General features: G+C 40.8%; 2 protein-coding genes across 9 annotated transcripts; one reads left to right on the top strand and one right to left on the bottom strand.

The window, feature by feature from the left end:
• Positions 1-15,633: 15,633 nt before the first annotated feature.
• Positions 15,634-168,810, top strand: ARHGAP22 (Rho GTPase activating protein 22). Of its 4 annotated transcripts, none has more exons than XM_030486295.1 (10): positions 15,634-15,931; positions 34,606-34,805; positions 41,993-42,080; positions 122,976-123,104; positions 143,905-144,112; positions 147,988-148,120; positions 152,777-152,850; positions 154,410-154,531; positions 157,322-158,222; positions 162,382-168,810. In XM_030486295.1, exons 1-10 carry the CDS (start codon positions 15,898-15,900, stop codon positions 162,608-162,610), a joined length of 2,118 nt encoding a protein of 705 aa, XP_030342155.1. In that variant the 5' UTR covers positions 15,634-15,897; the 3' UTR covers positions 162,611-168,810. The 4 variants fall into 4 exon arrangements, with proteins under 4 accessions (XP_030342155.1, XP_030342154.1, XP_030342156.1 ...); XM_030486294.1 differs by having other exon boundaries at positions 122,976-123,152; XM_030486296.1 differs by lacking the exons at positions 15,634-15,931; positions 34,606-34,805; positions 41,993-42,080 and adding an exon at positions 102,243-102,659 and having other exon boundaries at positions 122,976-123,152.
• MAPK8 (mitogen-activated protein kinase 8) lies at positions 166,342-219,110 on the bottom strand. Of its 5 annotated transcripts, none has more exons than XM_030486303.1 (12): positions 219,031-219,110; positions 192,895-193,061; positions 190,047-190,176; positions 188,759-188,817; positions 188,487-188,625; positions 183,663-183,828; positions 179,136-179,207; positions 176,565-176,747; positions 175,617-175,741; positions 174,583-174,646; positions 172,582-172,659; positions 166,342-171,609 (listed from the first exon to the last, which is right to left on the bottom strand). In XM_030486303.1, the coding sequence occupies exons 2-12, from the start codon at positions 193,014-193,016 to the stop codon at positions 171,593-171,595; spliced, it is 1,155 nt and encodes a 384-aa protein (XP_030342163.1). In that variant the 5' UTR covers positions 193,017-193,061; positions 219,031-219,110; the 3' UTR covers positions 166,342-171,592. The 5 variants fall into 5 exon arrangements, with proteins under 5 accessions (XP_030342163.1, XP_030342158.1, XP_030342162.1 ...); XM_030486298.1 differs by having other exon boundaries at positions 166,342-171,604; XM_030486302.1 differs by lacking the exon at positions 179,136-179,207 and adding an exon at positions 178,718-178,789 and having other exon boundaries at positions 166,342-171,604.
• Between the last annotated feature and the right edge of the window lie 1,469 nt (positions 219,111-220,579).

Here is a 220,579-nt window from a genome sequence, read left to right as displayed (position 1 = left end):
TCTGAAAGGCTTTATAAATGCTTTCTAAGGGGAGGTGGAGTTTAAACATTTTTAGTCAGGAAATTCAAGTGTTTTCTAAACTGCTTTTCCCTGCAAATTTTATGGTAACCTTGAGAATCAGTGGGATCATAGCCTTAGAGTGATTGAAACCTGAGGGGATTTTACCCTAGGTGGTTAAAGCCGTCTGGTTTTTGTTAACACCTACTTCACTCGAATGCCTGAGAAAGTATTCAGGAGGAAAACTAGCTTTCTCTTCCAGCTAAGGTAGCGCAGTATCCAGGCTGGAGACTCCTGATGTTTCTGCAGGTAGAAGCAGGAAGTCTTGAAGGGACCAATTTAACTGTTTGATAGAGTTAAGTAACAAGCCAGGACAGAGATTGCCTCTATACCACAGGGACCTCTCAATGCAGCGATGTTTCTGGCCAGAATCCCAGAGGATTGTTCTCCTCCCTTACTGTGGAAATGTACTCATTGAAAGGAAGATCAACATTAGAGGCAGCAGCAAAATCATGGGTTTAGTTCACCCCTTCACAGATTATACCAGTCATTAAGCAGCTCTGTAGCTTTGCTGCAAACAGAAACATAGAACCTGAGGAAAATACTCCACTCTGGTCTGTACAGACAGTAGACTTAAGCTGACCAGGTTTTGGAAAGCATTAGCTAAGCCAAGTATAATCTACAGAGTGTTCTCCAAGCAGATCCAAGGTCAAACTGAGCTACCCACACCCAGGGTAGCTCCAGTGAACGTTACACTTTCGTGAGCCCCACTGAGACACACATAGGTCTGGCTGAGCTCAGTGCACCAACATGGCTGTGAGGCCTCAGGGCGGCTCTGAGCACAGGCTGAGAAAGCTCACACAGCCCGAGAAAGGCTGTGCCAAGTACTTTTCTGCCTTAAGTCGTTCACTCTTAGCCAATACTTTCCCAGTTGCAATCTAGCCAAAACCACGGTGAGATGAATGGCAGAAGCACAGACATACAAAAGAGAATATTAATACCATCTCAACACATAATTGTTTTCCCTTTCCTAACTCAGAAACAAGCCTAAATGTGCTCCATTTCCACCCTTTTAGTGTCAGTTTAAAACCACAAAACAGAAGATTATTTGCAGCAGCCCCTCCATGCTGTTCAGAGAGGTTTGTTTCCCAGGAGCTTTCCTGGGAAATCTATCCTATGGTGTTCTCTTCACTAGATGCTGGCAGGGCTCAAGCAGCCACACAGTCATTAGTAGATTTCTAATCCACACAGGAGAGGAAGCACCATTTCTCTTTTTCATCGTCCACTAACTGCTGATGGGGCTGAAAGTCGGGAGTTTCAACATGCCCTCCTACTTAATCTCTGCTTCACTGGAGCAAAACAGCTGTAACCAAATTATCTGTGGTAAAAATAACTCAAGGGGTAAAGACAAGCTAATAGCCAGTGTGGTAGGAGACAGTGCCACAACGCTCTTTGTCAGTTTGGGCTGTTTATATTACAACCCCTTGCACTGTGCTTCCGCCTACAAAAATGGAGAGAAAAATCTTTCTTTTCTTTGCCCTTTTTCACCCAATTTCACGGAAGAAAAAGAGCATGTTTCCCACATACTTGCATTTTTACCTACATGCAGAGCACCTAGTTTAAAGGAACCCTCACCTTGGTTTAAGGTTTCTAGAAAGATCACTAATAACTTCGCACACTCAGGAGCTAGCTTTACCAGCACCAAGCGGAAACTGCCATCTGGTAGGGGCAGCATTCTTCATTAGATCATGCACAGCCCAGTGGAGATGAGATGTCCTGCCTGAGCTGGACATAGAGTGGGCTTCCTGAGGCAAGGATCTGGAGATAACTATAAGGTCCACCTGTCTCATAGCATCAGTGTCCCTTATGTTGATTCTTATTAAACTTTTCTTTTTTTTTTGTCACTCCAACCTCCACACAGAAGTGGAAAAACCCTGTTTCATGCCTTTACATTAATATCACCCACACTGAGGTATCTTGGTGGTCCAGAACAGCTAGAAGCACAGCAGTTGTCAACTTAAGGCTAGAGGTCAGCTACTGCAAATTTCTTCAGAAACCCAGTTTACAGTACATTTCAGTTGCATTAGCTTCACCAAATGGGCTGACTAGTTACATCGAGAGCAATATGTATCCTCTGACAATTGCTGTGCAGTTACCATTGCCCGAGGGGCTGGTAGTTCAACCCAACTACAAACCCAAATAGGATAGAGTTTTGCTGAAAAGTCTGTATCTCTCCTTTCAGCAAGTTTTTCTCCTTGTAAATGTAAGAAATAAAATGCAGCTGATTTTGCTGAGACAATACATTTTTCTGTTGCACATTCATAATCTTCAGTCTAGGAAAAAAAAGCTAGTTAAACACATCCCTTTCAACATTGCAGTGTCCAAAAGTTGAGTTAGCTGCAGGGCTTTTTTTACTACTCTTCAACATTCCTGCTAAAATCCATCTTTTTTCTTAATAAAAAGAATGTTCATTAAAAAATGTTCATCAAATCATTTTTCATTTCTTTAACATCATAAAGGGAAGCAGCTTTAGCTTTCATTTTCCTCTCCTCTTTTCAGTGGCAGAACAGAAGCTGACAGAGAGACCACAGAGAAAGGCAATGCAAAAATTTAAACCATCTGCTTAACCATCATTTTCACTCATCGTTTTTCTCAGCAACCTTGAAATCTGCAATGAAGGAGGCATTCAGCTCCTTCAGCAAATCTTCCCAAAGAAGTGAAAGCAGCAGGCTGTGAAGTGAAAAGCCGCAGGACTGTGAACTTGAGCAGCTCCACTCCTCTCCCTCTGGTGCACACACAGGGGAGGCCTGGGGCAGCAGGGATGGCCATCTCACCTCTTTGGCCCAGTTTTCACTGGAAGACTTTCCTGGGGAGGTGGTAAGTAAAAGCCAGCTTCTGCCAGTGCTGCTCTGCATGACCACATTATTCAGATTGTAAGGCAACTTGCATATTTGTACACCTGCACACACAACTAAATTTCAGCTTTAAATTGAATGGAGCTCATGCTGATGAAACCTTGAGACTGGTAGCCAGTAAGGACATACAGCATACGTGCAAGGCAATGTTTCTCTGCCTGTTGCCTGCCATCACCCCTTGGACTTGAGCACTCTTAGATCAGGAGGTCTAGTTACATGACCGACTACTCTGGCAGCACAACTGACAGACTGTAAAAAGACAGGGTAGTTCAGAGTGCTGGACTCAAGCTCCTAAGTTGTCTCTGGAAAGGGATCCATTTTCTTCCCCTGGTGTTTCCGCCTGAGCAAGGCCAGGCAGTCTGCAACCCATCCTCTGTCTCCAGGCATCCAGCCTTCCAAGGCATTGGTAAGGTTTGATCAGTAGTAGCAGTATTACATGTTAAGAATAATTTGTCACATGAAATTCTGCTATTTCAAAACATTTCATTGGAAATTGGAACAAATTCCTTCCATCAACAAAAATCTGTAAATTAAAATGGGATTTTTTCCAATGCTTTTGTTGTTTAAACAGGAACGAACCAAAGTATATCCAATATCCTGCATCTCAAAGGTTAGGCTGGAGCAGTGATTTTCAGCCTTTTTCAGTCTGTGCAATCCTGAAGTAGTTTCCTATGAATGCTTACACAACAAGTGGAAGTTTGCTGCTTGACAGACCCCTCTTTGCTCATTGTTTTTGGTTCCTTTAAAAGTAGCTGTGTGGGGAGGGAGGGGAAATCACTGGACTATATAATCACAGAAATACCTAAATAATTTTAAACTACATTTTTCTAAATTCTGTGCATAACTAAATACCACCAAAATTATTCCAGAGTTAGTAAAACAATAACAGCTTTTAAAGACACAAGAAAAAATAAGCCATGCTTAAAAATAGGCTTGTAACAAAAGTGAAAACACTCTTGGGTTCAAACTGTCAGGCCCAAACATCTTGATCAAATGAATGGAATTTTTTTTCCCCAGAAGAAAAAAAGTATCAAATATGAAAGTTCTTCTGGGAAGCTGCTATTTTGATTAAATGCCACCTACTGACTAGAAAAAATGTTGTGCAGGAAAATTTTTAGGCAGCTTGATTGAACACATGATCTTCCCGCTGGAAGGCATGTTAATCTAAGAAGATTGAGGAAGTTAGTTGAAAGGCTAATGCAAAATATAATGGCATACCATTTCTCCCCTCTCCTGTACCTCAGATTAACTTTGTATTACAGGATATACAGGAACTCATTGTTTTCAGGATCAACTCAAAAGTTGTCAAATGAAAGAGTCATGATATGGGAAAAATTTTAGAAATATTTACAAAACAGAAAGGTAGACTTTAACACATAGTATTTATCAGAAAATACCACTCTCAGACACAGCCTCAGACTAAAGATATAATTACATAAGTACATATCAACTAAGAGCTGTTTTCTTAGAAGATTTACTCTTCTTACTCTCTCTGGAGAAGCAGCACCAAAACCTCTGCAAACACCATTTTCTTAAGTCTCAGAAACTGGTCCTACTTCCGGTTTAACACACCTCTTAACTCTCTGCAAGGGTGTTGTGTAACTTGCACAGCTACAGCAACTCTCATCATTGTCTTAGAGGAAATAGGGAGCCTGAAATTCAGGATAAACAAATTAAGCAAAATCCTTGCAACACAAATATGAGAGCAGACATTTTTCCGTCTCTGATGTGTCCTCTACTAACTAGTATTATTTTTACTTTTGCAGCTCCCAAGTCTATTTATAAATGCCTGCTCCTGTGACCTTGCTCTCCTATAAGCTGCACTCCGAGAGTCTCTGCACATACCCAGGAAGGCTGCTTTCCCACAATGATAACTACTCAGGTACCTTCAAATGGCTAATAAGCATGCTTAATGAGCTGTCACACCTTATTCATAGATAAGCCTGGCAGTCCTACAAATATTCTTGTAGCTCTCAAAACAGACTCATGTATTCTTCCTCTCTCTTTAATTAGTTCTTTACAGAACTAATATACTCCAATTGCATTTGGTTGCTAGCTTTTGTCATACAAAATTCTGGACAGAAGGAATGGGGACAAACTGATGAAACCCATAGTTTTGCTACCTGGTATGCTCTGGTTTAAAAAAACTTCTTGAAGCCAAGTAGTTTCCTGGGGGACTGTGGTTTCTTTTTTTTCCTAGGAAAGGACTGCTTTTAAGGTGTTCAGGTGACTCTGTTCTAGGCTGGTAAATAATAAGAAAAAACTCCTTCATCTCTACTTAATTTATAGCCAGATTCTATATTAGTGTTTTCTTTTGTGCTAGGAACTTGACCTATAAGGATACAAAAAATTGCTGCTGATGCTTAGCAGAGAGGTAGTCTTGGACTTGAAATTTAACCTTAGCACTAAACACAGAAAAACTTTGTTAAAGAAGCAAAATAGAGCAACAAGAAGCTAGTCATTGGCTGTGTGATCTTTTGCAAGCTCGGTGTATTCAGCAGGACTTGAAAGCACAGCTTGCTCATTTGAAACAGAGGCTGCTACCACATGGAGTAAAGGAGGAACTGGTAAAAGAAAGCTGTAATTACCTTGCAGAGAGGTTCACCACAAGAGGGAAGTGCAACAGGCTCAGATAGGAGTCCTTTTAGCTGTAATACATTTCCAGGGCCAGAGAACAGTGGTTCAGAGCTGACGGACCGGCAAATTCCTTCTGCAAAGCCGCGTGTTAAGATACCAGTTCAGATAGAGCATCTCTAGGGCTGTCCCTGCCTGTAAGAATTGCCTGCCTGTAGGCAGGGAAATGTGAACAGTTGGCTTCATATGGAGGTCTAAGAAGGCTTACTCAGTAGTAAGAGTTGTTAAGCTGTCTAAAAACCAGACACCAGTCATGAGGTGAAACTTAAATAATTATTTCATAGCTCAGTGTATTGCTCACTACACAATGCTTAGAGGAATATACAAGATGCCTCTAACTTGGATGAAGCAGAAGTCTACCTTGTAAAAGTTTGGGAACACCGTACATTCAGAATGTAATCTGCAAGGTTTTCCCCCTTCATGTCAACTATGTAACAACAAATTAATACCAGAACCTGTGTTCAGACCACTGGCAAGTTTACCAGTGCAAAAAAGTAAAAATTGCCAAAGTCAGTCCCACAGCTTCTGTTCTATTCTGCACAATTATAGAAGTAGCTCAGAGATCAGATCCATCTTAAAAGGCATCTTAAATAGATGACAAGTGTATGACTAAATAATGTAGACATGCCAGGCTCTAATGGTATTTTTATTTCTATTTAAATTATTATCCTTTTTAATTTCCTTTAAACTTTTATTTTCTATTTCTACTTCATATTTTTTGCTCAAATGATATGAGAATAAAGATGAAAAATTCAAACAGCCTGCCTTTGCCCAATAGAGGCATTCCTGCCAGATATTCAGAGCTTTTCCTTTCCGACGCACCTATTTATTCCATACAGACCACAAAACACGAAACGACATCTTACAGCCTTTTAGCCTCTGCCCGAGCTCCAGACATTACCCGGTTTGGGAGTCTCAGCGGTAACACGAGGCGTCTTAATTGAGAGCATCTTCTGTGTTGGCACCTTCCTTCCCGAGCGTCACCAGGTGGCAGTACGACAGAAGGGCTTTCAAGGTCTGCTGTTACATGAGGCAGCAGAAATCACACAGCCGCAGGTATGCAGTTCATTGTCATTGTATAGCAGCTTCTGTTTCTTTTCCTCAGTTCATCTTAAATAATGAGACAGGAGAGCACTGTAGCACAGAATATAACGACTTACTTTCCTGTTTATTTACTTTCAGCAATTTGAGTGTTCATAGGGTGGTACTTTCAGATTCCCCCACCAGTCTCTGGAATGGACAGGTTTCACTTGGGCACCCAGCAGAGAAGCCACTTGGAAAATAGTAGTCTTCTTTGACCCTCTTACTCTAGGTGTACAGATTACAAAGGTGTCAGCATGTAGTAGAGTAGATAAAAGATTGTGAATGAAGAATGGACTTTTAGGGGAAAGCAAATTACTGATAAAATGGGCCAGCTTTGTCAAAGAAAAAAAATAAGGGATATTTAATAGAAGAGGATTTTCAATACTTTTGGAATTAAACTAGTTGATGTTTTGTTTTGAAAAATCATTTTTTTCATTTAAACATTGAACAAAAATATTAGTGAGGCTGAATAAAGTTGCCCAGAGAGGTGGTAGATGTGCCATACCTGTAAACATTCGAGGCCAGGCTGAATGTGGTTCTGGGCAACCTGATCCAGTTCAAGATGTCCCTGCTTATTGCAGGGACATTGGACTAGATGACCTTTGAAGGTCCCTTTCAACCCAAACTATTCTATGAAACAGAATATCCTGAAACAAATGTCATTTGTGGGGAGTTAATAATTTGTAGAGGATTATTTGATTGGTTTTAAACAAACAAAAAACTCCTATTCATACAACTTTAATTAACAGTTTGGTTCTGTCTCTGTCAATCCAGTAATATAGAGCTTTTCGGTATATATTTTTCTCCCAAGCTGTAAATTCCCTGTAGGAACACACACTTAGGAAATGTCTTGCTAAGGATTTAGAACCATGGGAGATTTTTATGCTACAAATTTATGATTTTCAAATGAAGTATCTCTATGCAGACTCATTACGTTGCAGCTGCTATGAGTGGGCAACTTCCACAGGAGATTGAGCAGACATTTGTATAAATACACAGTTGGATAGTCCAAATAAATGTGTTCCATACATTAATACTGGGGCACGGAAAGGGAAGGAGTATTTGTCAGCTTCTGAGAAGCAGGTATCATTGCAAGCAAGATGCTGATTACTAAAATTTAGATCACTTTTATTAGGATTATATCTGCTCTAAACTTACTTACTGATGATTTTAAAAGACTATGATCCCTAATTCTCCCCTCCGCCCACCCATGGAAATGCCAACATCATTATTTAAAAAGCAAAAATGCCTTTAACAATTTTCTGTTACATTTTGATCCAAAAATATTTACAGGAAGAAATTTTCAGGTCACATTTTTCCCTAGTAAGTAATATTACTTCTATTAAACCCATTTTATTGGGTATTTTTCTTCCATACATCTTGAAAAGTTTATCAGAGAGATCAATATTACAATCTCCATTTCACAGGCTGGAAACAGTGATGTTAAGAATTGAAGTGACATACCCAAGGCCACATTATCAGCCAATGGCAGAGCCACAGACATTTACCTGGGCCTCCAAAACCTAAGTAAGTCCAGACGTCATTAATAATAACAAGTCTATTTTAATTTCATTATTTTCTCCTCCTCTGCTTAAAATGATTTGAAACAGAAGAAAAATGGGTTAGTGTTAAAATAAGAGCGTGTTTGAAATTTTTAGCTCACTTCATTTTTCACCTAGCTTTCAGTTTTCACCCTAGTTTCATCTTGAATCAGATCTGTCTAACAACTATATTTTTGCCTGAGACAGCAGGAGGAGATATGTTCTTGAGGATGCCAGCCTCAGTCCCCAGTATTTAAAATATGCGTGCACTGCTCTTTGGTTCTTGCTACTAAAAAAAAAAAAAAAAAACCCAAAAAACCAAACCCCCCCCACCCCAAAAAAAAAAAAAAAAAAAAAAAACAAGCAAAAACAAACAAACAAACAAAAAAACCCACAAACAAACAAAAAACAAAAAACCAAAAAACAAAAAACCCTGAAAGAAAATAACCTTAAAAATCCATTCTGCAGAGATAGCGTTTAAGTTTTAAATAATGCATTTCTGTATCTCCTCTCTGAATCAAGGACCTCATTTCTTCTAGGCCCATAGATGACAGCTAGGATAAGTGGTTGCCCAGGTTACCACATTTTAATGTGGCTGATTCATGAGGTCCTCTAGGTCCTGACTACAGGATATATTGCTGTCAGTGTTCTCAAAGGTGCAGGGAGCATCTGGGGGTATAGAGGAACAGATGAATGAGGGACAAATCAGTAATGTCTCCAGGCTTCCACATCCCACCTGCCCCAGGAATCTGATAGAAATTCAGACAAATTTTACTGGAAGACGTCAGTGAGAGCAGGCTGATGTCAAGCTCAACTGGATACATATCTGTGTAGGTACAACTGGATGCATACCTGTGTAGATAACACAGCTAGAGTCAGAGGCTTGGGCTGGACAGCACAGTTAACTGCGACAGTCATGTAGCTTCCTTTGAAGTTTGAGGCTCTGTGCTTTGCTTACATAATGCAAAATCCAAGCAACATGAACTCCAATAATTTTGATCCAGCAGGTCAGTAAAGCATGTATTTTGATGTGAAGCATGTGAATAGTTTCTCATGGTTTAAGTTAAGCCTTTAAATGCTTTTCTATGTTGGAATCAGAAAATTAGGTTCAGGGAAAATCAGAATTCATTTCTTAGAGAGTTTCTGAAGAGAATTTTTCTGAAAGTGACAGTAAGGCAAAGTTTGGAGAGAAAAGTAGCATTTTGTTCAACCAACAGATATATCATCAGAAAACAGTTTTTGGAAAGACTCACAAAAATTACCTTTGGAGGTTACTTAGGCCAGCCTTCTGTTTGGAGCAGAGCTAGCACCAAATCCAGACTAATCTAGCCATCTTGAAAACTTCTGAAGACTCAGATCTCACCTACTCTGTGGGTATCCACCCTAGTGCTGCACCACTCTCTTGGTGAAAAAGTTTTCCTGGGCTCCAATTTGAGTTTCTAACCTGAAACTTGGGGGCATTGCTTTTTGTTTTAGCACCTACCACTACCAAGAATAGTTTGGTTTCATAGTCTTTGAAGCTGTCCTTTAGCTAGTTGTGGATTTCTATTAGGTCCCTCATTAGCCTCTATACAAGATTGAACAAGTGTCTCCCTCAATCCTTCCTTGTAGGTGATGTGCCCTAGTCCTCAACCATCCAAGTAGCCCTCCAGATGTGAAACAGATTTCAAGCCAAGTACAGTTTGGGAACAGTTTATTTGTATTTGCCTTAATTATGTTACTCAGTATTTTATCTGGCTATAAGACAAGTTGTAGTGTCATTGTCATTCTGGTTCAGATTGGAAAGTTGCTACCAGATCTTGTATGGAGCAGAAACAATTCAAAGTTTCTGATCTGCCTTGGCATGTCTCCAGTAGATATTGCAAAGGTAAAGATTTCTGTCTGCCTTATCATTAAAGCTATCATCTAGGCACAATTTTAAATAGGTATTGGTTGTCCATAAAGCTAGTATCCACTCTGTATGCTATTTATCTCCTTACCGTGTGAAAGGCAAATGAGGTGCAATACATGGAGTCACCCTGTCTCAGTAGTCCTATGCTTTCATTACTGAAGGAAACTTTGCTTACAGACATGTTTAGGAATACTACAATAGTAAAAGAATTTCTGGTATTTAAGGTGACACGTAATCTCTGTTCCTGGTGTTGCCTTTGGTGTAATAAGGATGATACCACAAAGACTAATACAGAATAGAAAATACACATAATTAAATAAGAAATAGGAACATGTTTTGTCTCAATATCTACAAGGCGTAGAGAAGTCTAGAATCTTTGGATTTATAGAAGATTCGTTGCTTTTGAGAAAGTTTTTTACCTAGTACTATAGAGACCATCTTAAAAGCAGAACATGGGAATCTCCTAAGATTGTCAATAAAATGGCTAGTTACTGGCAGCTGAAAGACTAGTAGCCCTTTTTGCCTGGAAAACCAGATGGCATCATCATCAAGTTTGAACCAGGAATCACTTGGCCTGGAAGCAATGGTCATATCAAACTGAAATTCCTTCTCGTCATTAGATACTCAAAAAGTTGTCAATTTATGTCCCATCTTTTTCAGCAGAATTCCTGCAGTTCCTGTGTACATAATTATTCTAGCTTGCCTTACAGAGGCAATGCTGCTGCAGTTACTGATCTCAAAATGCACACCATGGTCCTCCTTGTTTCTTTGGACCCTTTTCCATCAACTCCATTTTATACCAGATGAGAATAGATTGTTACCAAAGTTGCAATCGAAATAAACTGTCTCTGGATTTCAATAGTGCCAAAGTCCAGGGTGATTAGATATTGGGCTTAGATCCAGATGCATCTTGCTGATGAGTAAAGAAAATATAAGAATCGGCTAGTTACAACAAGTCCTTGGCCTGCATATGGAAGCAGAAGATGAGGAGGAGGAAAAAAGGATATGTCATATAATAATTGGTAGGTGACAGCATGCTGTGCATACAGCCTGGGGAAACAGAGAGCCATTCAATCCCCCCCCCAGATTCAGCAACTTCACTGGCCCACGCACTCTTCTGTCTCAAGCACCTGACATGTTTCATAGCCTCCAGCCATCAGCCTTGGCACCAACGAATGAATCATGTCTTCAGTGAGTGTCCCTGCTGCAGTAACTTGTTATCATTATCATCCTCTGCACCTAGATAGCACTTGCCAATCCCAGGTCTCAAAATACTGCACGGAGGTGAATGGGGCCTGGTACTGAATATCTTGCTTTAGCCATGGGAAATCAGTTGGCATTAAGGCTGGAGGCCATGCCTCCCCACTCCTCTTAAGTTTTCTAATCCCTAGGCCGTATCACCTTTCTTCATTATGTGTGCTTAACAATCAATGATAAACACTTGTGATACACAGAAGAGTTTTTCCACATTCCAAGCAGGCATCAGGTAATTAATGAGCACATTTATTTTTAGATTCACATAAAAGACAAATAGTAGTGCTTCTTCTAGTACTTGGTTAGTCAGCTGATTTCTATTTTCTAGCCTTGTAGACACTTAGTGCTCTATGATAGACTGCCATTCTGGATTTGGACAAGCAGACAACGATAACCATAAGAGCAGTGATTTCCAACAACTGGTACACACCTTGACATTGGTATCTCAAACCATCAGGAATCTCTTGCCTCAGATCAGTCAGTCATCAAAGTCTTATTGCTTGCAGCCCAGTAGCTTCTTAAGTCTCTCTGAGAAGCCTGACATGTTGGGACACATTTAGCCTAGCTCAGGAATAGGATGACCAGCAATATCCATTTAATCCCTAAGGGAAAGGGAGGAACAGCACAGTAGGGTAGGCAGATCCCACAGCACCTGAGTGAGGTAAGGAGGAAAGACTTAAACATGATGGTCACATTCAGTCAAAAGTCCAGATCAAACACACTCATGATGACAAAACAAGTCTAGGGTTAAGCCAAGAAAGCCACCACATCTCATAGTCAGAATTAGTTTAGATGAAGGTTACCAGTATCTGCCACAGTCTAGCAATTTCTATGTAGATCCATAGCAACAAGGCAGATAGGAGGTCAAGCTGAGAAAATATCCCATAGTCTAAACCTATATATCAGTATAGCTGAGCTAGAGATCAATACTCCTACAAGATAACCTAGACTAGAAGTAAAGGCCCAAGCCTGGGCTTAAATGAAGCTTCTAGGCATATGGACAGAGGGTGTGGGCAGTGGCCAGGTGAGGCTGGTCAGGGCTCTTAAGGCTATTTATGTGGTTCAGGGCCATAATAAAGGTTTTTGTAGTCTTTGTAGAGTGCATTTAGGTGCAACAACAAATCAGATGCTTGCTGTGATTCCATTGTAACTTCTGCTTCTTCATGTAAGGTTTTTTCTGGTATCATAGCTGTAGGCTTCAATAGTGAGGGTAAAGATGAGTTGCATTCTGAAGCAGCAGGCAGGCATTACTCCGAATTGCTGATGCAAGGACTGTCTGAGGCTCAGAACACAACTTCGGGTACTCTTAAGCCAGGGAGCATACGTTAGGTGCCTTTTATTGCATTTCTGTCTAAAATTTTTAATCAGGGTATTTTCAAACTCCCTTCAAAGAATACCTTTGTTAGGTGAGAAGAGAGAACTGGTGTCACTGAACTGTATCTCTGTTTTCCTCAGTTCTACCACCCTTGTACTTACTAGCTTTTATTTAGCAATGAAATATGGGACTAATATATCCCTAGCTGGGCTGGATATCCTTTTTCTTTCTACTACTTGATTGCTTATTCATAGAGAGACCTGATGCAAATACACTGAAAGTAAAACTTTCACAGCTTACTCCTTTGTTTTTCATGTCTTTGCAATCCTTTCCTTTAAGAAAAATTACTGTACTGAAATAATTGTCCCTAGATGAACTGCCAGATGAACTTAAATTATGTATTCTTCAGATTGCAATTACTGTCCTTCACAAGCAGTTAAAGCCTTCAATACTGTTCCCATTTGGAAGCGGCATCTGAGTCAGACAAAACTTGATGTAGGGAGAATTAGCTAAATCAGCCATTACTCAAGCTCTTTTCCTTCCTGCATCACCATGGACTACTCTGAGCTCTGATACCTTTTACACAGGGGCTTTATATAGATATATTTATTTATGTTCAAAATGCCTCTTGCCAGGTAAGTGTCTTGAAGGGGCAGCTGTCAGTGGTGTGGGACAGACACAGGTGAAGAGTTGACTTGGGCTACTGGTAAAGTGTATTCCCAGCTCTGCTCCACCAGCAGAGCCCCTGTGGGTTGTGGTTCTGTGGGGTCAGTACCACTGAGGAGCACACACCCTGAGAAAGAAGCTGTGGGATGGAAAGGAGTTATGAAACACACAGGAGGATTAAGGTAAATGCAAACCATTGAGATATGTTGTCCTAATCATCCTGCTCAGGCTAACTAGTTCAGTACATATGCTGGAGAGATTAAACATTCGCATAGCGTCTGGTTCCTTCTAGACATTTGCTAGGCTAACTTTCTATTGGACCTATTCTCAATGTTTCTTTCAGGAAGTATTTCTTTAAACTGTCAGAGCAAAGCAGTGCAGTCAGCATGGAACCACTTTCTGGAGGTGATTGTTTTTTTCTCTCTCAGCTGGCATTTTTTTTATAGCTTCCCCCCCTCCCCCCCCCCCCCCCCCCCCCCGACAAATGATTTATTTGTCCCAAAGAGTACATCTGAGAAATTCAGGTCTGAATTTATTGTGTTTAAGCTGAGGAAAAAATTCGGAAATTTCCAACTTCAGAAAAATCATTTAGATGTTTCTCTTTTGCAAATTGTTTTAAGAAGGGCTGAAAATGTTTAAGTCAAAGCAAAACATTTCAAACAGGATCAAATGGAATATTTCCATTTGATAGCAATACACTGAATACTTTTTTATTTAACAAAAACCCTTCAGAGTTAGCATTTAATGTTGAACTTTGCATTTATTTGTTTGAATGTTTTCATTTTACCCATGAACATGATAATTATTTGTATAGGTCCCTATATAACGTCTTTTCCCAGTGGGGAAATCAAGCTTTCATGGGAAGTGACTTAGCAGGATGAGATGTTCCGTGTTGCCCATGAGGTTAAAAGTTCAGCTAACTTTATCTCTTCTCATGTTTTATTGTACACACCTTTTGCCTTCCTGCTCAAACTGTGAAATGATGTGTTTGAACAGCACCAATGCAGACAAGAAATGCTAAAAATATGGGGAGATATGGTTCTATTAAATGGTTGGTAGGAAGGATTTTCTGATCCAGAGACTGAGGTTGAGCAGAAAGGCAGAAGTGTAACTTCCCTCAGCCAATGCTCTCACTGGTTATCCACAGTATCAGGACACTTGCTAAGTTTGTTTGCCACAGGATTACCAATTAGCTACTGTGCTGAAGCCCACCTAATATGGATGTTTCCTGAGGAGGTAACTGTAGGAGCCTATGTATTCAGACCAGAGCCAAAGTTCAGATCCCACTTGTAGCTTCATTTACAAGTGCATAAATCTGAGATGGCCACTATGAACTCAAAGATTTAAAATCACTTCTAAGCAGCTAGTTCTACCAGGAGCTAAAGGTCCAAATCATCTTGGCCATTGCTGCAGCGTGCACAATGAGAAGTTCAGCCTCTGAAAAAGGGCCAGAGAACATCTTCCACTATTGGAGATATGACTTAATGGCCAGTATTCAGTATCCAAGATGTGATGGATCTTCTTGGCAGAGGAGGAAGCTGCCAATCCCAGATGCTTTTTGTCAATGCAACTCAGCAATAGAAACCTGCAGGGTGATACTGCAGAGCATGCACATTGCTAAGAAAATATTTGCCCCCTTTTCTAAACTGCAGAAGGACCTGCTAGGCAGGTGGGGATGGAGAGGAAGGATATTGTGCCAAGAGCAGCCCAGGGGCAGGATGTGTCAATTACTTGGATTCAATTTTCATCCATCTGTTTATAGACAATATTTAATAGTATCTAACTATTTCATCAAGTGTTTGTCCTTTCCTCCCTCATTACCGACTGCAGACTTTGTCTCCCCCGCCATCCCCCCCCCAGGGAGGGGTCAGGGAGATCTTAGCAAGGAATGCAAATAAGAATGATGGGTGCTAAAGTGGAGTGACGGCAGAGAAGCCACATTTCCCTGTGCCCATCCTGCCAAGCTGTCAGGGCAGGCAAGACACATTTTTCTTCCTTGCAGGGAGCAGCAGGTCGTTTCTCTTTCAGCTCCCCGGCTCCCACCGGCATACCCCCCGGACGGACGCCCAGCACGCCTCTGCCCTCTGGACCAGCGCACTCGGTATTTCTTGGAACGCACAACCACATCAGATGCTCAAGCTTTTCTCGGCGTGTGCCTTGTGCCCTTTTTCCCCCTGGCTCGGGCTTGGAGAGATTCAGCTCCTGATGTGATCCTTGTCGAGTCAAAGCGTCTGTTGAGCGCGACCGGAGGAAGATACTGAGGGGGGGCGCGGAATTAGCGCTGCTCCCTGAAAGAGATATATTAATAACACTGATGCACGGCCAGTTAGCAGAAGGAGCCGGGTCCAGCCCTCGTGTCTGCGTGCTAGTGATTTATCGACAGTAATTACCGAGGCACTTAATGCCTAGTTTGGATGGGAATTAATTCGAGGCCGGATAAATAATGCATTAGGGTTTATTTAGCCCCATGTGAAGCGTCGCTCCTGAGCCAGAGCTGGCAGTGGAGGGAAGCGGCATTTGAGCAGCGGGCGCGGCGATGCGCGGGGCGGCGGCGGGGGCCGGGCGCTGAAGCTGGCGGCCGCGGCGAGCCCAGCCAGGAGCATGCTGAGCCCCAAGATCAGGCAGGCCAGGAGAGGTGAGTGTGCCTTCCCGTGCGCCCCGCACCCCGCAGAGTGGACCGTCCCCCGCGCACGGGGGAACTTCCCGGCGGTGCAGCCCCCAGCTGCAGTGGCTGCACCCCGCACAGCGAGGCGGCTGCCCCGCTGGCCGAAGTCGGCCCAGGGCGGGGAGGGGGGCAGCGGGAGTGAGTGATGCTTACAAAGATTCGGGCAGAATGAAGCGGAGGAGGAGGGGACCAGTACTTGTGGTCATTAACATCGTCTGCAATGTCAGGGCTGAGCAGCAGGGATAATTAAAAAACTGTACTCCGTCCTGGGACTCGGGGGAACCTTTGCGCCCCTTTGGTGGTTGATAATGCTGTGTTTCTAATGCTGAAATACATTAAAACAGCTGGAGACAATTATGACAAGTTTACCTGCAGCATCTTGGAGAAGCAGTTTGCTGTAGCACGTTATGTCTCCAGGGTTAGAAGCAGGAGGTGGGGAACAACATTCTGTGCGAGCTGTGAGCAAGACAAAGAAAGGAAGGAAAACCTGTCCTGGGTTTGCAACAGCTGCTTTGAGCAGTTGTTCAGACCTTCGAGGTGTAGTATGCAGTGTTTGTAAAGCCATCAGCTAGGGCTGGGCACAGGCAGTGTCTCCACTCCAGCTCGTCTGGAGGAGATGCTCTGGCAGGGGATGTATTGTGTGATCTCCTGCTGCAGCACCAGTGCCTCGTTTGAAATGGCATTTGTTGAGCATCATTGCCATTTGTAGGCTAATGACAGTCTCAGAGGGGTATCTTCCTGCCCGTCAGAAACAGAGGCTAGATTAAGGAGCAAAAGCAGACACAGTCGAAAGAGCCTGTAAAGACAACGTTTTTCTTCAGCCATGACAGCATTATAAAACAGGAAAGTGTCACTGGTTCTAGCTGCTGTGATTCCAAGACACATACTTCCAGCTGAATGTCACTTTGCATCAGATATAAAAGCAGTATTAAACACTGAACAGTCCTTAAAGTACCAACAGCCCATTAAATAGCTGTTAGTATCTTGCAAGGAAGAAGCTTTCTGCCATCTGGAGGTGTCAGGATCAGATATGTACAGCCTCACCCACAGTAAAGTCAGTAACAGTGCTTATTTTTAGTTACACAATTTTGTAGAAGTTCAGAAAGTCTTTCATAGGTGCTGTCTCTTTGCCATCCCTCTTCTAAGGGGTGTTGAATCTCCTTCCAATCTTTAATATCTTTGTTATTCAGTATTTCTGCAGGCTATTATAGCTCTGATGAGCTATAAACAATGCGACTAGAGTGGTACAGGAAGTCTATGTCAGGGTGACGGACGCAGGCTTTCACAACTGCGTGCCTGCCATTCTTCCATTTTCTTCAATTCATCTGGAAGAGACTAAGTTGTACATTATCTATTGAAGTCTAGTTACAGGACAGATATTATTCTAGATCTCTGTGGTTAATGATGCTATGTGGAACAAACTGTAGTGTACTTTTGTCATTCAGTTTCAATTTATAGCTCTATATGTAATTCCAGTTTGTTCTGTTTGGTTCGTTAACTGTCCAATGGTAGTTTTATTTCTGAGTGAACTTAGAACTCATGAAAAGAGCTGGCTTGAGGGCTTTTGAAATTTTGGGAATTTTCCTACTTTGGCAATGCTGTGGCAAAGCACTGGTAACCTCTTAAGGTTCTGAAGTAGGACCTAATCCTGTAAAGTTCTTCTATAGCTCTTGTTCACAGGAGCTGTAAACAGGCAGTGCTGAAGATGCTGAATGCTTCTTGAAGGTAAGTATCCAAACTTGGGAGACTGAGCTGAATGTGAAATGCTAGTTCATGCTTCCTGGACTCTCAGTTGGGATTGCTAGAGAAGGTTCAGGTGGTAAATGGTGGGCAAAGTACTGAGAAGGCTGCAAGAATCTGTTGCTGACAGTATAAATAAGGGCAGGAGATCTGCTGCAAGCTGCTGCATGAGCTTAGCTGGCTTGTCAGAGTAGCAGCTGTTAACTTTATCATTGAGGACTTGTGTATGGAAGGCAGTGTGGCTTCTCTGACCAGACAGAATGAAGAGAAGGGACAAGGAAGGATACTATAGGTATGGCCTGTGATTTCACATGAGTGTGATAGAATCGCAGAATCATAGAATGGTTTGGGCTGGAAAGGACCTTAAGATCATCTAGCTCCAATCCCCCTGCCATGGGCAGGGACGCCTCACACTAGATCATGTCACCTAAGTCTCTGTCCAACCTGGCCTTGAACACTGCCAGGGATGGAGCATTCACCACTTTTTTGGGCAACCTGTTCCAGTGCCTCACCACCCTCACAGTAAAGAACTTCTTTCTTATATCTAACCTGAACTTCCCCTGTATAAGTTTGAACCCATTACCCCTTGTCCTATCGCTACAGCCGCTGATGAAGAGTCCCTCTCCATCATCATTGTAGGCCCCCTTCAGATATTGGAAGGCTGCTGTGAGGTCTCCACACAGCCTTCCCTTCTCTAGGCTGAACAGCCCAATTTTTGCAGCCTGTCTTTGTATGGGAGGTGCTCTAGCCCCCTTATTGTCCTTGTGGCCCTCCTGTGGACTTGCTCCAACAGCTCCATGTCCTGGCAGCAATAAAGGTTAACCGGGAGATGTTAATGTATTTGTAGATTTCTTGAGGTTGAATTACTCAAACCACCTTGTGTGCATGTCCATTTCTTTGCTTCAGGCTTCCTGCATCTGTGCAAATAGGAATGCTTCATCAGGTCCGTTTGCATTTCCAAATCTCTGCTGTGGATGGTCCTTAAGAAAGCTCCTGGGTTTAAAGACATTCAGACTTTCAAAAATGCTGAATCTGAACTTGAGCCTGACATCTGGGGTATAGTTTTTATTATCTGTGAAAGGTATAGTATAGAACAAAGATAATTTGCCTTACTAAAGGCATTAACTGTCAGTGTAATGCAGTCTGTGCTGTTCCATCAGCAAGCTCACATCTGTAATTCAGAAACGTGCATTCAGAGGTACATTATGTTTTCATAAGACCTAGGAAGGTGTAAAATCTCACAGGCTGAAAATCTTAATGCGCATAAATGGGCCTTCTGGAAAATCATTCATCTTGGCTAGGCCTGAATGGATTTTGCATTATTTTTTCATCTACTGTGTTTTATGTACAGCAATTGGCAGAGTCCAGGGTTCTGTAATAACTGACTGCAGTGGAAAACATCTATTTTCACATTCTTTCTGTGTACTGGGGCATAGAAATGCTGCCTTCCAGAGTGAAGGCAAGAGAACTTTCAGTATGGAGAGCAGGGAAAGCAGTTTTCAGACTACAGCCTTCAGTCTCAAGGAATGCTTTTTTGTTTCATTAAGAGATGAAAACAATGAAACAAAGCATTTGCTCCTTGGTTTGAAAAGTCTCAAACAGGTTATACCTGCCCAGTTGTATTTAAATGTGCTAGGAAATGGAAGCTGGACTGACTACAAGCTTATGCATTTGTTTTTTAATAAGTAGTGTGATGGTATTGCCCTCTATAGCAAGAAAGTTAGCCTGCTGACACGATAGGTTCTTTACAGTATTTCTGTCTTCAGTACAGTCTGTCTCAGCTGTATAGGTACTAAGAATAAACCTTGTCTCCTTACGGGGACCTTGTACGAATGCGTATCTGACATAGAATCTTAGAATGGTTAGGGTTGGGAAGGACCTTAAGATCATCTAGTTCCAACCCCCCTGCCATGGGCATTATGGAATCGTCTGCACTTCTCTGACCTGTTATTTCTATTTGTGGCATGCTCATATATATGTTACAGTATGTTGAAAATTTTCTTCACAGTCATAATAATTAAACTTTTATTTCTTTGTTTACTTAAAACTTGGAGCCTGGAAAAAGTGATGAGAGACATTTTGGCTAGCTAGCCTGCTGCAGACGAACTGGTTTTACCTCAGGTATCCTTCACATAGCTGTAGTAGAACAGAGTTATATTCATCTCTCTTTTTTTTCCTTCTCTGAAACTTGTCATAATACAATTTTAATGAAAAGTGGGCTTTAGCATACTTAAAACGTTTCTAAGGATGGTGTAAAGTAATGCTGCCAGGAGGGTCTTTAGGGGGTAAAGTACTATTATAACCCTCTGGGAGCATGCACGTTTACAATGTAAGCTTAACCCGCTTGCAATGAGGACAGCTAGGTTTTAATATTCAATGCCTCTGCAATGGTGTCATTGTATTTTTAATGAAAGTACTGTGTCTTTGATTACAGAAGTATGAATACCCTATATTTAAACTGCTTTCTTAGCAGTAAGGATACATGATTGCATGATTTCTCTATCAATCTCTGTCCTAACAATTTTTGAGCTGCTTGGCTAAATCCAGCCAGATTTGAAAGCAGAAAAGGAGTGTCAGGATGTATTTGACTTGTATAACCTCTAAGAAAATTGGTGACAGGGCAGAGGAAAGATAACCATATCTGCACACCTAGGGAAAACTGTCATATAGTACTCAACAGGAATATATGTTCTGGTCCAAGGGACCATCCAAAAGATACATACTGGCTGTCCTGTAAGAGCACACATATAGTCAAGTCAGCCAAAAAGCTAAGTGATATAGGAATGTATTAGTTTGTTGGGGATATGGAAGGGACTGGGTATTTGTGAAATGTGGCATGTGCAAGATAAATACATTTTGAATTATTAAGTCCTGAGATATTATGGTAGTAAATTGTTGGCCACCTAAGTAATGGATTAACATAAAATTATCAGTTCTGAATGCAAATATCTTGTGATATTCCATGGATTAGGGAAAAAACCTAGGCCACATAGGAGGTCCAAGGCAGTGCCGGGGCTTGAAACAAGTTTCCCAAAGTTTAGTGTACATGACAAAATACTGGATTAACCTTTCTTCTTACTCCAGACTTTTCACTGGCCATTTTCTGTCGTCAGAACACATCTGATGTCATGAGAACTCACCAGTTAAGAACAGCTTAGGCATATAAATGCAACCATGCAACTTTATTTGTTAAGTAAATGGAAGGCATCAGCATAACAGAATGAACATACTGTTGTGAAATTGTGGGGGATGCCTCCAGGAACTTTTTTTCTATACCAGAAACATACAATGATTGGGGTCATCTCTCTAGAGATTTCTTGTCTTTTAAAGGAAATTACATTATTAATCACTTCTTTAAGACAGTCTTAATCACAGTGGAAGGCTATCAGCCAGTCATGGCTTTCAGGAGTTCTCATCTATCCTGAGTTTGCCAGGCTCAGGAATAAGCTTTGATGATGATGAATGACACCTGAGGAAACATGAATTAGGCATCTTTAGAACAGTGAAGGTGACCTCTGACTCTATTAGAAGATGCTGCTTGTTCAGAGTCATATTTGGCTCAGCCAGTTAATAATTCCTCAGTATCACCAACGCACTTCAGGTTCCAGGAGTTGAACATCATCTAAGAGACAACTCCACAACCCCAGTAGCAGGCGCAGGTAGCAGGTGAGACCCAGCAAGGAAATAAAAACCAGTGATTTAAAGATTTCAACAAAAAGGAGGAAAAGAAACAGTGTGCAATTCAGTTTGTGAAAAAGGACATGGCAGAGAGAAGAAACTAGTAACAGTAAAATAAATACATTTCATATGGACCCAGAGACAGCAAAAAAGTCCTAAGAGCACTCAAGACTTCTCTGTTTACCAGTACATCAACTCTCCAGCTTCTGGCTGTTCTCCAAGTCCTCCACAGAGAGGAGGCAATCCTGCTGCCCCATGCACAACAGGAGTTCACTGTCATGTTTCTGTTTTCTCCTGGCATTCAGGGAGAACTGATGGCACCTTACCACTCAATTCCTGCAGAGGCCAGTACCATGCTGCTGGAGCAAGTCCTGAACCTCAGAGACTGCTCAGCAGGGGCAGCTCCTCAGGCTGTATTCCTTTCAAAATTATGCTGTGTGAAGTGGTGCCCATTCACTGGCCAGTGAAAGGCAGAAAAGGGGAATTCTCCCACGTGTCTAGTTCCCCCTCACCAAACCACAGCTTAGCACCTGCAGCCTGTTAACTCTGCAAAGAGGAACACCAGTGTCTCCACAGCCCCACGCTGCAGCTGTGGTTTGAGGAGCTGATGATGCACACAGCAATCCCAGAACACATGGGAGGACAGCTCCTTGGCACCTCCAGCTTATCAGGCAAATAATAACACCCAGCTTCTTACTTCGGAACCAAAGTAAACAGCCCTTGAGCTGTGAACTTCTTCAAACATTTCATTCAGCCCCCAAGAGCCCACCGACATTGCTGGGAGCACACCAGCCCCAGCAGGGAGCAATCAGTGTGACTAGCTGCAGCTGGCATGGCAGAGCCACCATTAACAAGGAACCCAGCTGTGAGTGGGAGGTTCATTACCCCCTCCCCTTAAATAAGAGGGTCTCTAAGGCAGAAGCAGCAATTTGAGGAGTTGTGTGGGTAAGAGGCTTGGGTGAAGTGCTAGTAAATGTGATTTGTTTTATGGGTTACAGTTTGTGAGCTGGTGGAGGAAAGAGTCTGTAAGGCGGGAGGGGGAAGGAGGTGGTGGTTTGTGGTGTGGGTCTGAGTTTCATCCTTTTAGCTTTGGAGGAACATGAGATAAAGCTGCTGAGGGGAGTTTAAAGTCCGAAGGTAAGGGTACAGAGGTTGTGGAGGGAGGTGCTGGAGCACTACTGGATTAACTTTCCTGATGCCAGGGAAGAAATAGGCCCAGACTCAAGGCTAAAGCATGGGAGAAGAAGTGAACAAGGAGTGAGCTGGGTATTCCTTCTCATCATGTGCAGCCCTAGGGAGGTGAATGAAGCAGGGGATTGCTTTTGCCCCTTGGTACCAGGCTGGTCTCCTGGCATTGTGCTGTTTTAGTGCAGGCGTGTGCAGCAGTAAGCTGTGTTATCAGCTGTGTGCTGTAATTATTTTGTGTCTGTTGTCCTAATCCATTGGCCATGTGCATGTATAGAAAGGGTCAAGAAAGTGGTATTTGTGAAATTCGTTCAAGCACAGGTTCAAATTCCTACTCTAGCTTTGTGGTATGTCTCATGAAGGAGGACCTAAACTGTTCAAAGGTGTAATCTTCTCATCTCTTTAGAGATGCTCCTCTCTTCCCACGTAGGATTCATGGTGTGTGCTGAATTAAGTGCTGTTCTTGGTAATAGCAGCTTTTTGTCCCTGCCTGAAGGCTTAGGCAGGAAATAGCTCTGCTTAGAAAAGCCCTGAGAAGTTTGCAAGCGGGTGCTAGCTTATTAAGCACAGGCAATCTGAACTTGAAATAATAAGCCCTGGCCTCACCTCCTGGAGAGGGGAAGGGGTCTTGAGAAAAAGCAGTAATGCAGCTCAAGGGGTAGCTGGACTGTTGGGGTGAGAACTTGCAGGGAAGAAATTAAATATTAAAAAAAAGAAAAAGCCATAGGCTCTCTAATTGCTTGCAAAACACCCACTGAGTGAGTACATGGTGAACCTGGCAGGGTTGGGAAGAGCACAGTGAAAGCACTACAAATGCTAACAGCTCTCTCCTGTGAGGACAGTCACCTGCTAATTTTAGTGCTTATATAAATGTATTGTTCTTCACTGTAAGGTTATTGCTAAAAATGAATTTTTCGTTGCCGGCTTTCCCTTTACATTCATGGTAGTCGATAGGCAAGCACAGCAGCATAAAACACAGCAGCTTAACTTTTCTCTAGCTCCCTGCATTATGGGCAGAGGTAGCTCGAGGCAACAATAAAGACACTTGTGCACTGTGACGGGAAGGGGATACCCCTTGATGAGGCTGCAGTATGAGCTATCTGGTAAACTGGAAGAGGAAAGGATCTATGCCTAATCTCTGTTCAGGCCTGCATGTGTTTAAAACTAACCTGGAGGAGGGAAGCTGTGGCTGACAGTCCTTCTAATGTGTATTCTTTCCACAGACCTTTTCTGCGTGTCCCTTGCGTGCAAATGGTGGTAAATTGGTCTTCATGAAGAGCTAAAGAGAGGGCATATTAGGTCTTTGCTGCAGTTGAAAAAAGTTAACTTGTAATATCGTTTCTCCAAAATGCAAGTGCTAAGCATTATGCTTCAGTAGGATAGTCATCCTGTGAACTGGTATCAAAAGCTTAAAAAGCAAACCTATGGTGTAAGGAACTAAATGACAAGAAGCTGTATATGTTGGTTTTAAGGTGAGAACTGATTCTCTTGCAGGGGAAAGGATTGGGTTGATCATGATCTCTTTGGGAGAACTGCATGTTCAGGTTTAATACTTGCTCCTCTGCAGACCCCTAGTTTAGGAGAAGCCATCCTTACCTTATTAACCACTGACATCTCGTTACAAATACTAACAGATGAATAAGCTAAAGAGAGCTTAGGTTCAGAGTATAATTAATGTAGGAATAAGAATTCCTGTATTTCATCTGCCTTTGTCCCCCAAATCAACCCTGGCAGCAGGGCAAGTCACTCAGCTGCCTGTTGTCCAGAGAAGGAAGCAGGATTTGCGCATTGAAAATAAGTACAACAAATATTGAATTAGGCATGTAGAACTGCTGTCTCAATGCTGTGCCCTGAAAAGTAGGGTGGGAATGAATACCTTCCTAATGTTCAGATAAGGGAAATGTGAAATACAATGATATAGCTGAATTTGGGCAAGTTTATTGCTGAAAGTGGCTGGGCCATGATATTGCTTCAGTCTTACTGCCAGTTGCTGGCAAAGGGCCTTGACCAAGTTTTCTGTCCTCTTGATTATTTTTTCAGTCCAGAATAATTTGGGGAAGTGTTATCTCATGGACTGTGGTGGACAAACATCATTGGTGCTTATAACATCAGTGTAAAGTACTAGTGATACTGGCAGCCACTGCAGTGTCTGAATACAGACCATGTGCTTGGCATGACACAGGTGTGGCTGGAGGGCCTATGAGTAGCTTGAGTTGTGGTTGTGCTGCATCTGTAGTGCTGAAGAGCTGCGGTCTTGACCAGGACACTGCAGTACTTTGTGCTGTACGAGCTCAGGCTACAGTCTCAGGTGCAATCAGAGTATTATTGTGGTCAGCACTTTTTGTTGCTCTTCAGTCCACTATGGCTGGGAATGTTATTAAAAGCTAAGTCTTAAAGCTGTACCTGTAGGGAAGATCACAATCAGAAAAAGCCTCTTGTAGAGTAAGTAGAAGGTATTAATTCAGTCTTCCTTCTGTGGCCCAATTTGACTCACTAAAATAGCAGGAAGAAAAATATCTGAGATACCTTTCTGCCGTTCTAATGAGTAACTGTTCTTATAAAAAGGTCTTGCCTTGTCAGTGAAGTGTAGAAATGAAAGGCTGGGTGTATCAGCAGAAGCGAAGGGCAGTGTGGGTGTAGGGAGAGGGGAGTAAGACTTCCCTCTTCTGGCAGCAATGGGCTGTAGCTCAGGGTGGTTGGTTGCCCGTGGAAGTACAGAGCTGCTCCAGCAGCAGAGATGCCTTCAGCAGCGCTTGCCAGGTAGGCAGTTCTAACCAACCAGATGAAGATGATGTACAGCTTTCAGGAGATTCTTCCAGGGTTCCCTGGGAACGGAGAGCTGGTGCTTGGGTTTGCTAGATAGTTTTGTAGTTCATTGTGTGTGACAAGTGGGTGCACTTTAAAGTGACTGACCAAATGGCAATGATATAAGTACTGATGTGTCCTTTGAGTCCCTGCAGTGAATCTAGCTCGGAACTATCAGAGGATGATGCAGGTAAAAGGACCTAAAAATTAAAATGCAGTCTCTTGCTGTGACCAGTTTTCTGTACTTGGGCTGCCTATTCATATAGTCTGTAACTCTGATTTTGTAATAGTAGATTGGATTTGGGGCTCTAACCCACTGGTTACCAAGTTTATTCATGATTGGTAAGAATATCCTTGAATTCCACCTGCTCTACCCCTCCTCTCCCAGAAAGAATAAAACCTATTTAATCTCTTATTAATGAAGCTCACCTGAACCTGCTGTCTATTGATGTAGATTAGCATATATCTATAATGGACTGGCCCTCCAGCTTCTGTGTGTCCCTTTCAGTACTTAGCAAGTAAATGAAGCATGTGAATATTGCTTGAGTAACTAGTGTTCAATTCATGGAGCTTTTGTAGCTCTCTAACCTTGCCTCAAGAGTACAGTGTGTTACCTTATTGTTCCTTGCCTTCTGTGTTCATATTCATTGACTTGGAGAAAGCTATGCTAAATGGCGTGCTTAAAATACAACCTGCAGCAAGCCATCCAAATCTACTTCATCCTCTTTCTAGGAGGGAGAGGAGGCCATTATTAGTGAAGAAAATGGGAGCATGATGAAGGCAAATTTGAATGGTTGTGCTCTATCATAGAGAAGCTAACTCGTACTGCTGCATGAGTTTGCGGGTTTTTTTCTGGAGCAAAGTGTCTGATACTTAAAGGAAGGCACAAGCATTGTGGTATTTTCTGTTGAGAAATAAAGAGCCAGTAGTTAGGGTGCTAATGAATGATCTCCTTATTCTTTGTCCTATCACAGACATTTTTGCAATAGTTTCTCTTGCCTGTTCTGTATGTATTTTTGTTCACACTGTAAAAATGCAGCCATCCTGCTACTTCAGATACACTAGCAGCAGTAAAACTGGAGATGGGAATGACGGGGTTCGCCAGCTAAGACTTAAACTCTTCAATGAAGGAATTGTAATTATTAGTCCCTACTGTAATATCTAAAACCATCACTGTCGATTGCCAGTTCTACCAACTGTTCTTATCCTAAGCTACTGACTCAGTAGGTGGATGCTTCTGCATTGTTTTCATTTGGAGTAGTTAGGGTTGTCTACATAAGCATAGTTTTGGATAACTGGCATACTTTTGAAGCAGATCTCTTGATATTTCCTATCTACCATGCTTTGGTTGGCATTTTAGCATAGTCTTGGATTACTTCTGAATAAAAATGTGCTCCATGTGCAGTATGCTTCCATGGTCAATCCAAAGAAAATCCCTGAAATAAGTGTTGTGTAAATGGTGGGTCTGTGGTGCCAGCTCTTCTTTCCTACTTTTTCCACCCTACCACCAGTGTGCTGCACTAATTTGAAATATAGACTTAGCAAAGTTCCCTGGTTCTGCACAAAATATGAAGGCTACCTCATCTGAATGCTGACAGTTCCCAGTGGTTTCATACAATTCACTGTTTTTTAGCATTTTACTTGCTAGGTGGTAAATCAGTAGGCTGATCTGTTGTAGCAGAAAGAATCAAGCCATCACCCTTCCATCTTGGCATGTATCCATGATCTAATGCTAGTGGTTTGATAAGGCTGGTATGGTTTTGTGTATTTATAGGGCACTCTTGTGAACAGCTGGTGGCAGGTTATCTGTGGAATTTAAGGTTTATTCATTAGTAGGTGCCAGAACACCCACGTATTCCCACAACTTGTGGCAGTAATTCAAATACTTTTGAAAACACAAGTTTAAACTTAAAATTACTATTCTGTGGTGTTTAGACCTGCTGGCTTTGCTGCTAGTGACAGCAAAATGAGTTTGGGACTTCTTTGCACAATAGGTCAACCAACAAATCAATGCCCTGTTACCTACATGATGGCAGCAATGAATTGCCAAAACCTTTACCTCTTCTGGAGTCCAAGATGACATGAATTTGTAACAATAGTTTGAAGATGAATGTAAATTGTTCTTCAGGAGAAAAGGATATAAACTATCCCACTGATTATGTGAGTGTTTTGTTTACTGGGGTGGTTTTTTTTCGTTGTGTGGGGTGGATTGCATTAATTATCAAATAGACAGGAGTTTTTCTTGACTTGTGGAAAGGCCCTGCATTAACATGTATCAATATGTGCTATAGTTTGCATGTTCTTTGATGCAATAAAGACAAGACATGCTAACAAATGACCTGGTAACATTTCATGGAAACCTTGAACCTTTATGTCATTCTCAAAGATAGCTAAGATTGAAGCTGATGCTTGTCTTCCTTCAGCCTGATCCTCCCCGCTGCCTTCTTTAGGTGCACTACTTGCATACCTTTGCAAAGTAACTCTGCTCAGTAATTTATGGTTACATTGCACAGGTCACTGGAGTACAAAATTATTTTTCTGATTTAGAACATGCCTTATACAGAGCTGCCTAACATTTGTAAGGTAGTAAAAGGTCATCACTTTATCTTGGACACTACAAAGAAGACAAAGATTAATTTCTCCATGCCAGTCAGGCAACAATTGCCCTCAAACTAGTGTGTCTTTGCCTCTTGGTTCTGATTGTGTTCTGCAAATGCTGTACTGTAGGTGAAAAACAGGCATAGTTTTTCTACATGATCTACAAAGGAAATGTTGTATGCTTTTGAAGACTGATGCAAAGATCTCAGCCAGCCCTGATGGCTCTGGAAAGGCTATAGGCAACTTTAGATCTGCATTGCTGTGCCTGAGCTTACAGCATGGCAGGTCTACGCTGCTTTCAGTACCAAACACAGTATGTGTAGTACAACAGTGCTGTTTAGGTGTGCTAACCTGCTAGCTAGCAGGAAATCTTGCCTTCTGTGCAGTTGGATGCTGCCAGTGTGCCCATCCTTAAACCAGGCTGGTATGGAGAATTTGTGCAGTCTAGGCTTATCCTTCAGAATTCTTTGGTGCATGTGCAGTTCCCTTCTCTTTCCCTTTTGCCAGTGAAAGAGCACTGGCTGATCTGGCAGTGCAAAAGAGGTAACAATCTTTATAAAACAGCAAACATCTTAAAAGCAGAACCCTCAGCTTTTTGGTCTTATGAGTTCTGACAGGGGATAAAACAGGGTGCTCCTTCATGAACATGTCTAGTTTTCCAATCTATTTGGGCTCCTTTTTGGGAATGTTGATGCATTTTTTGCCAGTGCATAGTTAATTTCTTGCCAGATTCCTTCAGGCTGGCTTAAATTCTTTGGCCATAGCTTCCTTCATCAATCTCTTTGTGCTTTCTGCTCAAAAGCCTTTCTGTGGTTGGTTTGGGGACCTTTTTGTTTGGTTGGTTTTGGTTTATGGTTTTAAACAAAATGTGTCTTACCTATAGGTAAATATCTATAACCAAAGTTTCTACCCTTCAGATAAGGACCGAAAGGTATTTTACGCTGTTTATGTAGCCAGTTTCTAACAGCAGTCATAACTATTCTGGGAGTGAAATTATACTAGTTTATGTTGGATTTCAGATTTATGAAGTGGTCTTTGGGAATGCAGTTGTTCTCGCAGAAACTTTATAATGTCAAGTAAATATTCTTCATTCAGACTGTCAGAGTCTTTTCTTGCAAACCTACCTGCTTTGGTACATGTAGTCTGGTATCCCAACCACTGCAGAAAATACAGGTTTTGCTAGACAACAAATGCAAAGTTAATTGTTTCCCTGCTTTTCCTTCAGTTGGACAGTAAGATTACAGAACTGTTTCCAGTGTAATGCATATATGGCTTGTCTTGGAAAAAAATTATGAGTTTCCAGATGCATTTTTTCTTTCATTTTTTTCAGCAATATCTGATAGGTGTTCAGGAATAATGATTTTCCAGACCAAAATATCCTTTCATGTTTTGATTTTGGCTGAAAGAAAAACAAATCAAGGAAAGTAAGTAGAACACAGCAGGTGGTCTTGGTGTGTAAGTGTTCTGAAACAGATAGGTGTAGCTTTATTGAATAGAAGTAATGGAGCACGGCCTTCTCTTATAGTTAATGTTTCTGAATGTGGTAAGTGTCCTCCAGGTCACAAAATGTTAGCAGGCACGTGGCTGTGTAGCACCGTTTCGTTTCTGTAACTGATAGTTTGCCTAAATACATCCCATCACCAATCACTTCTGCCTTTAATTTCCTTGCTAATTGTGTTTCTAGATGCTAAATTCTCAGACTGTGTTGAGGAAGTAGCTTGGTTTCATTTGTGCTTACTGGCCATGGTATCTTAGCAATCAAAGCCAAACAGAAATACAGATGTGTAATGGACACAGAAAACAAATCTAAACCAAGTTTATTTTATTTCCTACAATTTAGTGAAAGGAAGTGCGGTATTTCTTTCTATGACTCTTGTGTTTCAGTGCATCCATTTTTGAGGCAAATTTATTTAAGTAAATAGAACAACTGAGAATCTTGTTTGTAGTATGTGAAACCGCTTCCCTTTGTGTCTAGTACTTTAAACAAAGACTATACCACAAATAGTGTAGTGTCACTGTGTCATTAGACTGAAGAAACACTGGAGCAAAGTGCCTTCACTGTAGGGCAGTTTGTCAGCCAGAATCAATTTTAATGACTTTATTGATTTAAGCTAACTGCCTATGAAATTTCAAAAGATTACAACTTTAATTGATATTGAGTTGCATTGACTTGATTGATTTCCATGCCCTTGATTTAAGTAGGTACTTATTGACTGCTCAAATCTGTAGTGATGTTTGCAGCTGTGAGTGAGAGGAAAGTGGTAAAGACTGAATAATGTTGCCAGGCAGGATTGAGCTCAGGAAGGGGGATGGTATAGGTAGGTAAGGGAAGAAGTTGTATCTGTTATGTGCATGCTTAGGATAGAAAATAGGTGTGATGAGAAAACAGGAATATATATGTTGCTTGGAGGCAGATCAAAGTTGTAGAGGAACTCTTGTAGAACTTTATGGTGCTCTGTTAATAGGGCAAGGAAGAAAAATGGAAGAGGAGTAGCTTTAGACAGGGCCGAATTGGGGTGGGAATAGGGATTGCTATCTCTGTTAAGAATGGCAGCATGGCTCCATCTGATTTGATCTATCTACTGATTAGTCTAATCTTTGAGTTTGCTATTAAAGACATGCCAACCAAGTATGGGGGTTTGGATGGGGAGCTTATTTAGTGCAGCCCAGGAAGTTGCACACTGAGCACTGATTGTCACCCCACTGCCTTTCCTCATATTCCTCCTCCCATGTTCGTCTAGATATGAGAACTTATATATGCCAGTGTCACTTCCAGTCACAGGCATATTTTCAACATCTGCAATTCTGATTTTTGCCGTCTAATGGTGTGTCATGCCAAAAAAACAGGCTCGTCTCATTGTTAGTGCCACCTATGGGGCAGCAAGGATATGGGTCTGCATGGTCTGCTGTAATTGCCTTGTTTCCCCGCTTCTGGGTGCGTAGTGGGTATTTTGCTACTGCCGTGTTGTGTAAATGAATCCTAAACCTTTTTCCAAGGAGAGGTTAAATCTTTTCTATGTTGATTTCTGGTTAGAACTTAATGTGTATGGTAGAATTAATAATCGATTAATGAAAATGTGAAGAGAAAAGCCAAACTGTGTGGTATTATTGAAAAGGCATTACTGGATTAGAGCTCTAGAGCATGTAAAGTATTTGATGAGTTGTGAGTCTGATTTATTGATTTGTTTTCTTCCTTATGCTCTGCTGATTCCATAATTCTGTTAAATGGATGAGCACTAAGAATACATATCTACTATTAAGAATCAAGGGCTTGATGTACTGAATCAGATTATCAAAGGAGATGTTTTGGTCCCAGTAGTATGAGATACCTGCTGCTTTAAAGGCAGGCTGTGCTCATCTGTGAAGGTTTCTTTCTGACCTCTATGCAATTATTGTATTAGGTGAAGCATGCAATATAAACAACATTGCTGTTAATAGCCATAAATAATTCCTCCCAAAAATTTCTATCTGATCCATGCTGTTGACTTACAGATGAGGTTGCTAAGTAGCTCCCTAATTAAATTAACTATTACAGTCACAACTAAAAACTCTAAGGAAATAGAAAGCTAAGCATGAAGAATTAACAGCCATAACGATTGACTAAGACATGGTGCCGCTTAAAATAAAAACACAAAGATATACGTTATTTGGTGACTGATTATGAAAGCCTTAATTCTGCATTTAATAAGTAATTACTAGGTAGAGCTGTACAAATAACACCAAAGGTTGTGTGCAGGGGAGATAGGAGAAAGCATACTTTAGGTTATTCCAAACCTAGATATTTGATGTCTTTTGTGAGGTCTGTGCCAGTATAGATGCTAAAATAAAGGTAAGTTTCCACTTAAATAAATTTGATTTCTTTTTAGGGCTAGGGTTTATGTCACTATATGCAGGTCGGGAAGACTGAAAACTGCTGGGAGTTGCACACTTCATCTGGAGACTGCTTGAGGAGCTTACTGAAGTGTGGACTTTGATATTATTAGACTAACAGGTTAGGTTAATAGCCAAGATGCTGCTTAAGAGACATTATAGTTCCATTTTGAAAAGCAAGTTATTGGGATATTCTTATAATGTATGTTGTAACATGAATCTGGGATGGTTTAAACCAGATTTCAGTTTGGTCCTTGTTGTAAAATGTGGCCTTTGATGAGGCAGAGGTGGTTCCTTCAGCTAAATCTTTATGAGCCTCTACAATAGAGATTTAAATGTGAAAAGTCTGTTTTCTTACTACATGCATGTGAAATAGGATCCTTCATTTCTTGACAGTTACAGGGGATGGGGAAAGGAGGCAAAGTTGTTTTGGTATTTTTTGTAATCATCTGCTAGAGGGCACTGTGTTGCCAGAAAGGGATATATTAAGGTATAAGGATCTTCACTTTTTGGTGGAAAAGTTGTTCCTTATACATTTTGCTGGAATGAAAATGCTTGTCTGTGAGAGTTCAGACTAGAGTGGGTAAGTTTAGAGAATAAGCCTGAATATATCAAAGCCTGATTTTTAAAGTGAATTCTCTGTTCATATTTTTTTATCATTGTTTTGGCTATGTAAAAATAATCAGAATGGAGGAGCACTGGGTTACTTAAGCAAACCTGAAGTTTGCTGGTAAATTTCACTAATGTAGGACTAATGCTGTATATGAGCTCAGGTTAAATTCAGCAAGGCATTTTAGCCAAAAGTAAGAGAAGTGTAATTCTGAAAAGGCTGTGATACTACATCAGCACTTCTTATAATATGTGAAGTTTCTAATTAGATTTTAAAGTGAAACTAAAAATAAAAACTTAATTTCTCACAACATTAAATAGTTACAGGTTGAAACGTAATTTCTCTTGATTGAGGCACAAGGCAAACCTGTTATTAATCTGTTGAGAGTAGCAGAACTTAGCTTAGCAGTTCAGAGAAATGGCAGGGGGGGAATCCCTTCTGACCATCAGACAGGTATTTCACTGAGTCTGAAATTTAAGGCTAACAAAGCTATGCCATCTTTTGTTTATAAAACTGGGAAGTTGTTAGGGGCCAAACTGAGAGCCTACAGGATGGTTATAGGAGAGGTGAGTGGATTTTTAAGCTGTGATTTAGAGGAGTTTATGTTATGAGACAAGTGGAGATTGCTGTCATTGGGGCTTTTTGGTAATGGACGATGTGCTACCATTCAGATCTGCCCTCCTCTGACAGAAGCGTTTAGTGTGTATTTCTTTACAAAGCAGAACATGATGTCCTGGCTGCTGGGTCATGGGGAACTTCAAAGTAGATTTTTATCACGAATACCAATATGACTTTCCTTAATGAATTACACTGAGGAGGCTCTCCGAAGATCTGACCTCAGTACTTTATATCTTCCTCTCCTTCTATTGCAGTTTCTTTTATGGAAGAGAAGAAATAGGATCGGATTTAATGTTGCTGTTGTGATTTCTTTTTTTATTATTTATTTTTTTATACACCCCCACCCCCTCTTTTTTATTCCCCAACCACCACCTCCATTTTAATTTTCTTTCTCTGGTATATGTTGTCAGTTGCATCACTCCGGTGAGGAACCAGGGGCAGGTACCAGAGCCAGGTGGTAACATCAAGGCAAGATGTTTTAATTGTCTGAACTCAAAAAAGGCAAAACCGGACAACACGTTGAGAGGCAAAGGATTGCCCTTTGTGACAGGCTGAATTAGCTGTAGTGTATCAGGGATGCCTGAATAAGAAACTTGGCTGGTTTTTAGCTGTTAACATAAGACATCAATGATGTAGATTCACTGGTACTGGCCTGTAAACTGTAGCTCCGTTTCAAGTGGGCAATTATAAAATTTCTACATTGACTGTGGAATGTAGAAAATGAGAAGGAACAGGATCATGTTGGCGGTAATGAAGGAAAATGGTATGAGATATTAATTACAAGATACTTCATAAATCCACAGGAAGTAGAGGTGGAAAAAACCGATGAGGTCATTAACCTATCTGTTCTAGAGGACTGGCTTGCTGCCTTCGATATATAATCATTATCTGCTACTCTAGACTAGCTTCAAATGCCCCAAGCTTCAATACTCTTACTACAGGCATAGTGGGAGGAGAAGAGGAAGAAAACTAGAATTATTTTCTTAAGTCTTTCCTTAGATTTACATGTTTTTTCTCTCTATCTTGTCTTTTTTAATTTCCATTGTGTTTTTCTGCTTCAGTGTCAGAAAGCCCTGAAGAATGAGGTGACTTTAATTATTCTGGATAATAGGGTGTGGAGTGAGGATATTTTCTTACACTCTCTTCCTCTTTTTCCGTTTCCCCCCTCACCACACTTAGACATTCTCACTGAGTAAATCTCCCTATAGGAGAGAGCAATGTCATTATTCCCATGTAGAACTGGAAGGCAGTAATGACTTTTCACAAAGAAAGGTAGTATGAACAGTGAAACCCTGATGGAGGTATTGTGTCACTTAATAGGTTGTTGGAGTGAGCAGCACCAAAAAGTTGATGTTTGTCTTGTGTTTGACTATCAAGAGCTTGAATGTACACCTTGGAAAAACAGGTACCTACTGAAAGACTGAGCATGCATGTAATGGTCTGTCCATGTCCAAGAAGAAAGTATGGAACAGTTATTTAGCCTTTCTGTGTGTTCTTATTTTATTTCTTTGTTTCATTTACTCTGTAAATGCTTTTTCAGCCCGGTCAAAGAGTTTGGTAATGGGTGAACAGATTGGGCCTCCCTCCAGACCTTCTTCTCCAAACCCTCAAGAACATGTGTTGAAGTGTGGCTGGCTGAAGAAACAAAGGAGCATTATGAAGAACTGGCAGCAGCGGTGGTTTGTGTTGCGTGGGGACCAGCTTTTCTATTATAAGGATGAAGAGGAAACTAAACCTCAGGTATGACTAGAGAATTGTAGGGTGTACTGGTTGTGACTTCTATGTGGGTCACAGTCACTGCTTTTATTGATAGCTCATTTCAGTTGCACTCTATCCTAACCAAAACCATATGCACTTAAAGAGGTTCAAAGGTAAAAGACATTGCTGGGAGACTTAGGTACTACACAAGCAAGTAGTATGGCTTGGGAAAAGACTAGAAGGTGTTTGTTTACCCACTAGGGCATACTGACCTCCAAACCTTACTATGGTTGTCTATGAAGCTGAAGTTTGACAGAAAGAGCTACGGAGTCCTAGATTACTGAAGCAGGAGTGAAAAACCTGGCTTAGTCAGATGAGACTCATTATCTCCCATTGTTGAGCAGAGAGATGAGCCAACCACTTAGGGCTGGCTTGTGTGTGTAGAGTATGTAGATTTTGTTACATGCCAACATGCAAGACTTGAGAATGGACTGTAACATATGGTTTAGTGTGTTTTAGATGCACCTGGGAATTACTGCTTTTTTATGTAAATTTTTAGGAGAAAGAATGTATGCAGGCTTTGTGCTGTCTGTGTCTGGAAGGAGGAGCGTGAGTCTGACAGCAAAACCTGACTTAGAAGACTGGGAAAAAATGTTTACAATGAGGGGAAAAGTTAAACTGTCTAAAGTTTGCCTTTATCAAAACTTTTAGACTTTATGGAGCATGAATGAAAGAACATTTTTCCTGGTGGAAACCACAGGTTAAGTCCTGTTATGCAATACATATTAAACAATGTCATAGAACCATCCCAAATTAGAAAACAGACAGAGGAAAGAATGTGTCAGAATTACTAAAAGCTAGCAATGAGAGAAGAGGTTGGCTAGTGTTTAGACAATTTAGTAGCAAACACTAAAGGATAATTGAGTAAATTGAACCAAAATAGGGCTACTTAAAGTGATAAGTTTAGATCAACTGTATCAGCTTGTCCATGGGACAACGAATGTGTGCGGGAAAGCTTTCCAAAGTACATTTATTCTTGCAAAAGATTTAATTGATTAGAATCTCCTATGTGCCGATTTAGCTGTAGGACAGTTTGGTGATAAAGGGTAATACACACCATGCAACATTCCCATGGGAATGTAACATGTTTAACTTGCTACTTTCTGGTGGTGAATATTTTAAACACTTTTTAATAAAGTGAATATTGCAAAAGTATGTCTTAAACCAAGTATTAATTAATTTTTTAACAACTTTTTACAATTAAAAGTGGTTCCCTAGATCAACTTATAAAAAAAGGACAGTGCTGCTGTACCTAGGGGAATGCAGAGCTGAGAGCATTGTAATTGGCAGTCTGGACTTGGCACTAGATTCAGGATTAATTTCTGCTTCTCTGACCATTCTGCATCTAGAGCACTTGTGGGGAGGAGGTGTGCTGCAGGATGGGATAAAGCTTACAGTTGAGGTGAAGAATTTCTTCTTCAAATTCTTCAACACGCTTGTAAAATATTCTTGCAGCATCTGAGCTAAGGTCTTTCCTAGCTGATGTAGTATATTATGCAGCATATTTCATGTAGACATTGTTTTGACTGTCAGGCCTCTAACCAGAGTGATTGAACAGAGGGAATATAATTGAATAAGCTAGATAATGTCCCTGTACTGCTGCCTCCTGATGAGTCAGTACAAGCATTACAGAGTGACAGACAGCCTGTGTAATATCATCACCATCCACACACTTGTTATAGTCTATTATTAAACTACTTGATACAGCTGTGTGCTTAACTGCTACACCTAAATTTCAATGTAGAGTGAGAACGGAAATGAGTTTTCCCCTGTGAGCCTGACACATGCATGGTAAATGCATGAGGATGTTAGCTGCGTCTTGCACTTACCTAATCAGGGATTTGATCCATCATTAGGGATAACCTGCTGTGTAAAGGCTAGAAAGACTTGAACTTGATGATGTACCTGTTGTTGCTCAGGACTCTGCAAGCAACAATTGGATTTTGCATTTTTAACACAAGTACCTTATCTTCCTAGGCAATACATGGGGGAGAGCTGGGCACTTCTGAATTGTATAGTGAAAATGATGAGGAAGGAGCTGCCTCAGATAGTCATGTTGGAAAGAGTTTCTTTAACCCTGTCCATTTTTGGGAACAGGGTTGCCACACATTTATCACTGGGGGAAACCATTTTGTATAGGATGATGCAGGACTATGTTCTGACTATTCTAACAGTTGCAAATTAGGATTCATATCTGACTTTGACTAGGACTGCATGTATTCCACAGGTGAGATTTATTTTTGGAACCTATAGATGGCTATTTGTTGGGATTTTCTGGAACGAAAGGACAATGGGCCACATGGCTTAGGAAGACAGCTGTGACCCTCGAGGCTGGTAATGGAAATTAACTGGATGGTTAGGCAACATCTCATAATAACAGGCCATTTTGACATTTCTCCCTCTCCTCCAAGAGGGTCTGTGTGAGCCTGCACATCTCTGTCTCTCAGAATATCCACAGGTTTTCTGAACACTTCTTGTCAGTAAAATCTACCTCATGGCTATATGCTTTCTCTTTCCAATCTAGGGTGTACTTTGCAAGGTGAAGGAGCAAAACTATACTTACATATGAAACAGACTGCAATTTCATCCTCCAAATCATTGTGGAGATTATTAGCTTCTAATGAAGAGGGTTTTTTTTGGCTGAAAAAGACAGCCAGTACCTGGAAAATCTTTGAAATAACCAGACTTTGTTGTTCCATCTACTCCATGAGCAATATGCAGGCAGATTTGTAGGTACAGCTTGACTGAAAGAAAAAAGACAAACACCACAAAAAAAAAAAAAAAAAAAAAAAAAAAAGCCCTCCACAAAACAGAAATGTTATACCTTTTGCTTAGAGGTTTCTAACATGTGTTCAGAAGTCTTCTCTTAATTTCCCAGTATTGACTCTAGAAGTTTTTATGGTCTACTATTCACAAAATGTTCCCCCAAACAAAATCTAGTTCCAGTAATGTTAGAAACTTTTCAATCCCCCCCCCCCCCCCCCCCAAATTGTGCTGTGACAAAAATGGTCTGTCAGGTAAATTCAGGTGGAATACTGCTTGGGAAAGTAAAGGTTTGGTTGTATATGGTTTTGTGGTGGGTTTTTTCTGTTTGGTTTTGTTGTGGATTTCTTGGGGGAGGGGGTGTTTAGTATTTGGGGGGATTTTTGGCCTTTTTTTTTTTTGACAGGGAAATATGAGGGTATCAAGAACACAGGGGAGATGAATGTTAAGGTGAGAGTTGTTATTTTCTCTCAGCACCTGCATTCAATTTTTCCTTTCTTTTGGAAAAGGTAAGCAGAATGTTAATATTGCTCTGAGCTTAGGCTTCCTTAAGTTATTTTGCTCTCTGTTCCTGGCCTGAGACATGAGGATCTAAGACAATGATTAATTCAGTTTATCAGTTAATTGTTCTGTGAAGATCAGTTGAGTTGTAAGCAGGCTGAGGATAGACCCCTAAGAGGCAATTTGAATTCCAACTTTTCCATCATCTGAGACTATGGCTAAGTCTGGTTATTGCTTAGTTTGGGGTCTTCAGTCCTTGGGATTTGGGGTCAGAAAGCTGCTGTAGAAATCTTGTTCCATGTTCAGCTAAAATGAAGAGATTCATGTAGTTAGTTCATCATCCTTGGCTTGGGATTCAGAAATGCATACCTGAGAGTAGATTTGAGCCCCACTATTCTCCATCTCTCATCTTATAAGCATTTGTAACAGTGTCTGATGTGCTGTGTTAAAGGTGATGGTATAAGAATTAGGGTGACCAGTGTTCTGGCACCAGCTGTGTTTGTTCAGGGACTCAGTCAAGAAAAGGAAGCTTTCTATTTATGTTTCCTGTGTCACAGCTTTTCTTTTCCAAACCCTGGCTCTCCAGAGCCTGGTTCAGTGAAGAGCTTCTCAATTGGCCTTGGTAGGGAGGCCTACAGTAATCCCTTTAAGGTATGAACACCTGTCCTCTTAAGATTTTCCCTCACAGCGCCAATGCCCTGAAAGGGGGCAAGGTGATTCTGTCATCAAAAATCGGATTTGAATCTCCAGCTTACTGGAAGGTCTGTAACCTATTGCCTGTCCCTTGAGCTGTTCAGCCATCTTGGGCCCCCGAAGCCTGAGGGAGGGAGGAATAACTTAGTCATGAACTGAAGTTTGTTTCTGGGGCATGCTTTGGCATATATCAAGTTAGACCTTGGAGAATTTAAACTGATTTAATCCATCATTAATTTATTTCCTAAGCAAGATTGTTAATGCAGTCTGAATGGCTGCTGGACAAGGATGCATCAATCTATTTAAATTTAGTAATGTCTTTCTACCGGTGACAGCAACTGTCAGAATTGATACACCCTCCCTGGTAATATGAATTGGGTGTTTTTCTATCTTTTCAGCTTGTTTATTTAGAGTTCTCCACAGTGTGCCAAACAGATTGGACAGCTGTGAGCTAGATACTATGATACCCTCTGGAGAAGTGTCCTGTCCCCTAAAAGGACAGGATAAAAGAGCCAGCACAATCCACTACCATGTGCGGAGAGAAATGTTCAAGGAGGTGTTTGGAAGATCTTTGCTATCTATACACCTATGACCTAAAAATACTTTCCAGAGATGAACCTAGGTTGCAGACTTCTCATGTTTTCATACGTAGAATAAGCATCCCTCAGTTTTCCTTTCTGAAAAATCATTCTTCTCATTTTCTTATTTCCCTACTCTTCTTCCAGTTGTTATGCTACCAGCTCAACTTGCTGCAATCTCATTGCAAGCTGAATGAGGTGCACACTGGTGAGGACAAAATAGCTATGCTTGTGAACAGTCCCCATTGCAACTGTGGCTGCAGCAAGTCCTGCATTCCTTCCACTGTTCCATGTCTGTGGTTTGTTTTTCTGTTTGTTTTTCTTTTATTTTAAATGAGCTATGCTACATGGTGATCTTCCTCTTCTTCTGTTTCATCAAAGCTGGTTAAAGTGCTCATGTACCAAAGGTTTATCTCATTGAAGGAGACAAGGAGGGACAGTTGGACAGGATGGCAGGCGACATCCCACCATGTGGTGCATCAAGCCCTGGAGAAACTCCATTTGCTTAGTTTCTGTTGCCCTGAGTTCTGCTTGATTATAAATGTGAGGTTTATGTAAGTTTCAAACGGGGATTTATGCTTGCTTTATCGGATAAGGAAGACCTAATTTTTGTTTTGTGCTGGCTTGTAGGTACTACCCACTTTGAGACTGGTTAGTTTTGCTTAGAGCATGGGCCTCAGCATATGCAATTAAAGAATTCTTGTTTCAGAGAACTGCTTTGTCAAAGGAGAACTGCTCCTTGTCAAAAAATCCTAAGCTTTGGGTAGAAGCAAAACTCGGGGTCTTGTCTTTGAAAATCATGCTGTGTTCACTTGATCACTGTTTTGGTCCTTGTTCCTGGCTGACATAATATTCCCTGACACTACCTCAATTTTTCATGAATCTCATGAGTTGCAGTGTGCATAGGGCTTTAATTTGCTTGGGAATTTTGCTCTTTGCTTTGTGGGTGAAGGCAGTTTATGTATGGTAGTAATTGATGGTATTACTTCAATTTTTCAGGATGCTGATATCGGAAGTGTTTTGTCCTTTTAGATAAGGTGTCAGAGTTATGAGGACAGCAAAACTTAATCCTTTTAGGAATTCCTGTTCCATGATTGATCTGATCTTACTTAGAAGCTGGGAGTTCATTGGAGGTTACAGTGCAGACAGGTACTTCTCTGCCCATCTGCCCCATCCTCTTCTATCTCAGCCCTTTACCCACTCCCCAGCTGATCACATAGCTGCTCTGCTCTGGAATTCTGGTGGGCAATGCTCCTTGTTTCCTGCAGTATAGGGAGAGGAAGTAAGAAGAATGTCATTCAGGTCTAACCCTTCTCCTTCCTCTCTCCTGAAGGACAGCAGCTGTGCAAGTTGCAACATCTACATTTAGCAGGGGCTGCTGCAGGAAAGAAGATAAATGTCTGCCCAGTGGGTCTGCAGGACACTTAGCTGTGTTTTGGGCTGCACAGCCTATTGCAGGATGGGGCAAAGGGGAAGGTACTGCTGGATAGCATGTGGAGCTTTGTTTGGTATCTTTTTTTTATTCCCTTTTTCCTTTTCCTTTTCTTTTAAATTCTATCTTCTATGTTTTTTCCTTATTGTGTTTCATGGTGAACAACAAATTTCTGGTCTGAGTAGCATAGAGACAGGAGTATTTAATAGTCTTTCACTGTTTCAGCATGCTTTGCTCACAATTCACTCTAGCTACCAGCATCAGGCAGTTGTTAAGTTATGTGGACAGCATGCACACAAAAATATATAATGTTCACTCTTCCCCTCTAGGATGGTTTATGGAGCTAGCAGGTGCTGGCTTTGGCTCCTTGCAGAGTTTGGCTGAATATCTCTGGCGCTCTTCTGAGCTGCCCCTGCTGTTGTCATTCAGGCTTTTTTTCCATTTCAAATCTATGTATGTCAAATGCCTTATAAACAAATTTACAATGTGAAACAGAACATCCAACCCCATCTCTTGCTGCTACGTGAAGGACAGAGTTTTAATTTTAAATGCAAGGAAACAAAATTGAGATAAAAATGTAAATACACAATTTCCTTAAAGCAAAACCAAAGATATCTAAACTGAAGGCCTCAGTAAAGAATATGAGTTAAGTGTTTCTGTTTTTTTTTTCTTTCCTCATAATTTTTGCTTTTACATTCTGTAGATGGAACAGCAATAGTCCACACTGTTGAACAGTCGGCATATATGCAATGTGGGCAGGGTAATTTTGCTTCTGGAACTTTTAGCTTCTGGTTTTGGTTTGGTTTTTTGGGTGGGTTTTTTTTTGGGGGGGGTGGTTTTGGTTGTGGTTTGTTTGGTGGTGGTCTTTTTTTTTTAACATGGCGACACTGGAGGCGTGATTGATGCAGATCTGTTGGATATAGAGTAGTATTTGTTCTATAAGCTATGAATATTCAAATCTCCTATGCATGTTCAGAATATTGTTATTCCAGAGGAAAGATCATTTGAGCAGAAGTGTCCAGTGTGAGAGAAAGGACAGGTGAGGCAGGTGCATGCCCAGAGCAATCTTTTTTTGCTCAGAAGGGTGGAAAGAAGATGGACTCTGTGGAAAAGTGGGGCTTAAATTTGCTATATCTATTATGTTGTTTTTGCCACCCTCTTCATAGCCTTTCCTCTTTCACTGGTGTTTGTCCCCCTTACAGGGCTTGATACTACTGCAAGGCAATCAGGTGAATGAGCTGCCACCTAATCCTGATGAACCAGGGAAACATCTCTTTGAAATTGCCCCAGGTAGGCCAGCATTTCCTTGTGCTTTCAATATAACATCATCTCATTCCCCTTTGTTATCATTAATGATAATTGAACTGTACTGATCACTTCTAAACATTTTGATACACTAGCCAGATTATCTAGAGACTGGGAAACTGACAAACCTACTTGGTGTTCTTTAGTTTGGATGTAACTGCTGCTGTGGTACCTCATAAAAATATTAGTCGAGAGACATCATGCTCCTTGATTTTTCTGTTTGGAGCGGACTCCTTGTCCGGAGTGCTATGTGATCTCCCAAGATGGCAGAAAGCACAGCACAGAACTTATGGAAAAGGGGTGTGTAGTATCTGTAATTTCTTTCACATATGCTAGTCCTCCCCAGTTCAGGATGAATTAAAAAAGAGTTTCAAAATATTTCACTACTGGATAGATAGCTTAAGTAAATTGATGACCTGTCATGGGAAAGAGGTTGAAATTTTGTTAGGTAGGAAAACTAATGATCTGTCAGCACAGTCTTAATGTGAAATTCTTGAAATCATTTTAGCTCCCATGTAAACATGTCCTGTGCACTGGCTTAGTATTTCTGAGGTATATGCAAAGTTCCTTGTTGCAGCATAGGACTAATTGTATTCACTTTATTCAGTTCTGATTGTGGTTGGGAGAGGACCATCTTTGTGCATAGATTTCAGTGCAGGATATTTCGGAGATAGTTTCAGGTGGTAGGATCTACGGAGAAGAAAGCTGTTGCACAACTAGCAGTATTAGACCAGAGGAGTGAGAAAGATGAACCAGGATAGTCCTTCCACAGCTATCTCCCAATATCTGAAGACTGAGCCCCCGAAAACAAGGAAGGAGACAAATTTGGCTATGGTAAAAGTTACATGAGTGCACTGGCTCAGTCATGTTTTACAGCCAGTTTCTCCTGCATGAACTACCTATTCATGCTTCTTAGTACCATTTTCCCACCATGTTATTTTTAAATTGAATGGAGAGCACAGGGAACACTTAGTCCTTATAGTTGAATGCTACTGTTATGGGGGGCAGGTGTGTGTTTACCCATGTCTTTGGGGTCTTTCTTTTACCCCCTATCAGGTTTGCTTAAAATGCCTGTTTTGCACGCCCCTCTTAACAGAGTATTAGGCAGTGCAAGAGCAGGCAGTGCTGAAAGGTTTTCAATTATACCAGCAGGCAGGGTTTTGCAATAACTCAGTGTTCTGTTTGACGGACAGGAAGGTACTTGGGGAAGAAAAGATTTATTTTTGTTTTCCTTATCACTGGACACTATCTGTTAAGGCCTCCTTTTTGTTTTTCTTCATAGGCAGAGCCCCACAAACAGCAGGGCATTTGGTTTACAGTGTTGCTTACGTAGACGATCTCCTAGGAATTGTGATTCAGTGTCTGAATGTGACACATCATCTGCACCATTTTCTGAAGATTGTGCATCATACTGTTGTAAAAGGACTGTGGACATAAGGGTGTGAAAGCACTTGTGTGGTTGTGATTGTGAATGATCCCATGTGTTCTGATAGTGATCTGAAATAATTATCTGAGCCGTGGACTGGCTTGGTTGAGTTTCCTGCAGACTTGAGTTTGCCCTCTGGTTCCAGGTGAGCACTTCTTGCCCAACCTGTCAGGTTTTGTTACTGTAGGCTGCAAAAGAATTGTCCTGAACTGCCAGGTGGCTGTTGCTTCGTTGGAGCTGGTAAAGCAATGCCATGTGGCTACTTGAAAAAGGCTATCTGGAAGGGTGGAAGAAAGCAATGCTATTCACAGCATAGTTGTGAATCCCAGGACATCTGTATTCAACTTGTGGTTTTGACATTGCTTTTCTCTATGTCCCTGGAAAAATGATTCTGTCTGAGTGCACCACTGTCCTGCCTGCAAAATTGAGATGCTTTTCCTACCTTGTGGAGCTAAATCCATTCATGTCTGTAGCAAGTATTGAAAATGCTATGAATAGTCAGTCAATACAGAATGTGATTCAGCACAGATGTCACTTGAGAATATGGCCTGAAGAGTTCCCTGTTCTGTTCACAGCACATCTATTCTGTGCAGGCTTTGGCATAAATGTGTTTGGGTTTTTTTGGGGGTGTTTTTTTTTTTTTTGCATGTGTTCTGAAATGACTGTGTTCTGCAGGGTTGTCAGCCTGCAGAACACCCATATAATGAACAGCTCTTCAATGGATGCCAGATAGGAAGGGGAGCACAAATAATTTTGCAGTGTCCAAATCAATATTTTTCCATCACCTCTCATCTTCCCCTGTGTTGGATATATGGCCATGATCATATCTTTGCCTAATTGTCCCTCAGTTTTCCAGTGTAAACTAGAACTATATAGTTTCTATTGGGGTGATGAGATTTTTTTTTTTTTTTTTTATTTAGTCAGCTAAGTTGGGGATATTGTGAATATAGGTGCATTCCACTGTTGTAAATATGGATATGGAATTTTACTGTGCTTATAAGCAGCAGAGCTTTAACGAAATTAAGAACAGAATGCAGCATTCCTGAAATGTTTCCATGGTGTCCTATGGAAATACTACCTTACTTGGCAAAGAGGAGAGGCTGAGATCTCCCAGCAAGGAAATATCCAAAGCTTTCTAAAGTCTGTGGTACCAGTTACCTACAAAACCCTGTTTCATGATCAGTAGCTAAGGCTTTCAGCATCCTCATTGCTAGAGCTGTTGCTGGGATCTTCCCACCTTTCCCCTGCTACAGGCTGCATAAGGCTTTGCTGTGGGAGCTGCTTCCTCAGAGTACAGGGACTAGAGTAACAACACATCCTATGCTGTAATCGAGCACGTATTGATTTTCTGCTGACTAACAAGAACTGATGATGGGCATTGTGTGTTATTCATGTTTCATCAAGTTCATTTCTAAGCTGTATAGTGCGTCTGGAAGAAGGGTGAACTAGGGACATGAGAGACTGCAGAACAGTTCAACAGTCAAATTGGTGTTAGGTCTGCTGGCAGGACTTCCTGAAATACCTCTGTCGGCAGAGATATTCTCTATCTTCTTTTCTGGGGAAACTGTAAATTTCTGGACTCTTTTTAACCCCTACCTGCTTTCTTCCCTCATAGCTAGTGAAGTTCAAAGTAGAATGGCAGAGCAAGCTGTGGGCTCATTGCTCTGCTGTTCCAGTGCACATTAGCGAATAGAGGGGGTAATGTTTTTAGTGAAATCATGAGGTTAGGTGTGAGGTTAGGTGCAAAGGATTAACTCTTTGGGGTAGTCATAGCACAGCAGCTGGTATTTCTGGATGGAAATAACCACTGTATGTTGTTTGGGAGAGGAGCCCAAATCTGGTAAAAGAAACAGCAGCTGACTTGTTACTAGGGGCAACAAAGCAACTATGTGTTAGCCTGGGGGTACAGTGCATTTCAGAGTGGGGTAATGCAGTGTGTAAGAAGCATAGGGATTGGTCTCTGAGAATGTCTTAAGGAGTATTGATGGTTTAAAAAGTGAGACCTTGGACATTTAGGAAGCTGCTGCTTTTAATGCCCTGTGGCAAATACCCTGCTTGGTTTTATTCTCTGGTCTTTGCAGCACTATGAGATGAGATGCTCAAGTTTCTCTGCGGAATCAGAGAGAATTCTCTGATATAACAAGGTTTTCAGAGTCATGGAAGGGAGTGGTAAAAAGGTTCAGAAGTTAGCAGGTGAAAAGTTATCTTTTGATAGGTATGGAAAGGGTGATTACCAACTGACTGGAGAATAGATTTTCTTTGTAGAAAACTTGGTGACTTTTAAGAAGATCCTACTATTCTGCTTCGGAATGGATTTAATTGATTTTTGCATGGAGAGTAAGAAGAGAAAGAAACATAAACAAGAAATTCTCCATGGATTACCTGGTATCTGGATTATTCTGGTTAATATTTTCTCCTGTGATGCAGGAGATCCAAGTTTCTGTTCCACTGGGTTTAGACAAGGAATCTGAATTTGTCACCTGCATAGTGGGCAAGTACTCTCAGTAACTACTGTTTTGTTGTTTGCTTTTTTTTCTGGGAAAAATGTTTTTGCTTCATTTTTTTACTATGAAATTATTCTAGAATAATGCTCTTGTCCAAACAAAATGTGGCCTTTTCTATTTCAACAAAATGACTTGTTATGGTTTTAAGAAGCCTGAAAAATTCCTGACCAAAACTTATGGTACACATTTTGGTGTTTCCATATCACTGATGACAGCTAATTCCTGTGTCTTGCAACAGTGTTTTCTGCCAAGGTAAACAGTGGCATCTCTTAGCTGGGTCTTCTGTGAAAATGAGCGTGATTTTGTGATAAGTAGCTTGATTTCACTGGAAACTGCTGCTGAAGGGGTTGGTCTTGTTTCCTCTTGGTTTCTTCACCAATATCTAATTGCATATCTCACTTCAGCTCTTGTGACTAAAAAAGTTTTCAAACTAGTTGGACTTCAGGTTGATCCAACTAAGTTTGTTGAAAACTGCACCTTCAAGTGGTTTTTTGTGCTCCAGTAGAGTAACGCCACCAGCTATCTCTTTACTGAGGCAGTTCGGTCCTCTTCAGAACTGTGGTCTCAGGGTTTTTGCAGACAGACAGCAAAGATAACTGCCTATGCTTGATTGACATGTCGAAGGTTATTTTGAAAGCTTTACAGGTCAGAGTTCTGTGGTGTGCTTCTCAGTTAATTACGGAGACTGAGCTCTGTATAGGCAGCTTGCCCTGACTAGAAGGACCTGAATTCAATAGTTACTTCTTTAAAGTTGGATGAGTGGTTGCATTCTGCCAGAAGTTAGGCTGGGGCATAGTAAAATGCCTCATCCAGGAACTTTTGTGTAGGGTTCGTGTAGAAGCAATTTCACTGCATTGTTTGTTCTGTATAATAAGTAGGAAATCAAGAAAGGCAGAATCAGAAGGTGGGAGTCCCAACTCTTACAGAGACAGTAATTGTTGACTACTTGTTCTGTAGGGAGTCTGTCAGCATTGTTGGCAGTGTCGTATGGAGCAGCTAGAGTGACAGCTTGTTTGTCTTGTCCCAGTAGGTTGAATGATGCCTGTGAAGCAGTCTGCTTTGCGGTATGCTTCTGTGTCCCAGGTGATCAACACCAATTAAGTTATTTTTGTGGCCTTTTTATCTCTGTTCCTGTAGAGATGGTGTGTAATTAAAATACCTGCAGGGGAAATTAGAAATTCAGGCATTAAAAATCATTCCATGTTCTCCATTATTCAATGCAAATTGCACTTCTAACTAACCGCAGGAAACTGAGTTTGCCACTGGTAATTAAAATTTCTCCTGAAGTCTACAGCTGGTAACTGACAGTGCATATCTGAATATGTGATGATTTTGATATTTGAGTTTTATTTAGGCTTCTGGGATTTGGCACTCAGCATATTGACTAGGGAAATGGCAGCAAAATAAAGTAGTTCTGAGTCCTACTAGAAAGAATGAGACAATGTAGTTTCAGCAGCCTGCTGAAACTAAGTGGAAACACTTAGCAAGAGAGGTCTGTGGAGCGTTCGACACCGCATGACATCCTTGTCTCTAGATTGGAGAGGCATCAATTTGATAGGTGGACCACTCGGTGGATAAAGAACTGGCTCCATGGCCACACACAAAGAGTTGTGGTAAATGGCTCAATGTCCAGTGGAAATCTGTAACGAGGGGTGCCCCTCAGGGATCGGTGTTGGGACCTGTCTTGTTCAACATCTTTGTCAGCGACATGGACAGTGGGATTGAGTGTGCCCTCAGCAAGTTTGCTGATGACACCAAGCTGTGTGGTTCGGTTGATACGCTGGAGGGAAGGGATGCCATCCAGAGGGACCTTGACACGCTTGTGAGGTAGGCCGATACCAGCCTTATGAAATTTAACCAAGCCAAGTGCAAGGTCCTATACCTGGGTTGGGGCAATCCCAGGCACAGCTACAGGTTGGGTGGAGAAGAGATTCAGAGCAGCCCTGTGGAGGAGGACTTGGGGGTGTTGGTTCAAGAGAAACTGAACATGAGCCGGCTTCAGTGTGCACTTGCAGCCCAGAAAGCCAACCGTATCCTGGGCTGCATCAAAAGAAGCATGACCAGCAGGTCGAAGGAGGTGATCCTGCCCCTCTCCTCTGCTCTCGTGAGACCTCAGTTGGAGTATTGTGTATGGTTCTGGTGTCCTCACCATAAAAAGGACATGGAGCTGTTGGAGCAAGTCCAGAGGAGGTCCACGAGGATGATCAGGGGGCTGGAGCACCTCCCGTATGAAGATAGGCTGAGAAAGTTGTGGCTTTTCAGCCTGGAGAAAGAGAAGGCTGTGTGGAGACCTCATAGCAGCCTTCCAGTATCTGAAGGGGGCCTATAAGAATGCTGGGGAGGGACTCTTCCTTAGGGACTGGCGTGGTAGGACAAGGGGTAATGGGTTCAAACTTAAACAGGGGAAGTTTAGATTAGATATAAGGAGGAAGTTCTTTACAGTGAGGGTGGTGAGGCACTGGAATGGATTGCCCAAGGAAGTTGTGGATGCTCCATCCCTGGCGGTGTTCAAGGCCAGACTGGACAGAGCCTTGAGTGACATGGTTTAGAGCGAGGTGTCCCTGCCCATGGCAGGGGGGTTGGAACTAGATGATCTTCAGGTCCTTTCCAACCCTGATTATTCTATGATTCTATGTCACAGTGTCCATGGCACTGCACTGACCAGCAGTAGAAGACTGATGGTCTTGCTTTTGCAATGTAGGGTACCGTCTGATCTGTGTTTAACACTTCTAGATGTCTGGAGTGCAGTGCAGAGCATGCAAATATTTGTATGTCTCTAGAAGTTGATAGCTGTCTTCTGGAATATGAGAGGGATCCTCCATTTATTAAGGAGGGGGAAACCTAAAATGTCTTCTCCAAACTGTCTTCCTGAAGAAGTGCCCAGAATGCAAAAGAAAGCATGCAATTTGATCAGTCACAGTCTGAAAACTGTTATTTATTATTGCTTAAACGCGAAGGTAGTGACAGGTAAATGTGCTTAGCTTCTGCCAGCTGCAGAGTGTCTTTTTACTTGCTAGGTAAGTGCAGTCTGAGTCTCCTTGGAAGTGTGTATTCTGCACTTCCATGCCAAAAAATTGTTCTATTCTGTATGTTCTGCTTGCTCCGTCTGCTCCTGAGCACTAGATGGTGCTGTTTCTTTCCACCTGGTGCCTGGACGCTTGCTATTGCTTGTGGCCTTTAATCACTTGAGTGTGTGTCCTGTAAAAGGAAATTAGCCACTCTTTATTGTTCATTGGTGTCTCCTCAGGAGCAAATCAGCAAGCAAGAGTTCTCTAACAATGTTATTGCCTAGCCTGTTAAGCTAATACTGTGCTCTGTAAGCAGAATATAGTATTGCATGTGGTTTTGTACCTTTTCTCTGCCATGAGCATTTGTTTAAATCCCACAGTTTTAATGAATTGGAATTTGCCTCTTCCATCTGTTTATGGGGGTGTAGGAGTTTGATCAAACCTTCCACTGCATTGCTGCTTAGGGATCTGCTAGAAAAAACAGAAGATATTAATTTTCTTCTACAGGGTAACCCCTTTCCTAATTCTACTGAAATTCTTTTATCCAACTGCAAAAATAGGTTTTTGTGGCCTGTGTGGGTCTTGACAACTTCAATTAGCATCAACGGAAGTATCAGTCAGCTGCCAATATTTCTAGGCTTGCTATATAAGTGGATTTGAGTTGAATTACTATTATTTGCATAAGTTCATGGGGGCCCTGGTTTCCCTTATGCAATTATTAGACACTAATAATGCAAATCTTCTGCAAGCATAGCACTTCTGCGTACTGATCTGATCTGTACTTTCCCTGAATACTTGACTGTAGCATGTTACTGAATAATTCTGGAAAGAGAGTGTAGAAAAATAATGACTGAATTTTGCCCTCTGGATTCATGTAACTTTATTGATTTCAAAAATGTTGTGTTCAGTCCAGTGGTGTCATCCTTTGACAACTTGACCAACACACTGTTGCCTACTTAAGGTGATGATTTATGGCTGGTGAAGGTCTTCAGATTGCATCCAGACTTTTATACAGAAAGGTTATTAGGCTCCTCTTTCCCCCTGAGGGCTATGAGGCTCTCTGATAGTTAAGAATGTTTTTGCGCATCTTATGTTATCAACTTAAAACATCTTAAAGGGCATCAGGAGGCACCTGCAGCAAGTAACTTGCTTTTTTGCTTTGTTTTGTTTTGTTTCTTTCTCTAGCATGTGCAGTGCCCAAGGCTTATGTTTGCAGTTGGCAAGCAAAGATCCTGCTTCATGAAATAAACAAGATCCTGTATTTGTTGCTTTAGAAGTATTTGATCTATTCCATGTTATACCATCAACATCCCTTGGTGCTCTGGGGCCCTGGACAGTTTAAAATAGGCCTGGAAGCTGGCTGTGACAGCCTATATGTTCTGCTATCCTTGAATTTGCATCTCTAGGAGAAGCTCTGCATCTGATCCCTGATCAGTAGCACCTAGCTGTCTTTAATGCATGTGCTGGCTTTCAACAAGAATGCTGGCTTTTTACAACTTCAATTCCAACAGCATGAAGTCTGCTGGGAAAGGAGCATGAGGCTTAAGGACTTTCATGAATAGCTTTTTCTGCTAGTGCACATCACTAAGACATAATCTCTGACTGTTCTTGAGTAGTTTTCCTTAACCCATTGTATTCCTCAAAATCAAATATGTCTGCATAACATTTTGTGGAGGCTGCCCTTTGGGTATAGGAACATGGCTCTAAGGTGATGGCATGTTGTTGCTGGAATGCACAAGGCACCACTTGATGACATCAGATTGGCTTTTTAGTGCAAATTAGGTAAGATTTTTGAATTCTTCCTGCTGAGATGTTCCACGGTAAGCTCTGCTATTGAGTATTCTGCCTTAAGGATAATATATTAAGCCCCAGGGCATGTGTAATTAAGTGGGGGGGGAGGTGGGTGTTAAGCATTTCTGTGTAAGAACAGCTTTGTTCCATAAGATATGCTTATAAAACTGTCAGCATGATCACTTACATTGTATCTTTCCTGTATTTCTTGCTAATTTGTCAAAAATCAGGTCTTTAGTGCTGTCTTGTGGCTCTGATGATGCTGCTGCAGGTTAAGCTTTGTTGAACCTCAGAGGCAGCTGTATTCCCATTTTGCAATAAGGATGGGTGAATTCTCTTCAAGATTTATGCAATGTTTCTGGATCTCTGATGCTAAAAAATTACTCAAGTAGGTTAGCATGATGAAGTAAAATAAAATAAAACATGATACGTGGCAATGTAGTTCAGAGCACACAGCAAATTCTAGAGGTAGTAAAAATAAGCATTAAAGGTCAACATCAGCATGAAGAAAGAAAACATCGAGCTAAGAGGAAGTTTACTGCTCAGGTGCCTGCTCCACATGTTTTACCAGCTCAACAGTCTTACTGAGCTCAGTTGATTCTTAAGTCTTGTGGGTTTGGGCCCTGTTCATCTGCTATGCCTTGTGTGGTTCAGTGGGTTAATTCTTGTCTCTAGTTGATCTGGTAGAATTGTGTTAGATTACAAATATAATGCATTTCAGATTAATTTGCAGGGTTGTATTGGTTGTGTGAGCTGAGGATATGCAGTCAGGGTTGCTCACTCTCTTCCTTCAGCGTTCCCAGGGACTGCTTTTCTCTTTATTTTCTGTACTTCAGCTTTTTAAGGGTCAGCATGTCTCCAGAGTGCATTTTCTTTAGCTCTGATACTAGGAGAAGTAAATTGCTGAATTTTGGGTGGATGATGATTCTTTGTTTGTTGAGGTGGTGTGGTGGTGTTTGGGTTGTTTTTTGTTTTGGTTTGGTGTAGTGGTTTTTTTTTGGTTTTTTGATTTTTTTTTTTTTTTTTTTTTTTTTTTTTTTGTGGTATTTTTTGGTTTTTGTTTGTTTGGTGGTGGTTTTTTTTTATGGTGGTGTGTTGTTTGGTTGGGTTTTTTGGTTTTGGTTTTTTTATTTTTTTATTTTTATTTCAATACGCTGTGGATCCTGGACCTGTCAGTGGATGCATGTATCTGCTTGCAGAGTTCATGCTTTATAATAGTAAAATTAAAGAAAACATTTCTTTGTTTCCAAATGTAAAATTTGTGGACAGGGAGCAGGAACTGAATTTTTTGTGTACCTGCTGTTGTCACTACAGAACTGCTGTAAATTCTGCAGCATTTAATGACTGACTTCCAACCTGCTTTGAGATGTGTGGATTTGATTTCTATGGTGTGTTTAGTAGGTGCAGGCTACGCAGAATATAGGTAAACACACACATACACGCAATCTGAAACTGCATCAGTCATGTTTCATTCACTGAAAAGAGGGCAAGAAGCCAATGCAGGATGCCATGTAAGTGAAAGGGACTGAAATGTTTGCTACTTAGACTGCTCCAGAAGGGAGTTTTGACACTTTTAAATATAATCCTTATCTAAAGGGGAGAGAAGGAAACATCATCCTTATGCTATGTACTGACAGTCCTTAAGGCATCACTGCCGATGCTATTAAGGTACCTGTTAGTGCTGGTAGCTTAACTACTCAGTGTAACATCTTGACTTGAAAATACCAGCTGGAAGTCATTCTGAGGAGCAAAGGTAAGAAAAATAAAGCACATTTCCTCTTCACAGAGCTCACATAAAAGTGTATGGGGGAAGGGGGAGGCAAAGCCGATAATGTGCAGCTCCAGCATCCAAAAGGAGTTATAATTGGGAAACTGCTATCTGGGGTGTTTATGAAACTGTGTCTTTGAATGATGCACTAATGCCAGTTTGAAGTGGCAGCTGGCCCACTGTCAAACAGCTGTGAGCATTCGCAGGCAAAACTCACTCTGTGTTTGTCTGAAATGCTTGAGGGATAACTAGTGTGCTGTCAGTGAGAACCAGCTTGCACTAGGCTTTCTGAACTTCACAGGGTGGGGGAGGAAGTACAGCAAAGATGTATTGCCTAGGGCATAACACTTAAGATTTATACTTTGTTAAAGAAGTCGTCATGGTGTAAAGTAACAGGAGCTTAATGCTACATTGTAAAAGCTTTCTTCAGCCTTAGTATGCTACTTGAAGTATTTCCAAAGTACTGATTACGTATGATGAGTGGGGGAGGAAGCCTGGGTGTTGAAGTGACTTATATGCTTGCTTTTTTTAATGATTTTCAGATTCTTATCCTACGCACATGCCTGTACATAGCCCTACCCCTGGGTAGGCTCCTATCAACTTGGTTGCTCACAAAATATATGCCTGTGAACTTGCTTGTAAGATTCTCCTGTGTTATGAAGGAGCTTAGACTAGGTCATCACATGGTTCCCTATTGGGCTTAATGTTTATGAACAGATTTTAAAAGATGCAAGTTTCTGCAGGAGAAACAAATTACTCTGGCACCTGGGTTGTTAAAAATGCAGGCTCTGAAGAACTAGTGCAACATGAAAAATGGTAAAACATGAAACAAGCAGAGCAGTTGAGTTTGCCTGGTATAACCAAGATAAGTGCTGCCACTAATCACATGAAAAATGAAACACATGCAATTTTATTACTTCAGAGTGTCCCTGTAGAGTGGCAAACTAAGGAATTAATTTTGTGTGTTTTAATACATCATTAGAATATTAGTCTTTTTCCATCAGTTCTGGTTGTTCAAAGAAATTTATTAAGCAGGGGATGGAATCCTTGGCATGTTCAGAATGTGTGGGATTTTTTGTGATACAAGCTTTTTGAACAGATAGGATCTTGTAGATGTTTGGATATTGGATTTACACACGTTTCAGGACACTGGGAGAAATTCCTCCTTCCTAATGGCTTTATGCTTTGTAGAGAAGTTAATTCCACTGAATTCAAGTAACTTGAACACAGCCTGTTGATCTGGTTAAACTTTTGGTTTAAAGAGGGAGGTATCATGGCAATATGACAGTTTTGATTGATACCTAGTTATTAACCAGCATGGCTGTATTTCACTTTTCTGTTGACTTATATTACATTTTATTTATCCTTTTCTGTGAATAGTTTTAACTCTCTGTGCTAATTACCTGGACATAGCTTCCCTATAGAGCATGCATGAGTATGCCTAGATGTATCCTCTGTAATATAGAGGATATAACACCATTTTAAATTTTACATTGCACTGCATTAATAGACCTGAGCTATGCCAGTAAAGAATATAAGTTCTGTGTTTATGATAATGATGATAGAAATGGTACTGGTTTTGTTATCTTGCAGTCAATTTCTTAACAGGTGTAGCATACCAGAGTCATATAATGTGATTCTATACCAGATCTTGAAAATACTTCTTATCACTACAGGCACCTGAAAAAGCTGTATTTTGCAGTTTTCTATCTTACTTTCAAGAAGATTTTAAGAGGTGCTTGGCATAGCAAGTGCTGAGAACAACTGCAGCAGCATGGCTATTCTGTGTTGAACTTGGTGGCATTCCAGTGACTTATGGGAATAAAGTTTGACATAAGCTTCACAGCGTCTCACCAGTACCCATCACTGTGCACAGGTGCTGTTGTATAAAAGCAGTGAGGCAGCTGGGATCAGGACTATGTTCTGTCTAGTGTAGCACATTCTGATAAGCTTAGTCTTCCTCATTTCCTTCAAGTCTTCCTCATTTTCTGCAAGCACTCTAATGGAAATAGATATGATTTCTTCCATTAGGAAGACACAGTTCAAGTCACTTGTAATTAGAGAACTCTTCCTTTTAACAGGCAAATATTAACTTTCTCTGAGTTTGTGTCTTCTCTTTCTGTTCTGGCAGGTGCACAGCCCAGTGTGTACACATTCTTTCAAAGTCTGGCTTTTAATCTCAGTCAGAGGAGATCGATGTGTTTATAACTGCAGGATTAGGTAGTGCATTTGACAATCCATAAACCATTTCTCATCTAACTGAAATCCGCTTAAGATGTTGATATCTATTCCTCCATGTGGTACCAAAGATGCTATATATCATGCTGAACTCATGAAACGTTGTTAGTTCTGGGATTTGCTCTTAATCACTAGCTGTCTGACACTTATGAAAACTTGGGGGAAGGGGTAGGAGGAATTTGAGATAACAAAAGAAAGAGCTGTGAAATCAGAAGTATACAGTGTTAAAAGGGAGTGTCTCTGAGGCCATGAGAAAAGACTGTTATAACCAGCCATATATTCTTTGCATTGAAGGATAAGTGCACAAACTGTTGCTTCCCTGTGTTTGGAGTTGTGGATTTTAATAGGATTTACCAGCACACTGGCAGCCGCTAACCTGGGAGATGAAGGTTCTTGTCTACACTAAGAATGCTGCACTGGTATAATTATGTGAAAAGAAAGCCTGTACTGGCATACTAGTGTAACACAGATTAAGATTACTTTGTAGACATTCATATTTCTGTTAAGGAGAGATTAGCAGCCTTCCAGCTACATGAGTGTGAGAATTCTCCCACTCCACAGAGGCTGTAAAGGCTCTGCCTTGAGACCATGTGGTTTGTATGTGAATCGGAGAATCAAAATGATGCCTTCTGGGAGGGTTCAGCAGAAGAGCTTTTCCAGACTAATTTCTTGTGGTTGTTTTGAATGGACGGACCACGGTTCAGCAACTTATTTCTGTTCCCATAGGTTTTGAACATGGATCATCATTGTCTGGTGTTGCAGAACATGAAAGGAGGTGTCCTACCTTTAGTTATACCTGTGACCTGAACACTTTACAGCAGAAAATAGAGAAAATTAGTACAAATGGGAATATCATACCTATGATTGTGCTTGGTAAGAGAAATATTCCCTTCTGAGCTCCTGTTCTGAAGCTGGTGGGAGCCTGTGAAAGGTGTTGTAAATATGGCTGTGGGTCTGTAAGGTGACTGCAGGGAATACATAGGGATTGGGGACGAGCAGTGAGAGGGAATTCAGTGTCCTCACCTCTTGATGCTATGAGGTCACAACTATTTCCTCTTGGAAAGCGCAGTTCTGCCTTCATTTGTTCTGCTTTGGTCTCAGTAGCTTAAATGAAAATATGATTAAGCTACACATAAGGAGTTGTTTCTTAACCACCTCTGCCAAGGCATCCCAGGCTGTAGGAATCCAGTTATTTTCTGTCCACCTCAGATCTTCTTGCCATTACCTTTAGATTCTGCAATCAGCAAAGAGTTGTGTGTGTCTCTGAGACGAAGTGGATCATGCTTTCTCTTCTAGAATCAATGGTTCTTTGAAGTTAGTAAGTGTAAAAACTTGCGTATGTTAATAGTAGGCTGTCATCTTTCTGTGTACACTAGGATCTGTGTACACAGAAAGGAAAGAGTTCTTGTTTTTACAGCAGTTGAAAGTGCTGTTGGGGAATAAGATGCTTTCAGATATTTGAAGTAAAACTGTGCTGCTTATCATCTATGTGCTCAGCTGATCTTCCCTTTGGGCTATAAGTTGGTGTGAAGTGTGTGGATGCATGGCCACTGATGAGAAATAGTGTGTGGTGTCAGGTAAGAGTTGCTGATGTCAGTGTGCTCACCTGCTGCTGGAAGAAATGAAAGCATGGCAGTAAGAGCTGTCCTAGTACTCCTCTTTAATCAGGGAATGCATTGCCTTTCATGCGAGGCAGTGTTTAGTGCAAGGTGTTCCTGTCCATGGCAGGGACATGGAGGGGGTGGAACTAGATGATCTTAAGGTCCTTTCCAACCCTAACTATTCTATGATTCTACCAACAAAAATGTAACATTAAGGACATCAGCCTTGCCAGGACCAGATGCAAAAGATTCATTTTAAAGGGACTTGGCCCATGGGTAAGGATGACTATTCAGGGATTTTTTTCCTGTTTCCGCAATACTTTAATGCCAGAACTCTAAAAGCATACTAATACCCCTGAAGCAAAGACCTGGGGATTTACTCTCTAGCACAGTATGTCTAAAGATATATCTAAATTTACAATTAAGCTTGCTTTATTTGTTGATGTTTGTATCTAAAATTCTTCTGATTGAATATGTTTAGGAAGCTGTGAGCTTTTTTTGTACAACAGATGGTCCATTAGAATTCGTGGGATTCCTTTTTTATTTCAACAAGCGGTTTGGGTTGCAGTGTCGTTATTTGAATGGAAGGAATAAAGAAGGTGGGCACTTTGGAATCTCTTTCAAAATATGGTCAGTGCTATGTAAAAAATGTCAAAGTGCCAGTGCAAATTATTGTCAGCTGAGTGTCAGAAGGTATGATTGCAGGTGTTGAAATTCTCTTGGAATTACAGTGTTTTGAGGGAAAAGGGGAAGAAATAGACCTAGTCAAATCAGAATAACATTTTGTAAATTTACGATCTTGTGATTCTTTCTGGACTAGAAACTGTTTAATAGGACAAGGTAGTGTGCTCTGAAATACTGTTCCTGACTGAATAGTTCAGTGACTTTTGATCTTGTGTTTTAAAATGTTGTGAGTTTGGAGGGGAGGAGTGTGTGTGGTGGTGTTTTGTGGGGTTTTTTTGTGTTTGTTTTTTTTTTTTGGGGGGGGGGTTGGTTTTGGTTGTGGGGTTTTTTTGTTGGGTTGGTTTTTTTTTTTTTGTTTCTGGTTTTGTTTTGTGGGTTTTTTTTGTGGTTTTTTTTTTTTTTTTAACTCATAATCCCTTTCTTAATATAATTGTGCCCTATTATAAGCCCAGCCTGGCCTGGCTAATGGGAATGCACTGTCATATCACTTGGGAGAAGGCAATGTGTGAATACAAAATGTGTACTTCCGTGCAGTACCTACATCTCATACAGTTTAGTGATATAGCTACATCTAACTCATGTTCTTCTGTGCCAATGTCTTCCATGAGCAATAGATGAACTATAAACTGTTCCTTTAAGCTGTCTGATTCTTCTCTCAGCAGGTTATTTTTCAGAGTCTTACCAGCCTGCAGAACTGGAGTTTGCAAAAACATTTCCTTCACAGTTTATAATAAAGACATTAAAAGTGTGTATTTGGAGGGCTGAGCTTTTGGAGGCAGGGGATGATGAAGACAGGGGCTTGGATTTCTCTGATCTCACAAGAAAGAAGCCTTCTGGGAGGCAGCATGTCACTTTATTACTAAATACTAGCCCAGAAAACTTGCTTTCTAGTTTCAGGCTTTTATAAGAGATTAAGTTGGTCTTTAAGGGAGTTACAGTATTTAGAGGTATATGAACTGAGACTGACTGTAAGGTACTCTTCTGCCTGTGTTATTACACTGCCAGAATTTTCTCTTTTCTTCCCAAAATCCAATGTTTATTAGGAATTCTGTGGATAGTCATAAGGTGTTCCTACTGTGGCCTGGCAAGCCACCTTTACATGAGCCTCACCGTGTATTTTGGTAATCAAATAAGGGAATAATCGAGGTTGAATCCGACTTCTCATAAAAAGCAAGTTTGCCATTTTAGAAAGACTCTAATTTTTGAAAAGGAAATCTATAGTTTACCAGCTTCTTGACTTGTAGATTTTTGGAATGATAGGGGGAAACACATAGTATAAATAACTTTGCATATTAGCCAAAACAAGATTTTGTTGGCCAAATGTGAAAATTCTAATCTGTTCTCCTGGATTTTGAATGTGGGTATTCATGCAAATTGTCAACTTCTCACAAGTGCATCTGTTTTGTGCTAGGTGACTCAGGTCTGTTCTCTATGAAGCACAGTTCACCTGTTTCTATATTAGCGATTCAAGGTTTTGCCAACATTTGTGTTCTTCAGACAAGTTTGTGCCTTTTGCCGGAGGGTTGGAGGGAAACCCCAAACTTAGTAATCCTTGCCTTGTGTTTTAAAGTTTGAAAAGCAACATTTACCCAACTCTAGAGATGCAACACTGACGCATTTGGGATTCACAAAAACCATGTATCTCCTAGTAAGAAAATGAAAAATAAATAACCTCAGCCATCAGTGAGCTGTCACATCTGGAATTAATCCTTGAAATAAGGGAGAGAGGGGAATATGCTATTTTTTCTTTCCTTTTTTTTTTTTTTTTTTTTAAACCTGAATTTTGTAATTTCTCTCTCCCCCTACCCTAGTCCCCCACCCCACCCCCGCTTCCACTCAATATAAGTGGTTGGCTTAACTAAAAGTGAAATCTTTACGTCTGGTTTCCAGATCTTCAGCTTGGTCCTTAAATAGGAAAGTTCATTATTCATGCAGCAGTATTTAGCAGCCAGCTTTCCTTTTCAGTGGCAGCCAACACACTATCGTATTTCTTAAGAAATGGGGGGAGGGAGTGTAAAGTTTAAGTCAAGAATTTCAGATGGTGAAGCTGAGAGCTTAAAGATCATCTAGTTCCAATCCCCCTGCCATGGGCAAAGACACCTTCTGCTAGGCAAAGTTGCTCTAAGCCCCATCCAACCTGGCCTTGAACACTGCCAGGGATGGGACAGCCACTGCTTCTCTGGGCAAGCTGTGCCAGCGCCTCAGCACCCTGACAATCAAGAAATTTTTCCTTATGTCTAATCTAAATCTACCCTCTTTCAGTTTAAAGCTATTACCTCTTGTCCTATGACTACATGCCCTCGTTAAAGGTCCTTCTCCAGCTTTCTTGTAGGTCCCTTTTAGGTACTGAAAGGCTGCTATGAGAGTCTTCTCTAGGCTGAAGAAGCCCAACTTTCTCAGCCTGTTTTCATAGGAGAGGTGCTCCAGTCCTCTGATCATCTTTGTGGCCTCCTTTGGACTTCCCTCTTGTGTTGGTGATGCCAGAGCTGAACACAGGACTGCAGGTGGGCTCTTACAAGAGTGGAGTAGAGGGGCACAATAATCTCCCTCAACCTGCTTGTTCACACTCCTTTTGATGCAGCCCATGATAAGCCTAATTTTTTAGTACTTGAAATCAAGATCTAGGCATTGAACTCTGCTTCTGATTTTGTAAACCTTATTCTGAAGTTGATATGTGCAGTTTAAGGAGATATGCAAAATTAACCATAGATCTAAAAGGTTAAATTGTCAAGAATTGCAGAAATTGTAGGAGTAGGCTAATACCTACTTGAAATTTTCAGTGTGTGTAAATATAAATAAACTATGCAATATTAAAAAATACAAATTCTCAATTAATTTTGTTTGATCCAGACAGGTTTGGCTATCTCTGTAATGCTGTGCTGAGTTGAACCTTAAACCCTTCAGGAGCAGACTTTTTTATCTGTATCAGACAATCAACGCATTAGGGTACAGGATGAGAGTTTCTAGGGTTGCCTTTATATTTAGACAGAGTTCTGAGTGGCAGTTCTGCACTCTTGCCTTCATTGGTTGGCTTCCGAGATGATCTGTCTGGGCCTGACTGCACTCAAAAGAAACTAAATGAAGTTTAGCCATTGAAGACTCTTGAATCTCCCATGGGATGACAGATCTGGCTTCTACACCTCCCGAACATTGCCCAGCTATCTTAAAATGGTTTGGTGTGATTTTTGGATTGTGTTTTTCCCTTTGCTGCCCCTGCCTTATGCCACCCTTCCACGCACAAAAATAAGGGGGAATGGGGGTGAGGGGTGTTGTACTAATGTTGCAAGCTGCTTGCTTGTGTCTGGCACTATTCGGAGTTGGCAGTGTGTTTCTCAAAAGACACGTGTTAGCATAAGTTATAAGAAACAGAATTTGTGCCCTCTAAAGTTAAAATGACAAATGATCTGCAAAGAGCACTGAAGGTACGTACAGCATGTGTGTCCTAGTTTGCATTGCTTATATGGATTTTTCAGCTCATAAAGGAGGTTTTATGAAAGTGATAGTGGTTATAGTATTTCACTAGAGATTAAGTCTCTGTACTTAATCCCATACATCTAACTGGTGAATTATTTCAATATTCCCACTCCCACTTCTTCTGGTGGAATTATCAATGAAAATCTCTTCAGTTGCAGAGAAATGGTTTGGTTTGGGTTTGGTTTTTTTTGTTTTTTTTTCCTTCCATGGCTTTGTGTTTCCTGGGTGTATTCCCAAGTCTTTTACTGTCAAAACTCTGACAGAAGCATATATCAAAGTCACCAATACAGTGAAGATTTTTCTTAAATGAATCATCCTTTTTTCTTGTTTTATGAACCAGTGTTGAACTGATTTGTTTTGGATGAAATTTTTATTGTCTTGTGAAATTGAAAGCGTGGTGGATCATACATATGCAGGTGACTCTAAAAGCTGTCAATATTGGCTTATTTTATTGCTGAACTTCACTATAATTATTATTGCCATTCAGAGCAAAAGCGAGGGAAGGGCTGAGTGCTCTTTAACTCCATTTAATGTAGTGATGCTCTCAGTAATGTCACGTTATGTCCGTGTGATAAGGACATTAGAGGCTCTGCCTCCTTCTTGCCATGAATGCAGCTGAAGATTATTCTCTTAAATATATGGTGATAGTTATTGCAGTAAATGAATATCCACTGTTTTCCTTTGGGACCATTTAATTCCCTCAAGTAATGTAACATAATCAAAAGAGAAGACTTCTGAAACGTTATGTCAGTTTTCCAAATATTTTTGTGAAAATAAAGGGAATTTAGAATTGTAATGTTTCAGTAATAGAAATGCAAATATTTATGACATGCTTTACTGACGGTGTCAGCTTGGTTGTTTAAAAGAAGTGTGTATTTAACTCCACAGCAGCCTCTATCTGTAAATAGGAGGTGATGTACATAGTTGTCCTAAAACTTCTTAAATGCTCATATTTTAACAACTTTTAGGTACACCAGGGAGTTGCTCTGAAGAGTAGCATCTAGTCAATCCCCAAGCTGCCGGGGTGAAAAAGCTGAAGAGCTGGGTGCTTTCTCCACATGTTTTATCTACTGCTGATCTGACAGCATCATTAGTAAACACTTTGTGTGAGTTTTCCAGAATTCTGAGATCTTTCACCTCTGGCAAGGGGCTCTCTCATGTAGTTTATGTGCTGCTTCTCTGAGATCAGATCTTCCTCTAGCCAAACAGAAGAAGTATCCCCTGTTTTACAGGGGAAAGTTAGTACTTTGCACAAGAGATGGATTTCTAAGCAGCTATTGGCATTGTTTGACAAGTTTAGAGGCTCAATAAAACAATTGAGATGAGTTATTGTCCTTGCAAAAGGGACAAATTGATACCAGCAAAGCCAGAATACTGGATTTCCTTCAGCTCTCCTACAAGAATATCTTGAGTTTCTTCTAGCATGCTTGAGGATCTTGTGAGGAGTTTGTTTTTTGTGCTAACCGAATGAATGCTCATGATCTGGGGTAGCTCAAGTGTGCAGTAACAGCTCAATAATCTGCAGGAGGACCTCTTTCTAGCACAGTATTGTAGTCTTATCGTATAGACTCAGTAGATGTCTATCCTTTATTATTTCTATCCTTGAAGTCCCAGTCTGAAGAATTGACTTGATCTCAGGAGGCTTGGATATGCAGCAGGATATAAGAGCAGGAGCTGCACATTTTCACCAGGTCTCAGTTTCAGGCTCTTTCTGATATTTGAATGATGTTTAAAGATGTATCTCCTTGTTACCACCCCTGCTTTTCCACCCCCTAAACTTCTTGTGTTTCTCTCTTCTCCTCCCATCTGCGCTGTAAGTTTTGTGTGTTGCGCGCTGCTGTCAGAACATATTCTTCTGCACTGCCCAACCTGGAAAAGACTTCATCATTCAGTCTCTGGCTTGTGACATCTAACTCTTATTACTTGGTCCAAGCTTTGCAAAGGCACCCTGTTTGCCTGTGAGTTGCTGTGTAAATCAAAGCTGTGCAACTGTGCTGCAATGTTTAGGGCATTGCTGCTTCTGGGTATCGGCTCTCCAATGAGCAGGGTCCCTGCTGGTTTAAGTTCAGTGCTGTGGGGTCTGGAAAACAAACACTGAATGATCACAGAACCAGCAAACATCTGTTCTAGGGATGTTATTCTTTCCTTATCCCAAAACAAAACTCTTATCTTGTCTTTGTGGCTAGTGATTTAGTTAGGTTAATGCAATTAACCTAACTAAATTTAAGTGTTTAAACAAACCTTCTGAATATTGCTAGAGCAGTGCTGACCTTTGCAAGAATGCAAAGTCCCTGTAACTCTCAGTACTTGCAATCTCTGCAGAGATTCTCAGAGACACATGGCTAAGTGTTTAATCTTGGTGGGGGGAGCATATGATATGACCCTGTGCTGACAGAGTTTGCAAGAGGTGAAATGGCCTTTCTGGTATCTTTTTACTCACACTGAAGACTTACATTTGGTGTCTGCTGCCCTCCGACCAACTGAGAGCAAGCATTTGCCACTCGCATAAAGCAGCCTCTGGAGGCTCTCACGCCTTCGAAAGGGCGAGTATACTTAATAAGCCGGTGAAGCTTAACGGGCAAAGAGAGCCGTGAAGCGCTGAGATCTGCCCGGGGCCGGCTAGAAATACGGGCGCTAAAGGCGGGGAGCCCCAGGGCACCAGCCTGCCCTCGCCCCCTGCGCAGCCTGTTGGGAGCCCGGGATGCTGCGGGCGGCCCCGCCGGGCAGGCAGCGGGCGGGCAGGGCTGCGGGGGACGCGGTCACCTGCCATGGGGCTGTGCTGCTGCGGAGGCTGCGGTGAGGAGCACACAGGTAACCAACTGCCCCCTCGGCTGTGGCAGAGAAACTGAGGTGGTGGTCCCCTCCTTTACCTCCTTGTCTCCGGTCTGTGCGGCGCGGCTCGGTCCTGCCGGGGCCGGCTCGCAGCCCTGGGGGGAGGCAGCTCGGGAACCGCCGGCTGGTCGCTGCTGCCGCGGCGGTCTGAACTGCCATCTGCTTGAACGGGACACAGCGGAACGGGAAACGGGGCTGGTTTCCCGCAGTGTTCACTGTCTAGTCCTTCGGAAGGTGCCGTCGCTTCTTTTGTGGTTCTTTTTTTAACTTTTGAAGTTTAAAAAAAAAAAAAAAATCCTGAAAACTATCTCTGTGTGTGGTCTTGTGCTTAAAACATAAACTTCACAAACCACTTTTTAGTGGAGAAAAAGAAGAAACAATGTATTGTGTATTAAGCATAAGGGGGAGTAGTTGTTTCTTTTCTTTTTCAGGAAGGTTGTTAAAGTGGCTCTAGGATTAGCTGACAGTCTTTCCTCATCTGTGTCCTGATGGACTACCTGAATACTTTGTGAAGGGCTGATCTCCCAGGTGTCTAGAAGCAGCTGGCATAGGAGGCAGAGAGGCAGTTTCTCTGACCCACGTAAACCTACTGTAATTCTCCTGTCTCTATATGGATTGTCAGTTATTCCCAAGGTGGTTCCTGCCTGTTAGGACCAGCCCTCGACATCCTGTTTGCTTTGGTGAAAGTTCATAGTTTGGATCGAGGAGCTCTAAGGACAGGTTATGTGTGAGCCCAAAAAGAAGTGTGACTTTTCTTGGTAGAAAATTATCTCCTTTTAAGGTTAGTGCTCAAAAACATTAATGTGCTTGGAGTTTGAAAAATGAGCTCTTATAGGTTTTAACTTTCTGACAGCTGAAAATAATTCTTTTGCACTAATTAAAAGTTCTCTGAAGTTGAATTCCTGAGAAAATGGGGGGGTGGGGGAAGGAAGGGGGAAGAGAGGGAAAAGTTATTTCTTACGCAAAACTTTGGAAAAAGCAAAGAGTACTCTTGTAATCACTAGACTGGAAGTTTGCTTCAAAAAAATTTGTAACAATTTAGCACACATTTTGGTTTTGAGATAAAGGCAATCACACTGGGGGAAATCTGGTGAATAAGAGGCTGCTGTCTGCATCACAGTTGTATCAGGATAAAGCTTGAAAATATACATAAGCTTTGTGAATTTTAAAGAATGCTGTATAAAAAAGCTAAATGAAAAGCGCAGTGATCTGAGGTAATATCAATATCAGTTATATTAGAAAGAGGGATACACATTGAAATTAGTTTTCCCTTTCAGGAGATGTGAGGAGTAGGGAACATCAAGTAAAGGTATATCTGGTGTTTCAGTCTGTTATAGAGTTGTTAACGCCCAGATTCTCAGAGCAGTACCTGATGAAAGTAGCTTACTTTTGCATATAGAGACAGGCTCAGGTAAAAATCTTTGAGCAAAATACCCCTGAATTTAGGATAGGAAATACTACAGGGTTTTACATTTGCTTCTGGTTTTAATCTGTAGAGAAAGGAAGACTTTTTTTGAGGACTTCTTTCAAGGGTAATCCATTAAAGGACCTGCCATGATCTTAGTCTTATTTTGAAAATGTATTTTTAAGTCATTCCTGCTTAATGGTATAAGTCTTTCTACTGACTGACTCTCTTAACCCACGTAGAAGATTGAAGCATATTTCACAAAGGTCATGTGCCTCCATCTACATGGAATCTCAAGTTTAATACAACTTTTCCATTGGTACTAATATGATCAGTGAGGTTAAAAGTCGGTGCCCTGTCTTGCTGGTCAATTACTGTGGGGGGAGGCCTGAAGCACCAAGCTGTGATTTGTATTCTTAATTGGGACCAAGTTCAGTTTTATATGATGCTACTGAAACTCATTTGTTTCTTGGTGCTTGGTGTAGGCCCTTTAAAACAGTAAATTTATTTTCTAGTGCTTTTCGGATACTCTTAGATGTATAAATATGTAGAAAAGCCATTGACTGGGATTGCCCATACTGCATTCATGCTTTGTTTCTGTGGCCTCAGTGGAAGTTTTTTTGCTTGCTTGCTCACTCCTGTGGCAGAACTTCACAATAGTCTTTGACTTTGACTTTAGAGAATGGTTTAGGCTACTGTTGCACTGGCCTTCTGACCATGAGCTTTGACTAGTCCTACTCTGTTGTGAGAATCCATTCAGCAGACGTGGGAGGAGAGGTGTGGCTGGGGAATCAAGGTACTGATAACAGTGTTGTGGGTCTTTGCGTTTGCCCTGGCAGCTTTTGCCTTGATAGGCTTTTAGCACATCAGGCACAGATAGGGCTAACTGATGAGTAGATTCTAATTTCTTAAAACAACTGGCAGGCTAAAGTGTTAGTTGCCCTGAACACAGCTGGTTATCTGCAGCTAGCAGAGACAAGCTTAATAAGAGGGTAGGAGTTCAGGGATACTCGCTTTTGTTTAAGGCCAGAATGGAATTGAAGTTATGTCATCCTTATCCACCCACCTACTTTTGTCCCTGTAGTAGAATTATTATGTTGGCTAGAAAGTACCTGGGCAGGAATACTGGAATTGTCCCTTTATCCTCTCCTTTAGATTCAATGATTTGCTATGTGCTGAAATCAAAAGGTGGGAGAAGGATATGATTGTTGGTAGGAATTGGAATGGAACTAAAAATAGTCTTCCTTCCACCTCGTTCAGTGGTACTGTCAGCTCCTACTAGCCTGAACCAGACTGGAATCTGAAGCTGGTGGGAGTGTGTTTTCCATGTGCTATGCTTGATTATCCACACTTTCCTATTTCCTGAGCTTGCCTGTTTCATGTGATTGTATTTCTTTCCTTGGCATTTTTTACACTGGCAGTTGTTCCCAATCAGATGATCCAAAAAACTCTCACTGTAGTGTTGCAAAGATTTCTAGTGACTTTCCAGTGATGTAATTAAGATTGTAAGCAAATACTACTTTTACTTTCTTTAACCCAGTCATCAATTTGGTCTGCTCAATTTAGCTCTCGTAGGGAGACCCACATTGTGTTTGGTGTGGTAAAAAGTGACTTGAACACAAGTAGATTCTAAATTGGGGCAAGCATCAAGAAGAACTCAAGTTTTCAGCCAAACAATATTTGCCCTATCAGTCTTGTTTGATGTCAGCTGCCAAGGCATGTTTTCTCTTATGATTTTGTGCTTAAGAAGGTGCAAGGTGTGTAGGGCTTGTAAAATGGGGAACATTGAGAAAATTGGGCTTATCTCATATGAAAGCTAGCTAGGATTTTTTTGATGGTTGTGTTTTGTGTAAAAGGAATAGAAAGGCAAGTATTGAGAAAGTAATTTGCATCGGTTAGATAACACTAGTACCTTCCACTGTAGGAATAAAAAGGGTAAGGCTTTAGGAGAAAACAGTACTTTGGAAGTCTCAGATTTATAATACATATAAAATGTATTCAGTATCTTCCAGTCTGTGATATTGGAACACTTTAGAAATGTGGTCATGATAGGGTTCATGATACTACATCAGAGTTAAGGAACTAATCATGGAATCGTAGAAGGGTTAGAGTTGGAAGGGACCTTAAGATCATCTAGTTCCAACCCCCCTGCCATGGGCAGGGACACCTTTCACTAGAAGGCTCTGTCCAACCTGGCCTTGGACACTTCCAGGGATGGGGCGCTCACAACTTCTTTGGGCAACTTGTTCTAGTGCCTCACCACCCTCACTGTGAAGAACTTCTTCCTTATATCTAACCTAAATCTCCCTTTTTTAAGTTTGAATACCTTTTAATTTTCCTCTAAAAAGAAAAAAAAAAAAAAAACCAAAACAACCCAAACAAAAAAACAAACAAAAAAACCCACAAACAAAACCAAAAAAACCCCCAAAACCCAACCAAACAAGCAAACATTAAATTGCTGCTTCTACCTGCTTATTTTTCTGTAATTTTTTTTCAGTCTTCGTAGTAACTATAAAGATATCTTCTAACAGAAGACCAGCATAAGTTCTCACTTATGCTGGTATGAGATGTAAGTCTCACTTAGGGCTGTTGAGTAGGTTTTGACCATAATTGTTATATGCTTGGCTCCTGTGGGCAGTTTGTTAGTCTGTGCAGCCATGTGAAGCACACAGTAGCACAGCTGCAGTATTTTAGAGTTATGCAATCCCGAGATGAGAAAGTATGTGTATGAATAAACTTGTATGCTTATTATTTTGCCCACTTTCCTTTCTGGGAGAAACAGTCCTTTGTGTTGTAGGACTTAAGCGCTGTGAGAACAGCCTGTGTTGGGTAGGGATGTATATAAAGTTAATGTGTGAACTCATTTCTTATTTCAGTAAGTTGATCAGTTTACATGATATCTGTAGTAGAAAAAAGGACTTGGGAGTCTTCTGAGCATTCTACATCCTTTATGAAAACCCAAGATGTAGGAAAGGATATAAAGGAGGGATTCAAAGTGTCTTCCAAAATATAGGAAAAAGTGAACTGGATTCTGTCAGTGAGTACACTGAGGAATGTCACTTGCATACGTCTCCAGCTGGTGTTCCCTGGTATGCACCCAAATGTGCTTCCTCCTCCTTTTTCCGTGTACCTATATCTAATAAGGGTGCCATTTGGAGGGTATGTCTTGAGGCATGTGGGAGACTTATTTGGTTATTTTGCTGAAATTAAAAAATTAACTAGAAATTTGAAAAATTGAGATTAAAGAAGAAATATTACCCTGAAGTTATCTGATCAATTATTACTCATCCAGAAAATTTCTGTGACTGGTTCTGTCAGTGAAAGCAAACACTAACCTTTGACCTAGTACAGCAGAACTGTTGCTGTGTTAGCTGATAGAAAAGTACTGTTAACCTTTATGATCTCTACCTCTTATTCTCCAAAGAGGAAAAAATAAACTGATAGCATTTCAAAGGCTTGTGTTTTGTCTCTTGTCTGATTCACAGTCTTTTTCTTGGACTGATCATGGAAGATACTGGCTGGTTCCTAAGCAAAACTAGTTGCAATTCTTATCTTGAAATGCTTCATTAAAAAGACTTTTAATCAAAAGTTGTATTTCCACAGTTTCTGGTTGCCGTGACTTGGAAACATAACCTTCAGTAAAAAGGAAGGTTTATTTCTTCCTATAGAATTAATAATTTGCACCTAAAATTGCTAAATAATTCTGGTTATTATTTTTACCCAAGAAAGTAAGCATTACTGTGTGCGATGTTGGAGCCTGTCCTCCAAAAATGAGCACATGGCACATTAACTGAAGTGGAATACAACCTTGCAGGACAGGTAATGTGGGGCCAAAACCAAATGGAACTGTTGAGATTCAGCAAAGCAGCAGATCACTGCCTGTATCTAAAACCAGAGATCTACAGAATATGAGTGTGTTAAGGGTAGCCTCACAGAGACTTTTAATGTATAACAACTCCATCAGCTGAGAAGCTTAAGCAGTTCTTTTCTTAGCAAACAGCGTGGGTGCCCCTTCAATGAACTGCCTTTTATAGGTTAAACTGCTTGCTGTGTTTAATCTGTACACAACTGAAGCTAACACCTGAAGAGTTGATAACATCTGCTGTGTACACACAACCTCTGGCTTGTATTTACTGTCAACAGTCTTGTTACTTGTTGATGTAATTTCAGGCTCTCATAGTGAGAAAGCTCATAAAGGCAGCACGGACCCCTGCAGTGACATTGCTTCTGCTCTCTGTTACCTCATCACTCACTAGTAACAGGAAAGCTTCCTAGATTGCATGAAATGGGATGTGCTCACTCTCTCCTCTGACTTGCTTTATATCCTCTCTTCTTTTTGCTTAAATACAGTGTCCATCAATACATAAAGGCTTTCAGCCTGCTACCCTGCCACAGGTAGAACTTTGCATTCATTGTTCTTAGGACCTGACGTGTCCAAACCAGCTCTCATATAATTAAATATTGTTTAATTAAATGTGCTGTGAGAAAGGCTTATAGAGGCTGATATTGCTAAGTCTGTTCCAAGGGGTTAATTTTATGAAAATGCTAACTTAATAAAAAGACATTATAAAGGTCTGTACCTAGAGAATACTTAGGTACTCTGTCCTTGACCAAGGATTTATGAGCCTTTCTGGCCTCATCTAGCTAGTATCTAGAATATCTCATACAGAGGTCCCCATGAGTGGATTTGCAAGAGTGGAATTACATAGATATTTAAAAAAAAAAAAAAAAAAAAAAAATACAGTAGGCAAACTGAGGTACAGAGAAATCAGGTAACTTGTTCCAGAAGGCAACTGAAGACTTGATACATGCAGGTTTCAGACTGTCAGAAAATTCTCTTTCCCTATGGGTCATCCTGTTAATGGTTATTGTAGAAATACCAACTGCCCAGATGCTCTTTAGATATTGTTCAATATTTAATGCCCATTAGTGTGCTGAGTTTAGAGGTTCTCTGGCTGACGCAACTTTATCTACTATTAATTTGCCATGAAGTTTTGGCCTGGAGAATACAGTTCAGTGTATGAAGCATTGGTAGAAAGTTTTCCTGTTTTTCAGATCCCACTTTAGCTAACCAGATCCACTGGTTAGTTTCCATGTGTAGAAACCTTTTAGGTTTCTTTTAGGTTACTTGGGTTTTGTTTGACATTCTGAGCTATATAATTTTGAAAGCTTATGCTTATGAGTAAAGCTTGAGAGCTTTATGATATGCCAAAGCATATCACAGCTTTGGCAGGAATTGAGGTTTCATGGATTTTTTTCTTCCTAATCATGACTTTTAACCTAAGCATCTACAAAAGTCCAGAAGCACCTAATCATATGCAAGTAGTTGTTACCCGCACTATATGTCTGGAAAGTGTTATCAAGGGATTTTTGTTCTGAATTTGGAATGTTAGATTGCTATATCTAAAGAGATGTACAGTGTGCTAGATTTAGACATGTTTTACTGGGCTTGCTGGCTAAAACATCTGAATTAAATTTAGTACACTGGCTGTGTTGGTGGCTGCATCTTGTGTAGCTTGCCATGCTAGTGAAACCTCACCAAGACACAGAAGACAGCAGAAAATCTGGTTCTGCTAATAAATTTCAGAATGAGAGAATGAATTGCCTTTCTGCAGCTGTTTTATTTGGTTGTTTTTTTGTTTTTGTGGTGTTTTGTTTGTTGTTTTTTGTTTTTTGTTTTTTTGTTGTTGGGTTTTGGTTTTTTTGGTGGGTTTTTTTTTTTTTTTTTTTTGGTTCTTCCTGCTGAAAAGCAAGGCAAGCCTTTTTTTTTTTTTTTTTTTTCCCCATTATCTTCATTGTATGGTACAGGGAAGGAAAGTGACTTGGCAAATGCTACCCAGCAAATGCTCCGGAGAATGAGAAAATGAATTCTTGTTTCTTGTTGAAAGTATTGAGATAATTTGTTGTTTACACTGTTGCATTCCTGTATCCTTTTAAAAGTTGTTTTGAGTCAGCCTGATATGACAGTGTGGTAAAACTTCAGCGACTCAAAAATACACATTTTAATTGGAAATATGGAATCATTTACTTAATCTCTATAGAAACATTTTACTCCAGATTAGAGACAGTTACCTTATTAAAGAAAAATTCAAAGGCATTAACCAGTCTAAACATTTTTAAAAACCTCATTTATTTCATTTGGATTTGAAAAACCAGTGTTGAAGCATCCTGTCCTAATTTCCCTAAAGACAAAACACTTAATTAAAAAAATGCTGAAATCTAATGTTCTGTCACTTGTAATTTCATCCTGGATCTGAAAAAGTCAGTGGAACAGTGAAGTTGAGAAAATAGTAATCAAGCACTGTGTGGGGTTTTTTTTTGTTGTTGAAGAAAGATCGACCAGACAGTAGTACTTTTGAGGCCTACAGTGTCATTTCGAACAAAGGGCAGCAGCTTATTTTGTGCAGTAAGCACAGCAATTCCACTGTCTTTCCAAAACGCTTGGGGCTCTGCCTGCTTTGTTATGAATAACTGAGCAATTGGAGATCAAAGCAGGTTAGATATGTCCATTCTCTAGCCCACTCTTCCACTTTGGTCCGCAGTGCTTATGTTGCTATGTTGATAATAATTGTATTCTTGAAAGCAAATACAGGTGAATAATCGGCTATTGTTGATTGGGATGATGCAGAACTTGTTCAGTTCATAGAAAAGAAGCAAATGAGCCATCTGGGTTTTTTAACCAGTGTATGATGGAGTCTTGGGTGACATGGTTTAGTGTGAGGCATCCCTGCCCATGGCAGGGGGTTTGAAACTAGATGATCTTAAGGTCCTTTCCAACCCTAACTATTCTATGATTCTATGATGGATGTGAAGAACCCTCTACAGTAGTATGTGAAAACTGAGCAAAGATGTGGCGTTAGAGAAACATGGTGGTTAGAAGCTGGCATAGCAGGCTTCTTTTTTTTTTTTTTTTTTTTTTTTTTTTTTTTCCCCCCTCCCCAAATTATGATTGATAACGAAGCCACAAACCATAATCTGTGTGCCAGGCACAATTCTTGAACTGAAATGATATTAGTGGAATCCGTGTTTGGGTACCTGGACCTGCCTGTGGAGCAGTTGCAAGCTGCACTGAGCAAGGTTCAGCACCACTGGGATCCGCTGTTGCCTTCTGTGGGAGGGTGAGAAACCTAGTCTTTCTTCCCCAAACAAGAAAACAAAGACTGACTCTTGAAGCAGGAGAAATCTTACCTATGCAAGTCAAAATGTTGCTGTGTTATGTTACTGGTGTCTTGCCTGCTGGTTCTTTCAAGACATCTTGGGAAACGACATCCAGGCTTGCTGTAATCTGCTGGCTCCTGCCCCAGGTATCAGCCAACAGACGGGATTGTACAGCCTTGTTTCTGTTGCAGCCTGTGAATGACAATTTTGTTGAAACTTCTTGGACATGCTTGCTGACTTGAAGGAGTTAATGCTTCTGTTTCATATGTTGAAAACAGTTGTGCATGTTGGTATCAACTGGTTTTACTGTGATTAGTATTTTATACTTTGTTCAAATGTTAACACTGCATGCCTTGTATCTGTTGTAGGTGATCACAGTGCTGTGGGCAGCTGCTATAAGCAAAGGGGTCTTTCAGGTCAGTTTCTGACAGCGTTTAGGGATGTGACTAATTTAAGGAAACAAAACCAAAACCCTCTTTTGGATGTTTATTGGAATAATAAACAATGCTATTTTGTTGATTTTTATTCTCAGGAAGTATGTTAGCATTATTAGCAACAAAAGCAGGCAATGACATTTTTAAGGAATGATCATATTTAAGGCTTTAAGCATCTTGTTTTTCAGAAAGTTGTCTCATGGTATAATCTAGGTGTTTATATGGCAATTCATTATGTGTCAGAAAGAATGTTGCTTTAAAATGGGAACAGCCTCCCACCTCCCAAAATCATTTCCATACAGCAGGAAATCTGAATAGAATAGGACTTAAGTCAGTGCTTTTTTCCATCATTAATGTTTGAGTTATCAAGGAAGTTTGGATCAAATGCAAATACAAATTCACAAATCCTCTGTGATTCAACAGCTTTTTGGGCCTGTGATACTGGTGTTATGGTTTAACCCCAGCGGGCAGCTAAGTACGTTTGCCCAGCTGCACACTCACATAACAGAGATCAGCACTTCAATAAGGATGATAGTCCTTTTTCCAACAAATCTATGTTTTAAAACATAAAGCAAACTAATTATTAAAGGGGGCACAAGGGAAGAATGGGAGAACAATGGGTGGTGTTAAAGTATGATAGGTCTAATAATTATTTTGCCTTTTTTAAGTAGCATGGAAAAAAGTTCAGGAGCTGTTCTGGTCTTTGTTTGGAATACTTGGTAGTAGCAGATAAGTTCTTCATTTTATTGCTCTAAGAGTTACCTATTTTACTAGTGACTTTAACTTCAGCAGTTGCTTCTGTCTAGGCAGTGAAACAGCAGTCTGAAAGGTAAGTTTTGGAGCTCAGATGTCATCAGTGTGCTTCTGAAAGGAAAGGAGTAAGTCGTTAAATTTGTTTTTAACCAAGAAAAGAGCATATCATATAAGACATTACAGCAGGTGTATATTGTGTGGGTGACCCCATGGCTGTGTTTTCTGGTCTACAGCTGGCAGATGCCACATGTGAAAATGGACTGGAGTTTGCCATAGCTTGACCCCATAGACACAACTATCCTCTTGCTGTTGTAGGAATTTGTCTTAAAAAGTTGGTGATAAGGAGAGAGTGTTCACAGTGTGCTCTCTCTGGCAGAGGCTTTGGCAATAGCTGTAAGTGATTTGCTTAAGCTTTTGGGAGGACGGGGTCTGCAAAGAGCAAAGCTGAAAAATTTCGGTACTGCTTTGGGGGCAGCTGGAGTTGCAGGAGAGGCTCTCTGCCCTCCCACAGCCTTTGCAGCAAAAATGTTCCATCTAAACTTTCAAGTGCGGTAATGTCTCTGAGTAGAAATGGTTATTCAGTCATGCTATGTTGGCAGGTTTAATGAACTGAGCAAGTGAATTTAGTGGGGAGTTGAGAAATGAATGAGATGAGCTATTTGAAAATCTCCTTTTAAATTAACTCGGTTCTAGCAAATCTATAAAAAGGCCATTACGCGTCAGCTGAGAAGCGTAATGTGAGTGCCTATTCATTAATAACCTGTGACACTGGGCTAGCAATTGAGGCCCCCGCTGTACCTGGGAGTATGAGGTACAGCGGTTGCTTCCTAGTCATTTTGGATATGGCTTCTCTTGGCCATATGTCCCTGTGGCAGGACGAGCTGTGAGCTGGTCACTGAGTTGGCCATTACCAACTGAATGGTTTGGTCTCTGCTACTGGTATCATGAGGATGAGAACTAAAAATGCCTATATGAAAGATTCCACTCCCTCCCTCGAATCTTTTTTAATATTTTGTCGTTAGATGGGCAGCAGACAATTCTCCAGTTTGAGTGGCTATGTGATAGGATTGCCTTGTCTCCCACCACCTTTTTTTTATCACAATATATATCACAAGTGCAGTTGCTAGGGGAAGTCATAAAGTTATATCTATAGACTGTAAAGTCTTTGCTACCACATGTCCTGTTTTTACGAGGTTGCCGGGATATGCAGTGACTCCTTAGTGAACTGCTGGTATCAAAATGAGAAATGAAAAAGACCATGTATCACCATGGTGTTTTCACCTGTGTTCTTGCCATTGAGGGGCTGCTGATAAAGACTAGAATGTAGAATTCTGTATTGTATGAGTAAACATGTTATGGAATGACAGTCAAATAACACATGAAGAAATATAGTAACCTACTAATAACTGCTCATTTTATCAATGGTAAGCAATCTAGAATCTTTTTTTTTTTTTTCCCTCTGCATTTGCTGTAAAGCGTTGTGGTTGTAAATGCCATTTTGCTCCTCATCTTAAACCACTTATAATTCTTTGTAAAGTTCACTGTGGAGATGAAAGCTTTCTACGTTTATGCCTTATCTAAGGGAAATTTGTACTAAATACTGAAAAGTTTTGGAAAAATCAGACTAAACACTGGGGAACAGAATAAAAATAAATGCTTTCTATTCCTTGTTACCAGTATTCTTGTGAACCTTCTTGAATATCTGATGTCAAGACATTATCCCTTATTTTAGAGAAGCTTCCTTGACTTTTCTGATTAAGCATTGGTAACATTTGATAGTTATGACTTGTGGAAACGGTTCATAAAGTCAGTTCTTTCTGGCCTCCTGCCCCTCCTCCCTCAAGTGCCAACGTAATAATTCTGTCTATTCACTTCTGGGAAAACACCATCTATGCATGCTTATATGTTGCAAGTACTTAGAACATAGGTAAAAAAAGTCAGGTTCAGAGATCTGCCCATATAAAATTTCTTGGAATTTTATTCTTAGAAACATTAAACATTTGAAAATACTGTTGGAGGCATCATGAGATGGTTATAGCTCGCTCTGCACCTAATCCTTAGGGGGTACTTCAGATGCGTTTGAGACAATGGTTTTAATGTAGGTAATTGGAAGTAGAATAAAAATTATGAGGAGCTACAAACCTGCTTCTAAGTTACAGAAAACCAATGTAAAATGTAAGAAAGAAAATAATGTAAGAATGTCTTTACTCATTGTTTTTGAATCATCTGCCAAAGTCCAAGACTTAAGAGGGTGGTTTTGATTATGTGAATTGTGTTGTTCAAGTAATCTTGTTCATGTGCCGTAAAAAAAAAAGGGGGGAGGGAGGGGAGAGGGCCGCAAAACCCAACAAAAAACCCACCTTGAACCAAAACATAATCAAACATTAAAAAACACAACAAAACCCCCAAAACCCTCCTGAAGTAATTTCCTTAAATATAGTGAAAATGGTCAACAGCAGGGCTGTCTTCTGCCCTGAAGTATTCAATATCTCATGCTCTGGGCTGTTACATGCTCAAGAAACTCTCTCTGTGCTCACACTGGTAGTCCCTGTTCATTTTTTTCGCTGATTCCCTGCATCCAGTGTATGCAGCCTGCAGCCAATATCCAGCACCCTACCTGTGTAATCGGTGAAAACCCTTATTACCATACTGCTAAAGTTGGGTCTGTTTAGCTTGATGGTATGTCTTTGCACTTTCTAGCTGTATTTATTTATTTTTTAAGGTGGAGTTATTGAAGTTCAACCATTGGACTCTCTAATGCTTGTTCCCTGACTTTAGGACAGTGGCGTGTTTCTTGAACCTTAGACCCTTATCCCTGTTTGCTATACTGTCAGCACTAACTGCACTTGCTTTTGGGACAGAGCCTTCCTTGTCCTATGACAGCCCAGGCTGTCCACAGCGGCACTCAGCAAGGTGCTCCAGGGCTTCAGTAGGAACTAAGTATGGAGTGGGGTATGTCCAGTTTGCTTCCCCCCACAGTCTGCTGCCAAAGATGCTTTCACCTAGAGCTGCTCTAGGTACAAAGGGAAGTGTTAGGCTGAGTGAGAGTATTCAGTACGTTAAGAAAAATCCTTGAATGATCCTTCCATTTCACCACTGTCTTCTCATGCTCTGTGAGGACCGTTTTCCCTCTCATATGGTGAGCAGCATCTTCCTGAAGTTAAACCACTTAAGCACCTCTAAAAAGGTGTAATCGGGGGCTTCGCTTCCATTGCTCAAAGCATGTAGGCCTTTTGTGTCCAGCTCTTGAAGTAATGCTTTGAAAAAAATCAGTGTTTTGGCTTGCTGTGTGGGAAAATCTGTATGTGCCAATGTGTGTGCCTTACTGATTAGCCCACTGGGTCAGACACCCCTCTGGAGTGAAGAGTCAGACTGAAGGACGGTAGGAGGCAGGGCTTTGGCTCCATCAATCCCTTTCTGTCTGCAGCTCTCAGGAATGCTGAGAAACCATATGCAGTATTGTTCCCCCCGGCATATTCTCATGTGCTTTGACTAGGCTGGCTGTACGCAATTCAAGTGACAGGCATCTGACTCTCTTTTCGGAGGCAAAATATAGTTCAACTACCACTGTAGGGAGGAGAATGAGATTCCAAGGAAATGAGGGGAATCTGCTTGAAAACAGTAACAATGTGAAGGGCCTCTTAGATGTTTCTCTCAGGGGTTTACCAGTCTGAGCCAGATGCAGACTTGGGCAGTTTCGTGCCTGCTTACAGTGGCATTGACTTAGAGCCTTACTATATGTTTCTTTTTTATGTTGTAATTTGCTTCCATTTTTTATTCTGGATATCCATTATTGGCATATATATGGTGAAGGGAGACTTTAGTACAGGAGAAACACATAGGGAGAAAGAGACCTGAATTCTTTAGAAGTAAGGGGACTACACTAGTTGAGACACTTCTTAGGCAGGTGTTTAGGGGGCTGGAAAGGGTCCCTGCTCACACTGCTGGTGAGATGATTTGTGAATTACTGCTTTTAAGCATCCTGGTCCCATGCTTATTAATACCAGATGTGTGTTGCTAGATCACCTGGTGGTATAAATCTGACCATGATCCCTAAGACCATCAGTGTTTACATTGAGTGCGCCCTCAGCAAGTTTGCCGACGACACCAAGCTGTGTGGTTCTGTTGATACGCTGGGGGGAAGGGATGCCATCCAGAGGGACCTTGACACGCTTGTGAGGTGGGTTGATGCCAACCTTATGAAGTTTAACCAAGCCAAGTGCAAGGTGCTACACCTGGGTTGGGGCAATCCCAGGCACAGCTACCGGTTGGGCGGAGAAGAGATTCAGAGCAGCTCTGTGGAGAAGGACTTGGAGGTGTTGGTTGATGAGAAGCTTAACATGAGCCAGCAGTGCGCGCTTGCAGCCCAGAAAGCCAATTGTATCCTGGGCTGCATCAAAAGCAGCATGACCAGCAGGTCGAAGGAGGTGATCCTGCCTCTCTACTCTGCTCTCGTGAGACCTCACTTGGAGTATTGTGTACAGTTCTGGTGTCCTCACCATAAAAAGGACATGGAGCTGTTGGAGCAAGTCCAGAGGAGGTCCACGAGGATGATCAGGGGGCTGGAGCACCTCCCGTATGAAGACAGGCTGAGAAAGTTGGGGCTGTTCAGCCTGGAGAAGGCTGTGTGGAGACCTCATAGCAGCCTTCCAGTATCTGAAGGGGGCCTATAAGAATGCTGGGGAGGGACTCTTCCTTAGGGACTGTAGTGGTAGGACAAGGGGTAATGGGTTCAAACTTAAACAGGGGAAGTTTAGATTAGATATAAGGTTGGGATTTGAACCAGGGAATGTGGTCCATTAATGGGCACTAGTTCTTCAAAGAGAAGTCTGATTTTGAGACCTTGATCTGTTAGTTCAGCTAAATAAAAAGTGTTGGAGAATCACCAAGTCTTAGAATGGAATAGCCTCACTAACACCGAGCACCGGCTAAATGTCATCACCTGATGAAGTTTGGATTCAAGTTTCGGCAGGACCTATTTTATTGCAAATTTTAACGGAGGTGATTACCCTCCACCTACTGGCACAAGAAGCTAAAACAATAACTTGGATTTCCAGAGCTTCATTGTTTGCAGAGACCTCCTGCAGCAGCTGTAAATCTGCAGTTGTTGAGTGTTCCACTGATTCAGAGAACATAAAGGTAGAAAATAAATGATGCTGCATATTATTACAGTGTTCAGGAATAATTCAGATCTAATACAAATCTAATCTATACCTATTTTACAGATGATGTTGCTGGGACACTGAACAGTTAAGGGACTGACCTTCAGAAATGTAGTCACTGAAGTCAGTGGGAGATAGGAGGACATGGCAGCTCTGAAAAGCAAGACCCGTGTGACATGCTCAAAGTTGTGTGATGTGTCCTTGGCAAACTGTGGGAGAAAACTTGGAATTCCTGTCTCAAGCATAGATCAACATTCAGTAGTCCGTCCAGAAAAATGTGCTTAAATGCAATGTTGATAGACGTCTTAACATTAGGCTTTCTGGGTGACAATGCAGGATTGTTTCCATCTGTTCATTTGTGGAAGGAATGCAGAGCCCTCAGAGGAGAGAGGAATCAATGAAGACTTATGCAGACTAATTCAAACAAGTCTCTTTGCTGTCTTCGAGAATCAAAAGGTGCACAGACTGTTCATTCAGTGAATGTGCGGGATAAGTTTTGATAAAATTAAATATACTGAGTCAATTCTCCTTGAGTAACTTCAGTGCTCCAGGGGTCTTGGTGTTCCTTTGTCTTGGAACACTGGGAAAGTTTTGTATTGAAGTGAAAACCTCCTGAAATGATTTGCTTTTTGTCCAGTTTTTAATTTCCTTCATACTGTGCATAAAAATCCTTTCTGGGTTAAGGTGCAGCATGGCTCTAAAGAGTGATGACTTAATACCATCAGGGTTGGTGACAGTCCCTGAAGCTAATGCCACTGAGTGAGCTCAATAAGGCATTTAAGTATAGGTGAAGAACAGATTCAGAGGCTTGTAGCATAGTGGTTTTTACTCCATTTCCTTTTACTTTCTTCCAATCTAAATGCACCAGTCCAGGTTTGGAGCTGAGCAGAACTAGCGTGCAGGGCATGAATGATGTGTGCATGTGGCTTCTTGACAAAACTTCTGCCATCCAGGTAGGATATAAAACATTGGGATGCTGTATTCATCATTCCAGGAGGTAGAGTTTACTGGTCCAAATCTATGTCGTTTAGTACCACAATAGATGAGATCTTATCCTCTGTCAGTCTTAAGGGAAAGTCATCATTAAGGCAGTAGTTGCTAGCTATTACTGCTTGGTTCCCAATGAGACAGTGTGGCTTAATGATGGGTTGGGAGGGCATGCTAGTCTCAGCAGCCAGTGTGTGATCTGCAAGGGAGGGGTTGATATTTTAGTGGTGATTTCCAAAATGATACGCCCTTTCAACTGTGGTGTGGCTAGTGTTCAATATTGATTCTATAGTGAATACTCTTCATGTGTCTAAATGTCATGGTCATCATCAAAGCCAGTGATATGGGGCCTAGTAATCTGGAATAAAAAGAACTATAGAATGGAGAATCTTCCTTAATGTGTGATGGGGGATGGAGGGGTGGTGTGTGAGGGGAAGGGTTATTTTCTTGTATAGGTTTCTCCTGAAGGGGGAGTGAGTCAGTTCTGACATCCTCACCAGGGTCAGAATGTTCTGTCCAGTCAGATTTCCAAGAGTAATAGTCCCAGTAGCTTTCTGTTCTGGTGGACCTGTTGTTCTGATCTAAAACCTAATTGCTAATTGTAATCAATATGAACTAGATATTAGGTTTCAACTGAAGCAGCCATCAAGGTCTAGTCCTCTGGGAATTTCATAATTACTACTGCCACATGAATGGACCTGATGTTTTGTGAGGTATGTGCAGAGGTAGTCCTGGTTGCCGTATAGAATTCAGCAGCCATGAGAACTTTCAGAAATGACTAAATAATGTATTAGACTATGTTTTTGCCTTGTGTGCATCTTGATGCTTTCTGCGTCACTAGAAGAGGATGAACCTCAGAAAATGCAGAGGATGTTATCCTCAGAAAAAGCAGGGGAGACAACTTCTACTTGTGGATCTAGAAAAGGTTATTTGCACAGGTTTGAAATGGAATAGATTTTGAATCCATGCAAATGAACTGGAAAATCTGAGACACACAGAACTTGAGGTTCACCTTAGAATATGTTACAGGGAGGAGAGGTAATTTTATATCATAACTTTGCCCATTGCAACCCTCAACCATAACCATACCTGTGAAATTCACTTAGTCATTGTGTGTCCATTGCAAGAGCTTCCTCTTCTCTGTTTCTTTGACTCAAAGACCTTCACTTTCATTTATAGTAATTGCTCATTGATATGAGGGCATGGAGACATTACCCAGTACAGATGAAAGTAATCATATCCATCTTTCCAGGCTCATCTAAATGTGCAGAAGCTATTCCAAAAAAGTAGACACTGCTTTTGAAAGGGCTAACTATTCTTAGTGCTAATCCATATTATTCTAGTTTGTTTCCAAGTCCCTTTCAAGTAGAGAGCCTGCTTGGATTGCTTTGACTAGCGAAGCCTGTTTGGTTTTTTTTTTATCCTTTTAATGCTTTGTTTCCAGGGAAGCCAAGGTCAATAACCATGATGCTCCTCTAGAACTGCTGCTTATTGAAATGAGGCACTGTTTAAGGAAAGTACATAAATTCTGTCATCCAAAGTGTCCCTCTAGGACAGGGATAGTTGAAGGGTTAGCAGAAGTTGTTTTGCATTTGACGTAAAGCATCTTCAGCCCTTGGCAATACTGACAGTGTTGTAAAGGACTTTTGAGCAAAGTCAGACTCATGAAATAAACTCTGAAGTGGTGCTTGGTGTTGTGTGTCATTCTGCTCATAGTGTGCTAACGTAGGTAGATTTTTACCTTGTCGCATAAGAGACATGTCCCTTCTGCTGCTAATGGCTAATCCAATTGTCTTCACAATTGGATTTGCGGAGGAGAAAAAAAAATAAAACCACTACAAATTCTCAGTTCCTCCACCTAAAATGTAGGGACTGCTCGCTCTTTATAGTTTTTCTAACTTCTTAAGGAGTTATTGCACCTGGGTAATTTCAAGTGCCATGTGAGTGCTGTGATTTTATTGATGTTATCCTAAGGGACTGGCTGAATTGTGAATATGCAAAAAACTGTTGTCATAATTGGACAGAACTGGTAGTGCTTTATGATTGGGGAGCAAGGCTGCAGATTTCTGGCAGTATTGTTCCTCCCACCCATCTTTAGCATCCATGCTGAGGAGGTGGAACTTTGGTATTGAAACCCTAGTTCTTAGCTTGTTATTGTATTGAAAAAGTTCAAACAATTGGAGCCTGCCATAGTGTCATGATCAAGATGGGTTGAATAAAATTTATTTAAAGTATAACGTGTTGAACTAAAAGTTGAAGCTCTATCTGTAACCATTCTACAGGCCAACTTTCTTAGCAATACTTGTCAATTGGGTGTGCATCCTCCTCCTGCTGTGTACTTGATAGTGGCTTTGAGAAAGATGACTTTTCCAGGTTTGCTCAAATTCTAGTGAGCCTTCATCAAAAGGTCTCTTGGAGAACAAAGATGTAGCATTACTTAAGGACCCTAGTCACTGCCTGCAGCCCCATTATGCTTAGTATAGATGCCAAGGAAACATGCGGTTTATAAAGTAAATAGGAAATGACTCTGTGTGTGTGTGTGTGTAAATAAACTTAAAAAAAATAGTAAAATGCTGGAGAAAAATGGATGGATGCTTCTGCAGGCCCTAGAATTCCAGAGTGACAAATCAGGAAATCTTTATATGACAAAAGGCTCTGCCTTGCTGTGTGCCCTGTTCCTGTAGTGTCAAATTCCTGTTTCTACTGAGGTTCCCTCCTGCATTGGTTTAAAATCTTCCTAGGCTTCAACTGTTATTCCTAATGGGCTGGTCACCTCTTAGTTTACATAGATGTTAGTCAGGACACATGCAAATGTTCAGGTGTTGCTTGCTCGCTACACTGGGAGTCAGCAGCAGTACAGTTCTTCCTAGAACTGTACTTGGCTTGTTCTCCACATCCTTAAGAACAGTTCTTACCTTCATGCAGTACCTAGATCTTCCTAGATCTCTCATGACTGCCTGGGGTTGCAATTTCTGACCTTAAAGTTAAGTAGCATCTAAGCGCTTAATTTGCACGTGATTCTCATACTGTTTGCTTATACTGAAGCTTTCCTACCCACTGTGAGAATGTAAGGTCATCTACTGTAATGACATTCCAGTCTTGTGGAGAGACCCTAAATTAACAATTTGAATGTTTAGTGCCGAAACATCAAATAGGGAAGGAAAGCATCCAGTAGTTATGCCTGTGTTATTCAGTTCTTGTCTGCTATACTTAATTCTTTCAGTGAACCTTCACTGGGTTATTTACATCGGATTGCTTGCTTTTACTTTGATACTCATTTGAAAAACATTTTAAGGAAATTAAATGTTATAGCTTTTTAGAAGAAAAAGTTCATACATGGTATGAAGCCTGTAAACTGTGGACAGTAGAACAAAATTGTTGTAATTAGAAGTACCATGTTATTAGCTTATTCTTGAACATAAAAATCAAATACGCTGAGACTAGGCAATATCTGGGGGATAAATTTTATTTTCAGTCTTTGGGCCTGACTCAACAATCTGTAGACTGTTCAAAGCTGCAGTCATTTAAAGATATGCCTGTCCTTGCAGCAATACTCGTTTCCTAATCCCGGTTCTCAAGGGCATGTTGGATTAGTTTAAATAATGAGTGTGTCTAATTGAGGTTAGTTGACATTGGATGTAGCTAATACAAAATAGGGTTGGAAACAGAGGGGGTGAAATGTAACCTTTGAGGGGACAAACTGATTTTCCTTTGAAATGTATGCCACGGAAGACTGTTATTACAGGTGTTGGCATGCCATGGTTCTTAAAATCCCATTCTCTGCAAGTTCATGGATGCTGAGGTTGGATTTGGTTCATGGATCCTCATTTTCAATTGCTTGTCAACTAAGCGAGCAGGACTAATGGTTGTACTGCAGTCTGTTCTCTGCAGCTTCATGCGGGGAATGGCCTTTGGTCCCCATGTTTTCCACCTTTCTAACATTTTCACTCAGCTGCTGCTGGTTTTCCATATTACATAAATCTCACTCCTGCTAAAGAGATGAAAGCTCACAAGAGAATGAGCTTTACATGATAGTGAATATTGTTTATGACACAGTCATGATGGGGCAAATATAAGCATCAAGGGAGGTAGCTTAAAACCATAGCTATAAAAAAAGGAGGTGATGTGGGATCTCAGATTTCTGGTATCAGCACTTCAGCTGATGCAAGTGTCGCTATTACAAATGAAAAAAAGAGGTAGTAGAGAGCCTCTGCTTTGTTTCCTGAAAGCTTTTGGGTTCTCTCTTCTATATTGGCTCAGCAATGTGTTCAAGCTCCTGCAGAAAGTTGTTTATTGAATGTATTGATGATTTTGCTTTTTTTGAAGAAAAAAAAAGATAAAAAATTAGCCTCTTCTGCCGCAAGAGGGAGAGCATGAGAAACGGCAGAGAGAGGAAACTGCACGGTGACCGTTCTGCTCATGTCTCTGTTTTAAGCCCCACAAAGGGATAGGGAGATTTTTGGAGCTGAACTGGTCCTGTCATTATGCCCATACATACTGGAAAGCACAGATGCTACAGATGGTCAAAGTCTAGCTAAGCCTTGCCTAATCAGTGTTGCCTAGTGGTTCTTTCATGAACTGTGATTGTATCTCAGCTTGAGAGGTGTATCACTAAGATTTTTTTATGAATCAACCTTGCAGGTTAATTTATTCAGTAAGTCAGTCATAGTGCTGGAGCTGGGGCTTGGAGCCCAGGCAACGCTGATGGTTAGAATTCATCATTGCTTGTGCCTGGTGGGCACTCTGTTACTAAACCCATTTAACTAAATGGATATTGATTTTTAGTTCATGCACAATCCAACCAAGTCATGCTGATATACTTTTAATGTACTCTGACTTTAGTTGTGCTGAAGAGCTACAGCTATTTAACTGCATTGAGTTTTATGTCAACTTAGTTAAATCTGTGTGAAAGTGAGTATTGACGATCTCCAAGTGTTTCATAATGCGGTTTTGCATTGTAAGTTCATTTTCCTGTCAGTTCAGGTTTTACCCTCTATTCAGCTTTTCACCTGGTTGTCAGTGATAACATCTTCTAGGTTTATTTTTACTTTATAAAATCTGCCACAAAAGTGATTGAATATTAACACTATGAGAATCAGCGCTTCCAAGCCAGCACTAAAGCTACCTTTTGATTTGCTTTCTCCTTGCTGCAGATGTGCTATTATAATAGATGTCTCAGTTATTTTGTCTCATAGCATTCTTTTTTAATTTTTCTTTTGATAATAAGTTGAACAGAGAGTACTTTTGAATCCCCTAGTATTGTGATTAACTTGCAGAGCCTATGAAAGGCATCTGTGAAAGTTAATTGCAAATGCTGCTCAGCTCATCTGAGGTGGATGGAATATAAAATAGCGAGTAGATCTGCTGGGAATGTGTATATTTGTGTGTGTCAGGCTCACGTTGTAGATGGTGCATGACACAGAATGGAGCAATATCAGTTCCTTCTCCTGGCTTTATGGATGCCTATTGTGTGACTGGGAACACACTGCTCCCTTTGTCTGCTGGCAGTTTCTTGCCTGCCTGTTCTCTAGTCTGTTATGATGATAAACTCTGCAGGGCATGGACCATCTCTTGCTGTGGTCTAAAAAAGCCATGCACATCCTTATTATCTACCACTCCCTCCTTACACTATTTTCAGTTGTTTGTCTTAACCAGTTGTTATTTCTGTCTTGTAGACAGTGGAGACTGCCAGCTGCATGTTTAGACAGCACCTAGGACTTTGCAGCCTAAACTTAGTGAAGATCTTTAGTCACTACTGTGACTCTATTTCCACCACAGCTCTGTGTTTTAGAGTGGTGTGACACGTGGAGTTATGATATGGCCAAAATTTTAACTGTGGCATCTGTGTCAGCTGTTCAGTGTGATGTTATCAGCCATACCTTACTGCATCTTGGGTATTGAATTCATAAATCAAGTTAAGAAAGGCAAAGATTGAGGCATAATCTGAGTGTACAAATTGCATAGTAGCAGTGGTATATAAATGAGCAAGTTGAATTCAGTTGTTTCCTGAAAACTGAAGGGAGGAAAAAAAAAATCCACTTTCTTTAGCCAAAGTAAAATCTTCACAGTTTAGGCAGGCATATTAATTTAGGACATTTCATCCGGTATTTACAGCTTTTTAAAACTGTCAGGACAGCCCGAGGTTTCAAAAAGATTAATTTAGGGATGCCAAGCATACACCACACAGGCCAGAACATTCTCTTCCCGTCCTGTTTGTTGCTAGTTCTTCAGATGTGGGCAGGAAGTGGGTCAAGGACTGGAGGGAATATTCTGGTAGTCTTGTCCCTGCTGTGCTCCTACCCAGAGGCTCCATAGATTTTTTTTCCCAGCATGTGAACAAAGTAAATCTTTCAGGTGAAGAAAATTCTAACAGCTCCTATGCATGCAATAGTGGCAGATCTGATGATGTGTTGGGAAGTGCAGGAAACACCTGTATTTGACTCCATATGTGCACATCCCATCATAAGATGTCACCTCTCCCTGTTGTGTTTGACCTACCTGTCATGTGATAGACTTCTAGTGACATGATGGGAGTGGGGTACAATGCTTGAGGGCCTCTGGAAGATGTGATTTCTTCCATACGAGGTGAGTTACTGTGTTTGTGTTTTACTTCAGGCCGAGGGAGACTGAGCATCAGGTAGTTCCAACACTAAACAACTGCACAGATAGGAGACCATGGTGACTCCTGGCTGCTGCCCTTGCCTCTCCAAGAGCTCACCACATGCTCAGCAGCTCTAGTGCCACAAAATGAACTTCATGGTGGAGTTAGTTTTGCAAGGGTAAGGGGCATGTGAATAAGGAAAATGGCGTCATGGCCTCAACATGGTTGAGACTCAGCCTATCCTTCATAAGCTTGAAGTCTGTAATATTCATCTGTTTGAATTATGAATCTCTACTCCAAATAGACTTGCTACTTTTTTCTTTTTTCTCTTTTTTTTTTTTCCCCACGTGGAAGCAGCTGCCCATTTTTATGTGAGTTTATGGGAAAATCCAGTATTTGTCCAATTAGGAATAATTCCGAAACTGTTTAGATAGCTGCACCTATTCAAGGGACAGCCTGGCAGCCAAGGTGGTAGCAAGGGATTGTGCCAAAGACCATGAAGAATTCCAGCTGTGAGCAAATGTGAGAGCAGCCTCTGGGTACCCAAGCACTGTCCCTTCCAGATATCGTTTCTTTCACAGCTGTGGAAATACTTAAAAATTATGGATGGCCAGGGAGGAGGGGGAAGAAGATCACAGTAACTTTCAACTCTTTGGCTGAAAGCCAGGTATGTTGTTATGGGCAGAAATTCAACATTGCAACTGTAGCCATGAGAGCGATATTCAGAGACTGGGATTCATTTTTAAGTACTTAATTCCAAGCTTCTTTCTCAGAATGTGAAGCCCTTGTTGGCATGCTGGGGCCCAGCCTGCCCTTTCTCACTCTCACAGCCCTGACCTAGTCTGTTTCATTCATTCCTTTCAGCTGTTATTAATAGAGATCACTTAGTTAATTTTTCATTCTCTCTCAGCTATTCCTACTCCAGTTTTGGTGCTTGAGGAACTTGAGACAGCTGAGATGGATGGGTAGAAGGGTTAGGTTTCTGTCTCCAGATGTTTACCTGCCAGGTTCTATTCCCATTGCTGCCCCCCCGATTATTGGGGCGCTTTTAGGGACTTGCTTGCAACAGCTGTGGTTAGTGAATGAGATGAGTCAAGCTGGCTGTCCTTAGGTATCAATTTGAAATGCTCAGGCCATATAACTGCTGTCCTTTTCAGCACAGATATCCATTTTGGTGTTGGAGTTGGGGACCGGGGTATCCAAGGCATGTAAAGTGTCATTGCTAGGATTTCCCTCTGTGAGTCCAAAGAATGTCTAGGTTTAGCTTGTCATCAAAAAGAACATTATCATCAGAGTTGGATTGAGGAAAGAATTGTAAAGACTGAAATTACTCAATGGACTGCTGCAAGTTCGTAGAAATTTTTGTGTTAAAAGAGTGAGACCATTTTAACTGTATTTTAAAGTTATATTTTCCATATCTCTTTGAATAATGGGAATTGTATGGGTGTGTTTTCACCTAGAAGCAACAAATTTCAGATTAATGGAGAGTCTTCTTTCTTTAGCCAAAAGTGGTTATGGAATTGGAGAGGAATGTTCTGATGAAAAAATATGAAACTGTGTCTTTTGGTATGTCCTGGATCTGTTACTGTGGTCCTGTCTACCTGCAAGTCCTTGAAAACCTCTGGCTTCAGTACATGGATGAATGACATCTATGGATGTTGTTGCTTACATCATTGAGTGGCTATTATTGTTATCCTTAGACTGCTGCTGGTGAAGCTCTATAAATAACACTAAAAACCTAGCCCAAGAAGGTGGAAGAGCCTGAGAGACCCAGGGTATGAATCCATTTTGTGCTGCATGTTCATGCTTCCTTCTGAGAGGTAGCTTGACATCCTGAATTGCAAGCTTCTAGAAAAAACCATACAGTTTAGCTGAGCGAGCCTTGTTGCTTTTTGGCTATCTCCAATTCCTGTGCTGGGCTGCTTAAGTTGACAGGTCCTCTGTGCCAATTTAGGATTGCCACACCTGTGGGAATGGAAAGTTTTGTTAGGTTTGCTAGTTACCTTGAAAAGTATCCAAGCACTAAAGAGATACTAGGACAAAAGAACTTATTTACTTTTTGCCAAATACTAGCTTTTGTCCACCTGTATTTTAAATAGCTTATAAGAAGATCCAGAGACTTCCTGCTATTTGTAACTTAACAAAGGATTCAGTTTTAGTTCTATTTGGGCAGAAATGTTAACTGCCTCATTAGCTTCTGTGATGGTGGTGGCCTGTGGGCCATCATCCATCCAGACAGTAGGTAGCATGTGTTTAGCTCTTACCTATAAACATAATAACTCACATGCCGTAGAAGGACCACTCCTTCCTGGCTCAGTGGAGTACAGCATTCAAACGCAGCTCTTAAAACTGATACGTATTTCTGTAGAGAGTTAAAAATAGACATCTATATTTTAGATAAACATGTAAGTGAGGGAGGTGAAAGGAATTGACGATAAGGGTTTTTGACTGAGATTAGACATAATGGCAGCCGAATACATTTGGGGATAAACACTATTAAAGTTTTGAGGCACAGAGAAATTAGAAAAACCGCATTCAATGAAGCCAGAGACGTATCAATAGTCAATTAGCTGATTTACACTGTGTTCCCTATCATACAAGGATATTGGGAAGGCAGAATTCACTCACAAGCAATGAGGTGTGTAGATGGAGGAAGGCTGCTAGAATAGGAGACTGGAGTAGATTTAGTCTTAAACCAGCAGCGAGAAGGTGAGTCAGTCTCTTTAACCTGGGGCTCAAGAGACAATCTTGCTTTTACTAGGAAAAACAGATTTGTTTGTTGCACCACATTGATTTGTTAATATTGTAGGAATTGAGCCTTTGAGGTTCACTTTTGTCATGAACATGCAAGTGGTGCGTGCATGTTGCAATGAAGGGTTTTAATAAAGTTGATTAGGAAGCGTGTGTGTGCCTCGCTGCTAATAACACCAATGCAGCTGGAGAGGCTACAGAGACAAGTAACTGTTGTGGCTTCTGGCAAGGGTTCCCTTCAGGCACGGAGCAGATGGGAGGTGGGGGGAAAAAGGGAGTTAGGGGAAAACATGTATTCCACATGGAATCGTTATTGTTCTGTTATTTTCCCATATAAACCCAAAATGCCATTCCAGTTGCTTAAGGTGGGAGAGGTCTTGCAAGAATTGAAGGTCCTAACAGACTCGTGAAAAGGGCCAGCTAGCCCTCTCTCCTTACAGCTTTGGCCTTTGGTGCTCTAGGTTGTTGGCTTTCAGATTGCTTTGGATTTTTTTCTGACTTACTGTTAGCAGCATGGCCCTAGGATGTTTTCATGTCCCTTCTAATAAGTTCTGCATCACCTGTTTTTTGGTTTTTTTTTGGTTTTTTTTTTTCCCCTGCTCACTTCCTTGTCTTTAAACCGTGAAATACTGTAGGGAAAATGCTTCTGATAGACATGATATGCTCTTCAGGATGAGGATCAACCTGAATTGTTCCTATTGCACATTCTTCATGGTTTGAGGCTTGCATAATGTTCTATAGGTTATTTCTGGATAGCATTGTAGACATCGATGCTGAGGTTCAGATCCCATTGCAGAAGATGCTGGCTGACAATATAAATGGATAGGTTTACAGGAAATCTCAGAGAAATGTGAAACAGCACTAAGAAATATGTGTGCCAGTACAGAACCTAAACCTACTATTGAAAACTCCAGAACTGCCTGCCAGTTGAATAGGAGCTCAGCATGCTTGAAAACAGAGCACTAGTTTATAAAAAAACCCTATGTTGTGTAAGTGCAGGAAGAAGAAGTAGAATTGGTTCTGAGTCATGTATGTGGTTGTGGTAGCCTTGCCAAACTGTTGATGGTAGCTTGTGTATAAGCCATATAGTAACAGAACAGCCAGTAACAGTTTTACTGTAACCTTGCTTTTCCATAGGTAGATCTATAGTACTAGTCACCTAGTAATTTTGTTGAAAACTACAACTATGACAGGAATCTGCTTTGCACAGAAATCAGGCTTTTTACAGTTTAAGTAAAATCACTTAATTTGGATGAGAATGGCATGGAAAAAGTCCTGGCCATGAGGCAGGGAAGCTGTTCAGCTGAGCATACGGCAGGTAACTGTATGACAACATGTAAATTCAGGCAGCCATGTAATGCCTTGGAAGAGAATTAATGATGTGAGGTCTCTTATTTTGCAGCCCAAACCCTGCTTTCTTTGCTGCTTTTATCACGTACAAATTCCTTTGTAATTAGCCATTCCCTGTCATCTCTCATTGTTGCCAAGATTAATTTTTCCATAACGTACATGTTGTTTTCACATAATACATTGGTTTTAATCTCCTGTGGTTATTTCTGTCTTCATAACCTATCTAGGATTGTTTGCTCTAGTTCTGTCACTGCAGTTTCCAACACACTATCTTCACATGCTCTTACACTTTACTTGCAGATCTTTATGAAGGTATTATCTGAACGCTAAATAAAAATTACAAGATGTGTTCTTTTGGGAGAAAGAAATGTTGGATGCTTCTAAATGTAGTAAATCTTGATGCATACAAAAATCTAGATACAAGACCTGAACCATAGCTGAGACTAGAGCCTAATACTGTGTGCATTGTGGTGAGAGATCTGACCCATACTGAAGAGCTGATAGTCTGAGGCTGTTTCAAGAATTTAACATGATTTTAGAGCTGTTAGTACCAAAGATGTAGCCATGTGCTACACTGCACTGTTCTGATTTGAATTCATTTTGTTTCAAATCCATATTAAAAAAAAAAAAAAAGACATCCCCCTAGGCTCTAAACCAGCAAGCTTTATTTTGACATAGATATGGTCTGCTTATATAGATATGCTTGGCTTATATCATTCCAATTTTGTGTTGGATTAGGTATCTTTTCTCCTGCAGCTGGCATGAAGCTGATGTAAACTCTCTATTGTGTGCTTTTGCTAATTTGACAGAAATGTAATTGTGTCCATGCCTGATCTAGCTCAGTCATGCCTTAAGTGATTTGGTAGCTTAGAGCCAGCATTAATTGTTGTGGAACCTCTGCCATGTTAAGAAAGACAGAAATAAGTTGTCATCTTCACCATGTTGCATAAGGGAAGCTACAGCAATGGGAGCAAAACCATGTTCCAGTTCAGAGCAGAACTGGCATTCTCTCTGAGCTTCCTGCTCTGCTGCTAGCTATTGCATGTCCCTTCTCAAGTTTAGTACACTGCATTCTGTGATAATGCTTTTTTTGAGAAGCCCTTCAGAGTTTTGGGTTCCTCTGGCAGCGTTTGTGTTCCAGACAACTTGAGTTACTGTAGTAAGGAATTCAGGAGCCATAGGATATGGTACTGTAATGAAGTCCAAGCATGTTGCCCCTGCTGCACTTTTTTCCTTGTTGTACAGTCTCATTGTAGTAACCCAGTCAATTTTGTCTGGAATACTTTGCCCTTTATAAACCAAAACCATCTCTGAAACCTATTGTTTACTATCTTCCTGTCGATTAGTAATTCATTCTCTCCCTGTTACTTATGTTCTTGCTTGGAGGAGGGGTCTGGCTCAGGCCAGTAATTACGTGGATTATTCCTCTTTCTTGTTATGCCTGCTTGTAAGTTATAGCTTATAATAACATTAAGATTTATAGTTAGCTGGAAATTTTGCACTTAATGTAAGCTTGATTATGGTTTTCAAAGGGGCTGTCAAGCCCTTATTCTTCTTTAAGGTAGAGTTAGTGCCAGGTATAGAACACAGTTTGATGTCCACCCAGCAAACCCACTGTCATGTGTTCAAGGTCATTACAGCAGAATTAGGAAGCCTAGTTATTAGAAGCAGTGTGTAAGGTCCTGCAGGTCCAACCAGCAATCTTAGCTCTGGTTTTGTCAGGTCCTGGATAGAGCAGGCTAAATGCTAGGTAAATCTCCCAGAGTTCCCAGACTGGGAATTAGCCACTGACCTTAAAGAGTCAGTCTAGAGGAAGGGCTGTAGAGAAGAGTGCTGAGGAAAAAGATAGTACTTTAGAGGGTAGAAGGAAACACCTGAAATCTCATTGAGATGGAGTAGCAGGTGAGAAGGCTCTGTCTCCTGCACAAATTACTATCTCAGAAGGATCAGTTGCAGAGATGCTCTCCCTTCCCCAGCCTCTCTCCCTAGGTGACCAAGTCAGACTCAGCAGAATTCACTTGGCTCCTTTCTACCAGGACAGAAAAAATTGTACAGCCATCAGGACCAGGTTGGGGTGGTGGATCTATCCCAGACAAGGCAGCCCTCACTGCCCAGAGTGAGCTGGCCAGCCTGTGAGATGCAGGCAACCCTGTGCAGAAGCTGTGTTTTGGCAGTTACAGGCAACTGAAGGAGTCTTGCAATGGATATTGCTGGGCAGCTGTAAGAGGAATCAATGTTCCTAGCCTTGCAATAATGCAAAATCTTGCATTTAAGCAAGAGTTGAACACGGGGAAGTCAGGCAATGTCGGTTTTTAACCCTGCTTCTCTTGCTTAATGGATTACCATGATATGCTGCTTAGGCTTGCTGGTCAGATCCAGAGCAATACTGTTGCCTGCTCCTTTTGTGGCAGTGCTGTGGACAGTTTCAGGAAAGCTGGCTCCAGCTGAGCAGTGGCTTCTGTAACAATTCCTTGACCATGCACAGTGGATAGGCAGTGTGTGACAACATGTCTGTTGTGCACTGTCAGCTGCTGTACAGCGATGCAGCCTGTTCAATGTGCCTCAAAATAGGAGAAGTCAGAAGCATTCTCAGCTAATGTACTGCTCACTGGTGCTCTAATTACCATATCAAAAAGATCTAAGGAGACAAAATTACTCCAGAAATTGTTCTCACGCTGTTTGGCTGCAGCAGCCTGTTCAGAGCTCCTAAAAATAGCCACCTATGGATCAAAGCCATGACTGCTAGGACTGAAAATGCAGACATCCTAGTGCTGTACTCTGAAACAATGCTGTATATACTGCAGAAATGGGGAAGAAACAGCAAAGCAAAAAGCTTTAGATGAAGAGGAGGTGTCTTTCCTTCTTCACCTTGACGCCAGCAAGGTGCTAGTATCCTGGGAAAAATCATCAAACTCTGCTAGGCTGTTCCAGAGTTTGAAATGCAAGAATAAGTGGTTATTAATGTTATTCCTCTTTTTGCCCTCTTTTATTGAGGGTCTAGCTTCTCAAGTGACAGCGCATTAGTCATCTTCATTATAACATAGGTTCTGAACATCAGAAGCTTTTCCTGCATTCATTGTATATGATGGGGACCATTTTGGTTCCACTTTCACTCACCTCCTGTCCTCTGCATACACCTTCTAAATTAGAAGGTATAGCACTGCTGACTTGAGCAGAGCAATGCAACCTGAAAAGCTGAGCTTGTAGGGAGCTGCCTCTTTCATCTGCAAATTTAGCATCAGTCCTGGATTTTGTGACCCAAGCGTCACCCAAGTCCCATAGCAGTGTGCCTGTTCTAGGATACAAGAAGACATGGCTGGAGATACATTGGCAGCTTTGAGTCCATTTAAAAATTAGAGAAAATACCTTCAGTTATGCAATTAGAGATGCTTTCTTTCTGACAATGACTTCAGTAACCCTTTTCCTGGGGCCATCTGTCCATTTTCACTCAACAGACATATGCCCTCCTGTAAAATAGATTTAGGACTTTGATCGTATTCTTCTCTCCTCTAATTGCAACAATCCCAAACAGGACACACCAAAATTAAGAGCCATGGGAATAGTTTCAGGTGAATGGGTGGCTTCCATGTAAGAAGAAACTGCCTAGGTCATAAGAGTTGACTTGAGAGGTGGATATAACAGAACTGAATATAACTCTGAACAGTATGGGCAAACAAAAAGGAATAGTTAATTATTCAGGACTTACAGCACAGCAGGTAGGATCACTCAAATAATCAGAATTCCTATTTTTAAAATGAAAAAAGGGCTTTGCTTTGTTGTCTGGTTTTTGTTTTTTTTTTTTTTCCCTTGACAATTCACAATTATATTGCAGCTCATTACTGTAGTTTATTATGGGAGCTAAAACCTAAATGGCTTCGGATTGGGATTTGGCACTCATAGGATAACAAGTTTGTTGGTAGCTGTTACAGATAGCTGTAACATATGGATGTGTATATTCTATATGCAATGGCAAAAACCCCACATTTCTCTTGTACTTTTTCTGTACCTTCTTCCTTCCTACATCCAACTCTGATCTGACTGAACATGGCTGTTCTTTTGGTTTATAGTTTTGTTTCTTTGTTTAACTTAAGTCTCAAGTTTGTATAGTGTTCTGGAACTTGTTTTAACTTGCGGTGTTGCAGGATGTATGAGATACGGTGACCTAAACCATTTGTTTACCAGCTGGGGGTTGGACTTGTGAATCAAGGTGACCCAGGCTGGGTCCAGTTTTCTAGTATGTTAGATAAACCCGTGGGATCCACCTCTTTTGAGCAAATGTTGCGTAGCCTAAAACGTGTGAGGTTTTTAAATGCCTCCTGCTCTGGTCCTTCTCCCATTCTGAGGCTTTATCCCCCTCTTTTCTTGCCCTGGTGCTGCATTATGTTCTTGACATAAACCATTGATGCCTTGTTATAAAATCTAATCAATAATGATTTCTCTCTTTATTTAATTCTCAGTCTTTGAATGAGTACTGTGGTAGAAAACCATCATTTTTGGCTGCTGTAGAGAGCAGCTGTCCCCAGTCTAAAATGGAGTTTGTCATGGTGCAGCTGGTGACCTGTGGTGTCAGAGGCTAAGCTACCTCGATGTTTGTGTGCAAATGATTTGCAACAAATTATCTTAATCTGTTAGGTGAGGGCATTTGCATTGCTGTTACTGGGTTTTGGAATTAACATCTTGATTTCTGGCTCTTCAAATGTTTTTGAATGTGTATCCCTGCATTGGCTTCAGGTATGTTGAGATGATTTTCTGCCATGCAATGGGCAAGGAACTCAGAGGGGTCACAGTGCAGCTTAAAGCAAAATACTGGTAAATTTGCCTCACATCTACCATATTGAGTATGAAAGGTGGAGAGACTACATTTCATTCCCTAGGGACAAGTGAGTAAAGCAAAGTAATGCAAACTCAGAGTAGCCACACCTATGGACTATAGACCTGTGTACAGAAGGAGTGATGACGATGCTGACAGTCCTTCACACCACTAGTGAGGCTAGTGGTGTGAAATGTCTAGCTGGTGAGTGTTGATGGATCAAATCAGTTCAGAGCACAGAGCGTGCAACTGTTTCTTGCTCTCCATCGGCGAACTTGCTGAGGGAGCACTCAACCCCGCTATGCTATCCATGTTGCCGGCAAAGATGTTGAACAGGACAGATCCCAACACCAATCCCTGGGGGACACCACTCGTTACTGTTTTCCAACTGAACATCGAGCCGTTTACCACAACTCTTTGCATGCAGCCATCGAGCCAGTTCTTTATCCGCTGAGTGGTCCATCTATCAAATTGATGTCTCTCCAATTTAGAGACAAGGATGTCATGTGGGACACTGTTGAATGCTTTGCACAAGTCCAGGTAGATGACGTCAACTGCTCTGCCGCTGTCCATCAGTTCCGTAGCCCCATCGTAGAAGGCCACCAAATTGGGTCAGGCAGGATTTCCCCTTAGTAAAACCATGTTGGCTATCACCAACCACCTCGTTTAAAAACTTCATGAAAAATGTAATAATTTGAGATGTTTTAATTTAGGCCAGACCCATTTGCACTGAATTAAAAAAGTGTTCCAATCTCCTGGAAATATAGCTTCCACTTCTTCTGGCTCTGTTCTGTTGTGGAGATGCTTCTGTGGGTATAACTACTTCTAACTGCACCAGTCTGAAGCTAAATGTGTGTTGTACACTCATTACTGCTCCAGGGTGAAAATAGATGTGTTCTCTGGTCAACACAGCTGGCTTAGCAGACACTGCCAACGCAGTTAAGTATCAGTTACCTGTCTTCGCATGAGGTTTTTCTTTGTTGTGAGCTATAGGATATGTTATGGTAGCAGATCTGCAGCTTTGTTAGTCTAAGCTGAAGTTGTACAAGAATGATACTTCAGTCTCTATCTGATATCCCTCTGGCATCATTGGAAAAAGCTCTTAGTATTAATCTAGCTCTGGAGCTTAGTTAACAGGCCCAAAGCTGTCAGCTGTGGCTGTGCACAGGAAAGAAGTGGAGCCAGATTCTCAGCTGGGGATAAATTAAGATTTGCTGACAACGTTAGAGCTGATTGACTTCTACCTGCTGAGAATTTGGCTCAGTGTCATGACTCTATTTATTTCCCCTGCTGCCCCTTGAAATGCAGGCATCTTTTGTTTGATTGAATATGTCCGTCTTCTAGTTGCAACAATTTCTGTTGTAATTGCCAGTTCTGAAGAGAAGGTGTTTACCTGCTTGTCAGCTCTATTAGAGAGAAAGGGAAAAACTGAAAGTTAAATGTCAAGCCACATGTTGATGCTCTGGGGAGGCATCATCCAAACAGAAGGGATCCTGGGCTTGAGTGCAGGACTGAAGGGGTGCAAGTCACAGGCAAGCAGTAGTGTAACCCTGAAAGAAGGAATGTTCTTGGTTTGGGATACAGGAACCTGCACTGTTTCTGTTTCCTCACATTTTTACATGAGAGAGAAGTTCTGTTTCAATCTCAGCCCAGTGGAGAGGTGTGAAAATAGAATACTGAGGTATAGAACCTTAGTACTTCAGCCTGGTTATAGCCTAGAATTCAGATTCCGTTCAAAACCAGTGAAATTGCCAAGGCAAATATAATGTGTTTGAATGAGCTTAATAAGATGATCAGGACTCTGTTTACCAGTGTGGTTTGCTTAGAGCAGTTCTCCCAACACACAGGGAAACAGGAAGAAATTATAATTAAAGGCAGCTTTTAAATTCAGTATGTGGCTGATTTGCATTTTACCATTTTATTCCTCTTTCCCTTTGCCCCTATAAAAGCCTGGGGAGGTTTGCATGGTGAGACTGGCATTGCTGTGTTTCATTATGTATGCTTGAGGGACTGCGGAGTGGCAATTGTGTAATGAGAATGAAAATCAGAGCTTACTCTGGGGAGAAAAAGAAACTTTTCCCTTAAGTGGTGCCCAGAGGTTTTCATCGTCTTGATTGCACATGTGGGGCAAGGTTGTGACTCTCTGTTAGTAGCAGTGCTGGAGGATGCGATGGGAGGCTGTGTGGTGCTGGAAGGGATTGTCAGGGGCTTGTACACAGTGGCTCTGGAGCAGCAGGATAAGGATATTCCACAGAAACTGTGCTGCTAGCTTATGTTGCATGTGCGGTCTTTCTGTTCAGCTCCCATCTTTCTGTCCTTGTCTTCATTTTCATTATGCTGCTTGGGGTGTAGAGCACAGAACATCTCTGCTAAACTTCTTTGCTTGTATGATTAGGAACAAAATCGCACCTATTTTATATGCTGAGGATATAAGCAAAGACTCCTCTCATGACACTCGCAGATTGATAATGATTTATTCTGATCCATTTTATCTACTGTGTCACTAAAAGCCCTTCTTTGCACTTGGTTCCAGCAGTAAAAATATGTTACTGAATCAGTTTGTTATATCTTTAATTAAGCACGTTAGGTATACCGCTTTGTCTAGTTCCCCTTTGTTAGTGCTGTAGATAGATTTCTGTCCTCATTGTGGTTTAGGTACCTACCTAATTTCATTTCTTTCATTTACAAAGTGAATTAAGAAAAATGTAACAAGATTGTGGGGTTTCCATTTCGGAAATATGTAGGCCTAAATTCATATGCTGTGGCTTATTTGTATGTGTTTTTCCTTAAAAACCCTAATTTTGAATGTTGTAATTATGTAAATCTTGGAGCTTTCATTAATAAAAAGCAAGTCTGCTGCTGCTTGTGGATTTAAAATAAAGATCTGTAAAGGCTCAGAAGCCAGAAGATAAATAATAATGAAAAATTCCCATTGGCTGGAAGCCAGTCTCCTGATTTTGGTGGGCTGATCTGTAATTTGTGAATGCCCGGAGTGGCAGTGATTCAGAAGGCAGATTGTGTGCAGGCTGGTTGACAAACAAAAGTCACTGTTACTTCAGGAACATGTAATTTGAAAACTAATCAAGATAAAAATGCTTCCTGGAAGCTATCAGTGGACTTCATGCTACATTGTAATCTGTTGTATCAAGTGTTTTTTCAACACATCACCCTCTTCATCTTAGGCAGTTTAGGAAGTCCTGATGAGCAGAACAAAGAAGTACAGGGATGTACTGGGGAAATAACATCTTTTCCCTCCCTACCCCTTGCCCAGTTAAACTAGAGAGAGCAAAAAAAATGGAAACAAAACCAACAAACCATAGGACAAATTCTGTAGCCTTTATGCTGGGAAAGTCCTATTAACTTCAGTGGGAAACTTTGCATTCTTGTTTTTAGGAAGTTAATATCACATATTCACATAGTAATGTCACAAGGCTTTGCAAAGGTGGCCGATGGAGCAGTGAAATGCCTCTAACTCAGGACTTTTAGCATGTAATTCCTGCAAACTCTTGTCTTTGAATTTTTAAAATCTTTTCTTCATTAGAACATGTTTGTTTGAATGTGACTTTAGGAATACAGCCAGTGGTGCTTGAATATACCCATAGCGTAGGCATAAATTAAACCCCATTCTTGCTCTGGGACAGATAAGCATGAAGGGTATTGGTGTTCTGTGGATGAATCATGCTTAGCTCATCAGTGAGTGCCTTCGTTTAATGAAGCCATAGTATGTTAATGTTAACACTGCAAAAAGCTGTAAAGTTACAGGCAGCCATACTAACTAGCTACAAGCATTTAAAAGCCTAGGCATGAACTCCTACTTGGGTATTCTGGCCATAATTAATGATGACAAGTATGTTGGAAAAATAATTATTTTGCTTGCTTTTAAAGACAATTAGTTGCTCGAGGCAAGTGAGGGGGTGGGATTTATGTGGCTGTAATAAGCATATGTAGATGGCATCTTCCCAGAAGAATATTGTAGCCACAGGATCTTTTTAATTGACCTGAGATTCCTTTGTTCTGCAGATACAATTTATGTATGTGGTCACAGACTAAAATGACCCTACTTGTTTTAAGGCAGGCTGAGTTCTAAACGGCTGAAAGCAAAAAAGGCTGCTTTTATCAGCACAATCAGCAACAGATAGAAATCTCTCATGGTCACTTTGCAGAGGATAGAAATCTTTTTAAATATGTACCCTGAGTGCATGCTCTTTCCATCTGATAAAATAGAACTTGAGGGTATGGCAGCAGGCTGGAGGGAGTGTTACTGCGGTCATCTGGTATCCCTCCTGTGTCAGGGCTCGTATAGCATGGCAGCTTTTGCCCAGCACATGGCCATGCCATCCTTTGATGGCCACCTGCCTGCTCATCTACCACATCGGGCTGTGGAGCCTTGGTCCCTTTCCAGCCCAGGCATGGTGGTGGAGTCAAAGAGGAAGTGCCTGCTCCTACACTGCCTGTCACTCTAGTGCGTTGTGTTACTAGGTGATGGAGGGCAACTGCTCCACCTCTGCTCCTCCTCCATCCCCACCAGTCACTGCAATTCCCTGTGTTCAGGGGCAATGAGAGCCACATTAGCCTTGTCACATAGGCTGTGATCAGATGCTTTAACAATAAGGTAGAGTCTTACTGCCATTCCCTCTGAGTTTCATGCTAACTTTGCCCAGGTGGGAATTAACAGCAGAAAGTCCCCCAAGGCTGTAATTCAGTGGAAAATTTCAACATGGGGCCACAACTAACAGTCTAATAGAAAGCAGCAGTTTTCACGTCTGTTGTCAGTCACTGCACTGTTCCTCTAAGGTGGTGAAATTCTCTTGGGCCGCAGGAGAGAGAAGGGGAACCAGAAAACCTATATACTGATCACTTGCATGCGTTCAGAAAAATCTCCCTCATATTCCTTTTTTTTAATCTTGTGGTGATTGTACAGAAGTCATGATCCCTTTCTCCAATTCCCATCTGTAGGTTGGGGAAGATGATGCTGACTTTCCTAGTAAAGCATTTTGAAACCTGATACAGAAACTTATTAGAGAAAATGCAGTATGAACAGTCATAGGTGCTTTTCTCCACACTGGTCAGCCTGCTGCTAACAGCAAAGATGGTGCTCTATGCACTCCACAGTCAGTCTTTGTTTGCGAATGGGAATCTGAAGTTGTGGAAAAGAGGATCAGAAGACGAGGGACCCAGTAACTATGTATTAATGCATTTTTGGAGTGATGATACCTAACAGAAAAATATTTAGCTTTGTTGTAGTCCCAGTTATAACTAATCCTTTCTAAAAGCACTACTAAACAAAGCAGACTGAAAGCTGGGTGAATGAGGGGGCCTATAAGAATGCTGGGGAGGGACTCTTCATTAGGGACTGTAGTGGTAGGACAAGGGGTAATGGCTTCAAACTTAAACATGGGAAGTTTAGATTAGATATAAGGAAGAAGTTCTTTACAGTGAGGGTGGTGAAGCACTGGAATAGGTTGCCCAGGGAGGTTGTGGATGCTCCATCCCTGGCAGTGTTCAAGGCCAGACTGGACAGAGCCTTGGGCCACATAGTTTAGAGTGAGGTGTCCCTGCCCATGGCAGGGGGGTTGGAACTAGATGATCTTAAGGTCCTTTCTAACCCTTACTCTTCTATGATTATGTTGTATCCAATCCAGTCTATTCTTGGTGTCTGCAGATTTTTGTCAGGATAGAAATTTTCACCTGATCTCTCTCTGTTTGGACAGCTGATTAAGGAAAGCTATGCCTAAGCAACAGAAAAATGCAAAAGAATAAAGAATAAACAGTTCCCCCGTTATGAAGATAAAAGGTCTTAGAGTTCCTCAGAGTAGGTTGTGGCAGTAGGAGGTGTGGAATGGAAGAAAAGGAGTCTGCGTTTCATTGCAGTGGATGAGAGACACAAATGTTTGTTTGTGTAAGTTCAAAGTTCCCTCTGGAAATTGCAAGGAGGGCAACCTCTGCTTTTAGCTCCAAGGACAGAGTGAGTTGGAAATGAGGCTGAATATAGGGGTACTGGAGTAAAAAGCAGTAGGGTTTTGTGCAAGGTCATTAAAGGGAAGATTTTTAGGCAGATGGGAGGGATTACTGCATTAGTCAAAATTTGACCTTGTGTTAAAATGGCAGAGAAGGGAATTCCCTTGTGGGTTTACTGGGTATTTCATTTTTGTCATTTTAATTTACTGTGAGCAAAAGGCAGACTGACTTCGGCAGAAACTCCAGCCTGGTGTGTTGCTGTGTGGATGGTTGGCATAGAGGAAGTTGCTGGATAAAGGGGACATTCCAAGGGCTGTTTGGGCGTAACATCTTATCTCACATACCACACAACGACAGCAGGAGGAAGTGTCATGATGTTCAGGGAACTCTCTGAGTTCATTCTGACTGCTCAGTTTCTCCTTCAAAATAACTGGATTCTAGTGTAAATCTGTCTTTGGGACCTTCTGGAAGGAATTGTCAGTGGTGGAAAGCCCCTTCCTACCTCCCCACTCAAAAAAAAAAAAAGAAGAAAATTCTTGATATTCATGGTTAGATTTGTGAAGCCATAGATTGTGTTAGATCTGGGAGATCATATGAGTAGTCCTTCACATCACGAGATTAGGTTCAGGTATTGTTTCCAGATAAATATTGTGTGGATAAATTTTACTAGACTGATTCCTTCCTTACACAGACGCAGGTCTGGTGTGTGCCAGTCTGATCATGGATGGAAGAGATGTAGTAGGTATATGCACATTAATGTGAGCAAAATTTTTCCAGTTTCTGAAGCAGATGGTATTGGGCCACCTCCAAGGTCAGGGAAGTAACAAGTTTGGCCCCCCATTCCAAGATCATGTGAATTCCTCAAGTCCAACCCACCACCTGAAGTAGTTCACAGGTGGCAATTGCCCATGTCATTCATAGGGACTCCTTTCTCACCTCTGTAGTAGTGGTACCAAACTGCCTTAAGCTCTCCAGAGAGGCAACAGAAGCAACAAGAATAAGACTAAATTTCCAGGTCAGACCATCCTGGCTGAGTAAAAGCAAGAGATTTTTAGATGGCTTTTGGTCCTAAAAGCAACATGGCAGAGTGAGAGTGCTGTAATTCTGGAGGGCAAAGTAATGGACTTAAGCACTTGTCCTTCTCTTAGTACCTACTGCCCAAGAGCCTCAAAGATTTTTACAAATAAAAACATGGCCGTATTGTCACTCCATTTGAAAGGTAGGGAAACTGAGGCATCAGCTAGTGGGGTGACTAGAATCAAAACCTCCTGATGATTTCTTTATCTGCTTAGCAAGGATTCTTTTTTTCCTGGAATGCCTAAGAAGAAAATGAGGGCATAGCCCAGTGACATGACATAGAAGGTTTATAGCGGTATGTTTTCTACTCTAGACAAGAACTGGTTAATAGAATCAGGGCTTTTTACATTCTCCAAACCTGGTGTGTTGTGTTGGTTTTTTTTTTTCTTTCCCCTTCTCAACATATTGCTGGTTGCTGTAGCAGCTGAGTAATGCAGAAGTTCTGCCTGAAAAAATCCTTCCTCCTTATATGATACCGTACATATTGTCATGGAAATTGCCCTCATTTCCCCCGAGCACACTTTAAATAACTCGAACAGCAGTGCTAATGAGCAGAAAGATATCTGCAATCCCCACCATGCAACTTGACATACTTTATCCCACTCTGAATTCTCTTTGCTCATCACTGAGCATTTTAAAGATCTGGTATAATAATTTGCTTTCTCTCTTTGGTCCAGTCATTTGCTCTTAGCACTTGGTAATAAAAGGTCAGCTTTGGCTGAAACCTTAGGGTTGCAGCCATGCCGTTTTTTACTGCCAAATATCTTAAGAAAAGCAAGTGTCTCCGAAAGGGTAAGTCATTATATTTTTGGTGTGTTTAGTGTTGTCTGTTTTGCTTTAAATTACAGTAAAGGATTTATTTTGAATTAATAAGTAGCGGGAATGGATCTATTCATACTACCGGTCGGTTAGCACAGGGGGTTTTATTATACTGTGTGCATTTTTGGTTCAGGATACAGTGTATGTTATTATCTTGCATTTTACATTCACTAAAGCTGACTAAGCGAGAGAAAGTTTAACCCTTTAAACGTGGAGCATATGTTTTGCACAGGGATGGAATCCCTAACGCAGAAAAAACCAGCAACAGATCGCCTGTGTATATTTGTTTTTCTAGATAAGTTTAAGTAGGTAGCTGAGTAATGCTCTAGTATTTTTGTTTCTTTTGTCCAAAAGGAGCATTTAAAATAAAAAATCTACACTGAAATAATAACTTAAAATAAATAATGCCAAGTGAAGGAAAAGCATATTTCCTCTTAGCTTCTTTTCCTATGTAGGGCTACCTGTGTGCATGATTCCACATAGATTTTCAGCTCACTGTTGTGAGGTTTGCCTTGAGAATCGCTGTGTGTGTTTTTCCAGGAAATGTGATTGTTGTACCTCCAGGTAGATATAAAACTCTTCATGAGAGCAGTTTGCTTCTAGGATTATAAAATTAACAACGTAGTAAACTCCTAATAGAGGAACGCATTGCTTGTATTTTTCTTGTTCCATTGCATGTGTCTTTATTGTGATGTTTTGTTATCTAGCCAGCAATCCAGATGTGGGTTTTACACAAACGCAAACAGAAGTGATTTTGTGTAGCTGGGACATGCATCAATTCCAGGGGATCTGAGGAATCGGACTTGCTTACCTGGCTAAGCGTTTATATACATATGTGTATTTATTTAAGATATGCATTTCCCTAATTCCTTGTTTGAATATAAATTGTTTCTAAGGTATAGTTATAGGGTGGAATTGTATAGGTTTTCATCACAGTTGAAGAAAAGTTTTTGAAGATATGTGAATTTGCTTTCTTTAACCTACCTTCATGTTTACTACTGGGTTCTTATTTTGAAAGGGGATTGCACAACAAGAACTAGCAGTTAGGATGTGAGAATTGAGCTAAGCTCACCTATAGCCACTGGTACCAACTCTTTGGTATTTTGTTGAGCAAAATGTGTGTGCAGGTACACAAATTTATATAATCATTCAAGGAATCATGTCAGCAAAGTCTTTATTAGAAAGAAGGAGAAAAGGTTATCATTCAATTCTTAATTTGCTTTTGCTAGGTTCTTTTTTAGAGTTTTGTTGTATGTGTGTACATATATATGATGCTTTACAAGGGGGCATAGGATGGGTTTTGCTCCCTTTTTGCTTGTCTGCTGGGGGCACTTAGCTGACCACTGCTTCTTCCCTTATAGCATGTGCCACAGTAGAAATGTCTCTCTAGACAGATGCTGAGGAAAGGTGCCTGTCTTACCTGTGTCTGCAGAAGGCATTGCAGGAAAGGGCTGATGGTACAGCCAGGAAAGGTAAGGAAGGCTATTCTTGCAGGTGCACCTGAAGATAAACTTGCCCAGCCCTGATGCCTGCTACAAGAGCAGAGGGTGTGCATCCTGCTGAGTACCTGTCCATTTACTGTGAGATGTTTCCTGCCCTTCTGTGGTAAGAAGCTGTGATTTATTAAATGCACATCAATCCGTTTAGGCTTGGAGCCCAGCTTCAGACATCAAGCGTGAGTCGATGTGACCCTCTAAAGGTTACAGTTTGAAGCTGGAGCAGTCATTTACTGCTCAACCCTTTGCCTAGTCACCTGGACCTTGTTGCTGCCATGCTGTAATTTGGCATTCCCACCCAGGGAGGTAGATGTTGTGCTGGCGTGGGAGAGGACTAAGCCTCCAGAAGCAGCAGACGGGAATAGGAGCTGTGGCTGTAGGTCTAGACTTAGTGGTGTGGCATCTGTTGGGAGCCAGCATTGGTGCCACAGTGCAGTGGCTGTGATTTGCCTAGCCCTAGAGCTCAGCCTCGAGAGAAAGTCTTGCATGGGTGGGAAGGCAGTGAGGAACTGTCAGCAGTACCTTGGTGTCCAGCCTATGCAAGCAAGAGGGGGCTATGAAGTAACCATTTCAAAACCAGAATCAACATGGGCGTGATCTGGGCCTTTAAGAGATGACTGAGAGAAACTCAGCCAACAGCAACTAGTTGTGTTCTTAGAAAGTCACTACCAACTTTAAAAATTAAAAGTGAAAATTGTCAGCTGAGCAACTCAAATAGCTTTTCCCTGAAAGCAACTTGGTGAGCCAAAGAGGGTAAAGGGTATTGCCTCTCTGAGCCTGCTTCTGCCAAATCTGTCTGATCTGTGAAAGCCATCTAGCTGTCGAGAATATTCCTCATCCAGGCATAGTGGCAGGGTAGGGATCCTGTTTCTTTCCAATGCCTGCTGTGCTCTGTGCTACCCTTTCTTTTGTTGCTTCCAGAATAGTCTGGGAAGGGAGGTGCCAAAGCGCGAAAGGAGAACCTGTGTGTCTGAGTGGAGAGTGCTGAGTTACCTGGGCAACTCCATGAGCTGTTTAACATCAGTCTATTGCTAGTCTTGCTTTAAAGAGGCTGGACTCCTGCCAGTTTTTGAGCCACTTTCCATCCAGTTACTTGAAGCAATCCCTTCTCATTCCCTTCCAGAAAGCACTTCATTTGCAGAGGTTTTTACTGTGATCTGAGTAAGGACATACTTCCCAGTAAGTAAATGTGGTCGTTAAAAGGCATTAAATGATTACAGAGTGCCCTAGGCATAGCATCAAAAGTGCAGTTGCATAAAAACTATAGTAGCCACAGGCTCCAGTGGGTCTGTCCTTGCTGTTCTCTGTGTCTCTGAGCAGGGAAAGAGCAAGCCAGCATGAGCAGTGAGGTTTGTGCATGATCTCTTTCCCACAGGTTCAGATGGCCTAGGGATAGGAGCTGTGCTGTGGACAAGTTCATGGCCAAAAATATTGGTCACATGGGAAAGAAAAGTCCCAAATAAACACTCCTGATTCAGGCTGGAGAGGGAACTTGCTGAGATTAATACAGGAAGTGGCCAGCAGAGCTGCCAGTTGGGATCCGATTCTCCTAAGTCTTATAGCCTGAAATCACAGGCAGTTCAGGGTTTTGTCTCTTAGCTCTCTGAACGTTTGTACCAAGTTGTAGCTGAAGCCTGTTTCTCTCCAGCTGAGCTTTATTCTCACCATGCTCCATGTATCTTCTCGCTAGTGTTCCAGGCCAGGCTACACAGCATTTTGGATTAATTCTCTCTCTTTTTGTGGGGTTGAGAGAGCTTCCAGACACCCCTAAAATGAAATGGCCAAGCTGAAATACAACATTTTCTCTTGTTGGGCATCCCTCACTTTGCAGGCTGCTGTGCCTGTGGAGATTTCCCAGAGGTCTCATTTGGTGATGTATCTTTAGGCTACTCTTACTCTCTGGTAAAGTCTACAGCAATGACAGGTACTGGAATGCTACAAATAAAGGCTCCTTTATTTCTCCTGTTGCCAGTTTTAAGAACCATCAAACTCCTATCAGCTGCACACACACTCTTAAAAAAGGCATTAAACCAATGAAAAGTACCTATCAACCTCTGCAGTCTGTTGTTAAAACCTACTGTTCTCTCATATGCCTTCCTACAATAAAATTTCTGTTTTCCTTTGGCCATTCAGTGAACACTGGCTCAACACTACTCGAAACTGGGCTATAAGATGTCATACAGTCAGAATTGTCTCTCATCCTGACAAGTCACCATTGACTTTTACCTGCCCTTTCATTTGTAGTGGGGGCAAAAGAAAGTTTCAGCTCCAGAAAAGCCATTTCCTCTTTAATTCAAAAAAATAATGGTTGTTTTATTGCAAAATGGTCCTTTTCTGCAGCTGTAGATTTACAGGACTTCAAAGCCAGATGATTAAGGCACAGTTTTAGTTTGTAGCCAGGCAAGCCAAACAATCTCAACTTCAAAGGAGAAGGGTGTTCTTTAATGTTGTGGGCTTGCTCTTTGTGTTCAGCAAACAGAGCTGCCGGGGAAAACGCCGTGTGCAGCAGACAAGTGATGTGGCTGCCACTCCTGGGAAGGGAGTCTGTTAGCTGCTGCCTAAGAAGAGCAGCCCACACCCAGCAACCTCAGGATATCTGATGGCTGCCGATTAGTTAATTTTTGCATGATGTCAACCTATGAGACTTCCAGTGTCTGCCTTCACTATGCTCAGGGCCACTGTCTGTGGACCTCCAGGGGCGGCCATGCTAAAGGCAGGATTTGGGCCTGAGCTCCATTGCCTCTCCTGATCCTTTCTATCTCTGTCTGTTTTCCCCTCTCTGATGTTCTTGAGAGATGAGTGGGTTTATATGCATTAGGGAAGTTGAGAGAGGCTGTCTCAGAGAAAGGAAACGTTCAATCCATACAACATTGTGGTTTGAGGGAAGTAAGGGCTGGGACTGGAGATGAGGATGCTCTATTTCTATAACAGTTGTGTTGAAAAGGGGCCATCATGATTTTGCTCTTATGTTAATACTTTGTCCAGTCAACCATACATCACCTGTTCAATCTAGCAGGGCTAATGGGGAGACGAGGAGCTGGATAGTTTCATTATTAGATGCACCTGGGAGTTGTGGTGGTGTTTGGCTTTACTTCCAATTGTGAACTTGTGTGACTTGACCCTTTGTGTTTTATTAAACTCCTTATCCACATTTCTGGTGGATGCTCCAGTACAAAAGCCTCATCATGAGGCAGAAAAGGGGACTGGATAACTATGTTATCACTTGAACTGGTGAGAGTGTTTTTTTCTAAGACTGTTTCTTTGACTAGAAATCAGTCTTAGAACCCCCTACAAATTAATTCATTCCATAGGTTTGGGATGCAGCAAGGTGCAGACATGTTGTGGTGAAGTATCTGGGATCAAAGCAAGGCATTTGGGTAGAGGATGAGCCCACAGGCAGTCTGAATCCTGGCTGCATGCTCTGCTGCTCTGAGCATTTGGAGGCTCCAAGAAACAGTGTGCTGGACTCCGTGGGTCTGGAGATATGAAAGGAGCTGGCAGGACACCACAGAGACACGTCTGTCATTCGGCAAATGGCTTACAGAGCCATGTAGCTCTGGTGCAAATCTCCCTCATCAGTATTAAAATCTGAGCGGAACTGGGGCTTTATCCAACCGGTATCTAGGCTTTTGTGGGATCCAGGCCACTCTCTCCATAGGGCTCTGAGATTCAACAGCCAGAGCGGCCAGTGCTGCCGAGAAGCATAGTGCTCAGGAGGCAGAGGAGGCCAGCACACTCCTGTGCTGCTCAATGAGCCGTGTGTATGCTGCTGAGAGAGCAGTGACTTCAGCTCACCAGTTAAACCTTTCCAAATAGAGGAGATGCCAGGCAACCACTGTGGATGCCGAGCAAAGGAATGGCTTTTTCAGACACAATACACTCCTAATTTCTGATGTATATTTCCCATTTTGAGAGCACTTCTTTGGTGAGAAGGTGGCTTGCTTTCCATCCTGTGCTGGGGGAACAATCTTCATGCTGTTCAGCTTGTTCTCTCTCATTCTTTGCTTTCTGCTTTCTAGGGTTGGCACTGTCTTTGCAGTTGCACATGACTGATCTTCCAAACAGTATTCCTTGCTTTATGAAAATCAGTGTTTGATTAACCCAGGGTGCCTGGATGTGGTAGTTCTGTCTTTCATTCCTGGTTCTGCTAGTCGCTAGCTAATAACATCCTGGAAATCATTTAGTGTCTCTGTATCTCAGTTCTCCACTGGTATGTAGGAATTTCTCACTGTGGAATTTGCACCTTTTTTTCTTTTAAATACAGAGAAGGCATTTCCAAACTAATGCACAATATAACCTTGGAAAGTAATTTCAACCTCTACTGTGCCTGTTCCCTTGAAACACTAATGTTTAGTTATATTTGAGTAGAATATTCCAGCAACTGAACATCTTTTTGAAATTATTAATAGCTAAAGCATACACTGAAATCACTTCCACTTGCATATAGTTGTCATAAGTTTGCTTGGCAGTTACTGTGGTGTGACTGTTCTTTATCCAAAAAGGGCAGTCCGAACCATGTTGGATACTTTTAATTGATCAGAGAAGTAGCGAGAGCTGGACTGGATGAAGCTGGTCTTGCAATAAGGTATCCTTCAGGGTAAGATGTGTGATATGAAGAGCTCTTTTTACTATCTGCCTCCTGAGAATCAGACTTCACTCATATTTAGGCTCTAATATGGTCAGGACTGGAATATCTGTAAATAGGAGCATTTAAGGCTTACAGAGGTTTTACCGCATTTGCGTATATGCTCACTCCTTATTATTGTTTTCATGTAATATTTTTGTGCCCAGGTACCCAGATCACCTAACTGAAATTGAACTAGGCAATAGAAATATTAAATCTTCTCTCTGGAAGACTGGAGGAGCTATGTCTGTTTGGCAAGTGCTTGCAAATTTGCTTCAGAGACTATAGATGAGTTTTCTCTTAAGGAGAGGTAACTGGCAGGGATCAGAGTTTCAAGGCAATAGTTTACTGCTGTCTTGAGTTCTTGCTTTCACACTGTGAGCTGTTTAAATAAAAATAATGTGAAAAGCTAACCTTCTGTGTCTTTAATGCTAGGGCAATAAAACTGGCTGTAGTCACAAGTGCAACCTTATAGCTCTGTTATTTTTTCACTCATTTTTTTTTAGGGACTTTCAAACTCATCTATTGCTCTCAATAAAAAATGAGAAAGGCAGGAGGAGGTGGCACTTGCCATGCTGCCTCAATTCCATCTGTTACCTGACTGGGGCTCAGACAAGTCATAAAGTCATCAGTGACATTTTTTCCAGCTTGGCAGACCATTAACATAAATGGTTCTTCCATTTCCAAACCTTATCCTCCCCAGCACCCTGTGTACCATAGCTTCACTCCAGATACAGAATTCATTATCTGGAAAGCCGCTGTTTGAATGTAATTTAAACAGGCAGCAGCTCAGCAGGTGTCCCCAAGGTAAGGTAGGCAGCATGCTGCTGGCAGCAGCTGCTGGCTTCAGACTTATCAAGATTTCTTTGTTTTGAAACAGAAACTGGAAGGCTTTTTAAATATACCATGTCATTGGCTGAGCAGATCCTGGTTTCTGGCTGTTATCCTGCCTTTGACTGCAAAGACAAAAATGCTTATAACACATGCTGCCTGTGATGGCTGTATACACTTCTGTGCTCTCAAGAAAGGAACAGGGTGAGGAGAAAGTGAAGGCTTATGAGGCATATACATGTGTCCTATTTCCCACTCTCATTTTACTTAGTGGACCAACTGGGCTCAATGTATCTTTGGAGCAGGCCCACTGATGTCAGCATTGCCCCAATAGGCTTTATGCTTCTATAAACATAAAAATAACCAAATACTTTGCCTATAAAGAGAATTCCAAGCAATAAGGATGATATTCCACCATTGTCACCCAAGTGATAGTTTTCAGTGGCCATAATCTGTGTTATTAGTTCTAATTTATACAGTTAATGTCACTCTGGCAAAAGCAGATAAACTGGCAATCCTGGTATTTCTGAATAGTGTATCACAATGTGCATTGAGCAAGTCTTTTTTGTTCCTTGGACTAAGACCTTCATCTTCTGTATTTGAACATAAAATATGTTGATGGCTGGGTTTCCCTAGATTATGAGAGTCCCAAACTGGCATGTGTAAACTGCATGTGGTAAACCTGCTCTGTCTCTTTACCTGGTACTTGATTCTAAGCTTAGGGAAAGTAGAGATTTTTCAAAAGGTAACATTTCTTGCTCTAGATATAACTGCAATGTAGTTCTATTTTTTGGCTAGCCAGTGTGAATATTTATGTTGCAAATATGCTCTCACACCAGAAGAAAGCTGCACTATCATACTTTGTAGCTGTATGCACCTGTGTTGAGGCTTCAGGACTTTTAGGGCACATTCCTGTGAGTTGTAGTATCTCCTAAATGTTTGTTTCCTTTCTGTGCTCCTTTGTGGAAATTCTTTTAGTTTGCCTTGCTAGTAAAGAGACTACCTTGTTGTGACTGTTACTTAGCTTTGGTCAGCAGCCTTTGCTTGAAGCACAACAAAAACCTCTAAGCTATGGAAGAGCATAAGATGGTTTGAGGGAGCTTCTGGCAGCATAGTGTAGCTTTTAGTAGGTGACAATGTGCTTTGCTAAGACACTGTCCATGCTGGCATAGTAGAGAAGAGGCTGCTGATCCAGCTTTTCAAATACAAGGATTCTCCATCTGCCATCTAACCATTCTGGAGAAAGACTACCAGAACAGAGTACTTAGACTACAGTGCCATGCAGATCTAGGAAGACCAGCGCAAGTTCAAGGATTTCTGCAGGAAGGAGGTCACTTACTGGAGTTTGCCCCAGTCCACGAGTACTGAGATGTACAGACAAAAAAGTCCATACCAGCTCAGAAGTAAGGTTGCTGTTGTCTGGAGAAGCTGTACAGCAACAGGTCAGTGACTTGATCGCTGTTGTGCTGGTGAGCTTTATGAGCTGTGGAGTGGAAGCTTGCAAGGCAATGCTTGAAGCAGTTCTGCTGTGTGATGAAGATTGTGAATAGTCCCAAATTATAAATCTGTTTCTACAAGCAGTCATCACAAACTGTGCTGTGACCTTTAATGACATGCACCTGAGCTTTATTGTCTGCCTCTACATTGTAATGGTGATTATCTTAGCTTGTCAGAAGAGACACTACCTATGTGCAGGCATTTGTCCTATCATGGAGGAGATATGGAAGCATCATGATGGGATGCAATGGAAGGGTACATCTGTAGTATTCAGTATGCTATAGTGGCAGTGAATGCTGCAGACAAGACTACCACTGGGAAATCCACTGAGTCTCAGAGAAAAACATTCTGTGCAATGCTCCCCTGAATTTCAGTAGGAACAAGTTCACCAGCTGAAGACCTCTCTCAGATGAGTTATTGTTTACATAACAGGCTCTTTAATTTCTTGTTTAAATCTGATTTGAATCAGCATGGTTTTGAAAAGTGAGGTTACATCTGCTAATGATTAACCACTCCAAAGGAACTTTTATGGTTCTTTTGATAATGCTAGTAACTGGGAGGAATATTACGAGTTGGTGGAGAGAAATAGAATTGATTTTTCTAAGCATTGTTCTGCTAGTGGTTCACTGACAGCTGTCCTAAAGCACAAAGAATTGAGGCCCTTGCTTTTTGCATCAGCACAACCTTGAGTTCGTTAGCCATCCGCAATTGTGGTCTGGGCGGTTGCAGTGTTAAGCCCAAGGGAAAAGTGTGAACTTTCCTTTTTGCCAAAAAGCACTGTTGCTACAGTGAAAAGTGTGATGTATTACACAGTCATGTTTAGAAGATTCATTAGTTACCCAATGCATAGCCAGATACAAGAGGAGATTGCTATAAAACTGCTATTCTGTGCAAACTGTAACAAACTATGTACTTGGATCAGAATATCCCTGAGCTCTTAAGTTTGGATTTAGATCAGTACTTCCATCTACATTGTCTCATCATTAATATTGGCAAGGGTTTTCTCCAAATTTGCCAACATTTTTCCAAAGGCCTACACTATGTATTCTTTTGCATTTCAGTCCCTTTTCTGCATTAATACAACAAATGGCTTCATTTTTGTAAAAACAAAGTAACTGTTGAGTCCTTGATGATAGCCCATTTATTTGTTGCTGCCAAAACTGTGCTTATAAAGCTTCAGTCATTTCACCGAAGAAAATAATAATGTTTGTAATTGGTTGGCTTGAATTTCTGCAGAACTCTATTCAGTCTACAGATAATCAGAGTCTTTACAGGCTCAGCTAAAAGCTCTGGTGTCTACAGCCTAAGCTGTGGCAGCTGATAGCTTCACTTCCATTGTCATTAGTTCACAGACTAGGGCACTGACTAAGATGGTCCTTTTAAAAATACAGTGAGGGTGTCTTTGGTTTCATGGTGGACTAGGGGAAAGAAAAAATAGGTTTATGAGGGGCAAGGAGGAAGAGAAGATAGTTGTAGAGAGACTTCTTTAGAAGGCATGAGAACCACTTCATTCACATTGGTGAGCAGACCTGGCAAGTGTGAGCACAACAGTTCGAAAAGAATGCAGAAGTTGAATATTATCTCTCCAGTATGAAACTATTAAAAAAAAAGTAGATCAGACTTTGCCATTCTAATGTGGTAAGTAATTTCTTGTCAGGATTTAATATTTCCCTCATCTCTTGTCTTCAGTGTTACAGATTTGAAGAAATTTATGAGAATTAGAAAATTGCTTGTGGTTGCACGGTAATGCATAAAAATTATCCAGTCATTTTCATTCAGATATTTCAAAGCACAAAGTATCATCATCTTTGGTCAGGAAGGAATTTCCTCCCTTATAATAGCATGTAAACATAACCACAGTTGGAATATATAATTTGATACATTCCTCAGAAGTGTTGAGCGCTTGCTGCTTTGGAGAACCACATGGAACTGTGTGGCCTCCTTTGCCACTATTTTCTCAGTCTTTTCTATATATATTTCTAACTTATGTACCCTCAAATAGACAGTTGCTTTAACTTAGATGCCTCCTGCAATGTGTCTTGTAGGGGCAAGCACACAGCTTCTGCCAGCAGGCTGGCCTGAGTCACCTCCCTGTGTGTGACTTCTGGCCTGAGAGAATTCATTTCCTTTCCATACAAGCCAGAGGACAGGGCAATGACCAGCAGCTTTGCATAGTCCAGGCAGTTCCACACTTCAGCACTATTAAGGACTTAGGCTCATTGTAACTCTCCAGATCTGAAATGCATAGAGGAAAAACTGCAAGGGCTAGCTGTCTAGAGTGGAAGAAAGGAGGGTAAGGGAAAGCAGCCTGCTGTTGGTACAAGATTGTTTATGGAATATGCTGGGGAAAAAGCTTCACAACATTTTCTTTCTCCCACTTGTCATTCCCACTTGCTGTCACCCTCACAGACTGCATTTTTGTTGCAGGGTTACGGTAGTCTTTTGTGAGGGGACGAAACGGCTGTTATGTTTGTTTGGGTTTTTTTTTCCAGCACACATGTAGAAGAGGACTGAAGTTGTCCTTTTGTCATTCTGAGACAAATACTTCATGAGGTGAACAGCTCCCTTAAAGCTGGTGACATGTCAGTCCAATTTTGAGGGAAAGGTTTGTGTTCTCTGGGGCTCAAGTTTGTGCAACTGGAAGAAGCTGAATGACAACTATGCCTGGGCTCCTGACACCTTCAGATTCTTTTCCAGCAGGAACTTTGTTTTTCCGGTAAGAAGATGGTGGCAAGGTGGTAGATCCCTGTTATCCTGGCTGGCAAAACAGTTAGTGTCAGCAGAGGCAACACTATACCCTAAATTTGCCCGCTTGTCAGCAGATAGTGCTGGTGAGAGGCAGTTACTGTGCCATTGCACTCTGAGAGCTCCTCCTAAAAAGCCGCTGCCATCTCTGTTATGATCTGAGTTTTGAAGTGAACATATTCAGTCTCCACTGTAACCCCCTATCAAGAGACCTTGTTTGAGTCAAGAGCCACAAGGGTTTAATTGAGCAAACTGTCACTTGTTTGACAGTCTAACCCTCGAGGCATCATAGACATAATTAGAATATCAGTGCTGAAGATTTCACACCCGGGATGAAACACACAAGTAGCAGAGAGGTGAAGTGGTGTTATACAGCTACTAACAATTGCTGGTATAGTAGTTGCTCCTCATGTTAATTATTGTTGATCAGTTTGTCTTTAGAATAGTTCTGCTGGCATCCTAAACTAGCTGTGACCATGTTGGAGAGATTTCATCTCTTGCTACTAGCTAATAGAAGCTAATACAAAACTCAAACAATAACAATACAGCTTGCTTATAGGGATACTGTATGGAGCTGGAAGCATGTTTCACAGGCTCCCAAAACCACTCTAGTTAGGGAGGCAGCATGATCACTCTTAATGGCTGTTTCTTTTGTGAAGCAAAGTAATTGTGGGCAGAAGCTGGAGGGAATGGTGCATGAGCTGTGTTCGTACAAGAAAGATACTACATCCTTGAGAAAAAAAAAATAATGTGTTTAACAGGTGCATATTTATGCCTGGGCTCATCTCAATCCTAAATATTGGGCTGCTGCAGTAGAAATGGCCTTCCCACATTGTGAGTTCACCTTAGCCAGGTTAAACTGTACTTTGTGGCCATAGTGAGCAGCACATCCCAGGCAGCATAGCAGTCTCCTCTCTGAAATTTCAAATAATTAAAAAAAAAGGAGGCACAAGAGCATTGGAGTACTATTGCAATAAATGTTTCTAATGCCAGAAGTGTAACTTAAAAATGAATGAGCCTTTTTTTACTGCAGCTTCTCACAGTTCAGCCTAAGGCAGATAAAGCACATGGAAAAATCAACTTAAGCAGACTTAAATGTTACAAAGTACTGAACATATGTAAGCAGGTTTTATAAGTATGGGATTTGTAGAGTTTGAGTGCAATGCTACTTGCTTTTCCTTTAAAGTACTTGAAATTGTTTTCCTCCCTTCCTCTTATCTTACATCTTTTTTTGTTTGCCATGGTTCTCAGAGCGTGGTCACTTACCATCATGTGGCCTACCTGGAATGTGGGTTTGTTTATTTTCAAGATTTTGGTTTATTTGAATTGATTGATACCCCTAACCAGTTGTTCAGTTTAATAGATGAGTCTAAAGTAATATAGGTCACACACACTGTCAAGAAAGTCACCTATGTCATCATGTTTGAAAAATCATGGCAGTCAGGTGAAGTTCCTGATGACTGGAGAAAGGGAAATATAACCCCCATTTTCTAGAAGGGGAAAATGGAAGACCTGGAAAACTATGGACCAGTCAGTTTCACCTCTGTGCCAGGCAGGATTATGGAGCAGATTCTTCTGGAAAGCATGCTAAGGCACGTGAAAAACAATGAGGTGGTTGGTGGCAGCCAACATGGCTTCACTAAGGGGAAATCCTACTGGACCAATTTGGTGGCCTTCTATGGTGGGGATACAGAACTGATGGACAGGGGCAAAGCAGTTGATGTCATCTACCTGGACTTGTGCAAAGCATTCGACACTGTCCTGCACGACATCCTTGTCTCTAAACTGGAGAGACATCAATTTGATGAATGGACCACTCAGTGGATAAAGAACTGGCTGGATGGCTGCATGCAAAGAGTTGTAGTCAATGACTCAATGTCCAATTGGAGACCAGTAATGAGTGGTGTCCCTCAGGGGTCGATGTTGGGACCTGTCTTGTTCAACATCTTTGTCAGTGACATGGACAGTGGGATTGATGCGCCCTTAGCAAGTTTGCCGGCGACACCAAGCTGTGTGGTTCGGTTGATACGCTGGAGGGAAGGGATGCCATCCAGAGGGACCTTGACACGCGCGAGAGGTGGGCCGATGCCAACCTCATGAAGTTCAACAATGTGAAGCGCAAGGTCCTACACCTGGGTCGGGGCAATCCCAGGCACTGCTACAGGTTGGGCAGAGAAGAGATTCAGAGCAGCCCTGCGGAGAAGGACTTGGGGGTGTTGGTTGTTGAGAAAACTGAGCATGAGCTGGCAGTGTGCACTCAGCACAGAAAGCCAACCGTATCCTGGGCTGCATGAAAAGGAGTGTGACAGGTTGGACAGTGCTTTGGGCACCATGGTCTAGTGTGAGGCATCCCTGCCTATGGCGGGGGGGTTGGAACTAGATGATCTTACGGTCCTTTCCAACACTAACCATTCTATGATTCTGTCTCCAGCCAGGAGAGTCAAGCTAACCTGATAAAATTTTTGTGTATAAAAGGCCAAAGATTAAACCAAATCTTCATATCTTGCATTTGGCATACACTTGATCCTGGCAACTGAAATAGACTAGCCTTAGGTTTTTAAGGGTTTTCTGTAGTCTGTGTACCAGTACAGAAAAACTGTAGTGCCTCTGTTCATGTTTAGTCTTGTCAGAATTTTTGCATAAGAAACCACGATTCTGAGGTCTAATCTCTTTGTTGGTGTTTTCTTAAAGCAGTTTAATAACATCTGAAACCACAGAAGGTGTGAGGGGAGAACAGATCGCAGGGCCTTTGGATTAGTTTATAGATGGCAGTGATTTTAGAGTGTTTGCTTGCCTTTGCTATATTCTCTAGGATGAGGTCTAAGATCTTGGATCTAAAAATCATTTAGGAACTCATAAAAATCCTCAGCAAGGAGTTTTATTTGAAAATTTTATCATCTTCTACTTGTAACTATCATTAAACCTGGTGGATTGAAAAGTGTTTAAGGAAATTAGGCATTTATATTTGACTGAAAAGTCAATGATATTTTAGTACATGCCTGTAAATCCCATCCTAAGAAAATCTGAACTGTGTCAATTTATGAGCTGAATTTACTCAGTACAATAAAAGGTATTTATGATTTCATTTTCCTCATTGACATATCCAAATAAAAGTTGAATGTTAGAATCCCCTCAAACTCTTTCCAAACCCTTCACCTACAAAGGTACACATTTCTTTAGGAAAAAATGCTATTATGTTGTCTACTGGAGCTGAGAAACAAGAAATGTATTTTGATTCAGAGCTTGTTTCTTTCAGTTGCACTCCATAAATTTCCCCTTCTGTTAAAGGATCACCAGAAAAAAACAGCAGAAAAGCAGTGGACTTATTGGTTGTAGCAAACTCCATGCTGATGGTAGGTTAACCCAAGATTCAGGTATGATAGACAGGGTCTGTCTCTAGCATTCAGGCTTTTGGAAAACTTTGGTTCATGGGACAGTCCTAAGGATAGAGGTTCAACATTAATCAGAATCAAAAGCAATGTTCTAAGCACTCTTAATGACCTTTTGCTTACTAATATTTCTAGTATCTTTTTCCTTAATGCAAAGATCAAGACGGGGGTTTTGGTTTGGGTGTCTTTTTCTCCTGCTGTGCAAAGAAAGATTCCCCCTAATGGAGCTGCCCTTAATCTTGAAAGAATTAATCTACCTCATTTTTCACCTTCTTTCATTACTGGGGAGATCTGAGAGCCTTGAATGTGATGCTTTTAAGACAATCATAGAGAAAAGGTCAGTAAACATGAATCATTGCAATTGTTCTTCTCAGCTGTGGGTGCTAGTTTTTATCCATTTGTCAAGATCTTTGTTGCTGCTTGTCTACAATCAAAGGTTTGCTGTCACTACTTGCTTTAGTACTGAGGGCAAACATGTCAGCTGGACCTTGCTTTACCCACCAGCCACCCCTTTCATAATTCAGCCTCAAACTGCCATTTGCCTCCTCATGTACGGCAGCAGCATGCACATGGCCAGCTAAATTTCACTCTTACTGAAAATACCACTCTACTATCCACACCAAAGCAATGCAAACATGTAAATATATACACATACACAAGTATTTGTAATTGTGTAAATTTTCAGTAGAGTTGATACAATGACAATACACAAGCACATCAGTAACCAGAATGATGTAAGAAATGAGTGAAAAGCAAACCAGATGGGGGGGGGCGGAAGGAAGGGAAATGGTATGAACAAAAAAAGAAGCTGCCAACTTCAGCAGAACCTGACAGCAACTCTGAGAACAGAAAAGTTCCTCCTTTTACGTGAAATGGGACAGGAACATTTCCTGCTAGGAAGTTCAGTCCTGTTCCCCCTGAACTTCTGTTGCCATACAGACAAAGGGGACCCTGGCTTCACAAATGTTGATCTCAAAATTAAGCCTCTGTGAATGAAGTTCAAGGCAACGAAAAATTCCACTGTTTCCTCATTGGAAACAGCTGTTTAAAGGGACAGATGCAACTGAAGGTTCTTCAAACAGGGACACAGGGCAGGACAGGTAAATACATCATAATGGCAGCCTTATGCTTTGCACTTTCCAGTGAATGCATACCAGACTAAGGATGATCAAAAAAGGAAGAGTTTTCAGTAAATAGGCCTTTGAGGTGTATTGTGATTCCTGCTGCTGTTGCTTCAGCAAGTCACTTAGCCCCAGTGTTTCAGTATTTCATCTTCCCTGTTGTGGGGTATGGGGAAGAGCTGAAAGGAGGACTGTTACTAAGGATTAGGATGTGGCACGTTACTCTGAGGTGAACACTGTACAGCTGACATCAGCAGCAGATGGCTTCAAGGCCACATGAAGTGCAGTTGCACAAACCACATAAGCAGATGGCATATGAGAGCAATTCTGCCAGCTTTTAACTAGTCTGGGCCTGGAAGAGAGAGCATTCGTGCAGTGCAGCTAGAGGCTTGGAGGTATGTTGTTCCCTCAAGCCAAAGATACCTACCAGTGTATGTAAAGCAACTTGACAAAGGTACCTTGAGAGAAGGGTGGCAAAGCATTGGAGTCAGCTGGGATCTGTAGTCGTTTTGATGGTGAGCAATAACAAAATAAGTGCCTTAATCTTTCTAGGCTATTACATTTACTGTATGTACTTGTATGGTTGCTGTCACCTTTCCCAGTCTTGAAGTTGTTCAGTTTCCATACATCTGGGAAGGAGTTAGGTAGTGCTGCCAACTTGCTTTATTGAGTGGGATGGAATCCAATACATCTTGTCCAATGTGCACCGAAAAGCTGCAGCAGAGCAGGTGATTCAATGCAGGATCCACTGGTCATAGGTTAGTGCTGAAGCAGGTGGACTATTCATCCCCAAAGTTAAGCCCCCTACATCTATCAAGGTGCTTGTGCTCTGTGTTTGCAGAGAGTTTCATTTTTCCTGTGGTCTGGAGATGAAAGTAGCTTTGAGCAGAAGGACTGGAATGTTTTCCCATGGCAATCCTGAGTTGGTCTCTGAAGGCCAGTCTTGTTTATATGGGAGCTTGACTAAAGATGAGTGAGAAGTTCTGTTCAAGGAATGAAAAAGCCCTTGTCTGTGCCTAGAACCGCTAGCAGAGTGTTTCTCCCTATCACAGTGCTGAGTAGCCAGAGCCCTGTTTGATTCACACAGTAGAAGTAGCACTTGTGCACTTCATGGTTAGAGTCTGACAGCAACCCAAGTAAGGGCTGGAGCTCCGTTAGTAGTAGAGAAGAGAGTTAATTGCAGTATCTGAATGCAAACTTCATCCTGCTGTGAAAGGCAAAACTAAAGTTTCATATTCAAGTGTTTCTAGGCAGGAAAGTTTACAATTGTTTTCCCAAAACAATTCCTGAAGACTAGGGTGTTTGAACTGATAGAGAGTTGCATTGCAACTCAAATCTGAAACCCACAAGATCCTCGTTTGGATCTAAGCTCAGAGAAGAAAACATCTGTGAACTTCAAGTAAAATTCTGGACTTCTGAAGAAGGTGTATATGGCATTGTTTCTTTGTTTGTTTTAAGAATTTTTAAGTGTTTGAATTTAGTCGTTTCTCGTTCTTGTGGATGACTAAGACTCAAGACCTGTTGAATGTTACAACAGCGTAAAGAGTCATATCTTAACTCTGCCTTTTAGGGAACTCTAGTTCTGCTTGTTGCGTCAAGGATGTGGTGAAAGGAGCCAGCTATGTGTGGAAAGGAACATGAATAGAATGTTGGGGTTTTTTACATAGTTTATAGAGGGGGTCTGCATGCTCTGCAACTGCATAGTCGTGTCATGTTAACATATGAGGCTTTGTCTAAGAAGTAATTCTGAAGTGCATTCTTGTTTCTAAGCTATCCTCTGCATGTGGAGTTGTCTTCATTTGCTTGTACTTATGTGACTAATCACTACTGACTCTCCCACAGGCAGCTTGTAGGGTCATGACCTTGCTCCTATTTAAAGTTCCAGTGGGGAAAGCCAACCACAGAGGAACTATATGGAGTTTTTGGCAAAGTCTCAGGTCTAGCATGTACAGGAATCTTTTTTTCTCATCCTGTTTTTACTTTCTACAGACTTAAATAGAAGTATAAATGGGGTTTTTTCCCCCTAAATGTCCACAAAGATTTAGAAGGCAGCTGGCTGGCCCAAAGTAACATCTTAAGGGAAGGGGAGTTGTAGTCAGGTCCCTGTGGTACAGTGATTCAGTGGGAAGATGCTGAGACACGGCTGCTGCAGAAGTCCAGTAGAAAATCCTCTTCATCATTCTCTGCTTATTATGCTTCAAATAGCAATTTTTGTATGGGTTGATTCAGCTGTTCTGACTAACTTTGCAGTCTTTAAATAATTTGAAACTAAGCTTCTGGTCTCTTTTGCCTACCCAAGCTTTTCTGGCTTGGATGGGCAAGATTTCAGCTGGGTACCTTTAAATTTATAGAACAGGATCTGTGTTTACTTTGATTAAGCTCAGTTGTTTGCTGGTGGTGTGACCTATACAGTACATGAGGTTTTTTGAGACTATGTCATTTGATAGGACAAGAGGAAATGGCCTCAAGCTGTGCCAGGGGAGGTTTAGATTGGATATTAGGAAAAATTTATTCACAGAGAAGGGTAATCAGGTATTGTAACAGGCTGCCTAGGGAAATGGTGGAATCACCATCCCTGGAAGCGTTTCAAAACCATGTAGATGCGGACCTCAGTGACATGGTTTAGTGGTGGACTTGGCAGTCTTGGGGTAATGGTTACTTAAACCATAAAAGACTTAAAGGTCTTTTCCAACCTGGTTGATTCTATGATTCCTTTGAAGAGCTAGCTTGAGCTCAAGGCCATCTATCTACCTGAAGCCATTTCTGATGTGTGCTGAGGATTGTGAAGTCTTTTTCTTGCTATCATGTCTCCTCTAAGATATTTGGCACAGGAATAGGTCTGCCAGGTAAACTACAAGAATTAGACCTCATGACCGCTGCTTTCCGCATGAGGCTGAGTATGTTAGTAAAAGAACTAAGCTGTGACAGGAGTTTCACAGACTGTAATTTCCAGATCTGACAGTTCTGTATGCAAAGGATGAAGTATGTCCTCCTTGAAGTGTGGACTATGGTGGCACATTGATCTATTCAGATGCTGGCATCCTAGCCTTGAGATAGAGAGCTCTTCAGCTTCATATATCTTAAGGAATACGAATAATTCAGTAAACTTAAATTGGAAGACTGTCCGAGAGAATGCTATAAGGAAAGAAGCAGAATTTGGATACCTGAAGGGAAAAAGCATTATGGCTTTTGTTTCTTTACCTGCATGCCTAGTCCCAGGTGACTGTTGTCTCTCTTCATTACTGAAGGACTGCCTCAGGTTCCCAGTTCAGTGAATTGCTTCTCAAGAGCTACCAAATCCTTCCCAACACATCTCAGCTTATACCTTTTGCTTTGCAAATCAGTGTATGATCCTTAAGTGTGTCTAGGCCAGGAAACAATAGCAAGAAAAAGTACTTCCTTGGCTTGCAAGCAGCTCCCAGCTTGCTCCTTTCCCTAGATTACCAAGGATTTAGGAGGAACACATTATGTGTACACTAAATCAGTTCTGCAGAAACCACCACATACCATCGTGCTGCTCTTATCTCTAAATTCCATGGACAGGCAATCTCAGCTGCTCAGCACAGGCTGGCGGCTTTAGCTTGCCAGTAGGTACTGAAAGCCATGTAAGCGTGGAAATGACAGTGACACAACAGCTAAGATGTTATCTCCATAGCAAAGCCAAAGGCAGTTTCCATGGTGATGGAGAAGCTCCAGGCTGCTAGTGATGCAGCTGCTGTGTTGGACGAGATCAGTAGCCTTTTTATACAGAGGCTGCTTCAATAAAGCTTTTTTTTATTTATGTGGTCCTCCTTAGTTTGTATCCAGTTCTGGAACATAAAACAAAAGGCAAGAGGGAGATTTAAACTCACTGAAGTTGGGTGCTGACCTAAAATGAAAATGGGAGAAGGGTGAAAATGCTTCTTGTATCCACAAGTGACAGATGTGTATGAGAGTTTGAATGCATTTGAGATTCTGTGTATTTGATATTCTGGTCAGTACTTTCCTGAGATATTGCATGCCAACAGTAATAGCTCCTAAAGTTATTTCAAGTGGGAGAGTCAGGTTCATATGCTCAAGTTTTAACTCCTGTTAAAAATGCTCCTTCTGAACTGGATCCAAAATCAGTATGAAGGGGTTTGGTTTTGGGTTTTTTTTTTTTCATATTGAGACTAGAAATCCCAGGGACTTGGGGGAAGTGGATGACCTTGTGACTTCTGCATCCCAAGCACTAAATTGTCTTGCAATTCATTTAGTCCCCCCTTTGGGTAATTATTTCTCAATACCTCAATGTAGGTATGTGGAATTCATTTCATGCTCTTCCAGTAGGGTCTTACAGTCTGTGCTTTTACTTTGCTTATCGCTGGGACAAGCAGGTACAACATCTCCAGATTCCCACACTGGAAAATGTGCATTTTGCACTTCTGCTTTAATCTTCTATCAACCTGTGCTTTGTGGGTGCTGCAGCACATGACTAGGAATTGTGTGTAAAACTGCTCGTTTAAAACAACAATTTGATCATTTTGACCCAGGCTTTTGGTGGTTTTAAACACTGGTTGCTCTCTTCTGAACTAGGTGTTAAAAGAGATTTGTATTTTGTCTTTCAGGTGGTGCAGGGGACCGGGAAAAGATGCCTGTCAATCATGAGGCTTTCCTGCTCATGGCTAATTCCCAGAATGAAATGGAAGATTGGGTGAAAGCCATCCGACGGGTTATATGGGCTCCATTTGGTGGAGGTATTGCAAATAGCTCACATGCACATAAATTAAAACATTTGCCTCAAGGTAAAACATATTCTTGTGATACTAGGATATGTGTAACACTTTAAAATCACTGAGATGCCTAGATAAGCTCTTGATTGTCTGAAGTGTTTTGCAGCAAGGGCATTGTGTTGGGTTTTTTTGCCAAAGGGGGATGGAAGGAAATGGGAAGGGAGGGCACATTCAGACTATATAACTGATTCAGAAATGGGTGGTGATAATAAACATACCACTGTTGTCAGTACTCAGTTTTTTACAGCTCATTATGAACTATTCTGTGGACCTTTCTTAACCTGATGGACATAAAGGAGTGTGCCCAGTTGTCTCAACTTTCTACCACAAGGGCAGATGCCCATCTTTATTCTCTGTACAGCCAGAGGCAGCAAAATTTTTCATCTAGCTAATGTAGGGCCCAGTTGAGAAGACAGAGCTTCCACTGGCTTCAGTGGGGTGTAGCCTGAGGAAGAACAGTTAGGGTCAGACTGAGTGAACACCTGTAAGATAATAGAGCTGTTAACAATTCCTGTAGTTAAAATGTACAAAAAAATCCAGACTCTCAATCCAGTTTCTCCCATTTTCATTGATACTATACCACAATCTTCAAGTTGTTAAGTCAGTAGATTAGGTAGGAGGCGTTTTTGTGGTTTAGCATAGACGGGTTCATGTATGTTTTCTTCTGGGTACGCTATTGGTGATAGCAGCTACTGTCTTGGTACTGGACACTCCAGGCTTTGAAGTGACGTGTGCTGCTCGTGGAGTTCATGCAAATAGTGCTATCAGCTGCAGATAGTGACATCGACCTCTTTTGAGAGGTACAGATAAAAAAGTGCCAGATAAAGGTTAGGTAACACAATTACTTCTGCTGAAATGAAGTTACTAGTTTTCCTGGATCTAGGGAGGGAAAAAAGTTACCTTGGTGCAACTGAGGGAGGCCGAAATACCACCAGGTCACTAAGAAGACCCAGTGTTTGTTAGTAACTTTTATCTTGGTTGGGGTTTTTTGTTGTTTTTTCGTTTGGTTTGGGTTTGTTTTGTTTTCCATTTAAGTGACTCTTATGATTTTGAGTCTCTGATTTGGTTTGTCTGGAGGAGATAAAATCTCTATTGATGATGTAATTTTTTTCCTAGGTCCTTCTTTCACTTAGCAGAAAGGGTGTATGTACAAAAGGCAGCTTGTACCTGATTCTCGGAGGCTGCATGTGATGCTTTTCTGCTGTGGGCAAAACCAGCCCTTTTCACTAGTAGAAATTGATCTACGAGGATTTTTTCTCAAAAATGAGTATGTGCTTGTTTTGCTTTCTTTCTGAAGTTGAGTCCACAGTGAAAGGTCTTTTAGGCTCTGAGCTCAGTGCGGGGCCTTGCACTTCATCAAAAGTCTTAGAATCTCAGAGACAGTATTTCTGTGGCCATTTGTAGTGGACCTTACAGTATTTCACAGCTTTGCTGTGTGCATCAAATAAATACTGTGAGGAAGAAGAAGGCATTCAGTCATGACAAATAGTACACATTCCAGCAACAGCATCGTTCTCTAGGGCATGATGTTGTCAGCACTGCTAGTATCAGTGCAAATTTGGCTTCTTTTTTGTTAGTGTTCATGTTTTGTCAGTCTCTTGGAATAGTTCCAGAGCAGGCATCTTTTCTAAAGTATTAAAATACTAAATAATTTAAAATTGTAAGATTTTAGAAACAAAACCACAAGAACAGCATGAAGATAGAGATGGATTTCTTTTTTGATGTTTGTTTCTTTATAAGGACAGTATTGTCTTAATTAATCTGCTCTTTTTCTATACCTCTAAACTTCCCTGTAGCTACCAGATAACAATTTGGTTTTCCTTAAAATGGAAACTTACTCCCACATTTGATTCCAGGAACAGGGGCTTTGCAAGATACCAAAAAACATAGAATGAAATCATGAGAATGTGGGAGCTGGGCAGTGCAGGGGGCAATACAGCAGCTGCTGTTTGTTGCTGTTTTCAGATGCTACAGTTTTGATCTGGTTCCATCAATGTCAATATAAAGGCTGCTCCGGCTGTTGGTGAAAAGCTGGCCTAAGTCCTGTAGAAGAGAAGCAATGGTATTTGCAGAGTTGGAAAGAATTGTAATTGTACATTGATATTTTTCCGCTATCTGTAGAAAAAAATCTACGTAAGAATATGGGCGCATCCTCCGTGGTCAGCCTGGCCTGAGCTTGCTGCTCAAATGCATCAGTCTAAAGCTAGTTTGGCTATGTCTGCTGTATAGTCCAAGCTGCATGAACAGATTCTTACTCTCTGGTTTCATTGTTTCTCTGAGGTGACTGAAGTGCTAGCTGCTGTCAGGATTCATCTTTTCCCCACCTTGCAACCACGTGTTCCCACATTTCATTCTGCTAGTGCTAGAGGTTATGCAGCTGTGCAGTAGGAAATGACCTTGTGGAAAAAATAAGGGGGGAGGGGTAGTTTAGTTTGTACGTGGATTGGCTCCCTGGCCCTGCTAACCATGCACTGCAGGACTAGTTCCAACACAATGAGGACAGTGGGGAGAGATGATGGGGTGGAAGAGGGCATGCTTGTTCGTTCTGACTGCAACCCGCACATTAATTGGCTCTATTCTGCTCTCATGAGACCTCACCTGCAGTACTGCATTCAGCTCTGGAGCCCCAAACACAAGAAGGACCTGGACCTGCTCAAGGAACTCCAGAGGAAGCCGTAAAGATGATCAGTGTGCTGGAGAAGACAGGCTGAGAGAGTTGGGCTTCTTTAGCCTGGGGAAGGGAAGGCTCCAGGGAGACGTTATAGCAGCTTTCCAGTACCTAAAAGGGGCCTACAAGAAATCTGGAGAGGGTCTTTTTACAAGGGTTTGCAGTGACAAGGGGGAATAGATTTAAACTGACAGAGGGGAGATTTAGATGAGATATTGGGAAAAAATTCTTCACTATGAGGGTGGTAAGGCGCTGTCACAGGTTGCCCAGAGAAGCTGTGGCTGCCCCATCTATGGAAGTGCTCAAGGCCAGTATGGACAGGGCTTTGAGCAGTCTGGTCTAGTGGAAAGTGTCCCTGCCCATGGCAGGGAAGTTGGAACTGGATAGTCTTTAAGGTCCCTTCTAACCCAAACCATTCTATGATTCTGTGAAACCATGGAGCTGCATCCTCAGTCTCTTTGCACTTCACAAAGTATTTGTAGGAATGTCAATAACTAGGAAATAGTTAAGATGTTCAAACCATTGTTTCCAAATGGTTTTAGACAGTTTAGGGGAATGATCAAACCTGCTCCTCCTCCTGTCAGAATCAGAGCAGGACAATTTCTCTGAGTGAAATCCCAGCTTAGCTCAAAGGTGGAGAACATAGCTGTCTCTGTGTTTTAATTGAATAATTTGAACTCTGCTGTGCTACCACCACTAATTTGAGAGCCAAGTCTTATCTATCGACACTTTTTAATATATGAAGCTAAAGGGGTAAGGGAAGGAATTAAAAAGCAGGCTTCATTATTAATATGTAAATATCCAGCCCTGGAGAAGGTTGATATGGTGTGAAAATGAATTATGCCAAGATAAAAGAGGAGGCTTAGCCACACTTTAATCTTTCCTGATGTACTGAAAAAACATAAAAAGGTTGAGGGTATCTCCTTACGTGTTGATGCGGGCACATGAACTGTGTTTAAAGGTGAACAGCAAAGGCTTCTCAAAATAAAACAGAAAACTCCTCAAAGCTGCTGAGGATCTCAGGTTATTAACAGGAGACACATTCATGCTCAAAAGCCATATGAAATGTGTGCTTTGAAGTACACTTCAAATGTGGCCTTAAAATAAAATTCTAGAGTTCCTAAGTCTTTTGAAGAAAAGCTGTCTTGTTTGTGGGGAAAATAATTTCTAACAAGTTTTCCTGGGTTTCAGGCTCCTGAATTCTTGAGTCTAGTCCATCTCATTCAGAGCAGAAGATTTTGTAAACTGAGATTTGAGAGTACTCTGTATGTTTTGATTATGCCTTTAAGAGCAGAGTTTGTCACAGTGGCTTGATAAAAGTGAGTTTTGGAGCAATTCTGACAGAGGGTGATTAAAACTGTTCCCCGTGACCCTTCTCACCTCCATGATGAACAAATTTTGCCCAGAGTTTTCACCAGTGAAAGTTTATGTGGAGAGTCCCTCTATGTCCTACAGTCGTGCTGTTCTGCAGCTGCTTTTTTAATACGGAGTGCTTGTAGCAGTGCCGTAGTGCTAAATGCAAAGGGTTTGTGGCCACAGGCTTGAGTGAGAATGAGCCTTCCAGTGTCTTCTGAAGGTGGATGCATTGAAAGTGTTCAGTGTAGCTGTGGGGAGAGGATGTAATTTCTCATTCTACATGTACGGTGGAGCTGTACTTCTACTCTGAAGAAATTCAACTACCTTAAGGAAACCGCTTTCCATCTGCTCACCTCTCAGTTGGCATGCCTTCCTCATTTTTGTCTTGCATCAGATGTAAAACATAGTGTGTCTAGGTCTGAATTTTTGGCCATGAGGAACAAAAGCTGAGTTCTTTTGGTGCCTGAATTGAAAACTGAGTGGCATAACTCTCACAGCCTAGCACTGTCACCAGCACTGCATGGGGACAGAATTGTTCTGTGTTAATCTTGTGTTATGTTTTCTTCTGCTTACATATTCCTTCTTGCCACGAGCAGTTCCTTGCTCCTTTGCCAGAAATGCATGTCACAGCTCCTTTGTTTCTCCATTACCTTATCTTAATTTCTCCTCATCATCATCCCAAGCTTTCATCAGCTCCTTGTGATGGAGGGGAGGTGAAGAAGTTGGAAGGGACGTGCTTCCCTTAGGCAAACGGCAGGGAGTTTTACCCTGTGACAAAGTAATTGTGCTGCAAGAGCTCCACGAGTGGTTTCTCCATTCAGGAGGAATAGTCACTGTTGAACTGGTTGGGTCTAAAGAAATGTCCACTGATGAAGCCACTCTACACAGTATTAATTCCAGTCCTCTTCTCCATTTATATAAAACATGATGTGTGGATTCTTTCTTTTTCTGCTAGCAAAACAATGCACAGAATGTTTCTGCTGGCAACCAGGGCTCTGTGCAGACCATGTCTTGTGTTAGGGGAGAGCTGCAAACTCTAGGGGACAAGTCTCTGAGGTGTAATTTAATACCTAGCTCAATGATAATATGGGAACTGGAAGAATAGCCCTACATAAGCCTAATTAGGAATCCTGTTTTAGATGAGTAAATGTCTTTCAAATAACATTTGCATGAGAGCAAAACATGACGGTTTAGAAGGGTCAGGTATTGGTATTAGTTGCATGTCCACCAGGATGCCAGACTGTTTAGGAGCTAGGATACGATGTTAGGTCTTGGGAATCTGAGGTTTAATTTCTCCACCTGTAAGATGGGGATTTTCCAGTAAGAGCATCATGAGCATAGAATTGTATCAGTGAATTTAAGATGTTAAGATACCACAGCAATGAAGAAGAGGGAGATGGCTTGTGTTACCTGCCCAGTATGAAGGCAGGGAGGAGGTTTCTGCTCCATGTCTTGCCAGAGGGCTCCCCCAGAGTGACAGACTCAAGTAGGATTCCTGACCAGGCCAAGAGCAGCCCCTTCACTTGGTGGCAGGGTGGGCTTCCCTTGTGCAAACTCCCACAGGTGTGTGGGGGAGTGATGGTGGGTGTTTGTTGTACCTGATATGTGCCATTATCTCTGTATAGAGACAGCTGGCGCCTGATGCAGCTTATCAGTGTTTGCTCTTCAGTGTTGTCTCATGCTGGGAGATGGGATCAACCAAAGGAAGAGAAAGATGATGGGGGTTATGAGTTTAGATATGTGTCCAGGATGAGGGGATGCATGAATCATCTGTGAGGAGGTGCTGGTTAGCCTTACCCTATGCAAAGATATCACAGAGGGTAAACTTGTGGATACAGAAACTGAGACCCTAAGTAGAATTAAAGTAAGTTGGGAGTGGATCTTGCTGCTAAAACTGCTTACAACAGAGAAAGTTTTAAGATCTGTTTCTGAGATCTGATTAAATTATCTTTTTCTAACTTATCTCTGTCAGGTATATCTGGGCCTTCTATTACTGCTTTATGACCAAAATATTTTGCCATCATGACACAGCCTTGAGGTAGGGAAAGGCTATTGACCGTGGTTTTTTTTGTAAAGGAGGAATCTGAGGTATTGAGCAATCAAGACACTTGCCTGAGGTCACATTGACTATCTGTGAAAGAACCACTTTGAAAGCATCGTTCAACAAGGCAAATAGAAGGATGTCAACCATGGACCTCAGGAGAGCATACTTAGGCCTTCTTAGGGATATGCTTGAAAGAATCCCATGGGATATGGTCCTGGAGAGAAGGGTCCAGAAGATCTCCTTTCAAGGATTCCTTCCTCCAAGCTCAATAACAATCTTCCCCCATGTGCAGGAAACCAAGCAAAGGTGTCAGAAGGCCTGCATGGATGAAAAGTAGCTCTTGGCAAAGTTCATACCTAAAAAAAAAAAGCATGCGAGAAGCGGGAGCTAAAGCTCCCCTGGAGTTGAATCTGGTGGAGGCTGTGAAGGGCAACAAGAAAGGCTTCTTTAGGCATATCAACAAAAACTCAAAGACCAGGGAAAATATGGGCACACTACTGAAAAAAACAGGAGACCTGATGACAAAAGCATAAAAAAGGTCAAGGTACTCAATGCCTTCTTCACATCAGACTTTACTGGTAAGATTTGTCTTCATCATTCCCTAGCCCCTGATGTCAGTGGGAAAGCCTAGAGCAAGAAATACCTCTCCTGAGTAGAGGACAATCAGGATAAGAAACATTTAAAGAAAATGGATATACCCAAGGCCATGGGACCTGATGGGGTGCATCTGTAAGTGCTGAGGGAGCTGGCCAATGTGTGAGGCCACTCTTGATAATGTTTGAACACACATGGTGATAGGGGAAGTCCCTGAAGACTCCTGTATTCAAGGGCAGGCAGGAGCAACTAGGGAACTACAGGCTGGTCAGCCTCACCTATGTTGCTGGGAAGGTGACAGAGCAAACAAACCCAGCAATCATTTCCAGACATATTAAAGTCAAAAAGGTGACTGGGAGTAGTCAGCATGGGTTTATGAAGGTGGAGTCATGTTTGACCAACCTGACAGCTTTTTACAATGAAGTGGTGGATGAGGGAACAGCAGTGATTATTGTTTGTCTTGACTTTAGCAAGGCTTTTAGCACTGTCTCCTGTAATATCCTGATTTAAAAATTCATAAAGTACAGATTAGATAAATAGACATTAAGGTGTATTGAAAACTGGCTGAACTGCTGGGTCTCAAAGGATTGTGATCAGCAGCTCAAAGTCTGTCTGAAGGCCAGTCTTTAGTGGTACGCCCCAGCGGCTGATACTGAGGTGAGTACTGTTTCACAGCTTCATTAATGCCCTGGATAATGGGACACAATACACCCTCAGCAAGCTTGCAGATGATATTGGGAGGAATGGTTGGTGCAGCAGATGGTTGTGCCATCATTCAGAGGGGCCTTAATGGCTGGATAAATGAGTGGACAGAAACCCCATGAAGTTCAACAGAGAGGAAGGTAAAGTCCTGCACCTGCGGATGGATAAACGTAAGCAACCTTGTTCATCCGTGCAGGCCTTCTGCCACCTTGCTTGGTTTCCTGCACATGGGGGAGGCCTTTCTTGAGCTTGGAGGAAGTAATCCTTGAAATGAAATCTCCTGAACCCCTGTTCTCTCCCAGTACATACTGGGAGCTGACCAGCTGGAAAGCAGCTTTACAGAGAAGCACCTGGGATGCTGTTGGACAACAAGTTGAATGTGAGCCAGCAATGCACCCTCATGGCAAAGAATGCCGACAGGTTCCTGGGCTGCATTAGAAAGAGCATTGCCAGCAGGTTGAGGGAGGTAAGCCTTCCCCTCAGCACTCATGAGACCACATCTGGAGTGCATTGCCCAATTCTTGGCTCCTCAGGACAAGAAGGACGTGGGCTTACTGGAGTGATTCCAGCAAAAGGCCACTAAGATGATTAAAGGATTGTGGCAAGTGAAATACCAAGAGAAGCTGAGAAGGCTGGGATTGTTTAGCCTGGAGAAGTTTCAGAGTGGATCTTATCAGTGTTGTATAAATACTTGATGGAATGGTGTAAAATTAAAGCGTGTCAAGGGCAAAAGGTATTCCTTACTAACTTTTGAAGATCCTACCTTTAGAAGTCAGATGGCTGTTCTACTTCCATATAAAATTCCTAACCTTCACGTTACTTTAGTTCATTCCTTGCATATATTTCATCTTGAAAGCTGCTGGTTAAAGGCTTTAAGTGAGATCCAGTACCAGTGCCCAAGCTTATCTGGGCTCTGAGTGGAAACCATGCAGTAGCCTGGTCATGGCAGAGCACGAGTTCTGCGCTGCAACGCCATATCTCTAGCTGTCAGTTAACCAGTTTAGTTCCAGTGGCTTCTGAGTGATGATGCAGTTTGGCATCAGCTGAATGAATTTGTAGCACTTTGTGTGTTAGTGTGGACAGTCCTGGGTACCAAAGAGCAGGCATCCAGAGCTAGGGAATGACAGGCAACTGAGCAAGAATCCTTCTCGATGCCCCTGCCCAACCAGGCAGCAGATACGGGAAAAAGTACAAGTAGAAATTACTTCTGTTACATTTGCAAGTGAGCAGGGTAAAGCTTTTCGTGGGATTTGCTTGATGAAATGTCGTTTTGATGGGGAAATGCTGATCTGATAAAATGAAATTTCACATGGGAATGTTTCCATTTGGATGAAACTTGTGCTAGGGATGGTTTTTCAAGTTCATGGTAGAATTTTTAATACAAGCTCTGCCCTGAATTAGTCTTGTATTACAGAGGTTGTATAAGGAATTGAGATGGAAAATCTACCCAACTTAAGCCCTTTCCTTAAAAAAAAAAAAAAAAAGACTTTGAAAAGGGTCTTGGAAAAGAGAAGATTGCAGGAAGGTCTGACAGATAAAATTACAAGTGTATGGAGGATTTGAACAGTGCACAAACATGAGGTTTGAACCAAGAGAAAAAGCATTTAATGCAGTGCACAGTTAAATTATGAAACTCAATCTCACAAGATATGGAAACAAAAATAATAAATGGATTCAAAATAGATGGCTTCCTAGAAGGTAAGTCCACCTGGAATATCAAAGAAAGAGTTCTGGAGGGAGTCATTAGTGTCATACAACTCGTATTGCTAAGAGTAATCCACCTTTAGATAAAATATGGTGGAGCCTGGGTTTCCTTCGATAGCATATTGTTTTCTTGTTCTTTTCAGCTAGAAGTGCCATGGAGATGTAATAGTGGCTATGCATTTGTTACATTGTTGGTGGCTACTGTCTGTAGCACATATGACCAGTACCACCTCCTGCACTGGTGGTTTTTCAGTAAGACCGTTCTTGTAATTATTAGATTCATGCTTTATGTTTGAAAGCTGACAGTCTTTAAAACACTGATGGTTCTTACTGCACGTCCTGACAGTGTATGATTAATGGGACAAATATGTTCCTGTGGTGTTTCTCAGCTTGCAGGCAAGTATTTTAATTTCTCTGTATTATTCCTTTGATGAATGTTATGGGGATATGTGCTTACTGAAGGGGACTGGTAGCCTGCTCCTTGCAAGTTGCAATTTTAACCATTTAGGAGCTGAAAACAAAGAAATTCACTCTGTCTCTCTTTTCCTATTTCCTTTCTAAATGTTACCCTTTTACCCCCCCTAGTTGCTCCATCATCATGTAATCAGTCTTGCAATTTCCCCTTCCTACCTTCAGAGTTGCAGGTCAGAGAAGGGAACATTGAGCCCTTAGCCTTTTCTAGAAGTGTTCCTGAAAGGCTAGCTGATTTACTCAGATGTTTTATCCATTTTTACAAATTGGAGCTAAATACCATCCCTTCCTCAAGCACAGCTAGTCAGGTTCAGCTTTTGCTAGAAGTTAGATCCCCAACTGTATGCTTGGCTTGTGAAGGTATAACTTATGCTTCATATAGATTGAGAATTTAGTTGTATAGTGGAGGCTGAAGGTAAATGTGTGGGAATTAACAGATGTGGGTTAACAGGTTTTCATCACTGAATGAGTTTGAGGAAACAATAAAGTGAAACCATATACAATTTACCTGGTAGTGAGTTTTACAGTTGCAGGTTACAGGTTGACAGAGGTATTTATGATGAAGTTTGATTTGGATAAGCATCCATGTGTTCTATGTTGTTCTCATCTGCTTCTCAGTGATTGTGCATAGGTTATCAGCCTCTTGGGCTTGGGATATGGGAAGACTTGAGCGCATAAGCTTGTTTGATTTTCTGGATGGATAAAAGGGCTGGTCTTCTAAATTTTGGTTGTGAATCTAGATTACAGACCCTGTCAGGTTTCAGCATGGCCAGAAATCCTGAAAATTACTTGTTTCATTCTGTACCTGAGAAAAAGATCAGCAACAGCTTTCAGACTCCATGATCCTTGCATTTGAACCCACAGCCAGAATTCCCATGCTTCTCTGGAGATGAGATGCCGTTGGCAATAATTTTACTATGTCATAACTCTTTTTTTAGTTACTAACACCCAGAATTTTTGTAAAGCTTTTCTGTGCAGTGGGGGCATCAACGTGCAGCACACTGGAAAGAGAGGATCTGCTGGTCAGATGCTTTCTACAACATGGCTTCAGTTCAGTCTATGGAAGCTAGCTATTAAATGAAGACAGGCATATGCAAGAGTAAATAAAAAGTTCTGTAAAAGATGTTCTTATGTTGTGTGGAGGAATAAGTTTTCCAGGGCACATTTGTCCAGATCACTCCTTGCTAAAAGCCATTTTTTGTTGCTCTTGATGTTTTGTTCTCTAAATGCTTCTTGCCTTTGTTTAGAGAGAAATAGACCAATAAACACAGGCGTTTGGCTCTGCATTCAGAATGCTGTGGTTAAGTGATGTTTCAGTCTGTTTGTCATCTTTTCTCTGCAAACAAGAAGTTAGAATCTCATTTTAAAGCATAAAGTGGTCAGTTCCTTTCCTGACGTATTTTAGAGAGATGGGAAGACACTTATATAGGTTAGGTAGAATCTACTGTGACAGAAGGATGAACATACCTATTTGCTAACCTTTTAACCCAGGGTGAACTCTTTATCAGTTAGAACTTCTTTATCAGCAGGAGCCTGTTTATTCTCAAAAGATTTCATCTTACCAGTAAAGGTTGAGATCCCAGCCCAGAGCAGGGGAGGGGTGTGGGGACGTCATTTTATTCAGAGAAGGATCTGTCCAAACTGTTTGGAGAGGTAGGAATCTGGAAGGGAAATTTTCTGTACAGGGGACATACTGTTGAAGTCTTCCCTGCTAGGTTCCCCTTGTGACTGATCAACTGTAGCAACTTTACTGCCAGCTTTCAACAAATACAGGGGATGTTCAAGTGCCCATGTTTGCCTGGGTTAAAAAATGAGTCTGTACAAGGCTCAGTTTACTTGAAAATAGGGGAACTTCATCCCCGATTCTAACTTGGATACAGGTCTCTTTCTGTACAAATAGATGAGGCAGTTTCCTAGATCTGAGCTCTCTCAGACAGGTCTGCTTGAGTATACCTGTATATTAGCTAACACTCTATGTAAGCCAGTGTCTAAAAATACCTATACCCTATTGGCACTTACTAGAGCTGTGCAAGCCAACAAGTTTGCTCACAATCAGAGATGAGGAGGAATATTTTCCAAGTTCATGTAGGTTCACCATTCTTGTCTGTTGCAACCAGATTCAAGACTGAATTTGACCTGAACTAGATGCCAAGCCTGAGACATGCCTACATTTTCAGAGGTGGTGTGAGCTGTAGTGAACTTCACAGCCAGTCTCAAAGCTTGTAGTGACATGTACAGGCAGGGTGCTTTCTCCGTGTTCTGGTACCTGCAGCAGAATTACTGGTGGTACTAGCTCATGGGAGCTTTCTCCATACAAAGGCACCAGGAAAGAAAATGCCTCCAGCTCCCCAGCAGCAAGTTCATGAGAGATTTACTTGCTAAACTGTTTTATAATCCTAAGTTCTTTAGAAAATAAGAACCACCCAGTGGTAAACTTTTCTACAGCTAAGCAAATTCACACCAATATGGAAAGAGGGAGTTCAGTCTCCATTACCCCTTCTCTCCTTGGCACATGTATATGGGGAGCTCTCCAGGTGAAAATTTTGATGGTAGTTTATATGCAGTGTGGCCCACTCTCTGGATTTTATTGCTATTCTTGCAGATTCAAGTATACATCTGAAGTTTGCAGCCCCTGCAATCCAGTGATTATGTGTGAATCTCAGATTTCATTTTTGAGAAATGTGGTTAATAGAGAAAGCAGGATTCAACTGTGACCTGGAAATTCAAAACACAGAAGTCAAATATATATATATATGTGTATTGATTTTTATTTCAGTCTCATCATATTCTGTGGTCGAAGTCACAATTTTTTAACACAACACTTTGAAAGGGATTGAGAATTCATATAAGGAGAGAGCAATAACTGTGGAGTGTATAGACATGAAGTGCAATGTTGCATTCTTCTCACAGGATACCTATAGCTGTAGAGTTACCATGTGCAGGGAACAATACGAAAGCAGCTGCTATTTTATGCATTAGTTGTGATGCTCATGTGAGCAAGCATGTGCTCCTTCTGCTTCTTATTCTCACCAGGGAGCTGTTTTCTTTCTTTGGAGAAGAGTTTACATTATCTTCATCATCTCTCATACAACTTGCGGTATTATAAGCTGTGCTGAAGTCTAATCATGCTTTGAGTCATGCTGTGTCCTTGGCCACAGAGAAGCTGCGAATTTCATGGGTTAATTATACTTTGGGTATAACAATATCCTTGTTAAACAACATGACTTTCTATGTCATTGGATACCTCCTTGTTCCTGTGTTTTGAGAGATGGAAAACAGAAATGGAGAAGTGAATGGAAGAATAAAAGTCTACATTTGCTATCTCCTGGGCTCCCATCCCAAACTTTGAGTCGCAGGCTCCATAATGTTATTAGCAGATGTGACACATTTTGAGGCATAGTTCCAGGAAATAGTGCCAAAAATCCTGATGGTGTCTCAGCTGTTCAGAAGAGGATTGGTCCTGCTCACCACTTAGCACTGTGGGCACTCTCTCCCTAACCTGCAGCCTGCTCTGTTCATCACAAAGGAAGAGAGATTAAATAGAACGGTGAAGAATACCCAGGATCTCATTTGTATCTTTTGTTTAAGGATCTCCATCGCTTTCCAATATTCTCTAGTGGGCTTTAAACACTGTCTAGTGTATTGTCTGGGCTTCTGGTGTCTAGTTGTGCAATACCTTGCTACACAAGGTATACCGTGAATAGCTAAGGAATACCTTACTGCCTTGCTATTCAAGACCTGGAGCTTTTGATCTTAGTACTGCCTTCACCTGTAGTAAGAGACAATAATTTCTTCAGGAGCTTCTGATTAATACAGAGAATGTAGAGACAGAGTTTGACCTCTGGTTTTCCAAGTTGTGAGATACCACTGTCTCACAAAATATCTTCTTTGACCTGTGTGTTCAAACTGAACCACAGTATAACTAAGAAGGTGGTGGGCCACTAAGTTCAGATGAGTGTGGTCTATCTGTGGTGACCACAGGTATGTTTTTTAATAAAAGAAGCAGATGAGCAGCTGCACAGGAGGATAACATTTTTTTTCCTGCAGAGGGAGGTGAATTTAGCCAGACATGATAAAATTCCCCGGAAGCTTCGGGCAAAAGTTTTGGGTGGTGACTGCTGCAAGTCTGCAGTTACATGAGTACATTTTGTAAATAGGATAGGGCTGACCTCTATATAACTGCATGGGGCATTGCGTGATAAGCTTTTTTGCTAACTACAGGCTTCTTACCCTGACAGCAGGAGTCAAGGGGGTAAATGTTTTCCTGCAAGCAAGTTGTGGGGATTGATTCACATGTAAGGAGCTTGTAATTCCTTCCCCTACCAGTTACTCAGCTATTTGTCATCAGGAAACTTCTCTGTAAAGGGCTAAAGCAGAGGCTGTAAGCACAAAAAGGCTGCACAGGTCAGAGACTGTAGCTTCTCCTAAGCTTCATAAAACTTTCTAACATGTCCCAGAGCTCTGGAGATACTCTCAGAGCACACTAAGGCTAGGGTGGGGGGATGTTCCCCTCCAAAACAAGGTTCTGCTTCTGGTGCTCTGCAAGCAGATCTGAGGCCAGACCAGGGCACCAGGTTGCCTGCAGCACAACTAGCATTGCCTGTATCAGGAAGGGATCCAGAGTGTGGCGTGCAGACAGCAACTGTTGCTCAGCTTTTCCATCTATCTAGAATAGATCTGACAAGCAATTAGAGCATGAATATATTACAGAGCCGATGGGGGATGCCTTTGTTAAAACTTGTGACCCATACTTAGCTGCTGTTTACATTGGCGGCTGCTTTGAGGGTGGGCAAGACCCTACCTGTCTGTCTTTCTCCTCTCTCCTTCTCCGTGTAGAGGGAGTCAGGGAGCTCTGCATCTCATTGGATATTTCAAATGCTTTCTGCACAAGTCATAATTAATGCCGAGTTGCGGAGCTAAGACCAGATGTGCTGCCGAGATTATCTCCCAGGGCAGATCGGCTGCTCTCCGCTCTGCAATGCTGGGTGAATGGAAAGCTGCCAGTGCTGGGACTCAGAATGTGTCTGATGCCTGAAGTCAGGACTTTCTTTCTCTGCCGCTCCTGCTGTCTGACACTGCCTGGTTTCTGCTTGAAGCTCAGCGCCTGTCATGTAGCGGAGTGCTGCACAAGAACGAGAGGTATGAGATGATTTTCCAGAGTTTAGATTTGTTATGGTTTTATTTTCTTGGAGGAAAAGCAGATATTTGAGTTTAGCCTCAGACAGAAGCTAAGAATCTTAAAAAGGAGATGGCTTTACAAAGAGGGAAAGAGTGGCAAGCTCCCAGTCTATGGCCAAAAATACTACTGGATGCCAAGCTAGCATTTGAAAATAGTTTTGGGGAGTTCTCTTTTTTTTCACATTGAATATTTAAATGGGTGCATATGGTGAGAGCAATTAGCTCCTAGTATATGGAGACTGCTCTTTGTGGGGAACGGGGTCAGAAGACACCAAGTTCTACCACAGACGCATTTGTGTGACCTTGGGAAAGTTACTTCATCAATTTCTCTTGATTCCTACTTATCTGTCACTTCCTTTCTTTTCCCCCATTCTTGCATGCTTTGTCTGGCTGGATCGTTTAGTTGTTAGGGACTATCTTTTCTTAGGCACGTACAGCTCCTAATGTGGAACTCCTTTTTCAATTGCTTATGCAGTAATTCACAGTAATAGTGTGTGCTTGGGTGGGCTAGGAGAGGGGAAACAAAACTTACAGGTTTGTGTGTGTGTTGTGTTGTGGAAGCATATGCATTTCTGAATGTCTGCCCATGATTTTTTCCTCAATGCTTTCATATGTGAGGGGGACAGATAAATGGGAGCCTAAGCACGAATGTGGGAAGGTAAAAGCAGACGCTTACCTGTGCAGGTGAGCACGTACACAATCTTCACATCCATAAACTGCTTGTCTGTGAGGCACCACATGCATGCGCGGGTGTATGTACTGCTGTACAGCAGCATCCAGGTGTGTGCCTGATTATCTTCCCGCACATCTTTTAACGTGTGTGTACTAAGCTGTACATACAGCTGACGTAGGTGTGTCTGGACTTTTCCCACTATAAGCACATACAGAGTCCTCAGTTCTCCCCATAAAGAAAAATCTACTCAAGAACTGTCTTTATTATCTCTATCTTTATTTTGGTTGAAATCAGAGCTCTGATGAGGAAAAATGAGCAGGGAGCATATATTTTCCTGCCCACTGCATGTCTGGACAGCATAGCTGAATATATAGGCTTTGTATGCCTGGAGCTGGTGGGTGAGCTATTCAGGCCAGGACAGAGAGCCTGTCTGTGTCTTAGTCAGTACATCATTCCTGGCTCGCTTTTTCCACAAAGAGCCACCTAAATCTTTAAAGAACAGAGACAGCTTGTTGGAGTAGAGGAAAGAAATTCTGTAGCTCTGCTAGCCCCTTTTTTTAGTATCTCTTGAATCTTTCTTAGATTAAGGATGTAGTCCCAGGCATGCTGGGGTTTTTTGTTGGGTTCTTTTTTCTGCTTTGAAACCAAACAAAAGGGCCTAGCTATAGATAAAGATATGACAATGAAAGTTAACCCTTGGGTTGCTAGTAGCTTTTGACTTTATTTCCAGACTAACTCTGCCTGGGAGTGTGACTGAATGGCACTGGCTCCCCTTCTTCTGAATGAAGAGAAAGATTTTAATGTCTTCCAGCAGGATCATCAAATGGAGTGAAGTGCTGCCAAGTTCAGTTTGAGCTGCAGGCCCCGGTGATTAAAAACAGGCCTGTGCCTTGAGGAGCCAGTGGATGAGGCTGTGTGTGACTGGCTCCAAATTTAGCTTTTCCTTGCAAGGCAGGGCAGTCCCTGTCCAGCCCGGAGATGCTGTCATATCCTGGTAGTTTCAGGGATATTTTACTACATCAGTTCTACAAGCCCTTCTGAGACCTAGCTGAAGTGAGATGAGTTTTACAGACCTAGCAGGACACTGCCTCCCCAGTCTGCCCTGTTTAGCCCTGGGAGACTGAAGTAGTTGCATCTGCTATGTCTCTCACCAGTTTAGCTATGAAAGTCCTGGTGGTAATTTTCCTGAGGGTAGACTTCACCAAGGCGCCCCAGCAGATGTCCAGATGAAAGATTTCCGCAAGCCCAGAACTGTCAGCAGCTCAAATTTGCCTTTGACAGTCCCTTTCCAGCTCCATTCCAGAGATAGCTCTTAGCTTGCTCCTTCTCTGAACCCTATCACTAATTTCCTTTTCTAAGCCATGGACAAGCTCTGCAGCCACTGCACAGATTAATGATTTCTCCAAAGCAAACTTTCTAGCCCCACTCTAACTCCAGCTTTCTGGAAACTCTGGTTTCTCCCTCTAAAACCCAACCCTCATGCTCTTATTGCCAAAAGACTTGGCCTGAGAGTATTTCTTCTGAGCAGCAGCAGCTGAGGGGGTCCTTGTCTATGATTCCACAAAAAAATATTAGGGCTAGGACAGAGAGAAAGAAAAAGCGTAGAGCTGTGGTGTAATTCAGGCTGCAAAGGGAAAGTTGCAGTTACCAACAGACTTTGCTTGGGTGAAATATTGTCTGTGTGAAGCTTTGTCTACTTTTCCCTAACCTTGGCTCATCTGTGGTCAGCATGCTCTAATGCATGCACATTGTCTGTGCAATGTTTCGTGACCTTTTCTAGTGCTTCTGTGGAAAATTAAGGTTAAGGGTTGAGGGAAAGAGAAAACATAGATCTGCAATTGGAGTTGGGCCAGAATGGGGCTGCCAAACCAAGGCAGAGGCATCCAAGAGAGCTGGGCTGGGAGAAGTCTTTCAGCCTGGCTATGGCTACAGGGTCTTTTCTTCCCCTCAGCAAAAATTGACCTGTGAGGGCTGTGTGATCTCACCTGCACAGCCCTTCAAGCACACACTCTCACACAAGATGAAACCCACAATTGTGCCAGCTCCTTTCACTCATCGTATGATAGGTAGATCAGTTGTATCATTCTTGGTTTCATGGCTGGTTTTTCTTGTTACCCATTTGAAATGGTGTGAAGGGAGGTGGGCGATATTGCAGTAGAAAAATATTACAGTGCCTTTGATTCCTCCAAAGATTGCTCTTTTCATCCAGGAGAAAAAGGTGTTACCAGCCTCCATACCTGAGAAGAGAAAAAGAGAGGGTTCCCAGCATCTGGCTCTGTAGCAGACACCCATAGTAATGTTAATCCTGTGCTTGTGAAAGATCCATCTGCTGATCTTTCTGAATCTCAAAACAGATCACCCTTCTATCTCTGTTATCTTAGTGCCACATTCCTTAACCTCTCTGTCAGTGGTCTCTGGCTGCAGTCCGCTTGTTACTATGGGGTCACTGGCGGGTTGATTGTACCTACAGAAAGCTACTGCTGCTGTGATTCAGGCTGACTGGGAAGGCAAGGAGTGATGTTGCCTGAAATGCATCAGAGCATGTTGCTGACCACAGACCAGCCAAGTCTAGGGAAAAATAGACAAAGCTTCATACTGCAAATGGGCATTATGCATGCAGTTGTTCTGTGTGTGCTTCCTATGTGTGTGTCTGACACTGCCATTGTCCTTGCTCTAACTTCAGTCTAGAACACCAGAACATGAGCTTCTGGAAAAATATTGTCTTTGTGCTCTATACCCGGGGAATGCAGAGCATTTACCTCTTTCCCAGACCCTTCTCTAGACAGGCCCTTTAGGAAACAGGGCTGTGATTCAACAAGTAGAGATTTGAGAAAACAGGGCTGCTATCCTCTAATTGCCCTGATATCTACCACAGCCTGACCTCCCTAAACCTGTGTATCTTGATACCATGTATAATTTTAAAGAAATAGATGGATTTGGTTGGAGGAAGTTCTTTGTCTCTAAGGTGCACAGCTTGGGGTCTGACCCAAGCTTGCTGCAACTAATGCTGTAGGACCTTGGTTTGCATTGACCTGTGGCCCAGGAGCAAACATTCAGAGGAAGAGAGAGAAATGGTCACTAGCATAATAGCATGAGGGAGGTTATAGAGGATGCATGTTCCTGGATCATTCCTGTGTATATTTACTACGATATGCAATGTTGAGAGTTACTCCCCCATGAGCAGGTTCAGCAGAGAGGCTGAGGGATGAACAGGCCATGGAGACTTCACTTTTTCAGCTACGATCTGGATTTGGAAGTTGTCTGAGAAACTGGGCTGTAAAGGTTGTTCTTTCATGGCTGCCTAGCCTCTCTAAGTGCCCTGGAAAACTTTGGACAATGCTGAGCCCCACCTACCAAGTGCTTCTGCTGTGCCCCATCGTGACAGCAGGGATTACATGATGAGATTACAAAGCAATCTGTGCAAAAGCAGGAAGAGATTCCCTGTCCTAGAACGTGACTTCAGAGACACCCATCTCAGTGAAAATTCAAAGAGATCAGAAACAAGAACTAGTAAAACATTTACTCTTCAAGAAAACCAATATTTACAGTGATAAAGATAAGTCACTCCCATGCTCCAGGGCATGCCCTCTTGCCAGAATAAGGAGGGAATTTCCTTCGAGACTTCTTGGTCCTCCAGCTCTGTTACTGTAATGTGGTTGTTTAGGCTGGGGTGTAAGGAAGGTTTCTGTCTTCTAATGTATAACAAACTGGCAGAGAAAGGAGATTGGACTTTAGGATATTTCTTGTATGTTTCATTTAAGAAGCTGAAACTGACAGTGAAAGTATTTGTTTCCATGAGGATTCAGCAGGGTTGGACTGAATATAGAAAACAGGTATGGTTTGACATGATATCTCCCATGAAGGACAGTGAATGGTGGTTAGGAAACTTCCTGCCGGGAGTTATCATTCTCCCATGAATATAGCACTAAAATAAAAATAGAAAATGTGGTTACTATAGTAAAAATCTTAAGAAAGAACTAAATCCCCTGGCCTGGTATAAGCATAGGCATGCATCCATTAAACACTGCTTCTGAACACAGTGTAACTCCAATATTGCATGCTGCTTTGGGTTTATTTTCCCCTCAGACCTGCAGGATTGAGTGTTGAATGCGTGATCTAAACCTTCTTGATATCAGCGGAGGTTGGTATCAAGGAAAGCCTCCTGTTGCTTTGAGAAATCTTTGAATAGAATATCCTATCTGCTATGATCTGGTTTCATCTGAAGTTGAGTAGATTCCATGATTCTCTAATTTACTGAATTCTTATTACCAAAATATTATTAACTTGGATGCTATCCTTCCTGACCCCACGATATGTTGTAGGGTGCTAGAATTAGGGTTTCATAACACAGCACAGTGGCTGTCCCTTTAGATGGAGCAGTCTCCTAGAGGCAGGGATTAAACTAAAACCTCTGGGTTTTACGTCCTGAGCCCTTTCTATGTTGCTGAAAAGATCTGGTGCTAATAGTAGAGTTCAGCAGCTGGCATTGACCAGGAACTCCAATGTCCCCATTGAGAGAGAGAGTGCTTCATACTTCGTGATATATAGTAGATATACAGTATATCTATATACTATACAGTAGTATATAGATAGTATATATCTAGATATAGATATAGATAGTAGATCTATACAGTAGATCTGACTTAAAAGAATTGCCTATGCTAGTCTGCTTTTAGAGTACCTGTTGCTTCTGATATTTTCAAGGTGCAGGAAGTGCAGCACCATGTTTTAGTAGGAATTTCACATGCATTTTACTCTGTTTTAATTTTTATTCAGGAATTTTAATTAAAGGAAAAGAAATAGAAATGCAAAGCTTGCAGGATGGTGGGGGATTTTCACTATAGCCAGTTTTAATGTTGACAACTGTACTCTATCATGCTAACAGTCCCTTGCTAGTGGGATTGCTACCTGTTGGGCTGGGCAGCTGCAAACTGTTGAAGGGCAACTGTGTGACAGCTAAGAGGTGAGTGCACGGGGAAAAGATTTGTGTCCCGTAACGTTAGTCTGGCCTTTGTTTTGGCATTCTTGGGACAGAAGATGCAATGGAAGCATAAATACTTAATCCAGATTTAGCACTTCTGCATATTTATACATTATGCATAAACATAATCTTAACCCCACCTTTCTTGTGTATAGTGAGATATAAACTGGCTTAGGGCAGAGGATAGTTTGAAGCACACTTAAGCAGGAAAAAGCCCCGTTCAGCATACAATTCTTGGGTTTAAAAGTAATTTTATTCTTCTGAGTGTTAGAAACTGGACTTTCTCACGGGTTCACCCCCTCCATGTGAAAGTTTCCCTCAGTGTATGCCCTGATTCATAGCTCAAGCAGAGTTTAAGCTGACACACAGATGTGTCCTGCTCTCTGTTGGCAGGGATCTTTGGACAGCGATTGGAGGACACTGTACAGTATGAGAAGAAGTATGGCCAGCGCTTGGCCCCACTGCTTGTGGAACAGTGTGTGGATTTTATTCGGGAGAGAGGTCTTACAGAGGAGGGGCTCTTTCGGATGCCTGGCCAAGCCAACCTTGTCAAAGATCTGCAGGATTCTTTTGACTGTGGAGAGAAGCCCCTTTTTGACAGGTGAGTTGACATCACCAAATTTAGGCTGGGTTGTCTGTGGCATGTAAAATCTGGCAGGAATGGTCTTGCAGTGGTTGTTCTACTTTACACGTTCTTTCCATGCTATCATTCCCTTCATTTAAAGCACTGCTAGGCCTTTTTCCTGCATGGTGTTGGGTGCAGAGGCCTTCATTCAGCTAAATGCTTGAGCAGAGGGAGAAATTGAGACCGTTAAGCTAGACAGTGGGCAGATCCACTGTGTTTGTGGCAACGTCTTGGCTCTTCCCCTGCCTTTGTCACAAGGTTTCAGGATAGGCACCACCATCTCACACATTTTCCCTGACTGTCATGTGTGCAATGTGTAGAATTGGTCAGCATGTCATAACAAAGCACTTTCTGTCCCCAGAAGAATTCTTGGCCAAAATAATATTTTTCATCCACAATTTCAGCAGTTGAGGTGAAACATTTATTTCAAAACAGTAAATATCTTTTGATTTTCTGCAAAACTTGAGTCAAATGTTTCTGAAATAAAAATGGCAATTTTGCATTTTTCTTCCCAGTATAAAATGTTGACATAGTCACTCCTTGCCTGGTACAAAGACATGCTAGCTGTCTTCTTGTCCTGCTGACCATGCCAACGTCAGGGAGCAGCAGGGCCAGCTGCTTTACAGAGCAAGGTGAGCCAGGAGCCAAGTGTGGTAACAAGGCTGGCAGAGTCAGTGATACAGTCCAGTGATCACCTGGCAAGTCCATAGTGATGAGGCTAGGTAATCCACCTGTGTGTCAGAGTCCAGATCAACAGGATCTGTAGCCAGGCACAGACATGGCTGTGAGGCAGTGAGAGTTGTAGCTCAGACACAGGATAAACAATAGAGGCTCAGTTTAGTATTGGCTCCCACGAGAAGAGTGTCAGCCCTGGCTCAGAGCACTCCTGTCCAAAGTCAGCAAGGGAAGGGGGGCAGCTCTCAGCTGTGCTATGTCTGTGTTGGCCTTGAGCCCAGGCAGTCAATTCATAAAGAGGGGTGGATGCTCTCAGGGCCCCCACAGCCAAATCCTGTCCATAACTGTAACATTTCCTTCCCTCTCTCATATATAGATGCTACTCAGAGGGAAGGTCAGCATTGTGCTAACCTGAAGAGTGCTTTGAGAAATGGGCCTTGACCCTAACAAAGCCTTTGAACTCCAAGGATATTTGGATCCAAGGCCATTTTGCATATCTGGCCCAATCTCTGTCGGAGGTTCAGAAGTATGATCAGATTTGGGATCTTGACTTGGAGACTTGGCTCCATTTCTTGCTGGAAGCCCCTAGCACCACTTTCTGAGGTGATACAGGCAGCATCTGGTATATTGCCAGTACATTAACCTAGGGGATCACTTCTCCTGGACCTACAACCAATCTTGACATTGTCAATAGCATCCCTGCCTTCTGCTGCAGGAAGAGGAAGCAGTCTCCTGCATAGGAAGCAGTGTTTTGGTGTTTAGTGTTTGGTCTCATCCTGGGAGGAGTATCCTTAGAGTTTATTGGGAACATTCTTCTAATTCTTCCCTCCCCTCAACTTCCCAGACCACCCATCCTCCTTTCTTTGATTCTTAACCACAGTCAGCATTTGCTCCTTAAATAGAAGTGTCAAATATTTGGAGATATTTTAATGAAAAAATAAAGTTTGAAATAATCAAATTGTCTCACTTCATCTTTTCTTAAACATCATCTTTTCTATTTTTAACTGAATGCCTGGGTGTTCTAGTTTAGAATTGGAATTATTTTAACTGATGTGGAAGTGAACAAAATTATTTTGGAAAACATTTGTATTTTGGAACAGGAGTATCTACAGAAGGAATTAATTAGGAATGACAGTTTCACTTTCATCTTTAGTCTAATTAGTCTAATCCGTACTAAATTCATTGACATGAAGATAAGCCAAGCCTGCCCCCAGCGTTTTTAAAGCAGGAAGCACCTTTATTTCCATAGGCATTTTCACTAGCTAACTAGATCAGTGCTACATCTCGCCTTCAAAAGAGGCAGTAAAGTTCTCCCTGAAGGAATGCCTGCCTTTTGGATAGTTGATTTGAAATGTGATAACTGAAGGTTCAGTACGGAATTAAAGGAGGCAAGCTTAGGGGTGCCTGAATAGTGTGACAGTTGAGAGTCCCCCGGTCATTGACTTTTGCTCTTTCCACCATGTCCTCTGCAACTTGTAGGCCCAAGTCTCTGGTCTTTGATATGGATTGTCACAGATAAGCGGAGAGGCAGTTCTACCCCAGCTAAGTGAAATGCTTTTCCTGCATACTTTTCTCTAGGCAGCGGCAAATATTTTCTACAAGTGTGAAATCCATAGGCTTGTTTCCAAATCAGGTGCAAAGAAAGGAATATCTTCTTATTTTCCTAGTTGCAGTCAGTGTTTGTAGCTGTCCCTTGTATGCTAGAGCCTGCTTGCCCCATAGTGGATCAGATCTCTTCGATGACTGATAATTAAAATGCCTATTTTTAAAAGGCTTGCTTTTCCAATTTGGGTTTTAAATGCATATGTATATTTTTATGAAAGGCCAGTCGTTGCTGTTTTGGAAGCACCTACAGCAGTCATCGTCTTTTGCGCTTCCACACTGCTGCAAGTTTGGCTGGTTTTCACGTGGATTTGTGGATGAAACAGTAACTGAAGCCAGCAGACCTGAAGCTGTAGTCTGGGCTCTTCTTCTGGGTAATAGTTATATCCACCATCCATGCCTGAAACGCTACAATAAAAAAGAAAAAAATAATAAGGATGATGACCTCATCTCTACAGCATTTATAATCAACTGAAGAAAACAGCTATGTGAAACTGTGGTATTCCCAGATGTGATGGGGCTGATTATCAAGATTAGTAGCAAGTGGTAGCTGCTAGCAGTTTTCTATTACAATTTTTCCAGTTTTGTTTTAGCACTGTGCTCCAAAAATGCTTAAAAACATACTAAGCAGAAGAGATTCAGCTTTTAGACAGAGAGAGATGAGGATTTGAAGCTCTTGCTCCATGGTTACTGATATGTTTTTCTTAGGGTTCTTTAAAGACTGTCAGAGCAATAGTGGGTAGGGGAGAGCTGGTGGCAGAATCTGTTTAGCTTTCCAACAGTCAAAACCTTCAAGGTGGTCATCTGCAAAGATTAACAAAGTTGTACATCGGGACATTTTGAATCAGAGAGCGATACTGTCATACATCAAAAGCTGGATATGAAACTGAAAGGGAAGAACATCATCATAGGATCTAACACCTCAAACCCAACTTAAAACAAAGGAGAAAGAGGAAAAAGAAGTTCCTGGAGTGGGAAAGAAAAGATAAAGCTTGATATCCTGGCATAGCAAATGGGCTAGGAAATGCCAGATACCATAGCCTAGCAGCTGTGCCAAATGGCAATAGAGAGCCTGGAGTAAATACAGCTTCCTCCATTTTTTTCTGAATGATTGTCCAGGATGGTTGAGAGCCTGGCCTATCAGACTCAGGTGGGTGCTGACTGGGAAGAGTATCAGGCAGGAGTGATCAGTGAGAGGATCAGAAGTTATGTTTGATTGCACGAGGATGCAGAGCTCTACTGTTAGTGCTATGTGATTGCTGTGCACTTGCCTGAACTGTATTGTCCCCATTCCTGATCCACATTGGCTGAGGAGCCACAGCATCACCCTACCTTAAGCAGTATCATGGGCATATCTCTTCCACTGCCTGTACTGCCTGAGGTGCATTTATATCTTGACAAAATGGGAGATTTCCCTTGTTCCTGCTTAGTACAAGCATGTGGTAAAACAGCTGTTTTCCTTGTGCCTACTTTCTCCCTGTCCCTGTGAGAGACCTTGATTCACCCCCAAAGAAAGTCAGCGAGCTTTGGGGTGGTGTGGGTTTCTAAATTTCCTTCCCTCCTCTCTATTGCAGCAACACTGATGTTCACACTGTGGCGTCCCTCCTGAAGCTTTACCTTCGAGAGCTGCCAGAGCCTGTCATCCCCTTTGCCAAATATGAAGACTTTCTTTCTTGTGGACAGCTACTCTCAAAAGATGAGGGAGAGGTCAGTGATTCTTCTAATCTGCTTCCTTCTGCCCCAGAGGTTGTTCCCCAGACTCAATGTAGTACAGCTTTTTTCTCATTGCTGTTCAGTCCTGATTCAAATCAGTGAAGTTCCTGGAACCTTCCACTGAGTTTTGCTGAAGCCATGAATTGGGCATTAGTATCACAGGCTCCTGCTTGAAGCAGGAGCTTTTTTGAAGTCAGTCTTGTAGCCTGGTGGTTTTCCTGAGCAAATTCTGCTGAATAATCTGCAAGAGTTGCAGGGTGGGAGATCTGGGTTCCTTTCCAAGCCTTGCTGTTGACTCATTAATAAACTGTATGAAGTCACTCCTTTTTTCTGCATTTTTAGTTTCATGTATCATAACAGCTTCCCAAAGTTTTGGTGGATGAGACGTTGTTCAGTGCAATGGTCTTTGTATTTCTTAGAGGAAAGGCACTATGAAAGGACAGGCTATGATATTATCCCAAAATGGGGGGAAATATGCTATGAATATTTTCCCAGAACCTTCTTCTGATGTTCTTCTCTTTGGTTTCCAGGCAAGCAAAGGGGCTGACAAAAACCTCCAAGTCTGTGGCAATCATGGAAATTTTGATTCAGTGCCTGGGAGGAGCAGGATAATTTACAATATGATTGATTGGTCTGTTTCATCCATATTGTTCCTCTTGTGGTGATGTCTGAGCTCTTTGCTGACTGAAAAGGCACGTTGGATCTGGTCTAATGCGGGTGGAACTGTGCCACATTCTAAACCAGAAATTTAAAGAAGCTCTCTAAGGATTGTTGTTAGTGTCAGCTAAAGAAGCAAAGGCCTGAGGGCTTGCAAGTCGCAGTCTACAGTTCTGTCCCTTTTCTGTGTGTGGCCTCAAAAGCGTGCTCGCATCTTTATGTCTGGTGGGGATTGTAAAAACTTCTTTACTGAGAGCCTGGGGTTCACCTTCAGTTCAAGTGGCAGAAGACTCTGGGGAGATTCAATCCTTCTTGATGCCCATAGGAAGATGCTTGTTTGCATGCGTCAAATTTAGCATATCTGATAATGTCATTTTTTACGGATAAAAGGCAAGTTTGCTTCTATCTGTACTCACATGATGTATCCTGTAGCCAACTCTGAGAAAGCAAATTTCTGTATAAGACACAGCATATTGCCACATGTGGATATGCATTTGCATCCTGGACACAGCCACATCAGTGTGCCAGTGCACTAGTAGTGCTGTCTTTTAATGGGTACAGGTATGTGACTACTAGCTCCAAGACTTGCTCATTTTCTTCCTGATCCTCAGGCAACTTTGCAGAGTGCTATGTTACAGACAGTACAACGGTTGATTTCACACGAAACAGCAGCATTTCTAAGGCAGTGGAGCTGGTTGTGTTTTGGTCTTAAGATGTGCAGACTGGGAAGTTTTGGATCCATTAAGCACTATTGCACAAGAGTAGAGACACTGCCAAGTTGGGCAAACGTAATTGTACATCACTGCTCAGCTTATTAACTACGTAGTTGCCTGATTTTGCCTGCACAGGCTGCAGCAGTTTGGGAAACAATATCTCTGTTGGTTTTGTGGGATCAAGGCCAGACTCAAATGACTCCTAGTGCAATATTCTCTTTGGATTAGAAAGGCAATGCAGAGCACTAGATAGCCAAAATGAAAGCTTACAAAATACAGCATTGTTAATAGCACAAAGTTGTCTTGCTAGACTGCTGTAAACATAAGCATTTATATTTATTTGTCAGGAAAATCTGGAACCTCAACAAGGGCTGTTTACTTTTTCAGAAAGAAAGGTGAAGTGTATACACGAAGGGTGGAGAGGCAGTACGTGCACAGTAGCACGTGGAGCAGAATGTAGCACAAAGTATACCCAGCCTGTAGGGCCTGACTCGCCTACCACATAGGAAATCCCACTGCTCAAAAATGTGGTTTCACTGAAAGCATAATTCTTTAGCATGAAATTATAAGCAGGAAATTTCAAAATTAAATATTTCATTTTGAAAAAGTATTTGGAAACAAAATGCAATGTTACTGTTTTAATTTGAAGTGTTTTTGTTTTCATTTTTCACTTTGAATTTTTGAGCGAGAGTTTCGGACTCAAAGTGTCATTTTCTTTAGTTTTATATACCCACACACCCCTCCCCCCGATAAAAACAGAATTACTGGGGGCAAAATAGCTGTTCAGATAAAATTGCTGGCACCTCATGCTGGTACATTGTGACCATAGATAGTGTGATGTTAGCTTGGCCTAATCACCATCTGCAGCAAAAAATACAACAGCACTGCCCTAAACTCTCCATTTTTCATTCAGATTGCTGTTCATCTTCATTCTGCACCCTACTAACCTCTGGTGTTGGAATGCGAAGAGAAATGTATCAGAGACCTTTGGCTGTGCTGAGGCCTCCAGGTATCTCAGCAGGAGTGCAGCATTAAAAAAAGATCTCGTTCTAATCCCACCTGGTTGGGAGGGATTGAAAATTAAAAACAATTTTAGAGTAAGAACGAATAAAAGATCTTCACATCTCTAAAAAATCATCTGAGTCCGAGCTGACTTGATAAAAAGGCTAAAATATAGTAGTATTTTAGCCTTCACTACTGCCTGTCCTCTGGCAATGCATACAGCAGTTCAGTGGGCTAAGCATGTGGCTTTGAATTTTTAAAGAGAGGTCTGAATTTGAGTGAACATCTAAAATGTTGCTATCCCAGCTAGAAGCAACTATTTGCTGCTGAGCTGTTACACACATTACAAAACCCTTGGTTTTGGGGTCACTCCTTGGAAAGCATGCATCTGTGGTAAATTGGAAATGCAGCATTTTCAGCAGGGTAAGAGTTATTACTGCAAAATACCAGGCTGAATTACAGTGCAGTGCCTCTGTTGCTTGCTAGGCTGCAGCCATAAGCATCATTGGTGCTATTTGTTAATAATGCAGCAGATTCTAGCTTGCATTTTCCTTTACTCTTTCATTGGGGTGTTACTAGGCTCAGCCTTCTGGCATCTGTTGGTGGGTTCAAACCTGTGGCAGGCCAGATAAAGGCTGCAGCAGGAGAGAAAGCTTTTTTTTAACCTGGCAAGTGTTCATACCTTGACGAATATGAAGAAACTCTCTGTATAATGGCATTTATTAATCTGTGTAATAGCACATTTGTGATTCCTCGTGACAGAGCACGGATGATAAATTTTAGAACTTTTTTTTCTTTTAGGTAACATCTTGTACCTTTAGCTCATGTTCCCAGCTGTTCACAGCTGCCTGCACTGTCTGTTCCAAAGCCCCTCTTGCATCCAATGGAGCCATGGTATTTTAATTTAAAGCACTTGAAATACGGTGCCAAATACCATCCCTATTTCTGTATTTGAAATAAATTGGGTTACAGAGGAAAATTCAAGAGGAAATTAGGTCCGTTATCTCACCCATTTATAGTTCAAACTTCTCACTTGAAAGCTGGATGACCTGAACAACTGACCTTAACTTTCACATCCATAGCACCTGTCCTTGATTCAAGTTTTCTGAAGATTTTCAAAGTGGCTGGTCTTTTGTTGGTGTCTCCATTGCTGTCATAGTTAAACCAGCAGAATTTTTAAGCTAAGGAATTAAAAAGGACTTACTGCTTTTAAGAATTTTTTTAAAGTTTCTTTTTTTTTATTAGAGGACTTTTTTTTTTGTGCTGGGACATAACAGAATAAAAAAGCATCTCTACATTCAGGATGTTAAGGGTAAAGGTGGTGTTCTCTGTATCTTTCTGACTTGTCTGGACCAGAGAAATCAGGAAGGTCTTTCAAGAAGCTGTCCAACAGAATTCCCTCCCTAACAGTCCTTAGAAATTGAGGAAAGTTTTAAATGGCTGTCCAACTTCACTTCTTTGGATTGGAGCCAGCTGCTTCTGGAATTTCTCTACTGTTGGTTAGCAGCCTTCCCTCTTTAGTTAGCAGCTTCGCTCTTCCCAAATGTGCTTGGGTATCTGTTTTCCCACAAAAGATTTAGTTATCTCAAAACCCAGCAAGTCTCTAGGGCAACTGCAGCATTGACAGGAACAAGCAAATGATGCTTGGGAGGACAATAGACTTCTGAGTCAGAGGTTTTCATTAGATGATTTCAGTAGCTTCAGGGTTTTAAGTCATTCCTCCAGCAGATGTCTCATCTTACATTTTAATGCAAAGATAGAAATTTTATGAGGAAATATGTCACAACTCAGAATGACTGCAAATGGAAGTAAGTTATTAAAAAGGAGGTAGTTGAATTGGAATGTCATTCAGGTTTATTAAGAAAAAACTCTCCTGTGCTCGGGTGAGCATTACTGCAATGTATTTGTACTACACTCAATGCCTCAAAGTTTCAAATAGGCCAGGTGCTGAAAAGGCACATTTGCTGGTACATTTATACCAATGTCAGTAAGCAAACTGTGAAAACTAGCAGGCCTCACTAATGGAAGGCTTCTACATCAACCATTAAAGTTGACAGGATGATTTTCACTGATTTTGAGAACCAAATCAAGTTCTGGACATCAGGTTCTGGACAACACACTGTATGACACCTCTTTTAAGGCAAAGCCTCATTGCGTTATCATCTGTTGTTTGTGATTTTGAATCTGGAAAGAGGACCTTGTAGTACTGAAGGAAAGTCACGTATGCTTTGCATCATTTACATTGATATCTCTCCTCCTTGTTTTTTCTGTCCCTCAGGGTACCCAGGAACTGGTTAAACAGGTGAAGAATTTGCCCCAAGCCAACTACAACCTCCTCAAATACATATGCAAGTAAGTGAAATTAATTAGCACTTGGAAAAGTTACTAAGTTTCGTGAGGCTTGGTCTTAGATGCAGATAATTTACTCTGAAAGTATGAATATTCAAACATCACTTTACAGGTAAGTTACTGCTCCTATAAAACATGTGCAGCCTGCCTGAAGGAAGCTCTTGTTTTATCCAAGAATATCAACCAGGCAATTTGCTGTCACCCACAGCAGAGATACTAATATGTTATATTATTTATTTCAGAAGCACTTAGAGACCGGTAAAGAAAGGGATTTTTTCCAGGTACCACACACTTGGAAGATTTATGACACAAGTTGAGTAGCAGATGCAGTTATAATAGCCAGCCTGGCCTCAGCTCTGTTTTGGAAGTGGGGTTGGGAATGGCTTCCTCTTGGAGCACCAGGGACTCTGCAGCCTTGTCTCTTCCCATCTCTTTGCTGAGTCTCCCAGTTTTGCAAAGTGGGCTGGAATGTCTTTTGGGAGCTGGAACTGACTGTTACCCTAGATACAATGTGGTGAACTTTGTTGTATTTTAGTCTCCGCGGTAGTTAGTCTTTTTATGAACAGTGGGATTTGCACATCTGGAGCAGGCAGTAGACACAAACGCTGATGTGAAACACATGACTTATTCAAGAGATGTCAAGCCCTTCCCAAGTGTACAGACAGATAGCATTTCTGAAATGTATTTTTGAATGCTTTAAAAATTAATTTTGCTTTACTATAGAAGCACATAGTCATTTGTTTTAATAACTGAGCACCTCAAAACACAGATAGCTGAAGCAGGGGAATACAACGTTACATGTTTCTAATTGAAGAACTGAGGAAAGGAAAGGCAAGTAGAATTTGCTTCTGACTCAGTGAAGGAAACTGAGGATTCTTAGGTCTCAGCATAGTGTCCACCACAGGGCAAAGCTGCAAAAATAATGAGAGTGCCTAGAAAAGCCACTGCTGCCGGTAGAAGCTTTGAAGTAGTGCAGAATGACAAGGAAACTTTTTCCCTGCCAAAACCCATCCAATCATCCAGAAATTATCAACAGATTAAGAAACAGAGTACAGACAGAGTGAGAATCCACTTCTGAAGCCACTGAGTCCTATGTCCTGCTATTGTAGGCTTGCATGTCATATAGTAATTTTTACAACTTGACTAATTATGTATGCATTCACAAGAAGCATTTGGGCTACCTCTTTATCTGTATTTTATTAGGTTCAAGCCACAAAGCTCTTTCCACAGGCCTTTAGTTCGAGGACAAGGACATGACTGAAATGTCTTTTTACTACTGTCATATCTGGAATGAAAACTGGCAGAAGCCAATCTGTGCGATTGGAGAATTCCTATAAAAATGTGAAAATCTATCGTTTAATGCCCAGTATTGTTCATACACTAGGAGGGATCTGAGGTTATTACTGAGTATCTATGTTGCATTAGTCCCTGGAAGCATTTCAGGTACCAGGTTTCCATAAGCACAGGACAAAACTGTCCTGGCTCCAGAATGTCTACAATCTGAGAAGTGACTTGCTTATTATTCCTCTCCTCCTTTGATTTTTCTGGGGGGGCTTTTCAAGGTTCCTTGATGAAGTTCAGGCTCACTCCAGCATTAACAAGATGAGTGTGCAGAACCTGGCTACTGTATTTGGACCAAATATATTACGGCCCAAAATGGAAGATCCGGTGACCATGATGGAAGGTAGGTACCACTCTTATGAGACAACAGAATACCTGTGTTTTGGAGCTGTAAGAGTATGCTGAAAGTCATTCATTCATTGGTAGCTGTATCACTTCACTGCACAGTCAGCAGGAAGTGAAGCAACCCCTTTCATCAGTGCCTATGAGGGAATGTACTGGTTCACCTCCGTTATTCCACTCACCACTGGCCTGGGAGTGTCTCTCCTCTCTACCACATGAAGATGCCTCTGCCCTTTTGTAAATTATTATGTGAAACTCTTTTTGAACCCACTGCTAAAATGGAAGCTCAGATGTTCTTCAGAAGGAGCATGCTCAACTACCAAACTGCTGTAATTTAGTGTAGATGCATTTTGGTGGTTAGACAGCCAAGGAACTGTAGATTTTGCTTAGTAAAGGAACTGTAGATTTTGCTGTGCCACAGTGGCTACAACTAGGTGTCTTAAAGTGTTCTCTTCTAAGGAGACTGGGTATGGGTCGGAACTTAACTGAACCCAAGGAGTAAGCTGAAAATCACTGTTAATTTTGGATGTAAAAATCTGAAGCTTGAAAATTATCTACCTCCATATGGGTCAGGAAATGCCCAGGCCATGATCTCTGGCTGGTTGACATTGGGGCTGGGATACAGCCCCTCTCCCAGGTGCCACTGGGGCACAACAGTGGTGCAAGTTTTAGCACAGTCTTTGCATCAAGTTTTGTGGGATCTTGGCAAGCCTGCAAAAAGAATTGATGGATTCATCCAGCATTATGCGCAGATGGAGATGCCGTGCCCAGGATGTCTGAGCTCAGCCCTGGCACTGCTCCCTAGCTGTAGGGAACAGCTCATACGGTGCTCTGCATGATCGAAATCCTTCATGGAACACCAACATTATCATGCATTAGTAGCAGCAGTCTCTTTATCTCTGCACAAATGACCTCTGAAAAGTACTGCACATGTGTGCCCTCCAGATGGCAACTCACTATAAGGCAGCAGATCCAATTCAGAGCACGACCTGACATACTGTAGTTGTTCAGGGACTCGAAGCCTGCTGCAGAGGTGTGGGCCATATTATCAAGGGTAGATTTAAGACCTTCCACTAGAAGCAAGGAAGGTACAAAAATGTGGGAAGGAGAAAAACGAGGTGCAGGAGCAGATGCTGGGTTGTTCAGTGTTACAAAGGTGGGGATAGCTGAGACTTCAGTCCGTTGTGTGATGCTGTGACTTCCCCTAGCGGCCAGTTGACCAGCGCTCCAGCGCTGATAAAGACTTTCAGCCTTGGCCAATAAAATGCTTTATGTTCTGTTGCTACAAATGACAATTTCAGGTTCATACACGTCAGGTGTTTCATTATGCCATTCACCTGATGGCAGAGGTGCTGTGCTGTGTGTAGGTGCACAGGTGCCACAGATGTTGTGGTCTCATGGTCTCTCTTAATCATCAAATAAAAACACTGCAGCGACCTGACCTGGAATTCTGTACTACCACAGACCTGAACTGTAGAAAAATGGGGATCCAGTGACTGGATTTTTAATCTTGATCATTATACTCATAAGCAACAGTGATGGCAATGTTTTGTTTCATTGTTAGTTAAGAATAGAAGATGGATTAAACAGAAATAACAGAGAAGTGGAAAGACTAAGTAGATTTTTTACCTTCAGGGTAAGATGGATCTGCTAAGCCAACTGATACAAAAAAATACTGCTGGTAGTTCTTAGCAAAAAGCACTTTAATTGTGTTTGTCTTCAAATTTGAATCATGAATTTGAAATAGAAATTTCTGAAGTGTGACAGCTAAATTGTTAGGAATCCCTTCTCTCCAGAGAGGTTTATTTTCTTCCCTGCATTCACAGACATAAAATAGAAATTGTAGGTGAGCTCAGTACCTCTTGCTATCAGGCCAAAACCTCACTATTAAATGCAGGCTTTTATCTTGAACCCCTGAGCACATCAGTCTTATTCTCTATTTTGAACAATACTTAAAGACAGAATTACATGTTTGCTCTTTTAAAGGTTTTCCTCTTTTGTAGAAAGTAGTTTGTATTAGGTTTGGGAAGTGATGTTCTCTATTAGTTCATAATGGTCTACTCTACTACTGGAAAAAGGTGACAACTCATTTCTGTGGATAAATAATTGCAAATACTTTCTGTACTTGCTGTATGCTTTCTGCAAGTGCCTGCATCATAGAGATGTCATACTTTCTGTAAATTTCTCTATACACTGTGTGCAGCAGAAGCCCTGAACTGAAAGTTCTGTTTCTTCAATAAGCACTATCTCTGGGTCTGTTAAGACTGTGAAACTGGGTGCAAAGGTAGTTCTGGAAACCTACTGGTTTTGGAGGTTGGACAGAGTGGTGCTCTATCCCAGAAAATAGGTTAGTGTGTTCAGACCTGGCATGCGTATCTGCACAGGGATATGCTGTCCTGGATGGGTTCAAACACTGATTTTGATGCTGGCTCTGTACCCCTGCCTTGGTGTGGCATGCCCTGTTTTCCAGGTGTCCTCATCTGTCAACCTCAGAGGTGTCCTTAAGCAGGCCAACTTATTAATCATTGCTAGTGACCATTTGTACTCTGCTACATTCATGAGCTGTGCTGACACCTGCATCCTTCACAGTCCCCATTTCCAGCAAAGGGAACGATTCCTGTCTCTTGCAGTCCTGTACAGAAAGGTCTAGAGCAGATGTTTGTGCAGACCCATTGCAGTGCATGGTGGCCACAGGTCTGCCTCACGAGGAGCTCACAGGACATCTCACAGACAGGAGTGTCTGAAGTCTTCCATGTCTCATCAAATGCTTGCCTTTGTTTTCTCTGCACAGGTACCTCACTAGTTCAGCACCTGATGACAGTGCTGATAAGCGAACAGGGTCGAATCTTTGCTGTTCCTCAGGCTGATGTGCCAGGGAGCCAGCTGGAAATCAGACCTGTGCGCCAGCGCAGTACTGTGGAGTGGATCTCCGAGGAGGATGGGGATGACAGCAGGTCAGAAAACAACTTTCCCAGTCCCGCTGATTCGCCTTCTAGCAATGCTGTGGCACTAGAGACCACTCCTGGACCTGCGGTGAAAAACACTCCCTCAGAGCACAGTGGCAAATCGGCTCAGCCTGCCACCAGCCCCAGCAAAAGAGTGCAGACACTGCCTCCATGGAAATACTCCTTCCGCCAGCAGGGAGCACGGTCTGTGAGTCCAAAGCTGGGCAGCTCATCCTTAGATATCCCCAACCTCTCCTCCAGTGGGAACTGGTTGATGAATGGACTGTACTCCCTTCGAGGCCACCGCCGGACAGCCTCTGGGGAACGAGTTAAAGACTCGTGTTCTTCCCAGAGACTTTCTACTTATGACAATGTCCCTTCATCCAGCCTCTCCCTTAGCACACACAGTATGGCCAGCACCACGTGGTCCACATCATCATGTGAAATCTCTGTGATGGACTCGGTCAGCAGCTGCGCAGCCTGCCGGGCCAGTGACTCTTCTGCTTTAAGCTCTCTCAAAACCGAGTGGATAACTCAGGACTCACTGTCTCAAAGTGAGGTCAAGACTGCAGATCTGGAGAACAGCTCTGACAGGTTTCAGGCATGCAGCAGCAGCAGCGAACAGAGCAACCCGGCTGCAGCTTCCAGAGACTCTGTCCAATGCTCTAGGGCATTACAGAGCTTGGTGGTGGAGCTAAAGACAGAGCTGAGCAAACAGAGGACTGAGTATGAAACTAGTATCAAAAGGTAATGTCATCTGCAGGGGGGACAGTTGTCTGTCAGCATTACCCCTGTTTGAACGTGGGTGTGGGTTACCAAGTATATCAGGTTCTCAGATCTGGAGTTTGGGTTTGGGAGGCAGCAGATGTGGTTCTGCTCTTTCCTCACTGCTCTCTGACTACAACTTCCCTCCCTCTGATCTGAGAGGATCAAAATAATGGGATTCCATCACATAGGGAATTCCAGTATTTCACATTCTGTGTTTTCACTGGAAATTAGAACTGCACAGGTAATACCAAAATCTGCTCTTAGTTAGTGTCCCTGGAGAAACAGCAAAGCAAACATCTTGGAGGGATTGGGACCCAGGGTGGTCAGGCCTTAACAAGGAACTCTGTTAGGCTGTGTAGGTGTCAAGAGGGCACCGAGGGCTGCTTGCTGCTTTTCCCAATGGAAACATTCTTCAGGAAACTGATCTTGGCTATTCTCTGTTTTGGTGAGCTTTTGGTGGTGGTGGTGGTGTTGGGATTGCATCTCAGCTACAACTTTTTTAGTACCCCTTTTGTGTTAAACTTCTAGAAATCTCACTTTTGACTTTTGATGTACTTGTGGTGGTCCTTTGCTTGTAAGGACGCACACTGACTCAAAGTAGCAGCAAGGTGCTGCCTGTACAGCAGATATGTGAACTGTGTAGTTCTTAGGCCGCTCTGATGTTTATTTGCATAACTGCAACTGATGGTGCTGTACTGCAGATCTGTGCTCAGAAAAATTCCTTCCGTTTTACAGCAGAGATGTGTAGGAGGGCAGGGGATGTAGGAAATAGAAATTGTTATAATAACAAGGAAGTCATATTTATTCATTTGTGTGAGTTAGTGTATTAGGCTTTGTGAATCTTAAGTGCTGAATAGAATGACTTTCAGGGAACTATGCACATGAAATATTGTTGCTTAAAGGAATTAGATATGTTTTAATTTACAGCCATATGCAAAATTGCACACCATGTTAAAATACAGAATAATCATCATTGGCCTGGGCTCTGCAGCACACATACTTGGCACAGAAGAGAGGTTGTAGGTCCCATTTCTTACAGATAGTTGAGTTCTCAGCGTTTTTACGTGTGTTAAGGTGTTAATTGTTAAAACTGGTAGCATTTACATGTCTCAATTTCCAATCAGTCTCCCAAACACGGTACCAAAAGCACAGAGGACTATTTGTAGGAATTGCATAGCACAGTAGCACAGCTTTAGGCTATGTTTGTTGCCCTTTTTTCTTTTTTTTTTTTTTGTAAGTAAGTATTTTCACAAAAATGTGTTTGAGCTGTGATCTCTGCCAGTGGGGCAGGTCTTAAGGTAGGAACTCCACTTGCTACCTTCCTGCTCGATTTTATGATTTCCTATGGTCATGATTTGCCAAACTGCAGCTTTTCTGCCTCTTGCATTGTACTGCCTTGATATGTGAAGCTGGAAGGAGAATCAGACCATGTAGCAGTTTTAGTTCCCATCTAACATCACAGAGTGGGAGAAAAGCTTAACCTGCTTTGTAGTGCCAGTAGAAGAGCTGCTGAGAACAGCACTGGTTGCTAGCATGGTGTGTTGGAAAAGGTCTGTGAATGAGGATGGTAGTTCCTGGCTTAATTTTTTTTAGGCTGCAAAACTTGGAAATGTGTATCTGCACGTACACATAATGTGTACCTGCTGCCTGGGGGGAGAGATGGCTTTACACCTCTTATCAGTGAAACCATTCCAGCAGGGGCCTTCCGCTGTTACATTGGGGCCATCCAGGAAGAGCTGTTCTTCTTTCCAGCTGTTGAGCAGTTTCAGCTGCTTCAGCTCTAACAGCTGCCTTTCCCTCCAGCTGTGCATGGACAGAGAGCACTGGGGCTGGAGGGGGAGGTCTGTAAATTGGCCAGGTCTCTCAGGGCAAAGTAGCTGAGAGGAAAATTCCTAATGAACTAATAGTTTCATAAAATCAAGCAAGATGCAATCACTGCCTTTTTGTATTAAACACGATGACTCCAGCTGTTCAGGATTACAGCCTGAAGGATCTTGCTGTCAAGTCTAAGAATTTCATGCCAAGTTTTTCAGCTCTCAGAAATTTTGCAATATTTTTACAACATCTGCGGCAATTTACGTGTGCAAAAATATGCTCCTTTTGAGACTGCATGGAAGTCTGCTCCTGTGGAAAGACAGGAGCTAACTAGCAAAGAAAGGAGGCAGCTTAGCAGGAAAACTTTGGGCTGCCTCACTAGCTTTATTTTATTGAAGATAATTTAGTCCCCAAAAGTAATAATTAGTTCCTTTACAATTGTACATGTGCTTGTGTGGTTTGCAGAACTCTGTGTGTGTAGCAGGGCATGTTTTAATGAAGGAATATGAGCTTTTTGTTGGCACATACATAAGCGGAGGGAAAGCAGAGTCAGTACCTGCCTGGGGCAGAGGTAAGGAGCACTTGCTGATGGAAAAAGCTGTTATTTATCATCATCAACTGCCCATTTTCTCTGTGTTAGTCAGAGGGAGGCAAGTTTTATGGCCTTCCTGTAACCAGCCTGTTCAAGAGTATTTCTCCCTCGAGGTTAGTATAATTATCAGACATTCTCTGCTGAGTTCCAGTAATTCATGTTTACCACCTGGAACTCTTAAAGAACTGGAAGTATCTTGAAGAGGAGTATTATGTTGTGTATGGAGAAATATGGTTAAGTGACCGTATGTAATTCAGGACATGGACAGCTAGTTTAGGCTGCTGTAGCTGACCCCTAAACTTTGTGGTGGAAGAATTTAATTGGGATTTCAGAGCTGTAGGATGTAACAAAAATGTTATAAAGGGTATGTGTTTGTGTGTGAAAGCATCCTGGCTTCAGAAAAGCCCTCTTGTACTACAGAAGACAGCCAGCTGGGTGATAAAAGTTTGCCTCCATCAAGATGGGTGGGTTTTTGCAGACATGGTACACATTTTTGTTCACTCCCTAGTGCAGGTGTTGGTCTGCTGGGCTTAGTAATCAAGCACATCTGTGTGCAACTTCTTAGCTTGTTGTGGAAGTTGTATAACAATGATCATGTTGCCACCCTTAGCTGTGTGTGTGAAGGAATAGGTTAAGGGGATGCACTGCATTGCCTGCATAAATTGCCTCTTGGTGGTCATAAAGCTCACGCCTTCTGGGACTGTCACAAAGACCATCTTTTTTTTTCTCTCTCTTTTTTTGTTGTGGAGTCTATATCCTGCCCTTGTTGAATGTCATTTACCCTGCCTAAAAATAACCCATTCAGTTTCACAGGGAAGCCAGACACCCCAGCTTCACAGCTGGGTATTATGGAGATCAAGGAACCTAAGAGATAGTGGGGTTTTGGTTGGTTTGGTTTGGTTTTTCATTGGTTTTGTTGGTTTTGGGCTGTTGGTTTTTTGGGGTTTTTTTGTAGTTGTTGGATTTTGCCTTTTTTTTTGTTTGGGTTTTTTTTTTTTATTTTGCGGGGTTTTGTTTGTTTGGTGGTTGGTTTTTTTCCTTCTTTGTTTTGGTTTGTTAAGTTAGAAGGGGGACACTTTCCCTAGGAAAAGCCTGAGTTCTAAAATCATAAGGCTGGCACTAGAGCTTTGTGCCCAGATAAACTTAAGGTCTGTCCTTCAGATTCTTCCTTATATGGAATGTTGGTCTTTGTAAAATCTTTTATACAGTATGAAAATTTTTTATTTTTCTACCCCAATGTCAGCGACAAACTTTACAGAAAAATAGCATAAAATGCATGGTGAGGAAGGAATGTGACCTCATTCCTACTTGACCTCAAAGGATGTTCCTCTGTACTGGATATCCATACAGCAAATCACAGTATCAGGATTAAAACAGAGGTTAGATTATTTTGGAATAATATGTGAACTCAGCCAGAGGAGTTAATAGACCTCCTCAGACATTGTCTGTTACCCAAAAGTAAGCATTGTTTTACAAGACTTGAATATATCTTCTCAAGATACAAATAGAAGAGGCTCTAATTTTCAAGAAGTCTCTACCCTTAAACTCAACATTAATGAAATGACAATTAGTGCCCTCCTTTAAAACTTTCTGTTAGAATATTTTAGCTTTAAGTGGAACAACTCACATTTATTATAGTTATCAAGCATCAGCACTATTTATCCAGCCACTTAAAAAAACACCTTTTTTTTTCTTTTCTTTTCCTTCTCCTGTCTCTCTTTCGGTTTTAAGAATTGAAGAAACAAGTGCAGACCTGAGGAAACAAGTAGTTAGGTTAGAAGAAGAACTGGACCAAGAACGAAAGAAATACACGATGCTGGAGATAAAGCTGAGGAATTCTGAACGTGCTCGTGAAGATGCTGAGAAGAGAAATCACCTCCTGCAGAAGGAAATGGAAGAGTTTTTTTCCACATTAGGATGTTTAACTGTTGGGAGTCAAAGTGCTAGAGGCGCTAAGTAGAACAAGCTGATGGACAGCACAGAAAATTCTATGTCTGGCAAAACCAGTGAAAATGCACATTTTGTTCTGGTATACTCATGTATTATGAGTAATTCTTACAGTGATTGTGCTCTCAGTGACACTTGCTCCATTGTCTTTACATGTGCTGTAGTATTTGGGTCAGCTGGAAAGACTGCTAAACATAACGCTTGAAAGTTTAGATGCCAGACTGCCAAGGAAGAGTGGGCACCCTTTTTATCTCCAAATCAAAAGATGCTGTTCTCCATACCTGTACTGCTGCCATCCTCTGACTTACTGCACCTTTTACTGGCTCAAGGACAGTGGAAAGTCCTGCAAGGTGGGAGGGGTGGCCAGAATCGAGGGACAGGCTGAGCCTGGAGCTGCAGGCCTCCTCCACTTGTGCTTGGGAAGATGGCAGTCCCAGTGTGTCACCACATTCAGTGTGTTTACCACACGGATTTAATGAGTTTTCTTCCTATTCCCCACATACATAAAGTTTGTTCAGATTTCTCACTCCTTCAAAGTAGCATTATTTTATGAAGATAATGTGAAAACAAAGTCTACAAAGGAGCTGAAGATACCAAAATCTGGTAATCTACTAAAATTATTCCTTACCCAGCAACCAGGTCCAGTGTTTCACAAAAATGCAACTAGTTAAACGGTATGTATGTGGTTAATAATCAGATTGGCCACACAAACTCCATGGAACTTTAAATATGCACATTTTGCCCTAGGTATCCTGGGGGTTTTGAGCCAAAAATAGAGCAGTATCAGCTGCAAGAAAATCTCATGATTGATACGTACTGATCAGACATAAAGGTAGGAGAAGATTCTTGTCATTGAAATGCTTCCAATTGCTGAGGGTTTTTTATCTATACAACTTCCATAGCAAAACCTATGGTAAGAGAAATTAGTGCAATTGAGCAGGGGAGGTAAACAGGGAAGGGTGAGGATCTATCTTTAACCTTCCCAGGAAAATTTACACTTACCTGCTTTGTAACATTTTTATTACACCAGTTGGTATTCTTGTTGTTAGTTCACAAGGAGATGAGGGGACAGGAGGAGTGCAACAAACCACCCAGCAGCCCAAGTTCATCACTTCTACTGCAGAAAAATCATTAGAATGGAGTTGCAATTTCTGGTAACTAGGGGCCAGGGCTGACCTTCCCCTCAAGGGACTGCTTTGGGAAGTTCTGCCTAACATTTGTAGTGCCCTCAGCCACGTGGAACCTGCGCACAGAAAATTGTTCCACCAGATTCAGCTTGAATGCTGCTTGCCAGGCAATGCTCACAGCACTGTTTCTTCTTCCTTGGCATCTATCTTTGACAGCTGAAGCAGCTTGGGAGGCTCAGAGGAAAAAGATTTTTAATGGAAAAATGCCACAACTACATGAACTGGCTGAAGGGAAAATATAGATTGGAGAGAAGGCGCTTGCTTTATTGAAGTATTTTCAAAAACTTACCTGAATCTGTATTTTCTTATTAGAGCAGACTATAACTCATAGTCTGGAAGTAACCTTAGAATGGGCTTTTTTACCTGTCAGCAGATAGCACACCTTTCAGTATTGACTTTTTCCTCATCTCACAGATATCCAGGTCTTTCAGTATTTAAACATCTAGAAGTTAACTTGTTTCTACCTCACTGTAACACTTCTCTGTCTTACAGAAGTGTAATCCATTTAAAGTGAGCAAACCTAAACATTTTAACCTAATCTTTCCTGGTTAAGACAAGTCAAGGAAGGTGATAAAGTAAGCTGTAGGGATAGGTTAATTCAGATATTTCACATTTTCCCTTCTTCCCAGAACATCCGGTTGTGCTGGATTCCTTACAGCCCCAGGCGTGAGGCAGCCTGGGTGGGTACCGGGGTGCTCCGCCGAGGCAGCCCTGCCACCTGCAGGCAGTAGCATCACCCTCACCTCTTTTCTACACCACCCCTCTGCCTTGTATTATTACTGATAGTCACAACTGATCCTGCAAGGAACATGATGGCTTGTTTAAAACAGCAGCATTAAGATGCACAATGTGAGAAGCCACTGTTGTAACCATGATTCCGAGCTGGAACAGCACAGTGGGTTAGGTAGCATTAAGTCATGGCAAAATAAACCTTAATATTAGAGAGTAGCCTGAACTGGGTTGTAAGTAATTCTCTACAATTAGAACATCAGTAAAAAGAAAGTTCCTATGTAGGCATTCAGATCCAGGTTGTTTAATGCCTTTTTTTATTCCTACACCCCACATAGGTACCTTTCACTATATCCATCTCACATCCCTTAGATTACTTACATACAGGACCTAATGCAATATTATCAAGTGCAGACTACTCTCTTTACTTCTAGCACACTACAAACTTAAGAACAGAGCCATGCTGACTAGGAGCCTAAAAACCAAATATGCAAGACAAGCATTAAACAGAACTGCTGGCTAACTCTCATGAAGGCAAATGCAGCTGCAATTCTAGATATTCTTGAAGTATTTAATTTAGATAACCATTACATAGAACTGGGGAACAAGCCCACCTATCCCCAATCTTCAGCTCCCGGATAGCTTCATGTGTCAGCTATGTAGCACTATATAATATTAATTGGCATCCAGGATAAAATTAATTCTTTTCAGTATCACAAACAAAACTGTATCCACTCAAACTGATTAATGGAACTGACCATTTCCCTATTACTGTGCTTCAGCAACAAGTCTTCTTGTTCATGAGGAATACATTTCGGGTTCATGAACAACAAGCCAAAGCTAAACAGTAGCATTACGGAATAACAGAAAGCTTCTCTAGGTCTCCATAACATTTCTAATATGAAAAGGAAAATTAATAATGATAGCTTATTGAATTATCTACATTCACTAGCAAATTCCATGCAAGCCAGCAGCACAATGAAGTGGTTTAGCTCTGGGCCTAAGTCATGCACAGACGGATCTCTTGGCAGAGCTAAGACTGTTGCAGGCCTTCCTCTGTATTAATATATATTACTCGGAATTAGCTGCACTTTATGCTAACATATGCAAATAAAAAAGAGCATTTCTGAACCTCACTGCATTCCTAGAAGAGCACCTCATGAATAGCTGGTCCAGAGAAACAAAGCAGGCTGCAGTACCGCCTTTCCCTTACAGAGGTATACAAAGACAACCAAAGAACACACAGACCAACAAAACTCAAGGGCAGCTTGAGCCTTTGTTTAAAGAGACCCTGCTGGAAATGAAGGCAACGAAATGCATTGTTAGGATTTAGCCCCACGATAGGTGGCAGTGCAGGAAGTGGTCCTGGCACCCACATTAGCTCTCCAGTAAGAGCTCTTCAGAGGCCAGATCCTTCAAGCTGCTCTGAGATGAAGTTTTAAGAAAGATTTTCCTGAGGGCAAAAGGACTGGGCCCTCTTTTCCTACACTAGACAGCCCATGGCTTACCTTGTTCTGAAACACAAGATCCCAGAAGCTGCATTTCCAGGAAAAAAAGGCAGCTACAGTTGACAGCAAGGAAGTAAGACTGGATTCCCAGTGGTCACAAACACACTTGGTATTAAGTCTGTGGCACACCCAAAGCCCACAACAATGGAGAAATGGAAGAAATGTGTCACTGTGCCCATCAGTGAGCTCACACACAAGAGACGGCTTTAAGTACCATTTAAAACAGATGAATTCTCAGGAAGGACTGATGCTAATAAGACTCCAATTGTAGCCATATTATGAAATCCACTCCAGCCTAGCAATGAAGAAGAAACACTAAATTCATAGTGGTCAAACTTTTTTTTTCTTTTTTATTTAAAATATCATTATAACCAATTGACATACTAGATAACAATGTATACATTCCAGTGGTGCACACATAATGACCTATGGCATGAATGAGTAAAAAAACCACAATGTTCTCAGTAATGCCCCACCAACAGCTTATTTGGAGGGAATAAAGGAAAAGCAGGAAAAAGTATCAAATGTGGGAAGAAAAAAAAAAAGTACAGTTTTCCCCAGCATTTTTAATGGTGTATCTTCCCCTTCATATTTCTTGGGACAAAATAAGAATATACTTCAAAAGGGGCTAGAAGGAATGATCACAATAATTAGGGTTTTTTTCTCAACTTTAGTAATAAAAGTTAAAGAACTCTCAAAAATAGACTAGATATTGGGCCTACAAAAGTAATTCATCTGTATGCAAAGCTTACCAAGAATTATTCCTTTTGTAAAATGTAAAGGATGAGCTGACATTACTAGTAAGCTATTTTTACCTACAAAACCAGACTACAATAATAAAATCACCAATTTACAGCTAGCACAATATTCTAGATGTACATTACTGTACACAAGCTATATGTTACACATATGACCATCTTATGTGAAATCTATAAGAAACATACTTACTGATATTGTCTCAACATTGGCCAATAGGTTTATTTTTCTAAAGGAAGTGTATTTCTCTATTCACATTCAGTGTAGTTCCAATAGCATGGGTTAGCTTTGCTTACATAAGAAACATAGAAAGTTTGTGTGAGGTAGTTCAAGAAAACCTAGCTTAATTTTTAACTGCAGAAGTAGAAACACAATGTGATCTGATTCATGACACATTTCTGTAATGCAGAGATATCTAAAGAGGAGAAGGGAGTGAAAGAGTTCATTTAAAATACCACTCTTATCCAGTGCCCTTAACTAAGAATAAATTAAATGAAAATATGGGTAGGCAGTAGAGTCTTCTCACATTTCTTCATTAAAACCCTCTTTCTAATCCTACTGAAAAATGCAGACAGTTCTGCCTCAGCTCCAGTCCTCAAACTAAATATGTAAAAACCAAAACATTGACAGGAAAATAAAATGTAACAGCATAGACATGCTGCTGTCAACAGCAAATAAAAAAATGTATCTAGAAACAGTAATTCACTTCCTTTAGCAACTGGAAACAATAAGACCAAGTGTAAGGTGAACAACCTTCTCTCGCCCCTTTCCCCTCTAATCTTAATTGAGAAACAGTTAATGTCATACACTTTGGATCCCTGGCTGGATAGGAACCATCCTCCTTGTACAAGCTTTTAGATCGTTTTCCTTTACACGGTGTTGATATGAATGCCATATACACTAAAGCAGGGCATTATACTCATGCAGAGGCCTGTCAAGGTGCTTAATTTTTGCTCTCTAACCAAACAAACAGCCTGTGTTCCATAAAACCAACCCACATCAGTAACACCCTGCTCACTCACACACACAGGCAGCAGAGGGTGCCAGTGCCACAACCGCCTTGAATAGAGCTCCCCCCCATCTGAATTACCAGTTGGGCTTAAACCACACCACCTCCCAGAACTCACACCTGCAGGTTGGCAGAGGGGGACTCACCAATAACAATTTATGCTGATCCTATATTTGTATCGAGCTGGAATTCCTATCCAGAACAATACTACTGCATATAGCATAGTAAGGTTCTTCAAAACTAAAAACCCAAGCCGCATAGCACCCACATAGGGAAAAGTGCCACATCTGTTCAGCTTAGCAGGATGAATACAGCAGAGGTGACCTGATCAGTCAAGCTGGTCTTAAGGCTGTTCAGCTGATGGGTACAGCTCTGGCAGTCCAGCTTCTCACACACAAAAGCCTCAATCCTGACCCCATAGTCCTGCATCAACAAAAGACTTCACAGAGCAGAGGTGCAGCACATGGTGGCAGCACTAATTCCACCTCCTCCTTTATTTCAAATTCTTGGAAGAACCTGTTTCTTGATAAAATAGAGGAGCTATTATCCTTGATGCCTGCCACAGCTCTGACCAGAGAAGGTGGAAATTAATCGAGTCTTGTCCAACTTTTAACCTCATCTGACATAAGAAATCAATCAGATGGCTCACTGTAATTCCATCCCTACCAACTCCCAGTGGATTGGAACAGCCCTAGAAGACGAAAGTTGCATGCACTTTAGTGAAGCCTGTTGTCATGAGGAGATTTTGGAATTACAGACTAAAATAAAGCTTAATAATACTTTAAGAATAAAAGTGTACAGTGTATTAGTATATAATCTAACATCGTAAAACAGTAGACAAAGGCAGCTGAACTCGCTGCCCATTTGTTTGCTATCAGTGGCAGTGTACAACTATTTTTGAAATAATTTTATATTTCAATAAATAAAAAGGGAAGTTAAAACTAGCATGTTGTTGCGATAATTTGGTTACTGAATCTGAATTTACTATCACTTTGATTCATCTAAAATTCAAGCAACTGGGGGGGGGGGGGAGGGGAAGCAACACTGCTTTGCAGATGGTGTCAAAAGCGAACTGTAGGTTCCCACAGGCAAAACTCTGTCCTTACCTAAATAATCCCTTTAAGTACAGTTCACTCACACAGCAATGGGTTGCTGTGGACAGTCCCACCCATTCATAAACCCAAACCATTCTATGATTAACCCTACCTTAAAAGAAGAAAACCTCAATTCTCCTTAGAGCTCATGAACTCAGTGAAGTTTTAAAAGACAGCACACTGTGGTAAAACCTAGGAACTTCATTTTTAAAGCTATTTTTCTTTGGGACACTGGAAAGCAATAGCAAAAATTATTTCAAAGTTTCAAAATATTTCAATCACCGCTGCAATCTGGAGGGGTCCAAAATAAATTTAAATAGCAATTATATTTACCAAATTCTGCTCTTAACAGCATTTACAGGCATCAGAAGTTGATTTTGTCAGTCTTGACTTCATTTTGCTGGGCTGACCAGAATATCATTTGACCCTATGTAACAATGGAGTACTGTTGTATGACCAAAATTTTGGCTTAATTCACAGCTTAAACTTTGATAAACCCTCCCCCTACAAAATAGACTGTTCTGTCGGTCTCTGTTTAACTTGAGCAGATTTTCTATGTTCCAGTGCTAGATGAATCCAAACATGTCCTGCCTCTTCTGAGGTAATATACAGTTTGGCAGGATCCTGTAAAAATAATTGCCTTAACAAATGTGGTTTAGAAAGGCAATATTGAAATATCAGATACAAGTGAGGAAAGCAAAATTACATGCACACAGCACTTACCAGTAGTCTAGCCAGGCCAGGAAAACAGAATTTAAGTCATCTTTGAGACATTACCATTACTTGTAACCCTGCATGTTTTCTAAGAACATATATTAGCTATTGGAAGCATTACTGTTACTTCTATTTTTTCTGAAACTTACTGCAAAGATGATTTTTCCTCTTTCAATTAGAACTTCAAAAACATACCTATTTAACCCAACAAGCAGAAGGAACCACACTGAAGAACATCTGTCATTCCTGGATGACCTCTGTAGCCAGCTATACTATTTGCTTATGCTCTGCGCCTGGCAAGACTTCTGTATTCTTTTATGCTCATTTTTGTGAGCTTTACTAATTTAAATTCCTCTTCACATTCTAATTCACTACACAAAATATGCATCTACACAAGGCAATCAATTATACAGCCTAGCTTCACTAAAAATCTGCATTTTCCAAAGGAATAAATTCTGAATGATTGTTAAACTCATACATAAACTTAAGTCAGGTTACACATAAATCATTCTGTAAATATAAAATGTAAACAGTTAAAATACTTCTGTGAGGAGCAGCACCATTTTACATGACTATTTAGTAACTGTTCTATATATTTCAATATATCTTTTGTTTAAAAAGTGTATTGAAACCCAGAGCATCAGTGCTGAAAACTACTGAATTATTTATGACTTAAAATGAACCATTATTAAGATTTCTGCTACACTGGTCTCATGGTGAAATGAAGATAAATATTAATTTATACAGCACTACTTCTCCCTCCTTTGGATGGCATATATTGCTCACTTGATGCATTAGCTACAGAAATCCTGAGGTTCTCCTATGGTTTTTAGCAATCAGTTACTTTTGGTGGAGAAAGAACAGCTGAAGTTTTGCCCCACTGCATTTATGTCATTCCCTCTTCTACCCAAAAAGCACTTGCCTTAGTAGACAAAAGTAGCAAGAAACAAAACTCCCAAGAATCACATATTACATGAAAGTATAGCTACAGCATATTCATTTTCCCTCTTGGCAGTCTAGATATCCTGGATACACTTCGTTTTGTGTGTACAAAAACAGGCTACAAGCTAGAAGTAAACAGTTTATTGGCATTGCAATGTATTATTCATGAAGTATCCTCGTGTTTTATGGTGATCACAAGATTTGGCATGCCATAACTCTGCAGAAAACATCACATTACTTTGTTAGGCTAGATATTTCTGCAGCTTTGAAGATATGCTTTGCTTTCTTAAGTTCATAAAACTGTTCATATGAGATTAGTTTGCCAAGGATTGGATACTGTTTCTCTAAAAAAAAAATTCACTAATTGTTGCTTTTGCTGAAGTATTACAGGCAAGTGGCCAAAATAAAAGAGGACTTTGTTCACTGTCAGCACCACAGTAGTATGCCCAAAACTACAGCTGGCTGCAGTGAAATCCCTCCCTCTCCACCTGGACATGGACATTATGACCAAGCATAAAACTTTGAAGGATATCATGAACAAAACATCTGGAATAAATTCTAATTAAAAAATTGAAAACCTATAAAATCTTAAATAATTCATTATATGGTAATGACCACAACATTAATATGTGCTTTGATAAAACAAATCTTACAAATTCCGTAAAAAAAGATCAGCAGCATAAGAGTAAAGCAAATATGCAGATTTTAAAACCACAATAAAAATTATCAGGTTTAATATTTTACAGTTAATTACAGCAAAAAAGTGGCTGCTTTTAACACAACTTACAGTTTAAAATTACAGCACTTTATGATGAATTCTACGATTATTTTTGAAAAAACACTCAAAAATACCACCAAATTTTAAAGGTGCCCTATTAATGACTAAAAGGACCCCCCTCCCACCCCCCAAAAGACCAAGTAGTCATCTACAGCAACCCAGAGGTCCAGCTGAGGTTTCTAGACTGCTATCTGTATCAGAGGCCAATGTTGGATCTGTTGACATAGAAGACACATCATTGACAGATGACGATGAAGATGGATGTTGAGAGCCATTGATCATTGCTGCACCTGTGCTATGAGAAACAAAACAGCAAATCAGTTGCAGATACAGTTGCATGGTTCAGTACTTGCATTAGTCTGTCTCTTCCTAATAGTTATTACTTTCCCCTGTTTCAGCAAGTTTGAAGAGGTGTCTCAATCCCTTGTCAAAGTAAATAAAATCCACAAGTCTTTAATGCAGGGCTTAATGAATGGTATGTCATGAACCACAGAACTCACATGGCATGACACCTGTCAAATCACAGTAAATGCTGATGGCTGAAGGTTAAAAATCACAGATAGATAGTACTGCATAATCACAGACAGACCGTACTGCATTTTATTAAAGGAAGAAGGGGCCTGGTTTTTCCATCAGATCTCCCCTTTCAGGCTGGATAAAATAGCTGGTGTCAGCTATTTTACATACATACATTCAAACTCAGACACGCAGTGTTTTTTCAGAGTCTGGACTTCAGTGAACTCGGACAGCTATTGCAGTGTGCATTCAAATTTTTACCATCATTTTTCAGCACTGCAAATGAGTCCTATCAATGGTCAGTTAAAGGGTACATTTTGCTCCAAAATTCAGCAACAGTTTCTGAAAGTGCTCTGTAATTTTCCCACCTAGAAATCCTGTTGCATTACTCAATAGATGTAAATAGTGGTTATATCTTTATCTGAAACCATACCAGCTACACATTACACATCAAACCAGCTTATGGCAGTAGAGCACTACTACATAACAAGATGTTTCTTGAGGACTGAAATGAATGAAGCATCAGTTACGCAGGGACAATAATAGAGGAATTTAACAGATTAATAAAAAGAGGTGTCAACCCCATACATTCCATTCAAATACGCAATATCTCAAAAAGAATTTAAGGGGTTACTGGTAATTTAAGAGCCCTATGTTTGAGTTCAGTTACTCCTGAATGTCTTGAACAGCTTTACTCCCTCCTGACCTACAACTCAATGTAGCTTTGTACTATGCTTTTATTGTAACCAACCTAAAGGGGCTGGTTGTCCACGTATAACCCCATTCTTGGTTCTCTCCTCCAGGTCCATGACTTCCTTGTATATCAACTCTGAAAGTGCAGAAAAAGGAAGGCAAAAAATGAATTTGCAAAGCCAAGACTGGATCGATAATACATCTCCCATTAAAGTGTAAATTAAATTAATTTCATAGATTTAGTACTGTTCAGAATTAGGTTTGAACAACAGGCTGTAGGCTGTGAAACAACTGGCACGTGATATAAAAATGTATGATTCTTTTAAATTGGAGCTACAATGGCCTAGCACTCTTGAGAACTGCTCTAAGTTCTGCTACTGCTGGTACTGCTCTAAGACTCTTTTGTCCATGCTGCTTGGGCACCTGAGGATAAACTGAGTCTTAATCACTCAGTTTTTATCAATGGATTCTTTGGTACAGATAAACTCATCATCAGGCTTCAAAGGAATAGGTAGGAACAAGCCCATACAACACTGCCATCCTCTCGAGACACATTCGCCACTAAATTTCTGTAACAACAACATCTAAAGCTCTAGATCACCATGAAATGCAATACAATACTGGCACATAACTAGTCACTCCAAATGAAAGCAACTTTATTTTCCAGTTACAGAAATTGGCCATCCTTAAATAGTTCAGAAGTGCTTCTAACACAAATCAATCATACACCCTGTGTACTGGTCAGAAGGTTTCTAGGCTAATGGCAACTTATTACTCAGAAAATACTTCAGCTGTGAATCTACAGAAGTAACAATAGAAAAAAAGGACTAAACATGTTAAATGCAACTCGTAAGAGCTGACAGTAAGAATACTACTTCTTATCTGTCACTGGCAAGCTAATGCAATGTTCAGTTTGGAAGAAAAAAGCATTTAAGAATTACAATTTCAAGGGCTGTGGGAGTCTCAAAAGTAAACTCCATATTGCTTGAAATATCCTCAGCACATCTGCCTCAAAAGGGAGATAACATTGCTTGGAAGGAGGAATTTCCACAATTCTCTTTATCTTTGCCTTTACAATTAAAAGTCAGTTTCTACAGAAAGCAACTTAAAAGTGTGGTAGTAGTGTCCACTACCAGCCAACAATGTCAAAAATGATTCATGAAACACTTGCCCTGCTTTTTTTTCCTCTGGGGATAAAAAGGTTATAGAGGTCTAACATCCCTTTCTGGACATTTTCAGTACAAAGTATTAGATTGCTCAATTGCACTAAATTCTTGCTTAAATGCAGCATTTATAGCCTGCAATCTGGATCTGCATTTTTATAGAACTAGAACCTCTGCAATAATACCACCCCTTTTAGAAGGACTTTCAAAATTAAGCACAAGCTTTCCAAGTAACAAATATGCTCCCCTTATACTTTATCATCTTACAACTTATATATGACTAGGAAATATACATACTAAACCAGTACTGAACACTAAAGACCATGCTCTTGGAGTTATGAGTCTTATGTCATATTACAATCCATTCCACACCTCAACCTCAGCTACTTCCTCAGGATCCCATAGCTGATAACCTTCAACGTCTCCCACACCAGTTTTAACTAGTTGTAACTACCTTGCCTATCATTAGCACTCCTTACGGCTTCTTCTTTCAAATCCTCTGCTTGATTTGAAAGGAGTAGAGTTACTGCTGGTATGTTCTTCATTTGAAGACTAGTGCTTCTACTTCAGATTTATATTACTCAAGATCTTGCATCTTTTTCAGTTGTAGCAGTTTGCCCAGAAGAGTTACCCTCCCTAAAAACACTGCCTTTGTGATTTGCAAAATGTGACTGAAATGAGCAGGTCTTAAGCTCTCTACAAAGGTTCAGCACTTTTGCAGGAAAATTTTTAGTGTCCCAACATTCAAGAGGTTGTGAAGCACTGATCTATTCCCTTGCCAATACAAGCAGTTTAAGTAAATACTATTAGGTTGCTCAGAAGAACCTTAACAACAGTAATCACTGTGACCCAGCCTACTCCCAAAAGCCTTATTATACCTAAAATGTCCTTCTCACCTTTCCATTCTTCTATCGTGTGCTCCCTCTCATCTAGCTGTTTATCTGGTATCTTTGGTGGAGGCTGAAAAACAAAACTAGCTCAGGATAAAGTAATCAAAGTGGATACAAAACCAGAACAAATAAAAAATTAAAGTTAGTACTCAGAACATGAACCTGATCTAAAAAATACTGTATTTACATGGTGACATATTCTCTCGTACTTGGACTTGGCCTATTTTCTAGATGCTGCTACATGCTTTAAAGTTCTGATTAACAGATTTGCTTACATTACTGTAACAATTAAAATAGAAACTGAACAGTCTGGTAAAAGAGTTCCTAAATGCAGCCGTCTCCAGCCCAAGCAGCCCTTTTCATCTACTTACTGTTAATTAGTAACTTTTCCCTCCAGCTATTATAGATCAGCAGAACTCTAACTGCACCATTTACATCAAGCATCCTTTTCTATTCTTAGTGGGTCAACCACATTCACCAACCACCTTTTAAAAAAAAAGGATACTTTTTTTCATAAAAGTATCATGAAATTCATGAAATTTTCCTGAAGTGAATCTTAAGAAAAATTTTCAATTAGTCCCTTTGTTCATCAGTGTTAGTAACTGAAAGCTCAAAATCTCATACTCTGATTTTGCTCAAACACAGTTTATGAGTACTATCAATTGCTACAACTAACGAAAATATTTCTCTCACCCGGGAGTAAATACCTCAGAAACCTACCAAGGGCAATCAAACCAAATAACTGAAGCTTGATAAATTAGAACCCTATATAAAAGATTTCAGATTCATTACAACATGTCCAGGAGATTATATGCAATTACACATGAGCATACACACATACAGGTACTTCAGTTTGCACCCACTCCTAATACTATTTCTAGTAAACTTCTCCATGTCAATAAAAATGATTATGGCTCATTTAAGCTTCTAGTGAAATGTGTAGATCAATCAATGATCTTTCAAGCAGTTATATCAAGCATCACAACAAGTTTGCTTTAGTACAGTACTTTCCTAACCAGAGACCTAAACCAAGAACTTACAGCTTCTGCTTCTGATGGATCATACCAAACATTGATGTATGGGTGCTGCAGGGCTTCATCCACAGAGATTCTTTTAGAAGCATCTATAACCAGCATTTTTGATAACAAATCCCTTGCTTGACTTGCTGCAAAAGTGAAATTTTCTATTTAGACCAGTGCCATACATAGTGCAATTAAACAGTATTTCAAAGTTCCTAAGGAGAGAAGAGCCAGAGTAAACAAATTCCAGTTTAATATCTATGCAACCCTCATGTAATTGGGGGTTTAGGAAAGTGGTCCATTTGATGGGAAAAAAAATAAAATTGAAGAGAACAACACAGGTGGGAAAGGGGTTGGATGTGTTTCACTACACATTTTCAGCATAAAGCACCCCGTAGTGTGACATCCTTAAGTAAAATATAATTGAGCTGGCAGCACAGCCTTGTCTGGAATAGCGGTGGGCAAACACCTACTACCCCTCTCAGAGTTTATGGAGAAAAAAACTGTCATGTACTGTTACTCACAGAAAATATGGTGAGTCTGCAACTCCACTGAGTAGGTGACTTTTCAAACCAGTGAGTTATTTCAGTAACTACAGGATGTCTATGTATTATGAATATAAAACCTTTATTCTCATCCCTAGAGAAAGAAGATCTGCTCTGCCTACACAACTTCTAAGCCACCCTCCTCCCACTCTTCTTTAAATCATGTTGGCATCTGTCATTGAGAGGAACATATATATTTACTTCTCTTTATAAAGGTATGTCCAGAATAGGAGCTGTTTCAGAAATGAGAAAGCGGAGGTAAGCATACACCAGCATGCTCATCCACTCCCATGATACTGTAATATTTAAATCCTTAGACAGACAATGTTATAGTGAACAAAACCAAGACACATTTCCGTTCAAACATCATAGTTCTAAAACTTTTAAAATATAAAATATACAACACACAGAAGATACAGCTTACCTTTAAGCTTATTATGTTCAGAGTCAGCTGGGAAAAGGACATCTGGAAAGAGTTTTTCAAAACTATATCCAGCATATTTAGGTCTGTTCTCCACGTAAGTTCGGACTGTAGGCTGTAATTTCTTCATAAATTCGGGGCATGGTGTTCCTAGCTGCTCTATAACTTTATTCCATTGATCAATATCTAAGGTTATACAGCTAAGAAAAACACTGTGTCTAATTTTCGGCTAGAAAGTTATGTTAAAACCACATGAAATAACCAACAGAGACAAAACACAGAAAATTATAATAAAATATCAAGTTCACCATCATTAATTAGGACTATTCTTAGAGAAAACAGTGAAACAAAGCAAGACTATGATAACGTAGTCAAGGCAACATGTATTTTACTCAAAATTGTAATTAACTAGCAAAGGATATACTTCTGAGAAACAGAAAATTAAAAGGCTCACAAAATGTATTAAACAAATTTAAATAAAGGCATTGCTTGGGTTCTGGAGAAGACCTCACTTCCCAGTCTGAACTCATATTCACAGTAGTCAAGCTACTCATAAGAATTACCCCTGCAAGTGCTGTGTCCTTCATTCTCATCTTGATACCTCAAGCCCAGTCCTGGACTCTCCCAGGTTGGTGATCTCTCACTACTGACATGCAACATTGAGCACCAGTGGGCACACAGAGGATGGAATCTTGGCCCACACGTATCTATGACAATTTTGTCAGAGACTCAAATGCAGAAGTTAAAGAGTTTCAATGATGCATAAGGAACATCTTAATTGAGAAGTTTACATAAGGTACAGGGGAGATTGAGTTGTTCTCGGCATAAGAATTTAAAACGTGTTACTGAACAAGAAAACATTTGGCTCAGAATTCCTAGTTGCAGATGGTTAGATACTGTGAGCGCTCAGGTAAAAATTTACATACACTTGTTCATATATTCTCCCCAACTTTTTCTTTTTGGCTACCACCAAAAACTGGATACTGGGCTATATAAACCTTCAGCCAGATGTAGCAGGCCTCCTCTTATGTTTTTAAAACTTAACAGTAGACCTTTACATAGTGATTTTCAAGCTCTACAGTGCTTTAGTACAGGCCTTGGGGGGGAGGGGGGAGGTATTTAAATTGTATGGCACTGAGCCTAAATTGAAAAGCCATGCTAGTAAACCAGATGCATAAAGCTAAGCGTGGTGCAGCTCATGCAATGACAGAGCTGTGTGAAAGTAAGAATGCCCTGGATCTCGTCACTGTGCCTCAAAATTTTCACGCAATCTTCATCCCAAATGGGACTGTATCAATTATTAAACAGTTAACCTGCAGCAAAAGCAGGAAAGATTTCTGATGGCATCTAAAAAACTAGAGTGTAACCAGTAGTAAAACAAGATGCCAAATTCCAATTAGATCCACTAATTTTAGCAATGATCCAGAGGTTTCAGCTCTATTCACTTGGAGCAGACCCTTTGTCTGAAGTATTGTTCACAGGACACACAGATACCACAAAGCCATTCATGGAACAGAGAGACAGAAGTGCCAGATATTTCTGAAAGCTGTTTGCAGGATCATTTCAGCATACAAAAATACAAAACTCCAGAGCGTAACTAATGAAGCAGGTTAGGAATTTTTGGTAAACATTTCCTATGGAATGTAAAGAGTAACAATTGCTAACATGCTTGGGTAGTAAACAAGGTTAGTAAGTTATTACATAGAAATGATCTCCAAAGCAAAAAATCAATGCATGTGAACCAGTAAAACAGCACCTAAACAAAACAAAACAATCTGTCTTAAATGTGACAACACCCAAAAGCAAAGGACAGACACTGTGATAAATTAGGAAAAGAAAAAAGAGGAAAACAAAGAAAAAAGGAGGAAGGAAAAATAAGCCTGTTTGCCCAAGTGGTATTTTGTTCATCTTGCTTAGTATTAATCTCTAAAGACAGTCATACACATTAATGCTGTGTTGTGGTTTTGCTTTAAATGGTATAACTGTAGAAATTTTTGCAGCTTCCTGGAGCCAAAATAATGAACTTGCAAATTGTATTTTAAAAAGGCAGTTTAAAACCGGTATTTTACAAATTAGAACCACCTTAATCTGGAACTATATTGCTGCAGTATCTTTTAACCCTTTACAACTACATCCTAGGCCAAAGGTAAGGATACGATCTGTACCAGGAAATAAAACACCACCTTTGATCATTTCTCCCATGATGCACCCAACTGACCAAATGTCAACTGAAAACAAAATGCAATGATATTAACATAAAAGATAGTTATTAAAATAAAGTAAATAAAAATATCTAGACACACAAACATGAAGTGACTATAAAAAGCGTGTGTAATGAAAATGAGTGAAGGTGAATGTATGCTAACTACAGGACCAGCAGAGACTATGTCCTACTGCTAGGTGCAGCCTGAATATAAATGAAGCTCTTAATTTTTTTTTTTAAGTGTATCACAAGAAAAATCCATGTTCATTTAATGAAAAAAATTGTACAATATGCATTTTCATGACACAACATCAATAAAAAGGTTAATCACTTCCTAACTAATTCAACCTGCTGCAGCAGCACAAGGATACAGTCCCTTCCTGGAAAGAGGATTTTGTGGCAAACCATTTCGCCCATAATGCACCCCACAGACCATAAATCCACTATGTTTGTAGCACAAAAAGAAGGAAAAGCAAAGCAAACGGTCAATTAAAATTAAAAGAAGCATAACATGACTGCATTCTATAAACTGCAGAGACAGCACAGGAAGAAGAGCAAGTCTTTATATTAATCAATGAAAACACTTTAAAATACACCGTATATAAGGATTAGCTTTTAACTGTCTCAAATGCAAGGCAGAAAAACATCCTTTTGTTTAACACAGTGCTAAAGCAAGAGCTAGAGCAGAAAGAGAGAGAGAGACACACAAATCAAGCAGAGTAAAGCCCTTCTCCAAGCTCTGAGGCTTGCAAAGCTACCTCTGCCAATAGACTAGATTGGAGCACCAAAGGTAACTATTTCTTGGAATTCCATTGTAGTTGTAGGAATAATTTATAAAGTAGCAAAGTAAACTGACCTTTAAAAAAATTGTGTATCTAAACAGTTTATACACTTCGGAGGAGAATTAATTGGTTATTAAACAGGAATTTAAATTTGCCATGAAGTATCTCCTACAAGTCAGATTACCATGCATCTCTCTCTCCCTTTAAATAAAAAGCAATAGAATCAGTAAAAGATCATTCAGAATTTTAGAGGATCAGTTAATGACAATATTAGTATGTGCCTATAAGATTTTCAGTTAAAATTATTTGTTTAAAAATATTTCTCCAGTTATGCTGAAATAACATCTTGTACAAAACTCAAAAGCAATTTTTTTGGGGGGTATGAAATACACATTTTCTACATTACCTTAAAATAAATCACTCAGAAGACATACTCAAAGATGCAAAAGTTTACTTTTTACAGGTATGCCAATTTCTTTTGCGGTTGCTTTCAGAGATACTGTTAACTTTGTATGCACAAGTTTTCTTGAAGTGATAATAATGAAATTGTTCTATTATAAATACTTTTATGTCAAACATGACACTGGAATTTCAATTAAGCAGATAAGGGGATTTAAATGGAACAGTTGTATACTAAAAATCACATGTAAAAGTTCTGAAGGAGCTGAACAATATCAAGCAAACAACGTTGCTTCTTATTGCAAATATTCCTTCCTCCTTATTTACAGTTCCTCTAAAATAGTATCTAAATCATATGATAGGAGATCATAGTTTTACATATTAATAGGTCAAAATTAAGGGCCTGGTTCATTTAAAAAATGTTTGAAAACATTTTATGACTAATGGTGTTTTTTCTTTAAAAGCTCTTTTCAAATACTTAAAGAAGACCATATTCTTTGGCTTAGAGACCCAAAGATCAGCAGCCAAGTTTTGCATTTGACTTTTAAAATAAAATTCTTTATATTGGCTTTTTCACCTACAAAACAATCTGCTATCATCAAAAACCAAAACATACCCAATTCTGTCATAATTAGTTTGTGTCCAACATGATAAAAATGACACCCATAATTGCATGGAGAAGTCTGAGAAGAGAAATAGCATGAGTTGATGACTTATCTTCATGCCTCAGAAGACAAGCTATAGAGTTGAAGAAAAACAGTGGAAACCATTCTTCTGGTCATCCTACAAAACCAAACTTGTGATGTTTGGGGATGTTTTGGATTGCTGCTTTCATTAATCAAACAAAGCCTGTCTACTTATAGGGCTCTAACTTTTTTATTAAGCTAGACTAACTGTACACTGAGGACTGCTCCTGTGACTAATTCTGTAAAAGATTGAGTAAAATCTCATTACAGATTTGAAAAATCTTTTTAAAAATCTACTGCTTGTCAGAGTGTATTCTTTTCTTAAAAACGCTGTTTGGAGATAAGTTACTATTTTCTATAATACTAAGAAAAAAAAATAGCAAGTGAAAAGAAAGTTAAACCAGTGCACGTAGTAGGAAAGTTAACAGTAGTTGTTTCAGATGGTTTAGGGCTTTCCTTGCTTTCCAGAGCTTCCTACCTGATAATGATGCACATAACTGCACATAAATCTAAGCATATTAAGGCATGTGTGCACGAGCAGTTTTGGTGTCCTTCAGTTCTGAACTTCTTGAGTTTGCAAGGCCTGGTTTCTTAATGTAATATACTTAAATGTGTTTTATCTTCCTCAGTATCAAAACCTATGTAGAAGTTAACTCTATAATCAGTTTCTCTGGGATCTTTGTTAGTTTTAAACCAAGTAAAATTTCCTATGTGTGTAGTACAGTACCAAAAGAATACTGCTCTGCAATAGATATCTCAGTCACCAAAACATACATTGCAATCCTCCCACATAAGTTCAGCAAGGCACTGAAATGGCATAAAGTTGCCAGATGACCCTGTTCAACTAACTGAATGTTAATGTTAACCATTAGCCATAGATTTTCAATATTTAAATTAAATAAGTTAACTTGTAATTTAACTATGGGTTTTCAAGGGATAAAATAGGCATTGATGTTAAAAGGTGAGGACCTTGGACAGCCTGTGGTTCTTACTGTAAGTACATCCTTAATCTCTGCCTCCCTATCAGGGTAGCTCCAGAGTGAGGAAACTCATCAGGCAGTGACCGAGAAGAGTAACAATTTACGCAGTAGCCTTTTAATGACGGAAATGCAGACTGACTTCTGACTCAGCCCACAGATTTACATTCTCCAGAAGTGTCACTCTCAACTCAAGAACCATGTATTTGGCTTTGGGCAGACATGATAGTTTTTCATATGAAAGTAAATTTTTATATTCTGCTGCACAAAACAATACATGCTTGCTTAAAGAACAGGATTGCCACTAGCATGGACAAGGTGCTCTAGAACACAATCTATTTAATTTCAATTTTAACCTAATTAACATTTTAGGGGAAAGAACGTTTCGCACTTTTGCAACTCAAAATTACTTAACATTTAAGAGAAAAATGTAAAACGGGCAAGCTAATTCAGAAAGCTTGTGACTTCTATTGTACCAATTCCTTCCGTAAAACAGTTGCATACCTCAGATTACAGTTTTACATTCTTTTCTCTAGTCTCTCTAAACTGGCCAATATAAAGTCTTAGGAGAAAACAAAGAAACTTCAACATATGTTTTCTACAAAACTTTAGCAGTTTTAAAAAAAAAAAGGAACAAAAAAAAAAAAGACATTAAGCTTGGTCCACTCAACTTCTGACTTCTAAATTATGGGAAAAATAGCCAACCCTGGAGGCCGTTTGAAGGAACGTACACCCTCTCATACAAACTAATGATCCAAACAGATATAAAAACCACAGCCTTGCAAAAAAGGTCTATTCTCATTCCTTTGAGCTGGCTTCTCTCCTTGTCAACACTGATAGAAGTTACTATTCTTGGCTTTTATAGATGACAACAAAATCAACTCTCTATGCACACAGCAGCTATCGTTTACACACAACCTGAAGTCACTTTGTCGTAATGGTATGCAGTTGCCAGGCAAGTTTGCAGACTATACTAAGAATCCTGAAAGGAGAGCAAGCCCCAGTTGTGTCGGTAACCTGAGGAGCCATGCCTCATATCACCAGGAGACAGCTAACAAAGCCTCAAGCATGATGGCATCTAATGGGCCTTATGGAGGGCTAATCACTAGAGGATTTAAAATACCTTGAGCAAATGGTGGCCTCTGTGAAGTGTGCCTGCCTGAGGTGGAAAAACCAAGTGAGCTGAACTGACCACAGTGACTGCAGATCACTGAAATGGCAGCAGAATTGGGGCCACTACAACAGAATTTCAGGAATGACACGTTACTTTTGTTTCCTAAAGGATACTAGCTGTATCATTCAGAAGATGCAATGTACTTCATCACGTGTTTCCCTCAAATCTGTATCCTTTCCTTATATTCTCGTAGAAGATATTGAGAGAAGGGCCACAGAGTGAGTATAAAGACAAGGGATGTATGCAAGCAGAGGGACAAAATAAACAAATTTTCTTAGAATCTATTCAAGGACCATGGACCCCAAAGAATCTGTGATAGTTCATGAAGGTACTCTCTGCCTTCTTATCTCAAGATTTTGTTTTCAGCAACATGAATTAAGAACTTAGTGTGACAGGATTAAAGTAGGCTGGTTGCCACCATAGGTAGTTTTAGTTTGTCTGTTCATCAGTAGCCTTTAAGTTATCTATGTCCTGAAAGACTACACTGAATATAGTTATTTAAACATTAACTTTAGGACACACATTTACTGATGAATTACAATTTACATCCTCATCAGGAATAAAGTCAGGTGAAGGTATATCAAGGTACATACCACATATTAAGAAAATATATTTCCAGTTCTTCCTGGATGAAACTTGACCTACTAGGCAAGTTATTTGAATTTTTAAACAAACAAGGCCCTCAATTTCTTCTCCTATTAAATGCAAACATTTCTAATGGGTTGAGTTGAATAAACAAACTGCTGTATCCAGAATCTGCATTTTGGTCACAAGGCTAATTTATAAAATTTTTACAGCTTGAAAAATACATTAACATGTAAAATGTGGTGTGCCAAACAAAAAAATAAAGCTATGCCAAAGAAAGACTATAGTTGCTGACCGTTTTCTTTGTATCCCATCCCTAGGATGACCTCTGGTGCTCTGTAGTAACGAGTCACTACATAAGGCGTCATCATAAAACTAGTTCCTGCAGTTCTGGCCAGTCCAAAGTCAAGAATCTTCAAAGTGCAGTCTGACTTTACTACTATATTACTGGGCTTTAAATCCTTTAAAAAGAAACATCATATATGACTGCTAAGACAAGCACAAAGTACTCTGTGGTTCACATTTTTAAAAGATAATACTGCTAATGTTAAACCCCACATATACAACTAGGATATTGCTTAACTGCAGTTTCTTTTCCCCTCGCATTAATTCATGCGCATTCAGCAGACTACAGATTAACTCCCTTAATGTGCCTGTAGATTTATATAGCAATTATAGAAGGAAAATACAACCAGCATTACAAGATAGGTTAGCAATGTCTGAAATAAATTGGAGTTAGTAAGAAATGTTAGCTCTGAGGAAAGGTCTAGAAACTGCTCACTGGAACAACAGTTATTACTATGATGCAGAACACAAGTAACACAACAATTGCTGAAATAATTTGATGCAATAATCATCTTGATACAAGAATTACCAAAATTATAACATGAATGTAAAAAGTAAAAGGTTTCTTTGCTAGCTGAAGCTGCATTACCTCTTCTGAACCAATGCAGATGCTTCTTCGAACAGGAAGGAAATCCCCATCCTCACACAGATTTAGTTTCCCATGTAGGACTTGGTTTTGTACTTATTTTGGTGACCAAACCCAAAAGGCACCATTGAAAAACTGCCAAAAATTAGCACAACTATTAAACTGGAGTGGGAAATCCCCAGATACAGCTTCAGATCATCTTAGAAGTTTGGCAACTGTATTCTCTTCAGCTGAACCCTAAAACCACAGGGACAACAGTGGCTTTTCAATATCTATTTAAACAAATACTACACAGGCAAACTCAGTCATTATCTCAGGAGGATCTTACACACAACTGAATGTCACAGAGCAAATATTACAGAGTAACTTCAGAATAACTTTGCCATCATAAAGTCGTTCATAGCACACAGACTGACATAGATAAGGCCTGGATCCTTTCTGCCTGCACTATACTAAGATTAATGAGAGAAAAACCTGAGATGCGGCAGAGAACTCCAGCATTTGAGCTGCAGGCATTTGATAAGTAGCCCTATCTTTCACTGTTTCATAAAGACTTAAAAGTGGGTATCTGCAAGATATACTAGTTTTCATTTGTACTTGTATGGCTTTCAGCAAACTCCTCAGAAAGCTAAGAAAACTGCATTAAAGACAGAGAGGAAACAACAAAAGAGCTTTAGAACGATAGAATTTTAATGGGTAATTAAAAGTCTTGCATACTTACATATTCACACATGCACTTCACACACACAAAGACTCTGCAGACAACTTTAACTTAAAAGATTTTAAACACCATGAATTAATTCAAGTAGTATAAGGCATTCCAGCTATTTAATATGCATGTTTCAGATTCTGCTACAATCCTATCAGCTTTATTTTTGCACACTTCTATTCTTCGGAGGCTGTTTGTTGCAAAGTCCCAAATGCATGCCCATAGTATTAACTATACTCATCCTCCTCAAAGCTGCAGGAGTAACACTGGAAATGCTAAAAGATCTTCACTTTGGAAAAGAAAAATCACTACGAGGACGAAACGCAAAAGCTTACAGAGTACTGTCCATCCTTAATTTCTGAACATGATGTAGCTGTCATGAAGCCTAGGAACACAATGTAATTTGCAATACGGAACTGTCCTTCAAAATGATGAATGCATGAGTTGACTTACACTGCAACCAAATTCATGCTGGACCAATACCCTTTATGTTTTAAATAAACACGGTCTCAAAAGCTCCTGTAAGAGTCATCAGGTTAATTAGGCTGCATAAATATATCCAGAACCTACAGCAGAAGATATCTTGTCTAACTTTAAAAATGTAAAATGTCAGCACCTAAAAATATAAAGAAAGATTTGTGTGAAGGGCTTCCATAATTAGGCACCTTTGTTAAGTGCTCAAAATCAGGCACAATGCAGTGTTTCAGAGCCTTCATGCAAAACTAATGAGACACTGTGTCCTTCAACAAGTCAGTGAGGCACAACTCTGCTATGATAATCATCCATCCTCTTCAGACTGCAAAATATAAATGAATATGTACTTCTACACTTGCTGGAAACTCTGTCTCTGCAAAATGTTTTGAACACAGTAATGTTCATTTGCCATCATATGTTAAAGGTGTAAAGCTACAGTCAAATCTTTACCAAAATCAAATCCTTATCCACTGATGTGGCAGCTAAGTTTGCCCCCTACAACTTCGAGGTGAAATTGTCTAAAACAATTCTGCCTTATTTGGTGCTGCCAGTTTGCTAGGAAAAAATCACTTATTTCTGTGGCAGGCAGTACCCAGTGCTGCAGGGCACATACACAGATTGTTGTAATTTCAGTCATTCACCAAGCTTTCAAAAAGTTGCTGAGATGCTGAGATTATCGCAGCTATGTCAAAAGCAGAAGAACCCAGTTAAAAACCATGTGAAACTACCAACACCAAAAAAAGCTTAAAGCTTTAGAGGATACTAAAGAAGTACACTAGATTCACAGACAGAATGCTCCACGGGCAGTCACAGTCGGGCAGACTATGTTTAAGGAGTAACTAGTTTAATAAACTAATAAGCTTTAGACATTAAGGACAGTGGTACTAAAAGCCTAGGAGGGTGGTATAAAGAGTTATTATTGCAGCCACATGACCTCTTTCCAAGCACACCCTCTTTGTCTTCTGAGGTTTTGTTTGACTTGTTCCACAGAGAAACAGGATTTTGATACATTACCCCTTGAAGTACAAAGGCATAACAAACACAGCAGGTAAGCAATGCAAACATTTTGCCTGAACATACCTAATCTTTCAACAAAGTCTGAGAAGAAGCTGTCAGATGAAAATGTACCGTGAAGACATGCAAGTGAAATGTATCTGCCCATGTCCTTCAAAAGCATTCACGCATATATATGTTACTACTTACACAGCAATTGTATCTATAGTCTCTTTGGAATAGCTTATCCCTGTACCAGTATGAAGCATTTCAAAGATTTCACCCGTATCTACAGAGGCAGGAATTCTATCCTCATAGCTGTTTTTATTCCTGCCCAACTACCTGAGTAGTTACTTCTTTTTTATAAATGTATGAATGTTTATATTTACCTATGACTTCTACAGGCTCGACGGTTTGATGCTTGCTTCAAGCTGCCCTTGAAGCAAAGTTTTAGAAGCTCCCTCCTGCCTGCACCAAGATGCACAATAAGAGATGCTCTTACATTACCTACTCTAGCACGTCTATAAAATATGCAGTTTTCAAAAAACAAAGACGACCTAGGAGAACCTGCAGCACAGCCAGGTTCTGAAGAGACCAGAAAATATCAAGCTGCGTACAAACCCATTATTTCAATCCCACGGGCGCATGCATTAGGACACAAAAAGCTGCATTACCTCAGTAATATACAATATAATACCACAACTGTGGTAAGTGAAGTAAGCTAGTCCTGCCTACCATTCCCAGAATAACGCAAGAAGCCCACTGACATGTCTCAGTGTCCACCAAGAAGCACAGGGTGCAATGCCTGGTTGAAGGTTATGCTTCTGCCTACCTTCGCTTGCCCATCTGTTTCAAACACAGCAGTTAAGGGCAAACTGCAAGCAAGAAGGAAGCCATCACATTCCCTTCTTGAGCTCCTCACTGGAATAAAGCAGCCAATGTGTAGTCAGCTAGCTGAGAAAAAGGAAGCAGTGTTTGCCCATTCAAACCATATTCTCTATTCAAACAATTGTCCCAGTTCCCTTGAGTTAAAAAAACAGAAAATTGGAGTGTCATACTGCCAGACACAGCTTGCAGGCCATACAACACGTCAGTCACAATGAGGTGAACTACTGAATTGAACAAGCACCCTAACATAGCAACTCCTGCCCCAGCACTCAGAATTGCCATTCGTGATTTGCTTTGCTATGTATTTCACCCATGAGTAAGGCTATGTATCACTGTCTGAAAGCATCACACATTTAATAAGTTTAATTACATCTTCTGCATAATTTCAGAAATGAAAACTTTTAAACTCTCTAAAAAATTATCATGAAAAATGTAGCACTGCAGAAATAGAAGCTTACAATTTCCCAAAATAGCAGAGATTATATCTGAAAAGTTATAACTAGACAATCTAAAGCAATCTTTACAGTACATACAAATATATGTATGAAATGTTCAACTTGAACAGGCCAACTTAAATTCAGAATGTCTTGACTGGATTGCAACACACACACGCCATTTAAAAAGCAGTAATCAGTTCTGCCTGAGGACAATCTGAGTGAATGCTCTGTGACACACAGGTGTATGAAAGTTCCACTTACAGGTCTTAATCATCATCTGTTTATCTGGAGACTTCAGATATTTATTCATTACTCTGCTAGTAAAATAAAATGGGCAGTTCTTTCAGAAGATGGGATTTCAGGTTTGATTACCAAAACAGTAAAGGCAGAGACACTTTCAGATATTCTTTCCTGCTATGACTACTAAAATAGAACATGATATAGAATTAGAGGAGGTAACTCAGTTCAAAAAATCGTTATTTGTCCTGTGCAGATTATTATCAAATCAAAAGGTCCATTCCAGAATTACAGTGGAAATGTGATAATTTCCTTTCAGCTTTCTCTCTCTGCCTATGGGACAGCCTATGTATCGCCCTTTCTGCTCCTATGTTTTATTTTTTTTCTGCCTTTAAGTACTCAAGGCCAAACCAGGTGCAATGGAAATTATGCTCACTTAAGTTCACTTACCCTATGTATAATTCCAGCTGAATGAAGATGTTTGATACCACATAGCATTTGATAAAGAAGATAGGACATTCGTTCATGGTCGAGCTCCATCTGAATCACTTGGCAGAGATTTGCATCCATGAGCTCCATCACTATGTAGCTTATCAAGAGAAAAAAAAAAAAAGAATAATAAACAGGTAATACTGTCGTTTTATTGTATTCTTTCCCTTGTTCATCTTTCTCAGTGAATATTTTTAAAATTAAATCCCAGCTTTATTTCAAATCAGACTTACACGTCTTGAAATTCTTCCAGAGATTTTTGTGGTGTGAACACATTCAGTAGGCCAATTATCTGTAGGAAGAGGGAGAGGAAGTATAATTGCACCATAGCAATAGCAAAGTTGCAAAGTCAATGTTTCAAAATTGATACCCATTATTCTGATGAGATCCTCCTGGTACACATTGAAGCTCAAGATGCTCAGTGGCTCAACCAGGCCTAATATGCTGTAATAGATACTAATATTGTAGAAGAAGTATTTTTCCTCCACAAATCACATAATCAAAAAACACTCTGTGCATTAACAAGATGATATTAAAAGCTTGAAACCTAAGGAAGTTAGTCAGTCTTCCCCTGCCTCCTACTTTGAGTTTGAAGAGAGCTGGAAAGATTTTTATTGCGTATGAAGAAAAACAAAATTCAAAACTGACAGACTACCTAAGAGATACAACTTTGCCATTGACAGAGATGAAGCAACAACCCCACTCAAAGAGAAAAAACAATTCTTGGAGCTGCTTTAGGACATTTCCCAGTTGCTAAGAATGGATGGGGGATGTGCAGAAACAGGTGAAGCTACTACCCATCAAGAGTCAAGGCTTGCAACTGTTTATCATCATACAAATTATGATATTAGGTAAAACTTCCTTCAGAGGATCCACATATAAACCATCTCTGTCTTAGAAAAAATACAAAATTTTCCCAAATAGCTAAAAGACAGAGTAAGTCTTCTATGACTCTTTGCTTCCCTAGCAGCCATTTTATCTTGCTGAAGTGGAATTAAGAGGGAAGGTGACGAAGACTGCACACAGCAGACAAGAGAAAATGGACAATACCAGCCTTCTGTAGTTCACCTCTGATAAATTTAGCATTTATTATTCTCTCCCCCTCTAGTGTAGACCAGATCTTCTGTGATCTGCTCTACTCCACAGCTTTGTAAGCATCAGACAGTTCCTGCACCAGGAAAAAGCCCTATAGAATTATTACAGCCTTTGTTCTCCTATTTAACAGCAGCCACAGAAACAAAAGGATGCACTTACCACTCATGGTATTCTTATTTGCCAGCTGCTTGTAAAATGTAGCAATGTAACACGACTCCCTTCCTGAGTTTGAAGGGGGTATTTAAAGATAGGGCAGGTATTAAAACTACTCAATAATAGCTCTTCTGAAAGATCCTTCTGTACTTACCATGGAGATACAACTATGCAATGAAAATCTCTATAATCTACTGAGGATGTCATCCTCTGAAGGCACTTTTAAGACTTCTAGTTAATTCTTTAACATTTAAAGCAGGACACTGCACTCACATTTTTGTGATTAACACACTTCATAAGAACAAGCTCTCTGTAGGCTCTTTTAGCGTGAGTTTGGTTCTGAAACGGTCGGCTTAACTTCTTGATTGCAACATTGCGTTCAAGGATGGCATCGTAAGCTGCACTGTAATTAAAAATAACATTATTACATCTCAGTATCAAGGTCCTTTAAGCCATGCCAGTTGCCACCTTTTTCAGATACCTGATATCATGTCTGCAGATAAACCAAACTTCCACTGTTACTCACCTTTAGGGAGTGTAATAGTGAGGAATATAACAGCTCTTCTGAGTGATTCAAAATTTAGAAAAGCTTCCCAGCTTCCTAGTATTAACACATGACAATCTCCACAAAATAATGCAGGATCTCTGCTTCCTAAAATACCTTACTAAAGATACTGATTTTTTGTCACTCATTGGCACCCAAGAACAGACCCCCTAAAAATATCCAAAGCACTTCAAACATAAAAAGCACATCAATTTCACATAAAATCTTCACACTGAAAGGAAGGGAGAAGGAGAGAGGAAAAATAGGTTAAATAAAGGCCCCATGCTTTCACTTACACAGTTGCTTAATGTCCTTACGACAATGACAACATCAATGTCAAGATAAAACAAACAAACAAAAGTTAGGAAAGCTATAACATATTGATGTCACTGGCTTTTACTTGCTAAAAAGAAAGAGTAACACTTTGTTTGCAGACTAGCCAAGATCGTCATATGATTCAGTGACACAGGCTGTTTAACTGGTGTGAGGCTGTTACTGAGGACAACTCCAAAACGTATCACATTTCCATGACAGGAAGGCATGGATTTTGTTTCCTGTAAGAAGTAATACAACAGCTGACTACCATGTAGACTCAGGAAATATTTATCAGTTACTAAGAAAGCCTCAGCAGGATAAACACTGTTTTCTTGTCTCTTATCAAGAATGGTATGCAAACCTAATGAAGAATATCTGCCAGTAAATGATCAGCATCTACTAAATCCAACTCGTTACTTCAAAAAGAAACAAAACAAAAACCAAAAAAACAAACAAAAAAAAAAACCCAAAACAACAACAAAAAACCCCCCACAAACATGTTGTCTACATGACATGTAGGCTTGAATTTATTATTATTTATTTTTTTTAAACATATCACTAAAACCTCTAGTACTTACTGAAGAAAGAAAAACCAGAAACATATACTGGTAACTTTCATTGGTTTAGATTTTCCACTATCTGGAATTTCCCCCATTTACCCCCAAGATAAAGAATATCTTATGAAAGACGGTTAGGAAAGATTGCCAACACTGGACTCCTGTATCAGTATTTAAACTTCTGAATCTGCAGTACATAATGGTAGCCTTAGAGTCTGTTGCAGTATTAGATATGGTTGAACCTTTAGGACATCTACTTAATATTCCTCCAAATCAAGTTAGATCAGATTTTTAAAGCAGAACAAAACCAACAACAATAAAACCCCAACAACAAAAAACCCGACCCAAATCACAAGAATTACACTCTGTCTCCTCCAGACATAGGCAAGATTTAACCATATGAGTACTCCACTCCTTCTCAGCATAATCAGAACAGTTTAACTAAAAAGGCTTCAACTACCACTAGCAGCAATTACAGAATGACCCGAGAATAATTACATGGTCAGATTTGGATCTCAGCTCTAGAAGGGGCAGAAAATTTGGAAAACAGGCAGTAACGTATGACTGGGAATCAGAAGGACAGTAATAATATCTAAAGCTTTTGCAGGTATTCCTATAACCAAACTCTAGTCAAACAACTGTCTACATCCTCATTATATTAACCCATAGGAAAATAAAATTCAGGTAGGATTTTTGCTATTTACAGACCAAATAATCTTTCTGCCAGAAGTTACTATTTCAAAACCAACTCTTTATGAGAGTACCTGCCTTCAAGTTTTCATTTGCACTAAACACACTGTTTTATTATTAACCCAGCTAAAACACAAATACAAATTAAAACTTCACCTATATCACATATTCTCTAAATGCTGATCAAACAAGATTGTGGTAGTAAAGAGCTTACAGGGAAAAGTAAGATTAAGAAGAGTAAGCTTTTCCCTACCTTTCTCTTCCTCAATGTTTCTTTTGTATTTTTAGGTCCCTGGTAAGCATCTTAAGAGTTACAATAAATTGGAAAATCTGCAAGTTCCTGTTCTATCTGCCTCCTTTTCTTGAACATTCAAAAAACTCAGAAGTTGCTTAAACAAACATTTATCTCTGGGACAATGTCACCACCCAGGAAACAGTGCCTACAAGCAGCTACCGGCCTCCAATCTTATATAAATCAGACACTCTTCAGTTCACAACAATACTCTTATTCAAAGAATTACATTTGTAAAATCATATTTTCTTACACTCACATCAGATATTTTACATATTACAACGACAGTCAGTATCACAAGTGCTCACTAACCAGTATGATTATGAAACTAAGCGAAGCTGGCTCCTAACAAACAATTTCAAGAAGTAAAAGGATTTACAAACAGCAAATGTTGTATAGAGTATTTCTGGCTTCTATTTCACTGTAAACTGTGTGGCATGGGATTAGGATTAGTTTCTTAATCCATTTTTTATTTTGCCCCATTAATTTATGGGACTCAGCACAGCTGGATGAATGTGCACAGAAGGGCATCAGGAAAGGACACAGGTCAAAAAGCAACACCAACAGCCCTTGCTGAGGAAAACCAGCCAACAACTACTACTGCTATTTTGCATATAAATGTTGTTTTCCACACTCCTAGTCAGTAACATACAACAGTTAAAGGACTCAGAAAATTCTATTCAGGGAACCTACAAGCACATTTACATTTTAAAGAAACCTTACCATACTATGCCTTGTGCTCCTGATCCTATCGGTTTTAAATTTTGATACCGTTTCAATACAGTAAAAGTAGAATCTCCAATTTCAACACTGTAGAAATTGTTGTCACGCTTGCTTCTGCTCATGACGGCAACTCAGTTAGATCACTTCATCCAAATTTTGCTTCTGGCCTGTAAAGAAATAAAATTGAAAAACTAAGATTTTACAACTCTATGCAATCTGACAAAAGGCAAAGTCCTTTATAATGCACAGAAGACACTTTCCCTCATAAGTTCCATATGCAAATGCATGTTCTTTTTAATGTCTGCATTTTGTGTGCATGTGTGGTGGCATGTGTCTGAAATGTTTCATTTTTAGGAATGTTCCTAAGAAACTACTCTAAAAGGACAAAAATAACAGAATAAGAAAAGTAAATGGATGGTAGCAAAAATCTTAGATGACAGTGACAAAAGATTAAAAGGCAGGAAGCTACATGTTATCCAGAGAGCTCCAAGAGTTCTACCACCCCTTCACACACACACACAGCAAGGAAGGAGGGTTTGGACCAGACACCCCCCAGAGCTTCCTTCCAACCTAATTGTTGCATGACTGTAATCACAAAAGTTACAAAACAGCAACAACTCTTCCAGACACTGCAATCAAAATGGTCTTGGTCACAACTGCCAGGAATACGTGTAACTGATATGGCAACACATACAGGCAATCTAGGCCAGAAAAGGAAAATTGGCCTTCTGATGGATCTCACATAGTAGCTCCTATGAATAAAAGTAATAATAAGGGGAAGGGAAAACAGGAGTAAGAAAAAAGGATGTGTAGTCCACCAAAATCCCTTCATATTAAAAAAAGGCAGGCAACATTTAATGCACATGTCCACAGGAGAAAACAAAAAACTGCATGGTGGCTTTTACTGTATCATTTCCTGTGTCTTTGATGATAACTGTGTGTTTACAATTTTCTCTTTACATGGGTTTTGGGTGTAGCTGCAATAGATGTCTAGTAGTGCAAATTCCTGTTTACTATAAGAATTTCTTAATTTCTTCAAGAGTAACAGCATGCCGTCTTCCTTTGTTACTAACTTACGGAAGCATTTTCCCATATTTATTATTCAACAGCCCCAGATTCTTTGCTTCCGTATGCCATGACACTACACATTTGTTAGATTTTAAACAAGCTTTGAAAATACAAACAGTGCAAATGTTGTCTTTGTTTTGGCTGGTATAGAGTTAGCTTTCTTTCTAGCCGGGGCAGAGCAGAGCCAGGACAGTTGACCAGAACTAGCCAAAAGGGTATTCCATACCACAGAACTTCATGCTCAGTATATAAACTCCTCCTGATCAGGTGACCTATAGTAAACACCCACAACAGTGAGCAATTGTATTGTGCATCATTTGTCTGAGGGTTTATTTCTCTCCTTTCCTTTTCATTACAATTATTATTATTATGGTTGTTGTGACTATTATTATTGTTGTTATTATTATTTACTTTTTTCAATTACTAAACTGCTCTTATCTCAACCCACAGGTTTTACATTTTTCCACTCCTCCTTCCCATCCCACCAGGGGCAGGGATGGGGAATGAATGAGCAGCTCTGTGGTCCTTGGTTGCTGGCTGGGGTTAAACCACAACACATGGCCTCCACAAATAATCACAAATGTTGTACAAGAAGAATTATCTAAAGAATCCATTAACTTACCAAATTCCACTTTCAATTAGTTAACCTGCATTCATTTCAGCTATTTAGGTGCACTAAAAAGCACTCTGAAGCTCTAAAAAGGACACATTTTAACTATTTGGTATATTATAAATTAGAAATGCAGCATTATGTTAACAGGCATGATCTCAAAAGAAACGTCTATTAAACGAGCCACTTTTCCAAAATACTATCAAAAATTGAGTCTCTGTCACAAAGACTTGATATCAAAGGAGTGTATTAACAGTATTGTTAAAGGCTTCCTTCTCCAGTTCACAGGGGAAGCACAGCTGGACAACAGCTCGTTTGTGGAGGCCACATGTTGACAGGGGAAGCATAACTGGACAAGAACTGTTGTCCAGCACAAGAAAAACTGTATACAAGCTGGGGATCCAGACTTTAAATGGTAGCTCTATGGCATAGAGGTAGGCTTACCAGAGGGAGCCAAAAAGCCTAATTTCTAAGCAATACACAAGACCATAGAATCATAGAATAGTTAGGGTTTAAAGGACCTTAAGATCATCTAATTCTAACTCTCCTGCCATGGGCAGGGACACCACATGCTAAACCATGTCACCCAAGACTCTGTCCAACCTGGCCTTGAACATTGCCAGGGATGGAGTATTCACAACTTCTTTGGGCAACCAGTTCCAGTGCCTCAGCACCCTCACTGTAAAGAACTTCTTCCTTATATCTAACCTGAACTTCCCCTGCTTTAAACGCATTCCCTTGTGTCCTATCACTACAGTCTCTGATGAAGAGTCCCTCTTCAGCATCCCTGTAGGCCCCCTTCAGATACTGGAAGGCTGCTATGAGGTCTCCACACAGCCTTCTCTTCTCCAGGCTGAACGGCCCCACCTTTCTCAGCCTGTCTCCATATGGAAGGTGCTCCAGCTCTCTTATCATACTCATGGCCTCCTCTGGACTTGCTCCAACAGCTCCATGCCCTTTTTATGCTGAGGACACCAGAACTGTACACAATACGCCAAGTGGGGTCTCACGAGAGCAGAGTAGAGGGACAGGATCACCTCCTTCGATCTGCTGGACCATTCCCAGGTCTTTCTTCCCTATCCCTTTTATCACTACAGCTTTGGACTCTGCCTCTTTCTCAACACTTTCTTCACAGACATAATCACACAAAGCTTTGGAATAAAGATGCTCAACAAATACATAATGAGAAAAAAAACCCCAACTGAATTAGGAAAGGAAAAATTTGTTATGGAAGGTATGCAATCAGCTGAACAAATTTTTGAAAAACTGAAAACAAAGAATGCAGACAATAATTCACACAATCCTACATCTGCTCTTCATCACCTGAGAAAAAGAACTATTGAGTTTACCCACTTAAACTGAATTAAGATGTAGTGACATTGAACAATGTAGGATTAAATGGAACAGTTTAGTAGGTAGAGTTCTGCTGTTTGGTATTAGCATCAAGATAACGAGTTTAATAATTCACTTTGGATAAATCGTCAGAAAGAAATGCAGGAAGGACTGCTTCCCTCCATTCAAGGTTTTCAGGTGAATATCGATATCTTCCCATTTAAAGGTCAATATTTTGAATAGCCAAATCCAAGTATTTAATTGAATTTTCTTTCAATTTGGTAAACTTCATAGATCAAAGGGTAAAACAAAGCAAATATAGTTTAAGAAAAGGATCTTGAGAGACAGTATTCTCTTAGAAACAGATTTTACATGTAGACCACACATGGTATTATTACCATGCACATTTTATTGCCTTAAAGCTTTGTCATTTGCTGCATGTTCAATATTCTAAAACGTGCTTGGCATTACGTACTGGCAAACCTGTATTTACTAACCATTTTATAACTCAAAACAGTATCTTGGCATATTCCAGTATGTAAAAGTAATCATTACTTGTTTTTATTAAGGTTAGAAAAAGAAAAGAATTATGTATGTAATCTTTCTGTAATAAAGCTTTCACTCCGTTCTGAATATATCAGCTTTGCAGTCACCTGGGTACTGCCTATAACCAATTAGTCTACCCTCTCTGTTCCAAAGATAAATGAAAAAAAAAAAAAAAAAAATCAAATCCAACCCATCTGTATACTAAGTCTAAGGTTCATAATTAAAAAGCCCTCACTCTACTATTACAGTAGCTATGCTGACCCAAAAAAACCCCAAGTTTATTATAAGGTTTGGTATGTAAATTATCTCTTTCACTTTAGCCAGTGACTGTATCATGGATAGAGAAGATCACTAGGAAGCGTTACACTCTCATGGTCCATTCCCACACACTCTGCAGGTGTTTCCTGAAGCAAAGCCAGGGAAGATGGAGAATCTGCCCACTGGCCAGAGAGAAAGCACAAAGGGCAGTTTTGCCTATACATGAGCACTGGTGGCAAATTATTTGGCTGATAGACAGCTTCAGTCAGGACTACTACATGCAGGAGGCACCAGCCCAGCATTCTCACTCATTCTAGGCTGAGTCTCCCCTTCTTCAACGATCTTTGTTTTGTCACTTCCACTCCCTGCTCTGCATGAGGAACAGAAAGCTCACCCCTCTCAAAGAGCTGTGTCCTCACCTGCCTTTCCACACCCATGGAAAAAAGGAGGCTAATCTAAAGGTGTGTGTCTAACTGGGCTTTTTCAAGCCTCACAGTAAGTACGAGATAGTTTTGGTTCCCAAGCTTGAAATAACTTAGAAGCAAAGTTTCTTTTCATTAGACTGCCTAAATAGAGAAAGGAAACATCTACAGTATCTATGTCAACAGTCAATACTTACATTCAAAAATTCAAATATTTTAAATCTACTTAAGTAGCTATTAAAAAAAACAAATGAGAAAGTATTCTAACATAGCCTCCTAAAACATTGTACATACACTGTACCACAATTCTGTTAGAAAAACTAAAAAAAACCCAAAAAAAACCCCAAAAACAAACAAAAACCCAAACAAAAAAAAAAAAAAAAAAAAAAACAAAACAAAACAAAAAAAACAACCCCAACCAACCAAAAAAACAACAAAAAAAGTAATCCAAATAACCCAAAATAACCCATAAACCCAAAATCTCCTAAACTTTCCAGCCTAGAACAGGTTGCCCAGAGAAGTTGCAGCTGCTCCATCCCTGGAAATGTTCAAAGCCAGGCTGGACGGGCTTGGAGCAATCTGGTCTAATGGGAGGTGTCTCTTCCAACCCAAACCATTCAGTGATTCTATATTAATTCAACACAAGTTACAAACTTTTGCTGTCAGTGGTTTAATTATAATGGGTTACTTAAAAAAGAATGAGCTAAGTGACTGAGGGACATGATTCAGTGATAGTCAGATGTAATTAAATTTGCCTTTACCCTGCTGTAAAATTCACCAACTGATGTCAGTCATGACACCTAGAACTTCAATCTAAAAACAAACAAAAACCAAACCAAACAAAACCTGCCACAACAAACCCAAATAAAAACCTCAATTAGTAAATAAATTAATAAAATGGAAAAACATAGCATTCTATAAAAGCATTATCAGATGATGGTTTGAACGACTTTTCCTACTACTGGAAACAACTATGTTGTTAAAAAAGTATGCCATACGTTGCTTCTGAGTAACACTGAACAGCCTACGGTGCACTGTATCTTTCTACTGACAGCTGAAAAATCTCAGCCTTCTAGTTACCAGTGTATCTATTTACAAAATAAATCACAAGAAACTTTCAGTGAATGCTTCCCCCTTAGTCACTATATTTCTTAAATAATTATTCTTTTTAACAGATGTTCTTATAAAGCTGTGGGTATTTTGTAAGAGATCTGATCTACTTGGACCATGCCTCAAACATCCCACTGCTACCTTGACCCGTACATCACTAGCCTTGTAAGACTGCAAAGATCAAAAGTTTCTCAGACCATTACTTGGCAATATTTCCAAGTCCTAGGAAATAAAGAAAGAGTAAGACTGGGGAGATGGGTTTTGCAGTGCAAAGATTGCTTTTGCAGGAACAATTTACAGGAGGAAGTAAGTAAAAACAAAACAGCCCTGCTCTGACATGCTGCAAAACCAAACTACTTCTGCACTTTCAGTAAGGCACTATTTCAGTGCCTGAAAAAGAAAATTTAAAGAACTCCTGAGAAACTTCAAGTCAGGGTGTAATGCACAAGTAAAAGCAGTCAAAACACAGGAGAAAAACTCAAATACAACTGGGACATTTTTGTACTATAACATATATTTCCATCCAGCAGCTCTGGACCACCACTCCAAATTTATTGTTTTATCTTTACACACATAACATTTTCCCCTTGCCTCCAACCCTTCTGCATTTCATCCGGCCATTACAGATTCCTCAGCCTGACATTCATCTCCTCTGCACCCCTCGCCTCAAAGTCTCTTACAGCTTCTGCACAGTTTTGTCCATCAACTATGGAAAGTGTAAACCTCTCATTTTCTAAGCAAGTTTACTTCTACTCAGTTCTTTGCTCCCACTCAGCTCAGAATCCATTGTGCTCCCTGTCTCTTTACCTCTCACAAAAATATCCTCAGAAGCGCCTGGTATTGCCCAGCTCTGTAAATACAGCTCCCAGAACAAAGTCAAAGACTTCATTATTTCCCTATCTGCTAATTTACTGGTGACTAGTCTTATGAAGTCTAGCTTCAAAGATCCACAACACCAAAAGTCTCAGTCTTTAAATATTAAACTAAGTCTAAATTCAGAAACCGTCAAGACTTTCAAGATTCTTACACAATGCATGCCTGCAATGTCTTTCATTAAAACATGATTAAGCTATATCAGATAAACTCGCCTGCCTGAAAATTGACATTTAGTTCCATTTTCTAGCAATTTTGCAGAAGCACATATGGGAAGAAAGGCAGGATGCAGATTCCAGACTTCTATTATTAATGAGAAAACTAATAATACATTTGTCCCATTAACTGTCAACTTGCCAGAACACTGTCAACCGTCAGCACGGGAAGAATCCCACAGAACACTTCCATTTCCTCTCCCATAACAATTATTGTGCTTTTCCTTGCAAATACCTTGCCTAAGCAAATTTCAATACAGCCTGCAATTACTCAAGATAAAGATACTCTAAAACTGACTCCTTAGATAGCTTGGTAAGATTTGGCACATTAGCTTACTAATTCTTCGGATTGCCACAAGCAGCACAACAAAATTTGGGCGATGGAAATAACACTATATCCATACACTGAAAGTCCTCTGTGTGTGAGTTTTAGTCTGATTCCACTAAAAGCAACCAAGAATTCAATAGTCCTGCAGGAGACTTAACATGGTCAACAATTTCCACTCATCAGTTCTTTTATACAGCCCCTTAAAATTTAAGTTCTAAAAGCATCAACATGCATGTATTGAGCGTGTAGCTCCTTGAAAAGACAAGTAGCATGTACCTATTAAAGTAAGTATTATGGCTAACCTTAATAAGTATGGAAAAAATTAACACCCCATTTTACTCCTCCTCCACAAGTGAATAATACCGACAATGAAGACTGACTAAATTTCTTCACCCAGCTTTAAAATAAGCATATTTAAAAAAACAGTAAGAGTTTAGAAGAAACCATGTATATAGCAATGTTTATACACAAATATGCAAACCTCTACCATTTACTTATGCTCAAAGAAAGGCATGTACCTTAACATTTTTCAACAAGACTGTTTTATATAAACTTGCTGACTTCAAGGTATCTGGAAGATAACATAATGCTGTATTTTAATACTAATATCAAATTTTGTCTCTAATACCAAAAATATTCAACTTATTAAAAATTGTACAGGACAATGTATGGACAATATATGTTAAAATATTTTTCCAGTACAGCCTAAATACAATGGAGAGATAGGATTTGGGGATGGATATATGGGGTGGGAAAGAGAGGAGCTAATTCTTTGGTCACACAGTTTTCAACTTAAAAAAATCCTACTGCAGGTGCATTTAAAACCCTAGAAATGGCCAGATGGATTCAGACATAAACAAAACAAAAAACTTGCAATGCTAAATTATATAACCAATAGCAATGTATTTTGTAAGCTTGCCACTGCAGAGTGTGTAAAGTCATTTCTTCAGAAGGCAGAGAGATGACTTGATGCTCATTCTAGATCTCATTTTATTTAATGCTTTCTATGCCTAAGACCTATACCACTGGACAGTGCTATAAAGCGGCCTCCAAAGTAACATGGCTTCAGCTCAGCATCTTCCCAAACTGTAAATGAACTTAATGTGTTTGAACTAGAGCTGGCACTACTGTGGCTCAGTAGAGGTTTATGGCTATGCAGAGCTTGCGATGCAGACATGGTTATCAGACCTGCACCCACTATATCATTATGGCTGGATTTAGGCAAACACATTCTGCTTTTAAGATCAACACAGGCTCATCTGCACCCGTACTCTGAGCAGCTTAGCTGAAACAGCAGGCAATTACAAGAACTTGCCCAGCTAACACAGGCCCTAAGTGTTGTACGCCTGAGTTAACCACAGCAAGTTTATGTTTCCACAATTAGAATTTAATTGGAAAACCGTATGCTTTCAACTCAACATCTGAGTTATTTACCTTCAGCACTGCACTACCACCGAATAATATTTTCTTGGCTATCACACCTGCTAGCCTTCACATCAATTAGATACAAAGTCTGTGCTTTCAGAGATCGCTTTTAAAACAACACATAAATATGCATAATGTTGCTTCTCTCACGCACTGACCTGAATGCATGCATTCTAGGCACACAGAGGAGCAGAAATGGAACAGGTTTTGCAGAAGAAAGGATCTCTCAGTTTACATAAGAGCACAAAATATTTTATGACCCCTTCCACACTTTTCCCTCGCTAGAGATAGTAACAATTAACAGGAAAGCTTCAAAGGTTGCACTGCAAACTGAAAAAAAAAAAAAAAGCTTACATTTGAGAAACATCTCTTCAGACAAAGAAATGGAACCCAAGAGATAATTTTCTCACCAGGGACATGGAAATAGAATTGACTACAATGGTGCCAACTTAGAGGGTGGAGAAACATATGCTCTGTACAGCTAGGTCTCCAAGACTGCTTGATAATTGCTGGTTTGTACCTTTACTAGACAACATAAAATGAAAATCCAGGATTCATCCCATGCCATAGCACACAATACCTTACCCTAAGTTTCCTTTCATGAAAGAAATTATATGTATTCAGTTTGTTCCTACTGCAGTGAAAAAGTACAGCTGAGAAGATATTTTCATACCCTAATATCTTGAAATGTAATACAATATAAGAAATGAGAAAAAACACAGGAGAGAACAACCATCATTAGCTACAAGTTCTGTGTGGAACCAGACTTCATTCTCATGCTCATGGTTTCTAAGGCAATCCTTTCCTAAGAGCAAATATAAATAGGTTTAGTCTTAGAAGAAAATTAGGATGCTAAGACAGCAAACAGCCTCTGGGGCAAGATGTGTCTTAAGTGAAACACAAATATCAACTAAGACAGCAATCTACCTACAGATGCTGAAGACTGAGGGTTCCTGGGCAGAGCTGCTTTACAACTAAAGAAGATTACTACAGTAGTTGCTCAGAAGTAGGGTGACAAAAGATGACGATCATGACAGTTAAAGAGATGCAGAAATGGAAATGGCAATTTTAAAATAAAACAATTACATACATGAACAAATTAATTAGTAATATAATCAACATTATAATGACATAGGCCACATATCAATGATGATTCAATAACTCATTTTAGAAGAGGATCTAACACTATGAAAATAAATATTCTGTAGGAATCTGTGGCTGACCTAGAGAAAGCCAACAGTATTTCAAGTACACGCAAGATTGCTACCAAAAGCAAAACAAATGCACTTTGTATGTAAAGCTCTGGCATTAATGAACTTTATATAATTTCTTTGTGAAAATACAGTTCACACATAGCTGATTTATATGCATCATGTATTTCTGAATGCTTGTCTAGTTTTCAGCTGTCACATTTAAAGGCTTCTGGACATCTGTTAAATCGGTATTGCAAATAAAGCCCAGTTTTCAGATATTTAATAAAACAAATGCTTCAGAGGCTCAAATTTAGGAAACAAAAGAATAAAATCATTCTCTTTCTTAAGGGTAAATTCGTAAGTCATTCAGTTATTCACAAAAGTAACCACAGTTTTAATAATGTTTTCCTTTTCCATACTGTCCTTAAAACTGAAAGTTACATTTCACAATACTTCCAGCTCTGTTAAATGCTGATGCAGATAAGGAATTCAGAAAAAGGCGTTAACATTAGCTGAGTGAACACTCCAGCAAAGGATTACCAGACCACTGTAAACACTAAAGACGTCTGAAAAACCTGAAGCTTATTCTAAAATGAAATACTCTCATTGCTGACTATAAGATTAATTAACATTTTACATAGCTTTCAAATTACACCTTCACAAATCGGGTGGTTTTAAGTTGAACAACTTCCACATGATTGCCTAAACTACTCCTAATGATGGCATGTGTTTAATGAGGTCTCTAGCTTGTGCGTAACTGATACGGAAGTGCTTCACACATCATCTAATGTACATCTGCATTACAGGAGTCTTCTGTTTGGCTTACGCTACTCACAGGAGGAGTGGCATAGTACAACATCTTAAGTCTACAGCTTCATCTCAGGAGCTACTTTCTACAGGCAACTATTAAACAAAACCACAAATATTCTAGAGTGACTCTTATATTCCACAGGTGTGAAGTGCAGTGCAGGTATATTTCCTAAAATAACAGTACACTTCCACATATCTTTTGGCCACCAGAAAGTCAAACACTAAAGATGAAATTCAGAAAAGGTGACAAGTTTGGTATAGAAAAATAAATACGGTTTTATAGCAAAAAACTTTTGAGTATAAAGTAACAAAACGAAACTTAAGAGAACATAATACCATCTGTTTATACCAAAAAATTATCTTAGTGGTTCAGCAAATATCATTGCCAGATTGATAAATCTGTTGGGAAGACTTAGAGCCCTCTCTGTTAAATCAACTCTGTTCTAGGTACCTTTTACAGGAAACAACCATGCAGAGTCTTAAATTAACAATGCATGAAATCCATTAATACCAAAGCAATCTTTCCAGTGATTTAGTGTTGCAGTTTACATGTTCATATATTGGCTCTAACAACATGTTCCAGTTGGACGACATGATGACTTTTTCCAGATATAGTTTCCTTCATGTATTTCTGTCACCTCATCTGAATATCAAGACAGTAACTGTAATCTGAGGAATCTACCGAGAAGGGGAGAACATTCAGGGAAATAAACCAGTCCCTTCACTCCAGCAGCCTTTTCTTGGCCAATATTCACCTTATTACAGTTTCCATAAAAAGAGTACCTAATTGAATGAAATGCAATGAACTGAACCTAATTTTGCATTCAAAAAATCACTTGGCGCCCCAGTCAATATTAAGGAGCTGTCTACCACTCAAACAGCAGATTTACACAACTCACAACAACGCACACTCCATACTGAATTCCACGTCAAACCTGCACGGTGACCCCTCCCCCATCTATAGAAAAGTAAAATATAGACATTTGTAAAATTAAAAGGAACACTGGCTTTCCTCTTAAACACAAAATCTGTATGTGGGACAGTTGGGAGCACAAGAGGCTCTAAGCAAAGGAGCAAGTATGCCTCCCCTGTGACAAGGAAAATTAACAAATTACATTGCTTGGAAAAGAGTATTTACATAAAAGAGTATTTACATAAAACATAAAAGCAATTCATAAAATATTTAAAATTCAACTTCTTGTTCCAAATTCTTAACCTGGTAAATAAAAAGTCTGTACTTCTTTCTTTATCAGTGGTCAATAAAGATTCCCTTAGTAAAATACAAAATTCTGCTAAATTCAATACTTCATGTTGTCTACAAAAGAGCATTCCAAGAACCTGCTATCGCTTTCTGAAAGAGGCACTCACAAAAAAAAGTCTAATAATCTGATTTTAATCTCCACAACTGATGTGTTTCCTCAAATCCCATTTCTGTTTGCAACAGACAAGTAATCCTACTACCTCACATACAGAGACCTTTCTTAAAACCATCATGTCCAGATGTAAGTCTAAAAGAACTATAAAGGACCTCAAGAATCATGAGGTGCTTTGAGTCTTCACCCAGATTAGTAGTGATTGAAGGTAGGAACTCAAATGGAGAAAACTAAGCATTTTTCATGCTGCTTAAGTACACTTTAATGTTCACAGAAAACCTTTTTGCAGGTGAGATACTCTCAGATGCTCTAAACCAAGCTGCCCTCTTGCAACACATACATCTCTCCAGCCTTTGGATTGCTTCTGCTCTCTAGACCCATATTTCTCTCAACAGACGTAACAGTACACACTATCCATTCCTTACTTCCTTTTCTGCCTCAAAAATACTTGCATCCTGTACTCCAGCAAGTCCAGCTTTGGGGCCAACCTCCCCCATTTCCACCTTCCAGCAGAGGTGTTCCTGTGCTTCCTCACAGCAGAGGCAGTTCCTTCAATCCTCACAAACTCCAGACCTTGCACTTCACATATAGGCAAGAAACTGCATCTACCCTATAGTTCTTCAAAAGTGCCAAGGCAGCCTGGACTACAGTGCAAAAAAGAGTCTTTCTAACTGCCAGTTATGACTATGGATTATGGAAGAAAAAATGTTTTAAAAATCAGAAACAAAGTAAGAGTTTTTCCAGATCCTGAATCAAACCAGAAACACATCTTTAAGGTTTACAAAGGATAACATGAAAGAAAAAAAAAAAAAAAAAAAAAACCCAAAACCCAAGAAACACCAAAAAACCCACCACAAAACACAACAACAAAGAAGAGCCTGAATTAGTAGAGGAAGATTTGGGCTTTCTTTTCCCCATCTGTAGAATGCACAGTGAGGAAGAGGCAAGAGACCGGAATCCAAGGGAACTGAGGATGAACTAATCTTCTAGGGAGACACCAGGGCTATCTGCAGAGCTGCTGACAAATGCTAGCCAACCTCTCAATAATTCAGATTTCTTCAGCATACTGCCAGGCACAGCTCTCTATATTTTCCTCTTGCAAATATGGGTGAACTCTTACCTTTAACATTTATCTTAATGTAGAATTTGGGGAGCAGGAAAGGAGAAAACTTCTTCATAGAAACAGAACCAGCAATTTTATTTTTTAATTACTTTTAGTGAGCTTCCTGCAATTTAAATCTTTCCCAGCCTAATATTTACACGTTTTACGAACTGTAATTACCAAGCCATATATTGCATTACCCAGTGAATAAAAATAATTTCAGTGTGTTATGGAAGGGGGCAGAATGCACATATAAGATTTCACAGCCACTGAAAGCCAGGTCCCAGCTTAGGGACAGACTAGAAGTTATTGAAAGAAATTTGTATATACACAAATAAGGATAGCAAATGCGTGTTTCATTTTTCACCTTAAACTGACCTGCGCTGCCTTCTAGTCATTTCAATTAGCACATGACCCCCATGGAGGGGCCGTGACAGCAGTTGCAGCACCAGGGCAGAGTGCAGGTAAATAGCCTGACCTACAAGCAGCAGTAGCACTTGGTTTCTTTGTTTGCTTTGGAGGGAGAGAAGGGAGAGGAGAGTTACTACTTGCAGTCAGTCAAGGATTTCTCCAGGGAAGAGGAACATACTTATTTCCCCAGCAGAGCTCTTCAGTAGCAGCTGCTGGCAAATGCAGCCCCTTGAGTTTTCCCTTTTCGTGCTGCTCCTCTCTCAAACAAGGTGATTTCACCAAGGCTGAGGACACGTTCTGCAGTGTCACTGAAGCTACGATACCCTAGGGATTATATTTGCAGGGTTAGTCATACAGGCAGCAACTTGAAGCTGGCGTGTTCTCTAGCACTGCTCCTGTCAGACTGATCTGATCAATGCCATAGCATCTCAGCCAAAAGCAGATGTTTCTACTGTCATTCTGGGAACCTCACCACAAATGTTTCACAAGCCACAGTAAAAGGTTAATAATAAAACCAGGGATGAGCTCAAACAGCTAATTTTCAACGTTACATTTTATGCATCAGTGCTTGAATTCCCTGCATCAAATCATGTTCAAATACTAGGCAGCCAGAAATAGCAATCTGTCACAAGTTGCCATCGTCAGTGCCAAAATATTAACAGCTGAACCTGAAATTGGGTAAACCTGAAGTTGGAGAAAGTGAGCAGCACTCAGGGAATTTTATATTAAGCAACTGGAACTTAAGCTTTACCACTTCCATGCTTCAAGTAACTTCAAAAGGTCAGATTAATGTCAGAAGTAACCAACAATTCAGAGGCTGCTTAAGAATAAGGAAAGACCTATGATTGGCAGCAACAAAATGAAGACTGTAACTAGCAGAATATTGAGATACTGGCATTCGTCTAGAAATAGGTAGTGTAAGACCACATGCAAATGCATAGAAAGCCACAAAACCAATTCCTGCTGTTAAGCACTGCTCCAGCTGAGCCATTTCCTAGCACTGCTCGGCCAGCTGGCACAGACAGGGCCACCAAAGCTCCAACAGCGATTTCACACACTGTTCCCTGTGGAGCGCAGGCCAGGCCAGCGTGGCCACTTCACATCACATTTTCCTCAGAAGCTCACAGCATGCACTTATGCAAACCAAGTATCAAACAGCAATATTTTCTAAAGTGGTTTAAGAAAGCACTACTCCTGAACAGGGGTCAGCAGCACCAATGTCAAATGATGAACCTGCATTCACAACCTCAGAGTACCCTCTATATAAAAATCAATATTTAACCGCTACGTGCATTTCTAAACACAATTCTCATATTGTGAAACATCTCGTACAAAAGATCCAAAATTAGACAACCAATATAATTTCTGCTGCTTCTAAAACATTTGTTTAATATCAAATCAAATTCAGCTGAGAACTGCCTTCTTTACAAACACACCTACCTTGCACAATCAGGACAATTAAGAAAGTAACAAATGCACACACACAGTAAAGTATTCACAAATGACATCAGTTTTGCAGTGATTCTCTTTTCAAAATACTTTTTTTTTCTGCTTTTTATCGATAAAGCTGTTATTGAGAGGATTTCACCTATCCACCTTCCTACTCTTGCACCTCAGTTTCTCTAATACTCCAAAATATTGTCACATAACGCCACTCTATAAGCTACAGACCTTATACTACAAAAAAATACTAGCATACACTAATCACTTATGAAAAGTTAAGGTATTGTTTTTAATGGCACAGAGACAATAAGAGATTGTCACAAAGCACAGGAAAAAAAAAAAACAACACATGGAACTGCACATTTCTATTTATCTTCTGGACACTCATATTACCTAAACCAGTCAGATAGCTGGCCTCACCTCTGGCACTTTTAGTGCTACTCAGTTTTATCTCTCCTTTATGACAATCACTAAAGCAGCTGGTCACAGGAGAAAATTATCCACAGCCTGTTGGTTTAGGCTCTGCCTGGCAATTAAGTAAAACACACATTACAGACACCAGCAGCTCTAGCTTTGTAACATGGCAAGCTGAAGTAAAACAAGATTAAGATTCAGAAAACAGAAGAATGAAAAAATAAGTCAAAATATACAGCATGGTCTTAAAATCACACTTCCAGTAGCCTGAAGACAAGGAAAGAAAGAGGCATAAGTGAATGCATACTATCAGCTCCATGAAAAGATGTGAACATTTGTGCTTGGTTATATACCATTCCTTCAGCCATCTCCCTCTCCTCAAAGGAAGCAGGGAAGTCTGATGGTTGTGGCAAAGGAGATGAAACCTGTCACTTCTTTATCATCTGTGAATATTAAACACTTGGTGCTATCCAGATTTCCTGGTTTCTGGAGTATATGTTTTTAAAAGGTATATATTCTGAACATGAAGCAATCTCTAGAGAAAGCCACCAATGTAAGCATTTGAAATATCCTGACAACTGTACTAAGACTTATGAAGATTTACCCAAACTTTATCTGAGGCTTGCGAGTTGATTTTGGTGATAGTCAAATCAGCCCTGGTTATCCAAATCAACAACAAATAAGACAGCAGCATTTACAACCTCCCAGCATTTCTCATTGTCAAGTCAGTTCCTGTAACATGACCAGTAAGTCAACATCTGCCCTGGAATACCAGCACATCCTCTCTGGAAAGTCCTCATCTGTGGCCAACAGCACTTATTTAACATTCACATCCTCACCAAGTTGTAAATCACTTCTGATTTTCTTTCTTACAGTGACACTCTGCTACTCTATGAAATTCTGTACTGTAAGTTTTCCAGGGTTTTGTATTTTGTGATAAGGATATATACAACACAGAGATCAAACAGGACGTTGCACAGTGAAATAATGTATTTGTAATGGAATATACTGCAGAGTTTCTCTATTCTTAAACATTATCTTTTTAAGAAGTGATTGATTAGACCTTAGCAGAGATTCTTTAAGATAACTATCTTCCTTTTTAAAATGGGTTTGATTAACATGCCAATAGGATGTAAATGAAGAGATTCTTTTAATGGACTCCTAAACTGTGACTTTAATCACCAAAAAAAAAAAAAAAAAGGTAGTATTTTTCTAGAACAAGCACTATCAGAATGAATAGTGCTACATCTACCAAAAAAATTATCCCTCTGCAAACACTCTGCTGTGCTACATTTCATGGGGAGAATATCTCCACAGCTTCTTCAGTGTAATGTCACATGAAGCTCCACTACAGATGGTTCCATAATGAATCCTATTATCGCTATATATGAAGTAACACTTTCCCAACTGTCTCTTGCAGGTCAGTTTTGCTGCAGAAATCATAAAGCAGAATGGCTCTATCAAAAGAAAACTTGTCTAATTCTGCAGTTTGGCAAAGAAGCTGTTATGACAGCAGATTAAAAGACTATTCTTAGCAAAACTCTTTTTCAGAAATAATAGGATGAGGCAAGGATCTTTCAATTCCTTAATCCTTTTTCAAATAAAAGATTATACAAAAGGACAGTAAATAGGGAGAAAATCACGGTAAACATTTTTTTAAAAGTTTAAAATATTCAGGTTTATGGCAGGGCATTATTTGTAACTCCTTTTTTTTTTTTTTTAGAGGACTATTCTTAGAATCTGAAATCAGTGAAAATTCAGAGAAGCAAGACTTCAAAAAGCTGTTCCATTTTAAGTATCCAACTCAACTGTGTCAAAAATGCAATATGAATGTGTGCTGTTGGAACCCAGAAAACGGGTTAAAAATCTCACTTAAACCATACTCCTGCCAAATGACTGGGACTACTGCGTTCAAGAGAATGCTATTCCATATTACATTTTGTGCAGAATCATACGTCATGGCCCATTCAGCTTACTCAGGGACTAGAAAAAGCTTAACCATAATCTAACTTGAAATTCACAAGAATAAACTATTAATCTTGGCACTACGCTCTTTCAGCTAACTACCTAAGGAACTGTTAATTCTAACCATACTACAAGAGTTTGTGTGCATATGCTAGCTCTCTGTCCATCCAATGACCACTGGCAAAGCAAGAATATAGAAATACAGGCAAACCATCAGCAAAATAAATCAGTAAATATGACTCAGAGTACTCCAATGAGATCTGCACAAGGTTAGAAGTGAAATCTGTTTCTAGGATTACTTCTGGAGTAGGAGGAAATGCTTGTTCTTTAACCTCTTCTTGTAGGGCAAGATGAAGCTAAATGTTTCAGAAGAAGAAACAGATCAGAATATTCTCCAACTCTTCTAAAGGACACAAGCAAACAAAAGCTACCAAGTGACCTAAAATACTTGTTAAATATCAGTGATGAAGAGGACAGTAGCTCAGAACATTAGAGAAATCAAGGAGTTGCATAACAGCTGGGAGACATGTTTTCAGAATGTTTTAAAACTACATTTAGGAACTACATCAATAGTTCCACAGAAAAGAAATAAATAAATCTCAAAACATTTAAACTTTAAATCCTAGTTACAAAAACTTATAATCCAATTATGAATGTGCTACTTTCACTAATTCATGCATTTATCTCTTAAGTGCAAGCAGTCTAATGTGCTATGAAATCCTGTCTAAAGTACTTGCATAAAACACCTCACTAATAAGAGCTTTAGAATGGAACAAAATACTCCAAAATATATTACAATCTCAGCCCTAACAATTCCTTCACAGATACCTCTAGTAATGCAGTACAGCACTTTGTACAATAATTTTCTGGGAGTGGGGTGGGAAGCAAAGCAGAACAGTTCTAAATTAAGGCTTTACTTCCTAGGTAGTTTGTAGAAATCTACACCAATCTACAGGATGCATTACTAATGGAGATAGTCTGTTCTGTTGTTCCATTTCTATACTTCAGTAGTGCCTGATGCTCTGACCTAGCAAAAAAAAAAAAAAAAAAAAAAAACCACCAAAAAAAAAAAAACCTTAAGACCTAAGTTCCCAAACTAGGAAGAGTTTGAGAATTCCCATTCTTTAAACAAGAACAAAAACTCACTTCAGAAGCATTGCTGTGCACCATATGCTAGAGCTACTGGCTATGCACATGAAGAGTTGTGATGAGAAATTTTCTGAAGAAAACTCAGAAGAAAGTACTTCAAATAAACTAAAAGAGTGGGAGAATAAAGTAGCTCTAGCCACATCAAGATTTCTAACTTCCCTGCAATGTCATGCTAATATTAATGAAACCCTTTTATGTCCAACATAATCTTATTAGAAACTGAACTCTTTTTTTCTTCCATCTCGACATCTAAGTGGCACAAGAATCCTGTAATGCTCCAATTTAAAAAACAGCAAAAGAAACCCTCGCTATTGTTCAGCAACAAGGAGTTTTGCATTGCAGCAACTGTGCAAATGAAAGTAACTCACTATTGGAAGGCCTCACTGCTCATTAGACGAACCCAGCACCCACAAGGACATTCCTGCTACTGTGTGTCTCCTGACTATTCACTTCCAGCACAAAATGAAACAAGAGAACCCAGCCTATACCCTTCTAATAAAGCTGTTTACGATATTGTGTTACTACCCTTCCAGGATGTTTCTCACTATCCAAAACATTCATACAATGAACAATCAAGAATTTATCAAGATTTCAACTTTCAACTGAAAGGTAGATTGAGATTACATGTAGGGAAGAAATTCTTTACTGCGAGGGTGGTGAGGTGCTGGAACAGGTTGCCCAGAGAAGCTTGGCTGCTCCATCCCTAGCAGTGTTCAAGGCCAGGTTGGATGGGGCTTTGAGCAACCTAGTCTCGTGGAAGGTGTCCCTGCCCATAGCAAGGGGGCTGGAAACAGGTGATCTTTAAAGTCCTTTCCAACCCTAACCATTCTATGATTCACGCTGATTGGCATGTCAAGCATGTCAAGATTCACTTTTACTGTTTCTACAGTAAAAGTTAAAATTAAGATTACATGTTCAAACCTATGCTTGTACTTTTATACCCAAGATCCTGCAAGTATCGTAACTACTGATAACCTTGCTCCGACGTAATCTTAGGTGTTAAAGCTATTAAAGACTATATCTAGGGCTTGCAAGGATGTGCTATCCCTAGCACGAGATCTCCCATACAACGCTATCTTACACACATGCACAGCTGTATTCACATATTTAACTACCTACAGGTTCAAACCCTAGGAGAGCTGCTTTGCACAGAACAATCACTCTGGGTTTTAACTTCCTCTTCTGCTCACCTCCCTTTCCTTAAGATTTTTTTGTTAACATGACTAAATGGAAAAATATGTAAGAATTAACAGAAACAAATGAGCTGCACAACACTGTCTTCTCGAGGCAACACAAGCATTAAGGACCATAGTACAGAAAGATTTACGGATCTGCCATGGCTCTTTTACTTTCTCTCAGCTGCAATTAGCTCTACCACCTTTCTGCAGTCATGAGCTGCTATGGCGATCAACTCGAAATCAGAGCAGGTTTGCTCCATGAAGCCACTTCAAGCAACCATGCTCCAGCTAAGCGTTAAGGAATCATCACCTGCCCAGCAGAAGATCAAAGCCTCACAGCAGCAGCTGCCAGTATGCTCTTCCGCTACAGAAAGCAAAAGCTGGAGAAACTTCAGCTGGCTACGAGGCTGCTTACTGCAGGCTGTTCCTTTGGAAATAGGTTTTCACGTTCATCGCAGTGATCACAGGCATGATAGGTACCATAACCTTTTTTTGTGTGCATCCTTTATGGTAGCCTGCAAGCACTTCTGGCCTAGTCAGCTGGAAAGTTCAATGCAGGGCAGAAAAATGCCAGTATTGCCACCAGCAGTCTTGAATGAAGATCCTTATCATGTCTTATTACTCTTCCCTCCGCAGCTCCTAATACAGTTCTGAGCAGCCTTGTTATCTACATCACTGTGCCTTTGTTTTGCCAATTTCCTCAAGCTACTCTGAAAATAAAACTTAAAAGATCTGTAAAGAGTAAAATCATAATGGAGCTTGAAAGGAGCCTCTGGAGGTCATCTACCTGCTCAAAACAGGCAAACTTAAAATCTGTATTCCTATCAGGCTGCCCTGCACCTTGTCCAGTCAAAAGTCTCCATAGATGGAGATTGCATGACCTCTCTCGACTCTTGTTGCAGCACTCACCCACTCCCATGCAACAGGACATTCCCTTCATGACCTACTGAAATTTCCATTCTTATGTCTTGCAACCATTGATTCATCTTCTCACCATACACTTCTGAGAGGAAAGTGGCTCCATCATCTCTGTAATACCTTGCTTAAAGATGGTTAAATAGTGCAATTACATTCTCCCTTGGCTTTCTCTTCCTCAGGTTGCAGACCCAGTCCCTCCTCCTCACCCTCAGGTGCTCCAGCCCCCAACCATCTGAGCAACCCAGTGCCGGACTCCCTCCAGTTTGTCTCACACAGGGCATGTATATGGGTGATCTACTGCACAGCACTGCGGCTAGAGCTTCACAGCTGCCCCACAGATGCGAACAGTCCCTTCCCTGTACATGTCAGCCAGGCTCTTTCTAATGCAGCCCAGTAAATGATTAGTCTTGAAGGCTACAGAGGCCCACTGCTGACTTCTGCTCAGCTTCTCATTCATCAGGAGTCCAAAGTCCTCTTCTATATAGAGACACGCACATAGTATTTCTATGAATTTGAGATCACACTGAGAAACATGATACCTAATGTTCATTCTTCTTATTTCATAACAATCAAAACACCAGACTGGAGACATTTCAGGTTTTGCTCAGCAGACTAAGGTACAAGGTAAATGCTTGAATGGACACAGACTATAATGAGGGGACATGATTAAGACATTTCCCCACATGCTTTTAAGATCTATAGTTTAAAAACAAAACCAACAAAAAAAAAAAAAAAAAAACCCCAACGAAAAAACCCAAAACTTGGTACAATGTCAGTATAATTAATGAGAGGTTGCGAGAATTGTTTTTTGGTTTGGGGTTCACTTTAATACTCAAAATCAGTAATTAGTGAATACGCTTTCCAGCAGCTCTGTAGAATTAATGTTTCCCCTTTTTATTTTAAGTGTATACACACATGAGCACATATACAGTATTTGCAATATTGCAAGTATTTGTTTGCAATACAAGTGACCATTAAGTGAATTCTCTGCAGTCACCATTTTAGTATTAGTCTACAGTATCCAACTGAGAATGATTTAATAAGCATCCCGTCTGTTCACATATCAAGCAGCATTTATCCAACAACAGAAGTGACAATATGGGCAACAACTATGAGGCTTATTTAGTATGAAGCTTACAGGCAACCAATTTGGACAGAAAAAGAACTAAAAATTAGTTTCTAACCACTTAGAGGAAAAAAGCATCTGAAGTTAAGGAGAAATGTGTTCCTATTAATTATAAGCCTGGTACACCAAAATTATCTCTTCTCGCACAAATCTAAGAAAATAGGCCTTAGAAAACCTTACAAAACTATTTTACAGAATAAGTAACTCAGGGTAATAGTACTATATAAACAGCTGGTGGGATGTTCTCCACACTGATCTGATTCAACATCAGTAATGGATCTCCTTCTCAGAGTCTGATGCAGTCAGGTCCAGTCTCTCCTGGAGGAGCTCTCACCCAAAGGCTTTGTAGAGTCTATAGCAGAAGCAAATTGCTATTCATTGTCAGCTGTATGATAAGTCGGAGTGTTCCTTATGCTACAGAGAATGGTAGAGTCTTCCAGCTCAGGAAAAGAGGCCCGCTACCATGTGCTTGGTGTGTTCTTTGAGCTCAAACATCAAAGTTTGCATCAAGGAAATCTTAAGTTACACTTTTAAAGTATCTAGCAATTCTGGTTCATTTTGATTTTATTTTCTGTGACTTAATTCTTCAAATATTAATTCTCTTTAATTAAAGGTTATATCACACACACCTACGCTTATTGCTATTTACTACATTTATTGCTTGTAAATTTTAAGTCAACATATTGGCAACGTATTCCACCCATCATAAAGTCATCATGAATTTCTCACCATCATCTTCAAGTTCTAAGGCAGCACATTTCTTAAAAATATCTTTTTGTATGGATATTTGTACAGATGAATGCTACTAATAAATTCCACAAAGTATTTGGTAAAGACAAACAACTTGGAAAGCTCCTCAGTGACCTACATATGCAATCCTGTATTTTGGGTAAGAGTTGGGATAGAAGAGTAGGGTATTTCAAGCTTTTTTTTCCTGAAGACTTCATGCATTTGTGAGACATAATAAGCTGGGAAAAGCTATAGTAAGAGAAGTTTTGAACGCTGAATTAAAAGCTGCCCCTACCAAGCAGAATAACTGAAAAGATAAAAGCTACATATTTTAGCAGTATCACAAAAGATGAGTACTTGCATTCCTACATGTAAAATACAGTCCTAAAATATTTCATATTTTTTTCTTCACGAACACAGTATTTAAAGAAAGCAGGAAAACAGAGTTTATCAGCACTGTGAGGATTCATCTTCTGCATCAGCCCCCTACCTCAAGTTCAAAAATTTCCATTCCTAAAATTGTTTTATTTTAGGGCCCCTATTGATACTACATGTATGCTTTGAAACAATAGTTAGGTGTGGAAGAGGATGTCCATCCACATGAAGTTAACTACACATAACTTCTGTATCAACATTCACTACAAATGGGTCCTCATCCCCAATTAATTTTGGGCTCTAAAGTGCATTCAAGAAACCAAAATAAACATCTTGTTCAGAATGCTTTTCAGTTACAGCAGCAGAAGACAAGTCTGCAAATAGATCTTTAAACAAGCACTTCTCAACATAGAAGAGGTTTGCCCACTCCCATCATTTTAGTCTTCTAGCAACTACTACTTGAACTGTAAATACTTTTGTACATGTGTATGACTGATAACAATCCCCACCTAAGCAGCCTCCTTGTCTTTCAATCTGGCAATGGTATAGCTGTTTGTTCAGACACATAAGGGAATTAATCAGGCCGAAAAATAGTCCAAGAGGAAGATTTTTTTTCACCTGGATCAGTTAGCTCCTTGATCTATTTTGCCACACACCAGCTGGTAAGAAATAGCAGGTAAGAGAAACTGCTTAAGCAAGGTAGCCACTCAACATGAAACTATGGTGTGATGTTATAGAAATATAAACCCTTATAATTGCTCTGAAAATTCAAGGACTTTATCAACCAAGTATCTTTCACTAACACTACAGTCACTGTTTAAAACAATGTATGGAAGTAAAAGTAACTATTGCTGTATTTTCATGCAAATATACCTTGCAATTGAGCAATGAATGCCTCTCTAAATATAGCTCATCTTTTCACAAGGATAGCCAGAAAGGGCTTTTATCAAATTTAAAGGTGAAATTCCGTCTTCATTTAAACAAGCGGATTCTTGAAAGATTTGAAAACTAGATGTTTAGATTATCAAATCAAAGTAAAAAGTGTCTTGTAGAATCCATGTCCAAACTGTGGTGAATTTCACAGCAGGTGAACAACATAAGTAGTCTCAACTGGATTTTTAAAGTGCTTTCAAAAGCCAAGAGATCTTTAAGTAACATAAACAGAAGCCTGTTTCTGCAGGTTTTGAATTAAGGACTAAGGGGTTTCTTTTAAAGGAAACACCACAATAAAATACATTTTTATTAATAAAAACTAGGATCAAAACCATATTAGTCCAATTTCTAAAATGATACAGCAATGAACAAAAATATATAGTCAAACTGTAGACACACAGATCACATTTTCCCCCCCAGAGGTGTGAGTGGGAAAATAAGTTTAAGAAACAGTACACCATGTAGACTACCAAGGATATTTATATTTGCCCAGAATACTGGATCAATCCTCAGAAACCAGGAGCTGAGCACATACCTTCCACGCATCTTTTAAACAATAAGTACTCAAACAATTTAGACAGTTGTGAAGGATGAAAGAAACCAGAAACCACATCTACAGTGAACAAATAACCAGGTAGCATTATAATCTCGAATACTATCCCATTAGCTCACGGTTTAAACAAACAAACAAACAAAAACAAACATGAAATAAACACATTAATTCATTTCAGCTAAGTAGCAGGCAGAAAATAAACTGCTGTCAAAATCTCTAAACACTCGTTTATTCCCTAAGATTTGCACAGCAATTCATCAATATAACAAGTTTACCTAAAGCCTTTGCAAAGAAGGTTATACCTGTACCCCTAAAAGCCAAAGGCCTTGGTCCCTAAGATCAGGGTTAAAAGTTCAAGCACAAAACACATATACAAAAGGCAACTCCTGCCTAGAACAAGCAGTCCAGAACTTCAGGACTCGGAACCATATTAAATCATTTGACTAACACTTCTGACCTAGAAGTCTCCATGAAGTATATGGCAGCCCACAAGATTATTTTGAATGCTTATACAAGCCGATGGTCCAAACAGGTTGGGAACTTCTGCACTGGAGGACAGGAAGATACCATTAAAATTCCTTTTTCAGACTGATGACAAAACAACTTCATACACCCTCTGCAACTGTGGGTTAGTCCTGTTCAGCAGATGTTTCTCTCTCCCTTCTCCTATCACACTTCTGGCCAGCTGGCCCTGCAAACTGTCAATAGCCAACAGGCAGCTGCCATTTGTCTGGTCCTGCACTGACATCACCCATTCTGCAGAACTCCATACCTGCATCCTACTATCAAGCTAGTCTATGTTACATACCTTTGAACCAAGTGAGGACAAAAGACAAGATGGCTACCCCCACAGACTAAGATGAAAGCAGGAGACTATTTTAAATTCAACATATTTTTCTTAACTATTACTAGAAGAATTAAGAGTTTCTCTTCATCACATACAAGGAATGCTCAAGTAAGTCAGTGAGCTCACTCTGACTTACCGTTGCCCCTTAACTAGGTTCAGACCAGTTTCTCTTCACGTTGCAGTTTAAACCATTTCCAAGTTACCTAATATACTGATATACCTACAAATACATTGAGGATTCATACTATTCTGGCCTAGAAGTGAATTTGTTGGCATCTCTGGAAGTGAGATCAGGTGAGACCACCACTGGTTAAGTTTCCACACCTGTAAGTAAAACCCAGCTGCAATCAGTAAGCTTGCTCAATTCCACATGCACAAGCCCTAGGGCAAGTAATACTTTCCTTCCCCGAACAAGCCTAACACCCTTTGTGTTTATATTATCAGATAGGCCAAAGTGTGTAGGATTTTTTGATTGTCTGAAAGGCTTCAGCACGCCTGTTCTGTACAACATCAAAATTCCAACATGCTATACACTCAAAACCATTATTGTAGCTGGGGGGATGGTGAGTGGGGACAAATCAAGTGGGATTTATATTTGTAGGTTATTATGAGTGGTGCTCAGGTCAAACTTCACTGATAGAACCACTCCAGATAAAAAGGCATAAAGAAACTGGCTTTGGGAGCCAAACTGGATGTAAGAACACAGGGAAACCAAAGAGAAAAAGAAATTGCCTGCAAAGAGACAGCTCACTCCTTTCTCAATAAATGTAAGAATTAAAAGGAAAACAAATCAAAGACACTGATGCACTCCCCCAAGCACCTATTACCTGGAGCAGTTACATTATCCCAGAGGGGTATTTTTTGCCCAGAGGGGCAATTTTAGGAGCAAGGTCATGGAAGTTGGCCGCAGAGGTGGCTCGCTCACTCGCAGGGCAGCATTCCGACCCCCTCGCCCGCAGACCCTTCCCTCCCCGGAGGCCGAGCGGGCGGCCAGGCTGGAAGGCGACGCCAGCCCGGCCTGCCCGGGTACCCCCGCTCCCCGCAGGAGAAGGAGGAGCCCCGCGCCGAGCCTCCTGCCCCTCCTGCCACACCAACAAAGAGGCCCCCGCCATTATCCACCGAGACACCTCCAGCCCTACCAGGCAGGGAAGGTCACCGGAGCGGAGAGCCCCGCACCACCGCCCGCCTCTGGGCAAGGGCACGGGCCGGCCCCAGCTCCCTCCCCACCGCTGCCCCGCCAAAACATAAACAAAACCGCCGACAGCGGGCCCGGCCCCCGCAGCGCGGCCACTCGCCCGTGCACCGTATCATGCCTCATACAACAGTGCCATACAGTACAATACCATATCCTGCCCCTTCCTGGCTCGGCCTTGTTCCCCCCACACCCCCGCCGCTCCAGCACTGCCACGGCCCCTCAACACCGCACTCACCACCGCCTCCTCCCTCGGCCGCTGAGTAATGAGCCGGGGCCGGGCCGCGCACACGCACCGCGCTCCGCCCGCCCGCTGCGGCTGCCCGCCCACTCCGCTCGCCCCGCCCCGGCTCCGGCTCCGCGCTGCCGCTGTCCGCCCCTGCCCTCCGCCCCGCGCTGCCCTTCACCGCAGCCTTGCCTCGTCCCGCAGCCCCGACCTGGCCCCTGCGAGGGCTGCGCGGCCCCGGCTGCCCGCGCATCCCTGCTTGGCACCAGCTCCGCTCTGGCTCCTCCGCACCCTTTCCCCCGGAGCAGTTCCTTTCCTGAATGACGCCCCTCAGCCAGGCCTCCCTTCCTGCTGGGGCTTTCATTAAAACATCGCGTTTTCCAGGTCTCTGCCTTCCTGCTCTCCGCCAGGGCTTTGGCACCCAACCGTCGCGCTCTGGCATCAGTTTTTCTGCTGCTCCTGGACATCTTTCACGGCCTTGGCAGCTCCAGGCTTCCCGTTGCACGCCTGGCATGGCAGAGCTTTATCTCATTATTGGGTGTCTGGAGTATTGTAACGTTTTCATGTTCTGTATCTGTTTTGGCGCTGTTTTTCCTCTAAATCTTCAGTGCCTTTTGTGGGATTTGGAGTTATTCATTACCATTGCCTTTGGCTCTTGGCACCTGACATGAGTATACTCTCCTTGTTTGTTTTTTGGGGTTTTTTTATGTTTTGTATATAATTGTCCTTCCCCCCCCCCCTTCCTTTTTCCCCCTGGAATATGCCTGCTTAGAGACAAAAGGAGGCCACTCAGTGCCTTGAAGCCATGTCAATATGGTTGAAACAAGCCTTTGTATATTTTTACTATGTAGTATAAAACAGGCCTTATGAGCAATATTTAACAATATATAAAATCTGCCAGTTAGGAACAGAGTGCTGTAAATATGGACATTCCACATTTAATTCATTGCCAAACATTTGAGTGGCCTATGTCACGTTTTTTAAGATGACAAAGATTATACTGTGATTGTTGCTGCTAGCAGCTTTTATCCCCCAGTAATAAGCATGGATTTTTACATGGTAAAGATGGTGCTTCAAAATATTACAGTTCTGCCTGCTATCTTGGTGATAAAATCTTCACTTCCATAATGCTGCCCATATACTACTCATATGCCCATTTTATTAAAACCTCTGCACTTTCTGCCCTTAAAATTCTCTTTTTCACTCCATCAGTTAGAAGTCATTATTTTACAAACCCCCACACATAAATGATGCTTCCTCTGTATCTATACAAAACCCTCAAACAAAACCATTGCTGAGACTCCATCCCCAGTCCTCTTTAGATGTCACTGGGCTTTAAGTGTGTTTATAAGACACACCTCCCACCTCACCTCTTACCATTTCCGTGGGACAGCCCCAGAACTGAATTAGCCAGTTTTTAGCTTCGAAGCTTTTTCTTGTTACAGTATGTCAGATTACAGCCAGACATTGCATTCCCTTCCATATTTATGTATGCCAAAGGCAAAGCTCAGCTGGCAGAAGGGGCAATATGAATCCCCAAAATACACTGCAGGCAAAATTT

Source organism: Strigops habroptila, chromosome 5, assembly GCF_004027225.2.
Source record: "Strigops habroptila isolate Jane chromosome 5, bStrHab1.2.pri, whole genome shotgun sequence".
NCBI classification, from domain to species: Eukaryota; Metazoa; Chordata; class Aves; order Psittaciformes; family Psittacidae; genus Strigops; species Strigops habroptila.
The sequence above is the reverse complement of the archived record's forward strand: the minus strand, read 5'-3'. Positions and strand labels throughout refer to the sequence as shown.

Excerpts from the sequence above, each read along its gene's own strand:
- MAPK8 (XM_030486298.1), bottom strand. The coding sequence starts at position 193,016 with ATGAGCAGAAGCAAGCGTGACAACAATTTCTACAGTGTTGAAATTGGA. Across the intron at positions 188,818-190,046 it reads AGTGTGTTAATCACAAAAAT|ATAATTGGCCTACTGAATGT; the intron begins GTGAGTGCAGTG and ends CTCTTCCTACAG. Across the intron at positions 174,647-175,616 it reads ATCCATCAGAAGCAGAAGCT|CCTCCACCAAAGATACCAGA; the intron begins GTAAGTTCTTGG and ends TTTGTTTTTCAG.
- ARHGAP22 (XM_030486294.1), top strand. The coding sequence starts at position 15,898 with ATGCTGAGCCCCAAGATCAGGCAGGCCAGGAGAG. Across the intron at positions 42,081-122,975 it reads TCTCTTTGAAATTGCCCCAG|GTGGTGCAGGGGACCGGGAA; the intron begins GTAGGCCAGCAT and ends TTTGTCTTTCAG. Across the intron at positions 148,121-152,776 it reads TCTCAAAAGATGAGGGAGAG|GGTACCCAGGAACTGGTTAA; the intron begins GTCAGTGATTCT and ends TCTGTCCCTCAG.